Genomic DNA, 261,796 nt, shown 5'->3' with positions numbered 1-261,796 from the left:
CGTGAAAATAAACAGTGATAGCCAGCTATTGACTTTTTTTGGCAGTGTCTGATGAGCTGTTGCTGAAACAACAGAAGGGTATTTTGATCTCAACTGTGCATTGCACTATGTTGGAAATGCTAGACACATTTGTTACATGCTAACATGTTGTTTTCTCACAACATAGATGCTGAGAAATCTTTGCAAGCATGTGAAGTGTAAAAAAAATTATAATAAAAGTCTAATTGGTATGTGCCACTTTGAAGTGGCACATGTGCCTCCTGTCGGTTCTTCCTCCAATATCATGTGGTGTGAGTGTATTTTAAGTAATGTGCAGCTCCTCCTCCTCCTGCTGCTCCTCTCCTTGACTTATCTCAGGTGAGAATCACTTTTTCTCTGTTGCCTTCAAGCTAAGATCAGCAATCTGGGAGTTGGGTGTGTTCTTTTAGAGATTAATGCGGATGGAAGCTGTTGCATGTTAGAATAATAAACAGGTGAACACTTTAACTCTGCATAATTCTCTATCTTGGTGCCACCTTAATATATTAAAATCATATTCTTCCTTCCGGGCAGGAAAGCAGCAACAGATTATGTCCAGGGCACAGTGAGTGGAAACCCAATGACAAATCCCACCACTCTCACAACAATGATCACCTGGGCATCAGGTTGCTATTTATCATAACTTTCACCCAATCTTGATGTTTTAAAAATGTAATAGCAATGTAAACAATAGGTATTGCTAAAGTGCCAGGTAATTTGGTAATCTCGCATTCGCGTTGGGGCACACTTAGCTAAATGTGCAAGAAACTTGCCTTTACACCCTCAGCATAACATGCAACACCTACAGGTTAGTTTTTTATTGTTATTTAGAGTGCTCCAAGCTCACAAGAGATTAATAAAATCTGTTTGCAACTATTTCCTCAGTTTAGAAGAATCTATGTACACAGAACAAGGACAGTCTTGATGTCAGTGTCAACAGAAACCCCAGCATATGTTTATATTTGTCGACAGTTATTTATCTCTAATTAATGCCCTTTCAGATTGTTTAAAATATCTTGCCATGGACATTGGCACATGAAAAATAGAGTGCTAATATTTGTGAAGAAGTTGAGTGGATTTTGTGGAAAACAATATCATGTAATGTCTTTGAAGTGTGTGTTTCACGCTTGGCATGTTTCTGTTCTGAATAAAGGTAGTATGTTGGGATCAAGGTTGTGGAAATCACACTGTTCTGCTGTGATAAGGATTTTTTTTTTTTTTTTTCTACTTGAGTCATAATATTACCTGCTTGATGTACCGTACTTATTTTTTACTGTTTTATTTTTTACCTAAGGAAAAACTTAAAATCTGGGAATGGAACTGGAACATATCAATGCCCCCAAGTGACAAGAGAAATGTCAGACAAATCAATTAGAAAGTAGGAAACCACAAATTTGTCTTTCATTTTTACGCATCCGACATACCGAAATGGATGACTCTTCATGAATGTATACAACAAACTTGTGATTCATTATATTTTCAAGTTTGATATTTGCAACATTAGTGTCTTTTATTTTACTATGGCAGTGTAAATATATATATATATATATATATATATATATATATATATATATATATAAGCAGCCTGACTTAGGTGGTGCATGCTGTCATTATTATCCAAGCACATTGAGTTTTTCTACCTACAGCTTCTAAATGAAGGCCAATATGCAACCGAGTCATAAAATTAAAAATATATGAGGTACCCTTTATACCTGGCTAAACAAAAAGTAAATAAATAAAAACGCTTTGAACAAACACTTTTTTAATAACTTTGCTAGGCTTGTAAATCTGACAAGGTTTCCCGGACCTTTGGAAGAGAAGTATGCCCACAGGATCACAGATCCTCCATCATGCTCAAAATTGGGCATGAGATACATTTCCACATAATCACTCCAGATCTGCCTGGAGTGTTGGTTGATAAAAAGCTCAGTCTTACTCTCATTTTGTGAACAATAATCATTCCAGGTGTGTCAGCAGTGACTAGCAAACTCCACATGTTCATGACAGCAGCAGGGGAAAGGTTTTTGCTGACATGGCTCACAAATAACTAGTCTGTGTATACAGATAGCAGCTAAATGTTGTAAGTCCAGCTCAAAGACAGTTTTCTTATTTTAATTTTTATTAGTGCGAAGAAAAGTCTTGACTTCATTGACATTTTGTTGGATTTGACTGTATTTTTAACTTCATTGTACCCAATAATCTGTTGCCTGTTTTCAAATTAATTAAAGTCTCTTAGTACATTTGTGTTTGCTTTTTAGAAAAATTTGATTTTTTCTTAAACAGAGGTAGTTGATTGTGAAGCTGTGTTATAACTTTCTAAATTGAAAGAACAGACTTTCCTGACTTCTACATTTAATTTTACCTTCTAGCTAGCACTTGCTGGGCTCTGTACAGATCCCTATTAACCAGGTAGAGGTTTGTGTTCGTCATGGCCTCGCCTCCTGATGCATCTTCTTCTCAGCTACTTCCCTACATCTTCTTCTTCTGTCTCATTTCTCTTTCTTCTCCTCCCCCACCTTCACCCTGATCTCTCTTTGCCACAGCTGCTGCCTCTTGGCCTCACCCAGAGGCATCAGGAGGCTTCCCAGCACCCTCTCCTTTCCCCTGCAGCCAAGAAGGAAAAGCAGGCAAAGAAAGAAAATAAAACTTGAGGCGCACCACACAAGGCCATCTGGGTAATCTTGTTCAAAAGGCTTGAGGTGATAACTGCAATTTACACAGGCAAAAAGAGAGAAAGGAAGAAAAAAAAAGAACAGACCTCATTTCCATACCTACCAGCCTCAAGGAGATGAAATTGAATAAACTAAAAATTAGAAAAGAATTACAGTAAAACCAATACGGAATATTCAACATTAGTTCATTTTGTCCTTGTAACACCCCCTCTTTATGCACACTCCTTTTTTTTTGCTTTCCAAAGAAAGAGAACAGTTGCATTGACATGGAGGTACCATGGACAACAAGCTAAGGCACACAACGGCACACACTCGCTGAAACACCATCATTTAAACACACATCCAGGCACACACAGCCGAGGGGGGAAGCAATATTTGTGATGAAAGCAAATCAAACTGAAATCCAACATGTTAAAGTCAAGTTGATTAGTGTGAAAATGTAAAAGCATCCTCAACTGGCATATCCCACAGTCATGAAGATATGTTAATTTGCAACTTAATGGCTGAGAGCATAATTCTTGCTTATATAAACCTTGAAAACGCGCTTGCATTTCTGAAATGTGCCTTAATTTAATGAAGTAAACACCACCACAAAACAATAAATGCCCCAATTAAAGAACAGGCATGAAGAGAAGTGTCTATTTCCCTTTTTGCCCCTGCGGACATATGTGCCCGAGCGTGTCTGCGCACTTACCCACACGCACAAGCATATGCATCGTGTGCAGCTCATAAACATCTTGCCTTTGCGTATCACATTAGCATATGTAGCTTGTTCTTTTAGATGTAGGTTATCTGGTGTGAGATCGAGGCTGCATGTTTGTAGAAATCTTAGTGAGGCAACTGAGCAATGTGTATCTTTGCATGTGTTTGCTGAGCTCTTCTGTCTGTGTTGGTGTACACCTATGATGGCATGAGGTAACAGTATAATTAGACTATAATGTAGTTGATGTTACTATTCATAATTGCATGCATGTTGCTGAAACATATTGTGCATCAGAGGCAAGATATGCCATCTCCTATTCTTCCTTCTTTCTTTTCCTGCCTCTGTGCCTGTTTGTCATCTGGCCTGCTTCGCGCCCCCGGGGGGCATATCCCATCAGGCTTGCTGTGCTCCAATGTGTCCCGACAGACCTGATGTGATCTGAGTGGCTGACGGGTTTTGTCCCTGCTGCCCGCTGTCTTTTCACTTCCCTGCTTCACTCGCACATGTGCTTTAAGTGTAGCACACAACCAAACGAAGGCTGACTTGAGTTTGTACCTGTGTGCAAAGGTTTCTAGTCACTTCCTGTGTGATGGGGTGATCCGTGTGAATGCACAAAATGTAAGCAATAATTTTCAGTTGGATCTTGATTTCTGGGGTGATTTACAAGCAGAACACAATTTATTCTTTACTTTTAACATCTACTTGAACGTGTGCATAAATATGAACGTTCAATTATGTAGCCCCGCTGGAGAGAAACAATGCCCACTTGCTTCACTAGCCATCTAACACACACACACACCCACCCCATACACCCCCACACACTCAGAAGCCTGGGGGGGATGTGGTAAGAGTGGGGGTTGGATACCATGAGACGAGGGCATCAAACTGGGGCTTAGGAACAGAGATATACCAACTGGAACCTTATAGCTACAGGGTGTGTGTCTGTATCTATGTGTGTGTCTGCTCCTGTCCTTGTGTTAACACAAACTCACACATATGGCGGAAGCAAGTGTCACACTGAGAAGGGGAGAATAGGATGAGGGTATGGGGGGTTGGTACAGTTTATAGAAGCTCTTTATGCATATGTGTGTTTAAATATAATCTAATTGCTCACAAGTTGAGGACAAAATTGTTTTGCCTCTAGGTTGGAGAATGGGTGGTGCATGAGGACAACTGAACCCACCAATCGACTCTGCTGGACAAGCCAGGATTTTATTCCATGAAATCCCTACCTTGCTTTTAATAACTGTTTTGATTATTAAATTATGTTATTTCTTTTTCTTTCTTATTTTTTGCTTTACATTGGTACCAGTGAATGGCCAAAGGGGACAATGACCACCTCTAGAAACTTGCTTGGTCGTCTGGGCTACAGTGTTTTTTTTTTTTTTTTTTTTTTTAGAAACATGTATCTCGATATATCAGCATCTAATCATAAAAATGTATTCATGCTCTTCCCCACTCTTCTTGCTGATTCTGAAACCTTAATTTTCAAATTACCGTAAATAAAGGTTTTACTTTTATCTGACAAGAGGAGTTTATATCATTGAGTAAGAGTTCAGTCTTTTCTCTCCTTGGCTAACTAAACACATTTTTGACATATCTGCCTGATTGGTGGCGTGACACAAAGAAAGCAACAATTATAACCCACTTTCTGGATACATCTGGATGTGGCTGCTTTTGAAGAACTGACTTGAGTTGCTCCATGGTTCTCCAACCTTTTGACAACTCTGCTATCTTTGTTGTTTTTCTCACCTTTCATCTCACTTTTTCCTTCCACCCAACTTTTCATGAATAAATTCAGGCACAATGCGCTGTAAACAATTAATTTTAGCAATGATCTCTTGTGACTTACCCTCTTTGAAGAATTTATTAATGACTATTGAACCAAGTTCACATTAGCAGTGTCGCCCATAATTTTGATTATGCTTTCTTTATAATGGTTATTACACAGTCAAATTTGGAAAATGTGTGTTCCACTGTGGCACATTTGCCCAATAAATTCCATGTATCTTTGGAAAATAACCTTCGATCAGTTATTAAAAATACTTTTCAACAACCAATATTTCTAATTTTTTTATAGGTCTGTAGTGATACTCTAACCTTTTCCAGACGGTTGGAGTATAACATGTTTTAGTTGATCTTATTTCAGATACTAATTTTCAAAGAAACTGAAATTTGGGCTTTTGTCAGCTGCAAACCCATAATTCTCAAAAGTAACTTGAATAGTTGCCTGATATATCGCTTTTTGTGTGATACCGGAGATCTCCTGAAACTGTTGGCTCCTGATGTATTTTTTGCGGCTTTCGATCAAATAATATTATTAATGAACTGGTTGTCTAGAGATTGAAGTGTTGGGTAGAAGACAGTCTGACACTGCTCTTACAGAACAAAATTACTTTCAACATTTGTATCTGTAGATGAAAGTCTTTTGTCATATTTAGATTTTATATTTTCTATAAAATACTTTGGATTGTCATGTTTATGAATAGTGCTATAAAAACAAGATTGCCTTGTCTTGCCTAATAAATACAAAAATGTTAAGTGTGGTCATTATTTAAGTTTTATTGAGATTCACCTCCATCCATCATATTTTAGCATATATTTGATAGAATAGCATAAGGGCTGCATAGTGGCACAGTTGGTCATACTGCTGCCAGGCAGCAAAACCGTCCTGGGGTTGAATCCCAGCCTGGGATCTTTGTGCATTGAGTTTGCATGTTTTCCCCATGCATGCCTGGGTTCTATTCAGGTACTTCAAATTCAGCTAAAGTACAATCATGGTTGTCTGTAATATGTGTCTCTGTGTTACTCTGTGATGGATTGGTTAGGGTGTGCCTTGCCTTTTGCTCAATGACAGCTGGACATAGGCACCAGCAGCCATATTTATGCATTTGTTGCTTGTTTGATTTTTTTTGCATATGCCACATATATGCTTTGAAGGAAAAACCTAAACCTACCATCCTACCAAACTGAATAAATAACTCCTAGTTAGCTCTTGAAAGTGGATTGTGCCAAAGAGGCTTTGGTTTAAAGGTTTCATTCAGAAGCAAAAGGCTCATCACGCTTTAGCAATTCAATTTAAAAAAAAAATATCAAGGGGGCTTTTATTGATATTTCTCTTCACACTTCAGGCACGGCAAATATTATGCCCTGAGTTTGCAATAAGGTTTTCTTTTTTCTTTTCACTTCTTTATTTACTTTTTGATCTGTGATTAACTACTTTAGTCTGGATCACTTTTAGGTATTTGACAAAACTCCATCATGTCTCACGGTCAACATAAACCCCAGCATAAAGGAAATAGCTGTAGAAATGGCTCAAGGAGGACAGTGACAAAGCAATGCGATCATTCTACTTGTCTCCAATCAAGCGGCACAACTCATTTGCTTGAACTCCGCAAAGACAGGTGCTTTCAATCACTAATTTCCTCAGTGACCACCATCACTTCAAATGATGGATGACTTGCTTAGTTCTCACCATGAAGCTCAAACTTTTTTCCACTTGAATAATATTGCAGCTGTACTGCTTTAAGATGACACATAAAGTTGGCCATTTCTGACATGATGTTTTGACACTGTCAACTTGGAAAATTCTTCCCTGGAAAGCCCAAGGCCATAGCCGCCATTTTAGGGGGCACATGTGACCCTTAACGCTGCTTTGCGATCATTCTAACTGACTCGTTGACAGAGAGGGAGGGGTTGCAAGAGGCCAAGCAGGTCAGGAGTCACTCGAGTCATGTGACGAAACCCCAAGGCGTTGTTGGGAGTGACGGAGAGAGACCAAAAAGCAGAGCTGTGGTATAGCTGCAAGCCTATGGGTGAAAAGGAGGTCAGTGGCCACAGGAAGCGGAGAAAAATTGCCCCAAGCTACTGCCCTTAATGAGAGCACATCCCCTGAGGTGTGTATCCCAGCAGCCTAACTGCCACATGAAAAACTCCAATTTATATAGAGAGCTGCAGGCACGAGGGAACAGCCATTTTCATGGTCCATTCCCTAAGCCAGGAGCCATCTTGTGAGGTAAACAAACCAAAGTGCTGAGATGTTCACCTTGGTATGAAGTCAGAATTGTTTTTTTCATTGCTACAGAGCTTTATAAACCCCTGTCTTACAATGTATATACTTCAAACAGAGCACTTGTGCCTGTGTCATCAAAGCATTGTAAACACCTTCAGTAATTCAGAAATTGAACAGTGAAACTCCTATAGAATGAGTGGTAGAGTCAAATCAGGAAAACTTTTAGTAACTTATTAGATTAAGAACATTTGAAATAATAACTGAGAGCTCTGCCTGAGGATGGAAATCTCATTAACACAATATTTGATTCTTCCATTCAGTACATTTGTGTAAAATCGCGGCAGTGTTCAATTATCACCCGCACTCTCACCTCCAAGGCTTAGGGTGGCATGAACCCCCCAGAGACATGTGCCGGGGCAGGGGCGGTTCCACATGCACATGACTAAACACATGCACACAAATGCACACACAGACTTCCATTCATTCAGCCCCACGCCCTCTGAGTAACAGGCTCTCTGACCATTTGTTTCTTACAGTCAACAAACAAGACAAGACCTGGAGGGCTGCTACGGCAGTGCCGTCCCATTCTCAAATAAGCCTAAGCACGTGAATCACACATTTATCCTCTCAGGTCTACACATGCCTAAGAGATCAAACCTACAAAAGGGAGCCTGTGAAGTCTTACATACATTTTAAAGAAAATGTCTTTCTGTTGGCTTTCATAAGAGGAACTATGAGCCATACCTAACTTTCTTTCTTTCATCTGTTTCCAATCTTCCTATTTGCCCTTAAGCTACGTCCTTGAGGCATGAGACTTGGAAGCTTCTGTTTGCTCTGGAACCATTTACTGTGCCCTCCTCCCTCACAAGAAAAGGCATAGTGCCTGAGGGGAAGAGGTGCAACTTAGCCTACCTGCAGTGCTGCGCCTCCACCCAACAAACCTCTTAATGGAAGTCAGAGGCCCTTTTCTGAAAAGTTTGTGCTTATATGAGCCTCCAGGAGAATGAATAGACACAGATTTTAGATTCTAGCATTTACTTAATCAAGGATGAGAACATTATTTTTAAAACATAGAACATACAGTGCCTCACAAAAATATTCACAGCCCTTTATCTTTTCCGTGTTTTTTCCTGTCATAACCACAACTTTAATTTATTGTGTTGGGTTGTTATGTGATGGAAAAACACAAAGTGCTATCAAGTGCTAAGAAAATTATATGTTGTTTTCTAAATATATTACAAATAAAAATCTGAAAAAAGGTAGCTTACATACAAGTCATACGTATAAATACAATCCCATGCAACCAACAACCTCTAGACATTAGCAGATAAAGGCCACCTGTGTGTAATATGATCTCATATTACACACACACACACACACACACACATATATATATATATATATATATATATATATATATATATATATATATATATATATATATATATATATTTGCTTGATTGCTTTGGTGCATTTCTCTGACCAGAACTAAAATGACCATAACTGTTAGTTCAATCTCCACAACACTGATTCATTTGTATTAATCATAGTAGTTTTTTTATTATTATTATTCCTTCCAACACATTCTAAATCTTTTTGGACATGAATCAATTGCTTCCATACAATCCTTTGCTGTTTTAAAACATTATCAGTTGCTTATGTCATGTCAGTCAAAATGAACTATATTAATGAATGCATGATAGTTATTTCATATAAAGTGAATAGTCTTCATTTCTTTGCGTGTTATTATAAAAATATTGGAAAAGTTGTCAAAATCTGTCAATCAAATTTTATTTCCCTATATGATATTGTTTACAATTGTACATGGCTTTACCCAAAGGTTATTTCATATGTATGCTGTAAATAAGTTTTTACTTTGATTTTGTACAATGCTGTGAACAAATTAGAACTGCAAAAGAGTATATGCTGTAAAAATGTGAAAGACATTTTTGTCATCTTGGAAAAATTTATCTCACAATAACTGAATATTTCAAATGGCTCTGCTGCTAATAGTGTCTTGAGCATGTCCAGGTTATCAGTAGTGTCACAAAGTAATTACTTTTTTGCATTGGAAAACACAGCAAAGTGTCATAATGAAACATGATAAAGCCATTTGACTATCTTGTTCAGAAACAATGGCATCAGAACTTTTCATTTTAATAACACTGAAACTTACAATCATTAACATAAATAGCTGCTTTTGAAAAATTAACTATCTATTTTGAACAAGTGACATGGTTTTGCAAGTTATTAACTAGATAATAACCTGTAAAAGCAACAGCTTGAACTAGTTGTTTTGATAAATGGACTAGCCGCTGTGCAAAGTGATGCGAGAAACTCACCAATGCAACTGAGAAGAATTATAATACAATACACTTTATTTTTTAAGACAGAAATACAAGGTTTCATATTCAAGTCAGATTTTTAAAACAAAGTAGACATTTTGGATAGAGAGCAAGGTTAAAATGTTCACTAAAAATTTGGTACATACAGTATTTTAAATGCCAGAAGTTAGTGCAGCACCACATGGAGTTACCACACACTGCTGGCAAATTAGGCCCAACAGTAATTCAGTTGGGCCTAATTTGATTAAACTTATGTTATAATACACTGATCACTGGCTGAATGAAACCTATGATGTGTCTATGTTTTATAAAAAGAAAATACCTGTACAGGCTCTGCTTTGCAAGAATAATTTTCTGTAAATGATTTTGTACTTTAAAACACAGAGATACATAGACATGAACAGACAATCTCCTAAAACTGGAATAGATAAAGTCGGAATAAAGCAGTTGTATAATAAAGACATGAAAGTACAACTATGTAAATAAATGTGTCTCTTTTCTAATGTACAGAAAATAATATGCAGACATACAAATATATATACATATGTAAGTATCTTGTCTTAGTTGGAGGCAAAAGAGAAGCCTTTCTTTTTCAGCCCTCCAGCAGCAAACCTGGCATTTCCATTTCCTCGTTGCCTACGCAACTGTTGAAAGTGCTGTACATGCTTGGCTTCATTTTTGGTTTCATTTTATTTTGAAACGGGTTGACACTTGGCGTGACAGAGGACGAGGGAATAAGTTAGGAAAATTGGTTCTTTGAAAACGAGTTTTCATTTGATCAGAGTGTGATGTTGAAAGAATGTGAAAGAGCTGCACTGAAGAAAGAGGGCGACAAAAAGGTTTCGGTTTATCAGTGGCAGCCTTCCACTTACTAGCTTTTAAACAAAAACGTAGACTGTGATGGAAGAAAAAAAGTAAGCAGCTGTGTTCTAATCTGCCTTCTTTATTACTTTCTGGTTTGCTATTTTCAGAACTGGTCAGGACTATCACCAATGGCTTTCAAACCCATGAACATGGGTCAACACCAGCTAATAAATGTGCAAATAGCTGGATGATGATAAAAAAAAAAAAAAAAAAGGTTAGATTAATGTCTTCTGTCAACGACTTGTCAATAACCTGCATTTCATGTTTAACAATCCAAAATTTATTTCCCGCCAATGACCTCATGCCCCACATTTAACATAAATGAAGAGAGTGGCATTATAAACTATTTTGTAACATACCAAAAATACATTTTATGTTTTAAAACACTTAACTTAGTCTTAGCTGAGCAATTTTATTGTCTACAAATTGTCGTCTTCACACTGCCTGTGACATTTCTTTTTTTATGTATACTAGTCTAAAATGAACTTACAGCTGATATTTAATATTGCCGTATAAATAAAGAACTGCCATTAAATGACACCTTGTGTGCCTGGAAGAGATGCCAAAGGCTTTGAGAAAACAGTAGTATTTCACACCCTGGGAATAGGAACAGGTTTGCTGCCCACACATGAAAGCTCAGCAAGCAAAACGGATACATCTGACTTCCACATAAAACCCAGTGATCTGACACCCTCCAGCAAAGGAGTGGGCTTGTCTGTGCATTTAAAATGTATCTATAGAGCAATTGGTTTTATTTCTCTGATTTATTGCTTTGTTCTGTAAATGGTTACACTCTTTTATGTTGACTTTCTTTCAATTGCTTGTGGCACTATTGCTGCCATACCCTTAACTTGGGTTCAATTAGCACTTTACACTCAGCTAATATCTATTGGTACCCCTGGTAAAGATGCCTTTAAAGCTTTAAAATCAATAAATCTTTTACCTCAGTAGCTGTATCTCACAGTATGAGTTTTTTTTTTTTTAAGAATTTGGGTACATTTATTCACTTGAAGAACAACAAAAATCCACATTAAGAAAAAGAATAACTTGGAGAAAATCACCAGAACCACACATTTCCTTGTCACACTCCTTTGGACATTAGTTATTTGTGTCTTATTTTGTGCTTTTGTTTTGTACCCAAAGCATTTTATGAATTTTAATTTGGATTTGTAGCTAGTTGCAATTTACCCCGTAAACCTCAATTCCTGTTTTAGTTTGGAGATCTATCTTCATTTTACATTCATTTTATTTACTTCCTGCTTTCTTCAAATTCCTGTTTTTGAGTTTCTTTTTCACCATATTGTGTTCAGTCATATTCTGCTTGATTATTGTTTCATTTTCTGCTTTCTAATAATTAGCTTGATTAACTGGGATTGTGGTGTGGGGGCTGTTCTACAGGAGTCTGTAGTCAATTTCCTAGTTCTAGTAAAGGGAATTCTTAATGCTGGGTAATACAACACACCTTTTGGGCAACTTCATTCTCCTGACTCTGAAGGAACAGTTTGAAGATGGCCCCTTAAGCTTCAATGTGGCTGTGCAAGAGTTAGATATGTGTGTATTTTTGTAAGATAACAGTACGTTTTCTGATTATAACTATAGGCAGTCACGTTCTGTGGTTCTGGAGAGTGTTGTGGTTACTCATCATAACAAATGGCCAAAACTAAAAAAAAAAGAATCAGCAAAAATCCATCCAGCAGCACAACATCCAAAACTTTTTTTGGCAAAATCAAAGGAATTAAAAGTTTTAACAAAAAAAAAAAAAAACATCACAATTTAAATAACAAAGGAAGGCCTGCCAAAGACAGGTTGCTAGTTTGATCCCTGCTCTACTTGCCATTGTCGTGTTCTTGGGCAAGACACTTCACCTCCCCTGTCTGTTGGTGGGCGTCAGAGGGACCCATGGCATCAAACCCATCTGATCTCATTCAAGATCAGATGTGTTCTCCCATCTGACCTTGAATGAGCTAAAGACAATGGACAGGTCTAAATTAAGATTAGAATTGCACTTTAACAAAGTCACGCTTACACTGTGTTAAATTCATTTGCACTGCAGTTTTAGAATCCAGGGTTAAATTTGCTAACATTTGTTTTCATTCATCAATGTTTACAAAAGAAGCATAAGCAAACCCACCTTATAGAACTCTAAATGCACGCTCATCCTTAAACGACAATGCACAGTTGGAGATGATTGCAATAGCATAGGACTCTTGCTCAGTGTTTACGTTAAGCTTCTATTAAACCAAACCACAGAAAAATGTGCAGAAAAGAATGTTGCAATATTATACTATATGTGTTTATGAACACAATGTCAGTCAATTTCTTTGTTGGAGTTCATTTAAAACATACAAATACCTTACTATTGAGACTAATGTTGCTACATCTGTCATAACTCTGCTAACAAGATTTGTTCCTACTGTGAAATGACATGACTTAGAATGGCATTGATTAAAAAGAATGTCTTAAACCAAAATGAGTAATAATGTGTTACCGATGGACTGTGAATAAAAATACCTACATGCAGTATACACATACACACACAGTCAAAGTTTTAGTGCTTAGTTTTGATTCAGCTCTTCATTAGCCACAGGGCCCAACTCCGGTTAGCTCCAGTATTAGGCTCAATTAGAACAAGATCCAATTAGAGGGCTCCTTTCCCCTGGGGCAAGGAGAGGCAGGAAATGGAGACTGAGAAATGTATAAGTCGACAACATGCGGACACAGCCAACATAAACAAACTTACTTTGTTGATCTCTGGTGTTGCTACGCAGAAGTCCTATGGGAGTTAAAGCCCTGCTAGTCTAAGCTATGAGATAAAACAAAATAAAAAAAAAGCCCCGGAGCGAAACATGAACTCTGTGAACACAAGGGCTCCGACACCATGAAGGGAACGTCTGGGCCCAGAAAATGAAAAGCCCACAGGCGTTTTCCATTTACAGCTAAAAATCCTGCACTAGCTTCTAGCCAAGGTTTGTATCGGGCTCTCAAAATGAACACTAACGCTATAGGAGGAACAAATGAGTACTTTTTCTATTGTCGCTCTATTAAATTTGCCAGTTAATCGACATATACCTTACTACTGATGGAAATCAATAATCTTGAGTAAGATAAAAGGGGAGAGAGAAATAGAGTACAAAAGCAATAACTGGTGAAACAAAGGGAAGAAGGAAAAAAGAGAAGATAAAGATCCAACTTTGTGATTCTCAACTGCGTATTTCTGTCCTCCTATCCGTATGGTTTGAGGTAGTGATGGCGGCAATGTTTAGCAAGCTGTTTGGGCTTGCCCTTGCCTCCGGCTTCTTGTGTCCCTCCCCCGGGCGCCATGTGAGGGAAATGGTGTGTGGTGCGAGGGTAAACCTTGACCTGCCTGTCATGAGGCTGTGCATGGAATGAAATGAGCACAAACAAAGCAAGGGAGAGTAGAGAGAGAGGAGGGGTGTCAGACAACAGCGGAGGAGGTATATTGCTTCACTTGCATCACAGCTGCACTCTTTTTAAGCGTGTGCATGTTCGTGTTTGAGATCCGACTCTGTCTCACAGGGCACAAAACCCACATCCATGTCAGGATGCACACATCTTCGTGATTGGGAGCGCTCAGGTGTTGTGGGCGGCATCCTCGCGCAAGGCGAAGATGGAATGTGAAATGTTGCATTTGCCTTCATGTTCTGCCAAGTTATGTTTTAGGGGCTGATGGAAATCCCATTATGTCACATGCCTAACTTGGCCCCGCAAACTCTGAAACTCATTTGTGAAATTGGGTTCAGATCTTAATGAGTTGCAAAGTGGTTTTGGTCTTATATGTCTGCAGTGCATATATTTGTAGTGGCACAGAAAGTATAGCGGTGCATCGGCTCTGAACTCAGGTTTGCTGACAAGAAACTTGCAACTTGAAAAAGTGAATTAGCGGTGTTTTCTCTTCTACGTACATGAGGGGTTGCAGTTTGAAATTTTCTCATATTTTTTACTCAATATCAATGACTGTCACATTTTTTATAAGTAGTTTAAAAAAACAGTGCCACAAGACATGGATTTTTCTGTTTGTTGTTATGTGAAAATAAATAACTGTTTTAAGCAAGTAAATTAAATCAATAAATATGCATCCCATATTTACTCTAGAAGTTGAAATTAACATGTTTCAAGTTGAAGGGATAGACTGATATTCTGATATTCTCAAGAATATAGATAGGTTACATTCATTCATGGTCAGTGAGAAACTGGCTGGGAGTTCACTGACCCATTCAGAGACTCACTCAGAGGTAGTTGGGCCATTTGAGGACCGGGTGGGGGCCTGGGGCGCTCATGCTGCCCCACACAAGTTGCCGTCCTGGGTGCCCATGATCTTTTCATAGTTATTCTGGTGATTGAGCTCAAAACAGATGTGCTCACTAAAAGTCCACTGTAGCTGGTTTCCAGGCACATGGGTTGGGGTTGATGTCATTTCCAGATCCAAGTTCAAACTTTAGTGGAAAAAGTAAAACGGCATACATAGCCACCAGCTCTTGTTCATTATCTTTGCTTTCATGCCCTTCACTTTATACAGAAAATTCTTAAAACTTTCTGTACTTCACAATTGTTATTTCATAAGTGATCATTCATCTTGCAAATAATTGTGTCAGAGTACCACTGGTGGCAGCCAGAGTACCACCAGTAGGACTGGTTCTCACAGTCCCAGAATCATGGCTCTAAACTAGTAAGTTGACTTAAATGTGCATCATATCAGCCTACCTACCTGTAAAAAGCCCAGTGAAATCCATTACATACTTTGAGAACAACTCATGAATGGAATAATTAGCACAGCATGCTTTTCCGCCTGGCTGGAAGTCTCTCTCGATAATGAACAAAGGAAAGGAAATTAGCTTTTGTCTCATAAAGTCACAACTTCAAAGATCCCTGCCATTGCATTAATACAGCTATAGCCTGCAGCAGCATGAAAGAGAATAAAATAAGCACCCTTACTCAGACCCCATTCTCCATCAAGGTCGTTCTCAGGACAAATACCAGGTGTTAGGTCCTTATAGACCACACACGCTGATCTGACTGAATAGGAATAAGTAGATATAGAGGAGTTTACCAAGTCTTCTGGTGTGCAACTATTTCAGTATATCATCCTTCTATGCAGCTGATGTACAGTTAATCACACTAGGTCGAGGCTTTGGCCCAGGGCTTTCCCAGCTGTGCCCTCCGCGACCTGTGAAGGCTGTGCTGCCTAAGTGCTTTTCTAGTCAGCTACCCCGAGGAGTGTGAGTGATGCACTGATCTGGTGCTGGGTCATCTGGCTGGACTAGCATTACTACATTAAAGCACATCAACAAAGGTCTCAACAGTACAGTATCTGCAGAAAACCTGAAATGCTCTATGGAGTTTAGGAAACATTTAAATTGTTTCAGCAAGCAAATGTCTTACATAGAGCATCTGGCTAAATGTTTAGGTTTGACGGTAGTAAGCTGTGTGACATGTCAAACTCTGAATCGAAATAGAAAAAACAACTTTCAATGTGTGCTAGCTCTAACAAAATGACAAAAAACTAAAGGAAACAGTACTGATGACCAGGGAAGGGCAAGTGTTGTCCAAGGCGCTCTAGCCTCTCCTATCTACTCCTTTATCTGCCAGGATCAGTTGTTAGTGCTGGCAGTTTTCCTTTCCTGTCCTCTGGAGAGAGGTGGCTCTCAGCTGGAGAGAGCTGCCAGAGGCTATGCACTGTTTCCATTGTGTGGTGAGACACACAGAGGCATTGAGATACTCAGTGCAGGTGTGGAAAGAAGGTAAGGCAGCGAACACACCTTAGGGGGTGGATTCTTTTTTTTCCAGGGAAAAACTTGTTTTTGAGGGACCGTTTTAGTGCTGACACATTTGTTGTTGGGAGGACTTATTTACTTGAGGTACGCTGTACCGGAGGGTACGAAAAGGCACTCAGATGGAATGGTTTCTTTGTTATTTGTTACAGATGCAGGCTGCCAGAATTAACAGAAGTTTCACTGTTGATTCATTATAATAAGACCACGAGACTAATAATAGTTAATAAGGCATTAACAAATATTAAACAGTTTAGGCACTGCCAAACATTTGAACAAAAGCTTAACTTTGGCCACATTGTATTAAGTAGCCACAGTTTAAGTAAAGATCAGCTGGTTAAGGAATAATCAGAAACCAAATAGAAAATTATCATCTCCTGTAAAGTAAGTCTGATAATTTCTGATTTAATTTACTAAAGCAGAAGATAAAAATTAAATATTTTATTTCCAAGGTTTTAGAAATTTAAATAAAAGATCAGGCACTGCAATGCCCCATGTTGATGAAGAGATTGCTTGGTTGACACAATCTATAAATTAAAAATAGAGTTGCACAAAAATCTGTGAGGGACGACGGCGTCCCAGAGCAAAAATTCCATGAAAGAGGTGTACGGAGCCTCGTGTCAGTAGAAAAAAGGTGAGTGACTGAGGGTCATTGCACGTAACAGAAACCCTGTAAATTCTAGACACTAACAGGTACCATAGAACTGCACAAAAATCTGTGAGGGACGACAGAGTCCCTGCTCGAAATTCCGTGAAAGAGGTGTATGGAGCCTCATGCCGGAAGCCCGTTGAAAGGCTGTTTACATCGTTTTAAACTGCGTGATTGTGAGCGTGAGTGGGAATAAAAATACCAATAGGTATTTCGTTCCATATAACACAGTAGGAGTGTAACCGGTAAACCTTTTATGGATGCAAAAGCAAGAACCCCCCACTTGATGGCTTTGTGTTTCTGTGTTTGATATGATGTAAAGCACTTTGAAATGCCTTGCTGCTGAAATGTGCTATACAAATAAAATAAAATTTGATTTGATTTGATTGAATAGATTAAATTGATGAGTGTTACGATAATTTACACCAAAAAAGGCAGTAAACATGAAATACTTGATATTAAAAAAACTGCTTTGGTATTCTTGAATATCCATAATGAAAACCTCTGTTTTCTCTTTCTTAGTTACACTTAGCACAGTGATTTCATGTTTAGCTTTGGCTCTTTCCCCAGTGGAGTCAATGTCTGAGTTTTTGCTACGATTCACTGTGAACTTTGTCAGTTTTCTTTCTAGACAAAGTACTACTGTGTTAAGCTGTTTAAATTTGTTGCACAAAATGTCTGACTGATCTGTTGCTGCCGTTTAATGGATTCCTTAGCTTTGGTAGCACTCTTAGTTCAGAGACTGTATGTTTAGCTGTGCCTCTTTTTATGATGGAGTAGTCAACTTTATGTATTATCTTTGAGTTGTTTTATTTTTTTGATTATCAATTAAAATGACGTATGTCTCTTTTCTGGAAGGAGCCACAAACCAAAGGTAATGGCTTCTAATACCATTAAGTCTATGTACTTGAGAATAGCACATAGACTTAATGGCTTGTGGAAGCATCACTGATACAAAGTCAAGGATTCAATGCAATAAGCTAAGCTTCCTCAGACACAGCATTAACTAACATCATAAAATCATTGATCTAAAGTATCATTTGTGATGCGCCAGAGCTGTTTGTCATAAATATGAGCAAGGCCACAGGTTTCCAAATTGTGACCCAGTGGCCATTTGCAGCAGTTGGAATGAATTTGTGGGGTCCTCAACCAGAAAAGAATAATGAGATGAATCCTATTTGCCACTAAGGGAGTTGATGCAGATACACATTCAAAAAAATGTTAGGGTGCAACTTTGCAGGCTTTTCGAAAAAGATGCAGAACAATTAAGACATTCTTGAAATGGGAAATGTATCTGTAATATATCTACTATTTTGGCTTTCATTTGAATATGGTAATAAACCTATGAAACTAAAGTACATTTTATCAGCTGGAACAGAGCTGCTTGGAATCACAAAGCCAAATTACTTATTGAATATTTCTTTGTCCAGTAAAAACAGTTTTATTTGTAATCTTGTATTATCTGTACACTAATCTGAACTCATAAATAAATGGTTAATTATCATTCTCAACAAATTATCATAGCATGTTTACTTCTCAAACTACTCAGTGTGTTCAGTGGTTTGGGAGAATAGTAGTGTGTGCTTTGATGAGGCATTAAACTAGTTCCAGTACGAGGTCGTATTTCTTGATACGCTCACAGGGTGATTCCTCACATAAACACAGGACACAACAACCCAAAGCCGATAACCTCCTCTCACACTGGGAGGTTTTATGTGAAAGTGTGCCTTTTGCTAACTGTTAGTTTAAAAACTGACAGGCTACAAGACTCCCTTTGACAGGGTCTATTCATCTCTAGGTGTCAGCTGGAGAGAGGAGAAGGGGAACGAGGGAGGGATTAAAGAAACAGGGCGGAGAGAGGAGGTGTGTGAAGCGAGATGGAAGACCAACAGAGAATAAATGGGAGACTGGTGTGCGTTAACAGTAGGTGAGGTTTACCTTTAGCTTTGAATCATTTCTCTGATCATCCCTGTAGCAAATTTAAGAAAATTCATGTAGCTAGTGCTGATGTTTTCATCACTTTGGTTTTAATTATATGTCTCGCTCAGCATAGTCTTCCTTCTACCCGGCTAATTTAGATTGAGATCCTTCCAGGCTTTCCCCTATCTTTCATTTCCCTCCCCTCCTTCTCTCCTCTCTGCATCACATCAGCCTCTTTGTAGAAAAAAAAAAGAGGAAGGAGGAAAAAAAAACCTTCATGTCTGTGACTTTCTTGCCCTCCAGCGTATGAAGCCCTCTTTTATTTTGATCATCGCAGCACAATGGATTCATGCCATTCTGGCAACTTTATTCAGTATCAGCCCAAATTTACATACTGCTTAACAAGTTTGTGCATGACTGTTGATGCCTCTGATCAAAGTGCTTTTGGAAATCTTTCTCATCTGATTTTTCTTCCCCCCTTACCGTCCTTCATTTCGAATGCATGCTGCAGACAGGCATCTTTAACTCAGGGGCAAAGAAAGGTAACCTTACTGCTGCACAAGCCCAAATGTCATCCAACAAGAAGGGCTCATGTCCCGGGGATAAGGATAATGTAATCTAAGCAGTATACAGTGTATGAATGTGTGTCTTTGAGTCTGTGTGTCTCTGCACTTGCCTCAGTGTTTGTTGCAGGCTTGAGTTTGGGGGCGTAGAGAGACAGGGGATGACAAAAGTCAAAGCAGTCATGTGTCATTTTTGGTGCTGAAGGGCTGGGACCTGCCTGCGGGGCTGTCCTCTCTGTCAGACGCACTCAGATATCTGTGCTGTCTCTTTCTTTTGCTCTCTCCATCCTTCTCTCTGTCTTTATCTGATGCTTGCCTATATTCGCAGCTGTACGTCTATGCCCTAATGTGCAGCTTAATGTTTTAGGAGCAATAAAAGCTGAGATGAAGCTCCGTTTTACAGTAATATCTCAGAAAACAGCAGATGTTCAACCATAAAAACTCACTTTCCACATGCAAAATGAAATGATTGTTTAAGGTTTTTTTTTCTCTTTAGAAAAGAGGCGATGTGATTTGTTCAGTAATCCAAAGTGTAAAAATCCAGCATTAAATCAGGTTATAAAAGGGCCACACTTCAAACCAATGGTTCATGAAATTCCCATAAGTATAGTAAATGGGAAATCACATGAAAAAGGCATCCGGTTTACTATGGATACTTGCATACATACATGGCCACCAGAATAAACAACAGTACTGCACACATTAAATAACCGAAAGAGAAAAATGGACACAAAAAAACAATGAAAAGAGGGTGTGGGTGGAAAGAGTGGAATCGTGGGAATGCAAGATTGCACCTCCCTCAGGCACTCAAATTATCCTATGGGCCGATGGTTCCTCCTTATGCGTCGGCTGACATTTTCCTGTAACCCCATCCCGAGTAATGCTATGTGATGTGTGTGACTGGCTTCTGCCACGGCCCTGAGAGGCCACAAACCCCTGAGGCCATTTGCTCGTAGCCTGCAGCACCCTGAAAATTGTTTATTTTATCTCTGTCTACCCCCCTTTTTTTCCTTCTTTTGCCTCTCCGTCTCATTTAGTTGTCTCTCCTGTTCTCCCTGTCTAGGCCAGTGGTGTCTACTTTCAATTAGAGGAGGATGCACTCTGAGTATTCTTCTGGGAGACAAAACCCACTGACAGGTGACTCTTAAGGGGAAACTCTAAACCAACCCTTTAGTCTCTTCATGCAAACTGTTAATATTCCGCCACCTTTCAGGGGACACGAAGGTAATGACAACAGAAGATGCTGCCGGTGTCTGTTACTCAGCTGTATATGTTTCTCAGTGAGATAAGACTGGAGGCAGAGTTCAAGAGGAAAACAGTAGAAAATCAATGTGTGCTGCAAAACTGTGAGCTAGGGGAAGAAAAAGAGAGATTTAAGGACATAGAAGATAAGATGTGCGATACGAGATAATAGACTGATATTCAAACTATACCCCTGGAGCTAGAAGTTAAAAGAGAACATTAAAAGAAAACATATTTGGATCACTTATAGATGTGTAAAGCCCATATGAGCCAATATGTACAAACTTTGCTTCATATTGATGCAAAGCCTGCCACCCTAAGGGCATGAGAGGAGGCAGCCCAATTTGCTATACAAATATAGTGTATGTGTGTAACTGTCGACATGTGACGCGTAGAAAAGGGACAGTGTTGAGAGCGTAGCCTTTTATGACCCAACACACTCTGACAGCTCGGCCATGGCTCGAGGACACGAGCAATGTTGCTTTTTCATCTGACAATTTTGAGCAAAACAACTCCCACTCCATAGATTCAATTGTTTCGGACTGCCAGTGTGGCTGTGAGCTGAGGAACAGAGACAAAAACATGTCAGCGGCCAGTGGATTCTGCTCGCTGTTAGCTACAGGAGTCACACTGTCAATCTGCAGGACGGGAAGTGAGAGAAAATGTAAGCGATACGATAGTCGCTGCTTTTATGCAACACTGCCCTCTTCTGGTCCACGAAGTGAGGAGCAGAAGAGGTCAATCCTGAAGTTTCCGGAAATAAAATGTGATAGAATCGAGGGAGCAAGAGTATTGTTTTTGTTACTTGAAGATTTGTCATGTCACAGTCAACCTAAAAATTATTTTTGTTCAAAGTTTTCTGTGATATACTAACATATTAATTCATAATTGTTAAATGAAAACGATGCATGGTTTTTAATTTTATTTAAAAATAAAAATCTCAAAATCCTGGCATGCATTTCTATTCAGATCACTTTACATCTGACACTTATAAATACATTGAAGAGAAACTAGCTATCTTCAGAGGTCACTTTAATAGCACGTAGATTCGATTTTTCTATAAATACTTCTGAGGATTGTTAGAAATCATTTGTGAACAAATCGCATATGAATGACTAAGGAACACAACACACAGTTCAGAACTAAAGTTGTGAAGTTTAAAGTAGGGTTAAGTTATCCCAACTTTTTATATCTCACAGACTGTTCAAACTATCATGTAAACATATATATACATGTACAGCTCTGGAATAAAAATTTAGACCACTGCACTGAACCTCAATCAAAACCTCATGGTTATTCCACCAAATATTGATTTCTGAACTCTTCCTGAATGAAAACATTAGTATTGTTGTTTTAACTTGTTTTCTTTGAATTATTTGAGATCTGAAAGCACTGAATTTCTTTAATTAATTTGACCATTTCTGATTTTCTGCAAATAAATACAAAATTGTAGGCCGGAATTTCGGAGACATGTTGTCAATAGTTGATAGAATTAAAAAAAAACAATGTTGATTTTACTCAAACATACACCTATAAAAAAGTAAAATCAGAGAAACTGTTCATTTTAAGTGGTCTCTTAATTTTTCCCAGAGCTACTGTATATATATATATATTTTTACTGCAAACCTACTAAGACATGGCAGTACCACCAAAACCAATTGTGCAAGAAAAGCAATAGTAAGAGATGCAGCCAAAACATCCATGGCAACTTTGGAGGAGTTGCATAGATACGCAGCTCACCCAAGAAAATCTGTTGCTAGGACAACAATTAGCACTACACAACACAAATATGGGCTTCATGCAAGAGTGGCAAGGAAAAACCCAATCACTGTTAGCATGACATCATGCTGGGGACACAGCGAATATGTGGAAAAAGGCATTTTTGTGCTGTAGTGTCAGACCGCCTTCCAATAGGTCAATGGCCTTAAACTTACATGTTATGGAGTCAAAGTCCAAGTCATTTTCCAATATAAAATCTGTGGCAAGAGTTTAAAATATATTTTCATAAATGCAATAGCTTGACTGAGCTTGAGAGGCTGCACAGAAGAATGGGCAAATATTTCAGTTTTTATGTGATGAAGACATATCCTAAAAATGTACAGTCGTGGTTGCAGCAAAAGACGATTCTACAAAGCATTGACCTGAGGACCAAATACAAATCCACACCAGTTTATATTTATGCTCTATTTGAAATCATTTGTTGCATAAAATCCAACTAAAATCTAGACATTTTCCAGTGTTTCTCCTGTGAGCATACGACTGGCCTACACGATGCGTACATGTGTGCAGAAATAGTGCACTGTTGGCGGCTTGAAGGACTGCATAGTCTTGCTTGAAGAGTGCATGTCCTCAAGCCTGGTTCCTCTCTCAATGACCTCTGGTGAAGCCATTATTTTCTGCATTAATGATGAGCAGCAGCCAGCGATGAGAGAGATGGACTTTGTCCTGAGGCACAGCAGCACTGATTGCAGGCAACAACAATGCCAGGAAAAAAAAGGAAAGAAATAAAAAGAAAACCCTTTTCTATAAGCAGTTCAAAGGACAAAATCTTAGCAGTAGCGGGAGTAATCTGCCCCTGGTTTATTGAAAGCACAGATCAGATGATTTCTGTAGCTAGAGGATTACCCAGGATAAAGCTAATCCCACGTTACCTGCAGCTTTCTTGGTCATCCATTCATTCCCTTCAAACTAGTGGTGGAGCATTAAAACAAAATCTTAACAAAATAGTGATAGACAATTAGTGTGTGAGTGCATGTCATAAATTAGCACAACACTAATCGTCCCAGGAGTTAATTACAGCATGGTTGGGAACAAATCAGAAGCCAAACTGATCCATATAATTAGCCCAAAACCAAACCCCCAACAACAACTCCCAAACAAGGCAAGTGCAGACATAGTTAAGGCAGCCACTCAGGAAATCTTGGCTTGGGGAAGATGACTCTAAATGAAGGACTATAGCATTCACCATTATGTCTTTGGTAGGAGTCAGAGGGAACCCCTGGGGCTCTTCAGCACAGCACGGCACAACTTTTCAAAGGGCTCCAGATTAAAGTCACTGAAAGTTCCCACTGGGGTCTGAGGCCAGGATCCCATTAAGCAGCCCAACCACACCGCCGGCCATAATTGTGTCGTTGAGAATTCAGAGCAGTGGTTGCTTGATAAGCGAATTTAGGGTGAAATAAAAAAAGGCAGGAGGCTTAAAAAAAGAAGAAAAAAAAGGGGGACTAGAGGAGGACCATTATACCCTTCATTCGCTCAACCCTAATTTGTTTTAAACGACTGAGGGAAAGGTGAGCTCTTTATGAAGCAATCAAGCCCACACTATTTTCAGCTGTGTGACAGAATGCTGATAGGTGGAAAATACTTTATCACAACTTACTGCCGTTAGGCGTCTTTATCACAGCACTCGCCTTGCAGTAGAACATTCAATATAATGGGTGCGGGCATTCGCTTTAAGTTTTCTCTTAAAAAATTGAAGAGTTTGTGTTACAATGTCTAATCATAATGTTACTCAGTGTTACACACCAACACAACTCATTGAGTGAGTAAATAAAAGCACTGAACTTTGAAAGACATAAAAAAAAATCCACTTTTATTGATTATTTGGTTTCATTCCGGTTTTCAACATCATGTAGAATGTATTCAAATTTTGAGCAGTTTTTGAATTCTAAAAAGTCTGGCAAAAGATCTAAATTAAAACTTGACAAAAGAATATCTAACATACAGAGTAGCAGTTAGTTGTGGACAAACAGAGTTTGAATTAATGGTTGCATCCACCCTTTGTCATCTTGATAGGAACTGGTTCTCTTTACATCTGGTGCATCAACCAAAAATGTTTGAAAAAGTTTAAGCAGTATCTGAAGCTCTCAAGTTAAGATTCAGCTCAGCAAACAGATGAAACAAATGAGTACATTCTTTGAAACTAATGTATGGAACCCAAAGATGCTATTGTAATCCAAGTGCAATAAACCAAAGATTATGTCAAAAGTTTTAAGTGGATTTTTTCTGCTTTTTCTTCTCTGCCTCCTCTTCTTTTTCCTTCTCTATCTCTGCCACCAGGGTCTCAATTTCCTTGGATTCCAAGATCTATAAACGCAGAAATCAGTTTATGCAAAAATCTAAAATAATTATATGTAACATATTATTCAGATTAGTTTAAAGGCGTACCTTGAGTGGCTGATTTCGTCTAATAACAGCAAGTTCGATATTCTTTCCTCCTGACTGGACAACCTGTGATCAATTAGGGGATAATTAGAATATTAAAGGAGAATTTACACTTAAGATGGATATCACTTGATTGTAAAACTGTTCAAAAAAATACCTTTACTATCTGAACAGTTTTTAGATCAGGTCAGAACTGTTTTCAGTCGCAAGTATATTTCTATAAATCCTAAAATCCTACAGTCAACTTCATTGCAACAAGTACTTTTTCTAACTGTTTAACATGTAGGACTTATGAGAACAAAACATTTACCGAGTTGGACTATTTAACTATTTATAGTTAACACTATGCTGAAGTTGGATTAGCCCTCATGTTAAAGGGCTACCTCCGTTTCGGCATATGACCAGTTCAGATCTGCTCCATTTCAAAATGGATGGATTCATAGATAATTTACATGTAATAAATAAGACTAATCAAATATGGGGGGGGAAAGTGAATTTGACACTAAACATACAACCTTTAAAAGTAGAGTAAATTATCGGTGAAACCTTCATTTTGTTATTAAAAATTCATAAAATAGTTGTCATAAAGCTTTGCTTACCATTGAAAACCAATACAAGATCAAAATTCCAGTCTAAAACCTTAATGTTGGAAGACTGGGCTGCACAATATCAGAAAAGTATTAAATTGAAATACCATTGCTAAACATAGTTATATTGATGAAAAACTCTGTGTCTTTTAACATCTCAGATGCTACAAATATACAACAAGTGGGGGGCATTAGGACAAGTAAGAGTTAATCAGTTTTCCAAAATATACCAACATACATAAATTATTGTCTGACACCTTAAATATTATATTCTATCCAATATTATGTACAAGCAGTTCTTTGAAAGTGCAATATTGCAATTTTGAATATTGCAAAGCTCTGTTGGAAGATGCAGAGGCAAAAAAGTCAAATAGTCTTCTGTTATATTTGAATAATTTACAAGTGGATCAGTAGCTCAACTTAAGTGTTGATTTGCCATTTCAAAATATTAAAGATACTATCCAAATATTATTCAATGTAAACAGAGTTGTGCATAAATTCAGAACTGTATTTTCTAATCAGTAAAACTAGGACTAGGCCTAGAAACATGAATATGCTATATTTTCTTTTGTTCTCACTCCCAAACGGTATAATTTAAAATTACACTTCAGGTTAATTTTTCACTTTAACATTTTTGGCGTGGAAACGCTCAGTGCATAAATTAAATGATGAGAGAGCAACTTTAGTAAAACAAGCTGATGCAAAGGTATAATATGACCTTACCTCAAGCAAAGCTTTGATAGCCAACTTGATGGCCTCATTGTCCCCAGCGATGGCTTCATCTGTGTAATTCTTCTCCAAAAACTCCCTCACTGTTTTCGCGCTGCGGCCGATTGCATTTGCCTAAACATTTTTCCACAAAGTTGTACAGCAAAATCAACGGGAATTGTTTTCAGACCAACACTTTCCTTGTCAAGCAAGCAAAGAGAACACTGTGATGAAAATAAAGATTATATATATATATATATATATATATATATATATATATATATATAAAGTTTGGACACACCTTTTAATTCAATGAGTTTCCTTTATTTTCATGACTATTGACATTGTAGATTCACACTGAAGGCATCAAAACTATGAACAACACATGTGTAAATATGCACTAAACAAAAAAGTGTAAAACAACTGAAAATACCCCTTATATTCTAGTTTCTTCAAAGTAGCAACCTTTTGCTGTGATTACTGCTTTGCACACACTCTGCATTTTCTTGATGAGCTTCAAGAGGTCGTCACCTGAAATGGTTTTCACTTCATTGGTGTGCCCTGTCAGGTTAATAAGTGGGATTTCTTGCCTTATAAATAGTCATGAAAATAAAGAAAACCCATTGAATTAGAAAGGTGTGTCCAAACTTTTGGTCTGTACTGTATATATATATATATATATAAAAACACTGACCTTCCAAGCATGGTAGGTCCCCGATGGGTCTGTCTGATACAGCCTTGGAGTTCCATCGTAGTCAAAGCCAACAATTAATGCAGAGATTCCAAACGGCCTGCGTCCGTTGCTTTGAGTATAACGCTATTAAGGAAATCGGAGGAGAATACTCACAATAACTAAGTCGTTGTCATTGTTCCATTGTTACTTTCCACAATCTGTGAATTACCTGTTTCAGAGTAGCGATGTATCTTGTGATGTATTCCACTGTGACAGGATCCTCAACTGTTAGCCTGTGACTCTGGCATTCAACCCGAGCTCTGTTTATCACAATACGGGCATCTGCCGTCAGACCTTAAAAACAAAGCAAGGAATTAAACCACTAAAGCAAGGAGACAGTGAAAGAAATTATAAGAAACATTTATATGTTGCCCTAATTTTAATCCATTTATCTATATTTCATGCCAAGCATCCATTATCTATGTCAGAAAGGAAAAATAAAAACTGATTTCTGAGTTACCAGCAAATGCCATGCAGACATGTTCATCCAGTGCACAGATCTTGCGGACGGTTCTTTCTTCCTGCAACTTTGCAACGGATTTCTTCTCCACACCAAGAACGACAATATCTTTACCTCTGATTCCAACCTGAGGACAAGAAACAGCATATGATTATTACTAAATATTTTAGAAACACCAAATATTTTATATTTGGGGGTTCACATGTGATGCACTTATTGTTGCAGAGTAAATCCACAACACATGTATTCAACCAACTTAGAAGACTAAGGATGTGTTTCAGTAAGGAAGTCCCAACAAAATTTGAATTAATAACCTATAAAAACAGCCAAATTAAAACAGATAGTAGAGAGAGCTTTTTGCATAGATAGAAAATACTTTGTTTCTTATTTTAAAAAAATAATAAATATAAAATCAGGAGGAGCATAGCACAATGCAACAACACTAGGCAACTTTTCATCAGAATAGATTGGAGGTGCACTGAAGACACTTTTAAAGAGAAGTTTTTCTTTATTACTTCCAAATTTGAGAGATTTAGTTTTTTAACAGGACTTGGGGTCTGATTACAGACAAACAATCACTTGCCAGTATGTTGTTTTTGCAAAAGTTTCTAAACAAACAAATATTTTCATGTGACTACCTTTTCTGAAGCAGTAAATGTGTTACATTGTTTCATCAGCTGTAATATTTTTACTATCTGTAATTACAGCTGCTCAGTTTGCTTAGTGTAAATAAAAACTAATAAGTGGACACTGCTTTCTTACACATTCATAGAGTCTTTAAATCATACTTAAGAGAAGGATTTTACAGAAGAACAAAAACTTAATGTGTTAAAATGTTTTAGGTTAGATCATTTAGAAAATAAAAACTTTTATTTATAAATACCTTAAACCTCATCTCCGAATGATTTTGTAGCATCACTTTGCCCAAATTCTGACTAATAATAACTTGATGATCAACATTTAGATTTTTATTCCTTTTGGAATTTTGCAACAAATGATTTAAACCAAATTCTTTGCACCAAAAAGGATTCCTTATAAATGCCTGTTCCTGCATAGGGTAAGTTTAGCAATTAGAAGATATACCTATTCTGAAAAAACAATTCTCAATACCATCTTACTACACGTAAAAACAAACGTGACCATTATTAGGCTTAATTTTAATTATTTTTCAATCACCCTTTCTCTCCCGTGTCTCATTATTTAAAATCACATCAAAATCGAAAGTACTGTGAGAGTGACACAGCGACAAAATGCTAACAGTGGTTATTTTCAACTCCACGAGTATCGTCTCCACTATATACCAGTGCGTTTAAAATAACTCCTGTTCAACAACAACATTTAGACCAATAAAATTCAAAATGTAATTGACAATGTTAACAAATTACATTACTGAGGAAGAAATGAGTGATTGCTAGCAGCTAGTTTGTTGGCTAATAGAGGCTGACCACGTTAGCTTTAGCATCAATTCAATTTAAAACACTTACTGCGGTGGAACCTTTCTTTACAGCTTCTTGTGCATACTCTACTTGAAAGAGATGACCGTCGGGGGAAAAGACAGTAATTGCTCTGTCATATCTTGCCGCCATCGCACTGCAATACAAGTTGGAAGAGACGAAAAGGAGAAAAGCTCAATCTAATGATTCAGCTAGTTAGCGACGAGCGGCTCAATTTGAGAATTGAAACTGCGCATGCGCGTTACCTACGAACTGCGGATGCTAAAAATGGCAAAGGCCGCGTGAGTGTCAATTGTACGTCAGTGACGCCGCCATTTTATAAGTGGCATCTTTTAGTTAAACATATATATATATACATATAAACATATATCCAAGTTTAGATCAAGCAGTCTGTCTAACGCTCGAGCATTTCATATGTTTTTTTTTTATTGCAACTAAATACGTGTCTACATTTCTTTATGTTGTTTTACATCTGGCGTGTAGCAAGTTGACACAAGACTGTCAACAGTTAGTAATTCATAATGAAGATATAAGCGACTTTCTACATTTTTCGAACAAAGTACGTGTATTTTGAGCATACTGTGTTTCGCATGTAATAACTGTTGTTCATTGTGTCTCAAAAATCACCATCGAATGCAACTACGTATTTCTGACTCTTTAAATGTCTTGCATGTAAACTTTCTTTTTTTTTTTAAATCGCCTCCAGTTAAAAAAAACTTCACCAAAGTTGAATTGCTTTACAAAGCGAACTTGCCACCCACAACATGACGGACACAGCAGCCTCGTTTCCAGGGGCCAACATGTCTATAGGGCCAACAACGCCCATGCTTACAGATTCACAAGAAATTAGAATCACACACACACTACCGTTAGTAAAGCTACACTCCCACAAAATTACAGTTCTTACCAGTTCTATCAGTACATCGCATAACGACTACACCGCATGTCCCTGTATGATGTGAAAAAGAACATTATTTTGTATTATTATTATTATTATTATTATTATTATTATTATTATTATTATTATTATTATTATTATTTACATTAAAGTTAGACAGTTTCCCCTTTTGTGTTTTTCTACTCTTCTGTAGACTGTTCCACTAAAACAATGAAGGGGGATTTTAATTAGATAAAGTCAAAAACGATATATTCGCAAAGAAAACCAAGTATTTAATATCTTAACAATTTATCTACGGCAAATGTGATTTTCTAGTTACAACACAATGGAAAGAAAAATCGACAAAAAGAAGTGTGTTTGGATTTCCCGTCACCCCTCAAAACGGACCGCTGCATTACGAAATTGCACCGTATTGAGCGCTGTGGGATCCGAGTTTTACCGATTTGTCCTGCGTTAGCCACTTGGGGACTTTTTATGCTGTAGCTCGCTTTTACTCGTAATTCTTATCACCATGTCGGTGGTTTTTGCACCTCACAGACAGCGAAAGGGTGACATAACACCCGCTGGAATACAAAAGGTAATTCATCAGGGTTTTTTTCTCCCGCGGATCATTATGGAGGCTACGGTTTGAGACGCTGCTGCTAGCTGTGGGGATTGTCTGTGTAGCAGTGCCCATCTAAGTCCAACTGTGGGCAGATCGGTAACACTGTTACACGATCAAAGCGCGGTGAATACGAAACTCCCTAGAAGCAGGACGCCGTGTGTACACGGGGAAACCAAAGTTAACTTGTCGTGCTAATGGAAAATTGTTCGTTAGATGAATGAAGGCCTTTGGTTTTGTTAGCAATGCACAGCTAGCATGCAAGACACGTCTTTGTTAGCGAGAAACGCACGCTTACATTTCACAAAAAAAACTCATCTCTTTGTCTTTTAACTACAACAGAATAAACACCAGAGAGCAGAACTCTAACGGGACTGATTATACAATCGTATTTCGTTTTGTCTCAAAATAATGAGAGGTAACATAGAAGTTATATTATCCGCTTTTTACTTTCTCAGTTACTTGATGAAAACAACCAGCTGATCCAGTGTATAATGGACTTCCAGAGTAAAGGCAAGACAGCCGAATGTTCTCAGTAAGTTTCCCAAGTTTAGTTTCTTCTGTACAGTTCATTTAATTAAATGTGAAGCTCTAATTAATCTCAATCTACCAGTTATCAACAGATGCTGCACAGAAATTTAGTGTATCTGGCTACGATAGCAGACTCCAATCAAAACGTACAGTCTCTCCTCCCTGCTGTGAGTATTGGTCAAGGATAATTAACTTCTGTTTTGTATAACTATGACTTCCATGTTAATGTTGCTCTGTTTAGTCAACGTCTCATTGTTGAGACTACCAGTTATAGGCAATTAGAGTAATTTGAATAACATTTTTAAATGTTTATTACTGTTTTGTTTTTAAATTAAAATTAAGTATTCAGTCAGTCTTTTTTTTAGCTCCTGCTGTTTTCTAAAATTCCAGGTTGTAACCAATGCCCTATGTGATGTTTTTATAAGGTTATGAGAAAAAATATTGTTTAAATTAATTCTGATTTTAACAAATTACTAAAAAGAAAGTGTTTTTTTATGTGTTGTCTCCTTTCTTCTCTGAATTATTATGTCTGTATTCAATGTATAGATTTTTATAGTACAAGCTTGGTCATTTAAATCTATTAAAAATATTATAATGTCACCAATTTTGTATATCTGTCTGCCTCTTCTATAGGGAAGCATTTGAAGGCAAAAATCTTTGTTTTTTAGAATGATTTCAATCATACTTGATTAGTGAGAAGATTTTTTAGCATTTTTCTTACCAGATTTTCTTTCCTGCAGACAGAGATGTCATTATTTTTTCAGACAACTGATGTGTGTGTTTGTGGTATTCACCTACAGCCACCTACTCAAAATATGCCCATGGGCCCTGGTGGCATGAACCAGAGCGGACCCTCTCCCCAGCCCCCTCACGGTCACAACATGCCCTCTGAGGGGATGGTTAGCGGTGGCCCTCCAGCTCCCCATATGCAGAACCAGATGAATGGACAGATGCCTGGTAAGTCCCCTGTCTCAGCAGCCCCTATTTCTTGTCTTTCTTTTTTTTTTTTCCTTCCACAGTTTCTGTCTCACCCTGAGTTGCCTGGCAACACCACAGCACTATGAGGGAGGTCGTTCGGCTGAAGGATGATGTCACCCATTCGTTCTATGATGTGATCTCTATTTCTGATTCTTTTTATTTTTTTATGGAAGCGCAGCGCTTTGTTGACATTTTATTTCTGACCCTGTTGTGTGGAGGTAAGTCACTTTTGTCAACCAACACCCATGGAGTAATTGGAAAGCAGTGCATTATCACTATAGCAGCAATCACATTCACTCCTATGTAGTTTGGTGTCTTTTACTTCCTAATAACCTATGAGAGAAAAACTAAATTATGATTTGTGAATGTGTTATCTGTAGTTGCTTTTAGAAGAAGTTGGTCTACAGTATCTCAAAAAACCAGTTGGGGTAATAAAAAGGTTGCCAGTTTTTTTAAATTCTTTTTTTAGATCGTCAATATGTAAAGTAATGTTAGTCTGATGGACAAAGAAAGCCAACCACAAGCTTGGCTATCTGTTTTAGCTTTAAATGTAACTTCAGGTACATCTCCTCTCTGCATTAGAATGTCAGAGAGGACATTCTAAATCTGGTAAGTCTGATGGACAAAGAAAGCCAACCACAAGCTTGGCTATCTGTTTTAGCTTTAAGTGTAACTTCAGGTACATCTCCTCTCTGCATTAGAATGTCAGAAATACAGAGGCTTATACGTCATAATTTACATAAACTTCAATAATAAATTACAACTTAACGTATTCTACATTTTAAATAAAGAAACAAATTGCATTATCCATTTCACGAAAAGGTGAAAAGGCTGGTGTTAAATACCATGTTAGAGTATATTAAGTTACTGTGATTTATTTTATTTTTTTGCTCTGTTCTGTTTTCTAGGGCCTAATCATATGCCCATGCAAGGTCCTGGTCCGGGTCCCAACCAGCCTCCAAACATGCCCAGCGGCTCGATGAACATGCCTCCCAGCAGCCATGGCTCTATGGGTGTTTACAATCACGCAGTGCCCTCCTCGCAGGGCATACCAGCTCAGAGCCAGATGAACATGACCCAGGGTCAACCAATGGGAAGCTACGGGCCTCGACCAAACATGAACATGCAACCCAGTCAAGGTAAACGGATGCATTTGCAAGTTTCCCTTTTTGGCCTTTTTAATTTAACACTGTTCATCAGTTTGAATGGTGTTCGCTGTAAGACACATACAGTGCCATGCAGAAGTATTCATACTTCTTGAACTTTTTCACATTTTATCATGTTAGAGGTCCAAATCTCAATGTATTTTATTCTGATTTTATTTTAGAGGCCAACACTATTGGTTGATAAATGTGGGGGAAACAGGAAATTATACTTAGAAAAACAGTTCTAAGTATCATGTTTGTATGGATTATTCATCAGGCATGTAGAAATTTTTCAGTTATTGGGAAGAAATATGAGAACTACTTGTTAGAGGTTGCAGAAGATGAGTCAAAGTTTCACAATCCAGCATGGCAATGACTTTTAACTCTGTCAGATCAACAATGGGGTTGTTAAAATGAAAGCATTTTCCAGTATTATTTGCAATTGAACATTCAGATCTAAATGAAGTTGAACATTTTGGGGAAAGACTTTAAAGTTGATGTTCACAGATGCTCCCCACCAAATCTATTTGAGCTTGACCTATTTTGCAAAGAACATGTAACATTTTTACTGTCCAGATTTGCAGTTGTAATTACCCCCAAAAGGTGATTCTACTAAGTACTCACCCAGAGTGCATATAGAACATCTGAAATCGCATATATTGCTAAAAGATGTGGAAACCATGCACTACACTCACCATAATTCACAATCATACACAGAACATATCTGTGTTCTGTCAGATATGACAAAATGTGAAATTTGAAGATAAACAAAGCAATTTATTCAATGCTGCTTTGGCTTTATGCAATGCCTGTGTACTGCAGGCCCCATGATGCATCAGCAGCCTCCATCGCAGCAGTACAACATGCCTCCTGGTGGTGGTGGACAACACTACCAAGGGCAGCAGAATCCAATGGGTATGATGGGCCAGGTCAATCAAGGGAACCATGTCATGGGACAGAGACCGATGCCACCCTACAGACCTCCGCAGCAAGGTATTCCTCTCAGCCGCTCATAGGTGTGCAAGTTGTGAGTGTTGGTCTTTCTTCTTTATAACCTCTTCCTTCTGCATTTCCTGCTCCTGTTTCACTTAGTTTCTTCTACTCTGTCCACTGTAGTTCAAATATCTTGATGAGAAATGGGTGTAACTTGAAAGTTTTCAGCCTTGAACAAAACAAGGAAGCAGCCAACAAAGAGCTCTCCAGCGAGAATAAGCAGCAAAAGAACCCATCCTCTTTAACCTTCCCCTTACACAAGGCATTCAACAACACCTTGAATCTACCTGTGTATATGTTGTATGTAGGACCCCCCCAGCAGTACCCAGGGCAGGAAGACTACTATGGGGACCAGTACAGTCACGCAGGACAGGGAGCCTCAGAAGGTAGGAGAACCCTCCAGTCACTTGGAGAAGATGTTCACTGAACTGACACAGACCAAGAAGTTGTACTGAAGCTGAAATTTACAGTTTCTTCATTATTGCCCTGGAGAATGCCCTTTTTGAATATGGTGCTCTAAATCTGACATCATAAAACATCTATGTTTTAGAGGTTCACACTATTTTGAGAAGGTGCTGCTTTTCATCAGCAAGTTAGGATCTATGCAGAAATTATATAAAATGGTCACTTTTTGCCTTTAATTATCATACTTCTGATGCTATGGACAGTTTGTTCTGTGGTTTGTTTCTAGTAATATTTACCAAACATTAATAACAAATTATTAATAACCAGGGACATGCAGAAGAGTGCCACAAGTGGCGTACAAACCGCGAGCCATTGTTGAGTAGTATGAAACAGTTGGTGTTCTTCAGCTTGTAGGGTGAAGGATTGTTGTTGATGCACTATCAACAATGCTAGAAAATAAGAACCTCTTTCTCTTTGTCCTGTTAACATTTACTGTTGTTTTCCTCCTCCACTCACCAACCTCTTTCATTTAACCCTATAAACACGTTTCACTTTCTAAAGTAGGTATGTGAAGAACTAAAAACATGGCTTCCTAAATTCCACTCTTCAAAATCTGACCTCACTATGCCATGCTGAGATTCTCTGACCTCTAAATAATTAAAATCAGAGTATATATTTCTATCTTAATGTCACTTAGAATTAATTATTCTATTGTCAAATCACAAAACAAAGAGTTTTTTTATGACTTTTAATTAGCTACTCTTACAAAAGTCAAGACGTTTACACATATTCACCTAGTGGTTGGTAGAAATGACTAATGTATTGAATATTTTGGGTCTTCCTCAAAAAACTTTTTCACAGTAGCTTCCTGGAATTTAGGCCCATTCCTCCTGACAGATCTATGGGAACTGAGTCAGGATTTGGAATCCACCTTCAGTTGGTGTGATGATCTGAAGCTTGCAAAGCTGCAAGTGTTTTCTTCCAAATGTTACAGTGGTCGTTATGGAAAAACCCTTCAAATTTAGTTTAAAGAAAAATTATGTTTTCTTATTTTCTATGGCTAACAAAAATATTTTGCATCTAAGTTCATTTTAAGGGCACATAAGTCCTTCTTAAACAATGTAAGAGCTGGACTTTCCCAATATTGTTTATACCTACATATTTATAAATGTGGCATCTTTGGGGATTTGGAATTTGTACCCAAGGATGAACCAGACTTTAAAGTCTCCACCAGTTTCTTTAGATTTTTTTTCTTGTATGGGATGTCAGAAAGGAAGCTGTTTATACAGTATTTGAGCTGTGGCCTTTACATAAATTCACACCTTTAATCGAAACTTAAACCATGACATCGTCATCTAGGCTTTTCCAAGTTATTTAACAGCTCTGTTATGTCAGTATATGTTACGTGAATTGAAAGGGTTGTAAAAACATTCTCTAAAAAACATTTATTTTTATACAGAATATGTAAATATCTAGTTTCATATTTGATGCTGTAGTGGTGACTCGTACAAAAAGAAATAGCCTTCCATATACACTGGCTAATTATTTAAACAGTAAAGCATAAGTTGATTGCACTTTGCAACCACTATGTGCATCCCATTTATCTACATGTGGTTAACAAGTCATGCTCGTACTCCTTGAAGGTAATGCACAGTATGGCCAGCAACAAGAAGCATACCAGCAAGGCCCGCCACAACAGCAGGGTTATCCTCCACAACAGCAGTATCCAGGTCAACAAGGCTACCCACCACAGCAGCAGGGTTATGGTAAGTTCCATACTTTTACCTTTAGGAGACATATTTGTCCTCTAGGAGGCACTGTCGGTTTTCTGATCACTTTTTTCCCTCCGCAACTATGTTTTTATAAAGGTTTTAAATTAACGATCCAGATACATTTCAAAATGTTTTCAGAGTTTATCCAGAGATGGAGATAAAATCTGTGTCTTCCATCGCATTAATGTTATGTGTTAATTAATACCCTACATGTGCTTTTTTTGCGTTACCTCTAGAAAAAAAAGTCATTTCTTGCTGTGGTTTACAGTCAGAGCCCCTTTGAAAAATATTTCTACCCCATGCAATTTCACTGTTTATTGTATTTTAGCAAACTTTTGTGTGAAATCTGAATATTGTTATGGGACTTTGTAATTTTCCCCACAAAACATACCAGTTAGGTCATGGACAATATTACGGTGTTGTGGAAAGCAGGTTAGGTTAGAAAACAGCATGCCAAGCTTTCAACATATTGTAGAGTCCATCCGTCAGATGAAAACGAGAAGAAGCACGACATTCTTGCAGCATGGACAGTATGCCCATGCTGCAAGAATGTTTATGTTGAGCAGGAAAAAGGAAACTGGACAGAGTTTATTGGAAGATGGAACAAAACTAAATGCAGGGCATTCATAGCAGAATATGTGTTAAAGATTTGACACTAGATCAGAGGTTCAATTTCAAGCACCACAACACTCTAAACAGTAAACAGTTGACAGTTTATAAAGTTTTTTTTTAGTTTTTTTTTTATTAAAATTCCTGTGCAGCATGATTAGGTATTATGGTAGAATGTAATATTTTGAGTTACTTGATTTGTTGTGGTGCAATAAATACTTTGCATCTTTTTTGGATAAACAGAACTTTCCATACTCTGTTATAGGTTGACCCATGATTCCTTACTAGATTAGCCAACATCATGATATTCACAGAGCTTTAAGAACCAAATCCACCTTACCATTTTTAGAAACCTTTGCTGTTAAAGTTGACTTCTTGAATCTCTTGAGGCATGTTTCCTCATCACATTTTTTTTTTCTTTTATTGGAACCTTCCACCATTTGGCCTGTATCTTAGCCAAAGCTCATTTTAGTAATGAGCTAGCACAGAAGCAGAGGCTGTGAGGTGAGATTCATCTGGCACACACACATGCCTGCTCTCGAAGGCCCCCACAAGGTTATACACAACAGCATAAGGCATTACCAGCGCCTAACGATGCTGCGTGGGCCTCATTTGACTTCAACCCTGAGTCCTTCACAGCAGTTACAGAGCTTGTTGCAGTGTGCAGAGGCTGATGAGATGATTTTTTTAGTTTTAAATGAAACTTCCTCCTCTAATGAAGACCAGCAGAATTTCATTGATGTCTTCTTGCATTAGTGGACCACTGCCTGACTTGCTTGTTCATTGCAGGTTCAGCCATTAAGGAGACAACCTTAGTAAATGGGTTCAAAATGCAGATATAAATTAACTTGTTGGTACTAGGGGTGGATTAGGAATATATTTAATAGCAATACAACTGCTGGAAATTTTAATGACAACATTGGCCCATCTTTTTCTTTTGTTGCCATTCCATATAGTCTCTAGCACCCACTATTAGCTTTAGCTTCTCACTTTCTAAAGTCATATATCTGGTGTAGGCATTAAAGCTGCAGTGTATAACTTTTATAAAAATGTTTTTTATATGCTCATTAAAACTTTCATTATTTTCTGACAGTATAACATGAGAAACTTAATCTGCGTGAAAAAATTGAGCTCCTTTGCCTTTTCCTTGTGGTCCTACTTCCATCTGCAGAACTACATCTCTCCCAGTTTGATGCAACCAATCAGATCAAGGAGTTAGGACTTGGCACTGGCAATAATGCTCATGCACATGCTGCTCAATCAGAATCAGAATGCTTTTATTATTATTGTATGGGAACACAACAAAATGTCATTAAAAAATGTCATTATTTCAATGTACTAATGGCAAAGCAGCAACTTACCAATACAAGAAAACTATCTATCCAGTGTCATTGGTACCCAGTCTAAATTACCTGTGCATTCACAGCAGGCTCTTTTGTGGGGAAGGATCTGTAGCATAGCAAAGAGCAACGGGGGGATGAGCATTGCATACTCAAGGATGATTGACAGCCCTAGGACCCTCCTTCTAGCTATTATTGATAGTTTCATAGCCGAGCTGTATATTTCTGTAGTTGGCTATAGGACAACAGGGAGGAGGCAGAGGAGTTTATATATATATGTACATTACCTAACTCTTACTATAGTGTCAGAACATAATGACAGTTTCAACAAATATGTAAATAAACAAGACTTACATACTGCAGCTATGAGGGAAAATTACCAATATATTTATGAGAGGATATTAGGTTAAATTATTTGTCATACCTGATGTTGATCCTTAAATTAAACCAAAATACCTTTAAAGGTTGAATTTATCAAAGCGTTAAGACACCTTAAGTTTGGCTGGAATTTACTTCAAAACTTTAAGACATATTAAACGACTCTGTCGCTATCAAACAAATCTGTTTAAAAACTAAATTTAAAGTGATAGTGTGATAGCATCTGAGAGGTGTCAAAAGTTGCTTTTGTAGATTTTTCAGTCAACTTAAGGAAATTTAAGCGTATCTTGTTTTCAATTCATTCTGCTGAATATTTATTTCAGGTCCCTCCCAGAGTGCCCCAGGACAGTATCCCAACTACCCACAAGGTCAGGGACAGCAGTACGGGGGCTACCGTCCCCCTCAGCCCGGACCCCCACAGGGCCAACAGCAGCGCCCGTACGGTTATGACCAGGTGAGTATAGCCAAAGGACTAAATGGTCACAAAGACTTGTTTGTGCATCAGGATTAGTGTTTTTCTTGTTACTGTTAATGCCAAATTATTATCAATGAAATGAGAAAACATTAATGGGTAGTGTGTTTTGCATGCTGTTGTCATTTTTGGTGGTTAAATGTGTTCTTCCCAGTGGAAGTTATATGTTTAGTGTCTTTTTACTCTCAATTCTCAGTCTTGCTTATGTTTTGTGGCTTATGTGGAAACCTATTTCAGTGATAAATGAGGGCTTTAAAGAGGATTCTTCCTTCTACTTGATGCAGCCTGCGTCAGTGTTTTGAAGGGGGATCGATTTGCTGCCCTGTATTACCTGTGGTCTTATGTGGGGACCACAGCTGCACTTTGATATCTTTATCTTTGAACATTTAGGGGCACATGAGGAAATAAAGAAGCGGGGATTTGAACCCCTGACTAGCTCTATAAGAAGCAAAGGTAATGGTTGCTGTGAAGACCTCAACGTTAAATCTAGACACTTGACCACTTAGCCTTAATTTGCATTTGTTATGTTTCTTCTGCCTCTCCTCTATCCCTTTCAGTCTTTCTTTGTAGTTTTCCCTCCCTTTCTTTTTTTTTTTTTTTTACACTTATTTATTTATTTTTTTTATCTACCAGGGGTCGAACTGTAAGTAATGAGGTCTGACAAAAAACCATACATGGTCTGCAACCAAAGGCTGTGCCTTTAATCTACTTTAATTTGCAACAGTTCATTGCTTAAACTGTGTTTAAAGGGGTGTAGCGGTACATGTGATGGTCCTAAGCTGTTCAGTTATTTTTTGTTGGTTATTTGGGTCCTTTTTAAACTACAAATCTAGGACACATGGGACACTTTGTCAGTCGCAGAAGTTCCCTTCTTCATACTTAAATCCTTACCAGACCCTATGCAATGTGTTACATTAAGCTTAAGCTTCAGGCCCAAATTAGGCCTGGTGCTACCATGTGTTTTTGCTAATTTAGATAAAAAGTAGACTTCTCTAAACATGATTATCTACAGATGATATTAAAATCTGTGCTGAAAATATGTACTGAAAATTGTCAGTGTTCCATATTCTTCTGAAGTAAAAGTTAAAATATTTTTGTTTTTGTGCATTTTATCAGGTTGCAGCAGTTGTGGAAGTTCCTTTTGTAGTTTGTGAAGTGGTAATGCTGAGATAATTATAAAAAAAAAAAAAAATTTTAAGCGTTTTTAATGTGTGTTTTTTTTTTTAACTATTTTAAGTTCTGGAGAAAAATTAATAATGTTCATTCCAAACCAATAATTATGTGTGCTGTTACACCCCTAACATTATAATCTGTTATATCAAAGTTTAAATTCATAGTTTCTATTAATACCAAACGCATATTTCGACCCCTGTTTAGGAATGCATTAAATAGAACTGTTAAAGCAGATTTTTCTCATTTAAAAGTAGCTTCCTATTTTTCAGAAGTAATTTTTGTGCCCAAAGTTGATATGTTAAGTTAGTTTAGTTCTTTTAAATTGTGAAGTCATGTTGCCACCTGCTGGTCAATACCAGTCAGTGCAGATATATTATAAATCATGTTTTACAGAATAACACTGCAACTTGAGATGTTTCTTTGCACCGTGCTGAGAGTTGTTTAAAAGCTCAGTAACATGTGTCTGTCGTATTTTACTCTACAGGGCCAGTATGGAAATTACCAGCAATGAGAAATGGTCACAGTTTACCTACACCACTCCTCTCTGATCTCTGAGTTTTGACCTCTGGTCAACTGCTAAGCAGACAATTATGATGGTTTCAGCTCAGATCCTCCCGGACACAAACACGCTTATGAATACAAGATATGTTTTCCCCTTTTTGGGCTTTCATCCTCTCCAGCAAAATGTATTCCTGTTCATCATGCACATGTCAAAGTCGGTGACCTTGCTCCAGTGTCTCAAAGCGGCAATGCCTTAACAAAAAATAAACAAACAAACAAATGGAACTGCCTTATCCTTTAGCATTGCAGAGTGAGGAATGTGGCAACAATGATTTTTGGACACCAAAACTCAAACGTCAAATTTTCAATGTGTTTGAGTGCATCAGTTCCCTGCCCTTCAACTCTCCAATCACAAGAAGCAATAACGTAGGGATTTGCTCGGGGGTTTGAAGACAAAAAGATGCACCAGGCAAATTTCCAACTAGGCCAATGGTACATGTCTCAGTGTATGTGATAATGTAAAAAAAAAAAAATGTTATTTTGTGCTTTTTAGATCAAGCTAACTTTGTATAAGATGTTGAAAACTAGTACTAAGCCTGTGTCATTTATTTTAAAGAAGCGTATGTGTCCCTCTTTTCTTTTCTTTTTTTTAAAGCTTTTTAATGACAGTGAATCCCATACAGTTTTCTTTCTTTGTTATTGAATTGTATGACTAATAAATTAGATCTGCAACGTATGTGACATGGACTCTGTATAAATCAATATTTTATGAAAAATGCCATAGATAAAATTTCCTTAAAAACAATATGGGCAGCGTAAGACAACCCATAAAATCTTAAGTGTTAAGTGAGGTATTTTTCTCTTTTTTTTTTTTTTTCTTTTTTTTTTTACCACAGTACCTGACAAAATAAGGCCTTCTTCCTTAAGAGCTGTTCTCAGAGAGGTAATACTGTATGTAGCAGATTGTAAATTAATCTCAGTTGGGAGGGTTTTTTTTTTTATTATTTTCTGAAAATATCGACAGCTTGTTTGAAGAGTGGTAAATGGGAAAGCCCAACATGATTTATTTTTTAAGATCATTTTTTGTTTTTATTAGCCTGTTATTTGACAATGCTGGAATCATGTCACCCCCTTTGAAGAAATGTCTAAGTTGATGTCATTCAAGTAGTGTTTTGTGTGAATAATGAATATTGTTACTGTCAAATATGTAACATAATATGTGAAAATAATGTTCTGAAGTGGATTCCTTCAACACAGTAAAGACTGGTTGTGCAGTTTTATATCACTGGCTTGATATCTGTATTATGGTGCATATTTTATTGATCCCATATGTACAGCAGCGTAAAGATGAGGAACTGACTGTCCTCTGATATTGTTTATATGGCTGTTTTAATATTTTTCAGTCTGCACCCCATTCAAGTGGAGGTCACATAATGTGTCTTGGCAATGTGAACTGTACATTCTAATAAATTAGAAGAATCTTTAATATATTTTTGTGTGGATTTTTTAGCCCTTTGTCTGAAGGATGTCTTGAATACATTGTTTTGCTGCAGTTTTCGTAACTCTTGAACCCTTTCAGATAACATTGTATGTTATGTTGTGGGATTGACATACACAGTGTCAATTCTGAAGTGGATGGCATTTTTTACATAGGTGTACAAATATAATCATACCGCTTTTGCTTTGAATAAAATTCAGTACAGCCACCTGCCTTCAGAAGTCAGCTAATTGTTAATAAATGCAGTCTAAACTGCAATTCACCTCAGCATAAATGCAGCTGCTGAAGGCATTGGTGAGCAAACGGCATTCTGAAGCACAAGGAACTTGGTAGGAAAGTCGGAGTTAAAAAGTCAAAGTATGGTAAAATGATAGAATTACCAAAACATGACCTAAACTGACCCATGGTAACTGGTGGAGAAGCAAAGGTTCACAGCTCTGTCATCAAGAAAACTATTATTTGTACCCTTCAGAAGTCTTGTCTTTATGAAAGAATAGCAAGAAGAAAGGCCTTCATGCCTTTTGCACAAGGCATGAAGGGAACACAAACGTGGATTCCTGAATCAGATGGTCAGATGAGACCAATATGTAGCTGTTTGGTCGAAAGCGACACATCACCCTAAACACATGGTGGTGACAGCATCATGCTGTGGGGATGCTTTTAGCAGAGCCAGGAAAGCTGGTCGGAGCAGGTGGATAGAGGAAAATACAGGGCAACACTGGAAGGAAACAGATTAGTGGCCGTAAAAGGTCTAAGACTTGGAGTGGAATACCTTCCGGCGGGAAGATAAGAAGTATAGTTTGAGAGCTACAATGGAACATTTAAGGTCAAATTATATTTGTGTGATAGAGTGGCTCAGTAAGGTCAAGATCTAAATCCAATTTGGATTTAGCCGTAACTGACAAATGCTCTCCATTCAGTCTGTCCATGTAAAAACACATGGACATCCTTTACGAGCAAAGCTGGTAGAGACATACTGTACAGCTGTATTTGCATCATAAATGCCTACTGCATTTTAATATTTTTCTATTTCTTTGAAAAACATTTTGAATACTTCAGAATTATTCTCAGAATTAGTGTTGATCTATTACAGATTATCTTAATGAAATGAGTATGTTGTTAAATGAGACCTATTATGTAAAATTCATATTTTGCATGTTTTTGGACTTCCATTTAAATCTATTGCTTCTAGAAACTGTCCAAGCAATAAACAAACAAAAAACATTCTACCATTTTTTGGCAATCATTGGATTTTGGTGTCTGGAAAACGAGCCATTTTAGAAACCTGTCCATTATGATGTTACAGTTGGCAGGTACTGCTTCTCACTTGGAGACCCCAGTCAATCCAGTCCCTTCACCTAGTAACCCAAGCAGAGCACTGCCCATTTCATTATTAGATTAGTACATTTTTTTCAGCTGTTTTTACTGCTGTATGTGCCGTACAATGGCTGTTGAAAAAGACAAGTGTTTTGTTGATTGTTGAGGCACTGCTGCTGCGTCATTAGTGGCTGAGCACTTCTTCTGGGCATGACTCAGGTCAAAGATATACAATTGTACAATTGTGCATCTGTTTGCAGCCATTTTCAAGTGTATAAAGTGTGAAACTAAACATGGAGCTGGAGGCGCAGCCAGAAACAGCTTATTTACATAAAAATGACAGATACCAAAAATTGTGCATTCTGAAAGGAGCTCAAAATAGGCAGAGCTGAAAAGGTGAGATCTCATTATCAGAGAATGATTTTGTGCAAAAAATGTAATGAACCTGTTTTGCATAGCTCACCCCAACTTGTTCAAAATGGAAAGATAATAGGCCCATTTAAAAAAATATATGAAAAAGGCTTCAGATATATGAACTCTTGCAAGAGCTAAAGCATTCATTCTGTGGCACATATCATAAACAAGATGTGCGCTATTGGTGCTGTCAGAATGTGACAGTATGATCTAATTGTTTTATGTGGTTGTGAGTTTCCAACTGATAATGACCCTGCCCTGCTCAGCAGTGGTCTGCTTTGGCCAGATGCATCCAGAGAGGTCCAGAGCACATTTACACCCAAAATTATCTTCTGTGCCCCCTCTTTCCTTTGCCGCTTCCTCCAGAGAGGTAGAGGGACTACCTGTCACTTTGGGGGGAGTTATGCAGATGGTACAACAGATGTGTGGCCGAAGCACGTGACGAGAGAGCTGCGTTTGGTGTTAAGAGGGCCACTGACTTGGTACAGATGGTGGAAACGATGATGAGAACGATAAAAGTGCTGCAAGGTAAAAAAAAAAAAAGAAAAGAATAAAAAGATTTTAACTTCCACCATACCATTTTAACTTCACTACCTGTTCACTGTACCTGTATGTTTAGATTTCATATTTACATTTGTGTTTCCCTGCTAAGATTTAGTGGCATTGCACCATCACCCCACACCACCCTGCTGCTCCACAGCTGGCTGCCCCACCCTTCCCAGCTGCCACTGGGCCTCCCCCTGGCCCGGGCGCTTGGCAGAGCCGGCGTTTTGGGCGCTCCCCCACCAGTCCTCCCTGGCAGCTGCTGCCCTCAGCTGCGCTCCTGCAGACGGTATTGGGGTCGGACAAAGTCACTCCTCCTGCGACCGTGTGTGAGGCCGTTGTGGGAGGATGAAGAGGAGGCAAGGAGACTCTTGGCTCAGATGAAAGATTCTTAAATTTAAGATGATGGATGCAAGACATGGAGAATCAGGGGCAAGCCTTTTGGAAATGTGTTTGTGGGTTCTTAGTCTTTTTATCTATTTACGTCTTACAAAAAGCCGAAAGCTACAAGTACTGCAATGCAAATAGTGAAGTGGCAGCATCATTAAAGGCGATGATTATCTTGTTCAATATTTTGATAATTATAATTCAGGGCACCTTTCAGAGGAGGCACCTAACCACTGAGGAGAAAATGACATTGTGATCATAGCTGGCAGGCAAGATGTGATCTCTCTCTCCCTCCAACCAGCTCTCCTTTTCACTCTTTCATACTCACACTCTCGGTGTGACAGAAAGTCTATGGGGAGGTATAAGAGGTAGTTATGGGGGGAATGCAGCAGCCTCCACAGTTTAATTGGAGATGTGTCACACTAAATAAATGGTGCAAAAACAAGCGCTGACTGGAGGCTTGAGGGAGGGGCCCTGGGGATGCAGCCTGTTTTATTGGGCAGGAGCTTTTGCACCGCTCCAGGGTGAAACGGGACTGTGCACTTGCAGAGATGCCCCCCGAACCACTAAAACCAACGTGCCTCCCGAAGACCACCGTGGAGGATAAAGACAAAGGCATTCTTTCTTTCCTTTTTCGCTCTGCAGAAAAGCGTCTTAATGGTGGTTAGAAGAAGGTTTAAGGGAGAACACGGCGACCTGGTTGTTTTCTCATTCAGTGAGGGGCAAATCTTCGTCCTCATCAGTAATTTCAATTTCTGCACAGGGCCAGACAAATCTATAACCGTAAAAACAAAATCTTCAGCAAGCGCTGTCTGCACCGCACAACTACTATATCCTCTTTATGTCAATTTATGTTTTTAGAAGAAGGCAAACCACAGCCTCTAGCCAATTTCATTTCTATGTGTAATCCATATATGACCTCTAAGTAACCAGGAGAATGTGTTTTCCAATATTATATTAATTTTCATATAACTTTGCTCATGCAATGTGTGTTTGCACCTTAGCTTCCAGAGTTCATGGCACAGGGGCTTGATTTACCTCTAATATGTGCTGCAATAATTGGATGTGACACCATTCTCTCTGCTCTCCCCAGGGGATATATCAGGAATCTGACTATTATGGACCTAGTCATGAATATGTCACGACAGCTGCAAACAAAGCCTCTCCATTTGGATAAGGCTCCTCCTCAATACATGTTGTCTCTCCAGTAATGTATATGACACATTTGCTGCTTATTTATTTTCAGCTGAAGCAGAACTAAATAATACACACTTGTCATTGACTTGCTCTATTTGATTACAAACTAAAATACCACTGAAGAATATTTGCGTTGTAAAATGTTTGTTATATTTAGTTTGTTAGTTTTTTTTACAGAGACATTTTACATTAATTTTCAATAAATAAATAAATAAATATGGCACAGGTTGTCAAAGTACAGTTTTCATCTGTTGCCAATAGACATGAATTACAGTCAACTTGTAATTCAGGATTCAAAAAACAAACCATCAAGGTCCAAACATAAGAAAGGCCATGTTTGAAACTTAAAGTTTTCTTAAAATAACAAAGGTTAAGCCAGCCACCCAGGCCCACAACAGGTTTAATTCAGCTTTTTTTCCTTTCTTTTTTGACACATGTAAATATTTCCAATTCTAAAGGAAATTTTACTTCACTTACTAAAACAAAAGGCTATCCAAACAAACCTTATCTTATGTCAGAGGTCTCAAACTGTAGTCCTCAAGGGCTGGAGTCCTGCAACTTTTAGATGTCTCTCTGCTTCAGCACACCTGACTCCAATATTAGCTCATTAGCAGAGCTCTGTAGAGCCTGACTGCATGCAAGTGAGGCAGTTTAGCCATTTAATTCAAGTGTGTAGGACAAGGGACAGATCTAAAGGTTGCAGGACACAAACTGTGGAGGACTGGAGTGTGAGGGCACTGCCTTTTTGCCCGTAGCAGCAAAAATTAGAGTGAAATATTTGCAATAGCTGGCAATGAGTCTCAATTTATATTCATCTGTATTTTGATCCATTCAGAGGTTCACTTGTCATTGTGACATCTGTTCTTGAATTTCTTTAAATCATGGCATAGTACGTTGCTTTTTGAGATTGTGCCTACTTTATGTTAGCTTGGTAAAAACCAGCACCTTGTTCAACACATTGCTTTGTACAGGGGTCTGGACCCTTAGCTACTGAGAAATGATTGCTTGCTGAAGGAATGGACTTTGTTTTTTTTTTACTCAGGGTGTCTTTATCTGATGTTAAAATTAGTTTGATAATATGAAACATCAAAGTGTGACAAAACACAACATAATAAAGCTTGTGCAAAAGTAGAATTCATACAACAATTATTAAAACCTCTGCAGGGTTGCAGCAGGATCGGTTGTCACTTTAACATGGTTCAAACAATGTCCTGTCAATAATATTGTATCACAAATTTAGCAGACACATGCTTGCTTTACAGTTATGCGGGTAAGTTGTCATATCAAATTTCAAAACAACTAAAAATATATTTTTGAACCACATATACACAAAAACATTGATACCCTAGAAAGACATTGTTTTGCTTGCACGTTGGTGCGCAGTGCTTCATTTAAATCCTATTGCTTGTTGAGAGTTTTACCCATCAATTCAAATTTAGTGTGGTGTTTTGTATGCGCTATGGCCCCCAAAAAAGTAGTCTCTGGGTAAAATAGCAGGTATGCTGATATCAGTATTCCCACAGCCTGCATAATTGCTGTAATTTGCTTTCCCTTTGGGTAATCTGTAAACATGGCTGTTTTGATGTTTTTGGCATCCTCCATTGGCTGAGCTCTCTACTCCTCCAGCGGAGCCCCCATCCCAGCCCAGGGTGACACAAATAGATCCTTCCCCAGAAGGCGCACGTAGTTCCACATGGGCACAATCAATACAACCCAGTCATCGCTGGAACTGTAGCGGTATTAAAAGCACCCCGTAAGCTGCCTCTCACCACGCCGGTATTTTAGGGAAATAAAGCTATTGATCTTCCGGGACTTCTGGCAGGGCATTAACCTGGGTCCACAAATTAGAACGTGCTCATCTGGACACATCTGCCTGCGATGTTGCAAAAAGGCCTGCCCTGAGGAGAGAGGAGGAGAGCTGAGAGGCCTGCTGCTTTCAGTGATGAGAGGAGCGCTACACGACGCCCGTGTCAGAGCAGGGGAGGCGTCTGGATGCCCAGGACTTCCATTAGAAGCCCAGGATGGTGGCATGGGTCGATGTTGTAAGGTTTGGTTGGGGGTACTCCATCTCAGATCAGTGTGGTTCCTTCCCACTGATGTTGAGGGAGAGAGGGGGCTGACCCACAGTAAAGCTGAACCCCTAACTGGAGGGACAATGAAAGAAAGGCTTGCTGCTACCGCTGTTTGTTTCACCAGAGCTGGAAAATGTTTCTATATGAAACTGAATACAGATTTTTTTTTGTTTTTGCTTCACAAAAACATATAACTACAGAATATTTATAAAGATTGCATAAAAATGTAATAGTCACTCATAAAGTTACTGACTCGTTAACATCTAAAATCGACAGAAAGCTGCAGAGTCAGATTTTCAGAATACGCAAACAGAGTGCAAAACCCAGAACTACACTTGATGTACACTATAAAACTCAATGACCCATTTTACTCTGATGCGTCTTTTTGGTTGAGCTGTCATACAAATACAAAAGATTTTTAGGATTGTTCCAGCATTTTTCAAACTTTCCCATTTCTGACACCAGCTGTTATGGCAGTTTTTTGGATCAATAATGATCGAAATGCCTCAGTGAATGATGAGAGAAATTAATAATGCCTTTCTCATTACATTTATTTTCAGAAGAACCCAGAAAAAGAACAGAAGGCATCGGTGGGACGTTTGCCCACTGCATTGTACCAGAATCAAGCAGGGGAAGTTTAGTGTTTCAGTCCAACAGTACTTCCTTACAACCTCGGACAATTGCTCCTCAAAACTATTCATCCTGCACTCTAGTCAAACAACTGGCTCCTGGAAGTTGAGCATTTTGGGCTTGTTTTACTGTAACTTGAAACACTACATGTCCCATTCTCAGTACATTCTTCACATAGGAAGATCTTTGATGGTGAACTACTGTACCTTTTTCACAGGTAAACATTCAGTTGCTTCTACAGACATAATTGTCTAATACAGAAAGAACGACAGTTGAAAGTTTCATGAAGTAGTGCCCCAGAAACCGTTATAAAGTTTTTGAGTCTGGAGTTGTCTTAACACAGTAGAAATTTATCTTGGTCTTAGCTCAACTTGGACTTACTGAAAAGAATCAAACTTCACAATGTTGTATCATCTAATATCGATTTATACAAAATGAAGACACCAAGAGAGTTAGCTAATGCAGTAGAATATTAAGCTATTAGTTCTTTAAAAAATACCCTCACTCCAAACATCCTACTATTTTTTTAAAAAACCCTTTACAATGCACTTTATTTTTATTGGTTATGGTGTGCAAATATCTGAAACTAAGTTTATCTTTTTTATCAGTGAGATTTGAAGCTATTTATCTGCCTCAATCGATATGCCAAAATAAACCAGAAACCTTATCCAGCCTTCATAGTGGCAATTTGAGTTACATCTTGATTTTACTTACTTGAAATGTGGCAAGTTGCATCTTTTTGAAGCCATCTGCTGAAAACCAATAAACATTTGCCATTATTTGAATGGCATTTTCTTGTCTTATCTTTCTCATTCTTAAGAGTAGATAGTAAAAATGATCCCCTGAATTACAGTATAGCTGTACAGGACGAAGACAGGAAGTTGTAGATTATTAATTAAAGTTATATTTAAAAATGCTTCAGGTAAACTGAAGTTACTGGAACTATTTTGCAATCCTCTAATTGTTGATTTTAACAAAAATCAACAATTCTAAGTTCTTTTTCCTAATATGGGATGTTTTTCTGCAGCTAAAAGTTCACATCTTCACAGATTTTGGGAGTAAGATTATGTTACTTAAATAATTGATTTATCTTAAAATAAATATTTACCAGTAAACGTGAATGGTGCTATATGCTGTTTATTGAAGAGATGTATTTCTCCTTACAACAGATTTCACATGCTATTTGCATACACACTGAGACACTTTTGGAAACTTTCCCCCTTTCCTCTGCTTGCCCTCACTGTGGGAAGCTCGGAAGTTCTCTGCCCCAGTTCTCCATGTCCTTGAGAGTTGTGCCTTCGGGCCGGGGCTGCTGGGGTCCCGTCGTGCACAATGTGTGCTTCTCACTCAGGCTCCCGCTGTACTCCGTCGCCCCTGCATGGCTCTGGAGAGTTGCCAAGCTCTGAGGGGTTGTCGGTGAGAGGAGGAGGAAGAGGATAAGGAGGAGGATGAAGAGGAGGAGACGAGTCAGTTTGATTGCTACAGCAGAACACCTCCGAACATCTCACTACCTTCCCCCATGGATGGCAGCCGATCTGATATATAAATCACTCTCCTGGATTGGCTACAACAAATAGTGGGGAAGATGTTATGGATAACCAAACTAGTTGCAAACACTGTGAAGTGATGTGCAAATGACTGAGGGTCATGTTTTCCACACTGCTTTTGCAAATGTTAAATCATGGCGCGGTGTATTTGAATTGAGCATAATGACGTCAACAACACTGCTGAATAAATGAAGCACAAAGAAAATAAAATTTGTCTTGGTATATATTAACATGATTTTACATCACATTCTGACTGAATCAACAAATCTAGGTCCATAATTTGTAGCTGCATGTTTTGGACTAATCTCCTTATATATTATTTAGCACCTTTGTACTGTTTTTCCTTTTTGTAATTAATATGGATATTGGCCAAGAGCAAAGATAAAGATCCATTTTCTAATATTTTGTCCTTGGATTGAGCTCTCAGGGAATTCACCCCCCTTCTCCTCTTTCGTCTCCCTGGCTAAGGCAAGGGGAATTGGTGGGATGAGAGGCTATTCCCTAAATAGCCCATGGCAAGAGGTATCCTGATTAGCATGCTGCCTGCTCTCTCGCAGCAATCCTCCAGGCCACCAGCACTATCACTTATGTGCTGTTTGTATTTGTAGTTGATAGTGTGTGCTGTTATAATTGGAATGAGCTCAGGAACCTCGTTTGCTTTTGATCCACTGCCAGCCACTCAGAGAGCTACTGGGCCACAGCTCTCACCTCCACGCTCCCAGTGGATTATGGGAAACTGCAACGCTTATGTTCTAAAAAGCGCCTGACAGCATCTCACTCAAGGTCGAACAATGCAACAGTGAGCGTGGGGAGCAGAAGGAAAATTTGGAGGAAAAAAACAAGTTTAACAGATTTTTGATGTGACTCTGGGATTTGAGTTGGGAACGTCAAAAAGACATTTTAGACTTGTGAGACTTCGAGGGAAGGTGGCGGTGGGGCAGTTTCGGGTATTGTCAATACCAGAAAAAGGTAGACTGTAGGGATTTCCAGCACTTTGAGACCTGTCTAAATCTACATTTCTGCAGCTTCACACTGTGAATCTGTAGAGAACCACACAAACACTAACCTCTAGTCAATAATGTTAATATTCAGTGTTTTATTAAGTTCCACTTGAAAAACAATATTCCTGACCGTGTCATTATAAGATGGTTTACTGTATCATATTTTTATGAAAACAATTAACATAGTTAATAATTTAGACATGATGTCATATCTTCAACTCTAGTATAACCTTCAACCCAACCAAGTCAGACATAACAACATCAACTTTTGTGCGCAGCCTCTAACCCCTTCTTTGTTTTTGGTGTGTCTTAATGACTGTCGGATATGCCAGGTTTTTATGTAACTCATACAAACTCATTACCGTTTGGGTCGTGAGTTTGTGTCATTGAAGTTGTTTTAAAAAATTATTTAAAATGTTATGTTTTTGAGAAACATTTGGGAGAAGAGAAAAAAAGATAACTTTGAAAACATTTAATTTGGATTGTGCCTAAAACCCTGAAGTGGATGTACACCTAAGTATCAATCCCCTTTTCAAGTCTCACTTGGACACCATCTATTACCATCAGATGAGAAGGATATCTCTGTCACCTCTGTCCATCACCACATCCGCCATTGCAAGAACCTCTTGCCCAACACTACTTTATCTCTTCATCACACCCCAGAAAAGAATCACAGAATCGCTGATCAGAAAACAAACTGCTCTGCATTACACTTTGGACTAAAGGTTTGGCTCTCTTCTCATCATATCCCATTCAACTCTGTCATCACAGAGCTCTCCCTTATGTTCATCAGTCCTTATGAAATCCATAATCAGTACCACCACAGTTTGTCACTGTGTAGTGCACCTAAAATGATTGAAAGACTGATATCTTACTATCTTTGGCTTTTAGGAGTTTTTGTTTTGCTTTTCTTTGAATAATATTCAGTGCATGTTGCTTGGTGTCTCATAAAGTAGCTTAGTGCCTGAGAGTAAAGTGAGTCAAGCTGAAGTTAAACATAGAGAAACTATTCTTTGTTTATGAAGCGTGGGAATTCAGAGGTTAAAGTTGCCAGAGGCTAATGTTGTGTTAAATTCTCAATATTCTTGTAAATCTTGTAATTCTATTTTTGATCATTATTAAGTTAAAATTGGTGTAAAATTTTGATGTTTATACCAGTTAATATACAACTAAATGCAGTAAATCTTTAAAAACAGTTGGTTTATCCTTTTTAATACGCTATACCATAGCTGTTTTCATCTAAGTGAAGGATGGTAATGTGTGAAGTTAATTATTACTTGTGATTAAAAGAAACAAGGTTTACAAAACAAAGTTTATGTAAAACATTAATATTGTGCACTGTAAAAGGTTTGTTGGTTAGCAAATAAATGATATGCAATCTGAATGTTAAAGGCAGCACTCCGGTCATCATTGCTCAATCCCCTTTTACCAATCTTCAAATTATGCACATCACTGTTACAGCAGTCTTGACATTTGGGACCTTTAACAACTGCCTCCTTGACAACCTGTGCATACTTTCCAAGTCCCACAGAGGGATATTGTCCATTCCAGCACCTTGTGTTGTTCTTTTGAACCTCATTCATCCACCTGTGACTTTGGTAGGCAAGCTTATTCAGTGTGACTGATTGTGGATTCCTGTTGACAAGGTTGTGGATGGAAAGATCTCATTGACTGGCAGGGCTATGGCCTTGAGGATCTTTCTTGGGTGTCCCACCTTTTCATTTTAGGTGAAACACTTATTCAGGCCTATCAGTCCTCGCTTCCTTCTGGATCCTCTGAGACACCCGCTGGCAGCCGTTGAGGTGGGTGATGTCAGGAGTCCGACGTGTTTTGTTTGTGTGGTGGTTTATTCCCTTGCTCTGGAGTTCCAGGACTTAACTAAAAGGTGCAGCTAACCTTGGAGCTGCAGGTTTTTGCTGGAGGGAAGAGTTAAGTAGGTGTGCTTCTTCACCTTCATCTTCCTAACAAGTGCTTCTTGCAGCAGAAAAACCCTAAAATTGATATTGATAGTAAAATCTCCAGCTCAAATGCAAGTTCATATAATTTATATGTGACTTTTTACCCAATGTGGAGAAGGAAGTTCATTGAAATGTGGTCCAAGAGGCAGTGGGTAAGACGGAAGCCCCTACTTAATGGTTTAAAAAGTGAGTCTACTTTGCCTGTGATTTGCTAGAGTGAGGAATATCTGACTGTGACAAAAATGTATGTTAGAAAAGGTAAATTTAAGGTAAATGTAATTTCATCTAAAGTTCTGATTAGCACTGAGATGTATGAATTTGTATTGGTTTTGTAAAACATAGCAGACGTAAGCCAAATCAATTTTGTTACATCACAGAATATGTTGCTTCAAATATCATTGTTGATGCAATAGCAGTAAATAACGGTGGGTTTATTTTTTAACCACTTTAAATTGTACACTGTTTAACCATAAACCTGACTGAATGTTGTTGGGATTTCATGCCATAGACCAACAGAATGGAGCGCATATTTCTGAAGATGAAGGAACAAGATGGCTTTTAAGGTTAGTTTTAGAAATTACAATTTGAAATATTTTTAAATTTGCTTTGATTTCATATGGAATATTTGACGTTTGTATTCTGTGGGAAAAGTTAAGTCCTCTTGGGGCCTTAACTTCCCACTGACCATTTTTTGGCTGACAGTAAACATATAACTGACACTCTTGGCGAGCCAAAGGTACGGCTTAAACATGACAAATTAGTCTTAAAGAAGAAAAAAGTCATGCATGTGATTTATTCCTGTAAGTACTATCAATTACTGTAGATTTACTGGCACAACAAAGCAGTGCTATCTAGATTTAAAATGTGTTCCACTAATAAAAACATTCTCAATATGTGGCATTATTTACACTGTCGCCACAATTTCTAATATGAAGAGCACTGGCACATGATGCATTATTTTTTTGTTAATTCGCTTTTCCTCTGTGACATGTCTACAATTTGACTTGCTGGCTCAGCTCCTTTCTGGAGTGGACCATCTCCAGGGACTTATGGGAGTTTGATTCTCCCCAGTTGCCAAATGCCAGTAGGCCAATGAAAAAGGATATCTGAAACTCCTAAGTTCAATATTTAATCAAGAACAGGGTTACATTTCCTGTTTGATTAGTTAGAAAATTTTACTTCTCAGAGTCTCTGATTGCTTTGGCAATATTTGACCAGAACATTAATATTCCTCTCTGAATGGGGCGCTTGCAAAAAAAGTATCTCATCAAAGTGCCAGTATCATAATTGTGATACTTATAATTCCTTGTGGCCAGCACAGCATCTCTTCCTGCATATTTCTTTTTTTTTTTGAAAGAATTACTTCTATTTATTATTAATGTTATTATTATTATTATTATTATTAGTAGTAGTAGTAGTAGTAGTAGTATTAACAATAGCATTGATGTTGCTGTTGTTTTTTATGTTGTTAACACTGTCCTCTTCAATTGCCTCATTAATATCAATGTTTTTGACCATGAGTCCATCTTCCCTCATAATCACAAAGGACTGCTGGGGTCCACCTGAGAATAACCCTAATGAGTTTGTTCCAGGAGGGCATTACCACTGGATAAGTACAAACACCTGCTAAAATATTGGCAATTAGGACATAATTAGTGGCTAATGTATCTCTAATCCAAAGTGGGCCAAAGATTTGTCTTTTTTCGCAAAGAATCCCTTTTTTTAATGTTCTCAGTTGTTATTGTTTTCCTCAGGTATTTGTATCCCGAGAACATTGACTAAGTGCCCTAGTTCATCATATGCAAATGGCTTATTAATTACACATGCATTATGCCCGTATTCAGAAAACATCAAAGGCGCTGCAAGTCTTCAGATGGTCCCCCCTCTGTAACCGCGCTCAGGTTACAAATGCCTGCGTGTGCACTTTCCTGCATGCCTTTTCAGGCAGAATGACTACATCCTCAATTAAAAATTTTCACAGGAACCACTCTCTCTTCTTGCTGTCTGATACTTGAAAAACACCTCTGGTGGTTTGCGGGGTTGTTTGCTAAATTGCAAATAATTATTTAAGTCAAGATTATGTAGCATTATTAGGAATCAGGGTGATTTTTATTGTGCTTTTAGAAAAAGAAATTATACACACATTTGCTTTAGTAAAGGGGAAATATGGTCCTTTGAAGGTTTGGCCTTCTAGTTTAAAAAAAAAATTCAGCTGATCAGCTCCATATTAATGTTCCTGTATCAATAGCTCAATTTGAGGTGGAGGTATGTCGTTCAGTTTGTCTGCATGTTTGCTCCCTTTATTCTTCCCTGGTGACCTCTCTGTTAACGACTCATAGAGCAGGTGTCAGACTGTGATTTATACAACCTATAATGCCGCACATTGATTAGCAATAGAGCTCTAATGGGATGCCAGTTCTCGAACTTGGGTTAAAAGGAGAACAAAAGGAGGGGAACGAAATGGATTACCACCTTTGTCTTTGTTTTATGTCTTCATGCATCCTATTACTGCATGAATATCAGCAGCGCAGCCTTGTCCAATAAGATGGTGGAAAGGGAGCCAACAGAGTGCAATCACAGAAACCCTGGGCAGACTTGTGTTATCAGTCTCATGTGGGCTCTGACTGGGTGCTATACCATAATTAGTACACCACTCACTTGGATGATAAAATGGGTAACAGAACACTCCTCTCCTCTTGGTCCTACATAATTCCAACATCATTTATTGATTTAATTAGAATATTTTTTGCATTATTGGTGTACTTTCTTATTTTTGTTGGGAATGTAAAGGATATTTTCATGGGCAAGGCCGCACTTCATCTTTCAGTTAAATACATTTTAATTTTAGTCAGTTTTTGAAGGTGTATTAGCTAAATTTATGAAACAATCTAAAAAAAAAAAAAAATGAGAATCCGTCCTGTTATGCTAAATGAAAGTGTGCACACCCACAGTTCTTATATACCAAATCCCTCTTTTTTTGATTATAGAAGTGTGTGTGTGTGTGGGGGGGGGGGGGGGGGGGGGGGTGTATGTGTGTGTGTATATCAAAGCCACCAGGTGGGGCTGATTCTTTCAATTCCAATCTGCTTATTTTTGTTCAGACTCAGATAACACAAAACCGAGGTGTTATTCGGCAACATTGTTTTTGTATCACACCTCCAAAAGCATCATTTCTCATTAGGAGACCAAACTGTTAGCTGTTGTCCTCATTACTAAAAAGGTAGAGCTCTAACCCCCCAAAGGTAACTTCATCAACACCGGAGACAAATCTATCTTAGGTGCTCTATTTATATTTCTGACTCAGTGCCACAAAGATTTATTCTGCACTGCTGTCAATCCATCTCTCTAATGGGCAGTGGCAGCCTTTTTAGTTTAGATGGCTTGTATCTGTGTGTCTACATGCACAAAACTTTAGTACTATTTTGTTTCTATCTCAGAAGTGCGCACAAAAGAAACAAGTACCTTGAAGTCACATAGCTGGTCTCATCTTTAAAGAGTCATCTTTAGATAGAGAGCTCCAATGTCATGTAATTAAGATGATAAAAAAAGCCCATTTGCACTTCCATGGGTTATTAATGTGGACTAATGATGCTCAGATCAGCTATAAGATGTCTGCTAGTTACGGGGTTAATCTGCTCATTCTTGCAATCGCCATAAAGATAAACATCTTCATGCAGAAATGGGCTCATGATAATCCCCAGAGAACTTCATCCCGACATCATAAGAAAGTTTGAAGGAACAAAAATAAAACTGCTGTGGTGACTTGCGTGGTCATTTTTGCAAATTCCTGCATACAACACAAAGCAATATAAGCAATGTTGGAAATACATGGTGGTGCAGGATGTGAGATTCATCCACTGAGATTTAAAACAACATTTTGTGCTGAATCCAGTGGGGTGGTAATGATCCATCCAGCTAATGGGACTAGACAACAGGGAGAACGAGGGGGGATGAGATAAAAATCTTTTTTTTTTTTTTTTGAGAAAAGACCTTTTTTTGTTATAGTTCTAACAAAAAACATAAATATTCACAAACTGTCTTTAAAAAAAATGGTAATCCATGTTAAATATTTAAATCCAGGTTTAACTCATTCATGTTCGAGTAATAGCATTGTTTTTATGTTGCCGCAATTCTGGGGTTCTGATAACTAATACAGAAGTACCGAAGAGGCTTTAGGTTTTGTTTTTGCACATGCAATAAGGTTTAGTAAATATTAAACTGTTTTTTCAAGACCAAATGAGGTTCAGACTCATAAAAGCCACTTTGAGTACAGGACAGAGATGTATCTGGCAATGTAAGACGGGAAGAAAGATTGAATCTCAATTTAGATTTAACATAGAATGGCACTTTGTCAGTTTGCCCCTTCATCAATTTATACTCCCAAACTTTAATTAGACCATTTGACCAATTTTTACTTATATTTAATATTTGGAAACAAACCATGTTTTTACATTTGAGCATAGTTCAAATGTAAAAACATGTTTTTTACGGCAGAGTTGTAGTTAATGGGTAAGTGGATCTAAAAAGTTAAAAGTTACTTAAGTTTGTTTGATGTTTTTTACATAGATGATTATTCAAAAAGTGTTAAATTCTCATAAACTTTTGCTGATTTCTGTAGGATTTGTGTACTGTCTAAATCCATTGATTGGGGTTCTGATTCCTTTACACATCAGTGATCACCCCTGTCTGTGTGAGGGTTACTGTTCCTTGCAGTAGGCCATCAGTTGATTTCAGAAAAATTATTGAAAGCATAAGATGCCAAACAGGCACAAAATGGACAAATCGGGCAGTAAAAATTGTGACATGTTCAGAACAAAACCTTCTAAGACAGACGACTCCTTCTAATACTGGACGAAGTTGTGTATATAACAATCAACAGCAAAAGTACAAAATCTGGAGGAATCAAAATGAACCAAATCCTTTTTTAATTCATTTAAAAAATATATATATTCCAGAGGGAAAGTTAAATGCTGTTTTAACTCACATTATTTAAGAGTTGTGGTTAATGGGTAAGTGGGTCTAAAAAATTCTGTCAGCAACATCAATTAGCACTTTGAGAGGCAGACTCAACTTAGATGAGATGAGAAATATTACATTTTCATATTGTGCAACAAGATTTCCCAAAAAATATCAGAAAAAATACAAAAGTAAATAATAAATATTTAATTGTGACATTCTATGTAAGCATTTATATATAAAATTAAAGTAGAAGCACTGTGTAATTTTAATTCCATGAACTGTAGCAAAAAAGTCCACAACGGATTAAGAATTCTATATATTTTTGTATTTCCATTAGACTGAATGTACAAAGTTTTTGCCTCAGAAGTTAACGTAATGAGCTGTCTGCAGTCACTAAGGGTCACTGCTGACAATTTTATATTTTAATTTTAATGACTTACGAGTTTCTAACGTAGATGAAGCCATGAGGAGCAAGCCAAGGTCCGCAACAGTCTTAGGGAGGCAGAAGGCCCCCATAATACATCAAATACGTAAGTGTCAAGCCTTCTGATGACTTTATCATAAATGCTGTGATCATTACACTGTCATTAGTTAGCTGACTCGGTTCCACCTCGTTAATGCGCACAAACAATCCGAGGTGCTGGGGATAATGTTGTGTGGTGTTGGTGGTGTTTAATGAGGGTCCGCATTTACATACTGGCCTCCACCCCCACTTGGATTCCCATTTTACTCTCATTTATAAAAATAAATCACATTAGAACATCACCGGCTAATAAAGTAGACTGCAGCCCTCATCCCACGTGCCGATGATCGCCAAGATTCGGTTGCAGAAAAATCACAAAGCAGTCTCTGAAGATTAGAGAAGACCGATTATGGTGAAGAATCCTCATACGGAACTGGGATATTCTTCATATTAACAGTGAGGTGCTGAAGTAAATTATGCCATTGGTTGTGCATCCAGCAATCAAGTAATTTATCAAACTATCTTCTGAAAGTTGGGGCAAATGTTGAAATTCAAGCTTATGGAATAATGCAAGCTCTCGTGGAGGTAAGATTTAATTAAATATCCCAGGCCTGAAAATATGGATAAATAAGAAGTGAGCTTGATTTTGAAGTAGTTTTTAATCTTGATTGCACATAATTGTACAGGATACCACCTGAGGGGAGTTCATTTCACTGCCATTTCTGCATCATTGAGAGGCTTTGATTTAGTGGAAAGGAGATTATGCTTTGATTAATAAATGCTTCCGCTAATAGCAAAGGATATATTTTAAATCCAAATAACTACGGCTGCTTTATATTCCTGATACCATGCAGTGTTTGACTATAAGCGTCGCCGCTTCAACTAGAGAGGTCAAAAGCTGCAACCTTAAAGGAGTACTTTGTCTTGTGTCCGTGTTCTGTTGTGCACCCCAAGTCCAAACCCACTAAATAAACAGTGTGTTTCCTGATGCCTAACGGTGTGCACAGTCCATGCACAGCTGATGTCAATCCACCCAGGACTACCAGAGGCCCCACTTCGCTCACTTACTTACTCTTTGGCTCGCTCCATCCTTCCTTCATGCTCAAATTGACACTTGGTGCAGAGGCAGGCAGACGGGGGGTCTCTTCGCCCCGCGCCTCCAGAGATGTGGCCCAGCTGTCAGCCGTCTAATCCAGTCCAACCTCCCCCTGAGCCAGGCAGGAACTCCAGGCTGCTTCCCCTCATCCTCACGCCTAGAGGCACAGCAAACAACTCAGCCTTCCTCGGCACCGTGCACGGCAAACCGGGAGGGGAGCCCTTCTCTAGTCAAATCGCTCTTAACTGTTCCTCATAAATCAAGCTCAGCTCTTTGATGGCACACTCCAAAAGACTTCTGATTGTGTTGGAAGAATAAAATTTTAGTAATCTTAATTTCATATCAATTGATCCATGTATGGTGCTATTGACAAGCACAGATACACTCCTCACTGGCATGAATGTTCTATAAGTTTTTGATTTTTAATACTGCATTTGAACTTTGCATTTGGGATTGGGTGATGTTACGACAAACATTTTCAAACACCTTTAAAACTGGGTGCACAAGGTCACATTTATTTTTCACCTTTCATGACACCTCACTTTCTGTAGTCATCAAAAACATCATGAAATATTTCTGGCTGGATATTTTCCTGCACTTTGGAAATTTGCTTTTGGTGTGTATCTCTGATCATTTTAGAGCTTCATCATGGATTCTGTCTAAGTTTCAACTGATTTGAATTGAAATAAAAGAATAGTCATCCATCTGCATACTTCAATATTATGGCAGGATAACAGACACTCAGAATGATGCTGCTGCCCGCTGCCACCCTAATGCTTCAGCACTGTCAGTCCATGCAGGAGACTCTTGACGGTGCACAATCTAATTTACTGAATACGACTGTAAAAGGTTTTACTTACTTTTGACTGTACCGGTTTTAGGATGGATAAAGCAGGCTCACGTTAAACTTCTAGAATTGTGCTGACCTCAACCTCTTAAAAAGTTATGGACAGTGTGTAGTATGTTTTTGAGGAGTTGGACCTAAGCACAGATGGAACAACAGTAGCGTCATATTGGTAATGATTAAGTTTAATTAACAAAAAGACATTTCTCAATAGCCAAGAGCCCAGCCCCTCTTTACAAAGTCAACAGTGTAAGACAAGGGGCTAGTTTTTACCAGGTTAGATAAGTCATATTCAGAAATCATTTTTGCAAGTCTCATATCTTTAAGGTCCAAGCCTTAATCAAATCTGCACTCTTTAACTTCTGTGACTTAAGTGAGAGTGGAGTTGGAGTATCAAACTTTAGTTGCCATCTGTGCTTGAAAGACATAAAGACTAACTGTAATTGCGACTTAAAAAGCTGTGACTCTGTCCTACTTCATGTCCAAAATTATTATGACAGTAGGACATAATAATTCCTTCTGGCTGGCTCTGTAACACATGCACATATTTTAGGGACTCTTTGTGATACTGTGCTGATTGTAGCAGAAAAAGTTTCTAGTCAGTTCTTTTAGAGTGAACAAAATACTGACTTCATTTTAACCTTACACATCATATTATATGTATTACGGCTTTCACTTGAAGCTTTAGAAATAGTACAGCAGAGAGGAGAGGATATTTTCAGATTTAGTTACAAGTCTGAGAAACTGTCTTACACAACATTATCTTGTCATCCAGTAATTTTCGTCTATCTGAGCTCTATTCATATACCACTGTTTTATAATCATAAACTGAATTTTTAAAACTGTATTTATTTCTGTTACTTTGGAAAGCTTAAGGCACACTTGTGTGTTTTCAGGAGTGTTTGTGTACCTTTGTGCGGCTCCCCATAGCATTCCCAAAATCAGTATTCCTGTAGATGTGTTTGATGTGTTTGAAGCCACGTAGCATACCTTGGAACATGACAGTAAACATGGCAGAGGCTTTCCCTCAGTGGAGCAGTGATGCACGTCACCCCTTCAGAAGTCTGTGACGGGTGTACAAACCAAACCCGCCGGGCCACACCGCCTCCTGGGATTCTTCCTCACTTTGCCTCGCTGGCTGCGTGTTACTGCTGATAATAATTCCACCACCTTCCCTTTTTCTTCCCCCCCCAGCCCGGAAAACAAAAGAGCAAACTTAAAATGAGTGACAAGCAAATAAGAGAATTATAAAACATCAGCTCATGACAAGTTATGGAACCCGCTTAACTGGTTATGTGACCCAGCAACAGTAGATGTCGTGATATATTGTGGTCTAATGTTTTGTCTGTGTTTCATCCCTGGAAAATCACTAGTGTATGTTTCCTGCATGCATCCCTGGGGAAATTAAGAGGCGCACCAATGTATCTCAGGAGGATTCCCCTAAGAATGAGAATAAAGCAGGCAGCATGAAAGAGTAGTGTTGGTGTGAGGGAGTTATTGGTCTGGCAAAGGAATTGCCAACACATCAAAATAGCACGGGTGTTGAACAAGACAGAAACTTGCACCATTTACACCTGCCAGAGAGAGAAACAAGGAGAAAGCGCAACTCTGACATGGAAAATTTCCATAACCACACACACATGACATGATGTGAGGTGCAAAAGTTGAAGCTTTGTGTCAGGCTGAATTTCACAAAGTGGCAGATACAACATGTTCACATGACAGGGGCGCTTTAAGTGTTATTTTGGGGGATTGTGAACATAAGTCATTTGTATACAGAGGTGCATTTATATTGTCATGTTAGGACTGCTTCGAATGAGAATGAGCCTGTATTCAGGGGACAAATCTGAGTGCATGTAAACTTCACAGAAGAGACAACATATATTCTAGATACCAGCTACAGACAGAGAGAACTGATTGACTTAAGTTGCTTAACTTTTAAAAACCCAAACAGCAGTTCTCAACTATAGTCAGTAAAGTGGTGGATGTCTCCTGGTGTCAGTCTCAGCTGCTCTGTCAAATCCAGAATTCAAATTTAATGGAGTCAAGTAAACTCTTTTTTTTTGTCACCAGTATTATTAAAGCTAGTAAAACATAATATGATATACTTTTAAAATATCTAATTATTTTTTCCAGCATCACTTATTACTTTTGTGTTAACTACATTGAGTAGGTTTTGTGAACACTGCATAGCAGATGGTTTCAGTCAGCAGCATTGTTAATCAGTTATTATGGATAAACAGAAAGCTATACTTTATTTCATAAAAAGCTTTAATATTCTCAAAATACCACTAAACATAAACATAATCACATATATAAAAACAATGAATGTCATATGCATAAAAAATATACATGGCATGGCAAACAGTTTCAACCAACAGCAAACAATCAAATTTATACTGACCATGTCATGTGATTTGATCCTGTATGATTTTGTTGTAAACAAAGGTTTGATGTACTTTAAATAACTCTAAAAATAAATCTAGTTTATAAAAAATATTCAACTATACGTAGTCTGGAATGCGTAATATATTAATGCTGTAAATTATTCATTGCAAATGTCAATAATTCCTCATTTAACATTAACACAAACATTAACATAGTAGCTTTTCAAAACCTTGTTCAACTTTTTTGTTTAAGGTCTCTAATAAAAAATGCGCAGGTATATGTATTAAAAAGAATCAAATCATAGCCACCCACAAATTACGATCGTTACATCCAACATCTAAAAACAAATGAAGGATTTTACTTAACTGTAGGGCTGAAAAACCTCACTCTAATACTGTGAAAAACAGGTTATATTGGTAACAGAAACACTAATCTGCACCTTGTGCTATATAGATGTTATTGCGATATTTAACACATCAACCCTGTGATCTAATTATATAAAACCAACCAAATAAAACAGTTTCATTCATAATTTGAGACAATAACTTGACTTATAGTGTTTGGTGTGATTTGGATTTTGTAGGTGTTTCTACCTGTTAGTCAACCTAACTTTTTCTATATAATGAAAATCAATTCAGTATTGATAAGGGACGCAATGATCACCTGATAGACTTTCTTAATTCATAACTACAGGGAAACTGTGAGGATGCCAGAGAAAAGAACAAGGCACAGAAGAACTTTTTTGTGACTTGGGTGGGAGGGAAGAGTCAGTTCACTGAAAGCTGGATGAAAATAAAGAACAGATGAGATGGGGCAGCTGAGGAGTATTTTGTAGATGAGATGTTGCAGAAGGGAGAAGGGTGGTGGAGATGAGTAGAGGGGGGTTAGGGGTGTGAATCTAGGCCAGTGTCCAGACTCAGAGCACCAAAGGCCCCGAGTCTCTGGATGCTCCGTGTCAGCCCTCTGACAGGAGAAATGGGACTTTAAGACAGAGTTTTCCACCACCAGACGCTCCCCTTCTCCTCTGAAGAATATCACCCCCTCCTCCTCCTCTTCCTCCTGCTCCTGCTCTTCTTCCTTGACATACTCACCAGTCAGAGTTTGAGGAGAGAAATGCACTCATTACAATAAGGAGGGCACATGGCATGGGACCTCAGGCTTTGAGTGCCGCCTCCTCCACACTCTCAGTAGAATTGGGATCTTTCCTGCAACTACAGAGCATCTCTAAAGCTGATGTGCAGTAAATAGAATTTCTGAGGAGATCTCAGTCTGCTGAAGTGCATGTCCACATAATATGCTTCTCAGCTCGTTGTCCAAATAAACCACATGTATTTGTCATGAATGCACAATTCCCTCAAAACAGAATTTGAATATTCCTCCTCAGTTTTTGTCACCCTTTTGTTTTGGTGAGTTCGACTTGTTCTCTCCTGCTCCACAAATAAAGCAGACGCATTGTCAGGCTTAATCAGGTGGTCTGTTACCTTGGCAATTAAAGCCTTGTTAGAGATATAAAACCTTGAAACTCAAATGGAGAGTCCCCGGTGAGTCAAATCACAGAGCAAATCCTTAAACCAAACAACCTTCCACTGGGAACACTTCTTCTCTGAGGATAGATGTTTAATTATGTCTGCGTGTTTAGGGGCTAAAGGAAGGAAAAAGTGTTACACTCCCTTTTGTTTGGCTAAAAAGCTCATGAGTATTTATTGGAATTAATTACAGTGGCAATCAGTGTTTTCTTTCTTCTTTATTTTCTTGAATGTCAAAATATTGGCTTAATATCACGTCTGTGAGGCACCATACTTTCAATTCAGTGAGTGAATTTTTTTGTAACAGAGAACAAAAATAATTAGATTTTAGTATAGGTTTTTTTGTGATTTAACAAATTAATTTGTAAGATATTGCTGCTAAATGTGATTCATTTATCATTTATTCCCAGCTGATGCAAAAACACCTTTTTTTTTGCTAAGTCTCCTAAACTAGGCCAACCATTTTCCCTCATGAGCGTCCCTTAAAAAAAACATAATGCTATATATTTGAGCAAAATGAAGAGATAATTTATCATTATTTAATGATGTCTCAACCACGCTACCTCACACATGGTGCAGTCAGCGACAACAGCTGTGCAGGATGTCATCACAGATTCTCAACGTCTCTGCCTACTAAGTCCCTTTGACCCATTCTTTAGTGTCCAACAAGACTTGTTTCTCCTTTTTTCCTTTCTTCATGTTCCTTTTTTAGTGCTATTTCTTTGTTCCCCTCTGCAAACAGACCTGGCATACATCCCATTGTCTAAACAAGGATATGTGAGAGCAGGGAGCTCTGAAGAGGCCTTCACTAATCTGCACATAGCCGAGACTCAGACCAAAATTCTGGACAGGTGAGTCAAATCACCGCCTGCACTCCCAGGCTCATCTTTAGAGCGAGGGTCAAATCAGCTTCATCCTTTATGCCCTGGTTCCAGATTCAGCCTGCAGTCCCAAGTTGCCTGGCCTCCATCTTTAGTTGCTGGTGCCTTCCTTGTGGACGCTTTGGGAGAAAACAGCGAGCAGCTGTTCTATCATGGGAGCCTCCTGCGTGTACCCTCTGCCGCTCCCGAGAGTGTTGACCTTTTCCTTTAATTAACGCTTTCCCAACTCCCGCCACCACAGTCCAGGGAGAGGTTTTTTGCAAGTGTAGGAGAGGCAGAGAGGGGAGTCATAGGGGAGCAAGAGAGGTGGTTGATGGGTGGCAGCGGTGAAGGTGAGAGAAGTGAGGAGGAGGAGGAAGGATGAATAATGCCTGCATGGCCTGGGAGTGAGAGTTCTTCTAATCCTTTGGAGCCGATCTAATCCACATGTCTTCACACAACGTCAATCTTTCTACACAGTTCACTATTTTCCAGAGACAACCCTAACATAAATTGGATGCAGGTGACAGTTGCTCTTAATTTTTACAGCAAAATTGTTATTGACAGTTTGCAACTCAATGCAGCTGTGGACATTTAAAACAACTGATTTTACTGCTCTTGGTTTTAAATGTTTACAGTGCCTGACAAAAGTATTTGAACTTTTTTTTACATTTTCTCACCCCACAAATGTCAACACACTCGATTGAGATTTTATAAGATAAAATATAAATACAAAATGTTTACATATTGTACATGTAGAAACCTTACGAAAGCGTGTGTTGCATCTGTATTCAGCTCCCTTGAGGCAATATTCAATAAAGATGAATTCGCCCTTTAATGCAGTGGCATTTTCAAGTCTTCAAAGATGTTGCTACAATTTTGGCACATCAGCAGCTTGCAAAGTCTTCTTCTGTAACATTACAAGCTCAGTGAGATTGCACTTTTTTTAAAGTCAGATTCTAAATCACTTTTAGGTCTGAAGTTTGACTGGCCCGTTTATTATTGAAACATGTTTTCTTCTAAGTTTTTCCATATCGCTGTATATTTAGGTTCATTGTTCAGCTGGCAGTCTCAAGACTCAAGACAAGAAATGAGTTTCTAACTTATTTCTTCCAGTATTGCCCTGTGTTTATTTCTATTCATCTTCTCTTTAACTCTAACTACTAAAAACTAACTATCCATACTGAAGAAAAGTATCTCCATAGCATGAACACGAACATAGTTCACAGGGGGACGACACAGGGAACTCTATTTATCAATTGAGTTTCTGAATCAAATTTTTTGAATTCCTTCACACATTGAAAGTCCTAAAAAAAATTAGTAGGAAAATATGTTCACAATTTCTTTAACTTCACAGTCATGCACCGATTTGTATTGGTTTATCACATCTAATTCTAATTAAACAAAGAAGTTTATGATTACAATCTGACAAAATATGACAAAGTTCAAACTCAATGGATACTTTTGCGTATCTCTATGTGGTAAATTATACGGAGTTAAAGCCTAAAACTATTCATGGAAACTCCATAAATTCCTCATATATTTATTCATTAATGTACAGATAATAGACTGTTTCTGCTTCACTGATGTGTTAAATTCAATGTGAGATCCACTGAACCTGATAAGCATACACTTCTTGAGGTGTCAAGCTCCTTGTGTAAAATGCTCGGTAGGATGAGGGTCTATGTGTCACAGCTAAGTGTTGCAGCATAGTTACTCACTGTACCAGCAAAGATGAGAGCACATTTGATCTCATCTCAATGTGAGGATCTCTTAATGAGAGTGTGGTAATGAGCAAGAAAAAAAAGGCCCATTTTAAAGCGAAGAAAGGTATGCTCTATGTTCCTTTCATCTTATGAGGTAGTGCCAAGTGGAAAAATGTCCATCTTCCTCTGGGAGGTTTTTATGTTCGTCTTGGCGCACGCTAATGTCCCCAGTGGATCCTCTTTCTTGGCATGTTTATAGTGGTCACCATTTGCTGTATATGGGCTGTGGAGGTCAAAGCTATTTGTGAAGGAGATGAAACCCCTAGAATAATTTTATCACAGTATGACACTGTCCCATAACACTCTTTGCACAATTGTTAAAAAAAACAAAACTTTGCTAAGCTGGCTTAAATGCACAAATCTACAATCTAAACATGTTATGTACCTTAAGAGGAGGCAGCTTGTGACTGTGTTTATTATTGATTACAGTAGCAAGAGTGTCTTGTAAAAATATTCGTACTGCTTGGAGTTGTCACATTTTGTCATGTTAGGACTACAAGTACTGATTTATTTTGTTGGGATTTTATGTAATAGACCAACACAAAACTATTCCTCTCATAAGAGAAATACTTTTTTTTAAATTGCACCAAATAAAAACACTAAATGTTTGTTATTCACTAATTCTGACACATGAATATGCGTGGGCTGTCTGTGTACAGCAATTGTCCAGTTTGCCCATAAAATCTGGATTCTGGACTTTGACTGGGTCATTGTAACACTTCACACTGCAGCCACATTTGTATCAACTCTGACCAGTTTCTTTGTCACTACTGAAGGAAATCACTCCCACAGCATGATAGCTCCCTTCCATGTCTCATAGTGGATATGGTGTGCTCTGGGTGATATTTAGTCTTTATAACTACCACATGTTGTGTTTAGTTTGCAAACCAAAATGTTACAAGCCATGTAGTTCCTCCTACATGGCTCATGGAAAGCAACAGAGATTTCTTTAAGACTCTTCTTGCCACTTGTCCTCAAAGACCAGATTTGCTAAGTTCCTAACAAAGGTTGTCTGGTCAAAAGATTCTCTCACCTGAGTTGTCGATCTCAATATTTTCTTCAAACTTGAGGGCTGCTCCCCTGATCAATGCTCTCCAAGCCTTTTTCCGACAGTTTATCTGAATGGCCCTGTCAACAGTAGGTTTGTAGTTGTGCTCCAGCCGTTGCTATTGCCTTTCTGTGCTTTGATTGTCTTATGACAGTTTTCTGTGAGACAATCAGCTTGGGAAATTATTTTACTTTAGAATTGCTTTAAAATTCCCCTCATCTTCAATCCTTGACCTGTTTGCTGTGTTCTTTTGTCTTCATTATTGAGGTTTTCTCTGCTGAATTTTGTGAGAGAACAGAAGTCAACTGGACAGAACAGAAGTCAACTGGACAGCACAAATTTACAATGAAAAAAAGCTCAAGATATATGAATGCTTTTGCTAAGTTTTAATGTAAATAAATGATAATTGCATGTTGAAGTCACACAACTTACTCACCACAGTAGAGCTAACATTCCATAAATCTTACCATTACATGAAGGATATATGTGAGTGCAACATGTTCTGACCTCAGTTTCATGATTGAGTAAGTCAGAAGGGAAGCTGCCAGGACCTTCTCCTCATGAAGACCCAGAGCAAGGGCACTATCTCCCCAACCCCATAGATCAGCCAGGCCTGAATGTCAAAGCGCACAGCAGCCGCCTTGGTGCCAGGAGTCCCCCCTCTCACTCCCTCACTGGCCCAGGATCTGCTGTCTGGTGACACCACTGTGCTAATGACCTGCTTTGGGATTTGCTTCGTGGGGCTCCTTGGCTTGGGAAGATGGAAGTTGCAGATTTCCAGCTGGAAGGTCACTGTGGACGATGACCACTTGTGCTACATATTTTCTGTTTTTGTTGACGTCCTTTAAATTGTTACCCTCAACTGTTCCTGACATGTCTCATTATTTGCACTATTTCTTAGTATAGACAGACTCTGATTTTGCTTGGACTGCATACATATGATAATTTCTAGCTCCAAAGTCTAATTGCGCAACAGTTTGGATAACAGTGAAGTTGGAAAGCAGAACTCGCGCCTTGCTTGCCAAATCTAAAGCCCTCTGATTGTTAGCTCTCCATGTAATTTTTGTTCTTTTTTTTAATCAGTTTACGGTGAGTAGATGCATCAGTACTCAGAGGCCAGCGTTTTCAGTCACTCATACGCTTTGCTTTTCTTTCCTCTCAGCCTCAGGAGTTTGGCTCATTGGAGCAGAGTGTGAAGCCTCTGGAGGGGGCTCTTCTGGTGTTGGAGGCACCTCAACGACCTCACCCGTACGCAGTGTGGGTGGCATCCAACCAGGGAGGCACCACAGACTGAAGACGGTGATGCTCCTAGTGGACTCTCCCAGGATTCAGCCTTATTCCGGGGTCATGCATTCCAGCAATCTCTGTAATTATAAGCAAGTAAGACAAAAAAAAAAAAAGTTCAGTCTTCTGTTTTTCTCAGAATGAGCTTGCCTCACTCCTCAAGGGAAACATTCACATGTCTGAGTTTCAGGAGCTGGATGGGTTTTAATGAGGCAAGTCAAATGTGTGTGTGTGGTTACATGTCTGTGCATCTGCCCTCTTCTAAAGATCATAATTGACCAAGTATGCTTTTAAGCCACCCTTTCTCCACCGTCTCTTAGTCTACTCTGCGAAATAGCCTTCAGTTATTATTATTTCTACAGGAGATGTATCATTGGGATTTAAACTTTCTTTGTTTATAAAAGTTTATTTATCACTTTTTTTTTCCTCTGGAGACCATCTGAGCCAAATGGACAGAGGGTGAATGAGGGCACAGGTCAATAAGAGCTACTGAAGGAACCAAACACCCGAGGGCCTCAGATTCCACTGGGGAACATTTCACCCTGCTGGGAGGCAGATTGAAATCTCCAGTGCTGCAGCACAGACTTTCTGGGAAAAAAAATGCACACATAACTGTTCATATTTTCTTAAAAAAAAAAAAAAAGCTCTTAAAAGAAGACCGCCTCTGCATTTTCAATTGTATCTCACTGGCTTGTAGCCACAGAAGGAGAGTGAAATTAGGCTTTCGCTTATGCCGTTTATGAGAATGAACACATCACATTTTGAAGGAGCATAAAAGCAAGTGCAGATATAAATTTATGTGCTTTGTTTTGTTATCTTTGCACAATTCCCTTTCTGCTATTTCCGCAGAGGTAAGACTTGAGAAAATAACATTTTTGTTAAATTTTTTTTATTTGCTCCCAAAATTTTTACTTTTTATTCTCCTTTCCATATTTATAAGGTAAACCTTGAGGGGAAAGTCATGTCAGGCAGTTTTCGGAGCATCATGAGTTGCCTTCTTTCCATGAGGTTTATTCTAGAGGTTCTTGAAAGAGAGGGAAAAAAAAGAAAAACTTCTGAGGGAGAGTGCACTTTTACTAAGAGACTCGGCTGCGTGAGCTGTGAGCCGACTCAAGCCTTGCATTGTCACTAATGAAAGTTGCAAAGAGCCCTGGAGGACCGTGGAGCAATGTTTGTTTGTGTTTGAGAGTATTCAGGAGATATGAGTGGGGTGGGGGTGGGAGAGGTGGGGTTGGGTAAGGTGCCAAAAAACTTTGGGAGATCTGTCTGACAGAGCGCCGCGACGCAGAGCAGGAACTTTGGAGCATTGTTAAACATTGAAGTTTCAAGGCAACCGGGACCTCCTGACAGATTTCCTAGCACCTACCGACAGATGTTTTACATGTTTGTGTTTACCAAGTTTACTGTAGTTTGTGAGGGGGCCGGATTTACCAAAGCGTGCCATGTCAATCTGTGTCACACTTGTTTGTATTGATCTTTTGCTAATGTTTTGTGGCAGCAAGTGGGTTAGGGAGCTATTTGAAAAACAAAAGGTGCAGATACAATTACAAACAAAAAACCTTGACATCACAAGTAGGTCATAGGCTCTAATTTAAAACACTTACATATTATGTCTATCACAGGTCTATGTGCAAAGATTAAAAAAAAAGATCTGTTGAAACAAAACAGAAACAAAACAGAAAATAATGACTGTCATCCTGTACATACAGTGCCTTGCAGAAGTATTCATACCCCTTTAACTTGTTGACATTTTGTTGTGTTATTACCTCATACTTCAATATAATTGAAGTGATTGTGATTTTTTTGGTGTAAGACTAACAAAAGAAGTATATGATTGCAAAGTGCAAGAAAAATCATGCATAATTAATTTTTTCCTTCTATAAATTAAAATCTGAGAGAAAATGTTTGACTCAAACAAATCAAAGCAAAGCACTAATCAGAATTAATGCTTTGCAGGACCACGTCATTGCAAATGAGCTGGAGCTCATTGCTCATCCGTAGGATGAGTTCTTGTTCATTTTTTAAATGAAAAATCATTCAATTTTGATCAGACCGGGTGTAGGGCCTTTCAGTTCTTAAACAGATTTAAATCTGGACTTTGACTGGACCATTCTGACAAATTAATGTGCTTCGATACAAGTCATTCCATTGAAACTCTTGCTCTATATTGCTGAAAAACAAACCTCCACAACAAACTCAAGTTCTTTGCACCCTTGAAAATGTTTTCTTTTAAGACTGCATTGTATTTAGCTCCATCCGTCTTTACATCTACTCCGACCATCATGCCTGGAGGTACAGAAGAAAACAACCTCCACAGCTTGAACTGTCTCCGAAATGTTTCATGGTGGGAATGATGAGTTCAGGGTGATCCATCCGTCCATCCAGTTTCTGTACACCCTTGTCCCTAGTGGGGTCTGGAGGGGTGCTAGTGCCTATCTCCAGCGAACTTTTCAGGCGAGAGGCGGTGTACACCCTGGACAGGTCGCCAGTCTGTCGCAAGTTCAGGGTGATATGAAAGGTTTTACATGTTGGCCTAAAATATAAATTTTAGTGTGATCTGACCAAAGCATCTTTATTCACAGGTGTGCACTGAATGCTACTTGAACTGTGCCAAAATGCAAACAGGACTTCTTGACTTTCTTTTAAACATTTATTTTTTCCTGCCACAAATTCACAAAATCCCAGATTTGTTGAAGGTGCAGCTTATGATTTGCTGATAAGTTTGCTGATGACACCACTGTAATAGGCAGAATCACATCCAACAGCAAAACGTCCTAGAGAAAAAAGGTTAAACCTGGAGAACTGGACCCATAACAACAACCTGATCCTCGACTTAACCAAGATGAAGAAGATGATTCTAGATTTTAGAAGATTGAAGTTCATCATCCATTGCTTTATCTGCATCAGCATCAAAAGAGTGGAGGTTGCCCAATTCTTCAAGTATCTCATCCGCCAAGAGGACTGATAACACGACAGCAACAGTCAAGAAGGCACTTCAAATACTTCACTTATTGAGATGCTTGAAGAGCTGGTGGTGAGCTTCTATTGGTCAGTCACTGAGACAGTGCTCATGTACCATAGTGCAGCATGATACTGTGGCTGTACAATAGAGAACAGTTATGTTCTCTATTGTATTATGTTATTATGTTACTGTATTATGTTATTATTATTATTATTGTATTATGTTATCTTTTCTATGAATCTATGTTATCTTTTCTGTCAACAGATTCTCCAAGAGCTGTGGATCTTTGCAACTCCTCCAGAGTTACTTTGGATCTCTTGACTGATTTATGAATCATGCTATCCTGTTAGCTTAGGGTTTCTGAGATTCCTTGGTACATTTGCAGTAGTGCCTTTCATTTGCAATTTTCATTAAATAGATGAAACTGTGTGAAGTCTCCAAAGCTTTGGATGTAGCTTTTTAACTTTTCTTCCAATCCAGAATCATTTATGTTGCTCCATCACATGAAGATAAATTAACATTTTGGGATGCAAACTGCAAATTATGCTTTCTCTTCACTGTAGCGGCAGTTTCTTTTACATTTAAATTCCTGTGTCATAATAACTGCTTGCCTTTCATATCCTTAACGGTATAAAACCTCATTAAGAGCTGGAAGAAAAAGTGCAGAGATACCCTATAGAACAAGACCAAACCTAATGTGTACTTACATCATTAACTTTTACAATTGCAGTTAACTTTTATGGTGAATTTTCTTTTCACAAAACTAGATACGGCAAAGAAAAGGCTATCAGGGGTTGTTGTTAATTTTCCTTCTACTACAGCGGCACACACTTGGATTTGCCCTTTTGACTTCTTCTCTCCTCTCCCCAATAGATCTGCAGCCACAAAAACCCTGACTATTCTCTTACATTTGTCTGAGCCGAAACAGAAATGCACTGCCTGTGATTTTGGCTATACCTCCAGCCTGCAGAGGGGGGAAAGAGCAGAGCGAGAAGCCCACCGCAGGGCTCCTCTCTGGATCTTATTTTCACATCGTGGGGCATAGTATTGGGCCCTTTGCAACTGCAGGCAGGTGAGGGGTATAGGCTGCTGCAGTGCACCTTTGAATTGTGAGGAAAAGAAAGAATGAAAAAAGAAAGAATGAGAGAGAGAGATAAAAAAGAAAGAAAGAAGAAAAACTCTAATAATTAAAAAAATAAAAATAAGATGTGTATAAAATATATCTATTTATGTAGCATAAGTATATTTGTTTTCATATATCACAATTGTTTTTTCATTGACAAAAATGGCCCTCTATATAAAGCTCCCTCAACATCCCTTTAAATTTCCATACTTTTCTATTTCATACATGCAGCCCAACAGCCCGCACAAAAAAATGTCTTTCTGCTTAACCATTTCTACCAGAAGGGGGACCAGTCCGTCTGCCGTAGACGGAGAGTGGCCGACGGCGAGCATGAAGGCAGAGGAGACGCCAGGGTGAGCAAGCCGACTCTGGGTTTAGAGTTCGACTCCGGATCCGGGGACCGAGCGGATCCAGCAATCCGTATCTTGCCACAATCCCTCGGATTTTAATCATGCCTCTCTGTCTGTGTGTGAGTGCAGGCAGGCTGACAATGATTTCCTCAGTGATTACGTACAGAGCGAGTCCCTGCGGGGTAGGGGCCCCCTCTGGAGCCATCCTGATGGCTTTGGGGGCCTTGCTTCCATTTTCCATTATTATGTGGACTACCGGAGCGACAGCGCAGTCCAAGACCTTGCAGGTTTGTGATGAGGAGGGAGCTTCCATCTTCTCTCTGCTTCTTCAACCTCTTTTAAGAGCAATTTAGACGTAGACTTAGATCAGATTCCCGAACCTAATTCATGATTAGCTGACCGGAGGGAGAAAAGGCAAGAGTCTGCAGTAGTTTTTATGCTGTTAGGTGGATATGAAGTAAAAAAAAAAAAAAGAAAAAAAAAGTGTGATTATCATTTTTTTCTGTTTTTTATTTTTTGTGGGGTTTCGTTGGATTTTTTTGAGCTCTCGCAGGAGGCGTTTTGCAGATGCCTTTCTAACGCGGATGCATTTGAGATGAGAAGCGAAAAGCTTATAGCAATATTTCGCTTTTCATCTCTTATCTGAGCGATCATCATGCCCACACGCGTGTGTGTTTTCCCGGAGAAAGGACGCGGCATGACGGGATCGGCACATTCTCGCACTTTTCCAGCTCAACTGTAAACACACCGATCGGGGCTAATTGGATTTTATAACATTCCACCTACTCATCACAAAATAACAACCAAACTCGCGTCCACACCGCGCGGCCACGCACGGCTGGAAGTTGCATCCTTCTGTAATGGCGCGATTTTTCAGCCAGAGCAATTTAAAGATACCATACCTATAGACTATCCCGTCCTACACTGAAATTTACAAGGCAGAAACTGAGCAACTTCAGCTGGGGGTTTTCTTTTCTATAGGATGTCGCGCCGCAAGCAAGCGAAACCAAGATCACTGAAAGGTAAGTGATAAGCCTGTGTGTTTTTACTGGCTCTCTTAAAACATTTGCTCTTATTAAAGGAATGGAAACGTGTGTGTTTTCCATTTTTTTTACCCATTTCAATGTGAACTTCTTTAAAAGAACGGTAGCATACGGACTTTATCGGAGAAGAAAATAATAACAATTTATATTCTAATTAATTTCTACAAAAAAAAAAAAAGCATATCGCTTCAGTTATGACTGGATTGTAGTGACAGTTAAAGTGCAAGGGCAGGGCAATGGAGAATGTCAGATAGAGAGAGAAGGAGAGAGAGAAAGAGAGAGAGAGAGCAACAGCGGAGCGCGACGCTGGCGCACATCTGGATGCGTTAAAGACGCTCCAGGTCGGAACTTGAGCCGTCTGATGGAATGGGGGGGCTGGGTCACGTGATCCACCTCTGTCTGAGAAACTAAGGTGGAAACATTTTATATGTGAAGGGGGAAAGAGGAAGGCTTGTGATTTCTTTCCCTGCGTGCGAGCACGGATGTCTATATAAAGAGAATTTAAAGAAGGATCTATAAAGTTACATTCTAGCCATCTGCATTATTTATAAGTTAGATTATGCAAATGTGGAAAAGTGTGTGTGTGGGGGGGGGGGGGGGGGGGGGAGGGGAATCTCCTCTCTACACACTATTTTCCTTTCATCCCCCTTAGGCTCCTTGGCTTTTACACAGTTGCAATGGTTTGCAATTTGATCCACCATTTGTCACTGAGTGAGAAAGGGGGGAGGGAAAGTGAAATAGAGACAGCAACACAGAGCAATATGCACACACACTCTTCACACATGACTTTTCTGAGTTGCATATTTAGTGTGTTTGTGTGTGTAAAGGGGGGAGGGGGTGTGGGGTTCTGCTGAGTTCTGGAGTTTGAGCTCCAGTTCATCTGGCAGGCATTGTATTTTGCTCAGCAAATAATTGTCCACAATTTCACTTTCTCAGCTTGTGGTCTGTAGACCCTCTTTTCCCCCTTCTTTCTTTCATTCTCTCCCCCTGTTTTTTCTTTCCTTTCTCGGAAGTCTTCCTCTCAAAGGAAGATTACATGGTCTTGTGGTAGTACATTCATGCAGCCACCATTTTAAATCAATACCCAGGAGGGAAATGGAAATGTGAGTGCACGCACATCTTTTTCAAAAATCGTCTCCGTTTTGCAGTAAACAACTCCGTGCAAACGTGCTCCTATTTTCTCAAAAACAATCGCCACTGACGAGTTTCTCTTCTTCGTCTTTTCTTTTTTTTTTCGCTAGGTGGTGTGACATTGGTTATCCTTAAAACAAATGTCTTTTAAGCATTATTGTCTGCTGCCAGCATTCTACAAGTGTGTGCGAAAATATTCAGGAGAACATCTGTTTAGATTTGTGCACATCGACGTGTGAGACAGAGAAGGGATGTGGAGTGAGCAAATCAGCATGCAAATGAAGTCAGAGTGATGACATTGTTTGTATTTGTCGTTGTCACCGAAAATTGAAATTGGGGAGAGAAAAAAAATGGGCTGTTACTTTTGCGTCTTCATTTCCACTGTCTTCGCCGAGGCAGAAGTGCAGCGATACGTCAGAGATATTTCACTGTTTTTTGGATCAGACCCAAGCCAGGCCAGGCAGATGTTATTTATTGTTCTTTGTCTATGTCTTTCCTCGGGGACTGAGATGGACTCATACAGATGTACATAATAATTTAACTTGTCATTTCCTTAAATTGTTTCACTCTTTCACACTATTTTCAAAATAACCAAAATGAGCGTCTTATTTGTAGACTTGTGTTTCGGAAAGTCTAATTTTATATTTGTGCTTTTACCCTCCGTATATTCCTGTCCCATGCAGACATGTGTGAGCCTGTGTCTGAATAGCTGCATGGTTTCAGAGTTCAGGTTTCACTTTTTGAGTGTTGTTTTAGGGCAGCGGTCAGTGTGCTCATAAAGAACGCGTTGTCCAGCAGAGTGCAGAATAAACAGGTGCAAATGAAAGATGCAGGCATAATGTGTATGGATACCACAGAATGTGTATGGTGTGTCTGTAGAAGAGAGGACAAAATAATGCTGTCACAGTTGGCACTATTTCTTTTTCTTTGCTGTCTGCCCCCCCTTGCGTAGCCCTCCACCTCCTCCACATGCATACCCACTTTCTCAGTCTTGGCGGCTTGTGGGAGTCAGAGGTTATGTTTTTTGGTCCCATCGAGGAAAAGGGCAACATTACAAGTCCCGTTTCAATTAAGTCTGAGAGACAGATCCGGCTACGTTATTGCTTGGGGGAATAAATGGCACAGGACGAGACCATACATCATTCGCTTATATGCAAACACTTCACCCCGGCTGCTGACATTTACTCAATCCTGAGCCTTCCACGTTTCTCAACTGTAGGCACATTGTAATTTTGTTTTGATGCGCAGTGGCTTTGGGTCAGCACTCAGTGAGCAGTAAGGAAAGGACGATCTCGCTCCCGATCCTGCACGACCACTGCCACGTCGTCTGTCCTACAGTGCTTCCTGAATAATGTCAACCTGGGTTGATATTTTTATTCCGAGCACAAACGACACTCCCAGCATTCACCCGTTCATTGGCTGAGGGAGAGAAGTTTCCAGGTCTGTCGTTTGCATGTATAAATACATTTTCCGCACCATTTACTGCGAGTGTAGCGATTGTCCTGAAATCAGGCCTGTGTCATGTACACCTTAAATATTTTATGCTTTTTTAGAAGCAGAAATCTGCTGCCACGTAAGTGAACTCTGGAGGATTGACATTCTGTAGTCACAGGAAAAAGAAATGCATTATCTTAGCCGCTAATAAATTGTTCATGTGTCTGATTTGTGAATACTGAAACACATCAGAAATGTTTCAATTTGTGCGTGAATCAATCTACTCAAACACTCGGTCTTACATTAAAAATAATTATTTTTTCAAGAAAAGTAAGTCGAAGAAAAATGTTCAAAAACAGCAAACTGTTTCTAATAAAAACTTTTTTTTTTTTATTTCACCAGTGAACTCAAGTAGGTATGAGAAGCAGGGCCCTCCTCTCAGCAGTCTGATTCTTTAGAATCATAGAACAAAAATGTCACTAATGTTAATTATTTTAGTTTGAAATAACTTCCAAACTCATGTAACACATGTAAAATTTTTACTGTGGATTGTCACGAATGACTATCGTAATTAAAATGCAGAAATACACTGTATTTTTTATTAACATTTCTCATCTTTCCTTACATACGTATTAACAGTTGCGTCATCCTCAGCTGCTTTAAATTTCAGTCCGTTCACAATTAATGATCTGTGGCATAACACCCATTAACGCTTTTCTAATGTGACACAAAAATATGGTTTAGAATTATCATTAAGGAAATTATGATGAAGCCATGGAAAAAAATCCCATTAGCACGCCTGTCAGTGTTCTTGACGTGCGGCTGAGCGTGTTGGACCCGGGTGTCGCGGGAGCTGGCCGATATCTGTCCTTTTTCCGTGGCATGTGTCGCTCTTGTTGTCATGGCTTGTCTGCCACATGGAGACACACTTCTGAGTCAGAGACAGTGACTGATTAGTACTACTGCTGTTTCTGATATAATAGTATCAGGATGAATGGCATTAATATTTACTGGAAGCTGAATTTGCACAACCTGCATAATGAGATTATTGATTCGTGAGATTTAAAAAAAAAAAGAACTGGCACAAATGGGGTTGTTTTCTTTTTTTATAAACAATTTGTTTCACACAATACTTGAAACAATATGTGAAGGACTACAAATATTATGCAACACGATCAACATGCTTTTCTGCAGCAAATTATTTATGACACTAATCACCAGTTCAAATAATGCTCATTAAGAAAGTTATTCATGTGCAGTGCGTGTCCTCCTCCCTCCCTTCTCCCCGGCCCTAATTGAGGAGGGTTGACCTCTTGACCCGAGCTAAATTGAGTTGTACTCCCCGTGGCGAGCGTCTCCTTCCCGGTCAGTCAGGGCGGATTACACAGCCATTGTGTTCGGCACTGTATCGTCCTCGCTGGCTGTAACCAAGCAGATGAGTCACGCATATCCAGGAACACACTTCGGGGCTGTTTAAATGTCTGCGAGTTGCTCACCCCCATCACACACCATACAAAGGCTTACAGGCACAAGTATGTGGGCATACTTGTGGAAAAAGAGCATAAAACATATCCTCTATTCATACATCTTTGTGTGCTTACACACCCCCACATGCACGCCCACACACACACACACACACCCCTGAATCTATTGTCTCACACGGTCAGATATTCTTTTCTTCTATTTGGGTATTTTGAATAAGTGCTTTTCGCAGCTTTTCCAGGCTATTTTCCTCTGTATTTGTCTTGTTTTATTTCGTTTTTTGTTTGTTTTTTTTACATATAAGATAAAAAAAAACAACAAGATTTAACCGTAAATATCATAAGCCTATTTAACAACCGTTACATGTGTTTATGGTCAGTATGTTAAGTGTTGCAGAACTGCTTTTCTTCCGCTGCAATTTTTTTTAAATGAAAGGTTCTTTGCCCAAATTGTCCCAAGTGTGCTCAATGCTGTATCAACAATGCATAGCACAGTGATTGCAGCCTGACGTCGCTTTAGTGATACACTGTACCTTGTCAAACATTAATTAACTGATAGCAGCGATGCGTCTACAATACTGTGAACTAAGTTTTACTCAAGTCATTACAAGCCAATCATAAGCTTAAGAACACATTAATTAAAAAGCCTGTTAGTTATATTTGCTCTGTTCTCTTTGTTAATCATAGTCCAGCTTGTTAAAAACATTCCTTTACTTGACAGCTTACCCTTCGTGATCGCTCCAAGCTGGCTATTAATTATCAAGCAGCCAGGTACAAATGAGAAAAGCGTTTGCGTGGTGGTGGAAGTTGTTTACTTTAAATGGCAAAACTTTTAATAAGTTCACAGTGGTGACAAATCATCGCAAACTGCAGTAATGTTTAAGTTCTTATGGCATTGTAAGATAGAATTTTCTGCCTGAGCTCCCTCATCTCGCCAACAGTGACGGTAATCAAAACAAAATCTCTAGCTCCCGCCACCATCCTCTGATAGAACGGCGGGGGATTTATTAGGACCCCCTATCTGTAGCCCATTTAAATGATCCGAGATGCAAGGCACTCAACAGTGCTACAGAAACTCATTAAACTCTCAGGGCGTCAGTCACAGAGGCCTCCTTTAACAGGACAAGTTTTCTCCGAAGGCTGAAACAGCAGTTCCGAGAGGACGCACTACCGCAGTGGTGTCCAACTAGGACTATGTCACCATTTTTAATTGATTGAGCTAATTAATTGTCTGACTTTTGACCAGTGGTTTTGCATATTTTCCATATGCAGTACATGGATGCATGAAGAAACTTTCCAAAAAGAGCATTACAGGCATGTAAATGGTTATTTTCTGGAAGTCATCATGGACTGGCAAGAAAACAGACATCTTCGGCTGGTTTGTGTCTCACAAAAAGCAACTCGACTCCCCTCTTCATTTTTCCACTGATGTTTGTTACCCTGCTTGACACGGACTCTTACTCCCCTGAGGAAAAGGCTTCTGCCACCATAGGATCCCCATCTTAATTATGCAAAGTACAGGATATTTTGTGCAATTTTAAAAGTGCGCCAATTTCTGCTTTGGCAGTCACTGCCATACTCCCCTACTGGGAGGTCCTGTCAGTCCCCCCCTCAACTCCCTTCCTCTCTGCCCAAGAAAATGAAAGGCTAGAAAGAAAGGACATAATGGAGAATGCATTTCAACTGCAGGGGTGGAACGCAGAGGCGTATGAAGTCCTCAGTGAGACCCTCATTTTACATAGAACAGGTGGGAGACTCTTTTGTTCTCTTCCCGCTGTTAAAATCCATTTCGCTTCTTGTGCTTGACATGCCACAAGAAAGTCTCACCAGCTCTAAAAAGGCTCCAATTTAAAAAGGTTCTGCCTTTAACTAAACACAAGTCATGTTTTTCAAGGCTTGTGTTGTTGTCAAAAAGTCAAAAGTGACTTAGTTGCCATTCACCTAATCAGCAGAGTCTCCATCAAGCTATCTCTATATTGTCACCCTGCCTGTTAGAGTAAAACCACTTTGCTCCTGCTTTGACAGTTATGAGACAAAAACTGAATCTTAACTGGGTATTTCATAATAATAGAGATACACCAATAAATTGACCAGAGAGAGGAATCGGCTTTTCCCTTTATCAGGTCTGACCAGTGATCAAATCCAGAAATGTTTTAAGGGTTTTATACTCTACACATCATAAACTTAAGTTTAATAAAGTTTATATCAAATGCAATTAATAAAAATGTTTAATAAAAAAGTTTAATAAAAACAGACAAAGGCACTTTAATGAATATAGGAATGTCTTTGTACCATTTTTTTTCTTTAATAGAATCACAACTGCTACTTCCATAAATGGACCTGTAGCAAATATTTATTTTTGATGTGTTACAGTTAAAGGAAGTAGGCAGATCTGATCTTAAAGGAAGCCAGCAATTGGTATTGCACGGAAACTGGTGATACTTTTAGCATGTGCATTTTGATTTCTGTGCACTGGAATCTGCTCTTCCGTCTAATTTGTTAAACTAGCATGCTGCTTAGTCGTCTTACTAATGTAGTCATCAAGGTATTTTTTTTCTCTGACTTAGTCGATGTTGATATCGGGGAGGCGTTTCAAGGGAGACGTTTATAATTCATCACGTCATTACCTAGTCCAATATGTTATTTACGTGTGTGGCTGTTTGCCTTTTTGCCAGAGCTCATACACTTGAAAGGCTTGTGTGGATTCCCAAACCACAGGTTGAGCCATCGAGAGCATCTGAAAGCTCTTTTAGTTTCCATATAGAAAAAAAAAAGAATCAAAAATCTCAATTTGTCAAAGTTGTTTTTCACCGTTAACTGTTTCTTTCCTTCCATCCCCCCCCCCCCTTCTCTTTTTTTTTTTTTTTTTTTTCTGGCAGTAGAAGACAATGTGACAGAGGACCAGCACAGTCCTGGGCAGACTGCCATTCCAAGCGGTAATGCTCCATTTCATATTTCATCATTTTCGGCTGGAAAGTGGATCATGTGTCTGTAGGCGTGTGTTTGTGTGTGTGTCTCTGTCTGTAAAACCTTAGTTTGGACAAGACTGATGAAAAAGTATGAGGTTTCCTGTTTTTACGGTTTTCATGGTGTAAACTGTACGGTTGCATGTGTTTTCCACAAGAGAAAGGCAGAGAGCGGTGATGTATCGTCTTGTGTGTTTGTGTGCATATGTGTGTGTGTGTATGCCGGGTCTGCATGCATGCATGCCAGTGTGCCCATAGCCGTCCTTGTGTTTCTGTGTGTTCTCGCTGTCTTTTTTTTTTTTTTTTACACTCTTTGTTTCCCAGCCCTCTGTATGATGTAAAATAGAGCTTCGCAGATGAATGTGTCCTGTCTCCATGCGTGCCATTCACAGTGGCCCTCCAGGAACAGAGCGGTAATTCAGGTCAGGCTAGCAGAAAGCCCCCTATGAATGAAGTCTGCTTCTGATGCACCACACAGTATATTTTCATTTCATTTGTCTCTGGTAAAGGTTAAGTCTCAGGCGTGGTTATTTTAAACCCGATATGGATGGTTTTGCCCAGCAGGCTGGGGACCACGAGTACACCTAGGCTGCCACATTAGTCCGGCATTTACCCATAGCTCTCTGAGTGCTCCTGTGCAAAACACTGAGGCTGTGTGCAGCACTATAAATACTTGCTTGGCTCAGCTATGTTTGATCTTTTTAAAACTTTTATGTCTAAGGAGTTCTAGTGTAAAGAGATCTCATGCCACAAGATCTTGCGATATCACCACAGTATTCCTCGTCAACCTCTATCCACTTGCTCTCAGCATGTTATCAAGTAAATTTAAAACATTTAATTAAATTGGCCCCAGATATGATGTGATTGCTGTGTATTTGTTGATTTTCATTTTCAAGTAAGACAGGAAGTAGTTCTTGAGTTTTCTGATGTGTTGACAGAGTTGACTGACAAAAGTGCACTGTTGGTCTGGCAATACTTGGTTTCAGAAGCATTAAAAGCCTTCATCAGTATTTATCTAATAGAAATTTGGGTACTCAATGTCATAAACATTAAAACATGTACAGTACAAACAACCTGAAAATTATTTTTAAACACTTTAAGAATACTATATGTGAGTAACCAATGGGACCCAACAATGCTAATGTTAAGATCTGCTTTAAAGTTTGCTATTGGGATTAAATTTAAAGATTAATTCAGTTTTCTGAATAAGTCTGGATTACTCCTGATTACCTCGAATTTGAAATATAAAATACCGATTTAAGCGGAAGTGGATAATTCTACACTGCACACGTTAGTACGGTATGTGCATTGTTCCTGATGTTATAAAGCATTTAATTTTTTTTTATGAGCTTGGACTCAATTTGGTCCATTCCAGTTTAAGATTAAAATGTGGCCAAACCTGAGCTGGATATTTCTGCTGAGAAATGTTTCTTTAAAACAGATTCTAATTTGTGGAACCTGATTATATCTCTTTGATTGTTGCCACCACATAGAAAGCGCCATTATTGTCCCATTCTTTTTTCTTTTTTTTTACCAATGTATTGATAAGTATCAGTTGATTCTTTTGTGTAAAGGAGCTACTTTTTTCCCCTCTAACCCTGGACATAAGAGACTAACTTGCCTCAGAGATCTCCTGTCATCCAGAGCCAAGGCAGAGCTAATGAGTGTGCCTGATTACAACGACCCCCTCAGACACACGAATCTCCCCTCTCACCATCCCTCCACCGCTTCTATCTCCAGAGTGAGGGGAGACAGCCACTGCATGATCGATGTCTGCCTGTGGAGAAATCAGGAGGGCGCACAAATTAATTTCTCACTTTCCTCATTTGACTTCATCTGACTGATTTATTTTGTGCATGGATTGACGAACGGTCAATGAGAAAATGAGCCGTTTCGAGTGGAAAACTTTTAAGTTGCTGTCAAACCCGTCACTGGCAACTTTAAAAATGTTTCGACACAGGTAATCAAACAGCGGTCGCTTCAACTTACAGCTGAAAAACATCAAGTTGAAAAGCAACAGAAAGGGCTCACCTGATTTTTCTCCATCTGGCACGTTGATGGACAGTCCCACAAAAGCCTTTTGACTTCTGACAAGCCAATAGCTTAATCAGACAGGGTTTCAAGACCTGCCACTGTAAGTTGTGGACTTTTGTGACTCTGCAAGCTTGCTGCAAGTCCTGCATCTTGGCTCTCATTCATGTTTGATAAGAAGCAGAAGCAAAGGATAAATTCTAACAAAAGAGACTCCTCTAACAGATAGACACTAAAATGTATAGTACAGAGAGGCAGGAACAGCTTGATGTCTGAGATTTAATGAGGCAGTATGCTTTTTTTTTTACCAAGAGAGTCTGGGGCGGCTTAAGATTTGCAGCTTGGCTGTACTATTGTACAGCCTGTATGCAATTATGCCACATCTTTGTCCTTGTTTTCCCGCCTTCACATATATATTATTTTTTTTCTTGCTTACTTGTTCTTGGTGAAGTTAGACTGAGAAGGCTGCCCCCCCCCCGCCCTTTTTTTCACCCTTTTCAGAGGTGAAGATTGTTTCACCTCTGTCAAAGGAAGGTGGCTGAGAACAGTTGTAGAGATCTGAAGTCTTGGCTAGGTGCTGTAGTGTATGTTCAGAGTAGTGTGGTGTCATTGTGCGGCGTTGGAGACTCTGGCTCTGCTTAGGTTCCGGCTGCCCACAGATCAATGTACTGCAGGGCTCACTACAGCAGGAAGAGGAAGGGACTCTTTCACTCCACCACTTCAGAAAATCATACTCTCTATTATTCATTTCCTTTGATGTTTTCCTGCACTAATGGCATGGCAAGGCGCTCTGTTCAATATTATCACTCCCAGTGAGGGAGTTGGTAAGACAGAAAGAGAAAGAGCATTCGGTATGTTCAAATGTTGTTTCTCATTCAGCTGCTTTGATTTTCCCCCTCTTTCTTTGTACGCTTGTATCTCTTCTGCGCATTCAGGTTTTACTGGTGGATGATGCCGATTGTGTACCTGTGCTTCCGTCAGTCAGCATTCTCTCTCTCTGCGTTGTCTTCATTGTTTGTTCTTAACATATTGTAATTGTTTGAGATCTGTATCACTTTCATCTCAGCTCAGCGTGCATCATAATGTTTTTCTTGAAAAATGTACGGCAATTTTTTGTACTAAATAATAAACCCAAATTGTGATGTGTTCAGAATGGTTAGAGAAACAGCTCTTGACGAACACCTTTGCCATTCTACTTTTACGTTTCTTCACATCTGAATATTAAGCTGTCCTTTAATAAGAACTTGGAGGACTGGGGGCGGGTAAAACCGCGCACATCAACCATAAGAAACCCCCGACCCCCTCCCTACATCTTCACCGCTACCGTCTTTCTATACAAGTAAACTCCTAACAAACGCTAAGAATCCGGCAAGTTCCAAGCTTGCAGCTTCGTCGCCTGGATGATGATGTTCTTTAATGATGGGGGGGAATGAGTCGATCTGATGAAGAGTCCTCTAAATCCCATCCACACAGAGGAGGGTACACTCAGAGGCACATGTGGCATTAGAATGTGGTGTGACCTATATATGTTGGGTGCTCAGCAGAAGTTTTAGATTTTTAAATAATGAGGTGCCGGCAAGCCTGTGAAGGTTATTCAATCTTAATGTCCTCCTATTTCTGACAGCCTCCCTCACTCTGATAAAGAAGTGCGCTCACCTTTGATCAGGCCCGCCGACACGTGTCGACAGAAGCTGCTCACTGGTTAAAATAAATTCTTAATTTGAACTTGGGGGTGGGTGGTTGCAGGGTGGTTTGCCAGGGAGGGAGACGAGTGGGGGGGAGTCGTGAGATGAGGATCTCTTGAAAACGATGGAAGGGGGGAAAATGAGCGGATCGGTGCACTGGCAATGATATTTTTGACACCACGTTCTTTCATTGCACAAAGAACGCTCCATCAGGGTTTAGTCTGATTGAGGCTGACATGCTTTTTTTCTTCAGGCTTGTGAGAACATAGCCCTTAGTGATTTTATTCTCCTTTGTATGTTGTGCCTAAATTCGGACTAATGCAAAATTAAAACAAAACATCCATGAATCTTGTCGTTGTTTTAGGACCTTGATGCTTTTGTCTAACCTTTTCGCTAAGGGTCAGACACAATTCTATCCCAAGAGGTTAAAGTGGAAGATCTTATTCAGAGTTAACTTTTCTGGTTAGGATTCTGTTGAGTACAGCCTTCACTGAAGCTTTGTGTCACATTTTCAGGCATGAGACTGAAACTCTTGCAGTATGATAAATATACTACAATTCTGTGTGAATGGAACTACTATTATAAGACAAATGTTTAAAACAAAATGTTTCATCTGATCTAATTGCTTTATGTATATCAGAAAGAATTAAATATGTTAGACAGATATAACAATATTATTGTTATATAACAGATATAACAATATGAATTTTAGCATTCATAGTTTTTTTTTACTGTAATGCATATCAATTGTATGTATGTATGTATGTATGTATGTATGTATGTATGTATGTATGTATGTATGTATGTATGTATGTATGTATGTATGTATGTATGTATGTATGTATGTATGTATGTATGTATGTATGTATGTATGTATGTATGTATGTATGTATGTATGTATGAGAATCATTAATCGGTAATAAAAATTGGGGTGACGACAAGGATGCCTTTCAGTCTCAATAAGAAATAACCAGATTACCAGAGGAGACGTGCAAGAATATGGTCTGGCAATTATAAGAATGGTTTTATTGCTGTAATGCCAAAAAAGATTTTTCACCGATTACTGAAAAAGCTGTGAATAATTTTGACATGCCATTTTTGATAAGGTGTATGTTAAAAGTTTTTTGGTTTTTTTCAGCATTGAACTTTCTTTTGAAAGATCCCTGTCTCATTTTTATCAGAAGCCAACATCTTAGTTGAATTTTTTTTTTTTACATCTAAATCTGCCAGGTGTATAAGAATGTGAAATAAATGTATGTATAGGTTTAATTTTATTTTTTCTTGGTTTTATGTTTTTGTGTTTTAATTTATTACATAAAATAATTTTTTTATACAGATCCTACTACTTATAATAATAATAATAATAATAATAATAAATATTGTACCTATTTTCATTTAGTTGCATGAATACAAAAGCTAATGTCAGCTGTCAGTCAGTTTGTGTGGTCAGCTGTAGTTGGTTGCTTAGCCAATCCTTGTTTCAAATATTTGTCCTACTTGAAAGCTAAGAGGAAGTATAAAAATAGTCTTTTAGCCAGTTGACCAATAGTGTGCAGCAATTGATGGTGGAAAGACAGTGCTGTACTACTTTAAGCTCTATACAACCAGAGACACCTCTAGCCATTGTATCAGTTTGTCTAAATAAAACAACTTTATACCATTTGAACATTATAACGAAAAACTGTAGCACTGCTACAATGTACAATAAACTTTTCTGTAACTTCATACCAATAACCATCCCATGCCTACTCATTTTATTGCCTTATGCAGTTTTTTCCACTCCATTCCTGTTGGTTCTTGCCCCTCCTCTTTCCCTGTGGTCAGTGTCTCCACCTGTCTCAGTGTGTGGGCCAGACAATGGTGGAGCTTCCCTGCCAGGGACCACAGATCCCCAGTGGGGCTAATGGAGCAGAAAGGAGAATATCAATTAAAAGGTTATAAATATTTAAGAGCAGAAATATTCAATAATATAAGGGTGGGGGGTCCAAGAGACTCCTGAAGTCTCAAAGATGAAAGTTGTGGCATGATAAATGTCACCAGGCACCACAAGTGTGCACATGATTGATGGATTTTGGACTCAGTGCGATATTACATAGCTGTAAAGATGTCAATATCCATTCAGATCCCCACATTTTATGAGCCCAGGATTAATGCGCTTTTAGTTTGGTAAAGAGTGGAAATTCATCTGTAGAAATCTTTTTGGTGAGATCTTCATTTTCCCCCTGTGGCCCTGACACCCCACCCCCACATGAATAATTTCTTAGTTACAGCTATTATCTTTCTTTGAACTGCTTTTATCTAAATATGGATCAGATCAGCAATTGGTATGCCCTCTCTCTGGTCCTTCTGCACCAATCATGTCATTTTGATTCTAAAAATTAACACAGATGTTAGAGTCTGATTTTTAAAAAAACCCAGAAATGTTGCACATCTTCCCCCAGTATTCGGCATATGATTGTCAGCCATTCCAAGCATGCCGGTATTGATCGACTGTCCAGCCTGCAGAGACTGGTAGAAGAGGATGTCCTGATCTGATGGATTACTGTATGAGGCCCAGAGGCACAGGAACCTCAGTATTGATGTGGCTCTTTAATCCCTGGGTTGAACGTGACCTTGCCCTGTAACCTCAACCCCCACCACCACCCCTGAAAAACATACGTACTCAACATCAACTTCCAGTTTCAAACTCACCAGCAGTTCCTTGTTGGAGTTTGTACTTCCAGATACTCCTTACACTGGCACACTGGAAGTCATTCTTCTCTGTCTTACAGACTAACCAGTGGGGGCCACAGCTGAAACCTGTCACCTAAAACAAGGGAACAACAATTAAAGTTAGTTCAGACTCGCACATACATGAAGATATTCATGTGGTCTGTTTTTTTTTTTATTTAAGTATTTCTCTCAATTCCTTTGTTCCAGTAATTATCAAACAGAAATAGCAGTTTCACAATTATATAGTGGTAGGAGCTAGATGTACGAACTTATCCAGAACAGTATAGATACAGCACATTGCTGAAGCATGTTACTGTGTTAGAATGACTCAGTCAAAATCCAGTCCTAAATCCAATTGAGGTTTTTAGATGGAAAAATCTGGTAAATACATTCCCCAAAAGAGTTGTAATGATTGTTGTGAAAGGTGTTTCTGCAACGCATTGACAAATAATACTTTTCAGCAATTTTTCTTTCCAAGAAAAATATGCAGAATATTCTTTTTGCTTCACAATTATCTCCTACTTTGGTTTGGTAGAGCACAAAAAATCCTAAGAAATTACATGGAGCTTGTGGTAATAGTGTAAAAAAATGTGAAAATCTTTAAATGGAACTACTTACTGTAAAATGCTAAATTAGAGTCATCGGTAGTTTCCCTGACAGAATGAGACTGTAATATTAAATAAGTGAATGATTCATGAATAGATTTGGGGAAAGAAAATCACAAGTCATAACCTTCTCCGCAGGCTGCCTGTGAGAAAAAAAATTATATAAAGTGTTCAGTTCTCAGTTTATACTACAAATGTAGTCTCTGCATGTGTGGATGAATCATAAGTCTATATTGTGTGGCTTTTGGCCTCAGTCAGAAGTGTTTTCCCAGGAGCAAGAAAGGCCTGCGTCTGCGAGGATTGGGTTGGGATTTTCATTTTCTTGAAACACCTTCTGTTCTGTTCTGCATGGTCCCACCTGGGACCAAGGCACTGATATTTTTAGAGGGCATGTTCCGAGAGCCTCCGTCGCCAAGAGGGAAGGACAATGGAGGGTGTGATGTTACATCAATACTTGGCGCAAGTGGGGGAAAGGAAAAATCCTGGGTGGCCTTGATGAGTTCTGGAACGCCTTTCCTAGAGAAATTTCACAATATAAGAGAAGGAGGTCTTAAAATGGTTCCTGTACAACCCAATATATGAACGCCCACACCTGTGCATGCCGGTGCCACACACTCTTTGCCCTCAGGTGCTGTTAACAGTTTGCTGGATGAAAGAAAAAAACTGGCTTTCACCTAATGTTCCCCTGCAGAGTTTCCAGACAAGCAGAAGAACACTTTCATCAGTGGGGCTTAAAATGGCTGCTGGTAAAGTGCAAAGGTTCTTCTCCCCTACAAAACATAACCTGGTTGACAACACTGTTTGTCTGAGGGTGTTGTCTTTTAATCAGATTGGCTTAAAGATTTTTCTTCATTATAGTGAGAAATACAGATTTGGCGAGTAATTTGAAAGATGGTTACTAGTCCTGGCTCAGGGTAGTCGTTGGCTTACCGTTGGCGATGCTGCGGCACAAAGACAACAAGAGACAAAACTGCAGATGAATTGAAGAATATTGATGTGCACGACCCGCGGCTGCCTGCGAGCAAGGCTGAATAATTTAAGCAAGTGTGTTGTGACGACAATCTAATGCACAACAATCTCGGTTTTTGCATTTTATTTTTTTAAACCAAGCTGCACTCCGAAAATTCACAGTCCTGGCTTTGTCTGATGCTGGTTGAAGCAGTTCAGCACTCGCTTGGTGAAATTTCATATATCTTTGGTCCAGCCAAAAACTGCAATCCCAGATTTATTAACTGCACATATTCCCATCAGTCTAGTTTCATATACTAAAGTTTTGCTTGGGTGAAGCAGGGCAAACACAACGTAAAACCATTTCTAATAACAAGAGCGCGTGTTTGTGTGTTAGATATGAGTGTGTGCCAACTTCTCTGCTTGTATTTTTCTCACTCCACCTGCCCAACACTTCTGTTATGGCACGAATGGTTGAGTTACAGAGGTTCAAATTGAACCTGCATTTTTATTACAGCTTTTATTATTGTTTTTATTAAATCCAGAGTCTAGAAATCCATTTTATTGTCACCCAGAGGAAGCTGTAGTACCTCACTGTGTGGGTCACCCCTCTGACTATGTGGTACTGTCATTTCCTGTGGCTCTGTAGATCCAGAGTGCGCCCTCGAGAGGGTGGCGGAGGATGGTGAGTCTGGGCATCTGAGGAAGAGGCTGCTCTCTCCAGAGGAAGGCGAGGAGGGAGAAGAGGAGGACGAGGAGCCTGCGCTGCACAGCTGCGACAGCTGCCGGCAGGTGTTCGAGTCGCTGAGCGATCTCACCGAACACAAGATTAATCAATGCCAGCTGACAGGTAAACAACGTTCAGCCCACTGAGCCTCCCCTCCATTCTGCCACTCAGCTCTTCTCCCACTCCCACTCTCGCGCTGTGCCTTCAATAGAGAATATGCCATGCTACGTGTGTTAGTACACTGCACTAAGGGGAGCATGACACCAGATTTCTAGTTTTCCTGGTAAATATCTACCAACAAAGACCTTCCTTCATGTGCCATGTTATTTATATGCACCTTACATACTAGAAGATGGCACACAAATAGGCCTCTGTGAATTGTTATAGGAGTATTTACAGCCTGGGCCATAGCCTTCCTTGTTTCACCATAAATCCATACATGTTTGTAATCTGGAGCTGCGTGGTCCAGTCTTCAGCTGGAAGCAGTACGTTGCTGTAAGAAAGTCCCCCAGTCAGCCCCACTGTTAGTAAACTGCAGTAGTGATACCTTGTGGGACTGAAGAAGAAGGATGCCATTGGCAGACTCTGTCATTGACCTGTTGATGGATGAATAGGACTATAAATACACTGACAAGGTGGCAGACAGAACTAATGATGCGAACTGAAGGTTTCCATGTGTTTCTCCTGGATTTGCTGTCCTCCTTTACACATCCTGATGGGCCTAAATTGAGAGATGCCATCTGAGGCACGCTCAGAAACACAACATGAGGCAGGACACGAATATTTGAACTTTAATTTGTCGTTTAATGAAAACTTAAGGGTTACTCATGAGAATCTTTGCTCAGTCTGTGTTCTGTTTACATTCATGCGCAGTTTGGTTTCACATTTTGCAGCCCAGTCAGCCAACCACAAATTATAGGTTAGATATCCCAAGAGCATTACAAAGATTTTCCATCATCTTCAAAACACTCTCAAGTCTAGTGTTTGAGTGTTTTTTTTCCTTTTCTTCATAGTTTGTATGAAATTGATAGTGTTGTTTCTTCAAACAGAAATGCATGCATGCTCTTTGCATGTGAAGTGGCTTGCTTACATATATCTGTGGGCCTGTCTCTGGTGTGAAAAAAGAACCAAAAAGGTGTAAAATTAAAGAAAAACTGTTCTCTTTTTTTCTTTGTTTTTCTGCTGAGTGGCTAGCATTAAACACAACACTTTTTGTTTGAGAAAAATTGTAATGGGTGACATCCTTCCAGCTATTTATGTTCCAGAATACTTCTGGCCAGCCTGTATGACCTTGAGATCTTTTTTTTTCCATGAGCTCACAACCACAAACTTCAATGTATTTTATTGGCATTTTATGTGACACACCAACACAAAATAATAGATAATTGTCAAGTGGAATAAAAGGGATACATGTATTTTTTTAAAGGGGAAGTATTATATACTTTCCAGGAAGAGAGTGCAATTTTATAGAACAATCAAGTAACTATGTTTCTTTCAGTTGTTATATGTGTGCTGTATTTATCAAACATAACTTAAAAGAAATTTGACTTTCCAGTTTGATGCCTTGAAATTGGGCCTCTCTCTGACATAAAGCTAAAAAAAATGATTTTACATAATACCCTTCTTTTAAATGTTTTACTTATAATAAAAAGTCTCATGGCTCATGGTAACTCTGGAGGAGCTCCAGAGATTCACAGCTTCTTTTAATGGGACAACTATTGACAACAATTGCCCTCTTTGCACTAACACCTCAATAAATCCAGTAAAAACAAATGCCTTCAGAAGCCTTGTAAATGGAGTCCATCTGCAGTCTCAGTTTCCCTACTAAAACATGGTCTTCCACCTAAACTGACAGGCTCGGCAAAGAGAGTATCATATCATCATCATTTACTTAGGCTGCCGAAAGGATCATGGTAACTCTGGAGGAGCTCCAGAGATTCACAGCTTCTTTTAATAGGACAACTATTGATCATACACTCCACAAATCTGGCCTTTATTTATGATTGGCAAAAATTTGTCATTTTTTGAAAGAGAAGCAAAAGAAGTTTTGTTTGCATTTTTCCACCCACAACATAGGGGACATGACACACAGGTAAAAGAAGGTGATCTGGCCTGATGAGACCACAATTATTCCTGTTCTATGTACAAAACACTGTGAGGAAAAATAACATCATCCTAAACACACCATCCCTATAATAAAGCTTGGGAGAGATAGAATGTCATGTTGGGATGCTTCTCTTTAGGTGAACAGTGAAGCAGGTCAGTAAACCTGGATTGAGATAATTACAGGGCAAATCTGGAAGAAAGCCTAAAAAGGTTTCAAAAGAATTGGTACAAGGATGAAGGTTGATCTTCATGCAGGACAATGACCTCTAAGAAGAGCTATAGAACATCAACAGAATTATTGAAATTTGCAAACCAGTTATTTTCCTTCTACTTTACAACTAGACACTATGTTTTCTAGCATATAAAAATCCCAGAGAAATGCACCAAAGTTTACATTTGTATAAAGACAAAACATGAGAAAGTTCAAAAGGCCTGGATACTTTTTACTTTTAAAAGGCAAAACATAAAAGATTTTATGCGATAGAAATATAAAACAACTTTTTGTTTTAAATGAAAGGAAAATCTTTTGTTCACTGCAACATCTAACAGTGGTCATTACTGACAAAGTCATTTTTTTCTATAATTAAGCCCAATCTTTTGTAAATGTCAATCTAACAGACAAATAACTCTTAATTGCTCAATGATAGAAAGAAAAAAAACATCGTTTGGATAAGGGCCCCTGTGGAAACTAAACAAAAGAATCTAATTGCCATTAGGGTATTGTGATTGTGCAGAAACACTCTATTAGTATTCAAACACAGCAGGAGAAAAGAAACTTCTAGATGGCATACTAAGTACTTTGAATGTTTGTGTATGTGTATGGGTGTGCGTGCTCGTTTGTGTGTTCTCAGGAATATCGAAAGATTTCCTACGTGGCATTATGTAGACATCCATGACCAATTAATCAGCCTTACATCAAGCCTCTGCTCACAGATGGATGCTTTATTAGAACCATTTTCTAATCAACCACCAGCACCTGCTAAACTCTCCGTTTTTACAATTTCAAATGTTTTATTTTTGGTAAACAAATTGCAGAGCTTGACTGGAACCAATCCACATTTTGGAAATTTGCATGCTCACAGAACTTGGGCCTATACGGTGTGTTAATAGAACTGCATGTGACCATATATGCAGGCATTACCTCACATATGGCTTCTGTTTCTCATTAAGCTTCACCCGTATGCTAGTATCTAAAAACAAGAAGATGACATCTGTGAGACAAAACAAACTAAATAAAGTCAAAACATTTTCGAACTGCCTGTCGACCACGCCCGACGAACAGAAGGACAGAGAAAGATGTCACATGCAAAATCGATCAATGGCAGCCATTGTCTCTCCCTCTATCTAGCAGAGGTGTAACACCTTTCCATGCACTTAAGCTGTGACCACTGCAGTGCGCTAAGGGAGCGCATGGGTATGGATTGCCTGGTGTCCCCGATGCGATCGGTGGTATTGATCGTGCTAATGCTGGACTGCGGAGGAAGGCGAGAGCCTGAGAAATGGAGCAAGGGAGAAGTAGGGAGAGGGAAACAGGGAGAGAAAGTGCTGCAGGAATGTGTCCCCAGGGAGCTCGTCTTGGGCTGGGGCAGGGCTTCAGGAATGCTCCCCAGGAGATCCCAGTGAAGGCTAGGGCAGGGCTGCAAGAATGTTACTCCAGAGAGTTGAGAGTGGAAGCTGGCTGGGGCAGGGCTTAAAGAATGTTCCTCCAGAGCACCCCTTTAACTCCAGGGCAGAAGTGAAGGGAGTTTTGTGGGGGTGGGGGTGGAGAGTTTTCCTCAGGCTCCAGGATGGCTGCAGATCAGGTTTCCATGTGGGGATCAGCATCCTGCCGACAGGGCTTTAGGCTACCCTAGGGAGGAGACAGGAGGCTGGAGGCATAGCTATTCCACAGGCCTTTCCAAAAACATTTCACAAATGCTTTGTCTCTGTATCACACTGACTCAGTGGATTATCTGTACTACCTCATATTGTTACGGATACTTCAGAAAGAAAGAGAAACAGTATCTGTAGTTTGACTTTTGCTCTCAGTTGGTGCAAGACATGTTCATATGCCAGATATGAGATTGCGACGGGAGTCAATGCAACCTGCCCTCAGACCCATTCGCCTCTTCTCATTTCCACGTGTTTACTAGCAAGCCCACATTGTAAATAAAAAACACACCTCTTGCTCCAAGTTTATTTTAAAAGATTGCATTTTCGGCATCATTTCTTGAGTCCCGACTCTCCGATGGTATTTGAATAGTCAAGCGCACACACTGGCTGTCAGCCTGGTGGCTATTCTTTCATTACGGGTCCAGCTCCCCTGAGCAACACCTTTTCTTGTGTCCTTCACTAGAGGAGGGGCATGGCCGCCCACCCAGCCCCCCTCCCCAAGAGAGATCCTTGCCCTGCTATTTTAACCCTCTGTGAGATGACCTTTTTAATAAGTGTCTTTCTCTGTTTTCCTGCCGGCCACTGTGCGAGCAAACAGAGCATGTCTTCTGCTTCCCTCAGATAAAGGAATCAATCAGAGAGGGTGCGAGAGAAAAAAAAGAGAAGACAGATAACTGGGCCATATATGGATTTATATTATGCAGATTTCCCTTTTTCCACATCCCTGTAGACACTGCAGAATGCATTCAGCTTCAATAAGAAAACATTTTCAGATTTATGAGAAAATACAAATGAAACACTAATGCTCAGTGAGAAACAATAATATCCCAACACAACACAGAAGATGCTGATTTGATTGGAAAAGTTTGGATATAAATAAAGTCTCTATTTGTGATGGGAAATACTCATAGTGCTGTTGAACTGTATTTGTCTTGTCACATATATCTTCCATTTTTTAATTTTTTTCGGCACCGGCAATTGTTTCAGGTCATCAAACAAAATGTTATCTTTGCCAAAAATAATGTGAGGGAATACAAAAAGCAGTGTTCAAATAATCATTTATTAAGGGATAGCAAACCTTACCAACTTGGTCCAGTGTGAAAACGTACTTAGCCCTTGTTCTGCCACACTTGTCAGCAACTGGCAGTGAGTCCGATTCATCACTGTGCATAAATTCTGTCTCACCGTTCACAGAATTGTTTTAATTTTGCCATATTGGCTGTTTGTTGAGCTGGACTGGCCTGTCTTTGACCGCTGTCCTGATGTGTAGGCCACATAAACTTGAGCACAAACTGATCTGGTCACAAACTGAGGACCAGACAATCTTCTTCAAGATTTACTGATAGAGAGTTCATGGTTCTGTCAGCTGCAGCAGTTGTCCAAGCCCTGAAGCAGCAAAGCAGTCACTGACAATCCCACTACCGTAACTATTTTTGACTGTCATTATGATTTTTTTCTGCATCAGTTTTATTCCAGATGTAATCAGGAGCACAGCTTTAAAAATTGTCATTCTTATCATGTTGGCTCACAGATATCTTTCTAAACGCATAGCTATTATCTATGAAAGTGAGGTGGGTGTTTGTGTTCTTTTAGACAAAAGTGGCTTTGGTTCTAGAACTCTCCCTCTCCAGATTCAGTTTTTGCTCAGTCTCTTGTTGCTGTGTGTTGAATATTGAAGACTGACTTTAACTGAGACAAATGACTAAAATTTTGCTCTAGATGTTGCTCCACATACTTTTTTTGCCCACCTGGATAAGTTATCAAAAAGTCCTGAGAGTTTGATAAGAATTTCATAAGGAGGACCACTCCTGGGAAGGCTCACTAAAGTTTCATGTTTTCTTCTTTTGCAGATGGCTCTTATGGCTTATTAGAGTCCTAAAGTTTTACAAATTACTTTTTCTCATCTTACTTTAAGTCAGTGTGTGATGTGTTGCATTTGAATATTTTTCAGTCTACTTCAAGCTGTCAGGGAGGTTCTATTATGGGTATTTTCTGAGGCCATAGGTAGTAGTCAGACCAGGGTGTAGCATGTGAAACTTTAATCACAGTTAACTTATGATGTAATATATCTTTCACATTGAGCCAGATTGATTTGGGTAGCTTTTGTGGTTAACAATCATGAATTGAAATGTGCATTTTGTATGAACTAGTTATCTTTGTATTATATTAAAATGTGTTTGGCCTCTGAAACATTTTAAAAATAGTAAAGAAGCTAGCAGACTTCTTGCAGCACTACACATAGTTTTGAAACAATTTCAAGCCACAACAAATGTTTCAAAGTGTTTAGATGAACTTGCGTCAAGTTTTTGGGCTAGCAGCACGGAAATATCAAGTAATAGCCTTAACTATGAACAACTTTCTGTCAGTACATGTTTTGTACTAACTGTTTCCAACAGGCTTTTATTGGTTGTGTTTCTTCCCATCTTCTAACTTCGCATATTGATCCAACAGCTGCTTTGTGGCTGTCAAGAAGAATGTGCCAAAGTGCGTCAATTTTTTTTTTTTTTGCTTCAAAAGGGGCTCACATAAGAGGAAAGCGACATGAGCAAGACCTGATTAGCCGAACTCTGAGCCGCCACTGTTCATCAGAAATTCTGCTGTGTTTTTGCTGGGGCGTCTTGCGACATCCCAGTACAAAGAGCAGCGCACACTGATTACAAGGCTTTGAAAGGAGGAGAGGCGGTCAGGGGAGAATAGCTACTTCTGGCACAACGCAGCCACTGAAAAGAGACCTCATGCTAGAGTGAGCTCTTACAATTGGGCTCATTTTTTTTTTTTGCCATGTATGTGTTTGTGTGTCAGTGTTGTGTGGGTAAGGAAAAATAGGTATGGAGATACAGGAAGGTAAAAACAAAAAGAAGAGGGATAGAAAGGTAGTATTAAAGTAGATGTTTGACTGCATGGCACATCCTCCCTGTGTGTTCCCTGTTGCAACACTGCCAGTTACGTTAACAGGAGTGTCATTAGGAATTCAAAGCATATGCCCTCGTGAGGACGCCCTCCTTCTCTTCCCCCGGTGCTTCACATAGCACGCATTATGCACGGTATAAAGTATTTATTGGTCTTTGTCAGGCTTGGGCTGCATATCCAAAATAAGAATAGAAGAGTTTATAAAGCATAAATGACAATAGCCACAACCGCAACTCTTGCTCACACTCGCATCCACCTCATCTAGCGAGATCCGTCTCTCACATGTGTGCTTGTTTAATCAGACGTAGGCTTAGGCATGCAAACACACAAATATCACAGAGCACACACACTCCCTCACAGCACCTGCGTGCTTGCCGTTTGCATTTTGGATGACACATAATTCATCACGTTGGGGACTCAAGACATGCTGGGACTTCATCCAGTTGACCTCTTTCTTAAGTAGGTAGCCACAATAGCAGGGAGGATGTGTGGACAAAACAGAGATAATTCCATGTCCTCAGTCAGAGCTCCTCTCAGTGGGTGAAAATCCTGTATCAGGGTCACTATTGTTACCCCCCTCCTCCTATTTAGCATACCATTTAAACTGTCGACCAGTTGTATGACGACTGGCCCACTGAGCCGTTGTCTTGGTGTCTCATGCGCTCTCTATCTCTCCCTGGCCCTGGCTCCGCTTGCTCTTTGTTCACTTTCTTCCTCAGCCTGCAAGTCTTTTTCAGCAGCACAAGCAGAAGAATGGCACATTAAATCTTAATAGGACTGCGTCTGGCCGTGTTGAATTGCAGAGCGTGTTAAGCCGGCGCTTTCCTCCCCCTTGGCACACGCTCGTGGAAGTGGAAAACAATTGAATAAAAGAAACCGCTCCCTCCCTCCGTAACACAAGTGACTTTGACCGCACTGCTAAAGCTATGAGACTTGAACTGACTCCCACTCACAAATGGCTCAAGATTTAACTAAGAAACTGTGGGATAAGGGAAATTAGTACTTTTCCAAACGAACAAATATCAAAGGTAGATTGCAGGGTCTACATGATCATCCACAAGTAGGTATCGGCCGGTTAGCAATATCAAAGAGGACAAGAAGCTGGATAAGGTAGGAAAATGAGTGTGTGAGTTGCACTGAGTGCAGATGTAGGTATGAAACAGCCAGGTTTTACAAATGCAAAGAGTCCAGGCCTGCTTTGTAAGGCAGTGAGAGGTAGTAATTAGTCAGTGATGAGTTGACTGGTTATGTGTCCACTGCTCAGCACTGCTGGGTGGGGCTGTGGGAGGTAGATAAGTCCAGCGGTGGGCTTATCTCTTCGAAGGACAGACACCAGGCCTGCCAGGCAAATCCACCCACTGACCAGCCGCATTTTATTAACAGCATCATTAATGCCAGGCAGGTTGTGTGCGGTGCAATGGAAGACATAATGGAAGGGGAAAAAACACAGAATGATAGAAAATGTCTCAATTTCTGCTTGTTCTGTGAGTCTGAAGTACATAGGCACCGGTTGACCTGTTTTGAGATTTTGAAAGGATGGAGCTTGCGGAGATGTTTACCAGGTAGGCAGCCAGTGGAAGGGCATGAAGAGGGAGCTTGGCTTTTACCTCTGGGTTTTGCTCACTCGCCTCTAGGTCCCCAGAATTCAAATGATTTTCTTTTTCCTCTTTCTAATATGGGATTGCTCACCAGAATAATGATGAAGCTGATATAGAGAAGTATAACTACAGACAAAGAAAAGGCAAAGAATCTATCTTAAAAAAGAGGTGGACATTTCTAGGCAAAGAAAGCTTTTTGTTAAAGGTAGTTTGCCTATGTTTCTCTCTATGAATATGCGTTGTTTAGTCAGTTTTCAGTCTTTTCAAGAATTTAATGTGTATTTTAAACTCTTTGTATGCAGAAAAATACATCTTTATTATGATCCCAATTTAATCTGCTAACATTGATTTTACCTAGTTTTTAGTTTTGTGAATAATTTCCTTCAATTAAAACTTCAGCAAATGTTTAATATTACACATCACATGCAAACTTACCATATATAAACATAAATAGACAATATACATTGTATATTGTATATACTGTATTTATACAATATGCATATGTATATTGTTGGGACAAGTTGGGGGTAAGAACAATCCTTGATCCCAGAAATAAATGGAAAAATTATTTGGATGAAGAAATGTCTATAGTCAACACTCATTCTCGGACACCTAGCAGAAACATTTACAGACATTTGAACCATGTTTGTCGATACCTCTTAATGAAAAGGTCAAAAGATTTTGCTAATGTCTATGTGGAAATGTACTGCACATTGATCCCCATAGGGCTTTTTCCTTAGACAGGTTTTGCCAAACTCACCAGTAATGGGAGGAAAGAAAGGCGGGAGACGAGGGTGGTGGAAAGAGTGACCAGTCCGACAGGTTTATGTCTCCCCCTAGGCTGAGTTCGGTGGAGCAGGCCCACAGGAAGAAGCAGAGCCAGCTGTGACGGCATCCTGCTTGCCACTGTGGTTTTGGAGCTTTGGGGTTACGCTATCGCCGACTCAACATTTCCCCCTATCCTGTACCCCTCCCAGGGGTTGTTTTTGTTGGCCAGGGGGTGGTGTTTGGGTGGGGGCCCACTGCTGTGGGGGCTCTTTAGAACAGCCACTCCTCTACTTGAGGATGTAAGGAGTTACAGTCAGCAACTCACAAGGACAGATATCATGTAAAGAAACACATTTGTTCCTTAGTGCTAATTGCCATTTTCAGACTGGAAGGTGTGTTCATAAATTCAGTTTTATGGGCAGGATGGGTGTCGTTTCAGGTCTCCAAGGCCACCAGCTGGGCTGTGCTTTGGCAAAGGGGAAATCATGTGTCGGTACAGAATGTAATGGTCTGACAGTAAAGCTATGTGTTTCAAGTAATACAAAGATGTCCTTTTAATGTTAAAAGCAGTAGACAGAGAGTGGTACAGCTTCACTTAGAATGTAAAGGTCATCTAATCTATTCCAGTTCCTACCCATCTGTCTGATCAGTCATTCTGGAGGAATCAATCAAATGGATCAGAGAATCTCTTATTTTCAACAAGTGAGAGGTTATTTTGAGAAGCCATAGTATGCCAACTTTGACATTAAATTCTTTGATTTAATAGTAACTCGCCACCTGTGGTAGCTATTCTCTAAACAGACCACTAATTTAATACAGCAAAAAAGATCTGCTTTGACCATCTCTTCATATGACAATTACACTCCATCTAAATGTGATGCACATGTTTGTATACTTTAAATGATGTCCCCAAAATCTATCATAACTGACTGACTTACAGGCAAAAGAGACTGTGTTGTAAACAAAGCAGTAATATTTATATTAGAACATTATGTACCCCCCAGCCAAAGTATGACACATCTTTCTCATCATGAATTTAGTTTGTCGAACATACCCCACAAACAAAGTCAACAGACAAAACCATCTTGTGATTGGTTTTTAATCCAATTGCATTATTATTCAGGCCTCCCATTGGCCATTCATTACTCTCACATGGAGCTTGTGTGGGTTGTTATCACCCAATCAGACTCAGGACTGTATTCTGGAGAGCATGCTTTCGTTTGCATCCTTTAAACCCTGTGAGCTTTCCCTCTCTCTTGGTCCGCCAACGGAATACCTAATTCCAAAGTAAACTGATTGCTCTCTCCAACAAGATTACGTTGTGATGATGTTATCCAAATGAGACCACTACAGATGCAACCAAGGTAGGCAAGGATGCTTACCGCAAGTTGACTGATCAGCATGTTAAGAGAAACGAGGTTGGGGAGGAAGAAAAGAAGAGAGAATGAGGGATAGAAATCGAAAGAGTGAGATAGAATTGTGTGCGTGGGGGTGTGGTGGGGGGTTAAGCTGGAATGTAATTTGCTTCTCACCTCAGGCGACTGGGCTCCGAGGCCAGTAAATATGCAAACAAGCTGAGCTTGGCCATCAATATGAAGGCCCTAGATGATTACTAATCTCTACCAGAGAAGTAGATTGAGATCTATCCCATGCAACATGAGGGGAACAAGTGAGGCCAAAGTCCAAACTTCATCTCTATGTTGGCCTTGCTTAGTATGCACAGTTAGGTATATGGATGGAGGCTGGCCTTCAGATTGGTCCTGTTTGTGATGAATACAAATCAGCAACCAATAACGATATTGTTGTCTTAAACCTATTAAAATGTTTTAAAGGAACTAATCATGTAACTTCTCTGCAACTTTGGACCTTAGTTTCAACTCTTATCTCTTTTCATCACGCAGAAGTCGTAGTCTGATTTGAGCTCTTAGATGTGCAGCATTGTGGTTTACCAACCCATTGTCATTCCCCGTCTGTAATCAGGGATAAAACAAACCTTTGGGACATGGACAGGTCTGGAGTCATTAGGTGTGTGCGTGGCTTATCCAGACAGCCAGATAAACCAGATGCCTCAGGATGGCCAGGGGTCATCTCTCTGTGAGAACATGTTGTTGATGTCCTTGTCTCTCTTTAGCTCTTCTTCTCCGCCTGTATCCCTTCTCTTATTCCTCTTCATCATTCCCTTTCTTTCTTTTTCTCCCTGCCTTGATTGTGCTGTATAGTCCTCACAAACACAGAGGTCCATGTTGGAGCTTAGCAGTCGAAGAACCTGTCAGCTAAAGGGAAGGAGGAAAGACAGACCAGGGAGTTGTCTGTGGCCCTAGGTTGGATGCCTGAGGGTGTGCTACGTGTGGAGGATAGTTAGTGCAGAAGGACACACTGCAGTGTGCAGGTGAATCCACTCGTTTTAGAAGACTTAATGCATTTGAATCATCTCCTCTAGGGGGAGGTGTTATGACTTTCTTTTTACAAAAGAAACCTTGATATAAAATGCAGCAAAAGTTGTGTTTCTCTTCTCTAAACGTGGCAGGAGGACAATGTACGCAAAATATGTATTCTAAGAAGGTTTTCCCAGTGCTGAACATAATTGACTATTCCCTGTACTTTGGAGTGTGTTTTCAGCATTGAGCCTTACCCTCTGCAGAGAGTGCACAAGGCTTGAGGATGTTTACCTGGCATGGTGCCTGTTGTAGCTGCCCTCCTGTTGAGGGAAAGCGGGTCAGGCTATAGCTTTGTGTTTGTTTGTTTTTTTTTGTTTTGTTTGTGAATGTGAGCATCTTCACAGCTTTTTATTAAATTGGGAACATGTATGTCTTCTGATGCATTTATGTGCTTGCAAAGCAAAAATGGAAATCATAAAGGTAGAGAGAATTTCAAATTGTGCTGCATTTCTGGAAAAAAATATTTGTTTCTCCAAAGGAAGCTTTTATTTTGTTCAGGATAATGCAACAGTGTTATTTGAGGCTGTGGTGGAGGTTGGCATCCACAAGAATCATCTGTCAGCTCAGGCATCAGTCTTCGACCTTTCTATCCCTGTGTTCATTTACTCATCCGTTCTTTTATCCATTCTCATCTGTGGCCAAAGGGCCATGTCTCTTTGTGGCCCCGATAATCTTGGCCAATTTCCTCTGCAATTTATTTCTCACCCAATCACCCACCTGGTCAAGCAGCATCAAGCTCCTCAAGGTAGAGGCATTCATCTCAGCAAGCCCCTTTCTAACAATCACATTTGGTGTGTTTTTTTCCCCAACTCAAGGCTTAGATCTTTTCTTTTCTGGATGTTAAAGTTTCAGTTCAGTGCTGCAGTAGACCAGTAACTTTTCTTTTTATCTTTGTACATCCCTGCTAGAGGCAGTAAAATGGAATCAGTTATGCTATGAAAACTTGTGATGTAGGGGTGGACAATGTAGCTGAAAAGTGTATCACAATATTAGCATTTGATACCAATTGATATCAATCATTATTGATTCTCTTTTTGTTTTAAACATCTGAAATTCTGTCAAACTGGCGAGGTGACCATTCCTGTTTTATCCACAGTTTCTTCTCGAGCTATTGTACTCATTTAACCTTTTGCTCCACATCATCATTATTTTTTTTATTTTTAAGCAGCTATGAGGCATGGTGGTTAAATCTGAAACTGCTGTATTGCAGTTTACTCAACAGGTTGCTGCTAGGTAACCAAAGAGTGAGTATGTTCATTGATGCCACCCACGTGGCTTAGCTGTGCATGAGAGGTTGAACATCTGAAGCCTTTCCTCTGCCAACGTCCGCCTCACACCTGTGCAGTTCTGTGAAATTAGTGAATATTCTATTGGACACATTTTCTAGTGATACTAGATCATGTGGCTATCACAATATATGTTGTTATTGATTTATTGCGCACCTGCAAAAATTCGACTGCAGAAATTTGTCTGCAAAAATTCACCTTCTAAAATTTGACACCAGAGTACTGGGCAGTTAGCTGTCCCTTAGCAGTTAGCTAACTCGATTACTGTTTGACACATGATCAAAGGAGTGTAACTTGATTGGCTAAAAGCCACTTGACTTTAACTAGTGCTGATTGCTTTGGTTTGCATGGTTGTATTGGCTAGTCAGGTGACTCTATTAAGAAGAATTTTTCAAGGCATTTTTTTTGCAGGCATGTTTTTGCAGGTGAAAGTTTTACTTACTAACTTGAAGTAAAAAACATCATACATATTTACACAGAATAAAAATTCAGTTGTAAATTGAATGTCTAGACAGAGTCGGATTCATACAGTTTTCCAACCTTTTGAGTAATGTCAATGTGCAATACTGCAATGGCAATGACACTGCCAGGATGCAATATTTAGTAGATATTATATTTTAACTGGCATTCATCCAAAATCTTCAAGCCAGTAATCGTTTTGGCCTATTAATTAGACTTTCCTGTCGCTTGATAAGGACACTTTATGTGGTAAGTGGCTTAGTTCCTAAAGTGATTGGACATTACGATGTTGAAAAAGTGTTTTTATGCAGGCTGTATACATTCACATTTCTCTCTGTAACTCATCAGTCATAGCAAAGCCCTCCAAAATTACATAAAATTTGTTTGTTCCTGCTTTAAGACAAAAATGACACTGATAATAACCATCCTACCTAGAAAAATCAGCGTGAAAGGATCATGTCCTGATTTGCAGTACAAGCTATTGTGCTGAAATGGTGCTGTTTCTCACCGGGGGAATCTTTATCATACATTTTATGAGTAATAGAATGCAGAAGTTCTTCCCGTCTACCACGCTGACTCTGACCTCATCTGAACTGAGAAATGAAAAAAAAAATCAGTTAATGAAATGATTTGCTTCAAATTGTCCATTTAAATTTGTTCGTTTAAATGGCTCATTCATGAACGACACAATACTAATTAGATGTTAGCCTCTCACCATTTAAAGGATTTATTGCTTTTTTAATCTACAGATGCAGGACAGAAAATAACAACACAGGACCTCACTTCAAAGATGTGAACTATCCCTTTAACTGAGTATTTACATTAAAATTCTTAGTGCCAGAAACATAAAGTCAGAGCAGGATTATCACTGAAACTATTTGGCACACATTGTTTCACTTAACCTGTTCTAAACTCTTCTCCATCTTGGTTTCCTTATCATCTTCAAATGCACTTGCTTTCTTCCACCCTCCCTCTATCCTGTCATAGCTCCTCAGTATTCTGCTGCTGTCTTGTGTGGAGTGATTTTGCCCAGACACGTCTGGCTCTGGGTAAAGTGCAGTCCCCGGAGACTATGCTCCGCAGCCCCCAGGTCGCTAGCACCATGAATACATTATGATCCCCATTTCCATCCTGTTGCCACGGCAGCACTTTTTGAGCCGCAGGGCGATTAAGACATGTGCTGTCGATACCCTGATAGGAGCAGAAGTTGGATCTGGATGCCGGCCTTTGATCAGATTGCATCCTCCCACCTGCTATTGGGAGGCTTGGTTACAGGAAGAGATGGGAAAGGTATTGGGATTTTTGTTTTATTGGTTTGACAGGCTCACCTGGTAAATATAAGCATACATACATACATACCTCTTCCAGCACTATTTTTCTCCCTCTGCGCTTTATCTCTGTGTTTCCTGTCTGAACTCCCCCCTCCCTCTTTTTTGTATCCTCATTTCCTTCGCTCCACCCCATCACCGCAGTTTAGCTACGGCAGCATTATACGCAGACTCGCTTTGCTGTATGAAATTCTGTTATCCTCACAAAAGAAGCAACTCGCGTACCTTTTATTGTTTCCTTTCTTTCTTTGGGGGTTGATGTATAAAACATGGTGCCTCAGGTAGAGGATGTTGGGTAGGAAGCCATGTCCCCCTAAATGGCCAGCCGTGTGCATGCGCCTAACACTTCACTGAGCAATCTGTCAACATGTCAGCAACACATGTTTTGTAAAAAGCCTCTGGTGGGAGCCAGGGGAAAAAAGGCACTCCTGCCAGACCAGAGAGGAAATGCTTTTTTCTCCTCTATGCAGTGGATTTTCTATTGCTGGTGCTGTGTCCCACGGGCCCCCCACCACCACCCTTTCCTCCCCCACACGCACACCCGTTGTCTGCACTTCAGAAATTTGAACTGGGGACCCTCGAGGGGGTTTACAGGGAAGGTGGGGGTAGGCTGGGAGGGAAAAGGCTCCCTCTTTTTTTTTTTTTTCAAAGCGTATGAAATTGTGAAGGTATATTGTGGCAGGTCCCCAAGCGGTCTTTTCTAATACCTGAGTTTCTGGCGAAGCTGGAAATTACCAGCGGCTCCCCCGAGGGACGGCTTTATCCACACCAGGAAGGAGAGCAGAACTCAGTGGGGAGGTTACTTAATGCATGGCTGAAATAAAAGAATTTCTGAAAGACAGAGGCTGAAAGCTACTTTTTTTCAACCAATCCCCCCCCTCCTGCCTCATTCCCGTTCCCTCTCTCTCCTTTCCTCCCCAGAAGTATAGTTTACTACTCTCTGCCTTCTCTTGAAGGGTTCTAGTTTAATAAACTTTCAGAGGATCCTGCTGGTGCAGACAGCTAGACAAATACCCTTGTGTGTTCTCTTTTGTCGAAGATACAGCTTTTTGTTATGTTCTTGCAAATTTGATTTCTCCCTCTGTCTTTCTTTTTCTCCGCCACCCTCTGTCTCTCTCCCCTTCTGCATTTGTCTTCATCTCCCTCGTCCTCCTCTTGCTTTCTGTCTCTCGTTCTGATTCCGCACAAACACACACACACACACAAAGTTAAACTCTGTCTCTTGTGGTTGGGTTTATTGTTTGGTCTGTCTGTTCGTTCTCTCCCCCCTCTGTGCTCCCTTTTGTTTTCTGTATGTTTTGTTGTATTGTGCACAGAGCCCGAGATGCAGATAGAATGCAGACAGTTTGCCCAGGGTGAAAACTGTGCATAAGCACCTCTTGGTATCTATTTAACAAAACACATTCATCTATTTACTCATGACCAATTGGATAAAACTCCAAATGCGAAGCAGCATGAGATATTTCCCATTAGGGATTAAAAGCATAGTAATTCACCCATGTATCAACTTTGTTATTTTGAGTCTCCTGAAATTCAGTTAGCCAGTCTCTTCAGTAATCAGCACCTGTTATAAAATATTTATAGATAATTAACTTTGCCGTGATTCTAACCTCATAAAAACAACAACATAAAAATCGCATCCATGTATAAAATGCCTCTTCTCATTCCCTCTGTTCATCTCCCCCTCTACTGTTTGTAAATAATTCAACCTCTTCCCTGTAACAAGTGCTGGCCTTAATAGGGAGCAGTACCTGTAGTTGGGATAAACAAGCCAGTCGGCCTCAGCAGTGAAACAGAGGGATTTGGGCTTCATGAGGGCAGAAGAATAAGTCGTTTCCTTCTGAAAGGCAGAGTCGACTGGCTGACATTAATTAAGCCCTATAGGATAAAGGTTATCTGAAGCCTAGCAAAGCAGAGACTGTGCATGCGGGATGCTACGTCTGCCGAATCCTAATCAAGACTTCTTATTATAGTGACATGTACGAGGTTCAGTCATATATGATGTGTGTTGTTGTTTTCCCAAATCTTGTTTGTTTATGTGAGACATACAAAAACAGGAAAATATCTGAATTTCACTGAATAGACAAAACATCTTAGACACAGATGTTTACTGCTATATTTAAGCATAGTGGTAAAAAAAAAAGAAAGAATTGCAAATAATTTTGTAAGTGTCTCATAGATGTACAGTCCCCAATACTAAAGTAATTGGGAATTTTCTAAATTTTCCTAAAATGTTTTTGTTTGTGATTTTTTTTCTCTGCTCACAATTCAAAATAGATTTTCTAACTCAGTTTCTACTTGTCTATTTGGTTTTTTAATAACTAGAACAACATTCAAGATACATCTACGAAATTCAATATGTTTTGCAAATTTTGTGTGATATATCAAAAAAGTGCATTATTGTAAAGTATTGTAAAGCTGTACCGTATGTTGTAATTGTATCACTATAGCAATATCATTGGACAATAATTGCAACAAATTGGTTTGACTGGAATCAATTTCAGCTAATCATATAAGTACATCGCACTTGTGCTCTTTGTGCTAGCGATATATTTGATGCTTGATGCAGCAGAAAATGTTTTACAACATTTTAGAACTACTGCAAATATCTTCTTGTAAACTGGAACATAGAGGGCTGTTGATCAAGAAAGAAAATGTAAGCTTAAAATTAAATTTGAATTTCATCTGTGTCCAACCAGCTTTATACTGTATATGACTCATTGACTGATTTCTGGGTTATTAATGAATCCAAAATGGAAACCCCTCAATGCTGTTTAGCTAACGCACTGTTTATCACAAGCCATATTGTCACTATAACAGTCATCAGCATTATTGCATATTATCTATAAATATAGATTTTCAAGTCTTGCCTTAGATTCTTGGTTGGATTAATGTGTGGGCTTGGCCTGGACCATTCTAACTGTATGTTTAGTGAAGCTGTGCTGTTGGAAAATGATTTTTGCTCCTTCTAATTCAATTCATTGTCTCATTAATTCTGGGCAACTTTCTTGATCTTGCTGAAAAAATGAATTCCCACAGCATAATTATGCTACAAAAAAATGTAATAAAATGCACTTTGTGCTTAAAAGTTCTCAAAAAGTTATTTTGTAAAGTACTCCATGTTTTTTCCCCAGCTTCATAAAAAAATGTTTCACATCGTAAACCCAAACTCTAACTACGGAGGAACAAGCATGGGCAGCAAATGTTTGAAGGCTAAAATGAAAGCTTTTACCTAGTGAAGTTCTGTGCTTCTACTTGATGTAAAAAATGTTTAACAACATATATCCTGTTGCAATCAGAATATATCATCTACATTATGTGAGGTGTGTATCATCCAGTGGCAAACTAAACACATCGCTTTCACGATCTGACATGTCAACCTACATGCACAGCGACCTTAATTAAAGGTCACCTTATCAGTGATATTCTCTTGAAATATAAAATAGCTTAGTGAGCCGCCGGATGAGTGACATGGGATTTATTACCATTTCATTGTACACCGCTTCTGTATTAGAGACAGCAACAATGGCTGGGCCACACTAATGGTGAAATAGCAATGTCTTCTCCTTTTATATACCGATAACGGCCGGTGTCCTCTCATCTACAACGGCACAGTGAAAAGTAATTAGCTGATATGGATGTTCCTGTCAGTGATAACTGATATTAGGGGACTATTACATTCACTCTCTTGAATGATGGTCCTTGAAATTGGTTCATTGCAGTAAGCTGTACCTTTGGATTGCCACATACAATATTACAGGGTGTGAGAACAAAACGATTGCAGCATAAACAAAAAGTATCTTAAAGCACACTCTTTTATCCTGCTCTTCTAATAATCAGTAACTTAACTCTTAGATTTGACTATCTCTCTTAACATTGCTTTTAAAGCAGAAATGAAAATGAAAAGCTTCCAGACACTTTTCTCAAGTTTTCTCATATTAAATAGTTGGTAATACCTTAGAGGATTTTGTTTGGCAGTCATAGAGAGTTCCTCTCCTGAGAGAGACATAAATAGCCTCCCAGGTGGTGGCATGTAACTAAGTAAATGGTTAGTAAGCCAAGATGTGCAAAGTATATGTAAATAGGGAGAAAAGTATGTGTTGATGTGTTGGTGTGAGAGGAGGGCATTCATGAAGGGATTTTTTTTTTCTACAGTAACCCTCAAAGTTTTTCACTGTGCCCATCAGCATGCAAACCTTTTAGTAAAACAGTTCAGGGTAAAGGATTTTTTTTCTGTTTTGTCAGCTGATAAATAGATAAACAGGAATAAATCAATGTGAAGTGATGGATGAATAAGTAAAATGCCCTGTAGTCATTTGTCTGGTTGTATTCAGGTTTCATATTCTATCCCTACCCTGCAAATGAAGATCAGGGTGAGGAGCAGTGAACTGCTTTCTTTGGTGAGGCGTTTGCCCGTTAGTTAGCATGTATGGTTGTGTTAATGTTCATGCTTTTTTCGATCCTTTTTACCAATATTATTCGACAGTGATGAGCTGCCTGGATAGCAGAAAAAAACAATGCAGGACGAAACAAAGCAAACCCCTAAATCCGTCTGCCATTTGTGCTCACATACTGTACGCACATGTCGTGAGTATTCTGGCACAGTTACTGGGCCAAAGCAGAGCTGGTCTGGGGCCTGGCCCATTCTCTAGAGACCAACCCCCTTTTGCCTCCACTTTCTCCGCCCCTTTCCCCCCTTCCTGTGCAAGTCTGTGGACACAGTCTGAGGCGACAAGGTTGCACAACAGCACTCTAAAATCCTCGCTATACAAACACGATCATTAAAGAAAACACAGTCTGTCATTAGGAATCTGTTTAAGAGGGGAAAATAATTAGAACGACTGTGATAATTGTGTCAAGGGGGAAATAGATCAGACGTATTATGGGAAGAACCAGAAAATCTTGCCATAGCTTTGTTACTTTGCTGTTGGTTCATTTCAACATTGATCCACCCTTCCATCTGTCATCCTTTTCCTTTTCTTCAGCTCCTCGTTTCTTTCTCTCTTTCTGTCTCTCTCTCTTGGATTCAAGACTGGAGGAGCCTTCTGGCTTTAAATGCAGAAGGGATGAAGATGTTTATTCATCTGGAGGGTATTAGAGCCATGATTAAGGACGGGAGGGAGCTGTGAGGCTGATGCGACGTCTGCATTGCTCATTCGTGGACTGCGTTCGGGAATCTGGCCAACAAGCCAGGAAAACAAAAAAATGATGCAGGATGAACGAAAGAACTTGTAGTGAAATTTGATTCTCTCGGGAAAGGACAGACGTTTAAATTTTCTCTGTCTGACGCACACTTGCTCATTCTCACTCGCGCTCCCTGTCTTTGTAGCTAAGCTAATTATTAATGAATGCGGTTTCTGTTGAACCTTGGAGAGGTGTCAGCACTGCAGTCACTGAGGGCTAAAAAATCTTGACATTTAAGACAGGGATGCATGAAAATACATCGTCTTGCTTGAGTTGATGCTTGTTTTTCTTCCCCTCCTGCTCTGTTCTCCAGTATGCATGTTTTCTTCTCCCTTCTGGGTTGTATCCAGTTGTTTTACCACTGACAAGCTGAACTGCTATTGAAGAAATATCAAATAAAGCCAGAGTGTATTCATCAGTGGAAGCAGAGGTCACGGGTCATGAAGCAGGGGCATGACTTTCTAACATAAGCTAATGCTTAGGCTGGGGTAGGAGGTCGTTGCTATAGTTTTTTGTATTAATATGACTTTCATTAGGCTTTTGTGTGATTTGCAAAGCAATTCCCTCACTAAGTGCTAAAACATTTCAGACCCAACAAGATTTACATTTCTGTGAAAAAGAGTATTTCTTCTTTTTTTTATTTCCTTTGGCTTCGACCATCTTGAGCACCTTTTTTTTATTAGGTTTGGGGAGAGTTACTTTTTCTCACATAACCTGTTTAGATTGGATATCTTTTTTCTCTTTGTAAATTATGTCATTTGAAAACTACTTGTTATTTTTCCCCTTGCCAGCATTAAAATGTGTTTGACCAACTGAAACATTAAACTGTGACAAAAACATGCAAGGAAGGAAATACTTTTTCATGGCACTGCGTATGTGCAATGTAACTCAAACTTGAAGTTTAGTCCAAGTTTTAAAGAGTATTTAAGAAAATTAAATCCCAATTTCCAAATTCACTTAGCCTTTTGTTGGGTTTTAAGTAATAGACTCCGTCTTCTCAAACTTGCAGTGCAAAGCCTAATTTAATGAAGCAACCATGCTATATAGTAACTCAGCATATTTCTATGCACATTTTTTCCAAGCTTATCACATAAATCACATTTTCTTGAGTAACTAAGTGTGTGGGCAAACATAAAAAAACCATCAAAGTAAACCCTCTTGTGGGAAAATACAGTAGGAGCTAGTGGATTGCAGAGCTGCAGCATCCTTCACAACAGCTGACTGGCTAGTTGACTGTCCACTGGGTCCTGCGCCTAGTTTGCTGCAGTGTTGAGGGAACAACGCATGCAGACGAAAGCCCACTTGCTTACTGAAACCCAGCCCAGACCAGTTTTGCCCGGTCCAGTCCTGCCTGGCCCAGCGCTCCCTCAGAGCCAGCTCTCACAGTGAGTGCAGGCGGTGAAGAGGCATGCTGGGGGACAGATTGTCATCCTCCTCCTTCCCCCTGGGAGGCTCACTGTGGCTGCTGGTCTGGCCAAGACCAGAGGAACAGCCTCCTTCCTGTTTGTGCAAAGTCCACCTGAAGTGGTCAACAGTCTTTTCCTCTACACACCAACAGCCCACTCAGTTGTAGGAAAGATACCCCAACTGCTACACCTCCACTTGACTGCTCCAATGAGATCCTTCAGCTGGGTCTTTGCAGAACCTATAGAAAGTGAGCAATAAAGGCATTTATTACTATCTATATTTTTTTAAAGAAATAATATTTTACATTTCTTAGAAATCACAAAGTGTCTTTCAGAAGTTTCATGATCTTTACACTTTTCCACATTTTGTGATTGTACACCTTCACACTTAAGTGCTTTTTTCTGAATGTTCTGTAATTGAAAAACTGAAAGTTGCACATTAATGTTATATGTGCAACTTTCATACCCAAATGGATTCTCCCAAGACAATCATTGGGCTACAACTCATTCTGGGTGTATGTTCACAATTGTATAGAGTTGCCAATGCATGTACTCAAATAAGTGTAGCGTTACGTGAGTATATTTTTACTTAAGTAGAAGTAAAAGGTAGTCATTAAAAAAATTGCTCAAGTGAAAATGAAAAAGTATGGAGATTTCCATAGCATAACTTTTTTCCAACATTTATCAGGCAAACATCTTCTGCATGTTTGCCATTCCCCCTAAATAACTTTTGCAAACTGTAAACTGAAGTTCTTATAAATTTATTTCAGCAATGGCTTTTTCCATGCTACGTTTCCATAAAATTTTGATTTGTGGAGTGCATGACTACATAATTGTCCATTGATTTTCCCTCCTGAGTTGTACATCTTTGCAGCCCTTCTAGAGTTACCATCAGCCTTTGAACTACTTCTCTAATTAATGCTCACCTTCACAGGCTTGTTGTATTTGGTTATCGAATATGTCTTGGCGACATGCTTTGCTGACTGTCCACATTAACATAAATATTTTGCAAAACTGAGATTTTCTGCTGCATTTACATTCGCTGCCAGTGAAATTTTAGTGAGAAACATTTAACTTTTTAACACAGCGTTCCAAAGTAAATATATGTAAAAGAATCTGTTTGCGACATATTTGGGAGGACTGGATTTCATGCATGACCACAACTGCCTTTTGTGAAAGAGACCACATAAACAGTCGAGCTGCTGGTTTTTGTTGTTTGTTTTTTATTTGTTTTTATTTTTTTGTTCACATCTGTTGTGCTTTGTCCAGACTGCCCTCCGAATTCAAATATAAGCCACAAAGTGAAATGACTCAGTTTAAAGTGACAGCATCAAAGAGAACATGAACTAAAATAGTTTTGAAAGAATCCTTTGAATCTTTGGCTTTGGCTGGATACAGGGTATTCTTTTGAATTTTGATGTTGTAAATGTTGATGCTGTTGCCACTTACTGGCAGAATTGGTGTAGCAGCATTTTTGAGGGAATCCTAGAGACAGTAGCAGAGATGGTGCCTCGAGTTTCAGGCTTGTCCCATGTACAATGAAAAAATAATAAAATAAAGAATTGAGAATGAACTTGTACTTAGCAATTTACCTTTTGCAATCTTTATCATATAATCAGTGAACTACAGACTGAAAAAGCAACAAAAGTTGCTTTTGTGACTAGTTGCATTATTACAAAGTCACTTTTGCTTTACAGCAAATCACTCATTATTTTTGTCATTATAGCATAATATTGCAATGTGCTATAATTCTGTGCTATATAATTGAATAATTATTCAATTCAATAGTAATGCTAATAATTTGTGGATCTCTTTCTGTGATTTTTCTTTAAACATAAATATAGGTATACTGTATGTTCTTAATTGGGTAGATATTGCTTTGCATTTTTTAAAATAGTTTGAAGTAGCTCATATAAGTTATTTCTTCTTATAAATTATGGAAGAAATGACTTCTATAAATAAATTATAACTTTACATTTATTACATTAGGTCTAAGGTCAAACAGCACAGGATCTGAATTCTCAAGGTAGGGTCATAGACAGGATAGAGGGCATGTTTATGATTTTTAGTTTTTTCAGTCAATTGAGACCAGAGATTTGACTTGGATTTGGAAAAAATGAACTGTGAAATCTCTGCTATGTAGTCAAAGATAATTTTCAAAGCAGGGACACAAATACTATTAAAAATGTCCTGAGGGGTCAGGGCCTTTATAGCATGGTATTGTAGTGGATTATACATGTTAAACCCAGCAAATAGTTCGCACTGAAATCCATTTATAATTCAAACACTGTAACATTATCAGATGTTCAGCCTTCAATGCTGATAAACATTAAATGCTCTGATATTTGCGATATAATCCTATTTGTGTCATTCTATCACAGAAAAAAAAACAGCCTGGTACTGTAAAGGATGACTAGCCGGCCTACTTTTCTTCCTCTGGCCTTCCATTTGTCTAACTTTCCCTGGATGCCACTGGGGCACTGAGATTTCTGGGACAGTGACCAAGTGCTCCTGTCTGAGCTGGGGGACGTGGGTAATGTGGACAAAGTGGTTGACAGTTTGCCGCTTCCCCATGGTTGAGAGACAGAGCCATGAGGGCCAGAATAATGGACACCCCCACCACAGAGTCAGAGCAGCGCTTGATGTTTCGGCTCTTTATGTCAGGCCCGGCGTGAAAATATCCCCACTGACTGCAGTTTGGGGATGTGAGCAATTCTCCTTGAAGCTTTGTGTTGTCTTGTGTTTTGGACGTACGTGATGTTTGGCCAAAGTAACTTGCTGATGAAACTGCGGGAAGTAGGTCCCTATTTCAGCCAACATTTTTTTTCCCAGTATGTCCACTAAGAGACAGCATCCTTGTGCACGGATGCTCCAGTTGTCTCATTCAACCCCTCCTTCTCATCATGTAGCTTGGTGGATTTGATTGATCTGAAGCAAAGGGGGAGAGGGACCTGACATTTCCCAATGATGTGTAAAAACATATTGTGTTTGCTGAAAAAAAAAAAAAGAAAGCGAGAGACAGATGAGTCTGCGCACACACACTTTACGCAGAGACTACACAATGTCTGTGGCTGGAAATTTTATCTTAAAATGCTTTTCCTCATTCATCCATATTTTTGTTTACAAGTTGCAAAAAGTCCTAACTAGCCACCTGCCATGTTTGCTTGCAGCTTCTGGAAATAATCAGTGTTTCATTTTGACTGGATTTGATGTATTAAACTGGGATGTAGCAGGACCACTGTGAGTAAATCTCTAAGTTGGTTCTCTTCCAAAAAGATGTGCATCCTCTGAGCTCAACGGAGTGATTTGCTCGTCTGACTGGTATCAGTTCCAGGGGAAAAAAAAAACAAAAACAACTCCCCACCCATCTCTTTGTCACAGACAGTGTAAGGCATCTTAGCTAATGTGGAAAATCTCTTTCGCCACCTCCACTATTAGATCCTAAATGACTGTGTCACAATCAGAGCCATCCACACGACAACATTCTGTTCAGACACAAGCTCCTATTTGGGCTTCAGAAAGGGAAAAGTGTGGAGATGACACATGCGGTGCCTCCTGGGAAAAGGCTCACCATTTTTCCCAGTAACTGTAAAAAGACTCCCCCCCACCCACCCACCCTGAATGTGAAGCAGGGTCATGGTGTTACATCAGACAAGTTGTCAGCTTTTTGTTTATTCAATGAATCCCCCAATCCCCAATGTGCCACAAATGCGCTCACACAAACGCTTCTCTTATGACAACCGCCACGTACAGATCTCTACTACAGCACAGAAAGAGATGAGGTTGGGCGCATAAAAGGGTGGCCAGCCTTCTGCTTTTGGAGGTGTATTTTGCTCTAAAAGCAGCAAATGACTTGTAGTAAATACATTTTTTGATAAGAGTTTGCTTTTGTTCAATTATAGAGACCTAATCTGCAGCTTTCCAGCAGTGACAAGCCAAAATAACCTGGTTTCAGAGTCACAAAGATTTGCTTTTCTCGAAGCTTTGTCCTTAAAAAGGTGTCCGAAAGATATAAAACTAAGTTCAAAGTTATTCATACCCCTGGCAGATTGAGGTTTGAAAGAGTTGCTTAATTTTACCTACATGTTTTTTTCTGATTGGAAGTGATATAAAAATTTTGAGTGGCCCAGTTAGAGTTTCAAGCTGATTCTGATAGAGCACCTGTGGAGGGAGCTAAAGATTAGGGTGCTGGCAAGGAGGCCTTTCAATTTGATTGCCAAAATAATAGTGAAAACAAGTAAAAATTGGTCAGCAATTACAAGAAGGGCTCAATTCTTCCACTGGTTATTGAGAAGGGCAGAAAGGATTTTCAAGAAAAAAGTCCAATAGCAGTTTTGTTTTCAAAACTGCTACTCCTTTTATATTGTTTTATCTTTTCAAAAATGTTCCTAACAGAAACAAAGCAATTAGATGACTGCACGTAATTTTTCTGCAAGAAAAAAAAAGTAATAATTCAGCCATAAAATATAAAGTACTATAAAGTTAAATTTCAGGAATAAATTTGGAAATCAATTTGATTAAATGAAGGTTATTATTATTATTTAAAACTACAGAAAATTTGTCTTCTAATTTGTAATTATACTTTGTGTTGGTGTATCATGCTAAGACACTTGACTTCCTAAGGACATGACTTAATTCTATTTTGAGACAGCTTTAAAAGAAAATAACATTGTGGAACTGTAACCTTAAAAACACAGGACCCATTTTTGTTTCAGTGGTATTTATTGTTCTTCTTTAGTTACTTTTTGTCTTAAATGGCTAAAAATACTCAGTACAGTATACGCTAAAATCAATTACAGTACTCCAGCTTTCAGACAGCTGTGCCACCATGCGTAATACATACCAAATGGGAGAAAATGTCATCAGGATAAATAATGACTGTATTTCCTGAAAACATTTATATATATGCATATGTACACACATACAGTATATATACAGTATATATATATATATATATATGTATATGTACGTATATACACTTATATATATATATATGTGTGTCTGTGGGCGTGTGTGTGTGTGTGTATGGCTGATTTTCAAAATATTTAATTGCATAAATAAGCATTCCTCAGGGCTTTCGAAAGCTGTGCCGCTGTGTACTAAAAAGGCAAACTTACCTTTTCCTGGCATTAAGAATCGTATTTGAGCAAGACTATTTACTTTGGGAGAAGGTGCTATAAATGAACACAGAGGAAGTGGAGCACAAAGAGTAGTTCAGACTGGTTAAGAGGAAACTGAGACCTGCGTGTGAGAAGGAAATTTTTAATGTTTTTTCTACACCACAAGAATTAGGAAATAACTAATTGGTGCAATACTACAGATGTCTTCGTCATGCAGTTGGCATCACAGAACCTGCAGACAAAGCATGATTTTTATTTACTTGTTAGACAGTTTTTATGCCCTGTAGCTTAGTTAGCTTTTTCTTACTCTTTTAGTTAATATGGCTGTGACTCATTTTTCATCATTCCCTACAGCGTCACTTTATATCAAGCTGTTTTGTTCCATATAGGAGACCTTAAAAAAAATAGGGGAGGGGGTAGGGACAGAACTCCCGGAGAGGGACAAGCCTTAAGATGGAGGTCTTCCTCCCAGGATGTGACAGGCTGTTGGCTGGAGGATGCTCAGGAAGGCCTTGGCAGACCAACAAAGACAGCCCTTCAGCTGCAGGGTGTAGTTTTTCAGGCCCCAGCATCCCCTTTGGCAGCAGCACAGAGAGCGCTGGCGTGCATAGGCCCCCAGCCCGAGAGACAGAGAAGTAAGGCCCGTTCTTTTATTTACTCAGGCTGCTGCTAAGGCCTGGGCATTTCTTGTCTGGTTGAAGAAAGAAAAGAAAACAAGTCTCTCTCTTTCTTTCCTCTTCTTTGTCTCCAGAGGAAGACTGTTCTTTCATCTGCAGTTGTTCACACACTTGTTTCGGCCACTGCTTTTTCTTTCTGTGGATGCTTGCGCATGACATGTGTGCACATATAAGTTCAGACGTGAAAGTGGATTTTGTGGAATAGTAGATGGTGTGCTACTAATAAAGTTGGTGTGTCTGTCTGTAGGTGAAGAAAACAGTAGTATGTTGCCTTTCTAATAAACCTTTCTCCAGTTTTCTTTTGAAAACAAGATGGTGACATTCTTTAAGACGTTCATCATTTATTGGTAGAAATTAATTTGTTTAATTTTCACTTCATGTTTATTTATTTTATTGTTTAGTAACAAAAAAAGGTCAAAACCACATATTTGGCACACTACATGGTGCTATGTGCTGTCTTCTCATGGTCTTTCGGTTGTTATTCACAGGGTTTTGCTTGTTATTCCTGGAAGAGGCTTTTAGGTTTGTCTTGCATGCTCTGATTGTTTGATGTCTTGCCAAAATTTTTTTTAATCATGTTTAGGTCAAAGGAATGTGAGGGATATGGTGAAACCATCAGCTTGTGCCTCCTGAGACTGCCCATTGTGAATGTGAAGTTGGTTCTTGGAACATTTTGCTTTTGTAAAATCCATATTTATCTTTTGTTCTACTCAAAAGTCTCTTAGATTGTAAAAAGATTCATACTTACACACAAGTCAATGTATGAGCTTTATTCTTTAAAGGGAACCTATTCTTCAAAATGAACTTCTTTGCACATTTTTGTAGTTTCATTTTAGTCTATGCTGCTTCTATAAACAGTCCAAGCACTAAAAAAAACAGCATCCAGCTTTTTCTTGCAATAAGCTAATGTTTTTGGTGTCAGAAAACTTATCCATTACAAAAATCTTCAGATTTTGACAGCACAATCAGCAGGCCTTCTTCTCACCTTGTAAGCACTCCATTTCATTATTAGTAGACTAGCATGTTTTGGCTCATTTTACCGCTGTATGCTCTGTACAATGGCTGCTGGAAAAGACAAGTGTTTTGTTGTTGATTTACCATTCAGAAACAGCTTAATGCATTATTAATGCTTGTGCAGGAGGTTCTACTTATTCTACTTCTGTGCTCAGAGTGAAAGATCGACAGTTGTACAATTGCACATCTGTTTGCAGCCATTTTTCCAAGCATAAAATGCGAAAATAAACATTGAGTTGCCCCTAAGTTGCATCTGAGTAGCACCTAACCTCCAAATATTTTTTAGTAATTGATTTCAAATGGTCCAAATTAAAATCACTCACAACTGACAAACGGAAGACATAGATAGTTTTTAGTAATTTATTGAGAATGGTCAGATCTGTTTGTAGATAGCCTGTTATATTGTGATTGCTTTAGAAAAAAAAAGCATATAAAGTTTCTTTACTCAGGTTTTTTTGTATTATAATTAGTTTGAAATTCAACTCAGACAGACTTAAGGTGTTTATCATTTGCAAATTTCAATATCTGAAGTGTGCATACAGTAAACAATATTAGTTCACATTCACATTTATATCTCACCCTCTTTCTACTAAATCAACAAATCAATAGGCCAGAAATCAGGTTTGGAAAATTTTTTGTCGATTTTTTTTTCCTCTGAAAAATCGGACTTTTAAATCAGACAAAGGTTAAAAGTGAAGGTTAAAGATGCTACAAGCTATTATTGTAATAATAGCTTGTATTAAGTGGCATTTCATTTGTAGTTCAACTTATTTAATTTAGAAAATAAAAAAATATATAGTTCTAAAAATATTACTTGATTGTTTTGTTTTTAACTTTGTGGTTGTTCCAAAGTCAGAAAGGAGGTTGGGAGGTGATCAAGTTGTTGCCCCTAAACTTTGGAAGAGCTGCCTTTGAAAATCAGACAGGGAGGTTCACTTCCTCTTTCTAAATAACTTCTTAAATCATATTGTTATTCTCAGCTTGAGGTGTTAGCTTTAATGTCTTAATTGTTGTTTTGTTTTTGTCTGTTTTATTCGTTTTAGTGTACAGCACTTTGGCCATTGGTGTTTTAAAGTTATTTATAAATAAAATTGTATTGTATTAGAACTCAGGTTATGATCTATTCATTAATTTGTGGATGCTTAGCAGAGCCAGACAAAAGTTGTGAGGTTGACGCATAATGTTGTTCCTGCATCTCTAGGTAAAGTGTTATTGTTGGATAGTTAAAAATTATCAGAAATTTTTAGAGTCGGAAGGAACGGGTAAAGATTAATGTTTTGTTCTGTATGTTCTGTCAAACAACTGTATGTACAAGTATATTACGTTAATTCAATTAAAAGATGTATAACAGTATGAAATATGACCACAGCTAAGATACAAAAAGCTGAATTTGTTAAATTAGGATTAAATTAAGAATTTGCTAGCCTTTATTGGAAACACCAGACCAACACTGGATTATAGTACTGCACAGTTTGGTTATACGTCAGAGAAATGCCTATGATTTATAGAAAGAAAATCTTGGGACTTTTGGTTCTTAGCATTGACAAGCTCAATTTTGTAGTGTGATGAAAGAAAGCTGTTGCAAATTAGATACATCGTAAGATTTTAATAGCAGTATTGTTCACTCATTTCACTAGTTTGGGGTTATTTGTGCCATATATTTCAAGTCTGCTATAATCGTTTTATGTATCTAAACATCATATTTTTATTAATTTAACTCAAGAACTGTTGCAGCTCCCCTCAGGCCCCACACAGACATTATTTTATTTATGTGTGTTATTAGAGTAAGTCACTAAATAAATAATGTACATCATGTAAACAAACATCAAAATGGAAGAAGGTTGTCCTGACAGCTTTGAATTGTCTCTAGGCAAATTCATCCTCATTTAAGGCAGTAGAATTTCATTTAGCCTTGTATACAGCCCCATTTATTTGTTTGTTTTATACTATTGTCTCCAAGCCAATATGTTTGACTGTAAGGCATTGACTGAGGTCATTTTTTTTGCACTGTCTTCTTCTTCTGTACCCTGAGAGGCGCTACGAGATAGGGCAGATCCGCCCCCTCTGTGGAGGAGGGCATCGCACTGAGTCACTCATCCTCCCTCAAACCACAGAGAAAGAAAACATTGAGACATGGATGGGAGATAAAGCGAGTAAATAAGGCAAGGTTCGCTCCTTGAGTGAGATGTGTGTGCAGAGTGGGCGCCCTGCCAGGGGTGGGAGGTTTCCGGGAGGGCCACGGTGTGGAGGTGGGCTCTCAATGTGCCGCTTTCAGCAGTTTGGAGGGGCAAGGGAATGGCCTCCGACCCCATCTGTTTCCTGAAGATAGGCCCTGATGGGGGTAAGTGCTCAGGGAGGGCATGATATCCTGACAAAGGGCAGATCTCACAGCAAAAAAAAACAACAGACATGGAGAGCGAGAGAAAAAAGAGGGAGAGAGACTTAAATTTCTCAGTTGAAGGAAAGTAAAGTGGTTGGATCCTGGAAAGAGCTTATGCTTTTCCCTCTCATAAATCTTAGCAGTTTCCTCTTGTTTTTCCCATTCCAAGTTATGGCCTTTTGACACAGACTTTTTTTATGAAGGGGCTGGGATTACGTTGTTATTTAGGTAAGGAAGTTCACAGTATTTAGACTTCAGCAGCGGGAAGAAGTGGTCTGTAACCCTTTGAACCTTTGGAAAGTAGGATTCTCTGTTTTCCTTTCATATCAGCATAGAATGAGCCATTGGATTGGAATGTTGGCAAGGAAGTAATATATGTAGGGAGACTTTAAAGTATTTGTAAAAAAAAGAATAGGAGCCGTTTTTTTTATATACTTGGTTGATTTTTGCACCTGTTTGGCCTTGAGTGGGTTATTTAGCTTCTCTGTTTCCTCTTCCCTGTCCTCTCTGAATTTACCTTCGTGCACCAGCTGATGATTGACACATTTTTATTCTTTATTGAAAGAGGGATTTAGCTGTGTTTTTTTTTCCTTCCTATTGACTTAGGCCTTTTTGTTGGGCTTTTGTTTTTCTAAAGAAATATTCTAGCGAGTGTTCAGGAATAATAGAAATGTTCTAATTTACCTCATGCAGGGCCTACATCCTAAAGTACACCGATTGTCTTGTGTTGGCTTTAAATGTCAGAAAGATTGTGTTTTGAATCACAGTGGGCTAAGCCATTACATGGCCACATACAAGGTTAATTGTAGTAAAAGTATTTCCACTTATTCTCTTCTCTAATTATATTTTTAAATTGCATATTTAAATTTTACTTTTCAGATAACACCTAAGGAGAGCCATTGTTTCAGCTGTAGCTGCTGAAGAACAGAAAGAAAAATAAAGTGTACTATAAAGAAATCTAAATTCATACACCAGTCTCACAACTATGACAAATAACATCATGGTGCTCTACCTTTTCTATTCAAATAACTGAACTAAATCTAAGAAAACACTTTGCTAATGCAGTTTTTCTGTTTTTTTTCTATCTACTTTGTTTTTTACTTCATCCTGTCTTCTTCTCCAGATGGTGCAGATCTTGAGGATGACCCATCTTGTTCTTGGCCAGCATCATCTCCCTCCAGTAAAGATCAGACTTCTCCAGGACACTGCGAGGACTATGAGTTTGGAGAAGAGGAAGGAGGCCCTGGTCTGCCGTACCCGTGCCAGTTCTGTGACAAGTCTTTCAGTCGCTTAAGTTTCCTCAAGCGCCACGAACAGAGTCACGGCGATAAGCTCCCTTTCAGTTGCACGTTTTGCAGCCGCCTGTTTAAACATAAGCGAAGCAGAGATCGACACGTGAAGCTACACACTGGTGATAAGAAGTACCATTGTGGAGAGTGTGACTCCGCCTTCTCCCGCAGTGATCACCTAAAAATCCACATGAAAACCCACGCCTCCAACAAACCCCACAAGTGCCCTGTGTGCCGTCGAGGCTTCCTCTCCTCCAGCTCCCTCCACGGCCACATGCAAGTACATGAAAGGGGCAAAGACAGTGGCAGCACAGGCTTTAATAGAGCTGACGAATGGAAACTAAAAGAAACTCGGAAGTGCAGTCGGTGTGAGGAAGGTTTTGATGTCCCAGAAGAGCTACAGCGGCACATTGCTGAGTGTCACCCTGAATGTTCTCCATCTGAGGATGGAGGCCTTGGGGCCACCCTGCAGTGCATCTACTGCCACGAACCCTTCAGTGATGAGGGCACCCTGCTGACCCACATTGACCAGGCCCACAGTCGGGACAGGAAGGGCCACACCTGTACCATCTGCTCTGAGCACTTTTTGTCTGTAGAGGACCTCTATTCTCATATGGACATTCACCAGCTCCCAGAATCCAGTAATCATAGCAACAGCCCTTCCTTGCTCACTGTGGGCTATACTTCTGTCTCTAGCACCACTCCTGATTCCAATCTTTCTGTTGATAGCTCTACGATGGTGGAAGCAGCAGCGCCTGTTCCCAAGACAAGAGGAAGGAGAAAGAGAGCTTCTCAGAACACATCTGAGTTGGGAGGGAGATCCTCAAAGCAGCCCAAAATCTCCTACAGTTGCATTTACTGCAACAAGCAAGTATTCTCTAGCTTGGCTGTACTTCAAATTCACCTACGAACCATGCATCTGGACAAGCCAGAGCAAGCTCATACTTGCCAATTTTGCTTGGAGGTTCTACCCTCGCTGTTAAACCTAAATGAACATCTTAAACAGGTCCACAATGCAGAAGACCATGCTGCCCTGTTAGCCAGCCTGCCCGATGCCCTCCTTCAGTGTAACTTTTGCCCTGAGGTGTTAAGTGACCTAAATGCCCTCCAGGAGCACATCCGTTGCTCCCATGGTTTTCCCAGTCCCGTTGCCAAGGAGAGTAATGCCTTCTTTTGCCCTCAATGCTTCATGGGGTTTTTGACTGAGGCTACATTAGAGGAGCATGTTCGTCAGACACACTGTGATGGAGGAAGCCTGCGATTTGACTCACCCTTGGCTGTAACTCCCAAGGAGCCTATAGTAGAGGTTTACTCCTGTTCATATTGCACCAACTCACCCATATTTAACAGTGTTTTGAAACTCAACAAGCACATTAAGGAGAATCACAAGAACATCCCTCTGGCTCTGAACTACATCAACAATGGAAAGAAATCTTTGCGCACTCTCAGCCCCTCTTCACCAATATCTGTGGAACAAACTGCCATGCTAAAACAAGGTAGCTCTGCCTCACGCACAGCCAGTGAGTTCATATGTAACCAATGTGGTGCCAAATACACAAGTTTAGACCTTTTCCAGACTCACCTCAAAACTCATTTGGATGGTCTACAGCCTCAGCTCACTTGTCCCCAGTGTAACAAAGAGTTCCCCAACCAAGAATCCTTACTGAAGCATGTGACAATTCACTTCACGATTACCTCCACGTATTACATTTGTGAAAGCTGTGACAAGCAGTTCACTTCAGTGGATGACCTGCAGAAGCACCTACTTGACATGCATACTTTTGTGTTTTTTCGCTGCACTCTGTGCCAGGAAGTCTTTGACTCAAAGGTGTCTACTCAACTTCACCTGGCTGTAAAGCACAGCAATGAGAAGAAGGTGTATCGTTGCACATCCTGCAACTGGGACTTCCGACATGAGACCGACCTACAGTTGCACGTTAAACACAGCCATCTGGAGAATCAAGGCCGTGCCCACCGATGTATTTTTTGTGGAGAGTCCTTTGGCACGGAGGTGGAGCTCCAGTGCCACATTACCACCCACAGCAAGAAGTACAACTGTCGTTTCTGCAGTAAAGCCTTCCATGCCATTGTCCTTCTAGAGAAGCATTTAAGGGAGAAACACTGTGTGTTTGAGGGAAAGACCCCAAATTGTGGCACTAATGGCTCTGCTGTAAGTGGTGGGGATGGTCAGCCTAAAGAAGACGTTGAAATCCAAGGTCTCTTAACTAACAGCCACGGTCCAGGAGCAGGTGGAGGATCTGTGGTGGAGTCACAGAACAGCCATGATGGAAGTGAAGAAGAGGTGGACACAGCAGATCCCATGTATGGGTGTGAAATATGTGGAGCATCTTATACTATGGAATCCCTCCTCACTAACCACCAATTAAGAGATCACAATATCCGTCCTGGTGAGAGTGCAATGATCAAAAGAAAAGCTGAAATGATCAAGGGTAATCACAAGTGCAATGTCTGTTCCCGTACCTTCTTCTCTGAGGCTGGGCTAAGGGAACATATGCAGACTCACCTTGGGCCTGTAAAGCACTACATGTGTCCAATTTGTGGGGAACGATTTCCTTCCTTGCTTACCCTTACAGAGCACAAAGTAACCCATAGCAAGAGTCTGGACACGGGCAGCTGCCGCATTTGTAAGATGCCTCTGCAGAGCGAGGAAGACTTTCTCGAGCACTGCCAGATGCACCCTGACCTAAGGAACTCTCTAACAGGTTTTCGCTGTGTGGTTTGCATGCAGACAGTAACCTCAACATTGGAGCTCAAGATCCATGGTACCTTTCACATGCAGAAGACAGGTACTATGTCCTCCAACCAGCCTATGAGTCGCAACAATGTCATCTCTCAAAGCCAACACCCACACCACACTCAAAAGCTTTTTAAGTGTGCCTCTTGCCTGAAAGATTTCCGGTCCAAACTAGACTTAGTGAAGCTGGACATCAATGGGCTGCCTTACGGACTTTGTGCATCTTGTGTGACAGCCGCTGGCTCCAAAAGCTCCAGTCCAACAGTTAATGGAGGAAGGCAACAGCAGCAGCAGGGTGGGGCCACGACTCCTGCAACAGCTGCTGCATGGGTTCAAGGAGAGAGCTTGAGTCCTGGAGATGGAAAAGGCAAGGGTGTTTCTTCATCATCCTCTTCCTCTTCTACATCTTCATTGTCTGCCATCAAGACACGCTGTTCCAGCTGCAATGTGAAGTTTGAGACTGAGACCGAGTTGCAAAACCATGTCCAGATGGTGCATCGAGAACAAGCAGGGGACAGCAACAGTGGGCATATGAAGACCCCCCAAGTGTCACCAATGCCGAGAGCCAGCCCCTCTCAAACTGAGGAGGTATTGCTGATCATTTTTGTATTCAATTAGACTAACACTTCTAAGGTTAAGCAACTGACTAAGAAAATATTTTTTTTGTGTCACTTCATCAAATTGCTATAACAGCTGCAATTATCTGCTGTTTAAACTTGTCATTGATTCCTGTTTTTATATTCATAGAAGAAGACATACCAGTGCATCAAATGTCAGATGGTGTTCTACAGCGAATGGGACATCCAAGTTCATGTGGCCAACCACATGCTGGGTAGGAAAGAATGCTTTTTTTCATTAAATGGATAATCTGTTCTATTTCTGCTTCAGCAGCACTTGTGTAATTTATCAGTTTGTCTATAATATGACATATGATCAATCAATGTGGCCTTCAGGTATAACATGTAACTGTTTTGCAAAATGATTTTCTGTGACTGTCATTTATGAAGTATGCAAATCAGTAAGGAAAATTTTCCCAATTAATTTATAACAATAACAGAAAGATTTTTGGCCACTTTATAAAGGATGAATCATATATTAAACATTATGATTAAATGCTGAAATATTTGACCCTGTCTCATTCAGGCTTACAAGTGCCCGGATCACATCACCAAATAGGTGGAATTATTTTAATATTTTGACCATCAAATGCATCCCAAGTGTTGTGCTTTCATTATTTTTTGAGTTTCATCTTCCCTGCATGTGACTGATTTTTGCATGCTTGTGGAGACGAAAATCTCAATTCAAAATTACTCTATTATGCTGACTATTCTATTTTCAAACAAACCCTTATAGAACTGTTAAAAATACTTGCAAAGCTTTTGATATTTTTCAATAATTGTCCACACACCCATACTTTCCTTTGTTGTTTTTGTTTAGCGTATCCATTTGATGCATCTTTTTACATCAGCACTCCTCTTAAATCTGGTTGTTGTTGGTACAATATTTTGTACTATATTTTTGTACAAAGTGCATTTAATGCATTAAATCAACTGGAAATTGAATATTATGTTGTATATTACAAAAGATATTGCAGATTTATTCCTACTCTTTACAAGATTTCTAAACTGTGAGTGCCAGTGTAAAACCAGTCTCCACATTTTCAAAATGTCTTCACTTTTGGTTGCCATTTGTATGCAGGCAGAATAATTTGTAGAGAGGAGACAATTGGAAAACAGGTTTTCTTGCCTGCAGTAAGTAGGCGTCTGAATTCCGGTCTCACGTTCCTTTATTCATTCATTTATTCAGCTCGTTTGGCGGCTCTTTCATTACACTGCATTATCTGTTGTCTTCAGTGGGGGAGAGACTCATTGATCTGGAACCAAACCGCCTCTCTGTTTGGGACACGCTTCTAGGCGCAGGTGAATTTAAACACGGTGGGCAATTCTATCAGGACTGGTAGGCAATTCTATCAGGGGCCCACTGTTTGTGCATAAACAATCAGAGGCATGTGATTTGTGATTTTGATTCTGCGGCGTATTTGCAAAAGAGAGAGACGAGCTGAGGGTGTGTAGGTGTGTGTTTTGTATTCATCTTTGCGATCTGCTCACCCACTAGTCTACTGGGGGTGCCTAATACAGTACCATGCCAGCATTAGTCCTTTCTCTCGCAAAGGCAGTCACGGAGCACACTGGGAGGGTAGAAAACAAACCCCCCTACTGGTTATTTTATGTCTTTCAGCCGCACAAGCACACAGTTCCCTCATAATAGCGGAATTCAGAGAGCTTAAGATAACAGGAGGATAGGTGATTGGGTTATTGTCTGATGTCTTACTTCTATGATATGCAATTTCTTAGTATTCAACATGATAACAGGTTTCATCTGACTTCTCAAAAGGTTTCTCTTAGTCAAAGTCATTTAGTGATTTGTAAAATATGGAAAAAACAAAGTTATTGAAATATGAAACAAAAGTGAAGGTGAACAAAGTAAAGCTAATGTGCTTAAATGTTTTAATAATAATGTATGATGATACAATAGTTGCAATATTTTTTCCCTTTATTTGGACCGTGAAGAGATTTTTCCGTTGCAATTTCCTGCAAAGGTGTTCATACTCATTCGATTTTTTTTACATTTTGTGATTAAGCAGTTAAAAATATCAGTGTATTTCATTGGGATTTTATTTTAAAGACAAACACAAATTGTCTCTTAGAGTAGTAGTAGAGTAGCACAGAATATTGCATATTTTTCACAATTTGTTTCAATTAAAAATCTAAAACATTTGGGGTGTATGTGTATTTAGTCCTAGTGAGTCAATACTTTGCAGAACTGCCTTTTGCTACAAGAGTTATGGAACATGTCTTCACCATCTTTGCACATTTGACTTTTTTAACCATTGTTCTTTACAAAACAGCTGAACCTCAGTCAAATTGCGTGTAGATTGTATGTGAACATCAATTTTCAGGCCTTGCCACAGATTTTCAAATTGATTTAGAGCTGGACTTTTAGTAGACCATCCCATTCTGGCTGTATATCATTATCATTGTATATCAAAGGTAAACCTCAGCCCAAGTTTGAAATGTTTGCAACCTCGAACAGGTTTTCTTCTAGGATTGCCCTCTATTTGACTCTGACCATATTTCAATCAATTCTGACTTTTTCAGTGCCCTCCATGAATAAAAGCAACCTAACAGACTAATACTACCATCACCATGTGTTACCTTAAGGATGGCTTCACAGCACAGTATGATGTGCTGTGGTTTCCTCCACATAATGTTTTGCATGTAGACCAAAAAGCTTGGTTTTGGTTTCCTTTGAAAAGAATATATTGTTCCACATGTTTGCTGTGCCATCTACATGCTTTGTGGCAAGCTCCTAAGAGCAACTTCCCATGGCTTTCTTTCAACATTGGCTTTATTCCTGCCACTTAATCATGATTACCTGATTCATGGAGGGCACAGCTAATAGTTGTCGTTTCCTCTGTACCTCCTCCAAATTTACCTCAGACTTTTGGGCTGCTTCTCTAAATGATTTTTTCCTTGCCCAACCCATCAGTTTAGGTGGATGTTCATGTCTTGATAGGTTTGTGGTTGTGCCATACTCTTTCCAAAAATGGAAAATATCTTTATCTTTGACCTGCCACATGTCTCTTGGTTCTTGTGACACTCTTCATAGGCCATTATAGAACAGTGTATTCACTGAGTTTAAATTACATAAAGGTGGACTATATTGACTTATGAAGTAAATAGGTTGCACTGAATTTTATTCAGGCTTATTAGTGTATAGCCCTGCGACAGACTGGCGACCTGCCATGGGTGTACCCCACCTCTCACCCGGAACGTTAGCTGGAGATAGGCACCAGGTGTTAAAAATGGATGGGTGTTAGAAAATGGATGGATGGATTATTAGTGTATACAAAACTGAATTCAAAAGGATGCAGAAAAATGGACAGCTGTGTATAATTTTTCAGTGTAAATCTTTCACTCCAAAATAATATGCTACTTTGTTTTTATCCACTAAAAACCCAGTGAATTACATTTAGGTTTGTGATGGCAAAAACTGAATACTTACTGTGAATTCCAGTGGTTCTTTAAGTGCTGATCACGGCTAAAGTTCTGGTCTGTAATCACTACAAAGTTAATGTAGAGCCAAAAGCAAATAAAAAAATCTAATTTGGAAAAAGCTCTAAATACCTTCTCCACAGAAAAAAGGGACACTTTCTCCTCTTAATGGCCATCTGCACAGGAGAGGGGAAACAGGGGGCTGGGGTCATCTCCGCTCAGCTGTCAGCGTTATTAGCGTAGGTAATGGAGCAGACGCTGGATTCATAGGGGTGTTGTTTTCATCCATGCCCCGCTCCATGGTGTCAGTTCACACTGATAACTCTATATATAGTGATGTGTCGTGACATAACTATACTACTAAGTGTATGGAACAACAGAACCCGAGCCCGTCTCAGCCAGACGCATTCTTATTAGCTGCCTGTGTAATACAATAGTGTCTCCAAAGCAAATGTAATGAGCCCCCGCCTTCACCTCCTCCCATTAGGGCGAAGTGGTTGTAGCTACCTCTTCTGTAAGACTGCCAGTGGATTTTGATGCATGGACATTACGTTCGGATGATGACGGTCCTGGTTCAGGCATAAAGGGCGGATCTGGAGCTCAGCTACTCAACATTTACTATGATAATGGAGGTAAATGAAAGGGAGGAGGAGGCCACGATTGCAGAGGGGTTGCGCTGCAGATCGGCCCCAGCCAAGCCCGTGAACGGCCCCACGTGTCTTAAGATGGAGGCTGCAGCCTACCAGGGCCCAGATGGATCAGTACACATTTGCTGTACAGCTGGTCGCTCTGTTTGGGGACCTGGTGTGATACTCCTATGGAGAAAAAAATGATATCGCCACCATCCAAGGAGCAATTTAATAGCAGGCCAGAAGACAGCTGGCCACTCTTTAGTTTAGAGTTTTTTTGGCATGGCACACTTACAGAATCGAGGGTGTCCGATTTTTCTCCAGAGACACACAGATTTTTACAGCTTTCAGCTGTTGCAGTCAGTATCAGTCCTTTCAATGTCTATTTTTTTCCTCCTGATTACAAAAATTTTTTTCCATCAATACATTTCTCCATTTTGATAGCTGATGCACACTTCGGCAAATGTTTCACAAACTCCTCCTTTTTATTTTGTTTTTTAAGAGGTCTTTTGAAGGTCTTTCACTGATACAAAAGCCTGTTTGGTTTTATCAGCATGCCATCACGAAACCCCACTGCTTCACTTTGACCCTAGTGTAAACTATGACATTTGGGCCCTCATGGGGGGGCAAGTTTGGCCCATTTATCACTCTGTTTCAAATGTCCCTGTGTGGATTTTCAGAGCCATAACGTGTTTTGAAGCTTGGGTTTATTCTTAAAGTGTTTTAAAGCCAACAGGGCATTTAGAGTTTTTTTTAATTCTTTGTTTCTTTCCTTCTGTCTTGCTTTCTTTCTTGTTTTTTCTTTCTCCTGTCCTATCCTCATTTCCCTCCTGCCCACTCTCAGCAGCAACTGCCAAGGTGGCAGCACACAGAAGGGTGACTATAAACAAACAAAACCAAACTACATCCTGGAAAACTGTTTTCGGGGTCACCTCTACAGAATTTTTTTGGGTTGGTGACAACGGTGAGCTCGAAGCCAAGTCAGGGAGGAGCCCTCTCTCGCAGAGAGGAGCCGGTGGCCTGGTCAGCCCAGGCGAAGGGGGTGGCGGGGCACCGGAGGGGTGGAAAGGTTTGGGGGCGGAGAGGGAAAGGCACATTTGCTGTACAGCTGGCCGCTCTGTGTGAAGCAGGCACTGTGGGCCGTTACAGAGCTGGAGAGGAGACCGAGCGAGAGGCCTTTAGCTCTCCTCTGTTCTCTTCCTCTTTTCCTCTCTGTTCTCCCTGTCCACTAGCTCCCCGTTTTCCTCTGTCTCAGTATTTAGCTCTCACATGTTCATGTTAACTGAGCTCCAACCTGGCAAAGCATACTGTGTTGGCTGTTAGAGGAGAAACCGACAGGAGGCACACAGTAACAGTTTTTGAAGCTGAAAGCCTTGTTTTGTCTCTTGCTAAGGGTTTTAAAATTATCCTTGACACATATCCTCTTGTCTTGGGCCCCTGGAGCAACTTGGCCTGTTGTATGTTGATTATATGGTCTCCATCACTCTGTGTGCCCTAGTGGAAACACATTTTTTATCCCCTTTTCTTACTCCTTATGCATAAGCAGAACACGGGATTTCTTGCTTTGTTTCTTTTCCTATAATCATCTTTGATTAGGCATGTCTGATGGTGTTCCCACAGATTCTAGGACTCATTCATAGAGGATAAACACATGTAATCTGTTAACAAACATGACGAAACAATCCTCGTTTGAATCCTGGGGGGGGCTGGATCAGAGTCAGAACTCGATAAACAACACAGCACAGGAACAGGATCAATCTTATGAAATAAATAAGAGAATGGGTTTGGACCAGCCACTGGAAACAAAGCAATCCATGCGTGCCATACACTGAATGTGATATCTCCCTGCTTTTATTAATTGGTGATTAATAACGCCTCTCTGTTCGTTAGCACAGTCACCTCCCGTGCAGCCAAGTGTGTTGCTGCTAATATGCAATTATGTGCACCTTACTGCTCGTTACATTATACCTCTCCCTGACTAATGTGGGGTCCATGAGGAGAATAGAAATCAGACTGAGTCGAAAAAACAATAAAAAAAAAACAAAAAAAAACACCCATCAATAAGATTCGCACATTCTTTGTCTTACTCACAAGTAGGATAAAAAGGGTTTCTTACAAATTCCTCGATGTAACCAGGAGACTGCATTAAAAGTTTTACAGCTTTGCAGAGACTCTTCCCAGTGTTTTTGTTGTAAAGCAGAGGTAATTGACATCACCATGGGGATGCTCTGTTGCTAGGCCAGACAAGCTGGGTCTGATGTGGTCCTTATCTATTGATTTTCCTGACATTTCACCGCACCTCACAGACTAGGCCAACATGTGAGAAAATATCTGATCCTCTCAGTTCATACAGTCTGCTTGTACAAACTCTGAGCAGGCGCTCGCTGCCCCTCACTGCATTGCAATTGGTGGGTTAGTGTCGCAGTGGCGTCTTGGGGTTGCTTCCTTGACAAAATGTGTTTATTTGTTGTAATTTCTCTAATCTTTGCCCAAGATAAATTATTATCTTAATAATTGTCAAGCATGCTTTTGGAGTAGACATACGTAGATCAGTTTTTGGAGCTCTCTGTTTTTAGTAAACCTCAAACATGCAAAAAATGACTTTTCTTCAAGAGCTATAATTTGAGAGCGCATAAAATAGATTATAGTGTGTTGCTTTTTAGTTTTGTTTCATAAAGCAGTTGCGATAAACAGGGTTTTGCTATTTTTTTTTAAAACAAGGAGTTGACATTTAATACTTTAGAACCTTATTTAATAAATTAATATGCTGAGTGTGGCAAGCATTACTCAAACAGCTGTCTCTGTGTGCAATACCAAGAGAATGTAGATACTTAATTCAAAAATCCAACATCTGTAAAGGTAAAACCATACAGAGTAACTTCAACCTCTTGGTATGTAAGAAAACCACATATTGGGTTTGCTAAAAGTCCAAATTTGCATAACTATGAGAAAGTGAAATTGTAAGAGGGACAAACAGTTTGTAAAAACACTCTGACTAATATAATTGTAGGTTTGTGTTTTGTAACAAAAAAGATAAATCACTGCATATGACACACCCAGTCACTCATTCAGCTGTGTGTTTGTCACTCCATGACCAGCTTTAAAACTCTCTTACAAGGCACCTCTTTGAAAAAGGGCTGTTCTGTGGTTCTGAATATTCTAAATTGGTAATTTGCAAACATATGTCTCGACATGTTTGCAAAACAGTTTTTTCACTCTAAAAATAGCTAACATCATTTTCTCTTTTTTTCCTCAAGTAACAACTTAAACAACAGTGTAACAAATAACTGCTTAGACATGATCCATTCACTGACAGAAAATAAGATTAGATTTTTTAATGGCAGCCAGCCAATAACCAACGAGGGCCTGTTAAACTGAAAACCTTCTGATTTTGATCAACAGCTGGTTTCTCTGAGCATATCTGCTTAAGACTTTTACCGTCTGACTAAAGTCTCTTCTAGATGGTCCTTCTTCTGATATCTTTTATTGATATAAAGAAGACATGTCTCCTTTAAAGTGTTAATGCCAACCCTTGTTCTAAAGTGAAAGCCATAAATAGTGGATGATCAGAATTAACCTCTGCAATGCTCCTTCTCCCTGTGGTCTCTGAGGTTTCACCAAGGGCGAAGGTGTGTGTGCACCCCTGTTCTGATGGGGTTGCTTAGCAGTCTGACTGGAGGGAGGGCTTATGGGAGAAGTGCAAACAGACAGCCCTGCCTTAGTAAAAGGTCAGAGCTGCAACCTACACCTCTCAAATCCCAGTCTAGCCCTGATGGGACCAGGGTTCCAAGCATGCCTTAGAGATGCTTGTGGTAAGGGAGACATCCAGAGAGCATTAAGCGGTGTCCTGCCATTGAACTGCGTTGCTTTTAGATGTTTGTCAGCACCAATAGTGGTGTGACAAACCTGATCTAACCTGGTGTAGTGCCTATTACCCAGTGTGTTTTTGAAATTATGTGCACGCCATGACAGTAAAGACTATCATATGCTACTGAACAGAAACAAATTTCAACATTGTTCCCAAAACTGTGGTTTCATAGGTGTGGAGTGGTTTGTTTTAAAACACAAACAGACTCCAAAAGAGTCTGGCAAAAAGAAAGTTTAATTCTCTTTATGGAGCACAGTGGTGGTTTTCCAAAGTACCATGTGACGAATGACCATCCTCATCAAAGTTTGGCTGTGTGAATGGTGGGCAGGGGAGGAGAGAGAAGGGGAATAGGGCTCTGAAAGGCCCCCCAGCGTCAAAGCCTTAATAATCATGTGAGCAGCGCTGGACTTCATTACCCTCCTGTTCGACAGGCCGAGTGCCAGCCTGGATTGCTGGCTGGCTGTGGCAAGGTCAACGGCGGAGGAAAAACCAGTTACTGTGTTACTCTGGAGCGGAATGGAGAGGGGCGGCCATCTGTCAGCTCAGGCCTGCCATACCCGCAGAGCAAATGGACACGGGCGGCCAGAGGAGAGGCCACAGACACCCATAGAGCTAAACCCAGCGAGCATAACACTAAGGCGTGGACTCGGGTCCAGCCAAAGAAATGGGCCTTGATACCACTAAAGCACACATATATGTGTGCACATGGAGAAGATAGGGCTATCTGCAAGAAATTTGGCAGCAGGTTGTGTCTATATTTATGCAGTTTTTTAAGCTTCAGCACACTGTTGGGCTCCCACTGATTTCCATCCAGATGGCAAACTATTTGTTAAAAAGTTAACAAAAAGTTTTGTGCTTGCCAACATTTAATGTGTTTAATTAGTTTTTCTTTACAGAAACACTGAAAATAAGAGGATATCGTATTATGTCTTTTGAATTTTTTTTTTCAATTGTGCTATTCCTAAGTTCAACACCTATCTATAGCTGATTCTATATTTAATGTTTCACCTTGCTGGCTTTTTGTCAGCATCTGAGTTACACTGGTCCGCTCTGCGAGGACCTTTACGATGCCTTCTGGCCAAAGTGGAAGAACCTTGTGGAATGTTCCAAAGCTCTCTAATAGGTTTCAGGTGCTATGGGCTGCTAGCCAGCCCCCCAGCCCTCATCAACACCTCACACTGTGAGTCTGGTATGATAGGATCCAGCAACAGCAACACCACTTCTCATATAAAAGGGTAATTTTACAAATTGGACTGTTGCTTTCTTTAAAGTCTTAGTCTATCATGTCAGTTTGCTCAGATGCTCTGACTTTGGTTCCTATTAATTTTTTTGTATTTTTATAGGTGTTTTAATGATTTTAAATAGAATAATTGTTGCAGTGGCTGAATAGCAATAATGCTAATGAAGAAAGCACAGATGAATGCACAAAACACACAAAGATAAAAAATAAATAAATCTCCGGACATGCAGATCACTATGGCATGTTCAGTGCGATTTTAACTTGCGTCAAGATTGCAAATCAAGATACACGTGCATATATATATATAATATTAAACAATATTAATATATGTACTAAATATTGGTTTTGTACATGGGTTAGGCTTAGGGTTAGGGATTAGGGGTTAGGGTAGGCTAGGGTTATAAATTGGAAGTACTATGGCATGGAAGGCTAATGGGAGCACAGATTGGTAAATCAACCTAGAATCTTTTTGAGAGCATTGTTCTATTCAATTATTTATTTAATGCTCCTCTTAGTTTTACAGTATGTTCATTTCTTTGGGTAACTGTATCTAGTCACAGCCTAGCTGTTGATTTGCATGATTTTTAGTTGCAATGTATATTCTGTAAAACTGATACAAATGTTTTCTTAATCTCCTGATATTTTTTAACTCTTTATCTGCAGTTCATTGAGTTCTTGTTTGTGCTTCCTATATTTCAGTTTCTCACAAATTATGTCTGAGATTAGACAGTGCAGCAATTTTTTTCAATCCCAGCACAGCTAAAGTTCCTCCTTGTTTTCTTCCTGCACCAAGAATACCAACCACCCCCCAGCTTGAGAATCAACATACTCCGGAAAACAGGGAGATGGTCCTGGGCGATTCCCCTTGCCTTAATGGAAATCACACAGGAACTCCCTGGATGAAAGCTCTATTAGTTATTAAGGTTTAATGTTGATATCAGTGGTTATGTGTTTACTGGAGTGCACAGTGTTGCTGATGTGGAATTGTTGGAGAGGTGCAGATTTAGTAAGGAATTAGTGTACACCCAGGATTTAATTAAGGGGATCTATTTCCATCTTGTTAGAAAGAGATAATGCGAGTACTGCATGCATTGTGGGTTACCATATTAAATGCTGCTTCCTGTAAACGACATAATATTAACTACAAAAAAGGTATGCAGGTTAGAAACGATGTGCTTTATAAGCAATTTGTCTTTTGTAGTCAAAGTTAACAAAAAGGTGTTTTTTGGGAACATTTTGCCTCTTCATTACTTTTTAATGTTTTTTTATGTCAATGAAAAATATACAAAATAACTTCAATGCTTTCCATACAGTTTCTGGCTTGACAGCGGAGCGTGAATGCTAAAGCGACACAGACTCTTTGTCTTTCCATTTGTCCCTGCAACAGCCTAAAGAAACCTTAAGCCACTCTCTCTCTCTCTGATTAATCTTTTAACATTTATAATTACTAATTAAGTTAGTAAGAGACTTTTAATGTAGTCCTCCTTCAATGGGGAGCAGAGAGGACAACAGATCATTAGCTTCAATAATGAACGCAGATGAGATGGATAATGGCCTGTGATAGGTGAATACTGACAGCTACATCAAATAAGCGGAGTGTGTGGGAAACAATTCATGCACCTAAGCACTTATAGTGTCATGTCAAAGTATTCAAACTTTTTCACATTTTAAGTGATTGCGAACCTCCCCTGTATCCAGTGTATCTTATGAAAGTGAAATTGTAGGTCACACCAACTGAACTGGTCTTTTCCATCGTTTGAAAATAAAAAAATAGTGCAACTGAACTGAAATTACCGGGCTAGACAACGAAAGTATTAGTCAGAGACGATGCAGCCAAGCCTATGGTAACTCTGGAGGAGTGACAGAAATGTTGGGAAAATATCTTAACTTATCTGTTATATCTTATCTGTTAGTGGTGCACTCCATAAATTTGGTCTTTATGAAAAAGTGGCAACAAGAAAACTAGTGTTGAAAAAATTTGTAAGTCCAATTTAAACTGTACCAGAAACCTTGAAGGGTGCACAGTAAGCATATGAAAGAAGTTTCTTTAGTCATATGAAAAAAGCAACTTTTTGGCCTATATGAAAAACTAACACTGGGCATCATCCTGAATACACCATCCTGTTGGTGAAACATGGTGATAGTAACATCATGCTGTGGAAGTGCTTTTCTTCTGGCAGAAATTGGAAAGTTAGTCAGATATGATGGGCAGATGAATACAATGTGACAGTTCTGGAATAAAACATATTACAAACTGCAAAGAACTTGAGACTTCAGAAGTATGCACAATTTTTTGACTGTCCATGACATAAAATCTCAATAAAATCCACAAAATGCTTTAGTTCTAACATTTAAAAAAGTGAAAAGGTTCAAGAGGCATAAATACTTTAGCTAAGCATTCAATTTGGATTCACAATAAAGCTAGACAAGGGGAAGAAAGCATTCTCCAACCCCCATCCCAAATCTTTCATAAATAATTAAAAAATATGTTTCTATTAAATTATGCTGGTGCTAATGTACTTACGATGCAGTTTATATTGCAAAATATATAGGCTGCCTATAATAAGTAGTGGTGTCAGACTTAATTTCAGGTACAGATTGTATTATTAGATTAATTCACACTGGTTTTATTGAGCCTCCCTAATGTTGCTAGTGTATCTCATTATCACATTAGTACATTAGTGTCTGTATTATCCTGGTGGCTGTGAGTTGCTGCCCATTAAAACAGTCATTCCATCTCAGTTTTGTTATTTTTAACTTTTATTATTATTATTTTTCTTTTTTACCTTAACGACAGAGCTACTCCAGTGCTTTCCCACTTTGGGGAAGGTGCTTATGCCATAATGATTATTATCATTAAGAAGATATTAATGTGCTTAGTGTTTGCGACCCAGCTGCTCATCATGGCCCCAGCTACACACGGGAGGAGAGCGCCTGCCAAAACGGACAGCGCTTCTCGGCCACCGCCCACCTGTCCAGAGGTTTCAGGGTTAGCAAAGGTCACGGATACATACCTCCCTGCCCTCTGCTGAACAAGCAGAAGGATAACTGCACCACAAACAAATTGGAGTAGATGAACTGTTTTGTGAGCTTCATTAAGTATTGCAGCAGAGTAAACTGCAAGTGAATTTAGTCATCTTCCTGTTATACAATTTCAGCACACACGTTAATTATAACCAAGTCACTCTACTGGGTGGGGAAGCACATTTTTTTCCCCCTGTAGAGATTCATGCCACATAATTATTAATTGAACTGAGATCTTGCTATTATTTCAGGGCTTTGCAACTAAAGAACAGAACTTTAACACTATATATGTTTGCATTCAGGTAATTTTATGAGTAACATTTTTCTTACTTGCGTTCATCATACGACTTTTTTTTTTTTTGACATATTTGCCTGGTAAATCAGATGAATTGTGACTTGTACTTTCAAAGTCTCACACACAGAGATATATGGTGTGTGGCTGAAATTCCTCCAGTCTCTTAGTTTCAAAATGCTGCTTCATTAGGGCTGGAAAAAGAAGCCCATAGTAACATTTCATCAAACAAATCGGTACTGCAGACCAACATAATCAATCACAATCCTTCGCCAATACACTGCATTCTGTAACTACCAAGCTGGCTCGGAAAAAAGTCAATTATGGCCCCTGTCTCTGCTCCTCTGTACAGTTTCTGCAATTATTTTCATCATGCAAATGTGCACCGCATTCTGCATACATTTCACACATGCAATCTTTTCCTACTCCTGGATTTGTTTTTCTTTTTGTGCTGCCAGTTCTTGTATGATACATGGGTTGTACTTTTATTTTTTGGAGAGTGCAGTGTGCTATCACTGAAATAATCAAATTAAGTATTAATGATTTTTACTCTCAGACTAACAATTGCGTTACTCAGAGGGCTGCAGACAGCGATGTTGTTCATATTTCATATGTTTTTTGAGTCCATATGGACCTGTACTCACTTCTTCTTTTTGTTTGAAATCATTCACAGTTCGTTTTAATTCCAAGTGGTATTTTCCCTTCGTCTTCCTTGAGTAGATTTATGGAGAGTGCCATTAAAAAGTATTTCTAAGACTCTTGCTGTATTGTGTTAGCCCTTACTCTAAAATGGAGATAATGTGAAACAGTGTTGAATCTTCTCAGGAACTGTCAGTTATGCATGGATGACTGACTCATCCACAAGAAAACAAAACATCCTGGAAAAGCATAAGTTCTCCAGGCCTTGCTTGTTTAATTTAGCTCCGTGTTTACAATTCAACAATAAGACAGAGATTGGGCAAAATGTGCATATGTGGAAGAACGTGAAGGTGAAAAGCACTGAGCACAAAGGACTGTCTCACTTTTCCCAAAATCATTCAGCGAATCTGAAGACTTTAGGGAAAATTTTCTCTGAACTCACAAGACAGTGGAAGGTGTGTATCCATATACATGTGGTATCAATCTAACAAATTTCAGAAAAAAACATATTTTAAATTGTCAAACGTGGTGGTTATAACAAGATTATGTAGGGCTGCCATTTTGCTCCACAATTTGAGTTACATGACCTGAAATTTGCTCTGTATTAGGAAATCCTAATGGAAAATGTTCTTTCATTGGTTTGTGAACAGAACACATACAGTCACTCAAAACACACCAGCAACTCCACCTCCTGAATTACTCAAAACAACCAAAGAGCGTTTTTGTGTGTGTGTGTGTGTGTGTGTGTGTGTGTGTGTGTGTGTGTGTGTGTGTGTGTGTGTGTGTGTGTGTGTGTGTGTGTGTGTGTGTGTGCCCCGTTCAACATCTGGGCATAAATCTGACTGGGACATTGAGGCATGACCTTAATTAAAGAGTCATGTTATGCTTAAAAGCCCTCCAATCAGGCTGAAATAAAACCAAAAATTCTGGCTACAAATTCATCCGCATGTACAGAAATCATTGCAAGTCACTGCAAAAGCTTGATGACAATTGTTCCCACCAGCGACCAATTACTTTTTCTTGTAGGGCCAGGTTAGGTCAGTTAGCTTTTCCCATTAATGAACAAAGTTATCATGATGAATCTGTTGCTTTTAGTTACGCTGTCTTTGTATTTTGTTAAAAGATTTAAATGTAAGTATTTTACTTAAAGTAATTAAGGTTTTAAATGTTAACAAAAAAGAAGTCATCTTTAAGAAGGCAAATACTTTTCACCGCATCATATGCACATGCAGAAATCCATCACTTGTATAAATCAGTCTATATCTATCTTTTTTCCCAACGTCTTGTGTGTTCATTTCTCCATTTTCCCCTCAGTGTTCATTCTAAAACACAGCAAACATGCTGTACATAATACACACACCAGGAAACACACGAGGTAGCTCGGTTGGTGGGGGCCACGGCTGCAGCTCTTCTGCGCAGTCCCAGAGTGGCTCCCGGGGCTCGGCTGCCAGTTGTTTGCCAGCGTCTCCGTGTGGAATTCATTCAAATTAAAGCGGTGGAATGAGGCCCGAGTCCCAGAATGCCTCGTCCCTCTCCTTCATCAGCATTCCGCCGATGAGAGTAATTAAAGCAGAAATTAATTCTGCTGTAAGCAGAGGAGCCACAGAATAACTGATATTAGAGGCTGGATGATGAATGCTTGGCATCAAGGGAGGTCTCAGGGGAGGGGAGGAAAATTCACAGATCTTTCATCCTTTCTTTCTTTCTTTCTTTCTTTCTTTCTTTCTTTCTTTCTTTCTTTCTTTCTTTCTTTCTTTCTTTCTTTCTTTCTTTCTTTCCTTCTTTCTTATTTTCTTATTTTAGTTTATTGTTGGTTGGTAATGCTTTGGTTCAGATTATCTGGTTCTGATTTTAATTTTGCTTCCTCTTGCTGTTTTTACATACTAGATGATTCTTCATTTTTTGCAATTCTTTTGATCCTCTGTGGGAAGATTTGTCTTTCTGTCTTGTTTCAAAATTGCAACAAATACCTAAACACTCTGACAGTGACAGTATTTCACATTCTGTCAGCACTCATAGTTCCCATTTTCAGTCAACAGGCATTTTGGAGCATATTGATGCTCCAAATGTCAGTGTACGATTGTTTGCCAACACAAGTTAAACTGGACACTCCTCCTAGGGTAATTTCTAGCCCAGAGTAACACATTTCAGATAAAAACAAACCTCTGCCAATTATATACAGAGGGGAGTATATAAACATATTAATAAATCAGAGTGTGTGTTTAGTATTGAGCTGTCTCAGAGCTAAATATTGTGCGTTTTTCCAAGAAGAATGACTTTGTTCCCTTGCTAGGCGTCATTAAAGATTGAACCTTGAAGCTCTCCAGATGACGTGATATTCTACCCATGATGATTCAGTGATCCTCCAAGTCCCCAGACGCTTTTATTTTTGGAACGCCAACTCCTAAGCGAGAACAGTCACAAGACAGAAAGACAAACAAGTGAACTCCTAAAACACAGAGGCTAGATGAGATTTTCAGTGTTTTCTGCTCCCAAGAATCAAATGGATTTGAACAAAGGTTAGATCTCTTTGGGGCTTTATGGTAATGTGATATACGGTGCTGCCATGGAATTTGCGAATGCATGTCTTAGCTCTGTCTGACTCTAAGGATGGAGTGAATGGTAATTATGCTGACCTCTGCCCCTCCCTCTCTTTCTCTGCCCTCTGGGTAAAAAGCCTGAGGAGGTAATAAACAATAGATAGATTTGTCTTGTTTGCAATACAGCTGCGCTCCTAATGACACGTGAGATCCGCCTCTGTTTTGAAAATAATTCACGCCAAGATCTGCAGGTATTCAAATTGCATTTTTAATTGGTTCCGCACAGGAATATCCCAATCAGATGTAAATGAATTGAAGCTCAACCAGAGACTTACTGCCTGGTATTAAGAATTTAGCAGGCTGGCAAAAGACCTGGCACACAGAATTAATGATTAAGTTTGGCGGGGGGAAAACACAATTGCGGTGAGGATGAAAGCCAGCAGAGTCAGCCATAGACCTGTTGATGAGCCCAGTTTAAAAGAACATTGAGCATCTTACAAAATATTCCAACAATGAGCACAGGGAACTTTTCTTACCTTCCTTCCTAACCTCTTCACCTTCTGTGGTGGCAACATGCACTTTTTGAAGTTTTACTCTGGTTATAGTTATTTGCAAACTTCAGCAACTGGCTATTTTTTTGCAGTAATTTCTTTAATTTTATTATCCTTACTTTATTCTGTTCTCCTGTTTATGTCATTGTTAAAAGTGGCTAAAAGAAATAGGTCCACAAATTATATCATATCTGGATCTCAGAAAAATTAATTGATGGGCCATTAAATAACAGTTTTTGACAACTTAGTGGTAGTGGTAAAATTTGAAAAAAAAAAACATGCTACAATTACATTCATTACATTTATGTTAAGAAACCCAATAGTTATGTCACAATAAAATAATTCTGTTAAAACTATTATTTTAAAAGGAGAATCTTTCTGAATCTCCATTACTTATTTTCACAAATCACAAAATGTGATTTATGAAATCTAAAATGTATTCCAGCCAAGGTTTGACCATCTTACCTACTGCAGTTTTTATGGTTGTTTGAATCCAAGATGGCCTTAATAGAAAAAAACAATTAAAGATTCTCTTTTAAATAGAAGCGCTATCTTGCAATATGTAACCGAACTATATCAGGCAATATGTAACGCGATATAGTTGCTTCGCAAGACAGACTTCACTGTGACAAAACATAACATGGTGTTTTAAAATTCCGATCTTGTCTTAGATTATGTTTTACAATAAGAACAATTAATGTATCACAGCTTTTTTGTTAAGAAGGAATGCCATTCTTTATGCTAGTGATAACAAAATGTGTTAATTTTATTGAAAATCTTTTTAATGAATGCTAACATCACATTGATCAAATATTACCAAAACAAATTGCTAAGAAAACAAAGATACTGAAAAGTAATTGGAACCACTTATTGAAGCATGATGATGTACTGGCTCCTTCCAGCTCCAGTAGTAGTACTAAATCATAACATACTCCTAACCACAGTCTTGTCTTCGTTTAGCTTCCTATTTTCCATTTTTTCCATCCTCTTTTACAGGGATGATGTGAAGCACCACGCAAAAATAGTAAACATCCAGTAAAGGTATTTTCTCTAAATAATTCAGCAATCTTGAGTCTTTTTTAGACTCGAGGTTTACCTGCGGTCCTTTCTAAAAGCCTTCTACTTAACAGCAGTTTTCTGGGAGTGTATCCACAGTGGATCATATTGCTGTAGCGCCTGATGTCTTCCTCTGTCATTCAAATAGGTATGTGGTTATGAGCTGCAAGGAGACATCTTGTTTTATGTTTGTCTGCTTGGTACATGCTCCAATAATGATAATAATAATAAAATACTCAAAATGAAACCTTGGTGTAATGATGACCTTCAACACAATGACACCCTTTCCCATAACATTGTCCTGTCCAATAGTCCAGAACTCCCCTAAGAGGCCTTACAGCAAAGTCTAGGAGGAACCAAATGAGAGAGAAATCGATTACTTTCCTCTCTCCACTGTCTCTGCCCTGGCTGAATTACTGAAACAAGATGCTGCACTTAGAGGAGTCTTTGGAGAGCTCGGGGGAAAGAAAGAGAGGTGGGTGAGAGAGAAACACTTTTAGGGACATGGGTGCCATTTAGAAGAGGACCATCTTCTCACAGAAAGCCACTAAAAGCAGCGAATGATCCTCTTCCTGTCCCCGGCTGGGAGGTGGTTAGCCTCCTGTGGTCAAGTGAATACAGAGCTTACATTTGGGTTTGAGGTCAAGGCAAGATCATTAAAAGAATATTTATTTCTGAACTTTAAGCATGCATCATTTAGTTTGTGACTTCAGTTCAGCATGTCACTGGTGCCTACATGACCACATTTTGATGCTCTGCAGCCTTCATGATGTCACCGTGTTGGTTAGCATCAGCTCTGACTTTTATTGTCAAAAGTACAAAGATAAAATTGAAACTAGTTCGTCTGGCAGACAGAACACGGTGCTTAAGGGACCCAATCTTTGTAAGTGCCATTAAGTGGAAATTGCCGTTCACATATTCCAGTGGTTTGATTAATTATGCTCTCTCATGTGTTTTGATAAAGGCCAAATGAAATATGAGGAGCAAATTGCATTGTGTTTCTGTATCCTGTTACGTAAAGGCAGTTTAATTATTGACACATGTTTTGCCACCTGGCAGGGGAAGGGATTGTCGGACATGAAGAGGAATCATACAATGAATGTTACTAAAGAGCAGAAATGGTACTTGAAAGAGAGGATGTTCCTGCATCTGAGGCTTGGTTGATGCTTCTGCCCTCGTACTGGCTCATTCTTTTTGTGCAATCAGAGCAAAGTGCAAGAAGATGGCAACGTTCTAAAGGAAGCATTGCGAATAAGTGACTGGACTTTGAAATTCATTTAACTTTGTGAAGCAGGATTGCTTCTTGAAAGGTCTTCTCTGGCAAACATGGAATTAAGGCGATATTTTATGATGGCTGTGTAGCCTCTCTGGGGGATTAAAGGATCAGTGCAGACTTTGTGTGATATCTTAAGATAGCTCTTTCTGATCAGAGGAGAGGCTTAGTTACAGACACTACTTTGAACTCAAAGAATCAGTGTAAGACAACAACAAGCAAATTTGCAGCTTTAATTGAAACGCTTCCTTTTCCCCTCTCTTTCTTCCTTTTTTGTCTTTGTTCTCAAAGTGTTTCTGAAGAGTAGCACCCTCTAGTGCCATGGAGATTGAAAGACAACAATGTGCCTTCTGTTGTACTCTGCAATACTTAGAGTGCACTTCATTCTGTATTCTACAGTGTATGTGGAGGTATTAGCTCATAAAACCCTCCTACTGTTGTATGAACCGACTGACGTCCCTCAGCTCTATATGAACAGCAGGGCCCTGATACTCAGTCCCAAGCTGTTCCTGTTTGCCCAGAACGATCAGGCCTGGCCTCATGCTCCCTACCTGATCTAGTTGACTGGGCTGTGTAAGTTAGGTAGGCAGTCCCTGTCTCCATTCCCCTCCTCCCTCCCAATATGCACTTGGACGGGGGCTCAGGCTGCACCTTTTGTGTTCCACAGGGATAGGGGGCCAGATGGAGGAATTTGATTAACCAGCAGTGGAGGACCAAATGTTCAATTGGATACAGAACCAGTTGGAAGACGGGAGTGAGCGAGGGATGAGGCGGGGGTAGAGAGAGAAATCTAAAATGGCTGGTCATGTGCGCCGGCCAACACTTTTCCAAAGGGGAGCCCAAACAGACACTGAGGTGTAGTAATGCAGAAGCCCTTTTCCAAGTACCAGCTGGGCCTTTTAGGAGCCTCTATCCCCACAGCAGACACTCAGCAGCCTCCGAGCAGCTTGACTTTACCATATGTGGAACTTTTTTATGCTCCACCTGGTTTCCCCAGGGGTCTTGTGCCGCTGGGATGCTGGAGGCAGGTGAATTGCTCTTAATGCAAGGCACTGAATCACTGGGCCAAATACATGAGGGAAGTGCCTGGGGAGTGGAGAGGAATCTGTAGAAAGATGGACTGGCACGACCTTGGTGCTCGTGCCTGCTTTAGCTAAGAAAAACTCATGATGTGTCATCATGCCTCTACCCTATGCACACCCCTGTTTTAGTTATGTTAAAATTAGGGGTTTTTTTACAACTAATCTTTTCACTAAGCACTTTGTTTGAGCTGTTCTCTATAGCATTTTCTTAGTTTTGGAGTTTTCAGTTGCAATTATTACAACTGCATCTTTGTTTAAGGTATACCTGCCAAATACTTTTCTAGTATTGTCATGGCTTGTTTAAATGATGAAGCGTTCAAAAACCAATTTCTTCTCCTTGAACTCAATTACTACATCTAAATAAAATCCAGTGAAATATTTTGACAATATTTAGATAATGTTCACATTATCTACAAAGTGAACATTTGTAGATAATGTTCACTTGTGTGTAATTGAATCTCAGCATAAATCCACCTGTTCTATGAAGACCTCACAAGTTTGAAGAAGTTATGAAGACCCAGGAATACAGTGGTTCCACCGTCAAACAACATCAACATTGCAGTGGTTTAAAACAAAGGTTCTCTATTCTGGACGGCCCACTGTCCTAACTGAGCTAACTAACCCTATCCCTTGTTTTAAGTGTTTCCCTACTGCAGCACATTTGACATAAATGTATGGCAATTATTAAGCTTCTGCAGCACTTGATGACATACTGAGCAGACAATGCAGTTCTTTGAGTCATGTGTGCTGGGGCAAAGACACATTGAAAACATGAAGGACAGTGGGCCCTTAGGAAAAGAACTAAGAATAATTGGTGTAGATCAAAGAAGATTGATAACCCAGTTAAACTACAAACTCGGATATAATTGAAAGTATCTGACAAAAAATAGGTAAAAATATTAACGTCTTGTGTGAAAACCTTGTAGAGACATACCCCAACAAACTTCCAACTATAATTGAAACAAAAGGGTTTTGCAAAGTGTTGACTCGGAATGTATGACTGCAAATGAGTGCCACACTTTTTCAGATGCTTAGCATACTTTTTTAAAAGTATGGTTTCCTTTTCTTCCATTTCATAATTATGTGCTATATTTTGTAGGTATATCACCTAAAATTCCAGTAAAATACATTCAACTTTGTTGTGGCAACATTATAAAATGCAGAAAAGTTCAAGGAATTATACAAGCATAGCTTTCTCGGTCCAGGCCGTCAGGACAGCTACTGTAGGTCAGTTGAGTGAGATTTCGGCCAAGATGATGGGGATGTGGTCACTCTCCTGCCTGCACCTGTCTTCCTGATTCTGTGGCACAGTGCCAGAGGTCAGGGGTCACAACAGGGGGCTGTCAAGGTCAAAGGTTTATCACTCTCCAAGGGGTCTTGGAGCCATCACTCAGATCCTGCGGTACACACGCTCTGCCCAGTCGAATTTCCCTCTTCCCCCACTTTTTCTAATCCTTCCAAATGGCTCAGGCAAAACTCCTGACAGCAGCGAGAGAAACAAACTGTGGGGTGTTGAGCTCTAAGCCATCAGCTGGAGATTTAACTTTGAAAAGATTCCCTTTTTACTCACTGCCCTTTCCACCAATCTGAGGGCACACCAGAGTCCAAGCACCCAGAGCAGCTGCCCTCTGACCCTGCCAGCGGTTGTTGGTTTATTTTGTTTGGGCATTTGAGAGGGAAGGGGGCCTGCTTTTGACAGGTCAGGCAGCAGGACTTGGATGAGGTCTTTAGCCAAGAAGGGCCAGAGAGGGAGAATTTCACAGCTCGAGAAAAGACACACAAGCTACGCTGGGCTGGCGTTGCGGCTCCAGCTCCAGCTCCAGCATTATACCCATGATACTGGATTAGTTGTCATATTCATGGAGACATGTGGAAAATGGGCTAATTTGGGGGGCGATTCATGCAAAGTCAATTCCATCATGCAGGCAGAAATTCCACGATACCTCTGTTTGTGCAGCTGTGCCCACTTCTCAAATTACACCAACCCCCTTCACAACCCTTTCTGCTCCCCTTTACTTCCTTTGAGCGTGCCAGGAGCCTCTCACAGGTCTTCTACTTATCTGGGACTAAAGTAAGAGATTATGAAACATAAAGGGGAGCCATGAGGTAGAGCCACGGTTCTTCCTTGGGTCGGCGGAGGGGAGTGTCATATAAGGGGCAAGCAATGAGGCCACATCAAGAAGTACTAACCATCAGGCTGTAGCACCAAGTCTGACAGACCGCAGGGAACAGACCTGCCGCATCGAGTCTGTCAGCTGTTCCAGCAGTTCAATGCAATCGTGGGAGCCCCTTCCACTGGGACTGTGTTACTGAGGGCCTTTCTTCTCTGCTTCTGTTTTATTTTGGGGGGGATGGAGGGGATCGGGGAAGGCAGGGTTGCAACTCTGTGTGCAAGAGGGGGTTTTGAGGGGTATAATTTAGAGCACAGAGGGAGCTTCGTCTCTCCATCTTATGATTTGGAGGTGAAGACAAGCGCCCTCGGGGGCCCCCTGTCAGAGCTTTTGGGCGCGCTCAGTGCAGACTTCAATAAAAACACACAAAAAGAATTCCCCCACAAGGGCGCCTGGCTGAATCGCTGACGCCAATGTAAAAGATTCAGTTTTTTCTGTGAATCATTTAGTACACGACCCCAAGCTTGCCAGACAACATGACAATAACAAGGAACTGCTGCTCCGTCCTCCTCATCGAGAAATAACGGGGAATAGTTGCAACCAACCAGCGGAGAAGGGCCAAATGATTTCTTTCACACCAGCAATTTCACACATCCATCATCCTCTGCCATTCCTCCATTTTCCTTCCTCTACTCCCATCTCTCAATCCCCCCTTTTCTTTCCTCCTTTCACTGTATTCCTGTCATGACAAATGTCAAACACAGTCAGTTAAGAGTGTGTGTGTGTCTGTGTGTGTGTTTTTTTTCTTTTTCTCTTTTTGGCAAGCAGGATGTTGCCAAGTCGAACGTGCGCTGGGACAAGACTGCTGCAGAAGCATCACACTGGAGCATCAGCATCAGATATTTCTGTGAAAGTAACAGAAATGTTTGAAGGTGTTGTCACAAGCTCACAGGTTCCTGCTGTTTGTGTGCACCGGAGGGAAATGGCACCTTCTCAGCCCTTTTGTCTCCTCCCTCTCCGTTGTTGTTTTTTTAAACTTATTTCTCTGTTTGGTTGTTATCACTTTTTACTATGGTTAAGAATCTCAGCATGGCTGTTTTTTGTTGGTTTTGACAGTGGGGGTCGGTGTTACAGTCGGAGTTAAAATTAGAGGAGTTGTTTCTCTGAGCGACTTGGAGACATGTCATCTTCTGGAAGCGGCGGGGAGTCTGTCAGTCACAGCCATGGTGTGTTTTAATCATCTCTGTCCCACTTGGTGGAGCGCTGACGGTTAGAGTGAGGGTTCCCTCCCCTGGACAATACCAGTGCGCTAGAATCTCATATGCTCTGATGTCAGACACAGCAACCGGTTAAGAAATATGAGACGTTTTCTTCCGCAAGTTAATCCTACAAATTCAATGGGGGAATCAAGCGACGTCTGGTGAATCTGACGACGTATCACAAGCGTGTTTGAAAGGCTTTTGTGATCTTTCAAAGGATGTGACAGCTGGAAGGAGATTGGCAACAAAATAGCGGGAGTTTGTCACTATATTAAGAGAATGAAGTAGATGGAATAATCAAAACTTATGATGTGTTTGAAGCTTAATGAGCTGGGGCTCCCCCCAAGCGAGCAACAATAGCAGTGTTTTGTAATTCTATAGCCATTTTCACAACACACCAAGGAATTAACAATATGCATTTATTTTTACATAAAAGTGGGTTAGACTGCATATTTTGTTTGAGTATGTAGCAGCAATGACAGCAAATCTTTCCTTTCAGCTGCTCTGCAAAGATGTACAACCTCAAAGCTGAGAAGCTCTGGGGCAAAGTCAGGCTGTAGAATCCCTTAACCCTCAGTCAGAATGGGCATTTCACCACAACCTAACCCTGGTCTGAGCACGCTCACTTTTGTCCATTCCAGAGACTCCTTTTGGGACCGTCTTTTGACAATCATAAGTTGTCATGGTCCAGAAGAACTTTCGCTTTAAAGCTTCCTGCTGACATCCTTGAAATCAGCAATGCTCTCCAGTCTTTCGGCCTTCTATGATTGCATTTGCTTGTTCAAAGAAATGTCATTTAAACCATCTACATTTGACCTTTTTTGAAGTAAAAAAGTTGCTTAATTTGAAAAGCATCCATACCCCTTTAACCTTTTCATACTTTATAAGGTTATTATAACAAACTTTAAAGTACATCCGACCGATAGTCTCACACTTTGGGCAGCCTTTAATTTTTTTTATTTTGAGTTTTATTTGTTAGAATTGCCTTGTATTTCACTGCATTTACCATCCCATTAAGTTTGACCTGATTCCCAGTCCCTGTTGAATAAAAGCATCACAATGACCTTATGCTGATACCACCATGTTTCACCGGGGGCTGATATGTTAGTATGCCAAAAAGTTCAAATTTGGTCTCTTTTGTCCAGAGCATCTATTTCCATTGATTGAAACCATGTCCCCTGCATGGTTTATTGCAACTGAGACTTTTCATGGCATTCTTTAAAAATGTCTTTTTTCTCTCTTACATAAAGGCTAGATTTGTTTACAACTTATGGATGTCATGTTGATTTTGAAAGATACCTTCAAAATACTTTGTGATGCTGTTTTATAGCCTTACCATTATCCCCATCTCTATTCCTAACCTGTCTTCTATGTTCCTTAGTTTTAATGGTGTCTATAATGTTCTCTGACAAACCTCTTAAATCTTCACAGATTAATTTATATTGCCATGCAGTAATAAACAGGTGAGCTTTTGAAGATAGTTTTATTGAATATTATTTTAGTAAAGAGGCACAGAAGAATAAGCATACTACACCTTTTTTTATTTTTAACATTTCTTTTAAATGTACATTTGTAATTTTACATACACTTTAAAATAGTTTACTGATTTGTGTTTTATCATATTAAGTAGCACTAGGCCACTTAGCATCACCTTCCTAAAATGACGGCCTAAGGCATTTTTTTGCCAAAAGTATTTTTTTTAGATTGCCTAAATCATCTTTTGGAAAGAAAAAGGTGCTAAGAGTGACATAAGCCATTATTTTAGAAAGGTGACGATAGAGGTTTGTCTTTGTATAAAAGTAGAGAAGTTCACTGTGTCTTAATACGTATGTGCTTATTTTATTTTAAAAAAAAATAATAACACATTTGTTTTTAGTGCTTTCACGCTTCACTTCTTATTATCTTTCCTAGAGTGAGATTTTCCACAAATGTGTGTCAGTTGTGCTTCAAACAGAGGTACTTAGAAAAATATCCCTACAAGCTCCTGAGCAATTAGTCCAGCTGCCTGCCTTTGTCCACCTACCTATTGTGTTCTTTGTAAAACACTATTCTCTTACACCTCCACTTACTCCATCCTCTGAGACAGGGCTGGAAATCCAAGACTCTGAGTTGAACCCACAGTTGGTTTAAACATAATGAAATGTATGTCATGTCTCTGGCTCACTCCCTCTGGCTTCTCTTCACCCCTGCACCCCCACCCCACCGCAAATGCACCGTCTTTGACAGGGAGGCCTCTGTGGCTTCTGCTACAGTGATCTTTAGCCCCTTCAGGTCCCACCGACTATTTAGGATGTCCCTGCGATTTGAGGGTCGACTCAACCATAGATGCACGCTTCATAACATTGACTGCAGAGCAGAATAGAAAGAGAGAGGGAGGCAAAGTTTAATCAGCCTCTTAGAAACCATGGCTGATTAAAAGAAGAAACCAACCTCCTCTTCTAGTAATAAAATTGATGCTACAGTATCCTTATTGTAAACGTCAGAGTTAGTAGTGCTTACCATATCCACGCATGGGGCGCTAAAAAACATGCACATTTATTCTCTAGTTTCTACTTTTTCATCTATTTTCTCTCTTCTCCCCAACGGTGTACACATAATAGAAACCATGGCAACACAAATCAGGTGCAGTTTCTGGAAAAAGGACACAAGCTGAGCCATTTCAGATGATGCTTATTTAAATTTCAACATATATTGACTCAGCTCAGTATCTGTGTCTTTTTTTTATTTTGTATCCAATCTGTATGCAGATGGGACTGAACACGCAGAGCATCTGTATGTATTTGTGTTTATGAGGCTGCGTATGTGGTTTACCTAAAGCTTTGGAGCGTTTGGCTTTTTGTGTTCCCGGCGCACATACGTGCATGGACATGTGTCTGTGCATAGATATCACAGCTCGAAAACGAGTGTGCATGTCCACTATATTAGACAGAAGCGCGTGAGGGGGGTGCCCCAGCGTGTGTACTGCTGTCTGTTCAGAGCTCTCCGCGCCAGCAGGGTGCGCCATTCCAATTTACCCATCAGCCGAGGAGGCAGGGGGTAAGAGCGCGGGGCATCGCTGTCGGAGATTTCACATTCGAGGGACAAGATTACCTGTCAGGGGACCCCTGTGTGGAGGTGATGAGGGAGGGTGACGGCAGGGGCACAGTGTGGGGGAGTTCAGACTGTTTGGGGGGACAGGAGGAGTGCTGAAAGATGGGGAGGGCAGCACGACTAAAAACCACCCTGAAATCCATGGGTTCTCTGTTTTCTGGGGAGCATAGCTGCCAAGTTGCACATCTGTTTGACACCAGGCGCTGTGGTATGGCAGTCAGGGGCTGTCTGTCCTGATTCACATCTCTTCGCTTTCTACTTTGTTGCGAGAATCTAAACCACTGTTGGAGCTCTGTGTCTGCAGAGAAGCTTGCAAAACATTTTCTTTCTATATGAAGAAAAAGAAAACCAAAAAACACAAAGAAAGCATGAAAGGAAGATGTAGTGTAAGATGGCTCAGATTTAGATTTTTCTCTTGCATGTGCCTCTACACTTGCCCCTCTTGAATTAATTCACATTTTGAGCCATTAAAGTCACACACCAGACTGCTTTTTTATGCAGTTTTATGTGATAGATCAAAATAAAACACTTAAAATATTTACCAATAACTCAGGTGTTTTTTTCATATTTCTGTGACCAAAATTGTAATTTCCTTTGCACCTTCTAAGTTTCCATCAGTGACTACTTTTTTTCCCTACTCTGCCATAAATGACAGACTTGTGATTTGAACGTTAAGGAGTTGTTTTGTTGTTGATTTCAGGCATGAATCTCTGGTGCTCTCCAGAGATACAATGACTCTCTTGGTTGCTTCTCACATTAATGTGCCTTACTTTTTTTATTCCGGGGTAACAAAGTAAAGGGTGGATGAATACAAATGCACACCTTATTACAAATTTTTATTTGGACAAAATGTTGAAAACCATAAATCTGTTTCCTTACATATACAGTATGTCTAAGTTTGTGAGGAGCAATCATATAATATCTGTGTAAAATACAGAAAATGGAAAAGTTAAAGGGGTATGGATGAAGGGGTATAAATACTCTTCCAAGGCACTTTATGTGTTAAGAAACTCAGTGCTTGAAACACCAGATTGAATCGTTCCTTAAAGCCCACAGACCCAGCTTGCTCTCATCTGTGTTCTCTCTGCTTATGTTTAAGTGTCAGCCAAGATAACTAACGCTGCTCCAGAGATCCTTAAAGTCTGTTGGGAGACAGGACATTCCAAACTGCAAACCTCATTCTTTACCCCATCTCTGCTGCCATTAGTTAATTATATGCAGGTGTTTTCCTTTCTCAGTCATCCTTGTTGTTGTTGAAGACCTAATAAAATGTAGCCATAAGAACAAAAAGCCAGAAAGGCGGCGAGAAGAAAAGGGGGGAGATTGTGTGGAGGAAATGGCTGAATGTGCTGTGTGAAGCAAATTATTGCCCCCATGTAGATTCATCAGTTCTCCCTGCTGGATTAAGGAAGGGCCTTTCTAATGAAGTTCGCCCCGTCAAAATGAAGGGACTAATTCTGATTTAGCTGAGGTAATGAACTTCCCCTCTCCTAGTGAGAGCAGCGCCATGGGGTGAGGAAAGAGGGGTGGCGGTGTAAGAAGAGGAGGGGGCAAAGCAGAGTGGCAGCAAGAGAGAGACGGAGGCAGGTCGAGGATTGAAGATGGGAGAGATCCATGGAAGGAGGACAAGATAGAGCCAGGAGGAAGAGTGAATGCAAGGGAAGAAAGAGAAAAAAAAATTATGCAAAACGGCTGTCTCGTATTTGCTGAGATGTATTAAATTTCCAGTGCGGGTGCCTGTGTTATATAAAATTATGTTAATGTCTTGTGGCCCGCTGCGAATGGCGGCTTGCTGGTCCTGAGCATGCGTGGCTGGCCGCTACACGGAGCGCGCTCAGTGGGATTCAGCTTTTCTATTAAGGAAAACCTCTAGACACCTGATGATGAATTCTCTCTCACCAAATGTTCCCCCTTTTTTGTGTCGAAAATATGAGCGCTTCTCTAAATGACTTTGGAGAGCCTGGCATGGCGCTTGGCGGCCCGCATCTAGCAGGGGGGAGAAAGGGTTTAAAGAAAGGGGGGCAAGTGGAGGGGGGTGCTCCCTTTGCATCAGGCTAAGGGAGTCAATTAAGGCAAGCACTGATAATTATAAGCCGGCAGAACGCAGGGGCTGGCTAATTGTACAGTGTTCCATGCCGTGAGCCCAGCCAAGGGGCCGTTCTTCAACACTCTCCTTCCTTGCTCTTTTGTGTGGACCGCGAACCCCAAAGACCCCTCATACCTCAGCCCGACAATGCCACAGTGAGGCTTGCAGAAAGAAGATGTAAAAAAAAAAAAAGAGAAGAAGAAAAAAGTCCAGCATGTGCCCATAATTAACATTTTACATTCAGGCCACTCACTCTTAAGAGATCTAAATTAAAGTACTGCCTCACTTCGTTTTTTTAAAAGCTCCTGAAAGTTTTATTGTTTCCCTGCTTATTTGTAATCCTCACTTTGTACACCAACTTTTATCCAGTCTTAGAAAGTCAGGGCAAAGAGGCTTGACCTTTACTTCCTCCTGAACACAAACAGGCCCTGTAGTTTAGAATAGATATGTGTGTGGAGTAAATTAGAGCATTTCAGTGTAGTGGTATTTTTTGTGTGTGGCTGTAGGGGGTCCAGCACTCCATGCAATCCATCTCAGGCAGCCTGCATTGTTTGTCCCCAATGGACCTCCGTACCTGCCTGCAGCTGCTGCGCCTACATATCATTCGTTAGCACGTATTTGCCTCTCACCTTTCTTGTTCTGGATCTCTCCCTTCTTTTTTTTCTCTCTACAGCCACAGTGACCTACGCACTGTACAACTGGTCAAATGTTTTAGCGTTTGTGTTTTTTTTTCCACTTTAAGCATAAAAAATGATTTGGTGACATAGGATGGGGGTTTTAAAGCTGCAAATAGAAGTGCAAGTTGTAATATCAAGTTCTACTACTGGATTTCTTCTTCAAGGGCTTTCCCTAGCTTTAGCTCCCCCTAATAGCCCCACAGCTATCATTAGCAGTCATTATTGTTACGAATTTGCCTGAAATCATCACACAGCTAAGATGTAAATCTGACTTGTGCAAGTAAATGCTTATTTAACACATCCCGAGGATCATGTTGGAAGCACTTTGCCACCACCTAGTGGTCAAAGTCTGACCCTATGACATACTGAACTCCTTGAATAAATTTACATTAACAACCCCTTCATAATTTTGAGCCTGTTTGTAAAACAAACAAAAATGTAATTTTTTAAATAAAATTACAAAAATAAATACCTTCAAGCTGAAAGAACAAAATTATCATCTATTTTTGTTTTTTGAGAAAAATCTGAAATGCTAAGAAAATAATATATTTTGTATGCATTCATTTGCATATTCTAATAGATTTTAGGGTAAAGCATTTTTTTAAAGCTCTTCAAACTAGACACCACATTGTTTTTTGTGCTGTTAAATGTCTTTTATCTGTGAAAACGTAACATTTTTAAGTATTCTTACCAGTTCATCTCCAAGTCTAACTTTGTCTTCCCCGTGTACATAATTAATTTGACATTAGGGTTCCCACCCAGGAATGATATACCGGGATGGAAATTGGACTCAAAATGCAACAAATTATTTGTCATCAGGAACTGAAATTATATTAATTTACGTTCACTTGCAAGTATACTTGTAGGATGACAAGTAAAACCAATTTCTGAGTAATATGAAACATACTTAAGATATCTTTAAAACACATAATACATAGTAGTGATAAGAACAATTTTTTTCTGACAAGTCAAGCCACAGTTTGATAATATACCAGATGTAAGTCATGTGTTGGACACCAGCTAAAAATCTAAAAACTGAGCTGTCCTACCTGACACCAAATAGGAAGTGACTCACAAATCTCTTCTGAGCTGTGTTTTTTTTTTTTTTTTGCACACAGCCATCTTCTCTTCCCTCTGTCCTCCTGCATGTGACCTGGAAATCGATCTCAGCATGCCAAGTTGAACGATATCTCAATTTCTAGAATAGATCCAAAGGAGAAAGGAGCAATGAGTTGAGTGAGCATGAACAGCTGTATCGTTTTGCGGGAGCTCTTTCAGCACTCATAATATGAAAAAGTTTTTACAATAATTCTAAAATGTACATTTCATAGACACTTTTAGTGCTCATGTAAAAGAGATACAAACATTTCAAATAGGTTTGATTTCTAATGACTGCTGAGACCAGTGAACTTTTTGGCAGAACACTCCTTTAGAGAAGAGAGTTTTCCACCTCAGCAAGAATTCATTTTTGTTTGGATGACTGCAGTTTATATTTCAGTCTTCTATTGTTTTTTCTCTTCTTTTGTCAAAAAGAAATTGTTTGATCTTGTCCTTGTTTTTTTTCCCCTTTTTCAAAATAAAGTAGTAATAGTGTTTTCATGACAATAAAAATGGAAGTGCTTCATCAACTAAAATTATTTTAAAAAAAACAAAAAAAGGTGTTATCTTTTAAGACACTTCAAGAAATTTATTATCCATATTATTACTGATATTAAATTCATCGTCACTTTACTCTCACCAATACAAACAGGTTGCCTTTTTAATAACAATATATGTTTACAACTGTTTGTTGTAAACATATCTATCTCGAGATCAAACACATAAAATAATAAAAATAATAAAATTTATTAAAATGAAAAATTTTAAGATAATTGAAATCAGTATACTCCTGTGACTGTGACAGAAATGAAAAAATGAACCAGATTTAAACTTTTGTTAAGAGAAAAAGACAGAAATTTCCAAACGTTATAAAGGATTTTGAATTTTCCACATTTATTTACCTATGAACTGCTGAAGATTTTATTACTATTATTTAACCCGAGAAATTTTTTTTGTTAGTTTTTTTTAAGTACAACTAAGAACTTTGGTAAACAATTAATAATAAAATAAATAAAATTTAAAAATAAAAAAGGTAGCTGACCCATTAGTCTTTACGTTACTTTTATATAAACACATACACACCCCACACACGCATGTAAATTGTTTCAAATAAAGCCAAGAAATAATACAAAAAAAACATAATATTTTATATTTACTCCAGAGAAATATTAAATACATTTATGAAGCATTTGTAGAGAACAGATCTCTGTTTATTTCCTAACACCTTCAGTAAATTTAACAGCAGGACATGTGTTTATGTCTCTACTTCTCTTTTTATGTCTCCCTGTCCTCGTTCATAACATACGTACACCAGCAAACAGTGACACACTGTCATCACTACTATGTTGTTACTGATTATCACCTAAGGAAACGGTTTTTGTTCCAAAACTTTAGAAGAAATAAGCCGCATTGTTTGGCACATGGAGGCTGGACAGATTCGCCTTGTGAGAGCCCACAGCGTAGCCACATCAGTTATGTTCTGGTGCTCTTCGTGCTACTTCCTGTCACAGAAAAACTGCATTACACATTTGTTGAATGTGTAATGCAGAGACATGTCCAGTTTGAAACACTAGAAGACTATATACATTAGTTCTGTTTGTAATAAATAAATAAATAATACACATTAACAAAAAAAGAGGGGGTACATGTTTGTTTAAAATTAGAGGCTTTGGTACAATATTTAAAATAAAAACACATCATTTGACTTGACCGATGAAAAACAAGCCAAAATGGCTGTAATGCAAAGCCACATATAACATACCACGTATGTTATAACATACCACGTATGTTATATGTGGTATGTGTTTGGTTTGTTTTCTAAAATTGTTTAAAACAAATCTGAATTTATGGCTTGTTATGTCATTCTGAGATTGAATAAAGTCTTTAGTTGTTTCAAAGAGACAATAGGGTGGGAAAAGATGAATGCTTTCTATATTCAAAAAAAGATAAATTTACTTGGTATGTTTGTGAAAAGGGAGAAAGTGTCCTCATGATTTTGTCCCTCATGTTTTGTGAAATCCAAAAGGTGTTCTACTTGGCTAAACCCTTTGTAACAGTCGTTGAAGCGTTACGCATGTTTATCTCAACACAAAAACCTGTCACTTTGGTGTTTCTGCCTCTGGCCTGGTAGCCAGGGGAGCTGTGAAGCGGTTAATGTAGGCAGAGCGCGCCTGATCCTAGCAGGGGCCTAGCCCTGCTCTGATTAGCACCTCCAACGAGCTGCCATGCATCAGAGCTGACATTGTCTCAGAGTCTCGTTCCCCCACAATCCTCTGCTCTTGCTGTGTGAGGGCGTCACTGCTGACATGTCACAGCCTCACCCCTCCTTCTCCCTCTGCAGGTTGGAAATAATCCAAAGTTGGGACAGGATCATGAGCACTTCACTACCTGGGTTACCTTATCTGTACCTTCCTCTCACAGAACAGAAAATGTATTTTACATCCTTCGTCTTTACGGCACTAAAGCTTATCCTTTCCTGGTGCAGTCGTCCTCCAGCGTTCCCTAGTATTTTCACTTTTATGAATTGACGCATCATCACATATCCCTTGCTCTTTATGTTACATAATGATATTTTCATACATTTTGTAAATTAGGACATTTTACTTATCATGTCACAATGAAAGAGACATGCAAAAGTATTGATACTAGAAAGTTAATATGGTTTCATCTAAAGAAATGCAACATGAGCTGTAAGTTTAGTGTCATTCTGCTACAAGGGTGCCGTCCACACCTCAATCTATTGTGGCCTAAAATTCCTCTTCTTCCAGTTTTGCCCCTTGCATTTTGCTCTGTCCATCTTTTCTTAAACCCTGACCAGGATTCCTCTCCCTGCTATATAAATGCACTCAGTTTGTTCTCTAATGTTCTCTAATAACCACCTTTATTTAGGGGTGTCACAGTAAAGTGGACTGAATACAAAGGTACACCAGACCTCTTAAATGACTATTTGTGATTAATTAAAAAAAACAAAACTATTTTATTTATTTTTGTTATTCCACTTTAAAAATGCCCTACTTTGTGATGTGCTACTACATAAAACAGTCAAAATAACGTGACTCTGATGCTTGCAATCTTACAAACTGTGAACAAATTGAATGTGTACAGATAGTTTTGCAAGACAATGTAAAAGAAAATTCTCTAACTTGATTCTCTCTGCTCCTCTTAAACTGTGGAGGCAGGAAGAAGGTATTAAAAATGTTTTCCCGTAGGCACCAGTTCTCCAATCAGTTTTGGTCCAGGGGGAGTCCATCCCTCTGAGTTCCCACCTACCACCTTCCCACCCCCATACTCTGCATTCCCCCGGTCCTTAATGGGCCACATAGTACTTCTGAAATGAGCTCTTGCCTTATGAGCAGTGCTTCTACCTCAAGAGAGCACACCACACGGAGGTGGAGTCAATTTGTATTCACCCATAATTCCCTGGGCCTTAATCACGCAGATTTTCCCCCCATTATCAGTTAATGGATAGTTCCCGTGGAGAGAAGACGAAGTAAACCCACCTACTGTTTACAGGCCCGAAGCTTTCTCTTCTGCTGCCATCCAGCATCCTGCAGCGGGTTGTGTGTACAGCAGCGAGTCTGCTGAACAGCAGTTCTTGTTGGTTTATTAACACATAACTCCAACATCAGGCTGAAAAGTAGGAGACAGATGGTGAGGCAAAGGCAGAGCTCCTCATAAAACATGCTCATCCAAAGCAGGTATTCCTTTCTTTTATTGCAACATTTGACATTATAGATACTCAGCCTCGATTTGGCCTGTTAGTTTGAGAGGACGAGCTTTGATCGCTACGTCTGCTCCCTGTCCGCTTCTCTGAAACAGCCCATTCAAGTCTACTAAATATTCTCAATTTGTTCTCCCACTTGTTTGCTCATTACTCTCTGCAAAAAGAAGTGCCCAGATTGATGTCCTTAATATCATCTACTCTGGCGACGCACAAGCAACTGGGGTCCCTCTAATAGTGAGCTTCAGAGAAGCGTTCACTGTGCCCCAGAGAGGAGAGTAAATCTAAGTATCAGATTTTTCTCGTGGAAAACGAAGCGCTCTAATTCAAACTGCTTCTCAGCAGAATTGTTTAAAAGTAGTGAGGGACAGTGATGACTTTGGAACAGAATAAGATGAGGGAGATTTTTTAATTAAACAATGCCCCTGCATTGTACTTAATTACACGCTATCGTCTTAAATTAAGGTTGCCTTTGGTTACTTTATTTTTAGTCTGTTACTCATCATTAGTTATTTCAACCTATACAGTTCTTTGCTAAGGAACTTTATATGCCATGAATTATTTCACATGTTGTCATAATTGTCAATACTAACACTAACTTTTTTATAACGTTTATGTTTAAAAATATTGCTTTGTTCTTTTTTTTTTTTTAAATGTGCTAATGTTAATAGAAGTAACTGTAGATGGGCTGAGGTGTTTTGAGCTGTGATTTGAATAAACTAAGAAAATCTATATTTGCAATGACAGGAGGAAATCCATATGTTAAATGCTGTAAAGACTTGAGTATACCCAAAAGGCAGTTGAATAACCAAAAACATAGAGCAAGAACTACAATGAATTGCTTTAATTTCAAAAAGTTCCAGCACTGTGAATACTTTTGCAAGGTATTACAAACTAAAATTAGCACACTATGCTCAGTAAACTCTGCCTACATCAATTTGAACTCTGCTGAACTATAAGAGCCAGATCCACCAGACTCTGCTTCCCAAACAACCTTCAACAGCATGCAGTTCTTTGCCTGGATAAAAAAGTAAACAGCACACAGAAATAGAGACCATTCTTTGTGAAAGTAGTTTTCCCCTCTCCCTCTCCTGTCCTCCACATGGGAGAGATATTAGGCGTTTGTGTTTTAAGGAGCTGTGAAATACATAAACCATGAGCCCCAGGAACGCGAGACCCTGTGGATATGCAGATGGGCTTACTTTGCTGGTGTCAGGGATGCTTAGAGGGAGCAGACGCAGGAGCAGTTCTCATCTAAAGGATTTTCTTAGGAGTGCAGGGGGACAGGGTGGTGGCAGCGAAGAACACCCGGGAGACTCGGAAAAACAGAGTGGGAGGAGGGAGAGAGGAGTAAAGAAAGAAAGGGAGAGAGGACTGACAGTCCCCCGTGGCCTTGTAACTATATCCAGAGTCTGCACGGTGCTCTAAGAGGGGTGGGGGCCCACACAGGGCCTTGCTGATTGGGCAGGCCTGGAGAAGGGCTGGCGGGGCAAAAGGAAGTGACCTCAGCCCAATGAGGCAGCTATAGGGGTGAGGAAGCTGACTTCCTCCCTTGGCTCTCACTAAGAAACAGGCTGCCAGCCTGATTCAGCCTCTGCTACTTTGTGGAATACAAACCCAGTCCTGAAGGCTGCATCAGCGACCGAACACAGCATAACCTACTCTGCAATCACTTAGACTAACTTTATCTGAATGTTTGTCCTCTGTTTTCTGTCCATTTATTGTTGCTTCTTAGATTTGCTGGAATCATCTAGAATTTAAATTCACTAGAATAATTGTGGGGTTTTTTTGGTTTTTTTTCAATAAAAATCAATAATTGCCTCTACATGACATCAACTTCTGTTCATTTACCTTTTTATTATTTCTTACCTCTGTAGTTTAGGTTGTAATTTGTCTGTCTGCTGTGCCTCTGCATTTCATACTTTCCAGCATAGGCATGGAGCTGTCAGTCATGGGATTTTATACCAGTATGATGCATCAATCCACACCCACCTCATCGACATTTTGTACCTTCCTGATGGATATTGAGTACTAGCATTCAATATGTCCTTTGGTATCCTTCTCCATGCCTAAATCTTCACATTTAGTCCACCTCTCAAAAAAGAACAAGATTTAAATACATTACTATTCAAATATATTTCAACAATTATCTATATTTTATTATTCTTCAGTCAGAACAAATGTGGTTCCAAATTAGAAATTTTTAACGTTACTCTGTGTAAAAGTTTATGTATAAACCTCATCAGAAGTATATGCTACTTAAGTATAAGTGCAAAACATGGTAAATATGTCGAGAGAAATTAAGTATGGGCCACAAAGTTCATACTACCAGCGACCCGTGCCAGTGATTATTCTGCTCCATATACTATTTCATTTGAAATATGACCAAGTACCACTTTTTTTTCCAATTATGATTGTCAAAATCACCAGGCCTGTCCTTTAAAATTGAAGTGTTTCAACTTCCTACCTCCTCTTTCGCCTCATGCACCTGCTTACAGACACAAACATGGACATTCGCTCGCACAAGGTCAGTCATGCAGGTGCGGCGTTATCTGCATAATGAAACAGGCCAGGTCTCTAAAGGGATGGCATTGTGTATAAGGGTCAAATGAGGGCTGCGCATATGGTGGAGGAGTGGATCCGCGTAAGCTGCGGCGAACTTGACCGCAAGTGTGCACATCCTAACACAGATAGGCAAACAGTGGTGATCAAAGAGAACAACGATCCTCTTGCACGGCTGCATGAATGCACTCGCGCTACCCTCCCCTAACCCCCTCCGTCTCCCCCAGACCCCCCACCTTTTGCTGATACCTGGTGCTACACTCAGATGCACATGTAGGGTACAGAGTAACTCATCTGTCAAATACATGATCGCAGCAAACACAACACCAACTCGCTCCCTTTTGAACTACTTTGATAGGTTTTTGCCTGTCAAGCAGAGATGTCTGTGAGAACACGGTGATATATGGCGCTTGCAGCTTGTTTCCATGCAGTAAATATATTATCAGAAGCTCAGTAGAAAGTATATACTTATGTTATTGAGAAATGATGTAAGGAAAAATCTGGTAAAAAGGCACTATATTACAAAAGTTCAGTATCTATATACTTTCTCAATGTTTCTTCCATCACTGCAGGAAATGTTTCAATTTCCTTCTTTTGCTGGAATATTAAGGATCGTTGGGTTCCAGTTGTCACAGGCACTCACCAACAAATCGAAGCCAAAGAAACTGTGATGGCAGCTATTTTTTACAGATGCCATTACTTTGTCTAAAGCCTTACTGCGAACACTAAAAAGGAAAATACAAATGTAGTAATAAATTGATAAAGTGGGAAAAGATTGCAATAATAGCCCTGCTGTAAAATATAAAAAGGATCACAAATAAGATGTTTTACATTTATGGTTGCTATTGTCTCGTTTTTAGTTGCTACATTCTCCCTAATTTGGCAAATAACACACACAATAAACTTTCTGCTTGGACACGGCCACGCACAGCTGTTTAGCTTGATTATGTATACATGCTCCTGGTACCCAGGGCCTCTGTGGTGGGCAGTGGGCTGTGGAGACCTGGGGATAAACCCTGGATGAGCCCCTGAGGTATCCATCCTACCCCCAGACCTGCAGTGATGGGCTCTGCCAGGAGTTTGATGGTGCACGGTCTGGCCCTGTGGCAGAGTGTAAAGCACTTTTATTGACACAGTGGAGAGGAGCACTTTTTCTAGAAATCTGAGTCAGCGGGTTGCTCCAAATAAAAGTGCGCAGTTTACAGTTGTGAAATCTATTTAAGTTATTAGTAGAGGTTTTGAAATGTACATGGATTTATGTGTTTGTAATCCAACAGTTACACGGCATCCGGTTGCATTTTAACATGTTAACATTGTAGCACCAAAGAGTGCAGTATCACGATTTGATGGTTTATTATACTATGTTTCATGTGCTGGATATCTTATCAATGCTTGAAACTAATAAAACAAGATCTTCAATGTCTCTTGTTCCAACACTAGATCTAACTCCTCTGAACAGTCAAAGTGCTAGAGACATCAAGTTGATTAAAAAGTAAGAGAATAGTAGGAAACCAGGGGTTGATCTTGATTGATGTAGCCATCACTATATTCATCAATAATATAATTTTAATGTAATATCCAGGCCTATTAAAAAAGCAGACTGGAGATTGATGATATTAAGATATTATTATAGAAAGATCTTCTTAACAAAAATATCCTCTTGAGTGGTAATTCTGATTCTACAAATCTCAAATCCCTCTCCTCTATCTAAACCTCTTTTGATGTTATTTTAATTTGCAAATTCTAAAAATAATTCATTATTTCTGCAAGTTAATCAAAAGGATGATGTACACCACAATCTTTAGTTAGAACAGTTAAGATCCCAACTGGCTATTCAATTAATGTCTGATGGGACAGGGTCACACTTTTTTTCATTTTCCTGTTTGAATCATGAAAATCCCAGACAGGAGAAAAAAAACTGTTGGTGTTAGGGTTAAGTCTAGAGTGAGACCTTTTGCTGCTCCCTGGCCATTCATGCTCTGTTTATTTTTCCACTCACAGTTCTCTGTGTGTTTGTGTTGTTTCTTCTCCACAGAGGAAGGACTGAACCATGAATGCAAGCTCTGTAGTCAGTCATTCGACTCACCGGCGAAGCTTCAATGCCACCTGATTGAGCACAGCTTCGAGGGCATGGGGGGAACCTTCAAGTGTCCTGTCTGCTTTACAGGTTTGCACAATACCTTGAAGACAAATCCAGTGAATTAATGAAAAAAAAGAAAATATAAATGGGAAATTTGTCATTGTTAACTTTGAAAAATAAATTTAAAAAGCAAGTACAATATCTTGACCAGTCATAATAAAAATGTAGTTACATGAAAGCAATAAACTTTAGTTTATTTTATTGGGGTTTCTATCGGATAGATCAACACAAGGTAGTGCATAATTGAAATGTTCAACGTAGTTTAAAGCTATTTTTACATAAAATACTAAAAGGCATAGTGCGCATACTTAACAAGCACTGAGTTAATTCTTAGCACACGTCCATTTTGCTGCAGTCACAGCTGCATGTCTTTTGGGGTTTGTCTCCATGTCCACATCTAGAGACTAAAGATTTTATTCAATTCTTTTTGAAAAATAGATCACGCTTTGTCATATTTGATTGAGAACAGCTAGCAACCATTTAAAAACATTACCAGAAATGATCAGATTAGGGTCAAATATATTCTGATAATGAATATGAACATGCTCCAAGCCACTGATATAGTTGTATTTTTAGGGATTCTGTCCTGCTGGAATGGTGAACCTCCACCCCAGTATAAAGTCTTTTGTAACTTTTAACAGGTTTTCTTCCTTTATTTAAGTTCATTCTTTGTATCATGTGTTCTGAACAGTTTCTATCTCCCTGCTGAAATGAAACATCCCCACTCCATGATGTATTTGTGTATTAGTTTTCCTCCAAACACAACATGTTGTATATACGTAGACCCAAAAGAAAAAAAAAATTCACAATGTTTGCTGGGTTATCTGTAACTTGAAACTGGACTTTCTGCCGTTACTCTTATTACGTTTCCATCCCATACATTTTAGTTTCTAATTTAAAAAAATAAATGCTGCAAAAAATACCTATCTTTCCACTTCACAATTATGTTATACTCTGAGTTTTTTTTTTTTTTCACATAAGATCCCTATAAAGTACATTGAATGTTGTGATCTTAATGTCAAAAAACGTGAAAAAGTTCAAGGGAAAAAAATACTTTTTCAAGGCACTTTAGCTTCTAAACGAGTCTTGAAAGGTCAAGCAACCCAGCCGTATAAAGCTGATAGCAGTTTGCACCATGTGGCTTTTTGTTTCGTCAAATTGCCTCAAAATCAAGGCCAAAGAAGTGTCACAAGGTGAAAGGGGGGGGAGGAAGAAAGACGGGAAGGGGGGCTAAGACAGTGTGAGCTGAGGGGAGATGGGGGGTGGAGGAGCGGAGAAAGAAAAGGAGATGTGCTAATTGTGGATGGCAGTGGTGCTGATAGCTGTAATGATCTCATCTGTCTCTGTGCGTGGAGGTGGAAGGACCGGACTCCTCCTGAGAGAATAGCGCCCTCCTTCAGTGTCAACAGGGTTAACTATCTCTATAATGAAATCTGCAAAGTCGTTAACTTCGGCTCTTCACTCTTTCTCCCTTCTCAGCTCTTTACTCTTCCTAACACTTTTTGGGTCCAGCTCATTTCCTCTTCCTACTTCCTCTAACCCCTCCGCCGCCCCCAGCGTCATCCATCCATCTCACAATAAACTCATTTGCCTCATGTCTACTTGTTAGATCAATTAATATCATTACTTACTGTTTTGCATCTTTTCGTCTTCCCAAACGTCTTCATCCACCTCAGTTCACAGCTTCCTTCCTTGCACTCCCCTCCTCTACTCTACATCACTCTTTTGGCCTTATGCCTCTTTTAGAAGAAGCCTATTGATATTTCCCCCCCACCCTGAAACTCCTCTCCCTCCACCCCTCACAGGGGTCCAGGCATTTAATATACAGAGCATGCCTCCTTCATCTGAGCCTTCATTTTCCAGCGCCCGTCTTTGACAGACAGGTCCCCCCACTCCCTCAGCGTCCATATCGATCACGGCACATGAGAGAGAGGAAGGATAGAGTGAGAGAGAGAAAGGGGGATGCTAGGAGGAACGGAGAGGGAGGTAGAGACAGAGTGCCCCCTCAGGACAGCGGTCGCGGAGCAAACAGACAGATGGGCGAAGGGGCCTGTGGTAGCCGGGAAGCCGTGCGGTGGAGAGTACAGGATGAACTGAAAGGCCTCCCTCTGTTGGGGATGCGGGGGACAGGCAGGCCGAGCTGAAGTCAGAGCACTTGGAGGGAACAGAGCAATTGAGAGATTAGCTGACAGCTGTCCTTGAATATATTTCTTCAAGTTGAGTCGTAGAAAAATTTGTCCCTGATTTAGCTGGACATAAACTTTATTTTAAAACTTTTTAATTTTCTAACTAATTGGACTCAATACTTTATTTTCATACTCTGGATTTCCATGGACATCTTTTTAGTTCAGTGTCTTAGAAAAGCCTTTTATGCTGCTTGAGCTATGAAATGTTATGTCTTTATTGGTGAGTTATGTGATAAACCAGCATAATGTAGTTCATAATTGTAAAATGAAACAAATATAAGACATGGTTTCCATACATTTACACATTTTTAATGTGTGTTCAGCCCCCGTGAGTGGTACAAGTTTATACCACACTTTGCAATAGTACTGTCAATACAACTTTTCTTATAAATGATTAATAAATACTTATTGCAATTGTTATTAATCAAGAAAAAAGTTGCTTTGTTGAACCAAAAGAGAGGAGTGACTGTTTTTTTGCCCGTTATAGCTACTTTACATCTGCTTCACGGTTCTGTATGAAGTATTTTGGTTTATATAAATATGTTAGGCATTTGTAAATGTGCATGTATGAAGACAAATTAACTTATTTTGCGAAGTAAATTTTAGACATGTTGTTACTTTCACGGGGCTGTCTTTTTTTGCATTCACAGTTGGTTGATCATTTCCAGCGAATTACTTGAACTATGCCAGAACTACTGCATGCCCGGGTTACTAAAATACATTATTTTCATAGATTTAAAGGGTGCCTTCAGTAGATGGAATGAGTCCGGACATGAAAGCAAAACTTTGATCAAACTAGGTGGTGGCAGGGCTGTTGAGCGCACTCGTTTAACAAGGTTGCTCTTTGTTTAAAAGCCCATTCCCCCTCAGTGCACATGTTTCAGTTTGATCTGCCCCCTTGTGACCCAAAACGCAGTGGGAGGCAAAGAGTGATTGTCATTCTTTCTACACACCTGATTATCCCCAATCTAAACTCTTGGGAGCTGAAGGGAGATTGAAGTGGCGAGAGGACTGCATTGCACTGCAAAAAAAAAAAAAAAGACTGGAGAAAAGTATTAGGGAAAGTAAGTTAAAGACAGTAGATAAGGACAGACGAATGTAGAGGAGAAAAGGAGACAAAACTTAAAGGAAGCTGAGAAGGTTGCAACTGGCAAGTTTGGATGTGAGATGAAAGGAGGGAAGTGGAGGAGGAAAAGTGAGCTGTGTAAGGGAGGGAGGGTAAATGGAGAGAGGTCCATAAGCCCCTGGATGATGAGAGAGAGGCTGACTCTCCCAGGACAGATTTGACAGGTTTCAGAAGTGGGGGAGCCTGCAGCTAGAAGTGTCTGCCTGCACCCTTAGGAGCTGTAGGGAGGGCTGGTGTGGAAATTGTGATTGGGAATATGTGCTTAAGACAAACAAAACAGAAGAAAGTGTGTCTGATGAAAGTCCTGTGTATGCGTGTGTGTGTGTGCACTGTTTTTTTTTTTTCAACTTATGTCACCACATGAGGAACAAACTTGAAAAACTACAGGATGCACTGCCTTAAAATCCACACAAGTGTGACAAATAAGGTAGTTTAATTAGCTTGTTGTTTAGTTGCAGCTCACATGCTGCTGCTATGTGAAGGTAGGTTCATGACAACTTAGACACAGAAGAAGAAAACAGAGAACTAAGCTTTAACTTAGAACTCACAGCTATCTGCTTGCAGCTCTGCATCAACTCCCAATTTGTTTGTTTCGCCTCAGAGCCCTCAGATAAGGTTCCGTGTCGTGAGTTCTCAAATTAAGCAGAAACGAGCACATGTAGGCTAGACAGATAAATTAATGAAAACGAGAACAGAAGAGGGGGGAAAATAGGGATAAAGTTATTTTTTCTCCCTACACAAACAGCTTAGTATTGGTGCAGTGCAGCCTGCAGAGAGCACCACCCTGCCAAAATAAAGATGAGCTGGGGCCTGTAGTAAAGGAGACGTCTGCCATGCGCGGCCCATGAGATCTAATCAGAGGGCTTAATATCCCCCACAGCGAGAAGACCTTGGCCCCTCAGCCCCCTCAGCCCTGACACCCCTGATGCCCAGCCCGGCTCAGCGCTCTGTGCAGCTCTGTGCAGCTTGGCTCTGCTCTGGCTCTGTGGCCAACAAACTCCACAAAGTTCGTTCTCTCCTCTCTCCCCTCTCACATTCTCAGCAGGGAGAGACACAATGGCCAGCCGTTGATCCTGTTTGGATGTGGGTTTTTGGATTATTTCTTTTCCGTTTCTTTCTATCCTCGTTTCAACCCTCCAAGAAGAGATGTATCTGCCCCCCCCCCCCCCCCCCCCCACCTCCCCTGCTCCCCAACTCCTTCAGAAGAAGCAATGCAGTTGTAAATGTTATATCTTTGTCATACTGCCAAATGTCAAAACATGGTACCATCTTAGTACATTTTAGCTTATCCCTTTATTGCAGTACATTTGAACATGTTTCATGCTGATGTGACAGACAATCACAATAGACGGGGACAAAGTTTGGTTTTTATGATATAAAACAAAACATGTTCTGCAAGGGCAGATTTCTGAGCACTTCAGTGTCTTGAAAAACTGTTGCTACCTCTTAAATCTTTTCATAATTTATCACATAACAACTGCATGGAAGCATTTTTACATGCACAAAGTAGTGCATAGTTGCAAAGTGGAGAAAAGAATCCCACCTTTGTTTCATGTTATTTTTATTTTGTATAAATATCTTGGAGTCTTGCAGAGGTATAAAAACCTACCCACAGTGTAATGCTGCCAATGCATGGCACTTCTGCAGTGTTTAACAAATGACATATTATTCGTTTTCTTTTTATCTCATCTGACCAGAGCATGTACTTGTGCATGTTCTTACATGGTTTATGGCAAACAGCAAACATGAAGAAACAGATACTTTTTACCATTTTTAACAATGACGTTCTTCTTTCCATTCAGAAAGACAGGTCAGATTGTTGGACAATGTCGACAGATTCTCCTACATTAACAGTGGATTTCTGTAGGTTCTTCAGAGTTTCGCTGGGGCTTTTAGTGGATGCTCTGATGATTATATGTGCAAATATATTCTAATAAAAAGGTTTTAAAGACACTGAAACCTTTATAGCACAAAATTTGTAAAATACTTTCAGCGGAATCCTACAGACATCCCAATCATAATCACTGATTGGAAACTATTGCTTGCAAGCGTTAGTGCAAGTAAACATATAGGTATTAACAATGGGTTCAGCATGAGCAGAAGATGAGGCAGGGAACCTCAGATATTTGTCAACAAGGACCACTGTAGCACAAGACGTGTGTCTCTTATGGTTGTATTTTACCCAGCATGCCGTGTGTTGTACTCTTCACAGGCTGGTAGAGTAAACTTTACCATGCTGATGTGACAGATAATCACAATAAACAGGGGTTAGAAAGTTACCAAGCTGTAACCACAGCTTGGTAACTTTTGAAGGTAGTTTGTGACTCTGGATTTTATTTATGGGCATCAGAGTAAAAGGGGGATAAATATAAATACTCAACATGCTGTTTTGATTTGTTAAAGAATTAAAAACCAATTTAGATTTTTTTTTTCCACTTCACAATTACGTACTGCTTTGTATTGGTCCATTTTGTTAAATTTCATTTACATAGTGCTTTGTGGTTATAAAATAACAAAATGTAAAAACCTTCAAAAGCTTTTTCTCCCTTGATAAAACGGCAGCTCGAATACATTAAAAAAATATCCTCTTTTAGTATTTATTAACCCTACTATTGCTTAACTAGCTCATTGAAACATTTAAAACATTATATATTTTTTACTTTTAATTAGCCATCACTTTCCTTTTGGATATCAACGAATGTAAGCCTACAACTGATAAATGCAAAACTGATTATAAATTTGCCCCTCATTGGACCAGAATTACATGTTAACAGCGAGTAACATCTAACTTGACATCTCAGTTGTGTTTGGCCGTGCTGTATAGTATTTGAAGGCCCCCCAAGTCTCAAATCCATTTTTATTTTTGCTGTATTGACTTTTTCTTCCTCCAGCCAAAGACATAATGAAGGCTTCCTGCAGCTGCTCTGACCTGCTTCTGTACTGTATATGCAGACAAAAAGCAGCTGAAGGAAAGGGCCATTGTTTATCAGCACAATTTCTGCTTCCAGAGCACGGATTCCACACGGAAAATTGTTGTCGTTTTTGGACCATAAGGGAGAGCCCAAATAAGTGTTATAGCTGAGGTCTTAACCTAGAGCCGAAATGTTTTGTCACCAGTCGTAAAACTGGCAGTTATGTTTATCCTCATATTGCTGTGGTCGTTAGTCTCAGAAATGGGCCATGGAGTAGATGTTTGTTCATTAGAGGAGGTTTGTTCATTTGTGGTTAACATTGCTGCCATGTTCCACAGACAGCTGCCACCCAGGCATTAACAGTCTGACAGCGTCCCCACAGCGTGTCTGCTATGGATCTAAACTTTTATTTCCCAGGTCAGGGAGTGTGACATTCACCGAAGCCGAATGTTTCTCAACCCTACACCGCTCAATAATTAATAATCGCTCTCCCAGGTGAGCCTGACTTCTTACATGTTGAAGTTGTACATCCACGGCATGGGGCCATAGTGAGCCTTAAAGCCTTCTCTCCGACAGACGCCTCACCTTTTGTGGCTGTTTCTTGTCTTCCTCTGTCACCCCATGGCCACCAGTGCATCCATTTAAAAAGAAGTTATTTTGAGTTGTAAGAAATTCAAATGAAGCCCCCATGTGCTAACTTTTCCACAGCAACCAGACCTTTGAGATTAGAAAGCCATCTTTAAAGCGCAGGGATACGGGATAACAAACGGTGTGTTTGAAGTGCTCCTTGGAGGGCGTACCAAACAAGTCGCTCAGGCACACACAGTCGCATCCCCACTTAGCTTTTTTAATGTTGACCGTGGCTTAATTAAAGCACAAATGTATGGTATATGTTTTAAGCTCCTGCGAGTTGTGTGTTTATATGTTGGTGAGTTATAATGTGTGCCTGCATAAATAAGTAGTGGAGCACCATGAATATTTATACTGTCAATATACTGTAATTAGTGATGTAGACTAATGGAGGCCATGTTTTGCACTTGAAGCCATGCCAGTTTTTGTGGTTGTTTATTTCCCGGCTTGTTGTCCCCACAGCAGTGCTAAATAAAGAGCATCATTATTCCCCAAACGTCACGAATTTACCAGCTCTAGCACCAGAAATATGACCGTTCTACCCCATAGAAACTGTTTTATCCCAACCAATATGTAGTGCCAGCCACATTTATTAGCACTCCTGGTAAAGAGAATTAAAAAGGCCTAAAAGAAGTTAATCTTTTATTGCAGTAGCATAATTTCATACTAAACATTTGTGAAAAATCCCACCTTTAATTTGAGTACATTTATTCAGTGGGGTAAGAACTCACACATTAGAAGTCAATTGCTTTGAACAAACTCACGGGTCCTACAACTTTTCAGTATCTGTAACAATTGCTTGAAAAATAAATGTAACCAAAGCATTATCTTTAATTTATACTTTAATTTCTCAAGGCAAACAGAGTTTCTTAGTGACCATGACATTTTTTTCCCAGAGGCATACATAAAAAATGACACAGAAGCCCATTTCTTTTAGCCACTGAACACAAAGCTAGACAAGGACCCATTTTAACTTTCCATTAAGCACAGTGGAAGGCCAAACAAGTGCTCACTGTTAGAGTTTTTATATATAGTTGTTAGCTCACCAAGTCTCTCGAAAATTGATTAGATGCTATTTACATGGCAGCTGCTTTTTGGGACACTGCCAGGAAAAAAACCTTTTAAGCATCTGGAATGTAAACATGTGGACTTGCTCCATAAAACTGTGTTTTTGACGAACAAGTACATCCTGCCTACTGCTAAGAATGGTGGAGGAGCAATAATTTGTTGGGCCTATTTCTTTTTCAAAGACCTTTTCTACTGCTCCTGGACTTTAACTGGGTCTGTGATCTGAACTGATGAGCCTCGGATTTAGCTTTTCTACAATAAGCACTGCAGATGGGTTTGGTGTTGAACAAAAGGTGGTTAATATGTGGAAAATTGAGATAGACAATTATCATATCCTTTATCTTTATCATATATTTTTTTTACCATGTTAAGAATTCTGTTTTATGGTAACAACAATAAATTGCAATGGCTGATGTTTCCCAAACCCAAAAACTGATTGGAATTATTTTTTATTTTTTCCACTTTTAGAGAAATGAGAGCATCAGTAAACATAAATGTGTTTGAAAATTTCAATAAATGTCGTTATTGCATGCTGTTTAACAATAAAGTCACACTTCTTAATGTAACTGGCATCCTAAGGCCGCCCAAATCATTAGGTGTCCTTTTGTTGAGAACCATATTTGTGCTTTGTGAGGCTTTGGTTGCAGTGGCCTCAAGTCACAGTTTTTCAGTTTATTCCAAAAGACATGGTTCACCAAACACAGAATCAACCTTCCTCTTATTATTACCAAGTTTGTGCAATTAAACATGCCAGCCACTGTGTGTCTGTAAAATGTTTATGTAATAATTTATTTGTAATTAAATCCTTTCAAAAAATTATTAGTCTGTTTTATTTAGGCAGATGCACTTACAGTGCTGTCTATTTTGGTTCATCAACAAAGTGAAGATGCATTTACAATCTTTGTTTACTATTTCATGTTTTTTTCTGTGCAGTGTTTGTCCAGGCCAACAAGCTCCAGCAGCACATTTTCTCTGCCCACGGACAGGAGGATAAGATCTATGACTGCTCACAGTGCCCACAGAAGTTCTTCTTCCAGACAGAGTTACAGGTGAGCTTTTGAACCCAGGTGTAGCCTGCCAGGAAAGACAAAGAGAGCCAATCACCGAGCTCAGCTCCACAAGCCCTAAACACAGGACTCTGGCTATCCTCCTCCACTCCGACTGGGACAAGCGAGTCAGAAGGAATTATTTCAGTCTGTTTCCAAAACTCATTTGTGATGTGCAGATATGATTTGATTTGCTTATTAGACCAGCCAAGCACTAAAATATCTGGAATTAGAGGATTAGCGGAATGCTCATTTTTGAAGAGGTAATTACATACAGCGCAGAGGCAAAAACACGGCTGAGTCAATATGCCTGCATCTCCTCTCCTAATCACAGAGGAGGCCTCGTGGCTAAATATGAGCTCTGTCCTCCGGGAGTCGGTATCTGCCCTTCAACAAAGTTACTAGTTGGACTTATGAACTCGCAATGTTAGAGAGATAATCCATTTTCTAGCAATCTTTTCCTCTGCTCCTTGGAGAACCTGGAAAAATGAAACAGACCTTATTATATTATTTCACTGTGGTGGTGTTTTCAAGAAGCTCTGTTTTGTTTGGGGGATTCTCTATTGTACACTTCTCATATCCAGATCCCTTTCTATTACCTTTTTGAAACCGAATCACTAAAATATGAACATTCTATAATTGCGCTATTCAAAAGTGCTGAAATTATATTTTTCTTAATTTACTTTAATGTTGTAAAAGAAGCAAAGAGCTCCTCCTGTTGGCATTGACCTGGATCTTGGATTATGCAGCGCATCCGAGTAGCTGGTAGCCAGAGGAAGTGCCCATTGATTGGGAGTGATTTTCATATTGAGATTCAGGTTGTAAACACATAGGTGTGCGTCTGCCAGGAGGAAGGTGAATGTGATCATTATTTGCTGGTCATTCCGGCAACGAGAACATGAATAAAACAAGTCCTGATCCACCGACACGCAACTCTGCAGCAGGGAAGATTATATGAAAAGCCTCAGCAGCACCCCACCCATTCTTAATGCCTTTCAGTCACATCAAGCCCCCTTAATTTGTCACGTTTTCATTTCTCATTGGTGCAAGTGTTTTATATATGGCATGGGTTGCGAGAGATACCTGTAAACAATCTCAAATAACCTGGGGATGTTTTCCTACTTTTTTTTTTTTATGTTTGACATTTTCAGGAATGAAGTGATCTCCACCTCCCGGAGGTAATGTTTCATGCATGATTATATTGTTTTACTGCGTGTGAAAAGACAAGTGCAGTACATGAAAGACCTATAGCATTCTGCTGTGAAACAGGGGGTTATGAAAGGAGAGCAAGAATGAGCTTGGGGGATAAGACAATCATTATCTCCAACCTGTTCCGTGCTCTTCCGACAGTCCCGAGTGAGCGCATGATGACATGATCTCAAACACACGTGCTGCACATATAGATACATGCGTTGCTTCTTGTAAAAGCAGACACTTAAAGGAAATTAAGTTGTCATGTGGTGCCCTTTTAGAGTTTTTACTCAGTGCTTTGCAGCAGCAATAGTAGCTATTGTTCTTATTTTATCGTGTTGCAACCACAGATCTCTAAATATTTATTTGTGAATCTTTAAAGAATACCTGTAATTTTCTGTAAAAGGGTTGAAACAGCAGGTTAACATTCACCTTCTGGAAGGACAATTACCCTGAACATACAGCCAGAGCTATAATAGAATACTTTGGATTTTCAGATAGTTTGGATTTCTGGATCAACTTCTTGTGTTGAAACAATCTTGTCAAATGGACAATGAATTGCAAGATTTAAAAAGTGTTCATATTGATGCAGTCAATATGAACACCATTGTGCTTACATAATCTCCACCATGATGGTGGCAGTATAATGCTGTGGAGAGGCTTCCCCATAATTCCTGCTGTTGTAGTAGTAGCAAAATGTTTTTCTATAAAATGTGGAATGAGGGAGCTTAATACATATGCAAGTCTTGTTTTTCAGTTTTTTAATTTCTAAAGATATTCTTTTTAAAAGTTATATTTTCCACTTCACAGTTGTACGCTGTTTGTGGTTGAGACTTGACGAAATGTGAAAAAGTTCAAGGGGTATTAAGAATTTTGCAAGGCACTGTAAATTTTGTTTTTCCTGAACTTATGAACTGCTTATGGATTTTATTTACATGCATAGCTAAAACTTGACAAAATATGAATTTGCCAACCCTTCCAGATATCTGCCTGATACAGGGCGCTTTTTTTATCAGTCTGTCTGAACTGGAACTTTCCTCTAGCAGAAGAGAATCCTTTCTTTGCTTGGACCTGAGTTTGGAGTCTCTCCCTGATCCTCTGACTGTCTGGCCCACTGGCCAGCTACCTGGGCCCCCTCATCTCTCACAGTAGTGGGAAGGGTCAAAGGGCCAGTACAAGCTGGGGGAGAGGAAGCAGCATGGAAACAGAGAGCTGCCATGGCAGGTAAAGCAAAGCAGGGAAGATATTTTATTAATTCGCTGCTGAGATCCTGAAACAGACCAAAGGCTGTGACAGGTATCCAGTGCATCACTTCGCATCCTCCCCCCATGAACTCTACCCTGTGAGGGGCTAGCCAATTTTCGCCAGCCTGTCGAGATGGATGATGGGAGAGCATCCGTCTAATCAGCCCTCCCAGGACCCCCCGCACAGCTGCCCCCCTCAGACCGACCAGATTGACTCACTCCTGGGTCTGCGTGCCCCAGAATCCAGAGTCCAGTGGAGAAAAACCTCTCTTGCTCTTCTTTTCTATTTCTTCAATTTCTCTTTTTCGCCATTTTTACCTCGACAAAAAATAAGCTGTGAGATGTATAGACCTCTACTCCACCTGAAAGTCTACAGAGGACTCCCCTCTAGCATCGCAAACTCCTACACCGCCTCAACTTTGCTTATCCCTTTCAATTCAACAAATTAAAATAAAATACTGAGTAAAGCTATAACATAAATGGCTGATTTTGAGGGCAGCCTTGCTGCTTGAACAGTCTCTCACTGACCACCTGAATGACAGTGTATCCTCTCACCCACTTGACCTTAGTTCCCCCTTCTGTCCATTCATAAGTGCCTGAATGGCTCTGCTGAAGAACACATTGCAATGTGAAACTGCCCCTTTTTGCCGTTTTAGATGCAGTTGCATTTCACAAGGCTTCAAAGAACTGAGTCGCCAACAATGGTGCTTGGCTGGATTAATTAACCAGATTCATTAACTGATAGATCCACAGTATCAGCCACAGCTTTAATTTAACATTTCTCAGAGTGCAACTCATTTGTATTTGTTTGTGAACGTCCACATAGGCTTAACTTCAGTGTTGCACTAACTGCTGGATGGCTGCAATCAGGAGGATTTACTCTCAATGATCCTATAAAGATGAGACAATGAGGCTGAAGTTGCTCAGAAGCACCGGGTTACATTTTCCACACAAAATTCCCTCGACCTTTCTGAGCCGCTGCGTCTTTTATTCTTTCCGTCGTCCGATTTCTTTAGGTTGTTGTAAGCCACAGAGTATTGTAAGTCTTGCTGTGATCGACAGAGAAGCGTTACAATCTGGGTGCTCAATGACTTCTCCCTCCCCTCAGACGCCCGCAGGACACGCACCTTAATTGGAGCATCTTTTTTTTTTCTTCCTCAAAAAAAAGGATTCCTTCAAAGACAATCCAAAGCACCCCAGCCTTAATGAGTGCTGAAAGTGACAAGAGCACATCTGCATCATTTTCTACCACCCCCCCCTCACAAATGAGATTCTCCGCTCCCCGTGTGATGGCCATTATTGCCAAGCTGTGACCAATTCAACGGTTTTAATTAAGCATATTTATAGGTTTCACGGTCACCAGGTCAGCGTAAACAGCTATGTTTGTCATAATGTCTGTCCCGGGCAGAATGCAGGGAAAAGAAAGGGAGAGATGGATACTCTGTGAGAGCCCAGTCTGCGGCAAAAACAGCAACAGAGTAGGTTCTTTGAGCATCAGAATGCATTGAATTACTTTTTCTTATTTTTCAAATGACAGCTCCCAAAAATGACATTTTAGACACTTTGTTTCTTTCCCTCCCTCTGCCTTTCAAAGCTGTTCTTTGGTTTGACGCAGGAGACCTAATTCCCCAGAAGTTTTTCTATTATTAATTTTAAAGTATGCCCCGGAAAATGCCCTAACTGCCCCGAGTCCCTAATGTGTCATACAAAAGCAAAGCTTTATGCATTTTTCCCCAAGTGGCTCTCAAACACCAAATTTTTCCTGAATGTCTTGATCTGCCAAGTGTGACAGCTCTTCACACATTTGAAAGTGGCAAATATATATTTATATTTCCTTTCATATGACAACTTGTTTTCTTCTTCATCACCCCAGGTTCTTGGAATTCTGGCACGGTTTCAAACAGCGGCACGGCAAAATAAAACAAGAGTGAATTAGGGGAAAAAAATAACTTGCGAGGCGCAGTCATTAATATTTAAACTTATTTATAATTACGTACCAGTCTGCTGTTGCTGCGTGGTGTAAACGAGCACATATACCGCCTTAGATGGCTTATGATGTTTATCACAATAGTTGTGTTCTACTTTTGTAGGTGGATCAGAATTAGACAACATGACAGACCTAATGATCCTGGGAGGATATTCTCTTTCGCACTGCGTGTATATATGAGACTGTGTTTGTGGATATACATCTGTGTGCATCCTCTATGTATTTGTCTTTGTCTCCATCTCTCTCAGGGTCTGATATGTGCATGCAAACACAATGTCTGGAGGGAGACATGACAAAAACTCCCAGAAGCCTTTGAGCTCCTCTGTTTTTTTTTTGTCTTTTTTTCCTCTGTTGCACCATTGGGGAAAGTTAAATCCAAACAAAGAGGAGACGCTCAGTGTACTGCGCTCGAATCCATCACCGGATCCTTTCCTCAAACGTGTCTCTTTTACTTTACTTGGTTGACTTTTTCAGCAACTTTGATAAAAACAATTTGAAGCATTTCTCAAGGAAAACTCATGCAGTTTTAATTTTCTGTCTGTAGTGATTTGATTTTCAGGTTAACAGAATGTATCAGAGGACACAGTAAGCAGCATTAGAACAATGATTCCAGCTGGAATTTGGTTGTCATATTTTACAGACACTGAAGTTTAACTTTTGCCATTTGGAAAACAGGATGTCTAGAGAGTCATAGACAAACGTGGAAATTTTTCACTTAAATATTTTTTTCTAGTTTATGAAAATAAGTGTATGCATAAAATATATGCACACAGTTAGTACATATTTGTATTTTCAAACTTCATTCCCTATCCCTTTGCCAGAGATATTGACTAAGGTTTCAGACTTGCACTCAAACTCTACTTAAGTCATAAAAACAAAAACTTTAAACTTGACTTAGATTCATGCTGTAATCACTTCAGACTTGACTTAGACTCGGACGCCTAGATCCAAGTCTCATAAGCTCATCTTATTTTCTGTAACAAGCAGTGAAATCAAGCTGGCATGTAAGCTGCTAGATCGAGTCAAGAACTGACCATACCAAGACAACAACAAGACTAAGACTTTTAGGGAAGCTAGACCAAATCCAAGACTAAAAAGGAAAGAGACCAAACCCAAGTCCAAGACTAACTGATTGTAATGGTGAACCATCTTCTTCAGAAAGGTTCTCTGCGACAAAATTTAGGTGAACTCAAACCCAGATCACTAACTGCATGCAACTTATCCAACAAATTTGACAAGCTGTTAAAAACTTAAACAGACGAGCCAGACAACTTTGAGAGTAAATCCATCCATCTAAGCGTAAACTGACTTGGCATTAGCTGCAGGCAGAAGGAATGGAGGCGACAGGTGGAGGTGGAGGACTTAAATCACTTAAGAGTTCCTTCTTTCTGTGTACTGTAGAGTCAGACAAACATCCATACATTTGCAATGGAAAAGGTTTTCCCTCGTTTTCACGTCCCTCCGACACAAAGGAGCACAGGTGGCACCATTGATTTATTTTTTTAAGTAAAAAACTTTATTTGTTGCAGCCAGCACCTAAGTTGCTGTAAAAAGAGGATGGTGCAGCAGCTGTTGTCTTGACCAGACTTGCAGTAAAAATTGGAGTCTTAACATTTTTAAGAGCAAGAGAAGACTGAGTTTAAATGAAGCTCAGATTCAGAAAAAACTAAGACTTTTGACAATGACTGATCCTGAGTCCTACACCAAAAATATAGACTCTCATAGTTAATAAGCTGCATTTGCATATTTTTGTGTAAAAGGATATATTTCATTGTTAGCCAGTGATCTTCAACAGTGGTGGGCTGTTATTTGTTTTAGAACAACCTGTTTGTGTTTGCCGTAGCATCATAAAATTACCACACTATAAGTACAGTGTGGAAGTACAGACTGACTTTAGCAGTCTGTACTTCCACAAATATTCTTCCATATTTGCTTTCATTTACTCACTACACTGAGTCCTGCTCAGTATTTAGTATTTATTTATTAAGAGAGAAACTGTTCTATTATATCTTTTTGTTAACTTTATATAAACATTGTGCAGTATAAAAATCAACTAAATCAAACATTTTCAACAGCCTAGATAGTTGAAATAAATAATTTGTGTGATGGAAGTATCCTGCTTTATGTATAATTCTTGCAGCCTGTTTTGGTGGTGGTAGTGTGATTGTCTGGGTCTATTTTGCAGCTTCATAAACTCAGGCACAGTTGGGTTATCCAGGAGTACTGTGATTCAAAGCACAGCAGCAAGTACACCTGGGACTGGTAAAAAAGCTTGCAATACAATAAAAACCCAACAAATTAAGACGCTGTAGTGGCCTTTTTGTAAGAACAATTGAGAACTCCAGTCTGGAATTTTAGCAACAATGGCAACAACTTGCACATTGAAAATGATGTGTCAGTTAGAAGTACGTTTGTATTATTTTTGCCATGACTGGTACAAAAAACACTGCAAAATAACTGTTTCTCTCTTGTAGAACTGCGGAAAATTTTTTGAAGAATTTTGCCCACATCTATGATCATATCTACCACTGCAGCATCAGTTGAAAAGCAGAGGTGCACTCTGAAATATCCCTAGTCAATGTCTGTCCCTGACTGAAGTGGTTAAATGTGAAAGTAATTGTGTTTTGTTTCTGGGACTGACATGCGGAACCCCACGGACCCCATCTCCCTCCCAGTGACAGGCAGAGATCCTCCCCCCTCGCTCTGTCTAATTAGAGGATGTAGCCCAGGGCTCGTGTCCCAGGAAGACCCATCCCCCTCCCAAGATGGTTCCCCTAAGAAAGCCCTTAATTGGGTTCTTTAGTCATAGACTTCATTTTGGCTGGAAAGGCATCTGTGTGTTGCTATCACCTCACAATACAGTTTGTATCGCTCTCTTGTGTTTTTTCTATTCCTCTTTCTCTCCCTTTTTTTCTCCCCCTCACTGGCCTTCTCTCTGTCTATGCTCCTCTCTCCCTCTCCTGCTCTCCTGCTCTCTCCTCACTTAATGAGGCCCCATAATAACACAGCAGTTGTGCAGTTGTTTTGCTACCTCAGTCAAACAGCGGGATCACTGCATAGTGTGTTTCTAGTACCATTCACTTGTCTACTTAGACAGGGTAATGAGTATCATTTGGAGGTACAAAAGACCCAGCCCACAAAAAAAGCGGTGCTCCGTCATCTCCGGTTACACCTCAGAAGTGTTTGCTCCGGGTGCTTAGATGTCTCAAAGTGTTTCAAACGTTATGGATTCAAGATGTATTTTTATAGCCGCTCAGTGTGACTACATGGAATACAGTGAAATCCATTGCTGTTGTCATCTCCGTCCTCGCCTAGTGCTGTTACAGTATGACCATGACTCCCTGGGCACCTTGCTTCAAACAAGACTGTCTGTTACCAAGGAGACTGGGCTGGTTGTGGTGCAACAGTGTTTTGGGTCAACCCTCCCCATGGTCCGATAAGTGATGACTGTGGAGAATGCCAGCTGCTGTTTTATTTATTTATTTATTTATTTGATTTTTTTTTGTAATATCCATTGGCTAAACTAGCCAGCAGTAAGCCTGGCCTGGGGTCAGAGCAGGGAAGGATTACTCCCTCAGTGGACTGGTCGGCAGTGGAGAAAGCACAAAGGAAGGACTGAGTCGATACTGGACAGCAAGTTCAACACACCATTAAAGTGCCAGAGAGAATGCAATACTCCTGTCTTTCCCTAGAGTTTTTTTTCTCCCAAATAGCAAAAAAGATTTCAAACTATGTCACAAATCTCACACAATTACTCATAATTCTGGTCATTGTTCCTGGACAAAGAACATTTTTAAGTGACATAAACGTCAAAGATTAAAACCTTCAAAGACAAAGCTATATTACTGCTGACTGAAAGCTAAAATATCACGCTATTGCATATCTACCTTGAAACTCAGTGACATAGGGTGATAGAAAAATAATGTTCCACCATCGCCTCCGGACGCTGTAGCATACACTGGTTGATCACCTCACTAGCAATGCGAGGTTGGCCCGGATTGTTATTTACATGTTAAAACATTTTATTGCATGTGTGTTGCAGCTCTCATGGACATTAAACTGTCTTCCAAGAACCGCAGCAATCACCAAATCATTTTGACACTACACCAAAAATAATGTACGATGCCACTTGATGTGGTATTCAGAATGGGAGCACATCAGCAACACACACCTTTCAGAGATGCGACCTGAATCCTGTCATTATGTTCAAATTGATCAATACGCCGCATAAAGCGGTAGCTGCAGTTTTCTGCTGAAACACTACCTCCAACTGAGTTCCTAAACATTATTGGCCTAATGCAATCACTAAATAATAATATTCAATCTTGTAGTTAATGACATGTTTCACTGCTTTTTGAGGTTCTGTTAGCTAGTATTGATTAACAATCAGCTGGTCACAAACATTGTTTGCTGCTGAAAGGTGCATTAAAGTCCAACTGTTTTAGTGCTAAAAGATTTTCTACAAAAACACAGAATAAAACTGACAGGCACTCCAACTGGAGGAGACTTTTACAGTGGTTTGTAGACGCTACTCTGAGGTGGCACTATGTTTGTAAAATATTAAAATAATTATTATGTTCAACCAGTTCAAAGCTGGGTCTGGCACCAGCCTGAAATAAGCACTTGAAGCACTTTGATGGGAAAATTATGTGTAATATTGTCGAACATGTTTTTTAAGTTAATATTATTTTATGCTTTAAATTAATTCAGTCATTCAGTGCAATGATAGAGGGTGTGTACAAGTCTGTCTTAGAACTCCCCATTGTCCAGCAACAGCTAATTATATACTTAGTGCATGACTGCATGCACTTTCAGAGGCAATAGACCAGGGGGCCATTAGCTTTGACTCTGGATTGATGTTTTGATTTTCAGGGTGATATAAGCAACAAAAAAAACACATTCGTTTCGGGTGTTTACTTACTGTGCTAAAAGGTGTTTTAAATTAGACTCCTTTAACATAACCAATAATATATTTGTGCTTTGCTGTGATTTTAACTAAGTTAAATTTATGTTGTTCTCCTATAATTTCCCTGAGAACTATTTAGTCTGATTATGACCTGTGTATTTTTTTATGTTTCAATGTGAAATTAATTTTGTTGTGCAGTGTGTTCAGGCCTAATCATTTTATATCCTGTTAAAAAAATTATTCAGTAGTGCATTTTATAACAATGTTGTACATATTTTCCAAATTTTTTCATATAATTATGAATAAACGGCCTAGAAAATAGATTTTTTTTAAATAAAGGCTGCATAATGGGACACATTCCGGTCAATTCACTGGTTAGCTCTGCGTTTGTTTAAAGTGCAAACAGCTTTATTTGTTCAAGAAACCGTGAAAAGGCCATGGCTTAAAAAGTCATTATTGCGCAGTCAGGTCTCCAACCACTCAATAAAACCTGGCTTTAACGTTACACCGGGTAGAAAGAGCAGACACAATGCACTTAACATGTGCTCAGTAGGTATTACCATATTGCTAATCAAACTTTGTTAGCGTGACGATTTAGCTTTACATCTCTCTTTCTGCGATGCTGGACAATGTGAAGATTTTCACTAATACAGCAGGATCAGATGAAAGCTTCTGTGTCTGAGGACAGTGGTCTTCCTCTGCAGAGCTGATGCAAGAGATGCACCTCTGTTGCCTCACTGGAGACCGGGCACTATCGATGGAGACCAGAGCAATGGGGAACGACATAAAGAATGATTAGTTAATAAATCAGCTCCCTAGCCGACTTGCTCTTTCCTGGTTTCTGCTCCTTCCCCAATCGTTCCCCATTATTTTCTCCCTCCCCCTCTTCTCTCTGCAGCAGCATTAAATCCTGAAGACACGTTGCACCTGTTTGCATGGGTACACCAGACCCCTGCCGGGTGTTCTCCCTCCTCTTCCACTACCCCTGAGGGCGCTGCAGTGGGGTGATGTAATCAGATGAAAGTGTCGGTTTAACGGTGGCATGGAGCCTAAGATGTGAGGAGAAGCGAGAAGAGAAAAGGGGTGCTCATTTCTCAGAAGGCCGAAGCGGGTGTGCCTTATCGATCAGCGCAAAATTTAATTTAGTGTAGAATTGAGTTGCTACGGTTTACCTGAACACCGCTGGTAACTACAGCAGGCCTATGTGGCCAGCAGGTGGTTGAAAGGATCGAGGAGGAGATTAAGGGTTGGATATAAGGGAGGGAAATGGATGATAAGGGGAATGGCAGAGTTTCAGGGGGAATAGAATTGGAGTTAGGATGAGAGCTAAAAGGCTTAATGGAGGGCATCTAATCCTAAATTGCTGCGATTCTAGTGTGACACCATTAGTGACATCCTCTTTAAGGGTGCAGTGGACATTTTGCTCATTTTCTTACAAAAAGCAATGAGTGAACTGCATGTGTGATATCTAATTTGTGGCTGCACACTGTAGGTATTCGTTGTGCCCAACAATTGCGCAGAAGTAACTTGAAGAACTTGACAAGGATGAAGATTGGAAAGCGGATTTCCTCCCTCACCCTCCTTTCCACTCCTTTGTACTTATACACAGAACAGTTTATAGCTGCTCTGCAGAGTTCAATATCCACAGAGATAAAGGTATCAGTTTCATTTTCTCTTAGCGTATTTTTTTTTCTTCTCCTTTTTTTCTTCTATTTCCTTTTAGTCTGCATGGCTGCCACAGCCACTGAAGTCGTTTAACACCGTCCTTGAGAAAGCCCTTAGTGTAAAAACTCCTGGCATGTTTAAGGAAAAAGGTAGAATGCAGTGTGTGTCAGGCAGAGCTGGGACATTCAGAGCGGGGGGAGTGGGGGTAGCTGTTCCCCAGAGGGGTTATTTTCCCCTCTAATAGCTGTTACGAGCCCTACATTATATCCAAGGAGCTACATTCCTTTGGGGTCCAGACATATGCACACTGACACAAACACACACACACATTCCCACCTAGATGGACTGGCACATTCACACAAAGGCATGCACACTCAGTTGAGCACAAATTTTCTCTGTTTCTCTCTTTTGCACACACATACACACACGCAGTCAGTTCTAGCCGCTTTGCTCTCCCCCCGTGTCAATATCCTGCCATTTGAAGTCACGTACTGCAGGGGCTTCTGGGAGTCACTGAGGAGCCAGGCTGACGGGTAATGGGCCGCATTCATTAATAAGGTTGCCGTGCTCCTGTCCCTCCTCAGCAACGCCAAGGATGTCTTCACCGGAGGGGGGGGTTGGCAGAGTGTGAGGAGGGAGATGAGGTGAGGTGAGGAGAGAGGGAGAGCATCCCATGGGGAGTCTCCTCCCAGACTCACTTAAAGGAGCTTTATTTCAGCAAGAGAGAGGGGAGAGGAAGGCAGGAGAAGCTGTCCAGGAGCCGCCTCTTTAAAAAAAAAGGCCCCGGCGAGCCACGCTAACCCGTACCAGGGTCACAATCCTGCTCCCCGTCAAACAGCTTATTACCCCACCTGTCGGGAAGTAATCGCCCCAGCTAAAAGGAAAGCTGTCGAGGTGTTTAAATGCTTTATGCGGAGGCAGCTGAAAGGGTAATATGGGAAGGAGTGAATTCAAGGGGGGGCTAATAGGCATCTCTCAGTCCTGCCTGAGGGATTGTGCACCAACAGTACTGAAGGTGACTGCTTTGGTAAACCGCCTCTCTAAGGTTGGGCAGGAATATTTAATAGTTACTAAACCAAATGCTGATGAAGGCACTTTTATCTCTTAATTGTGAACTTACACTCACCAGGCACTTTATTATAAAACCTTGCTAGTCCCGGGCTGATCTCCAGTTTTCCCTTCTGAACTTTCTAAATCTTGCATGTCATAATTGGTTCAAGGCCCCATAAATTTGGCTCAGAGATTTTGGTCCAATTTGACTGGATATCTTCATGATTTGCTGCCGATTTGTCAGCAGCAAATCCATTATGTGATGTGAATCTCACATTCCAAAAGTGCGATATTGTTTTGCACTTTGGTGACTGAGGAGACTATTGGAGTAAAATTAACTTATTGACATGTTCAAGAAACCTGTTTGAGAAGAGCCATATCTTGCTGGTTGTAGCTATCATAGCATGGTTACACTGTGGTACTCAGAGTAGGCTGTGGGGTGTAAAAGATGCTCAATTGATGTCAACCCTCACCAGCAACCTGAAGCATTAATCCAATGTAGAATGGATTCTTGCTTTAATGTTGCTTAAGTCAAATTCTGACCTTATCATCTCTCATAGATGAAATTCCTCATCACACCAAGCACATTTTCCAATCAGTTATTATGCTTTTAATAATCCTGTGAGAATTGTTGCCTCAGTGTCATGTCACAGTGGACATGAGTGAAATCTGTGGTCTTGTGGTGCGGTAGCTTATCTGCTTCAGGTTTCAGTTTTGTGTGTTCAGAAATGGTATCCTGCATACGTCGGTTGATAAAGCATGGTTGTGTGAACTGCTGTTGCCTTTTTATTATCTCCAGTCGGGCAATTCTCTTCTGAACTCAGCACGCCCTTTTGATCCACAGAACCACGCAAACAATATCCACTCACTGGATATTTTCTTTTTGGACCATACTCTGTATGCCCAATTTTGCTTTTAGTTGTTTGGTTTGAACTTTAAGAAGTCATCTTCTCTTAGATGCCTAAATAAATTGAGTCACTGCTATGTGATTGGCTAATTTTGCAATTTTCTTAGTAAGCGATTACTTAGAAAACCCAATTTATTAGATTGGCCAGTGAATCTAGGTGCGAAATGAAAAAAAAGACTCGTGTCCACTATGATGTTTGCGTGTGTGTGCACGCATGTGTGATGATGACTCTGTGACAGGTGTGTCTAGTCCATGCCAGTTTACGGAGTCCAAGGCCATGTTTTAAACAGAGCGCAGCAAGTGGGGCATGTAGTTTGCATTAAAGGGATTAGCAGTCACTTCAAAAGATGACCTGGATTCAGCCCACCAGGGACACCCGTTACACACCCCCTGGTCCACACTCCCTTTAAAGAACCTGGCACAGCTGCCCCACTACAACCCCACTCTCAACTGTGTGTGTATCTTTGTGTGGGTGTGCGGCTGCATGTATTCCAGAGAAACATCGTAACAGAGTTATATCCTCACCTTGTGATGGCGTCATGGTTAATTGTGCCCCAATACATATTCACAGAGGTGTGGAGGATCAAATCATCAGTGGCCTTACCTGCACCTCTTGACATTTTCTCTGCAGGGTACATGTGTAGTGCATTTAATAAATGTAGGCACCTCCAGGGAAGATTTTCTATGTGGTGTGTCAGAGTCTTGTGATGGATTTGCTGCCATTGGGGCAGCCTTTGATTGAGGTTGGAATATTTTCTGTCAGTGGTCTTAATTGTAATGTTACACCAGATTTTAAAGGAGTAGTTCACAGCATTTGAAGTGACGTTGATGTGGACACAAAACCATTTTTTGTATTGATCAACCAACTCATTTGTTCAGTGGTCTGTACTTTACACGGCCCCAGTGAACCTTTTACACACCTTTTCTATAAGAATCCATATTTCTGATCAAATTATTCACAACTGAAATAAAGATATTTGTTTTGTCACCACAATGCATAATGTTTAATCTCAGACTCTTCTGGAATTTTCATTGTGTTTAAATGCAGATTCGTTTTTCCCAGAAACTGAAGCTAACAGGTAGAAGAGGGGCCAAGACCAATGTAGCTTCTACTGTGTCCAACTCCATAAATATCATAGTAGTTTATGTGAGTGCTTTGTATGAACCTTTAAATAATCTTGGTTTTGACTGGCATTTACTAAAAAGGCAAAATATTTTTACAAAGGAAATGGAATTAAAAGGCAGAGTATCCCGTTAAATATACCTAACCTCAATTAGTATAAATCCAGTATAGTTCTTAGTCTAAGAGCTGGTCTGAGAGGGACCAGGTCCAAAGCTAAATGTGCCCATCTTTAAACTCATCCTCATTGTGTTTTTACAAACTGTATTTCTTTGGTCTTCAAACAGTTATCTTGTTTGACCAAAAGTTATTCTAAAATAGTAGAAGGTCACTTTGGTCTATGTCACCTCTTAGACTAGCTGTTTGTTTCATCCTCTGTGTCAACTTATCTGGATTTGTACTAAATCAGGATGCCAAAGACTCATCTGTTACAGGAGGGATAGTTATAGCTTTTGATTTTTTCTAACAAAACTTTGCTTAGCAACATTCAGATCCTTCACTTTTATTCTCTGTCTGTATGTGTGTTCAAGTTAAGCATGCCTTTATTTCGTTTAATCATGTCTTCCTTGTCTTTTTGTGTGTTTCTTTTGCAGAACCACACGTTGACTCAGCACAGCAGCTAACGTGGCAGAGCTCAGTGCAGTGACCAAGAACAAGGATCGCATGACGCACAGAACCAATCCTGACCGCCAATTACTGTCTGCGTATTTTCCCGCTGACTGACTAGTCCTGAGCATTCGGTTCAGCCACACCGCCAGAAACCACACCACAGAAGAAGGAAAAAAAGAAGAAACAAAAGCAAAGAAAGAACATAAAAGAAGCCTTCCTGTTCTTTACTAATCATTGTGTCCAAAGTAAAGAAAAGGCCATCTTGTTTGTACATAGACTTCTTTATGTGTCCCTTATCTACAGGTATATTACAATCTTATACAGTATTTGCCATTGTACAGTTAAAAATGTTTGTCTAAAAAAGAGTAAAGGAGGGAAAAAAATATCATTAAATCTGTCAAAGAAAATGGGTCTTGACCCATTGTGTGAGGAGATGTGCCATTACGAGCACAGGACTCTTCATCACTGGCACTCCTTCGTGCTGTATACAGACACAGTCAATCATTATAAGGTAAAAATTTTGAAAAAAAAAAAAGAACTGAATTCACCAGCATAGGCAGATATATTGTCTGTGTCTGTCATACAGTAAGCATGGCTGCCGGAGGAGCAGCTGTGAATGACGGCGCAACAAATCTGCACTGCCTGTGCTGAAGTTCATGCGAGAGACAGGAAAAACTAAAAACAACACAGAGAAGAAAAGAAAAAAAAACAGGACAGGGGACAGACAGGATGCTGATATATGCAAATGCAGTGACACAGATTTGGAAAAGGCTAGCTCCTCTGGTTGGCTCGTGAACAGAGGCGTGAAGCTCCCATGTGGCTCTCAGAGCGTGGGGAAATCTCCGGCCCACTGATTCAACCTGTACATTTCTGTTATTAATGTTTACTGCTTGTTGAAGCCAGAAGATTACTGGAATTTTCTCCTTTTTTCCATGTTTTGTTATCTCTGTGTATTTTTCACAATTTGAATTTAGGGCATGAAGACTGAGCGCAATCTCAGACTGTCTCGGGGATACAACCGTAGTTCTAAAACGCCGTCCCTGGCTCTCCTGGAGAGTGTCCACCCAACCCTCTTCCTTTGCAGCGTCTCATTGCCCACTGCTCAAACTGGAAGCCACTGTGGCACCATACAAAACTCCTGATCCATCCTGTATTGTAAATGTTTTGCATTCATTGAACCTGAGATGCACTTTTGTATGAAACTTTCATGTTTTGACATTTTGACTGAAAATTGTTCGTATACAGTTTACAGGAAAACACGATCTCCTGCGGCAAAAAGGAAAGTTATCTCTGATGTTATTAAAATGTATTGTACAAATATAGAGTTCTGTATTTGGCAGACCTCATTTTTTTGTGTTGCACATGTGATGGAAATAATAAAAACTGTATGAGGAAATGGCTTTAGTGTCGCTTGTTTTCTAAAAGCTTTGTGTGCAGGAGTGTGAGAAAGCAAACACAATTAACCCATCAGACAAGACCTATGACAGTGCAAGCACAATTATCATCCAAAGCTTGCCCGGTTTTTTTATTGTGTCAAATTGCATCCTATTTTTCCTCACTCCCTCGTGGCAGTCGCTAACGAACATCTGAGCATCTTAAGGGAGGTCTTTGTTATTAATGACTCCATTACCCATCACCCTGTGCGGTCCCATTCTACACACCCTTGCGTAAGGCCTATTTAGGGAGCCTCCAGCGCTCCGGGGGACCTGGGAAAAGATTCTCCTGCCTTCGCTGAATGGGACATTAGCATCTGTCTGTCTCAGCAAATGATTCATCAGTGGTGACACAAAAAGCTGCCAACAATTTGTTGAAGCTTTCACTTTTTGCTTTGAAAGAGCCTTGCTCTGAAGCTGAACGCTTTGTAACTATTCTACAACAAGACACAACAATAACGATAAGCATGCAGTGGTTTATAAATCACATTTTCTTGTGGATACCATTAGAAAATATTGCATTATTTAGCCTTAGTACTATTCCCACAATTTTTACATTACTATGGTCCTCTCTTTCCAAAACATACATTAAGAAGCATAGAGGATGTTTTTTTAGATGAATATGACCCCACAGTGCAAAACACAACAGAGAGGGCAAAACATAAGATGCATATAAAAGAAATAGCCTTTACTAAGTAATCACTGAATCCAGTTTAGTGGGGTTTGCTGTGTTTTTTGTGAAGTGTTTTCTGAAAAACTGCTTTTTTCACATTTTTTATTACACTGTATTTATCTACTATACTTGCTTTTTTTGTAGATTTTTTAAGTCCATTTAGTTTTGTACATATTGTCCACTTTATACAAATAATCACAAACCAATTTTCCAGTGCAGCATGGTGAATGTGCTCTTACTCATTTACTTTTACTTAGATGTTCAGTCTCAAAGATTCTCATTGGCTAGTAGGATTCAATTTCTATGATGATGATTAGCTCAATAATAGACAAACTGCAACCCCACATCCATGTCAGAGATGGTACATCCCAGCATTAAACTGTCACAGGAAATGCAAGCTGGGCATCCATTAAACAACTTTGCTAGCATCTCCCTTTGCCAGACACTTTTAATAAGCTTCAAGGGCATTTGAACAGATCCAGAACTTTGCTTTGCCAGAGATGGACTGGCCCACATCATCCATTACATTAAATTGGGTGGTGGCCTCCAGCTCATATTTATGATTTAATTAAATTCACTTGTGAGGCGTATCAAAACCACTGCGGCCTCGCTTTTAGCGCCAGCCTAAGCAGCTCAACGCGCACATACATACATTAGTGCGCACACATGCGGCGTGTTCCTGACACACGCCCAAGTGCGAGACTTTGTAGGCGCTTTGGCAGAGGGTTCTCTAGGGTTCATTTAAAGCAATATAATTACACAGCTCCCAAGTATTCTTCCATCAGAAAGCAGCAGAATGGATGGCTTGTTCAGAGATAACTCAGCCTGGCTGATCCTCTACAGTGCCGTCACACTGCACATAACCTTAATGCAAGTGGCACTTAATGTTGCTAAGAGCCTGGCCAATCCTTAATGAAACTGGCCAGTGGGGCCAGATGTTTGGGAGTAGCTGAAATGGTGTTGTTTTTATCTAAGATGTGTTTAAAATAGCATTTGTTTGTTTGTTTTTATGGGATTTTTTTTTTTTAGACTTAAGAGCCACATACCTGCAGTCCTCTCGAGGAAAAGCAGCAGTCTGTGTTAAGACTTTATTAAAGAAATATGAGCTCCTGCTGAAGCTGTGCAACATGCTGCAGTCCAGAAAGGTAAAAATGTGGCCTTTCATCCCTTTTGAACAAATATACATTCAGTGCTTCTCCCTTGTGTTCCAGTGTCCTTGCTATTGCTCTTCTTTGGTGCAAAATTTAGTTTGGTGAAAACTCCACATTGTTAGGCTGTGCATTCCTCTGGCTGAAGGAGACCTCAGAGATCTCTTATGGCATTCAATATGTGCGCCCAAGCATGAGATCCAGCTCCATTTGGCTGGGAGATCCACTGGGACCGTCTGAGGTAACCTAATCTCTCACACCAGCACTTCACATCCACAGAGCCATCTTTTCACTTCAGAACTATGTTAGCAAAATGGACGTCTCAACTCGACTATGTAGCCCCATCAGGATGTTTTTGATGAACGCAAGGTCTCTGCTGTTGTCCTATGGGTTTTCCTTGTGTAATTTTGAGCATTTTATCTTTAAAATGTGGCAACAGCAGCAAGTTTTACACTATTTCTTTGTTCTAATGAAAACATATACAAGCATGCTTCACTAAGGCATGCACCAGGTTTCTTGTTTTCAGAAAAAAAGAGTGAAAGGAGCAAGGTGTCAAAGAATGATCAGTTGGATAAAAAAAAACTATTTACGATAACTAATTTGATAAGGAAATTTTAATTATAATAAAAACAGACAACACATGAAGGCTAAGCTTTATCATTAGGACCTTTGTCAGTTCTGTTACCTTAAAAAGAAAACTGAGACAAAAACCTTCATCAATCAGTAAACATCACCTTCATCACATTGTGAAACAAAGCTGGAATAAAAAGAAAAGGAACCTCAAAGAGAGAAAAAATCCAACGTGAGAAAAATTACACATAAAATAATAAGTAATGGAAAACATTTTAAGAAAATATAAAAACATATATTTTTTATGTATATAGAAAATAGTAAGCAAAATATGTACATATAGCTAAAGGCACAATTTTAATGGCCATTCTCAAGTAAACTTAGAACAAAAATACAAGGAAAAAAATATTAAAGAAGATACTGGAAAGAAAAAAAGACAAAACAAACAAAGGAAAACAGAAACAAAGCAAGAAAAACACTAACAAATTATCTGGAAGAATTGTGGCTCAATTTAAGAAGCAATAAACAAGTTTTCCAATGGTATAGATTTATTCCCAAAAACAAACAATTAACCAAACACATATTTCCTTACTTTGTTAATGTTGAATCAAACTTAGCAGATGAAAAAAGCAAATAAAACAACATGTTATCCATGTAATCAACTGCATGTTTATTTGGAGAACTTTCCATTTTTGTAGCTGTTGCTTTTAGGAGTTTATGTTTTGCTTTTGGTTTCCACAGCCCTACTTTGTGATCGTCTGCTGATCTTATCTTACTCGTTTGAAAAAAATGGCTAATTATCAGATTTTAAACTTGAAACTGAATGGTAATCATTTAAAAGTAATAATTTATTTTTCATAAATGTCCCAATGTCTGTAATCTACAGTAATCGTGCAATACATTCACTTCTAATCTGGGTTGTAATCCATAACAACTCAGTTCTCTTCACGGACAAACAAAAACTCTCTCCTCCACTGTACCCTCCTCTAATGATCCCCATGTCTCCTGCACTGGGAGAACTGAAGGTGAGTATCACCCTCCAGTCATCTCCCTCTGCCTCACTAAGATAGACACCTGAAATAGACAAGCCACTCTCCCTTTTTTTTTCATTTTATTTCTAGTATATGTGTGTGACTGGATGGGGGAGGATTTTCAAAAATGTATTAAACTCCAAGCAATGAAATATAGACCAGGTGGGGTCAAATTCCCAGTAACTCTCTTGGCTCCATGTAGCCAGCTCAGTTTGGTGTGAGTGAGGAGGACAAGGGAAGAATCTAACAAGAGGAGTGAAAAGGGAAAGATACTATCAATAATGCAGAGTACGCTGTATGGGGCTGAAGGTAAAAATGGAAAACACACTGACTGATAGAAGGGCTCGCTGAATTCTAGGCTGTACTTAAAAGTTTTTAAACATAGTATAAGTTTTTACACAATTATATTTTTTGCTGCATATTTCCTCTATACAGGATGTCTAGTCACACTTAAATGTTTTTGAGTAAATACAAAAATTAGCTCTCCAATCACAATTTGATTTGTTAAGGGTGAAAAGTTGTTTAAACTAATCTCCCAGAAATAACCAAAACAGGCCCTGTGTAGAGATCTAAAAATCCCTAAAAGATCTTATAAATAAAATGGAACAGGAATAATCTTCAATGTCCCTAAGTGGGGGAATTAAGCTTTGCCAGCAACAAAGTGACAGGAAAAATGGAGGCATGCAGATTCACACAACGTAAAGTTTTCTAAGAATTTATTAAGAATTAGAGACTGTGCCGTAAGTTACTATACAAGGAGAGAAAATATTGTACAGTTTTTAAAAATAGTATATTCGGATTTTTAAAAATGTGCAACTAAGTAAAATAATAGGATAAATGACCCCAATCTAAGTGAGTTCAAGAACCAATGAGGAACAAAGTCACTAACACCTGTCAGCCCATACAAATAATACAGGAACACATTTGCATCATTTTACAACTTAAAAACTGCTTTGAAGATCTGAAGCATTTATGAGTGACAACAAAGCAAAAAGACAAATCTGCAAGGGGTAAACCTGGTTTCATATCACTGCACTGCCGTCCATCCATTGTCTGTGCCCACTTATCCTTGCAGGGTCTGGTGCCGATCTGCAGAAGTCATTACAGCAAGAGGCGAGGGACCTTGCACAGGTCAGCAGTCCATCTCAGGGCAACATGGAAACACAGAGGACAAATGACCAGACACAAACACACACACAGACACGCTCACACCTAAGAGGAATGTAGGGGACCAATTAACCAAACAGTCATTATTTTTTGATAGTGAAAGGAAGCCAGAGTACCCGGAGAGAATTTCGCATGCACAGGGAGAACATTCAAACTCCATGCAGAAAGACCCCAGGCAGGGATTCAAACCCAGAACCTTCTTATTGTATTCTAGCAGTGCTACTATCTGCGCCACCATGCAGCCACTGTTTTGTTTAAAATAAAACATTTCCTAATTCTTTTTGTTAATCTTTTTTTCCCCTTAGGTTTCATTTTATCCCTCTGCTCCATTAATTAATTCACATATCTGAACATTTTCCACATCTTGCCACATAACGAGCAACTGTTGCACATCTAAAACCTGAAGTTATTGTGTTGTGGATCAAGCTCAGTCAGATTGGCTGCAGAGGATCTTAAAATATCAGTGTTGCCACAAATTGACCAAAACTGTCTAAAGTCTGGATTTTGTCTAAATCATTTCATTGTAGGGTTTTCTTATCCTGTATTTAGTTCCATCCAACTTACCATAAACTCCAAACAAGTGTCCTGGCAATGCTGAGGAAAATCAAGCCCACAGCAAGATGCTGCCACCTCTTTTCTCATCACGCTTTCCCCTCCAGCAATCCCAGTCTCCATTCCCACAGTTCATTCATGTCTCCTCCTCTCCCTGTGCATCTTTTGTATTGTAAACAACTCACAAAAGCATGACAAGGTCTCTGCAAAATGTTCCCCTCCACCTCCCTTTCTCCTCTCCCAGCTATTTGTTATTGTCTCCTTGCTATCGTGCATGAGTTTGTCTCCATCGCATGTTCTTTCTTCTGTTTTTCCTCTGCGTCAGAAAAGCAAAAGTTAATTAAATATGGAACGAGATGGAGCAGCATCTCTTTAAACCATCATGTCATTAAAATGGCATCCCTGGGAGATCAGCTTAAAAGGAGCCGGAGAACAATGTCTCCTCAGTCGGATATTTATGGGGCTGGTTATGTAAACATGCTCTCTTTATTCGCTATGTATATTTCATGTAATTATCACTTTTTGTAGCTCTCCCCCCTTGAGATTCATGGAGGCAAGAAGTTACTGGGGGAATGTCATTAGAGGAGACTATTGTTACAGAGCTGCTGTGATGTCGCACAAGGAAGAAAGGTAGATTTTCATCCTGGTGAAATCTTTTATCTATATTTGACTTCAACATATAAAAATCATCAATGTCTTTTTACATTGCATCTCCAGCTAAGAAAGGAAAAAAAAAAGTCCAGGCCTACGGTTCCATTCTCTGCAGTTGCCCGTCTTTAATAAAAAGTACAGCATGCTACAGTATTTTGTTCTCCTCCCAGCATGCATTTGATCTAGACACCAGGAAATTCACTGATGATTTATCAGTTTGCCAAGAAAACGTTGATGCCTCTTTCTCAGCCTGCCCGTGCCTCTGTCTATTAGAGGCACTGAAGATCTGGAGTGAACTAGATTCTTTTTGCAGAAAACGCCAGTCACTGGTGCTCAAAGGCCTGGCGCCAGCTGACGGGAAGCCGCTAATTAAGAGGGCTGGAGAGCCAGTGGGGCACCTTACGAAACACGGGCACCTGGGTTTCACATGAAGGAGGCTGGGTGTCCATCACACTTTGCCCGTGTTGCACAGAGAGCTCTGCAGTCAGCTCTGCGCGCTGCGATGTTGCTCTGTTTTTACGCATGCATTTTCAAACACAGCTCACACAAAACCACCACTATTCTTCTTGTGCTTCCTCACTCAGCTGGGGGCCATCGCAGAGAGAGACATCATTGTGTTGCATGACGAAAATATACATGTCAAGATGCATTCCCTTTAAGTCAGTTGCACTTAAATACATCTGCAGCAAGGTGAATGCACACAATAAAACCTATATGCACACAGGATTTAAAGTCCCACATGCAAAAACCTAGCGTTCCTCCTCTTGCTATTGTTCACCGAGTCTTCTTTGCTGTAGGGTCAAAATGTCTTTAACTAATCTAAGTGGCTTCGACTTAGGGGACAGTATGAGGTCTGCCATGAGTTCTGTCATTACACTTTCGCGCACCAGAGGCAGATACAGCTCCCGACCACCACTGAACCTCCCCGTATTGCCATCCAATCCGACACCACAGATGCAGTAAACCTAAGTGAACCGCAGTTTCGAAAGTCGACAGCAATAACCACTGCAGAATTGCTTTTAATCAACGTCTGAAATGAGGGTGACTTGAAGCGTCGCCCCATGCTGATTAAATGTAATTGTTTAATTGCCAAGTGCTGGGAACCCATCCTAAGAGGATTCCAATGGAATTATTTAATCTCTAGTCAGGAGGTGCACTGCAGGAAAAAAAGAGGAGGAAAAACGGAAGAAGTGAAAAGGCCAAAATCAAGCAGAAATAGTCTTTTTTTTTTTCTTTTTAAGTGTGTCCCTGATGAAATATTAACTGTGGTTTACATTTAGTTGGCTGAGAGAGTGAACAGTCTGTGCTGGAACTTCAGCTTCTGAAGGGGTCACGGTTCTGACCTCTTTCTGCGCAAAGTGGTTTGATCTTGTCTGCAGGTTCTTTTCTATGTTTTGGCAATATTCTGGAGTAGTGCAAATGTAGAATATTGTTCTGTTCTTTGTAGAAGAGAGTCCAAGGACATAAAAATGCCTTCAACTATTAGCATTAAAATACAGTGGTTTCAGTTTACATCTGATACTTTTAATTGCATTTAATCCGATTAGAAGTTAGATTTTAAGATTAAACAGATAGTCTGGGATTTTTGTTAAAAGATAATAAGCAGTTATTGTAAATCTATCAGCTGGCAGTAACTCCATTTACGTTTTCATTTAGTATAAATCCAGATTAGTTGGTCATGGAGGTTGAAGCTAAAGACTAGTCAACAACCCAAATTTCTCACAGGGGTTGTGCTAATGCAAATTATGCTAATACTTAATTGAATTTTGAACTGAAGTTATTTCAACATCATCACTGAAGAGAAAAACACAAAAGTAGCCAAGATCTTATTTTCTTTGTGGTCCTATTTAATCAGTCTATACCAACTTCATGCTTGCATTAGATGGTTATTTATCCAGCTGATAAATATCCATGAGAAATGGATGTAGAAGCCAGGGATCTTCTGTGGGAAACGGTTAGAACATATCAACTAATGTATTTTGACTCAAAGGAGTCAGAAACATTCGTCAAAGTCATTTAAGTCCTCTTTCTTTCCCAATTTGATGCTCGGCTGAATTTCAATAAGTTGTTTTCACCACATCTGCTGCTTAAGGCCACTGAGTTGATGCCATATGATTGGCTGTTTTAGCAATTGAAAAGGTGTACCTAATAATATGTCTGGTGGGTGTAAACCACTGTGTTATTCTGCCTGTAAACATTTGCATGTCTTTGTTAAAGAACATCACATAAGGTGCTTTGCCTCCTTCCTCCTATTGCTGGGTATGGCATCTCTTAGAACAGCTAATCAGACACCAGATCCAACTAAATTAGATCTATACTAAATAAATTATAGAATACTAAGTATACTAAAAGAGATGGAGATATTAAGTCCAACAAAGTGCCAAGGAAATGCAATAAGAAGCTTTAAAAGAGGTTTATCTGATCACAAACTTGTCTTTGCTGAATGGTCTCTATAAACCTGACTCTTAGCAGTTGTCTTCTGTTTGTTTGGGGTCACCGCCCCTTAGGATCACTGCCTCCGGTTATAAGCCTTGACCAAGAAGAGCAGGATGAAAAAACAGGCAAACACACACTTCTTCACATGTCTTAATTATTATCTCTCATTGGAATTTCCCTTTGCTTAGACCAATTTAAGCTGGCATGATCCCCAACACTGCGTCAGTCAGCGGCCAATAAGATTGGCACACATGCCATGACATTTCAATCTATCATCAAAATCAATAGCAGTATCCCCCACTAATATCACTGCACACAGTGCACAGAGAAAGTGCTCTTGCTGTCACATTTGAGAGTAAACCCAGCTTTGCAATTCTGCTGATGGCTGCAGTTCTGTCAACCCCAGGGAAATGCGCCTGCATCCCTCTGGTCAGAGCTGCACTGCTGTCCCCCTCATCCACGTAGTGGGCTGAGCGGGAGTGAGAGGTGGGGTGGGGGGAGAGCATAGCAGAGGCCTTGTTCCCTGCAGCTGTGCCCTTATTCCCAGCACCTGACCAGGGGGCCAGATGTGCACACAGAAAACAGCAACAATTTGAGCAATGCAAGTCCCCTTTGGGACCCAGACACCTGCAAATGAATCCTCAAGATCTGACACAAAGGCATAATTACAGGACTAACAAGTATGCATCTGGAGAGAGAAATGTTTAATCTTATCAAATTAAGCTTACATAGACAGAGGTATCGGAAAACAGTTTTGCACTCTCAGCATTTCATGCACACATCTAACAAAAGTAGTATGCATTTGGCACAAACCCAGAAACTATAGGGCACAATGTGGTCATTCACAGTGAAGTGCTAAAATCCATTTTAATTATTTCCTTCCAGGCTTTCCACAAAATCCATCAGCTACCAAGAGCACTGTCTGAGATAAGTGTGTTGATGAAAGTCTTCACTAGCATTCCTGTTAAACAAAAATGTATAAATATATATTTTAATCAGAGATCTTTCAATAACGCCAAGTGAATAACATTTAAACTATTAATGTGTATTATTGTTAAAGGATAAATACAAAGCATTCAATTGCAAAACAGCTATTTCAGGCAGTTTATAACATCAGCTGAAGCAAAGAACATGCCACAAAAATATATTTATATCTAAAGACCATATGGAGGATGCTGCAAGAGCACAGCCACATGTGATCATTATTGTTATTATTGTAAAAATGAATATACTTTTTCTTTTAAACAAAAAATGTACACAGTAACATCAAAGTAAACCCGATAAAGCTGATGAAAAGTGTTAACATTTTGAAAGATTACTTCACTACGTTATTGCACAGTAAAGGTTAATGGTGACATCTAGTGGTACAAGAGGATATGCACACCTTTTCATGCTGTAAACTGTTTCAAAAACCTCCCGCAGTCGAATATTTATTTCTGATGAATTTCAGACAAATAAAAAATACATTGATGCCTCACATAAAATTAAAGAGGCTCATAAACCTCTAAAGTCGATGATTATGAGGAAACTGAAAGCATAGCAGCAGGAACACAAGATGTTTTGTTTGACAGTTCATCCCGTCATATACACCTTCATGTTGCGACCACAAACTTCTGCATAGTTCATTGGGATTTCATGTAATATGTTAACAAAAAGGAGCAGATAATTGTGTAGTAAAAAAAAAAGTCAGTCTACAAAACTGCTATGTCTTTTGTAGAAGAGTGGAAAGTAATGCAGTAATATTAAAATAAAGGCTAAACAAAAGGTTTTAGATAAAAGCATATCCTTATTCTTGAATGGTCCAGTTAAAGTTTAGAATCCAATCGAGTCAAGACTTAAAAGACACTCTTTTTCTGGTTGAGAATGTGTTGTAATTGTAGAAGTAGCTGGTTCTACAAAGAACACCAGTATTTATTGCCACCTTGTGTTAGTCTATCAAATTAAATCTCAATAAAATACACTGAAGCTTGTAGTTGGAGTTGGAAGTTGGAGAGTGACAAAGTGAAGAAAGTGCTGTGTTGTTTCCTTCACTCTTTGACAGCAGAGGGTGATATTGGCCTGTTATCACCCAGTTTTGACAAGGATTCAATGTAGAGGACAACACCTTAAAATATAATTTTATAATATAATTTTTTTGAAGGATATATAGAGCATATTCTACTGATACTGACACTCACACAAACAATAAATAAATCAACATATTTCAGGACTCCATTATATTTTTTTTCTAGCATATATGAAAAATGTCTATCTTCAACTCCTAAGATGTCTCTTGTTTTGTACAAATGGCAAAGAGCTACTTAAAAGGTGCATTTCCTTCTGATAAATAAACAATAATATTTACTTTTGTGAATATGCACATGAGAAAGTGTGAATATGCACATGAGAAAGTATTCCCTTCCTGTTGAATACAAAAAAAAAAAAAAAATCAAACACTACAAATGCAGTTGGAAACTGAATTACGACCCGTATGACAAAATGTTGGACACAGATTATTTTAATCTGCTTTCAATCAATTGTTTTGGCACATTGTTTGTTGGTGTCTTCCTGTCACTGGCCAGGGCGCAGGGCAGAGGAAGGCGGAGTTGTGTACCGCTTTGGGCAAAGGATCTTGCTGAAGGCCCTGCGGAAGCTACTGTGGCACAGTGGGTACAGGAATGGGTTAATAGCTGAGTTAAGCCACAGGAGCCAGAAGGTGACCTCATACCAGTGATGCTGGATGCATCGCCCTCTGCAGGCAGCACGGATGATCATCAGTAGGGTGTATGGTGCCCAGCAGATGGCAAACACACATACTATGATGGCCAGGGACTTAGCAATTTTCTTATCCCTGGACAGACGGCTAGGCTGAGCAGCCCTGCTGGTTGAGGGATCCAGTTTACCCAAACAAGGGGAGGAGGTCTGAGAGTGGAAGGAGCCTCTTCCAGGCAGTTTTATCCCAATTCCCCAGTTATGGGATAGAGGGATGCCTTCTGTCTGGGCAGAGGCCGGTTCACTTGCCTGAAGCTGATGCTGAAGTTGGGCCTCCCTATGGTGGCGCCTTCTCCTGCGTATACTGAGGTAAATGCTGAGGTTGAAGAAAGCCACCGAGATGAAAGGAGAGAAAAACTCCAACATGGAGGCACTTAGCAGAAAGTACCAAGAGTAATAGAACTCTGCAAAGCACTCATCCTTTGGCACGCGGCTTCTGCCCACCACCAGCTCCCAGAATATGATAGCTGGCCCATACAGGACAAAGGCCAGCACCCAGACTGCAATCATCTTGATTATGGCTTGATGAGTCATGCTCTGTCTGGCTCGATAACTTACCTGCAGGAAAAATAAGCATAAATCAGAAAAATTACTTGCATAAAGCTGCAATTAGTGCCACTGTCTTTGGATATTAAAAAGATAGTTGCAAATGCCTTCTTTTTGTAACCATAACAACAATAATATATGCTGTGTTTAGATTGATTGATAACATAAATATTTTTTTTTGTGTGATCATGGACTAAAATCATTTGTTCACTAGGAAAAAGACTATTTTCTACCATTACTTTTGTACCACCATTGTTGGTATAAAATGTTTTTAAAATAGATGAAGAAGATTTTTGGGAGTTGGGGGGTTGTGGAATTTTACTTTACTAATTCAAATTGGTCAGAGTTATTTGAAATTTTTTGTTTGTAATCTGTAGAAAAAGGAGGGTTATAAACAATAATCTCCAGATGTGACAGATTTGCAGCAAACAGACGCATCAAGTCTTATGTTCACAGTGAAGCACGGTGGGAGATCTGTGATGCTGAAGTCTTTTTTCTCTTCCAAAGACCTTGGAAACTTTGTTAAAGTCTATGGCATCGTAAAAGAAATCTTTAAAAGAAATCTGATGAGCTCTCAGAGAAAAAGAATAATTAAAAAAACATAGCCATATTAACACAGGGAGTTTTCTACACAAAATCAGCTGTTTTTTAAGGCCATCTCACCCTGTAGCCCTAAATCCTCTCAAGAAATGATTTTAGTTGAGCTGAAGAGAAGAGAGCATAAGACAGGACCCAGGCCTCTGAATGGTACAGAAAGATTATGCAAAGAAGAATTGTCAAAAAGTACTCTCTGTAAACTCCAACTGGGTCAAATGTTGCAGGGAAACACTAAATGCCGTCCTATCGACACAGGGAATGTACTACCAATTAACAACAGGGGTGCCGGCAATTATGAAATCAATGATTTTCTACAAATAATTATTTTTTAACAAAAGGACGTATGTTCAATACATTGCAATATGTGCTTTGATTATGCTTATTAATTAATATTAAAATGCATACTTCATGCAGATCATAAACAAAACTTTCATTGAGTCCACATTTCTGTTTTTTTTTATTAATCTGAAGTAATAATCATATCTTGAATGTCATGTTTTCATTAGCTGTAGGCAAGAAAATAATCATAATTAACAACAAAGGCTTAATTAAAAACACCAGTCTGTGCATAATTAATTAATACCTAGGTAAATTGAGTTATTAAAATAAACATTTTATAAAAATTCAAACTTATTGAATATGATTGTATATCTACCTTAAAATGTTTTTTTTGTTGTTACCCCTCCAGGGGGTCTTTTTGTGGGCTCTAGTGTCCCTTATGACAGTAGACTGACAGGAAACGGGGAAGGCATGCGTCAAATGTTGCCAGGTCCGGAATTCGAACCCGCGACGGCCGCGTCGAGGACTCAAGGCCTCCAAACACGGGTCGCACTAACCGCTACGCCACCACGGCACGCCCTTAAAATGTTCTTTAAAAAGTAATTATTTTATTTTCAGTGCAACCTTAAGATAACTGTAGAACAGAGATGTACCAGCATGAATTCTGTAGCATCAAAAAAAAGAAAAGAAAAGTAAGGATAAAAAACATTAGACCTCTAAGCCACTTAGTTCATAAATCATGCAATCACATTGATCATACCACAGAGCTACATTTCACAATAATAATAATAAAAAAAGATTTTAAAAGCCTAATGTTGGTATTTGAGTAACTTCACAACTTAATGAACTATTAAAGGAATTTTAAAAACCTGCTATGCAGCAGCCAACTCTTGACTAATAAACATTGACCATTGGTTATCAACACAAACCATGTCCAACAATCCAACACCATGTAGTGTTTAAAAGTGTGTGAATGAGTATTAAGTCAATGAAGCACCTCTCATGACCACTCGTCTCAATTAATGTCACACCCTGCGTCCCTGTTCGCATCCCTACTCAGCGGACAGCAGACTTTAGAGCCTCTCCAGCTCCTCTGAAAATTTCTCACTGTGCTTCTTTCTAATTAGCTTTAGTGCCGAGAATATTAAACCTGGATCCACTTGTGTTTGTACAAATTAGTTTGTACCTGACTCCAAACCCTGCTGCATGTCAATCATCTGCTGAAACCAAGAATTATAATGCCCAGTGCCTTACAAAAGTATTCATACATCTTGAGGTTTTTCATAATTCCCCCATGACAACCACAAATCCCACTATACTTGAAATGGAATATGGCAAAAGCCTCCATAAAAGGCATTACATTTACATTGCATTTTCTTTGTTTGATTTCACACAAACAACTGTCAAATTGTTGACAATTTGACAATTGTTGACAATTGACAATTAGATTTTGCAAATCTAAATTTGTAAAATTTTGATGCTAATTTGCATCTACAAATTTTGTACAATTTTGTAGATTGTACAAAATCTACAAAATCTCTTGTAGATTTCATTTCAAGGTGTAGGTTTATTGTAAGTTACAAATCCACCACATCTTCATCAAATTATTTACTCAGATCCTTGGTCCTTCTCTTAAAAATTATGCTCTACTTTGCATTGGGCCTTTTGCAAAAAAAAAAATAATAATAATAAAATAAAAATCCCAATAAATTACATCTAACTTTGTGGCTGAAATGTTGGAAAATTTGGAAATATTTAAGCTGTATACATACTTTTGCAATGCTCCAAACCTTAAAAATCAATTAAAGATGTGTCTAATAAGCCTGTCAAATTAATATTAACTCCATTCCACTGACGAAACTAACAACCAAAAGATGGTTTCTCTCTAAAGCTGTGAGATTTTGACAGTTCTCTCTCATGCCAGCTGTGTCATCTGACTCCACCTTTTCTTTTCAAAGACAAACTGTGTCTCTGACTGCTGACAGCCCTTTGTCTCCCAATGTTCAGAGAGAAATGCTTTTAGGAAAATGTTGGTCGGCTGCAGGAGGCCTATGCCTGCAGCGATTGATCTCTCCAGGTTGGAGGGACCATGGTATGGAGGAGGACCTCTATGATCAAAGCTGTCTAATTAAAGAAGAGGCTCACTCTCTCTCTGGTGTTATTTGTATTCATTGCTCTGATGTTAAGTGTTTGCCTCTGAAAGGAGACAGAGCACTCTCTTTGTCTCCTGTGCCAAGCATCATCCCACCTTTTGAGTTATCACAGAGGTAAATAGAATAGTCAGCCAGGTGACGCATGTCCAAGGAGAAGAAGAAGAAGCTACGAGGTGAAAGGCTTAAAATTATATGCAAATTTTATTTTCTATATACATATAGTTAAAATGTGGGTGAAAAAACAAATACGTTAAAAAAAATGAAGTTTTGAAATGAAAAATTTGAGGCCACTTTCAATGATTTGTCATGTTTGTGTTTATTTCTGAAGGCCAATCTTTCCCAAAGTCATAATCTGACTTTTCTATTTTTGTCGTGAGGGAATAGCTATAATTAGTGGTGGCACCAGGCCTGAAAGGGTCAGGAGTTATTAACCTTCACAGATGGACACGTTTGGGAGGATGTGGTTGCCGTGCCCCAACCACTGGCCTTTGAGTCACATCAGCATAATAATTAAAAAAAAACATTAAAGAAGAAATATTCTGATCGAAAGATTTATATTGGGTCTGAACAGGTAAAGTGAACCTCTTTAAGAGGATGGGTTTTTTTTAGATAAGTTGGGACACAAAGTCAGTTCTGGTTTGACTTTCTCCCTGGTTATTTTCTTCCTCATGAGACGCCTGACAGAAAAGCATACATAACCCTATGAAAAGTGTAGGTTCCTGTAATGTAGAAAATAAGACCGCGATAAAAGGATTTCAAAACATTCTTTGCCTTTAAAGTGACAGATATTCTTTATATTTCAACTGAAGAAACAAATTTGTTCAGGTGAAACAGTAAAAAACAAAAATGTTGCTCACCTCTTTCAAGTAATGCTTTGTTAAAGTAAATTTGGATTCACCTTCAGCATTCAGTTTCCACTGTATGTTGGTGTACACGTGAACTGCAACTTTAAAATAAATATAGTTCAAACTTAATTATATTGCTATGCCTCTCCATTAAACATTGAGCCCCTGTTTGGCAAGACTAATGTCTTGCCAAAGTTGTCCAGATGCTTAAAATTGTAATGGTATCTTTTCAGGTGACCCTGGCTAGACCTTTACTGGGCCATTCCAAAAATATGCCTTTTTAAAAATAATTCTATTCAATGACTCGCACATTTTCATAATTTCATCCCTCTTGAACCTGTTTCATCACTTTTCACTGTGCATATATTGCATGGTGAGTGTGGTTTTTGTGGCAAATAAATTGAGGACAAAAGTTTAACTTTTGGTATATCAGAAAATAAAAAAAGTATATCTACAAGGTTTCAGGAGATTTCAGCCAAGCAAGGATGTATTCTTTGAAAGAAAAGACTTTTGTTTTATATCCCTACTCCATATTCCTGCAGCTTCTTCATAGTTGCTGTTGTCATTTTGGCAGCCTCTCTTACCAGTTATCTAGTTTTTCCTTCAGTCTGAAGAAATGTCCAGATTTCTAGTGTCACCTTCTTGTCCCATATTTTTTTTCCAGTTACGAATGATTGTCTTCACAGAGATTTGGTAAATAGATATTGTGCTGTTGTTATTTTCAGCACCCTTCTGCTGACTGGTACCTTTGTACAATTAGATCACCTTGGTTCTTTGGAATCTCTCAATGAGCTATGACTTGAGCTTGAGGTTTTTAATCTCTATGGGGTTTTTTCCTGGCAAAATAAAAGGTAAATAGCAGTACCCCACCTGGAATTCTTTGCTTTACAGCTAAATTGTAAAGAGCATGTATCACATTAATTGTAAAAAGAAAAAGTTTGGAAATGACTTATTGTGGTCTCATTTTTCACAAAAAACCTGGACTGTGTAGACTTTTTAGGTCCACTTTAAATCATCCATGTCGGCTGCCAGATGCTGAAATTCACCTGGCTGACTCTAAGATATTTAGGAACAGCATGTTCCACTCACCGCTCTGGTGACAGAGAGGAAACGGTCATAGCTGATGAGCACAATGCTGAAGACAGATGCCGAGCAGAGCAGATAGTCTGTGACCAGCCACAGCTTGCACAGCCCTCGACCCAGCGTCCACCTGCCTGTCAGGATGTAGGGGATATAAACCGGGATACAGAACGCTCCTACACAAAATTGATGAAGAATAGAACCAAAACATAAGGCCAGACAGTATAATATACTCTCTTTTTTTATTACACTTTGTAACATGTAACATGTTGATATAAATGTATTTATGTCACTTTAGAACAAAATATAAATTTTCAAAATTCATAGAATAAAAATATCCACATAAAATATATAAATAATAGCAGCAGAAGGCTTTTTATTGCTAAAATAACCTCAGGAACTATTAGTGTCTAAATATGTCTATTTTTAATTCCATCCCTCCATCCATCCAGCAGTAGATAATCACTGGATAAAACTGTGGAACACTGGACTGACTTGAGCCATGCAACCAATTGAAAGGATTCCAGAGCTTCATTTGGCAGACTAAGGAAAAGTATACACATGTAGCGTTCATGTAAGAAACCATAAAAGTTTACTATTTTCTTATTACATCGTCTCCATAGGAAGATTAGAAGATTGAACTCACCTACTAGAAAATCTGAGATTGCCAAATTCAGGAAGTAGTAATTGCACTGTCTCCTCAAACTCTTGTCCACCTTAAAAGCCAAAATGACCAGCGCGTTACCCAGAACTATCACCACGACCAAAGTCACCATCATCACCATCAGAATGACAAATATGGGTCCTGAGAACACGAAGCTGCTCTGGATTCGTGTTGAGGGATTGTCAAAATAGTACCCGCTGGAGTTGGAATCAGTGTGTTCCTCCGACATGGTGGAGATGTGAGTCGTTAGAATCCTTCACAGGCAAGTGCCAACAACAATAATAAGCCAGCAACAGGTGCCTGGCGGACGAAAACTGCGATCAACACCCCCATATGTGCTCCGAAAGCTCCGGGCTTCCCGACGAAACTGAGCACAGTGCTCGGAAATATCCACGAGAGAGCGCAAGACGCGCTTCCATAACGCATGCCTGGATACCTGATGAAGTTTACGCACGTTTGGCAGCAATGCCTCTGCACGTTTTGCAGTGACAGGGTGGCATTAAATGGCATCCTTTGCCACTCATGCGGGAATACTGTTGCTTTTCCGCGGAATCAGCACCAGAAATCCAGATCTGTAATTCCCCAAATGCTAGCGTTGCTTTGAAGGATAAATATTATCCTCTTAAACACAAACATAAATATGGCTGTATTAAGGATATATGAATTATATAAAACAGTGTCATTGTCCATTGATATTGGCATTTCAGCGCAGTGAACATCCTAAAGTGCCTAATCTGTTTTATTCAAATGTCAACCTCATGATGTGAATCAACACAGCAGGATATTCCACTGTTTAACAATCCTCAGACATATTTCCCTTGATGAAAATCTTCATATTTGATTCGCAGACACACATTTGTTCTCTCCAGTAGTCACATGGGGTATGAGATGGATGGTTACCACGGCACAGGAAACCCAGTTTTTTATGTTGTTTCAATTGAAACAAATGCTCATAGAACACAGGTTATTAGATACTCAACCTGGGAAGTACTGGCTTATTAGGTAGCTATATAAAAAAAATTGCATGGATAATTTGTTTCAAGTCATCAAAGAATAGAGGTTAATGTATAATAAGAATAAAGTTCCCACGTCAGAAAAGTAATAACACATAACCCTCATTTTTTTATACTGCCTTTTGCAATACAGGTTCTTGTCAATAAATTTGAATATTACAAAAGTTTATTTGAGTAATTCATTTCAAATACGAAACTTCTGTATGTTGTTGAAAGTCTTTACAGGTGAAGTATTTCAGGAGTTTATCTATATCTCAATAAATGTTAATATTACTCAAAAGTCGATTTATTTCAGGAAGTCAATTCAAAAAGTAAAATTCATATGGTTTAATTTCTTACATAAAGGCAGTTTCTCAACAGTCAGTTAAACAGTCCAAAGAGAGGGAAAACTGCAGAATGTTATTGCTAAAGAACCTGGCTGTTCGTGTTGTATGAAAGCATGTATAAAATTAAGGTTGAGTGGAAGGAAAAGGTTCATTAGAAAAATGAGCACCACACAACAGGGACACCCGCTGGCTTGAAAAATTATTCCAATAAATCTCATTTAAGAGCTTTGGGGAGTGGACTGCACCCAGGATATGGGATATAGGCAACAAGTGTCACATTTCTTGTATTAACCTACTGTTGAACAAAAACTTTCAGACATTTTGTTATCTGTTCTCTGTTGCTCAGTGGCTAAAAAAGCACTTTAAAAATTGTGCATTCTAAGGTGAATGATGTTTCAATTATACACGATGCATCAGTAATTTAGGATGTATGTCAACTCTAAAAAAATAATAATAACTTGTATGGTCTCTAACAACTCTTGCTTTGTCTGAACATTACCACACACTGGAATTGTCAACTTTTAAGACAGACAATCACAGACAGTTAACTTATTAGAAAAGTGAAAAGTGGAAACTAAAAAAGTTTATAATTCTGTATAAAGAATCTTTATGAAACTGTTCTTTTTTCAGTTGCTTTTGCACAATTTTACCTGAATGCATCTGTATTTAATATTTGACCCATCAGAAAAATGAAGCAATTTTCACATAAATTGGGTAATTGTGAAATTAAAATTACATTATTGCTTTTTTTCTCTCTGCTAAATTAGATCAGACTTCTTTCACTATACAGAAAGTCGAGCTTGATTTTTTTAAAGTTTCTTCAAAGTTGACTCTTTGACAGCCCAGCATTTTGCCCAAAAAGAACTGTATGACACTATTTATTATGTTACCAGAGCGCACAGTGAAATTTCCTTCATACCATCTTGAATTCACAGGAAGTCCTTTAAGTCCACCAGCAGAGGTCAAAGAAAGCTGCAGGACTCTCTGCAGGAGAACATTTCAAATTACAGTTATTTTCTCACAGTGAGCAATATCTCAGAGTTATTCCTTGCACTGATGTATCTCAAACTAATGGAATCTATGTAACTTATCTGAATTCAGAACCTTTATTTGTTTAAAATTTTGGGAAGCACAGCATATTCAAAAGTATGAAAAAATGTATGTGTGTCACAGGTGACTTTGCTATGCTGTTTGATTCACACTGGGCCTTTTGCCTCACTGAGAACACATAAATAATAAGCTAAACTGATTAATTTAGTCCAGTACCTTCGAAAATATTAATTTAAAGCAAAATCGGTTATTTCAATTCTAAGGTTCTGACTGGCTCTAAAACAGGATAATAAATGTGAAATCTCCAATGTTTCTTTTTAGTTCAAATACATAATTTGTATTTGTTGATGTCATGGAAAACGACTGAGCTGTATTGGTATTAACATTTTACAAAAGCATGATGAAATTAGGACATTTTTTTAGTCATTTTGCTCCCTGTTATGTGCAAAATATAACCTCTTAAAAAAATTGCCACAGAATCTTAAATGTCATAAATAATAGGTAGGTTATTCCAGCCCAACTTCTATGTCAAATCAAAGATCATGCAATTAAGTGGAGCAATTGCACTTTAATAAATTATTTTCTTCCTGGTGAAATCCATCTCCAGTGGAGAATTTCTATTCATCTTTCAATAACAATTTCATTCTAGTGTGAAATAGGATAAAGTAGCACATACATATTAAACAGAATCGGTTTTGGGGGGGAAACAATCAGTTGAACAGGTGCAGCCTCTGGATCTGAAAATCCAAAAGCAGAGACTTATTTAAATGTCGAGGGCACTCAGAAACAAAGCTGTGTCACGGAGGATCCACAAAGGCTCTAGTGCTGCCAATTATACCGAGCCCTGCTGTGGCTCTCTGCCACGCCGCCATTCGAATGTTTGTGTTTGGGTGCTGGCTTGGAGCACAGATGCTATCATACTGTGAGTATGGCTTCCCGTCTACAGTAATCACGGTTAAAATTCACCCATAACCTATCCGGGGCACGTCTTAAGTCGCCAACTGACAAAAGCTTTGAAGTGGTTTCTTTAAAGATCACAATGCATGTTCCAGCAGCTCCTGGTACATGGCGTAAATCCGGCCCTACTGTAAAACAAACATTCAGTATAAATCTACTCTTATAAAAATGTTTATTGCATATAGACTTGGTACAGGGTAGAAAAAAATAAAACAAGATTTCTCACGTTTCTCTATAACTGTATTAACATGAAGTATGTGACAAAGATCAGTGAAACCTATTTTTCAGTTGACTCTGACAGGTTCTGCTTTGAAGTTGAGGCTTGATATGAATAATTCCTTTGAAAATGTATATTAAAAAAACTGGAAACAGTTGTCACAGAAAAATTGGATTTTAGCCTTGCTTTATTCTAACATCACCACTTTTCTTCATCCGATTTTTGCCATACATTTATTGTTGTTTTTTAATGATTTTATTTTCTAAATAAACTACATTGAACAAATAATTTAATATTAAATAAACTCTATTTTGGAATGCTGTAATAATGACACTTTATCACACTGCACAATCTTTTTCCATCTTGACTCAGGAACTTGGCGACAAAAGCTATAAAGTCTAGACGACCAAACCCTCTTAAAGAAGATATTGGCCTTTTGTCTTACAGTTGCCCTTTCACACTATCCTGATCTTTCATCACAATGTCCAAAGTCTTGGTATTTCTTTGAATACAATAAGCCTGGTGAGGATCAGATTGTTATAAAACGCTATGACATTAACGCATCCATCCATTATCTGACTACACTTATCCTTGCAGGGTCGCGAGCGGTCAGTGGACAAGAGGCAGGGTTCACCCTGGATTGGTCACCAGTCCATCACAGAAGTTCTGACATACATTTGGCAATTTTAATGGGTAGTAAAAAGCAACTTTAAGTCCGATACAGATGTTACTATGTCATAGCTTTTAAGATAACCAATATAGTAGACAGTGAAAAATGTTTTACTGATAATGTCAAATTATACATTTTCACAGACTGAAGGGAAAAAAACAGCTAAATGCAAGAGCAAGGATTCACAACCTGGAACATTTGTCTGTCAGAGGAGATAAAAGGATGAGAGAGGAAAAAGAAATGTCAAATTGAAAGTGATTATATTGCTATTTTTGTGCAGTAGGCAAGAGAAGACCAATCCAAAAGATGTTACTGTGAGGTTGAACTGTCAGATGAGTCTCCAGAAGGGATCCAGATGACAATGCTTTGCAAAGTACTGTCCCTTGAACTCTTTCAAATTTATTTTGAAAGAGCATAATTACAAACTTCTGCAGGTTTTCATGGGATTTTAGCAAATGATTATGAAATAGATGGAAAAGGAGACATCCTTTCCAATACTGCAGCCCGAGCTGCAATTAAATAGTTTAGATCTCTGCATACACGTGTTAAAGTGGCTTAGTCCAGACTAAAATCCACTCATAGCGAAGCTTAAAAATTGATGTTCATAGATGCTCTAAGCCCCTCTCACTGAGCTTGCTATTTTGTAAAGAAAAAGTAGCAACACTTTCCATTTCAACTTGTACAAAGATGGCAGACACTCTTACCAGTTATCTAGTTTTTCCTTCAGTCTGAAGAAATGTCCAGATTTCTAGTGTCACCTTCTTGTCCCATATTTTTTTCCAGTTATGAATGATTGTCTTCACAGAGATTTGGTAAATAGATATTGTGCTGTTGTTATTTTCAGTACCCTTCTGCTGACTGGTACCTTTGTACAATTAGATCACCTTGGTTCTTTGGAATCTCTCAATGAGCTATAACTTGAGCTTGAGGTTTTTAATCTCTATGGGGTTTTTTCCTGGCAAAATAAAAGGTAAATAGAAGTCCCCCACCTGGAATTCTTTGGAAAAAGTAGCAACCATTTCCATTTCAACTTGTACAAAGATGGCAGACAGGTACCCCCCAAAAAACAATGTTCTGTCCACGTTTTTCAATAGTGAACACTGTTTCCTGTTCATGGAAGACTTTTTAAACAGAAAAATAATCTGCAAGATGCAAAACGAAATCACAAGGAGGAAAAACAGGCTTTGCGGAATTTTTCAGAAATAGGTTTGGCCAAGTTACAAAAATCATGAACTGACTATCTGGTAGTGAGTGTTTGCTTTGCCAGTCTTTTTATGTGTCAAAAGCGACATGAGTTCATGAGCCGCAGGTGTTTACAGCAGCGAGAGAAATCCAACTCCACCTACACAGCGGAGTTAAATGAGTGAAATAAAGCAAAAAAAAAACCACCTTTTAGGCTTCATGGCATGAAGTTTAAAAAACATTACCATGTCACTCAAAATATCTCCAACATCTGCTGTTTTTACCAAAGGAAGCCTGACTAAACTTAGCTTTCCTCTGTATAATGTGGAGCCATTATATGGAAAAATGGGCACTCATTTAAATAGTGTAAATAAATAAAACCTTGTGAAATAGCTAAGAAAATACAGTATGAACATGTTAAACCTGTGTTTGCTTCAATTTGAATAAAAGAGAGACACCCCTTGGTAGTCCTAGCCTTCACAGCACAACAGAAACGTCACAGTTTACATAATAAAAGTGGATCACTAACCAGTGAGTTGAACTCATTGAACTGCTCAACAACCTGTTTAGCAGAGCTGTTTGTGAGAGGAAGAGCGTTGGCATTTACTTGATGTTGGAGAACTACAGAAGCTCATTGACATGCTGTGGGTGTGCCTCATCGTGACAGTATTTGTTCACTTGTTAAATTTTTCATCTCACCCTCAAAAGCTCCTAGCTGGGTAATTACCCCTACCGATTTGCCCCTCACCCAAATGTGTTTTTTTTTTAATTCATTTTTTTTAATCAAATCAATTAAAGTTTCACCTTGCGCTACATATTCCCACTGCCACAGCAAATTATCCTTGACAAAATATAAATACGTCAACACAGTTTTAGCTGTAAATCTACTTTGAAGCTGTGAGATCTCTTTAGCTTATTGTGATGTAAATATGGTGGCTAAGATTAGATTGTCCAAGTTTCCTCACAAATGTTAAGAGATAATTGTAGATCCTAAAACATCTTACCCATTTTGCATGATTAGATTGGGTTACTACTACAGTTTTCTGAGCTATTCACTTAAAAAAGCGCTGACAAAAACAATGTAACTGCAAGGTTAAATTTGAAGAAATAGAGACAATGCATATGAGAGAACTAAAAGAATGGATTTGTTATGATCCGCAAATGAAGAGAAAACCATTTAATTTGACATGGCAGATGCAATGTTCTGCAGCCCATGTTCCGTTATGTGCTGCAGGCTTCATTTTTATATCTTAGACCTGGTACACCAAATCTACAAAATGAATAAAGAAAGTACTGCCAAAAATTGTATATCCACTTATCCTCAGCAAAATAGGTTTTTAAATCCTTCTTAATCTTATATATTCCTTCAGGAATAAGCATGAGCATAAAATGGAGACAATGGCATTTTTATTCAGGGAAAATATTTCTAATAGTGCAATTAGTATATATTTACATCAAAATATGAATGGTATTTATTTTCAACAATCATCGGAAGAGAGCCGGAGTACATCCTGGATATATTGCCAATTCATTACAAGGCAACAGAGAGACACACTGGACAAGCAATCATGCACTCACCCATACCAAAGGACAGATTAGATACGTGTTTTTGGAGTGACGGAGGAAACCTGAGTACCTGGAGAGAAGCCCTGCATTCATAGAGAGTGGACATGCAAACTCCATGCAGAAAGGCCGTCAGTCTGAGATTTGAACTCAGGACCTTCTTTTCCAAACTGTAGGTATACAGTCATGTTTTTCAATAGTGTGCTTAAGTCTTAATCCTGGTTTGCCTGGAATAAAGAAAAGGTTTGCATACATGTGAAAAGTATCAAAGTCCATAAAAATCTACATATTTTTTTTTCTACATGCCAATAATGAAGAAGAGGTTTTTCATATGGGGGGATAGTAAGAGTAATTTAAGATGTTTTGGTATCTGATGAGGACGCCCCATAGCCACCTCCCTTTGGCATGTCTCACTGGGAGGACACTTTGGGGAAGACCTAGATCTTGCTGGAGAGAATATGTATTTTCAGTCTGACTTGGGAACGCTTTGGGATCCCCTAGGGAGAGCTGGAAGATTTTGGTGGGGAAATTTTTAATAAAGTAAGAGAAACAGGCAAAACCTATGGCTGAAAATATAAGAAACGTTCCTGATAAATAAAATTATAAATACACAGAACAGCACTGATGCTTTGAATAAGCACAAACATGTGCATCTTCAGCTCATTACAGCGAAAGTAATCAACTTGCTTAACTCGTTACCATCAAAGATGTGAGAGTATACACAATTTTGCCAAACACTCCAGTAATTATTGTCACAACTATTTTATCAGTCAGAATCTATTTTTGTCAGATCAATTTATTGCTGCTCCTGCACTGCCATGAAACGTCAGTTTAAATGCTGCTCATGTTTGCAACTGACTGTGATCTAATGTGGTTCTCTGACTGATCAAATATTATCCCTTCTCCTTGTCGAGCAGTTAATATCAGGCATTTGTCCCGGTTAGATTAAGATGCAGAATAGCTAAAATAGCAGCTAAATTAAACAAAAATTTGCAGCATAAATTGTTTCCCTAATGTGTTTTTTTACAATTATTTTTTCTTTTGTCTTGACAAGACATCAGCTTCTAACAATTTCAGGATATGTTTAGTAGGTCTGGTGAATTTTAATCTGAATAAGCTTTCTATGCAGCATTTGATGTCATAGGTGAAATGGTGGGGTTCTTGGTGAAAAGCAAAGACAACACCATAGCCTACAGGAATCCTAAGTAGACATGATTTTCACATAAATGCCACTCTGGGTGAGACCCTCTTTCTCCACCAAATGTACAATTCACAAGATGAGCCAAGATTAACTTTTTATTGCTGTTTTCACAAACAGATCTCATAAAGCCTTCTGTGTTTCAAATAATATGTTCAGTCCAAGTTTGACAAATATGCTGATGAAACTGCATAAATAGACACATAACCATTTTTCCCTCATTGTTTAATATTGTAATATTTTTTTACATTTTCTCAATACCAAAATAACAAGGAAGACCTTCTTGTGCAGAGTTCTTGAAGAAGATAGTTACACAGAAAAAATTTTGACCTCTCACAGCAGTTTATGAACTGATCAAATGCACACAAGGGGTGAAAAACCATCTTGAAAGCTGAATTCTTGTTTGTTCAGACCTTGGGTGAGATCAAGGCAAAGTGTGATGCAAAGTACCGAGGGAGAAGTCTTAAAAAGAAAGAAGGAGGAAAAGAAGGCAAACCAATCATCCAAATGAGACGAGGGATGTAAACAGCATCTGCAGAAAACTCAAAACATAACTACGTATACCAAAAGATAATGAGTGACAGTAAGCACTGTCCATGTCAACCCGTTCTAATTTACAACTGTAGGTCTGTTTGAGCCTTACATGGTGGGAGATGAAGTGAAAAAAAACAGAACCATTTGTGCTGATGTTGTGAGTGACCAATCATCAAAAGTGTCCCTCTTGGCATATCATGAATTTATCTCAATGAAGAGACACTGGGAAAATAGTCTGACCCCGGCTCAAATTTTGTGGCTGTACTTAAAGAACTGTATGCAATTTTAAGAAATCTGAGTTTCAAAATAAAGTTAAAAAAAAAAAACTGGACTGAGTGATAATACAAGATCCATCCAGGAGACTCTCCCCAGACAAAAATATGGCTTCCTCTCAGATCTGGTCTGTAGCAGTGGGGGAAGTTCGGCTGGCGTGGATCAGAACCAGTAGCAAAACACAGGGAACCTTCTACACATTTTATTGAAATCACAATATGCAATAGATATCTTGTAACCTTTTCTTAACTGCTTTTGTTGCTCTTTAACACAATTGCACCCTGGGTGGTGAGCCACATGTCTCATATCAAAAACCACTGCTGACCACAATAAACGTGGGACGTTGTTCACTAAAGAAAACAAACATACGCATTGTTAAAAGAAGATCTATATAGAGCAAATTGCTTCACCAGAGAAAAAAATTGAAAAAATAAAAAAAATCATCTTCACTTTACTCAGAAACACTCAATGAGAAGCGACTACACACTGTTCATTTTCTCCTACCTTTTTCCAATTCAGTGTAGTTCTGTGTCTGTCCCTAAAATGGCCCTGCTGGGAATTCTATCTCCTGATTCCCTTTGAAGCAGTGGCCTCTCATTGCCTCCATTATCTTGTAATTTGTGGGGAATTATGCTTTGGAGCACACGCAGTCCACCCCTTGCTTAAAAACTGTGACAGCTTACGATAATTGCCATGCTAATTAGTAGAGACTAGCCCAGTGTGCCTCCATCCCTCACAAGACCTGATTTGATGAATACGCTTTGATTCATGTCTCAAGTAATGTTTCCATTACTATATATATATATATTGAGTAAATACAAAGATATAGAATGTATGTCCCTTTTCGTGATTCTTAGTGTCAAAATCTTCTGAATGTTCTTTTACATAAATTGATTATGCAGTCATAATGAGTTCAGGCACAGGAAGCTGGGTTGTTTTATATCTCCATCAGTTGTCTCACGTTGCTTTACAAACTGAAATAATAAAACATCCTGACTTGAAGAGTAAATCCATCACTGACTAATGCTGTTGTGTCAATTTAGACACAAATGGAGGCCTTTCACAGGCACTGCTTGTGAATTTAATTCAGACTCAGAATCTACTCCATTAAATGTTTATCTTTTGTCTGCCTCCTGCAGCTCCATTGTGTATTAGCATTCCCCACTGACTGTACTCTGGTCAGTGCAGGCCTGAGAGATATACCTCATCTTTTTACAGGTGACTATGTAACTTATCTTTGAAGCTGCCTCTCATTACTGCGTGCCCTCTCATCACCTTTCCCTCACAAATATGCCCATCCCTCCTGAGACCTAAATGCTAGAAGCAAGCCCTTCAAAGCCACACACAGACACTGACCTTCATATCCTAAAATAATGTTTGTTGCCACACTCTATGCATATAGAGCCCAGAATGTCTGAAATGGCATTTAAAACAAAAACAGACTACTTTTACAAAATGATGATAAAACTCTTGACTGGCATGCTTGATTCACAGTTGTTTTTCCTTTTAATTTAATGATACCATCAATCTGGCAGAATTATCGGAACAGGTTCTGCAAACGTGAATTGCTCCAGCAAATGCTCCCAACTAGGGTGTGGAGAAATGTAATTTCATGGAGTTAAATTTGATTTGTTTTACAGAACAGAGAAAACGTTGAATTCATGCAAGCCCAAGTGTGAAACAACATGGTTTTCTGAAAAGATGTGCAGATAAACCTTACAATTAATTAATGTTTCATAATATTTGCTAAATTTAACCCTGAAAAGTACTCAAAAATATAACATCAATGTTAAAAAAAATCTATTATTTTAACATGAGTTTATTTATCCAGCAGGACAAAAAGCCCATATTTAAAAAATATTGCTTTCACAAAATCATGGCACAGTTAATGTAACTAATTCAAATAAATGTAACAGAGACATTTTCTTTTATTCTTTTTTGCTACTGGTCATGGATCTCCCAATTCCTGTAATCCGTCCCAAAATAAAATTTTGAAGCACAAAGCAATTACAGCAACAAAGCATTTTTATATAACTAGTATTATTGTTGAAGAAAACCTTCTGAATTCAGTCTGTCAATTATTCCAAGAGTGAACAAACTCAAACTAACACTAATCAGACTGTTATTAGTTTAATCATAAATAATTACACTTCATTTGTCTGTGGTTCACAATAGATAGACACATTTTTCAAACACAATATTGTTATTTGTATTGCACTTAGAAAAAGTAAGTAGTACAAGAATTAAGTCAAAATTTAATCCAAATCGAAAAATATTTTATTGATCCCAAAGGGAAATTAGATAAAATAATCCATCCATCCATTTTCTGTACACCCTTGTCCCTAGTGGGGTCAGGAGGGGTGCTGGTGCCTATCTCCAGTGAACATAATTAGACAAAATAATACAACAAAAATTTCAGAATATTATGAGAATAATGTCGTACAATACTAATTAGTACTAATACGAGATGAAAGTCGTACAAGAATAAAGTCCATATATCATTGCGTTTATTTTCAAATCAAGGTTCTCATTAAAACAACATTGATAAGTTTTTTTTAATAACAACTTTATTAAATGCCTGAGTATTTGGATGTAATTACTAGTTACATTGTAGTTTTCCTACTCAGATATTCATATATATTTAATGATTTAGTGACTAACTCAACAAAATAAATTATCTCATATGTACGGAAATTAATTAATGTATAGTAAGTTTTTTTATTTGTTGTAATGATTAAAAGAACATCAAATTTTTTACACAGTGATATATATGGAGAGTGATTTTTATTATTAGTCTATGCATAGGAGTTGAAGAAAAACAAATGTAGGAAAAACAAGGAGAATAGAATCTGAAGTGCCAATATTGGAATGTCAAAAACTGTGTAAACAAACCAAATATAGTACATGCACAATACCACTACACACACAAATGTATCCTTATTTTTTTCTCCTTTCTCTCTGCCTTTGTTTGCCTCTATGTCTGTATAAGTAAAACACAAATACATACATATTATGTATAAAAAAGAAATGCTGATGAGATGCAGGGGCTGACATGAGAGGGTTGTAATATAACAGTGTATTGTTGCTCTCTTTCAAACAAACAAAAGTAGTACATGTATTTTTTTAGGGAGAGTTTTTAAGTTTTGCAAATTTATTGCAATGATGCAATTGTCTTTGTGGATTTCAAATGAGGATATGTCGCCATTTTCAACATTTTCAGCAGCATTTTCAGTTACCCAAAATCTATGAATAAACCTAGATTTCATGAGAGAAAACATAATTTTAGGCATCCTTGGTCTATTTATCTCCTATTTTGATCATGAATATAATTTCTCTGTCTGTGATTTTCAGCACCAGTGGAAAATAGCCCACTGATTGCCAGGCTCATTATCATTGTAATAGTTGCGGTTAGGCTATGAAAATCAGTCATTTTTCAAATAGAAAAGAAAAGTCGAAGAGGTAAAGATGAGGAGCAGACTGAAGAGGTGGTGGAGGAGCTCCTGTATCTGTGGCAGAAAATGATTCTGAATGTGGCATGCTGCTTTTTGAAGGAGCCCAGGTAGTGCTCCTTTAGTCGTCCAGTAAGTCAGGGATATATCACAGAAACTAGTTTGCATAACTAAAAGATAAAACTCAAATTTTTTGAGAATATTAAATACATTTTAACATTGTTTACAGAGTCCTGGAACAAATTATGACAGACACCTGCATGATTATGACTTATTTTAAAAAGATGTGAAATTTTAAGTTGTTTAAATTATTAATAAAATTTAAGAAAAACGTTAATCAGGTCTTAATCGTGCAAGCATGGTATTCATATAGCCTAATTTCAATATACTTAAAAGGATTTAAAGAATTCTTAAGATTTTTTTCACCGGATCTATCCTGAATTCTGCTATTTCTAATACAAAAGCGGACTACTCCACAGGCAAAAAGAGAATGCATAGCTTAAACTTATGGGGGTGGTGTGCAAGATTTGTTCTCAAAGAAAAAACAAGTTGAAGTTTAACAGAAAGAGTATTTTACATGTGAAATAATGTTCTGTGGACCAAATAAAACTGAATTCTTTGAACACCAGGAGAGAGGACATATTTGGTATTAAGGAAATGCTGCATGACACAAGGAGCTGCAAATGTCATGGCCTGGGGAATGTATTTTGTGTGCGTTTACCTTTAGCAAAATCATTTCTTTCCCAGACATAAAGAAAAAAGAACTGAATATTTAATGGGATGTCCTAATTTTTCCCCAACTATATGAAATTGAATATATTGTATCAACTTAGTCCAAGCCACTACAGAACTTTTAAAATAACACTCACTTCTAAGACTTTGGTGTTTCGAAATCAAACCAATATATAACGAGAAATGATTTGCATGCAAGTTTACAAACCAACTAAGGTTGTTGCAAAGTGAGACTACAATTGTCAGGTACAGAGAGTAACAATAAAGTAATAACTGATGTGTGACCTAACCACAATAAGGTATTATCAAAATGCATCGTATTGTGAAAGAGGTTTTGAACAAGAATAGAAGAACTCTTAGCTGAAGGCCAAACCCCTTTTCAAAAAAATATATTGTGGAAAAAGAACTGTTCTGTGGATGTGGAGATTCATAGAGATGACAGAGTTCTCTCTTTTAGACAATGAAAATATCAGTGGCTGAAAGCCAAAGAAGCTTTGAAAAATGAGTATCCAATGGCAGCAGCAATGTAGAGCTGGTGTGCAAATTTGGACCAGGGTGTAAGCACCAATTACTGACACTGATATCTAGGGGGCTTCGGGTTCCTACTCACTTTGTCCATCGGTGTGAAGATGGAAACTGATGCAAGTATAGCCTTAGTGCTGAGAGCGGAAAATAATACTTTGGGGAGCTCTGTCAGAAAAGAAACAGTCATCCAGGAAGACATAATGAATGAGGTTTGAGGTTTCAGTGGCAGAAAGGAACTTCTGCACCAAAGGAGTCGAAAGATATAATGACAAAACAATTTTTTAGGAAGAGTCATCAGAAAAAGCAGAGGAGGGTAATGGTTCAGCTCACCTTTGGATAACAAGAGAAACTGGCTGGACACATAACAAATTATGTTAGTAGATTGCACAACTGGTGCAAACTGATCCAGAACACACTCGGTTCTCTATGGAGAGCTTGGTCAATTATATCCTCAACATTGTGGTTGAGCTTACAGTGGTACAAGATGATGGTTTGGCTGTTCCATGTCAGAAGAGAAAAAAAGAGAGAGGGACTGATCTGAGAAAGAAAGTTTTGTTGCAGTTACATTTGGGGAAATCAATCACAGAAGAGATTAACATGGCAGTTTCTTTAAGCAAGCAGGGTTTTCTTTTTAACACATGCATGGTTTTACTGAAACTGGGCACAAATTGAATGAAGATAGAGGCAATTTGACCATGCAATAGAAGATGTAGTGAAGAACGGGATATCAGAATAATTTAACTTTACAGTTTTTTTCTTTTAAATAACAGGCTATAGGTGAAGATTAATCATTGTACACCAATGGAACAAAATAACCTGAATGAGATGGAGAGTTGAACTAAGATAAGTATCTAGAGAACGTCAATACTGTAGAAACAGACTGTGGATTCTGGGCTGCCTGAGATTATGGACACAATAAGCGGTGATGATTGAACTCACTGGTCTGGCCTTCATACCAACCTGATTCCACCTGCCTTAATTCCACTTTCCCTCTCAGTGAGCTTGGGCTCACTGGCCTGGAGAACAGGACAGTGAGTTAATGCGGTAAGACCAGAAATGGATGGCAAGGGGTACTCCAATCATGGAGGCAAGTGAAACTAATGCAATGTTGATATCGACCACAATCAGGATAACATTTACAAGACAAATGGAAATCTAAACAGATTTCACAGAAAAAAAAACAAAAAAAGCCCACAGACACAAAAGTTGAGTCCTAAACCGTAGAGCAGGTTGAGTTACCAACATATCATTGACTAATGTTTTTATGCAAGAAAGCTTGATGAGGATAATTGGTCTCAGGTGAGTCTGATGCTCAGCAGGAGCAGCTCCACCCTCACAGCAAGGAAGCACAACGGGAACGGAAGAGAACAAGGAGACAAGACACAAACAAAACATAACCACTTGAGCATCATGACAATGTTTCATTATCAATTAAATAAATTTTAAAAATAGGGATCAACTGATATTCATCACACTGTTGCATATCTCATTTACAGCCATGTTCAATTAGTTTGAATATTATTGAAAAGTTTGTTTATTCCAGTAACCAATTCATTTTGAGAAACACAACATATAGCATATTTACACATAAATTGATGTTTTCAAGCCATTATTTCAGTAAATTATGATTATTTTCCAATTACTGCTAATGAAAACACAACATTTAAGACTTTAATACTACATTCGAGCAATTAAAAAAAAGCTTAATACAGAAATGTGTGCTTTATGAAAGTTTAATACCTGATTAGAATTTATTTCAATAGGGACTTTTAATTTGAGAAACACATATTCTAAATTTTAATTATGACTGTAAAATGATATAAAGCCGTATTTTTAAACAGACAATGGAAGAGAATGTAACTACCTTTTCAGTATATTTCTTTCTAAGAATCTGTTACTGTTACTGATCTGTTAACCCTCTTTTTCAAAATATGCTGTGTCCAAAGTGGAACATTTAAATTGTAATCTCTCTATATATAAATGGTGGTTTAAGTACTACCAAAAAAGTTATTTTAAAAGTAGAAATCTACATCTTGACACACTGTAAGACCAAAACAAATCAAAGACAAGACACCAAAAAGGGAGCTTGTTGGTTGTAACTCACATATTGATGTTTATTATTTTTCTTAGACTGATTTTAAGAATAGGCAGCTGGTCTAATCTTTATTTGTGTCCAGTTTTTTCCATTATTTGTGACCTTCTGTTTTATGATTAGCAGACACATTTCAATATGGAGACATCAACTAGACCTCATTAAAATGTCACTCAGCATTAAATTTATATTTCTCCAGAATACGTATTGACGAAAAAAGGAGCAGAAAATATTTTGGTTTTAGTGTTTTTAAAAAATGTTTTCATAAATCTATAACAAGGTTTTAGATATGTTTAGTGCAGAATGATTATTTCAGTTCTAATCACAAGGGGTCCAGATTAAGAGTGAAGAAGCCCTTTAGGCTTATACAAATTAAGAGTCTTAAATTTCAAGAAATTTAACCCTCCTGTGGTGCATGGCAATTTTGCTAACAGTGCTCAAACATATGCTAATAATCAGAATTAAAGTGATGACAGACAGCTGTCCGTTTTGTTTCTGTTTTGTAAACATGTTTTGTTTCCCCAAATGTTTGTGCTTTACACTGGAAGTTTTGTTTAACATAAGTTTCCCCATGTCACGGTTTCTCTCTATTTTCAAACAATATTTGAAAAAGGAAAAAAAATGTAAATGGTAATCAATTATGTTTTATCTTTTACATAAGTATTGACAGTACATACATAATTACAAATCATTTTTTTATTTTTCTAAAATCTTCTTAAATTTAATTCTACAAGAATTTAAAAGAGCTAAATTAATAGGCCAAAATAAGCTTAAAAAGTAAGAGTCAAAATTATATGATGCTGTGTGTAGCTTCTTAGTTTATTTACTTCCTTTGGTTGTGCTAAGGTGGCTAACCACCCTACATGCCTGCAGTTTTGGCCACTGTAGCAGTGGCCAAAACTGCCCCAGTCCACTCCAACAGCTGCGTGGTCACGTGACGGAGGTTTGTCAGCTGAGGACGCTATCTAATTTCAGCAGGAAAGTTTTTCCCCCTAAAGCAAGCTTCTTGTCGTAAAAGGTTGCTTAGCATTCTTATATATTTAGACAGATTTTTTTTAACATTATGATTTAGTTGTACACCGCCTGTCTGGTTTTGATTCTCAGAAGTGCGTCCATGAATCTTGAGTTAACTTTTGTTGTGAAGTTTAGAGATGGAGGAAAACACTCAAGATCAATTTCTTCTTTTTGCTAAAGAGGGCAATTGCCCTCCCATCCAGAAGCTGCTTCACTCAAGAAGAGACAAAACCAACTTGGTTGACATTAATTGCAGATGTAAGTGGGGAAAAGGGGTGGGGAAGTTTAACAGCTGCTATAATATAACTTATGGTGTGCCTTGGAAAGTCTTAGTTTTCCTCATTTTCATTACAGCCAAGTCTAAAAGCACCTTAGGATGGACAGCTCTTCATCTGGCCTGTAACTCTGGCCACAGGGATGTTGTGGAAGAGTTACTCAAGGTGATTTTATAACGTAGAGTACTCTGTATTCTATATAGAATGCACTCAGCCATAGAAATTTACCACAATGGATGCATTTGCAGGCAGGGGTGGATGTAAATGTGCAAGATGGCATTGGTGACACCCCTCTACACAAAGCTGCAAACACAGGAAGAAAGGTATGAATATCTTACTTATCCACTGACATTGTTCTCAGTGTTCATTGACACTATAATCACTATCAAAAGGCTGGATATATAAAAGGTGTTGGTGTGTGGGTGTGTGTGTGTGTGTATATACAGTATATAATTTATTATTACTCTGAAGGAAATTGTTCTGCTGCTGCTCCAGTACAATGCCTGTGCCAATATAATCAATGGTACAGCTAAAATCCCCAAAGATGTCACAGATGATGATGAAATCATTACCATGCTGGAGGGTATGAAATCATATATATACATATATATATACATATATATATATATATATATATATATATATATATATATATATATATATATATATATATATATAGGCTGATGACTTCTCATTACAGAAGCTCAGCTGTCTTTGTTCTCAAGTGCTGTTTGGTCTGTGCAGCTGCAGAGAGGAGGGAGATGAGGCGACGAGAGGAGAGGCTTCTGGAGGCTGCTAGAGAGGGGGATCTCTCCACTCTGTCTAAATTGGTTAGCATCTGACCTTTCTTGGAACTTTTGAAGATAAATTGCTAGTTGAGAGGGTGTTTTCTTCCTTAGATTATTGACATCTTTCAAACTTGGTGCATGTTTCATGTGTCATTTTTTTCAGTTGTTCCTGAGATCCTCAAACAGGAATTTATTCAGATTTTACACAGTTTTTCTAGTACTGAGCTTTAACTGATAGCATGTCTATCAGGAGGGTTGCTAAAACCAAGATTATGCCTACAAGTTATTCTTAGTTTGCATAATCATACCTCATCACTGTCATTGTACATTTCATATGTAATGATAAACATCTCAGTTATTAATAAGTTTCCTGAAGGTGAAATGCTAAAGAGATAAATGTCAGATTTTGTTTTCAGTTTTTCACTTTCATCTTTCGTCTTCTTATTTCAAGATCAGTGCTAAGGAGGCTCCTGATATCCACTGCAGAGATTCAGTTGGAAACACGCCTTTGCACTGTGCAGCCTACAGAGGGCAGAAGCACTGCATCATAAAGCTGCTGAAGTCTGGAGCCAGCTCAAATATCAGGAATAGTAACAGTATGAAACTAATCTTGTTTTCATTTTTACATTTTTGGGGGAAGTATTAAACATTGTTTTCCATCTTTTAAAGTACATCTTGTCCCTATATTTGTATTTATTTATATTGCTGGCCTTTTTCAGATCAGACCGCTCTGGATCTGGTTCAAACTGATGAACTCAAACAGATGATTGCAGCGTATCAAACAAAGGTAGAATAAAACAATATTCAACCTGTAGGAAGGCCTTTTTTTCCAGAAGGGACAGTAAAGACGATTGACAGAAATATAGATAGTATTGAACACTGGGGATTCTGGAACAAAGCCTGTTGGAGGCTACAAATGACATATGTAACAGGCAGTTTTCAACTACACAATGAGCCTAAACATAAAGTGTAAGCGGCATATAATGACTTGGGTTCAAGCATATTCATGTAGTAAAATGGCCAAGTAAAATCCTAGAACTAAATCGGATTGATATTCTGTGGTAAAACTGGAAGACCAATGATAAAACTTGCAATGACTTCACTTTTGCCCTTGTTGTTGGTAGAGATGCAGTCTCCACCAAAGACATGCAGCAATAAATGCAACTGCATGTGTTTTCTATAATGTATTATTTTTTCTTCCACTTAAGACATGTGGACTTGTATTTTATGTTTTTCTATTACAATGAATTGCACTGAAGTTTTTTGTTGCAACCTGGTAAAATGCAAAACAATTCACAGCATCTGAATTCTTTAGTGTTTTTTGCGCCAGTCTGTTGCATTGCCGCTCTACTTTTTAATAAAGTTTCGTTGACCAATAAATAATTACATTGGGGCTTTCCTATTAACCTCTATTGTTGCTCCATAATTAAGTGCTAAATACAGCAAAGTAACTGAAACATTTTATGCACGTTTTTCTTTAAAAGCTGAGTTTGTAGCCTTTTATAGTTTTCTAAAGATTTTATTCTATGCCTTATTTTTTTTCTCATGATCTGTGGGGATTTGAAGTCAACGGATTTTCTGCATTTTCCTTTCTATTTCTGTTTGTAGTCTCTCGGGCTCTGACAATGCAGAATTAATAGCTCAGTGGTCTGTACTCAGGGCTGGATGTCTGATCAATCTGGCTTAGCTTCAAAAATAAGGTTTTGTATACTAAGTTCTTATAGTAATAGTGCTAAAAGAAAAATGCTACACATGAAGCTGTCAAATGCTCTAGATATGTCTGTAAAAATACTATTTGTTACCCATTTGGAGAATTTTGTTTTTCAGGATGTGACCAGTGAAGTGCAGAAGGTTGAGGGCCCTCTTTGGAAGGTACACAGATGTCAAAGTGAATTCTCATCTGCTCTTATTTAGTCTAACATCCACATATTCGATGGTATACACTGATCAGCTGCAACAAGCAATGTAAAAACAGCTGCCTAATATTGTAGAGTCCCTTAAGTTGTCAAAACAGCTACTAACCTAATTGACATGTCCCTCCAAATCACATTTAGGAAGAGATTGCATTTAAGATTTATCATAGCTAGCTTAAAGTACAAAAGCTAAAAATCCCATAAAGTATAGGAAACAGCATGCCTGGTCATGTTAATTAACTTTTTCAAGACCAATTTAAAAGTGGACCTCAAAAAATAGATTTGAAGCGGATGATCTATTGTTGCTAATTTTTCTGTAAAACCTAAACTGAAACTAAAGTAAACACCGAACAATGATATAAAGTGTGATTTTGTGTGAGCTGGACAGTTTTAAACACCGAATTTACAGCAAAAAATGGATGTAATGTTTGTGACTTAATCTAATTTTATCACATAGTGTTTAGTTTTCTTTACATCTATATTTGCTTATTTTTTCACAAATATTAGTTTAACTGCATATGCTTATATTTATATTTGAAACCAGATGTTTATGAGCAGTATTCACCAGTTTTTCTTTTCTCTGGCTGATGTTTTATTGCCCTAAATCATTTAGCATTCCCAAGAGGATTGCTTCCTTTTGTACACACCTCTTTTTTCCATAAACAAAATAAAATCCTTCCCAGAAAAGGTTTGAGAGTCTAGGAAAGACCTTTAAATAATTATTTATGCAAGATGTTTGTTGTTAAATTGTACATTTTAGATCATTAGTTGGTGGGTTTAAAATATTTTTTCTTAAAAAGTATATATTAAAAGTATCTTAAATTAGATGTCTTTAATTTTTAGTTAAAGACATATAAAAATTATATTCTATTTTTCTCAGATGGGTGAATTAACTGGATTTATACCTGTTTGCAATTCACTGCTGGACTTATCTGTTTTACCTTTTACAGAGTTCACGTTTTCTTGGTTGGCGATCGTACTGGGTGATAATTGAGAATGGAAAAATCTCCTGGTACCCCACACAGTGAGACACCCTATTTTGAAGCTTGTATAATAAACTGGTGTATTAGCAAAATATTTATCTATAACTATGTAAAGATAGAATAAAAGAATAAAAAAGTACAATAAAAAAGGCTCCTAACCATTCAGGAGGCAATCATACCAATGTCTCCAAAGTACAGATGCGTATTTTACTGCACTATATTTAACGTTAGTCAACAGTACAATAATTCTATTATTAGACTTGCTTAAACGACAAATAAAACAGCCATCAAAGTGCTGACGTGAGCAGATACAAACAGTTCACTGGCACTGGTCCAACTGGGCTTATTTAACAAAAGTCTTAATGCATCATTATAAGCCACCTTCAATCTTTGAAGACTGGCTTTTTTAAAAATTGCACCACAAATGTGGAGTATACAGTGATGTGCAATATGATCTAAAGAAGTGCAGTTTCACTTCATCAGAACAGAATTCAAACTTACGAACTAGGATATTTGCCTGAGCATATATCATTTGAACTTGACGGTAAATGTCCTCATCTTCAGACAGATGGTCTGTCAACACATGACCCATGACAAGATATTTTTACTTCATTTGATACGATCAATAAAATCCCAGACAGCTTGAAATTTGTAAATACCCTATTTTTTGCCCTCTTTAGTGCGACAGATCAAAATGATACTTTTTGATGGATTGAATTTAACATCATGTAGCTCACCATATGCTGAACAGACATTAAATAGCTTCTGACGACCAGGTGAACTTGGACTAAAAACCACTAGGTCATCAGCATACATTAAATGATTTATAATTGTATCTCCAATCATGCAGCCAGTTCTACACAGGTTTAGCTGCCTATAGAGGTCGTTCATATAAAAATGAAACAATTCCCCCTCACCAGAATGGAGATGAGGGGGAATTGCAACTTCTCAGAATTATTTGCAATTTGTTAGTCTTTTACTGTGATTTATCTGTTTTGTAGAGCCGATGCACAGGCTGGAGTTAGAAAACAGGGATGCAAATCTCTTTCACAAGCCTATTGCATGGTGAGTAGCAGAGGTTAGATTGTTGTGGTCCTCTATCACGACTGTACAAGCATTCTCATGTAAAACATGCTTCACTTGTGATCACACGACTTGCAACATTGTTTTTGACTTTTGTCACTCGAGGTGAAACCGTGGGATCACTGCTTCTTCATGCTCAGGTGCATTGACGACACTGTGCATAATTTCAAGGTGCCCTCAAAGATGGACTCCATAGCAACGAGGAAGGCAAGCTAAAACACTGTCTATATTGCTGCAGTGCTACTGCCTCTACAAGTATAGCTCCATGAACATTCTAATGGTTTAAAACTACTGGGATTTGCTTACACAGAGATGGCTGGATGCTTTGGAGGAGCATGCATCCTACAGCGCTTGTCACTTCAATAAAGACCAGATTGTTTTAGATGCAGGTAGTGATGGTAATATGGAGATGAGAAATTTGACACAAGCTGTTCAGGTAAGTAAGCTCTGTTGGACAAAAAATCTGCAGGCTTTCTGAATGTGGGTTATAGATAAAGTGTGCCTCGAGTTGAACATGCACCTATTTTTGTTCCTCTTTCTTGTTTGAACCTTAATCATGAGCTCATAACAAACCTGTTTTTGTTGAGAGCTGCAAGTTGTTCCATTGCTTAATTCAGTTTCTTGTTCTGTGCTTTCACAGTCAGCCAAGGTCTGCCAACATAAACTGGAGAATGAAGTGTCAATATTTGAATTCATGGTGAAGAATGAAGAGCACTCTGGTAAGAGGCAGATAACAATTTCTAATGCAGGCAATGTCTTCCCTAAAAATAGGTACCGGCATTTTTTTTTTTTCTTTAGATCTTCAGTACTCTAAATTAATTTTTCTATTAAGTGTATTACCAGAAAAGAGCAGAAAAAAATTCAGCCCATTATGTCTAACGGTTTTTGAGATTTTGGGGGGTAGGTGTACCGTGCCACAAACTGACCTCTGAGTACAAAAACATGGGGTTTTTGAAAGCCGATTACTTCAAAAAAATGTTCAATTTGACATTTATTTGTAATGACATTCTTTAAATATATACAAATCATATTGCAAAACATGAAAATGCACTATAGATTTCTTATTTTTAAAAAATTTCATTTTTTAAAATAAAAAAATTTCAATATTGACCCTAACAGCACACATGGCATTTTTGGATACCATATTAAAAAATATATTGAAACCAAGCCCCAAAAGCTATTTTCCCAGCCTACTATGTGGTCTTAACAAGCTAAATTTTTTGTAGGGGTCTGGGACTGTTTAATAAAGACTTACTAGGCCACAAAAATTATTCCAAAGCTAATTTGACCAACGGAAAAGTTTTTTTAAAATTGACAAAATTGAGTATTTTTTGACCATTCCCCAAATTTGTATTTTTCATCAGATTTCAATAAAACTTCTCTACTACAGATAAATTAGGCTGTTGAATAACATAAATGCATCCATTTTTAGCCATATTTAACAGTTTCCTTGATATTGTTTATAGGAAATAGAGATTTGTTGTTGTTGGTTTTTTTTAAATCTAATTTTAGAAAATTTTTGACTTGCACCAAAATGTTATTTTTTTTTATGCATTTTATTGAAACTTCCTTCCTAGACGTCAATTATCCTGCTGCATCAGATAAAAACATTTATTTATAGCTATTTTTAGTAGTTTTTTTATTTTGCTGCCTGAAAATATAGGGGTTTTTTTTTTTATGGAAAATTCCCTACCACTGACCATCCGAAAAAGTGCCAAAGAAAGTTCAGTTTTTCATAAAACGTGTCCAGAATATATTATTTTAGTATAGATACTGTCACTTCATCGTCCCACCGCCCACATGATGATGCCCTGGCGGTTGCCCATGCCGCCCATATCAGAAACCGCCACTGAGCACATCTGCTGATGCGCATCATGTGCTTGTTGCACAACAGTGGTGGAGAAAGTACTCATACAATGTACTTAAGTAAAAGTACAAATACACAGACAAAAATTTACTCAAGTAAAAGTCAAAGTACCACATTATTATTTTACTTAAGTAAAAGTAAGAAAGTACAAGCTTTTAAAACTACTTAAGTATTAAAAGTAAAAGTACTTGCCGACCATAATACCTAACGGCTTATATAATGTCATTAGGTGTACCTATCGTATTTAGTTTTAATAAATCAGTAATGTACCATTTTAATGAGCAATGCTGTTACTTGCAAGTTCATGCTAGCTTATAACAATATACAGTAATCGTATTTATTTACTGCAGTCGAGTTCAACAAAAAGCTTGCTAAGATTACATAAAACGTCACTAACACAAATTAATTTAACATCGATAGCGTTTAGCAACTTAACTTACCTCAATATGTTTTTTCAAATTTGATGGTGAATTTTTGAAAGATAGAATTTCATGCTTTCGGGGAAGGCAAAGGCGGCATTGGAATCTCCAGGAAGCGTTTTTTGACCCAGTTATTTCAAAGAAATCTTTTAAATAAGGCCATGGGTGGGGCAGGTCTTCTGGAGGATGACTATCCTTGGACTCCATTCTGGGAGTTAATGATTCTGCAGGTCCTGCGTACTGTGCTGCTCTTCTTGAGGGAGGGCCTAATGGTTATTTTCCGCTTTGGATTGGTTCAGCGGACTGATTCTGCTCTCGCCATTGGATACTTTCAAACTAACGAACAAATCAAAAAACTGAAATGCGTCTTGGATGTAACGAGTAACGAAACGCTATATAGAAATGTAGTGAAGTAGAAAGTACAGATACTTACTGTTAAATGTAGTGGAGTAAAAGTAGAAAGTATCCATTATTAAATCTACTTAAGTAAAGTACAGATACACGAAAATTGTACTTAAGTACAGTAACGAAGTACTTGTACTTCGTTACTTCCCACCACTGTTGCACAAATCGCACAAATCTAAATAACACAAATACAGGTCGTCATGCATACTTCCCATGGCCCATAAAAACAACGCCTCTAATCCGCTTTTTAAAATTATTATACTAAATAATGACGTGCACTGAGTTGCCATGGCAACGGGTGTGCTTAACCGACAGAGAGTAAAAAGGTACGACTGATTTTGAGTTGATCACCTGCTTGAGCTATTTTACCTTTGCTGTGGCGCATTACAGCCGCTGTTGTTTCTGAACGTTCAATAAACGACAGACTTGGACTAATTGCCTCGTTTGTCTGTGAGTATACGTCATTCACTGCAAACATCAAATGGGACAAATGTATTTTGCCTCATAAACAAACACGGAGGCAAAGACTGCGGGCAATTCTGTAACTAGTCCTACGTCAGGTCTGTAAGGTTATTAGCGGGAAATAACGGAGAACTCAACGATAAAGCCCAAGAGGACAAATGAGGCACAAAAAAGTCCGATTGGATGCAAGTGTGAACGTGGGACAAAATGGGTGAGTAATTACTTAAATAGTACCTGCTTGTGAAAATCGGCCTTCAGGAAAATGCTTAGAAATAAACAGTAGTATGAAACGGTGTTTAAATGCCAATATAGCAGTTAGCGCAGTCTGTTCTCATGCTGCCATAGAGCTGCCGTTGGAATCTACACCATAAAATCCAGCATAAATACCTTCACTTATTGATCTGGAAATGATTAGATGTTTAGCATTGTTATTTTAATTTTACTGAGTTGTGAGTCGTTAGCACGGAGCCTGAGCCTTAGGAGCCCTCAGTCGATACCACGGAGCTATCAGTAAGCATCGTTATGACAAAAACTGGAATGTTTACTACCAGTTACCTTCGTGGTGCTGACTAACGTGGTAGCTCCCGTCCATCAGTTTCATTCAACTGGACGGGCTGCAGTCCATGATCCATTTCCTGCGTTATTCCAGACTCCTTTTTGATTTTGGAAATGTAATAAATTGTATTCCGCCCTCTGTATGTTCTGGGTGACGGCTGTCGGGATTGCATATTGGACCGTGATTATTATTTTCCTCAAAATCTCTCCAACTGCCGCGCGTTTTCTGTCAATATTGTCGGACTACTGTACTTGGGGCGCTGATTGGTCAGTTGCTGACAAGTGCCCTGGAATGATTGGGGAAGGATTGCTCTACGTCAGCATGGGGGCGGAGCCGGCGTCATGTCAATTAAGCGAAACCCGAACTCCTTGTTCTCAATGAAGACCTTCTGTATGGCCAAGAACATGAATTTGTTCCCTCATGGTATTGAAGATCGAGAAATGTTTTCTAAACTGTTTTCATGCTTTTTAGTTACTGTAACATTTTAACACTAACATATGTTTGATAGAGAAGGTGATGTAGCCCCGCAGCTGCTGCCTGCTCCACCTTACACACTTTGAAGAAGAGATTCAGACCCATCAACCTGGAAATTCAGAAGGTTTCATTGATATCCAGCCTGACAGTCCACCTTCATATCTGAATCATGCTCAAATTGTTTGCTGTTTAAATAAGTGAAATTTCTGAGAATTTCTGAATTTCTCAGAAATTCATTTGAATAATTTGAAAAATTATTCAAATGAATAAATAATTCATCTTTATATGATAAATTGAAGCATTCGATAGAAAAAAAGATCTATAAAAGCAACATATCATGCCCTGATCTATAGAGAATCTAGAACAGATGAGGAAAAACTCATTGACATCCATTTGTCAGGAAATTGTTGACTAGGTGGCCAAAAATATTCCAGGAACGCATCAACAATTGAACCAACCAAGCACAACACCTAAAGCACTTCAGGTCTCACTTGCCTCAGTTAAGTTCACAGATTCATCAATTAGTAAAGGAGCTTGAAGACATGCTAGTAAGTCTACAAAGAGATAGCTCAAATGTTACATTTTTAACTAATCAAAGTGTGGACTCCAATCTATTTTGAATACTGTAGCATGATGTTAAAAAGTTCAATTATGCTTGAAACCCTCCAAAAGGGCTAAATTAAAAAACAAAACTCCTCCACAGTAATGTTCATACAATAAGTTAAACACTTGAAACATTGCGACCATGGATGGCACACCCATATTTTACAATATTTTTAAATTTTCTTTACATATGGTCAGATTCATTTAGATATCTTTTTGCACTTAATTAAAGAAATAATATCATTTGAAAACTAGATTTTATGATTAGGTTATACATGTTATCCACACATCCCTCCATCCATCGTCTGGGCGAGGGAGAAAATACTAGATGACCTCATAGGCATCAATTAATTCACTCTTAATTCTTCAATTAACAGCTAAAAAATGATGATAGATTTTTATTAGGTTTTACTAAAATAATGGATATTTATCCATAAAAATGGTTTCTTGGTGCACTTTGTTTCACTTGAGCAGAACTGTCTTAAAAAATAATAGGACAAATTGCATCATTATTTCAGAACTATGTAATCACAATTTTTTTTTTCAGGTATGGCTGTACACCTTCTACTTAAAGCCAAAGAGACCAGCAAGCTTTCAAGTAAAACCTGTGATGTTCTTCAACTATGCTTTGAGCTGCTTTCAAAACAAGAAGAGGTAAGGATAACAACTCATCATCTTAGAGCGATTACCAAAAATGATTCTCCCTTCCCTCAAATTAGGTCTGCTAGTAAAATATAACATCTAGCAGCTGTTCACAGTAACTCAAATCAAGCAAGACACATCTTAATTGTTCAATATAACTACTAATATAGGCAGTTTATCTAAATTAGCAACTGTTAAAGACTGCAGACTCAAAAGTAGTAAAGCACTTCATGTTTGACAAATTTTCATGCTGAACTAACTTATTAGTTAGTTGAGCACCATTTTGCTGACTTGTTGCAAATGTGACTCATAGCCAGACACCAATGATGCCCAAACTTCCTCTTCTATCTTGGCCTAATGCTGCAGGTTTCCAGTGCAAGCAGAACCAAAGCAGCCCAGTGCTCCCCAAAACCAATATCACTCTCAACTGCAGTTATTGTGTACTTTTCATCATATGCTCCATCCGTTCTCCTCAAGAGAAACTGGTGGTTCAAAGACCTGGAAATTTCCAATTTTGATGTATCGCCACAAAGAACTGAATAGTTAAACTTATTTGGCCTATTTTTATAGTTGGAGCTTGCCTTTCTTGTGCTTTTGGGTCAGTAGTAATAGTGTACACCATGAAATTCAAGCATGTTTCTTACTGTGGAAACTGTAAACTCAATGCCACCAAGTATTTGTGCATGTCTTCTATATGTCTTTGTTTTGTTGCTTTTTCTTTTTTTGACCACCTGCCTCCTCAGGAGTCTTGTGACAACCATTGATGGCTTTCTGTTTCTGTCACATTTAGATGCAGCAAACATTATTTTTACAATTTTGAATTAAGCTGTCAGCTTTATTCCTACAAACATTTAGGGCCTTTACTATCTTTTTGTACCTCTTTGCCTGTTTGCTCATATTTTGAACTGTTCTTTCAACTCTTATTGAAAGCCATATTTTAACATTTAATATAACCTTACTTCTGCATGACATGTCATGCAAGGTTATGTTTTGTTGCACCAGGTGTGCCTGACCACGCCTGATTGGCAAATATGTGCTCATATGGAAAATTTTGTTCAGTGGATTGAACAATTTTGAGACGGCAGTAGTCACTGCATGCAGAAACAAGTGCTGAATTTGGACAAAAATCCATTAAATACTTTTTAAAACTACTTAAACTGTTCTTGTTAAAATCAAAAGATTTTTGATTTTGTTAGTGAACCTAATTTGCAGTCGGGTTGAATAATTTTAGGCTGAACCATTTTTAGTGTATGTAGATTTTTTTTTCCCATATGCACTATCCCCATAGCGCCTTAAAATATTATTAGCGTATCATTGTAATGCATTGTGACTTCCGAATTGAATCATTGGTGTGGCTCATTGAACCTTTATGAATCTTCATTTCATTGACTCTCATCTCCACACCTCATGTCCTGTTCTCTTATTGGCTGATGATGATATACTGAATGATTACAAAATCCTCAGACCCCTAATCTCTTACGTTAGCGCTCTCGCGCCAATCAGATTTGAAATTTGTGTGCGCGCGTCCACGTCACTGTCCACCTGTCTCAGTGCCTGCTCTCCGTCCTTGAGGGAGTGGGGGGAGGGAGCGTTGTGAACGATGTGGTAATCACTGGCATGTCTGTAGGAAGGATATGGGAGAGATCCGCATTTCTGCTTAGGTCTGCACTCGGCTTACTGATCAGCGCAGACACGCTCACAGCGAAACCCTCAGACTTAGATCCTCCACTCTCATGCTCACAGGAAAGGCTGTGCTTGTACTGAGTGAAGGAACTCATGGCGCGGGTTTTCTGTCTCACCATTTGAAAACAAACGCTCGCAGACAAGCGTGCACATGCCAAAGCATCTGAGCACAGAAGGGCGAAGAGGCAGTGTTGGCACACTCATCCATCATCTTCACAGGTACAGGACTCGGCTGTTTTTCTGCAACATTCTCAGTTTTGCTCTCGATTGTCAGCTGGAAAACTGTGTTTACTGTGGGCTGGTCCCTGTAGACTTGGCGAGAGGTGTTTGAAGTTTAGGGTGGATTTTTTTAATGTATTTTTTTGTAGTCTTGAGGTTTGGTCTGATGCTTGGGCACAGCCGAGGGCTTTTCATCAGTAAGTGAAGGTTATTTCTGTGGATTTAATCATCCATATTCAGCAAGATAAATTGGGTGGTTCAGAAGTGCTGCTTTGTGCTTCTCTGCTCATTTCATCTTTTTTAATGAGATCAGGTCATTAAGTAATGCATTCAGTTCAAGTAAGAGTCCAGGCTGGCTTGATTGAAATTGCACTGGAGACTTTTTAGGCTCTGTTTTGCTTATTGAAATGCTTCTTTGGTTTGAAGTTTTTTATTTTTTTCTTTCCCCCATCAAATGGCCATGCTCTCTCCTGATGGTGCTAAAATAAATGATCGCAATAATTTTAGAACTGATATAAGAGCATTAATCAGACATAATCTCATGGGAGACGCATGTAAAAGATTTAAGTATGAAATTGCTTTAAAAAAAATTATTACGGGAAACAGAATAAGAATCAGTTCAGAATCAAACCATCTTAAGTTAGTGGAAACTGGCTGCCAAAACAGTTCACAAAAATAATCAGCCATTATCATTATAAGGGGGGTAAAGATATCCCCTGCTGTCTCCTCAGCAGTGAAAATCTTTGATTAAGACAAGAAAGAATATGTCTTAACAAGTATGCAACATCCATTACTCTATGGCACTAACCGGATTAGACTAAACATGAGAATATAACCGGATTATATTTCCTCCACTGCTGAGATTGCTGGTATTAAGGAGCATTAGGTCTAATCCTGAATTTTTATTGTCACACCACTGATGGATTTTATCATTAACCCATCTTACATGTTTTTGAAAACAATACAGAGAGGCAACACTGACCATGTGGTGTTGCTCTTCAACTTCTTGGAATGAATAGATTGTGGAGAGACAGCACTTCTTAGTTCAAAGGGTTTCACAGCAGTTACAGTAGTGCCCCTCAGCATTGTGGATGTGACCTATTTCAACAGCTGCTGCAGTGTGCTTTCCTGTGCAAGTACATGCAGTTTTTAGTCTGGATTATTGGTGAATATGTGACATTTAAGGTAGAGATGTTCCATCAATCAGCCCAATAAGACTAGAAATAACAAATTCTTCCTTGATTGATTTTAATCATTGATCTACATGTCAACTACTGAAGAAAAATATATATATATATTTTTTTTCATCCCCTCCAGGGGGTCTTTTGTGGGCTCTAGTGTCCCTTATATGAAAGTAGGCTGACAGGAAATGAGGAAGACATGCGGCAAATATCACCGGGTCCAGGAATTGAACCCGCGACGGCCGCGTCAAGGACTCAAGGCCTCCAAACGTGGGTCGTGCTATCCCCTACGCCACCACAGCACGCCCAAAAAGATTCTTTTTAACCTATTGAAAAAAGTCAATAGGTTAAAAAAAATCTAATTGCATTTAAAAGTACAACATTTTTCAAACAATCTGTAGCACATTTTGTCTATTGTATCTTATAGTTCTTAACGAAGTTGTGTTACACTTCAGAGCAACCTGATGATTATTATTGCTTCATGAGAAATCTGATCTGTGCATCTCTAATAAAGTGGAGACCTTTTTGCTAAACTGGTCCATAAATTTAAAAGTCCCAGCCAGAAACCTTCCTGTGGGTTTTGACAGCCCTCACTGATTTATAGGCCCAAGCTTTCCAAGTGCTTATTTGGCAGTTCCCTTCCAAAACTGTCAGGGAAACAAAATCATTGAGGTTTATAGCTTTACAGCGTATAATGTTCTCATGCAGATAAGCTGACTTGTCGGTATAAATTGCTCTAGAGGTATAAGAATAGTATTACTGTATCTTTTAGACAGAGCTTTTGAATTGTTTTCGCAATTTTTGAGAAAGTTGAGTGCAGCTCAAAAGTCCTGGTACTTCTATAAGCTTAAGTTTATTTTTTATTAACAATTCACCAATAAGGGTTTTCTAGGCAATACTAATTTCTAGTTTTCTTTTAAATTTGACCAACCAGTTGTGATTTCAGCCATTCCAATTTCTTTTTTTTCCTGTTGATGAAAATGAAATCTCTTTGTTATCTCTGATGTTAGAACTCAAACTTGGGATGGTGAAGTCAGGGAGCAGACTCGACTTCAATATCCAGTAAAAATGCTGCACATATGAAAGGAAGTCAGAGTTGCTAATATAAGTTATTTATTGGGCCTCCTGACAATTTGCGCCTCATTAAACCAGTGTCATGCATAGAGCTGTACAACCTCTGTTTGTGAAAATTTTTCTTCAGTGTTTGAACACATAAATGGAGAATTGTATTGCAAATAGAAGTAAGCATAAAAATTAGGAAATCTCACTGTTTTGTTGACTTTCAACTGAAAAATACCAATCTTGAAATGCATCCAATTCACCACATTTTGCACAAAAGAGGAAACAGATTTTTCCAATTCATGTATCAAAACATATGTCCTTAACTTTAAAAGTACATCAAAGGACATACTGTTGTCTGTTTGATTTATGGAAAGAAAAATTATGGGATTGTCATTTTCAGATTTTTAGTCAACTGATCAGAGCAGTAATAACTGACAGGCATTTACCTAACTAACTTGACTGCATTACTTGCTTAGGAGTCTCTAACGCTGAGCAAATAGAGTTTACTGAGTTCCCCAGTAGTCATGCCTTCATTGTATAAAAAAAAAAAAAAGTATAAAATCTGGTCAGTTTGGATGCTGATGTGTTATACAAATTTATATTCTCATAAAAAGCTGCTAAATTTGTCTACTGAGGTATGCGATGGACTCAAAGTTATTGGTTACATGACACCATAGATTTATGATCAGTAGGCTGTACTGTTAGTATGACATAGCATTACTGTTGAATTGTGGCAATTTTGCTTTAGAGATCTGCTTTCCCTTTAGCAAAGAGCAAAATAAAATTTCTCCCCTCAGGGTGTTGGCCAGGGAGAAGCATCCCTCTCAGGCTCCAGCGACGGCACGGAGTCTCAGCCAGGCTTAAAATAGCACAGTTTGTGCCCAGGCGAGGCGATGGAGGGAGAATAAAGGAGCTGGCTGAGATGGTTGCACAACAGTGGATGGGCTCTTGTGCCTGGGACAAACAGTGTTAACACCAGCTCCTACGCTGAGAGATGATTAACATCACCTCATCCCCACTTCTGGAAAAAGGCTGTGAAAAATGGCCATTGTTTGTTCACGTTTGTTTTTTTTCCTTGTCTTTGGTGGTCAGGTTTTTCACACGGTTTTTTATTCAGATTTTATGTCTGAATAAGTGTGGTAGAAGTGTGGAAAAATACTGGTATTTCCAGAATTTATTCCCCATTCAGTTGTGTAAAAGATTAATCTGTCCATCAATTCTGTAATCACTTCATCTAATTTATCCATTTATTCTTCCATCCAACATCTGGTTTTTGATTAACCTGTCTTTAATCTTTACTATAATCTTTGATTAGTCCACTTGTCTAGCCGTCTGTTTCTTTACTCATTTTTTTCTAACTGTTTTCTATTCTTCAATCTGCACATTTTTTGATCGACCCTTTTCTTTCGTTTTTAAGTCCTTTTGTCCATCCATTCCTTCATCAACCCTTCAAGTTTATATCTGTCCATTCATTCAGCCAGCAGTCCAGGGACCAATATCTTCAATCTTTGTACCAATTAACCCATCAGTCTTCATTCTGTTCATCTGTCAATCCATGTAGTGTTGACGACGCATCTTTTCACCCACTCATCTGTTCTTTGATCTATTCACCCAATAATCAATCCATTCTTCCATCTATCCTTCCGTCACCCTGTCAGTACATCTGTGTTCCTTCCATTTTTTTAATCCTTCCATTCATCCAGTGAGTGATCTGAGCGCTCATACATCCATCCATCTAGCTGTTTGTCATTAAATCTTCTGAAAGTCTACTGGTTCATTTTGAAAGCCCGACTGCTGAGGTTGAAAAGCAAAGACGTTTCCCAAACATAATTTTTAAAGCTGCTATTAAACAGAACGATCATTCCAATGCTTCTGATGCAGCCTAAAGGAACTGAACATTGAGCAGGAAAGAAAGTGACGGCTGTAGGTGTTGGTGTTAAATCTGCAGTGTTTGCACCACACAGCTGTGGAAGCTTGTGTGAATCAGCTTCTTCCACTGTCTAAAAAAAGCAATGCAGCAGCAGTGCAAGGGTCTCTGTTTATACCACAGTGGAAAACATTTTATTCTTAAGTAATTATTGATTATGTCCAACATTTTCTAAGATGCGTTTTGAACAAATCCATAGTCTAAAATTGCTAAAAATCACTATTTGTTGTCTGTGGTTGTCTCAATATTCAAGAAATGGCTAGACAAATGGTCTCTAAGTGGCAGTTTTCTTCAGAGAGGCTAATCAATAGTCCCAGTAGGATAAGTGATGAGGCTGAACATTTTTAATTTTAATCGAACACTCTGGCCGAAGTTTGCAGTCCCTGATTTACTTTTTGATTTTCAAGCTCCTCTTTCTGTGACTCATCTGTCTTGCTGAAGGTTACTTAGGAATGGAAAGTGCTCCATTAGGTAAATGGAAGATTTTTTTAATTACTATTATTTGTAGTAGATAACACATTATATTTAAACGTTAATGGTGTGCTTGTTTTTTTTTTTTTTGGTCTGTCTCTGCTTTGATTAGTAGAGGGTGCATATCAGCAGCAGACAACAGGAAACACTGATCTTGCGTGTCCCAAAGGGACTCGGCTTAGGTTGCTCTGAAAGGACACTTGATCCTGGCCTACAAAGCTTTCTGAAACTGGGGTGTATATTTCCAGCAGGAAACATACACTCCACCTATCTGCATGTTTAAAACAATAAACTTACCAGTTGAAGTGCACAAATGATTCAAAAGACTGAAGCAAAAAGACAAATGTTGACTTCTTAATCAAAAACCAATTAGAAATTCACATGCTGTGCTTTGGTTACCGTCGAATGACTGTACTTAAACACTGGATTAATGTCAGTGGAGCAGATTCTTTTAGTTCTCCCTGCTGGTTGCCTGTTTTTTTTATCTTTCTGGTGGTCTGGTGCTTACAGGTGTGGAGCCTGAAGGTAGAGCAGGAAGAGGAGAAGAACAAAGCTCTGACAGAAGCCCTGCAGAATTTGGCAACTGAGCACTACGAACTCAAGCAGTCCTTAAGTAGGAGCAAGAGGTCGTCTGCACTTTGTACTCTCACTGAAGATGACTTCTATGATGCTATCTCAGGTCAGCAACCTCTTACACAGGCTTTTGATTAGGGAAATGATGATTTTACTTATAACCATATAATAAACTGATAATAAAGGGATCCTAATATTATCTAGGAAATTGAAATTGTGCTAGCATAAATTTGATGCATATAGTTTCAGATGTCTCTTTTTTTTTTTTTACATTTTGCAGTTTACCTTAATTTTAAGGTGAGGGTGATTGATGGGAACATTGTGATGATATAACAGAGAGAGTAATGAAAAAAATGTGGGTCAATCATAATATTATATATTATATCATAATATTTTCCCAATATGATGTTTTTCTAAAATTGTGCAGTTCTTTCATAAGTTAACATCATTGAATATGTTTTTCTGAATTTAATCTTGTGTTATTCTTCACTAAAGTACTTCACTAGCATATGAGTGTGGATATGAATTTTTTTGCCTTAGCATGATGTTGCCACCTCCATGCTTTAATACATTGAAGAAAATTACAATGTAGTCTTGTCAGCCTAATAAAAAGTTTTCCAACACCAGTGCTTCCATGGAGTGGTATTGTTGTAACTGCTTTAGCAGCATTTCCTGTCTTCACGTTGACAGTGGTGTGTCTTGAAAGGTAAATATTTTATCAGAATCTCATATTTACCCGAGCCTAGTGTGTATAAAAGCTTTCATTTTAATTTGTCTGCTTTTTACATTTTCCTTTAAAACCTATGTGCAATAAACGTATATTAATCATAATAGTACAGGGATCTACTTAGATAAACATATTCCTTTTGCTTATAAATGCTTATTTGATCTTCTGTCCTTTATGTGTATGAATACCTTTGAAACCAGTGGCAGTGCTATGCAAGGGAGGAGAAGCATCCAGTAGTTGGAGACTAAACAAAGTAAGAGAAATGAAGCCTCCCTGTGTCCTCCTATTGGAACACAATCCTCAGGTGGGGTTTGGCTGGGAGGGAGGAGAGAAGCTCGGGCTCCAGCCCTTTTTGTTTTTGGAGTGTATGCTGTTTAATCAGCCCAGAGCGGGAGCATGACTGAGCCGACTAATAGAACTCGTCTTTACAAATGTTTGTTTTGAGCTGCCGCCTGCTTCCCACCCTTCTCTCTACTCATTCCCTTCATTGTCCTCATCCCAACAGAGTCTGAGTCGGAGCTTTCTGTGAGCGGCTTTCTGTCTGTGGCCAGCTACTCCTGGGAAGAGGACGAGGGCAGTGACACCTCTCTACAAAACAGCCTCCATCATCCCAGAGCACACGGGGGGGCTGCCGGCATGTCAGGGGAGGGTAACGATGGCAACAAAGCTGCCCAGCACAATGGAGTGAGGAAGCACAGGTAGGACATCGTGCTCATTTATTGGTTTAAATCTTCTTTAAATTGTCTCGTCCCAGAGTTTTGTTTCTAAATGTTATTTAGACCAAATTTCAGTATATTATAAAGAGTATATCACCATTGTTAGAATACTAATGACCTGACTCTGCAAGAGTGTAATGCCAGTCGTCAGAGTTGGCGTAATGAGATGCCACCTTTCCACTCAGGTCTGTTTTTGTAGTCAGGTGTGGGTTTTTTTTTGGGGGGGGGGGGGGGGGGGGGTGGAGGGTTCCCCTTAACTTGAACTGATCCACAGAGAATAGTCAGTAATTTAGTTTTTTTCCTGAGCACTGACTTTCCAAGTGAACAATAATTTCATTGGTATTTATCAAAATGTTAAATTCCCCTCAGATTCTGGTTTTGTTTTAGTCCCTCTTTGCTCATTCAACAGCTGATCTCTAAATAATTCCGCTTGTGATGGTTGAGAAAAAGCTCAAAAGATCTGGTAGTTGCTTTTCTGACTGTATGCTTAGGTGTATGTATTAAAGATATATCAAGTTTCTGTTTATTTAAACTTACTCATTCAGAGAGTAAGCTGCTTGGCTGTTTGCTCTGTTCCTGTCTTTATTATAACTAGATATGTTGTTCAAATGGTTTCAAAAATGACCAAAGACTCAGTCTTATGATTATTGATCCAATCCCAAACTTGATCAGCTATAAGAGGGTTGTGGAACATCCTTCCTTTCATACATCTTGTTTCTTCAATCTCTTTGTGACAATTCTGTTCTAAACAAATACATAAATCCCTAGTAATGCTTAATAAATAATTAAATGTTAATCAGAAATTAATGAAATAAAAAGATCTTAAATTACCTGGTAAATTATTTTTAATCTAAACCAGCTACTAATCCTGCAAACATAGAAGTACAGCTTTATAAAGATGTGCTCTATTTTGGAAGCATAAAAGTCCTGCTATTACCATAATGAAAGAAACCCACCATGCTTAAGTACTTCTTGGAGTCAAGGGAACTGGAACAAAAACTAGGCCAGAAGTATATCCAGTATGCTTCACTGCTCCTTTCATCATACAGATGGAGCGAAGCCCCTCCTCGCTCCCTGCATCTCTGTTTATTTAGCTGTAGTAAAGGCTTTGTATGTGCTTAACTGCTCCAGCACTCATTTCTGAACAAGGACACCATCTGCCTCCAGTCAGCCTACCTGTAAAACAGTCCATGCTACAGACGTCAGTGAAGCTATTCAAGCAGGAAAGTATAAGTTTATGAATAATGGTAATAAACAGCTTAGCATTCGGGCAGATTAATTGAAAGGGTTCCGAGCCAGTATTGAAAACTCAGCACACAGCCACTCACAGCTGAACATCCATTCTGGGATTCTGCATGAGGCCTGGTGTCGTATAACCCGTTTCCCCCGAAATGGCGGCTCAATTCATAGTGCAGTGCACTGTTTGCATTGCTGGCTTATAACCAGAACAGTTACACATCTGCAGCTGCCTAAACAATATGAGAATCTGGGTTTGTTTCACTCAGCTGTAGCACCAGCTGAGTGAGAGAAGTAAAATAAATGGACTGATATAGCTTGACGTGTTTGAAGTAACATGCGGTCTAGATTCAAGTAACTATTATTTTCTTATTCCTTTGATTTCTACTTGATTTCCACAGAACATCTCTGCCTGTTCCAATGTTCTCCAGGAATGATGTGAGCGTCTGGAGTATTCTGAAAAAATGCATCGGCATGGTGAGATGGAGAAAAAGTAGCTTTAGTCAGTCTTTTACTCTATGTGCTTTAACCTATTTAGAGCTCATTAATGCAGCTTTATATTGGTTTGAAAGTATGTGTTGAAAGTGACTTTGTGGGTGACTGTGGCTTAGAAGAGCAGTTGTCTTGTAAATGAAAAGTTGTAGGTTCGATTCCAGCTTCCTCACATTTTGGGTGTCTGATAACATGGTAAATATGTTATAAAATATCTAGCTGATTGGTAAGTTATTTACATATTTTGTATTGTGCCTGGTAAATGCTGAATAAAACTAGATTTTATTCAAAAATGGTTTCTGGGACATTGATGCTAGATGTGGCAGGGAGCAACTGACATCTGCCTTTGCTCACATGTCACTGCAGCAGATCAGTCACAAATCTGAACCGCCTGCCACCAACACCTGAAAATTCAGGAAAGGTTTTTACCATATCTTACCTGATGTAAGGTGAGCTACAGATATGCAACGTGGTTTGAAATATTTAGAAAGCTGATTCAAATTCTGCTCATTTTTCCTTTTAATGCCTCGTGGCTGAGAACTGTCAGACTGAAGTGATCGTGTTTGGATGGAGTGATATCTTTTCCCAAATCAGACTGCAGCACATGGGGTGAGGTGGATCAAAACAACTCAGGGATTAAGGATGGTGGGGCTAAAATGTAGAAGTCATTTCTAATAATAGATAAAAGTATGAGAATTTAAAGCAACTTTGTAAATTTGTCATTCTGGAAAGAAGGAGCCAATAAACCTAAACAATCAAAAGGATTTGCTTCAGATACATCTCAAAATAAAGGTTGGAAAATCTCAAGAAAATGAAAAGGAGGAAAGTGAACTGAGTACCCATGGCTGTTTTTGCTGCATGTAATTAGTTCTGAAGTTGTAGATTTAATTTGAGAATAACATAAAACTCAAACAGGTTGTTGTTGAACATCAGAAATCCTCTATTATTCACCACCTTTTTTTTTCTAATAGCGGTGTACATTTCTGAAGTTTATGCATCCAAAATGCGTAGAAACCACAAGCATCAAACAGGCACCTACATGTGGAAAAGATTGTCCAGAAATTCAAATTCACTTGTTTTAACCACAACTGTTAACTTGGAATTTGAATAATTTTACTCCAAAAAATTGAGTGGGAGGAAATCAGTATCTTTTTCTGTATTGGTGCTCAGAAAAGCTAATTTTTGGTGAAGAGGTAATGTTTAAAAACCACTGCCTCAAACTTGTAAAGCACCGCCATGTTGCTATTCCTTCAATGTCTTTTATCTCCTCAAACTTTCTTCTGCTAGGAGTTATCTAAGATCGCCATGCCTGTGATCTTTAATGAGCCTTTGAGCTTCCTCCAGCGGATCACAGAATACATGGAGCACACCTACCTCATCCACCGAGCTAATGCTGCTACAGACTCAGTAGAGAGGATGAAGGTAATTTAAGGACCCTGTTTGTTTAAATATAAATGTTAACTTTAAGGAGATCCTGTACATTTACTGTAATGTGCGTCTTACTGTCACCATCAAATAGTTAACTGATTCATTTCTCATGACAAACTGTCCTCTAGTGTGTTGCAGCTTTTGCTGTGTCGGCTGTAGCATCACAGTGGGAGCGCACAGGGAAGCCCTTCAATCCGCTACTGGGGGAGACGTATGAGCTGATCAGGTATGACCGATGAACGAATAGTTTTGTTGTTGGTAGAGTTGCTGTTACTTTTATTATTCTCTTGCTCTCCGCTAGAGAGGATCTGGGCTTCAGGTGGGTGTCCGAGCAAGTGAGCCATCACCCCCCAATCAGTGCCTTTCACGCTGAGGGCCTCAAGGAGGATTTTCTCTTTCATGGTTCGATATATCCCAAGCTGAAGTTCTGGGGGAAGAGCATAGAAGCAGAACCCAAAGGAACCATAACTCTAGAGCTGCCCAAGTGAGTTCAGTCTGCTTCCCTAATGGTTTAATATCATTGTGTTAACTTTGTCTTCACTAGCTGATGTTTAATCTCTACAGATACAATGAATCCTACACCTGGACAAACCCCACCTGTTGTGTCCACAACATCATTGTTGGTCAGCTTTGGATTGAGCAGTATGGGAACGTGGAAGTGATCAATCACAAGTAAAGAAATCCCTCAGTCTTTCCAGTGTTCTTCATGCATCTCTTTGCAAAGTCACTTCTCTGATTCATTTGCATGCAGGATTTTTCTTCCTCCATTTTCCTCTGTGCTCTGCATGTCAATCTACTTTTAAATCTGTCTGACTGATCATGGGGGAAAAACTGGGACAGCTGTCATTAGAATAGGGCCGTGTGAGCAAGATGATAAATGTTGAATGAACTCTTGCAGAGTGAGAAAAGTGAAAGAGAATCCGTAAACACGCCGTTGTTCTGTTTCAGAACTGGAGAGAGGTGCAGCATGACATTCAAACCCTGCGGCCTCTTTGGAAAAGAGCTTCATAAAGTCGAAGGATACATTCAAGACAAAAGGTCTTAATTCATTAAATATGAATAAATACTTACCATATTGTAGGATGACAAGATGGTTTATGGTGCACAGTATTTTTGACCATACTCATCTTTGTCAAAACAGTATTCGTTCAGGAGCTCTGCTCTTGGATAACAGATGGCAGCAGAAGCTGTGGTTTAATAGCATCTGTTGTTTTTATGTTTACAGTAAAAAGAAACTGTGTGCGATATATGGCAAATGGACTGAGTGTCTCTACACAGTCGACCCCGCAAATTTTGATGCCCACAAAAAGACGGATAAAAAAAACTCGGAGGAAAAAAAGAGCAACAAAGAGGTAAGAGGTCTCCCCATCTCAAATGCATCCTCTAATTGGTTGAAAGGTTTGAGGGCAGATGCAAAAGACGGTGACTTTTTATCTGTTTGTGGGTTTATTTTGTAAGCAGAAGATGTCTCAGTACTGTCTGTCTAGGCCAAATACAGCACATTTAATCTATCTCATTTTACAGGAAGGAGGTTCCACTATGGTTGCAGAATTCAAATCACAAGGAAAAAGGAGAAAAAAACGTTTCATTAAAACATATCTCAGTTGGTTCAATTAAAGTCCCTTCTTATCACTGCAGTTGCTTTCTGCTTCTACTAAAGAGCTTGTAGAAAACATCTGGGAGAAACGGCTCCGCTGCAGCCTAGCGACCTTGTGTCTTGTTGCTAGGCACACTGTCGATGCACGATGCTAAGATAAAACTGTCTCCTCTCTAGCAACCAGGCATTGAAAGTAATGTACGCGATCACCAACATTTCTTACCTTATCTTAGCTATATGCAGGTGATGATTTAGGTTGCCTTTACTGTTTGCTGTTTAATGATGTTGACAAGTTTGTTAATGTACCTGTTTCAACCAGCATGCAACTATCTAACTGTAATGTTTGTCAGTGACCGCAGTGAATGCATTAAATGCCCATGATTGCAAAGCCAGGTTTTAATGGCGGGCTCACCTCCTGCTAGGCCGAATGGTCACTCCAGCACCCCGATCTCTCTGTAACTTTCTGTTTTCAACAAACAATAAGTTAAAAATGACTATTTCACAGATTGTAGTTTGTTTAAAAATCACATTGGTTATTTTGTATTCTTTTTGAAATTAATAGCACTTGGGATTAAGTGATCTTTTTTTTTATATCTTTCTTCTACCATTTAATTTTCATAGTTATCCTATGAAGCTTTCCATTTAATCCAGACTAACACAGGGTGTTTAAACAGAGTAAGATGACCTGATGGGATGATTCATCATTCTTATTTTTTTCTGTAATCTAACTTTGAATGAATGCTTTTTTTTTTGGCCCTAATATTTTTTTTTAGCTGCTGACAATTCCTTGTCAGCACTGTAGTAAATGTATAAAATTTAAGAGGAATAAAGTGCCAGGTCTTCCTGCTGAAGTGTCACTCAGACCTGTTTTACCTGATTAAAGATAAAGTGACATCCGAGATGTCCCAAACTCTTAAATGTTTTACCATTTTGTCTCTATTTATCCATTGTGCTGCACAAATAGTTCATCTTCTAATCACAGAGCTGTAAGAGCCCTGAAAAATGATTACAAAAAAAATAGCTAAATTGTTTGGAAGCTCTTAAATAAGTGACTTAAGTAAATAAAAGGGAGTTATTTCTCTGACTTACGTATGCCCTTCAGCGGTTATGCTAAGTGAGCACACTTCAGTTTTATCATGCTATCAACATAAAAAAGCAGAAAAAGGTCATTATTTGCTGATTTATTTAAAACCAAAGTTATAGTGAGCAATAATGATCCTCCTGGCTCTGAAAGTGTCAATTAGCTATAAATTAGGACACCATTGGCTCTCAAACTTTTAATGTCTTCACCAGTCTGTGTGCAACTTGTGCACATGTCAACCTGTCATGAGTGAATTCTAGATTCCTTGCCCTTAGCGGCTGCATGCAGCACTTGTTCGTTAGGCCGACTCTGACTGCTTGCGTGTCTGCTTCTACAACCTCAGAGCAATGTTGATGAAGAATCAGAAGAAAAGCCTCCACCTGATGCTGAGACAGTCCAGGTGATCCCCGGAAGCGAGCTCATCTGGAAGATTGCACCTCGACCGGAAAATTCAGCCAAGGTGCCGAATAGACTGAGAGAACTTTTTAAAACAAACATAATACCAAGATGTTTGCGCCCAACTGCTTCTCTCTGTTGCAGTTCTATGCATTCTCCACATTTGCCATGCAACTGAATGAGCTGGACAAGAGCATGGAGGGGGTCCTTCCTCCCACCGACAGCCGCTTAAGGCCTGACATTCGTGCCATGGAGAATGGAGACATAGGTACTGTGTCTTTTCTGTGCTGCTGCAACGATTTAATTGCATCTCTGGAGGCGCTGAGTTTTCTGCATTCATGTGTTCTAGATCTGGCAAGCTCACAGAAGAAGAGACTTGAGGAGAAACAGCGCACAGCCCGTAAAAACCGCTCCAAATCCACAGAGGAGTGGAAAATAAGGTTGGTGGGAAATACAATTTACAGTCTGGTATTGCTCGCTTTCCATTTTGGAATTGATTTAACTCACCATCTCTCCCATGTTGTCGTCAACTATCTATTTCCATTTGCAATAATGTGAAGGAGCTCTGCACTTGGCCCAAGGTTTGGTTCAAAGATTTGCTTTAATAACTGGGCATGGTTTGCTCTGATGTGAAAGTGCTACTCTGCAGCGCCCTCTTCAGTCTAAAATTTGGACTGCGTCTGGTGTTTCAGTGATATTTACTTTCAAACAGAAATATTTACTGCACTCGGGAGCATCTTACATTGGAATAAAAATGTATTTCAGTAACTCATTTTAAATGGTAAAGGTAGATTCCTTTCACACTTGTGGATTATAGATTTGATGATATATTTTCTATATTATTATTAGTGCAATAAGTCTATGATAAATTTGTTTCACAATTTTAAAGTGAATTACTGAAAGGAATGAACTTTTCAATGATTTTCAGTTTTTTTTATCTTGAACTATGTATACATAAATTCCATCTGACTCTGTGAATTTCTTATCATTTACTATTTTTCTGTGTTTGTGCAAAGTTGAGAATTTTATTTTATTTTTCCCCAGTCAGCATATTGCTCATTTGAATTATAATCTGTTATCATGCAGGTGGTTTGAGCAAGGACCCAATCCACACAACAAAGCTCAGGACTGGCTCTACGCAAAAGGCTACTGGGACAGGAGTTACAGTCAACTGCCTGACATTTACTAAATGTAAAACATCCTCAGATACACTTATGGATTTCCATTTTACTACCTTTGGACATCTGCTGCTGCTCTGGTGATGCATTACCAGCTCAACAATGGAGTCGGTATAGAAAGGGAGATACGGTTTGGGAGGTAAAATAATGTGTGTGAACAATAAAGCACAAAAACTCTTATTTATTGTGGCTCTCAACCACTGATGTAAAGGTAATAGCATGTAGTGGAACTGCTAGAATGTATTTTAGAACTATTGCGTTAGGTAAGTGGAGTGTTTAAACAAAAACCTTAGTTTAACTCAAACGTGCTCATTATTTCTATTCAGTCAGGAGAACATTTTACTCATCAGTGTCAGTGCAGTGAGGTGCGAACAGCCCTTCAAGCAGCTTAGCCTGCGCTCATTTTCCCTAAACACGGCTTTGGCACTGATTGACACTTGTTCATGCATATTATTATGCAGTGCAGAGTTTTACAGTAGATACCTGAGATAGATTTGCCTTTTCCCCACATGATACAGTGAGTGGTGCAGATATCTGGTGTTTACATGAATGTGATAGAATATTTTGCCCTCTGCTTATGAGAAAAAGTCACTATATTTAATTGTAATGTGTCAACATATATCCCGATAAACATGTGCTTGCAAAATATTAGATTCTGAAAGAGAATGACTAATATAATAGTTTGGTTTGAAAAATAAAAATAATAAAACATCCTAAATGTGTTGTAACAGCTGTTCCACCTTCCATCATCAGAGGATAAATACATGAGATCTTCAAAGCTTAAGATGCTTTCATGATTTACCGCAGCTTCTACATGTCTCAATTTTCCTCCATGACCTGAGGTGTTCACAAATGTTTTCGGGCAGCTGAATATTCAGACTTAATTAAGATCAAGTGGACTGCTTAATAATTAGTTGACTTCTGAAAGTAAATATCTGTAGAGGATTTTTTTTTTTCTGCATTGCATCAGAGGAAAGGACACTTCTACAAATTCCCACTGAATAAATAAATAAATTTTTGGTAGATGGTCTTTCAAAGTATAAAACTAAAATCTCGCATTTCCTTCCACTTCAAAATGTTGGTGCATTAAATCCTTTGTTTGAGGTTCCATAAAGACATGAGACAATAGAATCGAGCAAATGTACCTTTTTTAAAAAATGATGCCATTTAATCTTGTTTGAAGGAAAAACTACACAGATCCAAGTGAATACTTTACAGCACAGAAAATATGTTTCTAAAAACTCAATACTTTGGGGGTTTGCAATCATCAGTTTTGTCTTTAGAGGCATTTTCCAGATGAGCTGCCATCAGAGGCCACATTTGAATATTTCCGTCTCGGTTAAAGTTCGATAGTCAGAGAAAATCAATGAAAAATTAATCTAAATTGAAATCCCATTTAATAACATTGTTTTTATTAATCTTGTAACAAATACACAGTAAAACCTGTTGACAGTAAAGAGGATTATTCTGCATTTATACCACTTAGAAGTGGTACAATCTCTGCATATTTACTAAATGTATTCAAAACATTTACATAAAAAAAGAACAAATTTGCTCCAAGTAGGACCAGTTACTTATGTCTTATGTCAATGGATTAGCAAACTTTTTTACAACAAGAAACCAAGACTAAGGTCATATCAGCATCAAGCACAATGAATCTGTTTATTTGAATGATACTTTATATGTGCAGTCTCTTTACTTGGCATTACTTGCTGTGATACCAGGGCACATTTTACAAATTCACCTCAAATCTCATAAATATGTAGACTTTTTGACCAAACAACCCTCTATCTTAAACCACCCACAATGTAAAAAATAAAATTTAAATGTGCTAATGTGTTGTGCAGTACAGCAACAGGTCTGTAAACCTAAAAGGTTCCTCTGTGAATCATTTGTTCATGTTCCATGGAGGCGTTTTGGCTCATAACACTGTAATAAAAACACAGTAAAACAATAGAGTTCACACTTGTAATCTGATTCTCAGGAAGCCATTTTGTTTAAGGTGCTGATCAAACATCAAGGCTGGGCTGAGCTCATACAGGCGAATGCGGAGTGAATTCGAACATGGAGCCTGTTCTCAAAGTCATAGCCGGCGTAGTCCTCCTGTATACAAAGATCCACAAAGAGTCAATGAATAAATTTTCCCTTCATCTTCATGGCCTGAACCTTTACCGAGCTCTGCATCGGCACAAACGGATCAATGCCCCACTGGTCCATCAGCTAAAAGCAGATTCATTAAAAAAAGAGGAATACAAATTCCTGTATTCCTCTATTTGACTCCATTTGTGTTCAGTTTAGATGTTGGTGCATCAATTTTATCACACAGTAATTTTATAGCTAAAGAGGGTGAGAGATCTGTGCTCAGTCAATATTAGCTGCTAATACAAGAACACAGTCAATGGAGCTGAAGGTAGAACTCCAGACAGATGAACTGCATCAAGGTCTGAGCAGGCAATTAAAGTCATTTGAAACATGTAATACAGGATGATAAGAAGGGACAGATATTCTGGGGGCACCTATCATAATTTCACAATAAAGTATTACTTCAAGACAAAAAAAAATAAGCGAGAACCTTTTGGGGGTTTTCTAACTCGTTTAAGATTAAAGTCGAAATGAGTGGGGAAAAAAAGCAAATCAGAAATCCAGTTGAAACATTGAGAATAGTGTTAGATTGTTTGGATTTAAGTGTAGCTATTAAACCAAGGCAACCCTGGTGAGAGGATCTGAGCTAGACACACTTCCCCATTTCTGAAGGCAAATAAGGAAATAACAATACATGTTAGAAATGTTCTTAGGAAATATGCATCCCCCTTAAACCAGACAAGAGCTTTTATTTTGGTTGAACAGGGTGATGAAAACCTAAGAATTGGCTTCAACCAACTGCAGATCACTGGCAAACATAAGTACCAGTTGCACTTGCTTGTTCATTTGTTCCTTATACATTAGGGGACAAATGAACAAATATATTTGTTTTTATTTGCTCAAAAAGTATCTAGATACCATTATACATTTTTTGAGCAAAATTATTTGTACAATCAATTTGCTTCCCACTAATTTGCTATATGGGCCAAACTATTCCAGTTTTCAGGGACAATATGACTTGAAACACATTGTTTTAATTCAACACCAGATCACTAAACCTGACACCAACTTCAGCTCGAGTGGTGCAAAAGAAGTCCTGTTTCTTTACAGGTTTATCTGCTCTTATGTTTCTAAGAAGCAAATCCTAAAAATGTCTTTTTAGTTTATTTTCAACTGGAATATTTCGTTGGAGATTTTTCAAACTGTTTCTTCAATCAATTGTTGAACTCATTGGAATATGAGAGTCAGATTACTTTAACTCCAATGACTTGTTGAGCACATGAAAACAACTGGACTGCATGAAACTAAAGAATTCACAAAGCAAAAGAGAAGAAGTCAAAACAACAAATCCTTCGAGTACCTTAGCCTGAAGCAATAGCATTCGGCCCTTCTCTGCAGTCTGGGGAAAAAGAAAAAAAAAGACAATAAAAAATTTATATCCTATGACTTCGAATGAGATGAGAGGGAAGACCTCACTCCATAACACACAACCAATCACACGCAGAATCTGTACCTCTGGGGAATTTAGCAGTACACAGGCCAGTTCATAGCAGGAGTAGGGCTGCACGTAAGAGTTGCACTGACGTCCAACCTCGTCGCTTGCAGCCAAACGGAAATACTGTTGAGACACGATTGTAATTTCACACAGGAAAGAAAACAAGGTTAGCTAATCACCATAATATCCATTTATAGTGCGTACTTTTGAGTGCGTGGATTAATTAAAATTCTGCTCAAGGAGCTATTAAGTGAAGGGAATCAGGAAAACATTGCATTATTAACTACACATATACCTGCACAGCATCTTTAGTATTAAGGAGACATCTGCTAATTGCTCCAAGAAGCAGGTTTTTCAGGTCGGTGCATGACGTATCTTCAATCCCCTGCAAAACTGAAACAACAACGATCACTGTGCCTCTGCTGCAAAACGTAACAGCAACCGGAAGACAGTTTGAGAGGCAGGAGTCCCTAAACCAGGTGCCATATTTTATAGTGCTTACCATGAGTCATTGTCTGCAGCTTGGCAGAGGAGCAGTTAGGCAGGGCTTTCCACAGATAGAGTATCTCAATCACAGACAAGATGCAGAGCTCTTTGGATAGACCTGGGCTCCGGAGCTTCTCAGCCTGAGGCGAAATGGGAATATTTATGAGTCAGTGATTTTTTATTGCAGTTCAAGAAATGCAAAAAGAAAAGAAAACAAGCCAGATAAATGCTCACCCTCTTCAAGGAAAACACCTCTATCTGATTATTCTTGCGTTTGAAAAGTCTTTGAACATCTTTAAAGGTTACAACAGCGCCCTCCAGATCACCTGTGGCTCCTTGACATGCTACAAAACACGGCAGATACTATCGGTTAGAGGCAACAACAACAACAAAAAAAAAAACGTATTCCTTCAATACCATATTACAAACATAAATAATATGTTTTACAACACGTTTTTTGTGATAAAGCAATGGAAGATCGTCAAAAGGAAGGAATATAATACATGTATTTCAACATGTATTTTATTTCAACAAATAAAAATCCATAAGCTGTGACGAGTAAAGGACTTATTGCCACCCTTTACTCTGGTACCCCTACATAAAACCCAGTGCAACTCTTATCGCCCTCTTTACATACCTACACATTGATTGGAATCCACCCACACATTGTTTTTCCCCAGTAATAACACCCTGAACACAGCACACAGATGGGAAACCATGGAAGTGGCAGCATCATGCTGGGGGCGGGGGGAATTTCTTTAAGTACAGACTAGCTAAATAGAATAGTTCAGAAGATGGACGAAGCCAAATACAAACCGATACCAATCCTGGGAGAAAACCAGATGCCTAGTCAAAGCCCAAATAAGAATCTAATTGAAAATCTCATCTACGATGTCAAAACTGATGCTCTCTGCAATCTCATTGAGTTTGAGCCTTTTTCCAAAAAAAGAAATGAGAATTTCTCTCTGCAGAATGCTGAAAGACTTTGAAGTTGTAATTGCAGCAAAATGTGGTTCTATGAAGCCTTGACTCCAGGGAGCAGTCTGAATACAAACGTTTGCCACATGTTTCCGATTTTTATTTCTAAATTAAAAACCAAGTCTGCATTACCTGCTGTTAAATAGGCGTAGTAGCACTGCGACCAGCGAGACTCCGCCTTCAGTCGCTCAAACGCCCTGAAGGCTTCTGTGTAGTTCAGTTCAATCATGCTGCACCAACCTGAAACATTCACCCAAAGGAAATTAGAAATTACGACAGATTAGCGCAGAACATGGGGGCTAAAAACCCAGGGAGGAAAATTATTACCTATTTCATATAAACACACATGTTGAATCTCCCTCTGGTCGGAGGCCAGATGTAAGGCTTCATTGAAGGAAGTCAAGGCACTGCTGATCTGGCACTGGAAAGAAAACAAAGTCATTTCATTGTCCGAGCAATAGTGAGGTATCCCAAATCAGAAGAAATTTACAGGCAGAAAGCAAATTTATTGTTTCGTTTCTGTGTGTCTTTACCTCAAGGCGTTGAACTCTTCCTTTAAAAAACATGAAGAGAGAGGAGTTTGGATATGTGGCCTCCCTTTGTTTAAGTATGCATTTAGCCTCCATTAGGCCTGCTTGTGTGTCTGAGCCATCTAGAGCAAAGAAGGGCTGCACCACCGTGTGGTACCACAGCAGAGCCAGGCTGGAAGGAGAGCAGAGAATCACAACTTAACGTTTCTGTATTTGTCATTTTGATGACGTCACTCACTCAACTGCAACTGATTAAAATTCATTTTATTTGACTCGGACTGGGAAAATTCAAAATATCAATTAGTGCAGGTTTATTATGAACAACCTTATCCTGTAACTTCGGAGCCCATACTCATGACTTTAGAAAGAAAAATTGAAGAAACTGAAATTAAGAAATGATTCAATAATAAGGCACGACTTGGGAAACGATACCGCAGAACTTGAGTCAGCTGTTTTCTTTCTTTTGTCAACTCTTTGCTTTCATTTCTCTGTTTAGGAGTTTCCATCAAAATTCAGTTCTTCAGTTTTATTTTTTTTTAACACCTAGTATTCATACGGTGCCTTGCAAAACTATTTTTTCCCCTTGAACTTTTACACATTTTGTCCCATACACAAAAAACTTGAATGTATTTCATTTAGAGTTTTAAGTGAAACACAAAGTTGTGCACCCTGTGAAGTGGAAGGAAAATTGTACTTCTGTTTAAGATCTGAAAGTAATCTCTGTATAAGTACAGTTGTGTGAATGTGGCTTAGCTGACAGGCTGGATAAAGACAGCATTAATCAGAGAAGCAGCAGGGAGGCCTGCAGTAAGTCTAAAGGAGCTGCAGAACTTCACCGCTCTGGTGGGAGAATCTTTTTATACTTGATATACATTCGGTTAACTTACAGCAGGGTTTTTTTTGTATTTTATTGAATGCATCAAGTTACAATTAAAATGACAGCAATGTAATAAACGTTCAAAAGAGTGGATAGAAGTGTAAACTTATTAAAACTCACCTTTCTCCAGCAACATCACATAATGATGTTGCTGTGTACTACTGTGAACTGTAAGACATTTCTCTTCTGGTGTCAATGCACTTCATAAATCTGGCTCTCGTAGAAGATTGTCAAAAAGAAACAGATCATTGAAAGCAAAATGGTGATGGGAAACTGACTGTACATAACACTCTGAACACACAAGCCTCTTTTGAGATGTAACATTTGTCGATTCTTCACTGCTCATGATCAACAGTTTCCAACATGGAGTGGGGGCTGAAGTCACTCACTCCTGAGATTTATGTTGGTAGTCTAGACCCTGTAACTACTCTGAATTGTAGGGCCTAATACAGGATTGAGGAATAAATGTGAAAAGCCTGCATAGAATCACAACAAACTCTGCTTCCCTCAGGAAATCCTCCACACATATTTTGTATTTGTATGTTTTAGATGAGTATTACTTTACTTCCACTTCACATCTATGCATTACTCTGTATTTGTGTATCACATAAAACCCCAATACCATACACAGATGTTTGGGGTTGTAGCAAGATAATATTGTACAAAGTTAAAGGGGTATGAATACTTCATTAATTTGCCCACTCACATACTCACGTAGCTAATGGGGCCTTCATGTCCTTACTTTCACTGGCATACGTGAGCGCCGAGAGGCCTTGATCGCGGTCTCCGGGGAAGCCCAGCAGGTTAACGATCTTCAAAAGGTGGGGCGGCACCATGGAGATGCACAGGTGGAAAAGGCCATAGCCGAAGCTGACAGATCCTTTCAGCCGGTCCAGAACCTCTGGTCTGACGCCGTCCAGTCTCTGAGACTGGCTCGTTCCAGGTGAGGAGGATCGGCTGCTGCCGGAGGCCGAGATGGATGACAGAGAGGACGACGCTTGCTGTTCAGAGGTCCTTCTGTTGCTTTCTTGTAGGTGTGTGATGTCATTGTAACATTTGTTATACATCTTCCATGCTTTGCGGAGGATCCAGCCTCCTTTGATGTATGCTGGAAGGGAGTGTAGGTGAGCTGAGTGAAACTTACTTTGGTATTTTATATACAACGCAAACTTTTGACTTTTTTTCTGCTCGTTACCTGACAGCTCTTGCTTTATGAAAGACAGAACTGCGAGGTAGACCTGGCAGTCTGCAATGATGATCTGCCGCTGCAGTCGGTCCACAGCAGCCATTCCCGACCTCTGGGAATCCACCTGCTAAACCACATCACACTTATCCACTCTGGGTTTCGGGCAAACAGCAATAATAATTCGTCATACATTTATCTACAACAATTAAACTCATAGATTCAGGTGGTTACTCACGCTCCGCTTTATCTTGTTTTTAATGGTTTCAATAACGCTGCCATTTTCACTCTCACACAGTCGCTCCGTCGATTTGAGGTCCTCAAAGGCCGTCTGCATTTTCTCCTCTTCAAATGTCATTACAGCATTCTGCACACAAAACACACCCAGATTAATCTTTCTAAATGCAGAAAATTTATGGAAAAAGACAGCGACCCATGGCTTTGTAAAAGTGAAGCAAAAAGGTTTGGTAACTACAGCACAGAAAGCAGGAAATGAAATTACAATTATAGAAGAGATTTAGACTTTAAACAGTATAAAACGGCTGATTTGTACATGTCGTATATTTCACACAAAAATTCCTGCAGATCTTTATGGATGACTTCATTACCTTAACCCTCCTGTGGACTTAGCACGAGGAGCGAGGGTTTTCCCGTCAGACCGTCAATTTCCAGAACCACGCACAAAAAAACTCAGAAAGGCGCAAAAGGGGTCAGGGCGACGCCGCCGGACCACACAGAGCAAAAAACCTGTTGTGGGGTTTAAATGACCCTGTCTCTCAAGACAGTGGGAGAGTAAAACAAAGACTCACTCTCTCCAAAGCTTCCTCATTTGTCCACAATATTTAGGTGAAGCATAACTCAGTTTCTTTTTTTTAGTGACTGAGCCCAATGAATTCCTGATGCTTTATTAGCATTTTGTAACTTCTCTTCCAAGTTACAAACGTGAGTCTTCCTAGGGCAAAATGACATGTTGAAGTGAGAATACTTTTATACTTTGCTCCAGTTTCTTGATGAGAGATTAGGGTATTGGGTGTCTCATCTCATAGAGGACAGCATTTTACTGGCATTGCGAGTTGCGGTTTCAATAATTTCCTAAGCTAATGTACTGGGATTATCACTTGTAGCCTATTTTTTCCCCCTCATTCCAATAGCCAAAGTTTATTGCTGAGTGTTTGCTGTAACAAAACTGCTTGATTTACCTAAAGTGTAATTTTTTTCCAAACTAACCTAACGGTTTTTAGTTGATGTCTTAAACTATGTATTCACTGCAAATCAACTGACTTGATATGCATACCCACTTAATTTAAGCCAGAAATTCCTACAGTCCACTAAAAATAGTAAATCACTTAAATACTGCTTTTTTATCTTTTACTGTATGTTTACATAAACATCTTGATTAGTACTGAGCTTGAAAAGCACAAAAAAAGAAGTTTGATGTTTCAAAGTAAATTGAGTCAAAAATTGTATTTGAATGTCAGCTTTCAAAACACAGAAAGTATATATATATATATATATATATATATATATATATATATATTGTTAAGGAAAAATTATTATTTTTAGTGCTTAACACAGTTAATCTTACGACATGTGTAAAAGGTATATTCAACTCTCTTAGTTTTAACAGGGCTGTGTTGAGCATTCAAAATTAAGCCAGATGGGCAAGCACCCACAGCACAGGAAGCCATAAAATTAGCATTCCCGGCAGGGGAGAGAGACTTTAGATTTCACAGGTATCTGTGAAGTCTTATCTCAGGATTGTTCTGTACCCAGAATGACCGTGGGAGCCACGGGGGGTCAGGGTCAGCGATCTCTTTTGTTTTGCCAGAAAACCAGATGGCCCTTTGATCTTTGCCGTAGATTAAGGGGAGTGCTTAAGGGAGTTTCCAGTTGGTCAACAAGAGGAACGCCTTGAGTGCATAAATTAAATAGAAAAACACCTCCTTACTGTAAGATTATGTGTCAGGAGAAAAAATACAGAGAGCGGCCAACATTTTGCCTTTTTTATATCGGCTCTCTCCAAAGACGCGTCTTTGCTTTTTGTTTGTCTTTGTCTTCGTCTTTGTCTGTCTTTATTTTTATGAGAAAAATGCATATCTCTGTTCCTCTGCAGCTTTGTTGTTGATTGCTTTGTATGAGATTAAACTCTGTGATCTGTGACGTCAACGCGCTTTGTTGTTGTTTTCACTTTAGCAGCACGCCGCCGCCTGCTGAGGATCCAGGAAGTTTAAGGAGGAAAGAGCCAAACGTTTTGTCCAAAGTTAACATTAAATTATCCTCCTTTTAACAACATATATATATATATATATATATATATATATATATATATATATATATATATATATATACGTATATAAATCGTTCCATTATTTAAAAGCACTTTTAATGCTTTTTCAAATTAAACTGTTTTAAGGTTAAAATGAAAGTGAAATAAGAACAGAGATCTGAAACTAAATGACGTCATGCTGACAGGACAATTCTGTACTTACCAGAAAACTCACAAAACTTGCACCGAAACTCATCAAAGGACTGTGATTCCTTAAAAAGAGGAAACAGAACATGAGTAGGGGGCTTTGTAATCATTATTACAGCAACAAAGTTTGTGCCAAGTCTGTTTCAAAGCCAAACAGAACAATACTGTGATTCCGAAGACAGGTATCGACAAGTGAAGAAGACGTATCAGAAGCAAATACCAAATGCATCATAAAGAATGGCAGTGTCTGGCTTACTCTGCCTTGGAGTCTTTCACTTCCCTCCATGTTTTCTTACTTATGCTGTCAAAGCAGGATGACACTGGTGCTTAGAGCAATTAGTGGGGGTACTGACATTTTGCTTTTCACCAGGGGTCAGGACACATAGGGGCGGGCAGCCTTCTGTGACATCAACATGTAGCCTTTAAGCATATTCTTCGCTTTAGATCAGCTCTTATAACAACACAGCATGGCAGGAGAATGAATACAGTGCAAAACCAATAAGTAGATTATACTAAAAGTGCATAGATAAATTAGATTAGAATAGATTCGTTTTTTGTTGTTTATTTTTAGCTTTTCAATTCTTATATGGGCTCATTTATATCCAACAAAGTGTTTTGGATCTATCCAAACCAAGTGAAAGAGATGTTAATTCATGGAAACTTTTCAGTTGGTACAAGCATTTCAGGAATGACAACTTGCTAAACAAGCAAACCTCCTTAAAAACATGTATAGAGTAAAGATTGCTAAAATAACTACAACGCCCCATCACCAAACATTAGTCACCCATTTTATTCATCCATTATTTTTTTTTTTCATAAACAAGTTGGTCTGCCTGAGTATTTTCTTGGGGCATTAATCTAATCCAGCTTGTGACCAAATCATAAGGTGAAATCCACCAGATAAGTAGGACAATGATACTGGCGCTTACACACACACAAAAAAAAAACTAAGACAAACAAACACACTGCGTATGCTACTTCATTTTATGAGGAATAACTAAAAAGATATGCAGTTGGTGGCTTAACCTGAAAGCTGCCTGGAGACCCGCACAGACCTGTATGTCTTGAAGAGCTCATCACTTTCCTTGAATCCGTTGTTGAGCAGCATATTGATTCCTTTCAGAGCCAGCTCTGCGTCGTTTATATGCTCCGTCTTCTCCTCCTCGGAGCTCCGGGGAGCTGCTGCTGTTGGGTCCGCCATTAGGACACCCGATACCGCCGCCGCAGCTGGAGGTAAGTACCCGAGAGATTCCGTGTGAGGGTGGGGGGGTGCGGTGGCTCTGGATAGTTTACTCACAGGCAAAACAGTCTCAACCCGTTGCGCAGCTCTGAACAGTCGCCGTCATGTCTGTGTTGTTTACATTAGCAGACTAATAACCTATATAGACGACATAAATAGCTGAGAGTGTGGGCTGACCGTTGTTTTGTCTGAAGGGTTGCGCCGCTGTGTTCCGTATTCTGCCGCCTGTCTGACCGCCGGTTTGTGTTCCTGTGGAGACAGGAAATGTGCTACCTTCAAGTGCATCCGGAAATATCATATTCCCGTATAGAAAACCTTCAAACCTCTGTACAGTAAAATGTAGAGACATTATTATTATCATTACTGGATAACTAATTTGGTTTCATCTGCACCTTTGCGTGTGTTAGTAACTTGATTTGAAAAACTGGGTTTAAAACAGTAAAAACATTAAATCACAAGCAAAGAGAGAGAAAATTTTAGATAAAAATAACAATAAAAATGTGACTCCAAAATCAGAGTAGAAACAAAAGTGTTCAATGTGTGTTTTCCATCAAGCTGCTGTGGGACACGTGATGAAACTCTCAACGCTTAGACAAAAATAAAAAGGACAAACAGGAAGTCCGAGATGAATTATTTTAATCAACATTATGTTGTTGTGATGGAAAATAAAAACCCAACTGAAAAGAAAGACGCTTTTTCCATTCAGTGGAGGACCGAATGGAAAAAGTGCTCTTCATTC

General features: G+C 39.0%; 6 protein-coding genes across 17 annotated transcripts; 3 read left to right on the top strand and 3 right to left on the bottom strand.

Annotated features, from left to right (window-relative positions):
* Positions 1–24,348: 24,348 nt before the first annotated feature.
* Positions 24,349–29,115, bottom strand: psma8 (proteasome subunit alpha 8). Its single transcript, XM_005796024.2, has 7 exons — positions 28,914–29,115; positions 27,430–27,556; positions 27,139–27,263; positions 26,931–27,053; positions 26,252–26,371; positions 24,945–25,007; positions 24,349–24,863 (listed from the first exon to the last, which is right to left on the bottom strand). Exons 1-7 carry the CDS (start codon positions 29,013–29,015, stop codon positions 24,768–24,770), a joined length of 756 nt encoding a protein of 251 aa, XP_005796081.1. The 5' UTR covers positions 29,016–29,115; the 3' UTR covers positions 24,349–24,767.
* Positions 29,116–30,180: 1,065 nt separating this feature from the next.
* ss18 (SS18, nBAF chromatin remodeling complex subunit) lies at positions 30,181–42,169 on the top strand. Of its 3 annotated transcripts, XM_005796022.2 has the most exons (11): positions 30,181–30,358; positions 30,841–30,917; positions 30,996–31,080; positions 31,714–31,870; positions 32,800–33,030; positions 33,859–34,029; positions 34,338–34,415; positions 36,078–36,200; positions 38,857–38,987; positions 39,396–39,458; positions 40,663–42,169. In XM_005796022.2, the coding sequence occupies exons 1-10, from the start codon at positions 30,293–30,295 to the stop codon at positions 39,411–39,413; spliced, it is 1,137 nt and encodes a 378-aa protein (XP_005796079.1). In that variant the 5' UTR covers positions 30,181–30,292; the 3' UTR covers positions 39,414–39,458; positions 40,663–42,169. The 3 variants fall into 3 exon arrangements, with proteins under 3 accessions (XP_005796079.1, XP_005796078.1, XP_005796080.1); XM_005796021.2 differs by lacking the exon at positions 39,396–39,458; XM_005796023.2 differs by lacking the exons at positions 34,338–34,415; positions 39,396–39,458.
* A 31,848-nt stretch (positions 42,170–74,017) lies between these two features.
* Positions 74,018–189,302, top strand: znf521 (zinc finger protein 521). 6 transcript variants are annotated; one of them, XM_023335000.1, is made up of 10 exons: positions 74,127–74,199; positions 74,894–74,934; positions 81,884–81,937; positions 90,598–90,798; positions 122,345–125,853; positions 126,013–126,097; positions 126,409–126,441; positions 164,154–164,285; positions 173,114–173,229; positions 187,890–189,302. In XM_023335000.1, the coding sequence occupies exons 2-10, from the start codon at positions 74,895–74,897 to the stop codon at positions 187,917–187,919; spliced, it is 4,200 nt and encodes a 1,399-aa protein (XP_023190768.1). In that variant the 5' UTR covers positions 74,127–74,199; position 74,894; the 3' UTR covers positions 187,920–189,302. The 6 variants fall into 6 exon arrangements, with proteins under 6 accessions (XP_023190773.1, XP_023190772.1, XP_023190768.1 ...); XM_023334999.1 differs by having other exon boundaries at positions 81,881–81,937; XM_023335005.1 differs by lacking the exon at positions 74,894–74,934 and having other exon boundaries at positions 74,018–74,199.
* Positions 189,303–200,116: 10,814 nt separating this feature from the next.
* Positions 200,117–206,827, bottom strand: hrh3 (histamine receptor H3). Its single transcript, XM_005796099.2, has 3 exons — positions 206,464–206,827; positions 205,827–205,993; positions 200,117–200,875 (listed from the first exon to the last, which is right to left on the bottom strand). Exons 1-3 carry the CDS (start codon positions 206,708–206,710, stop codon positions 200,117–200,119), a joined length of 1,173 nt encoding a protein of 390 aa, XP_005796156.1. The 5' UTR covers positions 206,711–206,827.
* Positions 206,828–223,226: 16,399 nt separating this feature from the next.
* Positions 223,227–250,425, top strand: osbpl1a (oxysterol binding protein like 1A). Of its 3 annotated transcripts, XM_023335640.1 has the most exons (27): positions 223,227–223,534; positions 223,631–223,716; positions 223,800–223,874; positions 224,023–224,134; positions 224,296–224,381; positions 224,791–224,935; positions 225,059–225,126; positions 226,167–226,211; positions 227,203–227,276; positions 228,237–228,300; positions 228,424–228,525; positions 228,629–228,754; positions 228,959–229,037; positions 233,652–233,758; positions 240,800–240,968; positions 242,095–242,287; positions 243,943–244,018; positions 245,321–245,455; positions 245,590–245,687; positions 245,763–245,945; positions 246,026–246,133; positions 246,410–246,499; positions 246,687–246,813; positions 248,483–248,599; positions 248,680–248,803; positions 248,885–248,975; positions 249,622–250,425. In XM_023335640.1, exons 1-27 carry the CDS (start codon positions 223,414–223,416, stop codon positions 249,722–249,724), a joined length of 2,904 nt encoding a protein of 967 aa, XP_023191408.1. In that variant the 5' UTR covers positions 223,227–223,413; the 3' UTR covers positions 249,725–250,425. The 3 variants fall into 3 exon arrangements, with proteins under 3 accessions (XP_023191408.1, XP_023191410.1, XP_023191409.1); XM_023335642.1 differs by lacking the exons at positions 223,227–223,534; positions 223,631–223,716; positions 223,800–223,874; ... (8 more) ...; positions 228,629–228,754; positions 228,959–229,037 and adding an exon at positions 232,558–232,625; XM_023335641.1 differs by lacking the exons at positions 223,227–223,534; positions 223,631–223,716; positions 223,800–223,874; ... (10 more) ...; positions 233,652–233,758; positions 240,800–240,968 and adding an exon at positions 240,995–241,842.
* A 430-nt stretch (positions 250,426–250,855) lies between these two features.
* On the bottom strand, positions 250,856–261,305 carry LOC102230080 (tetratricopeptide repeat protein 39C-like). Of its 3 annotated transcripts, none has more exons than XM_023335644.1 (14): positions 260,873–261,305; positions 259,834–259,882; positions 257,583–257,711; positions 257,357–257,474; positions 256,876–257,269; positions 255,288–255,456; positions 255,082–255,175; positions 254,887–254,994; positions 254,011–254,120; positions 253,793–253,916; positions 253,586–253,683; positions 253,309–253,413; positions 253,156–253,194; positions 250,856–251,816 (listed from the first exon to the last, which is right to left on the bottom strand). In XM_023335644.1, exons 1-14 carry the CDS (start codon positions 261,016–261,018, stop codon positions 251,730–251,732), a joined length of 1,770 nt encoding a protein of 589 aa, XP_023191412.1. In that variant the 5' UTR covers positions 261,019–261,305; the 3' UTR covers positions 250,856–251,729. The 3 variants fall into 3 exon arrangements, with proteins under 3 accessions (XP_023191412.1, XP_023191413.1, XP_023191411.1); XM_023335645.1 differs by having other exon boundaries at positions 257,357–257,471; XM_023335643.1 differs by lacking the exon at positions 250,856–251,816 and having other exon boundaries at positions 252,737–253,194; positions 260,873–261,044; positions 261,235–261,301.
* Positions 261,306–261,796: the final 491 nt, after the last annotated feature.

This window comes from Xiphophorus maculatus, chromosome 6 (assembly GCF_002775205.1).
Source record: "Xiphophorus maculatus strain JP 163 A chromosome 6, X_maculatus-5.0-male, whole genome shotgun sequence".
NCBI lineage: Eukaryota > Metazoa > Chordata > Actinopteri > Cyprinodontiformes > Poeciliidae > Xiphophorus > Xiphophorus maculatus.
This window is presented reverse-complemented; position numbering and strand designations above follow the sequence as displayed.

What these genes read in the sequence shown, in the direction of transcription:
- LOC102230080 (XM_023335643.1), bottom strand. Translation starts at nt 261,018, where the DNA reads ATGGCGGACCCAACAGCAGCAGCTCCCCGGAGCTCCGAGGAGGAGAAG. An exon ending in CAAGTTTTGTGAGTTTTCTG is followed by an intron (nt 257,712 to 259,833) that starts GTAAGTACAGAA and finishes TTTTGTGTGCAG; the next exon opens with AATGCTGTAATGACATTTGA. An exon ending in GCTGCAGACAATGACTCATG is followed by an intron (nt 253,684 to 253,792) that starts GTAAGCACTATA and finishes TTGTTGTTTCAG; the next exon opens with TTTTGCAGGGGATTGAAGAT.
- psma8 (XM_005796024.2), bottom strand. Translation starts at nt 29,015, where the DNA reads ATGGCGGCAAGATATGACAGAGCAATTACTGTCTTTTCCCCCGACGGT. An exon ending in GGACCTACCATGCTTGGAAG is followed by an intron (nt 26,372 to 26,930) that starts GTCAGTGTTTTT and finishes AAAAATGTTTAG; the next exon opens with GCAAATGCAATCGGCCGCAG. An exon ending in GACGAAATCAGCCACTCAAG is followed by an intron (nt 24,864 to 24,944) that starts GTACGCCTTTAA and finishes CTGCGTTTATAG; the next exon opens with ATCTTGGAATCCAAGGAAAT.
- hrh3 (XM_005796099.2), bottom strand. Translation starts at nt 206,710, where the DNA reads ATGTCGGAGGAACACACTGATTCCAACTCCAGCGGGTACTATTTTGAC. An exon ending in AATCTCAGATTTTCTAGTAG is followed by an intron (nt 205,994 to 206,463) that starts GTGAGTTCAATC and finishes AATTTTGTGTAG; the next exon opens with GAGCGTTCTGTATCCCGGTT. An exon ending in TCCTCTCTGTCACCAGAGCG is followed by an intron (nt 200,876 to 205,826) that starts GTGAGTGGAACA and finishes TTTTTCCTGCAG; the next exon opens with GTAAGTTATCGAGCCAGACA.
- ss18 (XM_005796021.2), top strand. Translation starts at nt 30,293, where the DNA reads ATGTCGGTGGTTTTTGCACCTCACAGACAGCGAAAGGGTGACATAACA. An exon ending in TACAGTCTCTCCTCCCTGCT is followed by an intron (nt 31,081 to 31,713) that starts GTGAGTATTGGT and finishes ATTCACCTACAG; the next exon opens with CCACCTACTCAAAATATGCC. An exon ending in GCCCGTACGGTTATGACCAG is followed by an intron (nt 38,988 to 40,662) that starts GTGAGTATAGCC and finishes TTTACTCTACAG; the next exon opens with GGCCAGTATGGAAATTACCA.
- osbpl1a (XM_023335640.1), top strand. Translation starts at nt 223,414, where the DNA reads ATGGAGGAAAACACTCAAGATCAATTTCTTCTTTTTGCTAAAGAGGGC. An exon ending in TCTCCACTCTGTCTAAATTG is followed by an intron (nt 224,382 to 224,790) that starts GTTAGCATCTGA and finishes TCTTATTTCAAG; the next exon opens with ATCAGTGCTAAGGAGGCTCC. An exon ending in GAGACGTATGAGCTGATCAG is followed by an intron (nt 245,688 to 245,762) that starts GTATGACCGATG and finishes GCTCTCCGCTAG; the next exon opens with AGAGGATCTGGGCTTCAGGT.
- znf521 (XM_023334999.1), top strand. Translation starts at nt 74,895, where the DNA reads ATGTCGCGCCGCAAGCAAGCGAAACCAAGATCACTGAAAG. An exon ending in TAATCAATGCCAGCTGACAG is followed by an intron (nt 90,799 to 122,344) that starts GTAAACAACGTT and finishes CTTCTTCTCCAG; the next exon opens with ATGGTGCAGATCTTGAGGAT. An exon ending in GTGTCCTGTCTGCTTTACAG is followed by an intron (nt 164,286 to 173,113) that starts GTTTGCACAATA and finishes TTTTCTGTGCAG; the next exon opens with TGTTTGTCCAGGCCAACAAG.